The sequence below is a fragment of the Pygocentrus nattereri genome, chromosome 6 (assembly GCF_015220715.1).
Source record: "Pygocentrus nattereri isolate fPygNat1 chromosome 6, fPygNat1.pri, whole genome shotgun sequence".
Taxonomy (NCBI): Eukaryota; Metazoa; Chordata; class Actinopteri; order Characiformes; family Serrasalmidae; genus Pygocentrus; species Pygocentrus nattereri.
In genome coordinates, this window is record NC_051216.1 from 37,387,074 (window position 1) to 37,675,431 (window position 288,358).

The 288,358-nt window shown below is 39.1% G+C and overlaps 10 protein-coding genes across 16 annotated transcripts in view; 4 read left to right on the forward strand and 6 right to left on the reverse strand.

Moving 5' to 3' along the window:
• Positions 1-2,406: 2,406 nt before the first annotated feature.
• On the reverse strand, positions 2,407-30,334 carry LOC108412495 (interleukin-10 receptor subunit beta-like). 3 transcript variants are annotated; one of them, XM_037539113.1, is made up of 8 exons: positions 30,194-30,315; positions 27,724-27,868; positions 24,647-24,764; positions 24,295-24,461; positions 14,583-14,737; positions 14,029-14,173; positions 9,987-10,141; positions 2,407-4,818 (listed from the first exon to the last, which is right to left on the reverse strand). In XM_037539113.1, the coding sequence occupies exons 3-8, from the start codon at positions 24,718-24,720 to the stop codon at positions 4,513-4,515; spliced, it is 1,002 nt and encodes a 333-aa protein (XP_037395010.1). In that variant the 5' UTR covers positions 24,721-24,764; positions 27,724-27,868; positions 30,194-30,315; the 3' UTR covers positions 2,407-4,512. The 3 variants fall into 3 exon arrangements, with proteins under 3 accessions (XP_037395010.1, XP_037395009.1, XP_037395008.1); XM_037539112.1 differs by lacking the exon at positions 27,724-27,868 and having other exon boundaries at positions 9,987-10,138; positions 30,194-30,334; XM_037539111.1 differs by lacking the exon at positions 27,724-27,868 and having other exon boundaries at positions 30,194-30,334.
• Positions 30,335-32,415: 2,081 nt separating this feature from the next.
• LOC119263610 (interferon alpha/beta receptor 2-like) lies at positions 32,416-48,424 on the reverse strand. Its single transcript, XM_037539210.1, has 7 exons — positions 48,297-48,424; positions 46,544-46,673; positions 43,595-43,863; positions 42,767-42,921; positions 37,182-37,338; positions 33,586-33,701; positions 32,416-33,141 (listed from the first exon to the last, which is right to left on the reverse strand). Exons 1-7 carry the CDS (start codon positions 48,376-48,378, stop codon positions 33,049-33,051), a joined length of 1,002 nt encoding a protein of 333 aa, XP_037395107.1. The 5' UTR covers positions 48,379-48,424; the 3' UTR covers positions 32,416-33,048.
• A 2,260-nt stretch (positions 48,425-50,684) lies between these two features.
• Positions 50,685-65,734, reverse strand: crfb2 (cytokine receptor family member b2). The gene is made up of 7 exons (XM_017684529.2): positions 65,278-65,734; positions 62,836-62,968; positions 62,056-62,228; positions 60,997-61,160; positions 58,865-59,012; positions 56,698-56,810; positions 50,685-54,958 (listed from the first exon to the last, which is right to left on the reverse strand). The coding sequence occupies exons 1-7, from the start codon at positions 65,327-65,329 to the stop codon at positions 54,227-54,229; spliced, it is 1,515 nt and encodes a 504-aa protein (XP_017540018.1). The 5' UTR covers positions 65,330-65,734; the 3' UTR covers positions 50,685-54,226.
• Positions 65,735-68,589: 2,855 nt separating this feature from the next.
• crfb1 (cytokine receptor family member b1) lies at positions 68,590-97,100 on the reverse strand. 2 transcript variants are annotated; one of them, XM_017684527.2, is made up of 10 exons: positions 96,950-97,100; positions 92,803-93,053; positions 90,998-91,086; positions 90,578-90,698; positions 89,927-90,090; positions 89,664-89,818; positions 86,144-86,339; positions 80,327-80,457; positions 72,900-73,040; positions 68,590-71,978 (listed from the first exon to the last, which is right to left on the reverse strand). In XM_017684527.2, the coding sequence occupies exons 3-10, from the start codon at positions 91,047-91,049 to the stop codon at positions 71,241-71,243; spliced, it is 1,698 nt and encodes a 565-aa protein (XP_017540016.1). In that variant the 5' UTR covers positions 91,050-91,086; positions 92,803-93,053; positions 96,950-97,100; the 3' UTR covers positions 68,590-71,240. The 2 variants fall into 2 exon arrangements, with proteins under 2 accessions (XP_017540016.1, XP_017540017.1); XM_017684528.2 differs by having other exon boundaries at positions 68,590-71,975; positions 96,950-97,099.
• Positions 97,101-102,231: 5,131 nt separating this feature from the next.
• On the reverse strand, positions 102,232-111,508 carry LOC108412491 (uncharacterized protein C21orf62). Of its 2 annotated transcripts, none has more exons than XM_017684523.2 (2): positions 111,341-111,508; positions 102,232-104,440 (listed from the first exon to the last, which is right to left on the reverse strand). In XM_017684523.2, the coding sequence occupies exon 2, from the start codon at positions 104,402-104,404 to the stop codon at positions 103,712-103,714; it is 693 nt and encodes a 230-aa protein (XP_017540012.1). In that variant the 5' UTR covers positions 104,405-104,440; positions 111,341-111,508; the 3' UTR covers positions 102,232-103,711. The 2 variants fall into 2 exon arrangements, with proteins under 2 accessions (XP_017540012.1, XP_017540013.1); XM_017684524.2 differs by having other exon boundaries at positions 102,232-104,443.
• Positions 111,509-112,514: 1,006 nt separating this feature from the next.
• On the reverse strand, positions 112,515-121,005 carry tyw5 (tRNA-yW synthesizing protein 5). Its single transcript, XM_017684526.2, has 8 exons — positions 120,681-121,005; positions 118,396-118,550; positions 117,873-117,942; positions 116,036-116,080; positions 115,800-115,937; positions 114,398-114,485; positions 113,404-113,520; positions 112,515-112,834 (listed from the first exon to the last, which is right to left on the reverse strand). Exons 1-8 carry the CDS (start codon positions 120,759-120,761, stop codon positions 112,560-112,562), a joined length of 969 nt encoding a protein of 322 aa, XP_017540015.1. The 5' UTR covers positions 120,762-121,005; the 3' UTR covers positions 112,515-112,559.
• Positions 121,006-121,519: 514 nt separating this feature from the next.
• Positions 121,520-134,999, forward strand: maip1 (matrix AAA peptidase interacting protein 1). Of its 2 annotated transcripts, XM_017684531.1 has the most exons (5): positions 121,520-121,852; positions 124,980-125,051; positions 125,129-125,255; positions 128,027-128,180; positions 132,646-134,588. In XM_017684531.1, the coding sequence occupies exons 1-5, from the start codon at positions 121,556-121,558 to the stop codon at positions 132,722-132,724; spliced, it is 729 nt and encodes a 242-aa protein (XP_017540020.1). In that variant the 5' UTR covers positions 121,520-121,555; the 3' UTR covers positions 132,725-134,588. The 2 variants fall into 2 exon arrangements, with proteins under 2 accessions (XP_017540020.1, XP_037394925.1); XM_037539028.1 differs by lacking the exon at positions 124,980-125,051 and having other exon boundaries at positions 132,646-134,999.
• Positions 135,000-135,809: 810 nt separating this feature from the next.
• pgap1 (post-GPI attachment to proteins inositol deacylase 1) lies at positions 135,810-174,797 on the forward strand. The gene is made up of 27 exons (XM_037539570.1): positions 135,810-135,982; positions 139,105-139,258; positions 140,256-140,431; positions 141,035-141,206; positions 142,757-142,917; positions 145,712-145,764; positions 146,443-146,509; positions 146,600-146,705; positions 149,450-149,508; positions 149,602-149,685; positions 151,125-151,174; positions 151,308-151,359; positions 151,870-151,947; positions 152,210-152,285; positions 153,185-153,258; positions 153,462-153,513; positions 153,785-153,851; positions 153,936-154,041; positions 156,000-156,038; positions 156,161-156,345; positions 156,764-156,994; positions 161,737-161,872; positions 162,680-162,730; positions 163,534-163,739; positions 165,824-165,928; positions 167,396-167,557; positions 170,931-174,797. The coding sequence occupies exons 1-26, from the start codon at positions 135,851-135,853 to the stop codon at positions 167,535-167,537; spliced, it is 2,814 nt and encodes a 937-aa protein (XP_037395467.1). The 5' UTR covers positions 135,810-135,850; the 3' UTR covers positions 167,538-167,557; positions 170,931-174,797.
• A 2,963-nt stretch (positions 174,798-177,760) lies between these two features.
• Positions 177,761-269,046, forward strand: hecw2a (HECT, C2 and WW domain containing E3 ubiquitin protein ligase 2a). 2 transcript variants are annotated; one of them, XM_017695099.2, is made up of 30 exons: positions 177,762-178,214; positions 196,472-197,049; positions 209,905-210,012; positions 210,225-210,319; positions 213,492-213,561; positions 214,778-214,947; positions 217,488-217,630; positions 221,093-221,193; positions 221,760-222,517; positions 224,538-224,862; positions 231,248-231,346; positions 231,932-232,082; positions 232,947-233,050; positions 233,547-233,671; positions 235,810-235,995; positions 237,725-237,859; positions 238,129-238,231; positions 244,138-244,234; positions 245,411-245,494; positions 247,853-247,941; positions 248,229-248,349; positions 249,005-249,118; positions 249,781-249,933; positions 252,212-252,310; positions 252,915-253,044; positions 253,390-253,536; positions 254,228-254,342; positions 255,141-255,226; positions 263,690-263,802; positions 264,925-269,046. In XM_017695099.2, the coding sequence occupies exons 2-30, from the start codon at positions 196,725-196,727 to the stop codon at positions 265,034-265,036; spliced, it is 4,458 nt and encodes a 1,485-aa protein (XP_017550588.1). In that variant the 5' UTR covers positions 177,762-178,214; positions 196,472-196,724; the 3' UTR covers positions 265,037-269,046. The 2 variants fall into 2 exon arrangements, with proteins under 2 accessions (XP_017550589.1, XP_017550588.1); XM_017695100.2 differs by lacking the exon at positions 231,248-231,346 and having other exon boundaries at positions 177,761-178,214.
• A 9,808-nt stretch (positions 269,047-278,854) lies between these two features.
• Positions 278,855-288,358, forward strand: part of stk17b (serine/threonine kinase 17b (apoptosis-inducing)) — an 11,779-nt gene continuing 2,275 nt past the window's right edge. Inside the window, exons 1-8 of the mRNA XM_017695097.2 lie at positions 278,855-278,942; positions 279,597-279,721; positions 283,626-283,838; positions 283,959-284,097; positions 284,312-284,438; positions 284,947-284,995; positions 285,635-285,814; positions 287,647-288,358. The exon at positions 287,647-288,358 is cut by the window's right edge and continues 2,275 nt beyond it. Coding sequence (XP_017550586.1) covers positions 279,603-279,721; positions 283,626-283,838; positions 283,959-284,097; positions 284,312-284,438; positions 284,947-284,995; positions 285,635-285,814; positions 287,647-287,890 — 1,071 coding nt within the window. The 5' untranslated portion in view covers positions 278,855-278,942; positions 279,597-279,602 and the 3' untranslated portion in view covers positions 287,891-288,358. The remainder of the gene's footprint in view (positions 278,943-279,596; positions 279,722-283,625; positions 283,839-283,958; positions 284,098-284,311; positions 284,439-284,946; positions 284,996-285,634; positions 285,815-287,646) is intronic.

A 288,358-nucleotide genomic window follows, 5' to 3' on the forward strand; every position in this document is an offset into this window, starting at 1 on the left:
TCATTTATTTGTGTGTTACTGCTGCAAATAAGTATTTGAACACCTGTCAATTAGCAAAAATTCTGGCCCTCAAAGACCTGTTAGTCTGTCTCTAAAAAGTCCACAACCACTCCACGTATTATTCTAAATTAGAAGCACCTGTTTGAGATTGTTAGCTTCATAAAGACACCTGTCCACCCCACACCATCAGTAAGACTCCAACTACTAATATGGCTAAGACCAAAGAGCTGTCCAAAGACATCAGTGACAAAAGTGTAGACCTCCACAAGGCTGGAAAGGGCTACGGGGCAATTGCCAAGCAGCTTGGTGAAAAAAGATCAACTGTTGGAGCAAATATTAGAAAATGGAAGAAGCTAAACATGACTGTCAATCTCCCTCAGACTGGGGCTCCATGCAAGATCTCAACTCGTGGTGTATCAATGATCCTAAGAAAGGTGAGGAATCAGCCCAGAACTACATGGGAGGAGCTGGTTAATGACCTGAAGAGAGCCACTGTTTCCAAGGTTACTGTGGGTAATACACTAAGATGTCATAGTTTAAAGCCATGCATGGCACGGAAGGTTCCCCTGCTTAAATCATCACACGTCCAGGCCCATCTTAAGTTTGCCCATGACCATTTGGATGATCCAGAGGAGTCATGGGAGAAAGTTCTGTGGTCAGATGAGACCAAAATAGAATTTTTTGGTCTTAATTCCACTCGCCGTGTTTGGAGGACGAAGAATGATGAGTGCCATCCCAAAAACACCATCCCTACTTTGAAGCATGGGGGTGGAAGCATCATGCTTTGGGGGTGTTTTTCTGCACATGGGACAGAACGATTGCACTGTATTAAGGAGAGGATGACCGGGGCCATGTATTGCGAGATTTTGGGGAACAACCTCCTACCCTCAGTTAGAGCATTGAAGATAGGTCGTGGCTGGGTCTTCCAACATGAAAGTGACACAAAGCACACAGCCAGGATAACCAAGGAGTGGCTCCGGAGATGCCTTGTAGAAATGCTGTACCGCAGAGCATATTTTAAGGTATACCCACAGATAAAACCTCCAGGTAGCCTATAACAAGACTGAATTTAGCTTTTTTTCACCAGCTTCTTGTGCAAATTTTTGTTCCACCTTAAACAGTGCAGCAGTTGAGATTAGTTACCACAAACATTAGCAAACAGGACAAAACAATACTGACCTATAATAATGTTACTCAGCTGTCAAGCTGAAATCGAGCAGCCTGGTCATATCATTCCATTTAACCCTCCATGACGCTGTGATGGAGCAGTTATGGCGTAGTCATGAGGTGGAGGTTAGGGAACCAGCCTTGTGACTGGTCACAGGTTCGATCCCCTGAGCTGACAGTACATGACTGAAGTGCCCTTAAGCAAGGCATGTAACCCCCAACTGCTCCCCAGGTGCCATGAATAGGGCTGCCCACTGCTCTGGGCAAGTGTGCTCACTGCCCAGGAGTGTGTATGGTGTTTCACTTCACAGATGGGTTAAACGTGGAGGTCAAATTCCTCTCTGTGCAAGCACAGTTGGTAAAAGGTTCGGAACTGAAGTCGTTTTCGCCAGCTGGTTGTTAGAATTTTTCCGTTCCGCCTCAGAAAATTTTGCCAGCATTAACACAATAATTAGGACAATTTGATAGATAATTTGATAAATCAGCTCAATTAAATCATCTGTGAAATTGACATGATGTAAAGTGATATTTACTTTTGATATTTACAGTTTAATTGAGAAATTAAAGTATGAAAAAGTCTGAACTCTGAACAATAATTAGATTATTGCTCATTTTATTCCATGATCTACTGAGTTTCTAAGTTTTTCCAATGTGTTACATTCAGCAAATAAAGAGTGATTATTATTTGCCAAAGTGTAAAGCAGGGGTTTTCAACCTGTGAACTGCACACCCCCTCCAGTGGCCTGTGGTGGTACTGCAAGGGGATCATCAGATATTTGTTTAATCGCAAAAAGTCAGAGTCAAATGTATACATTTAATCAAATGTAAATTTAAAAATGGCAAATATTGTTGATTATTTGCAAAGTAAAACATTTATATTGAGCTCATTGTTCCTGCTAAATGCATAAATCAGCTTAAGCACAGTAAGCAGTAATATTAACCTGAGTCTATACTGAATTAGCTTGTAAGTTTGTTGAGCTTTTCATATTAAGCTATGAACAGGATGGAAAGATCAGTTGTGTATCAGTATGAGATGAAATACAGAACTGCTGGGAAACCTGCTTCTTTTGTTCTGACTTCTTTTCATCTGCCCGAAGTCTGTACATGGAAATACACTACCACACTGGCAAAGGTTTTGGTTTGTGCGGTTTCTAAGGAGGCTATCAGTGTAATGATGTTAATTCAGTGTGCATTAGCATTAGCTTACATCTAATATGTATCATGTAAATAGTCAAAATATTCATATTTCAAGTCTTTAATGACCCCATAATTCAGAGGATTCAATGATATTCAAAAAGCTTTTAAACTCCTATACCTCAAGTTCAAAAGCACTTAAAAACATAACAGCAATGTTAATGTTTTATGCTGTTCTGTGTTGAGGAAAGGAATTTGTTTTTCATGTTAATGTTTCAACATTTATAAACTGATTTTGTTTAAATACTCCAAAATACCCCATTCACAGGAGTGCCCTCTGTAGTTTGAGAAACCCTGAAAACATTACAGAGTGGTACTTCTCTTCTCTACAAGTTTTCTTACAGTATTCTCTAAAACTAGGCAAGCAGGTGGTAGAAGTCATTAGTAGATAGAAGCAGCCAGCCCCTTCTGTTAGCCAAAACAAGGACAACATGAGATGACTTCCCCCTTAGGACTTTTCAGTGTTTTGTTTTGTTTTTTTGTAATTCAGTTAAAAACTGGGACATTTCTGGGGACAGATCAACAAAAATGGGGACTGTCCCAGGAAAACACCCTAATGTACTCATAATCAGTCTGAAAAGAATTGTTTCAATGCATCTCTAGTTATGACTATTGAACTTGTTTCTAGACATTTTTACTTATTTTCAGTGGTTTTATTAAATCAGAATATCTCAGTATATTGGCAGTTGACTTGTGTCAAGCATTAATTGAAACAACAAGCAAAATTATCTGCCTGCATAATGAGATCATTTAGATATCATTCTTGCTAAAATCACCTAAACACGTAAAAAAAAAATTTAGTCTTATTATTCGGTTACAGCAATCTCAAAATGAGAAATATTACATATATCAACTAGATTTAAGAACATTTAGTTTCATAAGATACTATTTTTTTGCAGGCAGAGAACTGCAATGACTGTAGTCATGACAGCCAGGACAGCCTCTGGATATTTTATAGTCATGGAACACAAATGACGTCTAAAGACCTCAAAGCAATACAAGGTTTACTGCAAAAGCAATAATGTGTCAGTATCTTTGAGCTCTATGCTTCTCTTATACAATCATATTATTACTGATCAAATCTTGTAGTATAATATTTAGACAGTATCATCCATTTTAAAGAGACATTTGATGACTCTAGTATGACATGAATAACACAATAGCCTCTACTTGATGCATATGTGCATAATTTTAAATGAACAGATATTTAAAAACATGCAAAAAACAAAAACAAAACAAAAGAAAATACAGCATACCATCACACCACACTTTACATCATAAAAAAATATTCATTTTCAGCTCATCTATTACTTGGCAAATACATATATTATTAACGTAAACCTGTAAACAGCCTGAGAAATGTTCACATCAGAGCTGATCCTCTATAAAATTGACATGATTTAAAGTGATATTTACTTTTGATATTTACGGTTTAATTGAAAAATATTGTATACAGTTGTATGCAAAAGTCTGAACTCCTGTTCCAATTTTTGCTAATTTTATTCCACGATTTACCGAGTTTCTAAGTTTTTCCCATGTGTTACATTCAGCAAATAAAGAGTGATTATAATTTGCCAAAGTGTAAAGCAGTGGTTTTTAACCTGAGCTGCACACCCCTTCAGTGGCCTGTGGTGGTACTGCAAGGGGGTCATCAGGTATTTGTTTAACCGCAAAAAGTCAAATAGTCAATAGGCATTAAATCAAATGTAATTTTAAAAAATGGCAAATATTGTTGATTATTTGCGAAGAAAAACATTTATATTGAGATTATTGTTCCTGCTAAATGCTTTTATTTTTATGTTTTTGATACAAAAATATTGCAGGGATTCCCTTTAATATTATCAATAATTTTAACTAGAAAATATTGTGCTAATTACTTTTAGATATCACCCAAGTCTAATCCAGAGGCCACCTCGTACTCTGTATCTGCTGAACAAGATCAGCCGTCTCATTAAATGGTTTGATCCATTGAATCTTGTGGGCTGCAGAAACATTTGTTGTTGTTTTTGTGGGCTGCAAGTTGGAAACCTCTGCTGTAGAGGATGTGTTCACTTATTTTCACTTACAAAATCAACTAAAAACATGGAGTTTAACCAGGAGCATAAACCTTTACACACGCCTATATAGTATTTAAGCATATGTGATGAACTATCACAAAAGCAGCTCTAACTCTCCATCACGACAACCTGACAGGGCTGTATTCCTTCCTGTGTTTTCATTGTCCACTCTCTGCTTATGGTCACAGAGCTTCTCCTCCTGGTTTAGGGCCTCCTCTGGTTTGGAAGAGATGTTTGCATACAGCTGAGTATGTTTGGAGCCCTGTGTCTTCTGGAGGTCTTGTGATGGAGTGGGGTCTTCCAGACATGGAATGATGCTGACCTCATGGTAACACTCCTCAGGCTGAGGGCTGCTTTGCATGGCCAGTAACTCTGAGGATTTGGGACGCTCAGATAAGTACTGCAAGTAACAAAAAGGGAAGAAAATTGGTGAGAATGAAATTTATTGATCTTCTATGGATGACAAATAATAAGAACAACAAAAAACACCCCAGCACACAGAAATACACAAATTTGTGCCTTCCATTCCTAGCACTAGTGTATACTTCCAATTGTACTATGCTTGTCAAGATTTAAAATATTGGATCTGGAAATGCCCCCCGCGACCCTGACGGAGAAGCGGCTTAGAAAATGGATGGATGGATGGATGGATGGATGAATGGATCTGGAAATGTAAGATTAATTGTTTGAAAAGGTATCATCTCTATCTTTTAATTCAAGGTATATCCTTAAAATCCATCTTTTATGCCTCAATTAGTCAGGAAATATTAAAATTGAGTAATTTACTGTTTCAGTAAATAAAAAAGGTTTCAGGGTTCGATTGACACAAACTCAATTTTAATTGCTTGATTCAATAATCATCATCACCATAATCATCGTTGTTAACTTCTTAGTCCAGATAGGGTCTGTGATTTAAGAATCACGTATAAAAAAAATTATTCAATGCTGCACCTGCCAGAGAATGAAAAGTTTGAGCAAATTCACTTGACCCCAGCTTCTTAGAAATTTAATATCACCTTATCTTTCTGTTGGCACTGTCTTTCACTCACTTGTCATCATGCACTTGTACCAGAGTTGGCTAGCTGGGATGCCAAGGGTGTTTCTTGGGTTGGCAGCATGGGCAAACTGTGTTTGTCCTTACAAAATGTGGATGTGTGATGTAAAATTAGTTTGGTTGTTTGTATATAAATTTGCTATATTGAGTAAGATATATATTGACATGAGTTAAATGTTTCTAATGTTAATTTGTTATAGTTACTATGAAACTATTTGCTTTAGATTTTGTATTATAGATTTCTTTCTTGAATTAAAGTCTGACTGTTGTTTATATGGCTTGGTTTATTTTCTGTTTTGTGGTGAATTTTAACCATCCAGATTGTGTACATCCAGACTGTGTGAATCATATCCTGTTTTTGTAAAATAACAAGATTGTGAATCATTTACTTTACCGACCAGATCCTTCAATAAAGAAGGAATAGATTCAAGTATCTGGCTTGTTTAAATTAAACACACCATGGTGTTACTTCACTCTAGAACCATCTGGGCTAAATACTTCAGATTCCCACTAATATTAAGTAATCACTAATTAAATTGGTGGTTTATTTTCTTGTTCCTTGGACTTTTTCAGTGTGCTAAAATTAGGAATACAAAAAAATTAAGAACTATTTGCTTATATTAAGTGTATTTCACGTATTACTGTGCTTTAGCAAGTCTGATCTAAAAAACAGCATTTTCTACTTCTTTCAAACATGTAAGCAGTTATAAGAACCAACTTATTGTATGATTTCTTGTCAAGTAAAATTATGTTGCTGCCTGAACAAATTATTTCAATAGTATTAAATATTTTTCTCCTCAATTTCAGTGTTTGTTTTTTATAATTTAGCTCATCCTTTTGCAGTGTATGCCTTCTCTTCTTATACTGTATTTAGTTACAATGGTGCATGAAAATTTGTGAATCCTTTAGAATTTTCTATATTTCTGCATAAATATGACCTAAAACATCATCAGATTTTCACACAAGTCCTAAAAGTAGATAAAGAGAACCCAGTTAAACAAATGACACAAAAATATTATACTTGATCATTTGTTTATTGAGGAAAATGATCCAATATTACATATTTGTGAGTGGCAAAAGTATTTGAACCTTTGCTTTCAGTATCTGGTGTGACCCCCCCTGTGCAGCAATAACTGCAACTAAACGTTTCCGGTAACTGTTGATCAGTCCTGCACACTGGCTTGGATTTTAGCTCATGCTTCTGTACAGAACAGCTTCAACTTTGGGATATTGGTGGGTTTCCTCACATTAACTTCTCGCTTCAGGTTCTTCCACAACATTTCGATGGGATTAAGGTCAGGACTATAACTTGGCCATTCCAAAACATTAACGTCATTCTTCTTTAACCATTCTTTGGTAGAATGACTTGTGTGCTTAGGGTCGTTGTCTTGCTGCATGACCCACCTCCTCTTGAGATTCAGTTCATGGACAGACGTCCTGACATTTTCCTTCAGAATTCTTTGATATAATTCAGAATTCTTTGTTCCATCAATGATGGCAAACCAACCTGTCCCAGATGCAGCAAAACAGGCCCAAACCATGATTTCACAGATGGTATAAGGTTCTTATGCAAGAATGCAGTGTTTTCCTATTTTGGTCTGATCCATCCACAAAACATTCTTCCAATAGCCTTCTGGCTTGTCCACGTGATCTTTAGCAAACTGCAGACGATGCTCTTTTTGGAGAGCAGTGGCTTTCTCCTTGCAATCCTGCCATGCACACCATTGTTCTTCAGTGTTCTCCTGATGGTGGACTCATGAACATTAACATTAGCCAATGAGAGAGGCCTTCAGTTGCTTAAAAGTTATCCTGGAGTCCTTTGTGACCTCACCGACTATTACACGCCTTGCTCTTGGAGTGATCTCTGTTGGTCGACTACTCCTGGGGAGGGAAACAATGGTCTTGAATTTCCTCCATTTGTACACAATCTGTCTGACTGTGGATTGGTGGAGTCCAAACTCTTTAGAGATGGTTTTGTAACCTTTTCCAGCCTGATGGGGGTTTCTGTACATTCTGTACATTCTTTCAGTCCTGTGGAAACTTTGTCTTTTCTGAAATCCTGTAAAGCTGCTTTGTGACAACATCCGTTGTAAAAAGCGCTATACAAATAAATTTGATTTGATTTGATTTGATGAGCATCAACAGCTCTTTTTCTGAGGTCCTCAGAAATCTTCTTTATTCAGGCCATGATACACTTTCATAAACATGTGTTGTGAAGAACAGACTTTGATAGATCCCTGTTCTTTAAATAAAACAGGGTGCCCACTCACACCTGATTGTCATCCCATTGATTGAAAACACCTGACTCTAATTTCACCTTCAAATTAACTGCTAATCATACAAGTTCACATACTTTTGCCACTCACAAATATGTAATATTGCATCATTTTCCTCAATAGACAAATGATCAAGTGTAATATTTTTGTGACATTTGTTTAACCAGGTTCTCTTTATCTACTTTTAGGACTTGTGTGAAAATCTGATTATGTTTAAGGTCATATTTATGCAAAAAAATTGAAAATTCTAAAGGGATCACAAACTTTCATGCATCACTGTATTTCTTACTCATGAGTGAAATAAGCATAATAATAGAAATAATAATTTATTGTGATTCAAATTTGATGAAAAGTTAAAGAAATGGTAAAGTATTACTCACTGTGAGCTATAACATGAACAAAACTGTAGCGGAACACAGCTGTTGTTTCTGTAGTCTTTGTTTTTTTAGTAAATAGCTGTTGATGTTGATTTTTTTTAAAGAAATGAAGATATATTTAAAAAGAAGAAACTCTTTAGAAATTAAATATTCAGAGCTTAGACATTTGGGACTTTTACAGTCTTTTTAAACTCAAAGATAGCAATATACTAAATATATACAAAATCATAATTTATAAGGTACTTTCTATTGAGAATGGTCTGTCTCAAACCCTAACCCCTAAACGTACACTTTTTTCATATCATATCAAATCAAAATTTTTTTGTATAGCGCTTTTTACAAAAGATGTTCTCTTCACAGAATTCCAGTAAAGTTTTAACATTTAGTGACAGTGGCAAGGAAAAACTCCCTCAGAGCTGAGCAAGAAACTTTGGGAGGAACCAAGGCTCACAAGGGGTGACCCATCCTTCTCTGGTCAAACTGCCCACAAATTTTTGCCCAAAAAAAAGAGGACCCTATACATCACATAGGTCTGCTGTTATGCTCATGTGTACTGATATCGTATATATAATGTAAGCAATTAAGAAGACATTATTATTAGTACTATTATTACTATTATTATTATTATTATTAACAGTAGTAGTAGTAGCACTTGTAATAGTTGTGTTTCTTTTAATGGCTTTGTGTGTGTATGTGTATGTATATGTGTGTGTGTGTGTGTGTGTGTGTGTGTGTGTGTGTGTGTGTGTGTGTGTGTGTGTGTGTTTGCTAGTCATGTACTTGTTTTTGAGTTGTGTTCCAATGACCTAAAATTATCACTACCAAAACAGCTACTAATGAAACATTTGGTAAAGTTTCAGTAGTGATATGATTGTTTTGGTAGGGACAAAATGGAATGTTCAATAATTTTAAAAATAAAATAAACAATAATTAAGGTGTAAATAAGTCAAAGAAGAAGGATTTTAGCCTAAAGGCCAAGATCATTTAAAAGTCCCAAATGTGTTTTCAACTCTCACTTTGAACCAGATCAGTAGAATGATCTATATATCCATATTTCTCAATGCACACAAAGGAGAGATGGATCTGGCAGGGATGTTGGAATTCAAAACAACACGACACATATACGTGTACGGCGGGTGTTTAATTGAATAATAATTGAATAATCAAAGATGTAAACTGTCATCAAGTGATGATACTATCAACAGCTGTTAAGTTAATGCTGACTGTTTCTCAGCCTTTCAGTGCACATAAAATGTGTTCTCAGTTCTTATGTAAGTAGCTGTTAGTATTTTGTTTATTTTATTTTTATTTTGCACAATAGTGAACAGTGCTTTTGTAATTTTGTATTTTGCTATTTGTTTAAAGGACAGATTAGACATCTGCACTTGCTTTACATCCAGTCAGAGGCACCACTCTTTTAATAGTGAATTTTTGCTTCTCACATTATTATGAAAAGCATGATTATGTCATTATGATATCTGACAGGTTTATTCAACATCACATTTTATGTCAATATCGTACAGCCCTGGTGTGAAAAGATGTGGACGCAAAACATGCTGTGATGTGGTCCGTGTTATCATTTCACCTCTGTTGTTGGAGTAAAATGACACCCCTTTAGCATGTTTATAAGAAAGATCTTCGTTATTTCATGCTCCTTTTAATCTCTCTCAGGAGCAAGCGGGTATTCAGGTTGCGTTGTGGGGCATATTGTGGTTACACTGAGGCATGTTTTCTGCTGCACCTGTGCTGGAATGTACGTTTGGCCCTGACTATAGACACAAGGTAGATGTACCTAACAAAGAGGCTGGTGAGTGCAGATACTCAATGTATTTCTCTCTCTCTCTGTCTAACATATACAAACCTGCTTAATGTGTTCCGGCAGTTTGGCTTGTGGGCACAGAAATCTGATTCCCCTGTATGTGTACCACACCGCAAAGAAAATTAGGACCACAGAAACCAGAACCACCGCGAAACTGGCCAGCAGCACACTCACTATCAGCCATGGCTGCACATCTTCTACAGACAGAGGGAGAGAGACATTCAATTAAAAATGGACAATACAGTCATCCCAACAGTGCATACATAATGCATCAGTGCATAAGTGGTAGCATATAGGATTTGAGACATAAAAAGGCTTAGCTAAAACTACAAAATGTACAGAGACCTTGAGCTAAATGTAACAGTTAAAATGAACCAATTTTGTAAAGCAATCAGCTTTTTTAGGCACTCAAACTACTCTCAATTACTTTCTGCAGTGCCCCCTAGTTGCCATTCCCCAAAAGTGTGGTGGGTAGTGCTGTTGCGTCACAGCAAGAAGGGCCTGAGTTTAGTTCCCCAGCTGTCTGCTCTCTGTGTGGAGTATGCATATTCTCCCCTAAATGGGTGTGTCTGCCCTGTAATGGAGTGGTGGCTTGTCCAGGGTGTTTCCTATTTTCTGTTCAATGAGCACTGGGATCGACTCAAGCAAAGTGATGAATAAATTCATTTTTAATTAATAAAATATTTGGCCCATAACTCTGTTATTAGAATTGAGAACCATTTGTCACTGTGTTTGCACACTGTGAAATAACCCATCCGTGCAGTGAAACACCCACATACATGCACACTAGTGAACACACACACTAGAGGGCAGTGAGCACACTTGCCCAGAGCAGTGGGCAGCCCTATCCACAGCACCTGTGGAGCAATTGGGGGTTAGGTGCCTTGCTCAAGGGCACTTCAGTAATGGACTGTCAGCCGAGGGGATTGAACCAGCAATCCATCGATGTTACAAAAAAAATGCACAGTGCAATAGCAGAGGAAGCTCAAAATCAGGTAGAAACTGCATTTATGGCTACTGTGAAAATAGGTTAAAGCACTTCTGTGTTTCATTTAGCACTTCCTTATGCCTAAACAACCAATAATACAAAGATACTAGTCTGTAAGTAAGTGGACCGTGGCCTTTTTTGTCACTTTGGCTCTGTACAGTGTACACATTTTCTGTGCAGTGGTGTTTTTGAAATCAGTTTTATCTCAGGCTGGTTTAAAAATAAGAAATATCAACATTTTACAGACATTTGTTTTGGTTGCTTCAGCATTCAATTTTGTAATCTTCAAAAAACTTACTTCTGCTTCAGGGCCCTGAACTAACATAACTGTATCTGTGGTAGTGTGACTACAACTGATTCACACCACATGGGTAAGGTTAGAAAATACAGTATCCCCTCACATTTCTGCAAATGTTTTATTATATCTTTTCATGAGACAACACTACAGAAATGATAAATTAAAGTAGTCAGTGTACAGCTTGTATATCAGTATAGATGTACTGTCCTCTGAAAATAACTCAGTTATTTTATATATTAAATAACTCAATACACAGCCATTAATGTCTAAATAGCTGGCAACACAATTGAGAACACCTTACAGTGAACATGTCCAAACTGTGCTCAAAGTGTCAGTGTTTTGTGTGACCACCATTATTATCTAGCATTGCTTTAACCCTCTTGTGCATGGAATTCACCAGAGCTGCACAGGTTGCTACTGGAATACTCTTCCAGTCCTCCATGAAGACATCAAAGAGCTGGTAGATGTTAAGACACCTTGCGCTTCTCCTCCTTCTGCTTGAGGATGCCCCACAGGTGCTCAATTGGGTTTAGGTCTGTCCATACTTGGCCTGTCCCTCACCTTTACCTTCTGCAAGGCAGTTGTCATCTTTGAGGTGTTTTGGGATCGTTATTGAGTTCGAAAACTACTATGTGGTGCAATTTCCGAAGGGAGGGGGTCATCCCCACTTTAGAATGTCACAGCACATGCAGGAATTCATGTTTCCGTCAATGAACTGCAGCTCACCAGTACCAGCAGCACTTATGCAGCTCCAGACCATGATGCTACCACCACCATGCTTGACTGTAGGCAAAAAACAGTTGTCTTGGTACTCCTTACCAGGGTGCTGCCACACATGCTGTACACCATCTGGCATGGTTTATCTTGGCATGGTTCAGGACATGGTTCCACTAATCCAAATTATTGGACTGCTTGTCTTCAGCAAACTGTTTCCGGGCTTTTTTGGGCGTCAGCTTCAGAAGAGGCTTCCTTTTGGGACGATGGCCATGCAGACCAAGTTAATGTATTGTGTAATGTAATGGTCTGAGCACTGGTTTCCCACTTCTTCAACCTCTGCAGCTCTGCTGGCAGCACTCATGCATCTATTTTTTTTAAGCCAACCTCTGGATATGACGCTGAACACGGGCACTCTTTGGCATCTTTGGTCGACCCTGGCGAGGCTTGTTCCAAATGCAACCTGTCCTGGAAAACCGCTGTATGACCTTGGCCGCCATGCTATAGCTCAGTTTCAGGGTGTTAGCAGTCTTCATGTAGCCTTGGCCATCTTTGTGGAGAGCAACAATTCTATTTCTCATATCCTCAGAGAGTTCTTTGCTATTAGGTGCCATGTTGAAAATCCAGTGGCCAGTATGAGTGAATTGAAATGAGTAACATACCCAAAACACCACATTTAAGCCCTGCTCCCTATTCACACCTGTAACCTTGTAACTCTAATGAATCACATGACACCAGAGAAGGATCACAACACAGTTGGGCACAATTTGGACATGTTCACTGTGATTTGTACTCAATTGTGTTGCCAGCTATTTAGACATTAACGTCTGTGTGTTACTTTCAGAGGACAGTAAATCTATACTGTTATACAAGCTTTACACTGACTACTTTAAGTTATATCCAAGTTTAATTTCTATAGTTTTGTCCCATGAAAAGATATAATAGAATATTAGCAGAAATGTGAGGGGTGTACTCACTTTTGTGAGATGTAATTCTCACCAGACCTTTGATACTTCCCAAAGGTTTAAACTGCTGGGGTCAAACTGAACCCAAGGATAAAAATGTCAGAAAATTTGGCAATAACAGAGGGGGTTAAACATGTCATTCTCAGCTTAAAAACACAATGTGATTATACTGGTTTCACAATTTCAGGGACTCAGGAAGGTGTGTTGGGAATGCATATATGTGATGTGAACAATGATGTCACGCAAAACAATTTTCTTTTTTTTCTTCAATTTAATTTTAACTTTAATACATTTCTTCAAATTTCATTAATATTCTGTTTAGTTAGTGAACATGTTCAGCTGGCAGGGTGTACATGTGGATGATCTATCAATATTTTGTTGTATCTTATTTTAATTACATCATTTTAATATAAATTGTTAAAAATGGACTTTTAATTTTTAATCTTCAGTCTGTTGCTTTGCATATGCTTGGTTCTCAGTGGTACATTTAATTTCCAATGTTTTGTGACAGAAGCTAACTAATTTACAAGACGTTATATATCAGACTCATAATCTATACAAGCCTATGGTGCTACTCACTAGGCCAACTGCTTCAGATAATGCCACGGTCTCAGCCTACAAGTCAAGAAGCTCTGAGTTTCTCAGCTAAAACTGATAGCGTAAACAGCTTGTTATGCTTATTAAATTCCAGCAGTGTCTGCTGTAGATTAAAGCTTGAGTGTAAGAGAGAGCACATATGAGACAAATGACTTTTGTACACAAAATAACTTGCAGCACTGTTTTTGCTGTCAGTTTTTACTATCAGAAAAGCTGCTGTGGACTTCACATACACCCAACCTTAGGGTTAGAAAGAAATACTGACATGTGTCTATGTATTGTTCATTTCTATTTCACCCAAAAAAAATTTTTTAGATTTACTTCAACTGTTAAATATGGTTCTTATTAAACATGAAGGGATATCCAGTATAATATACCAGAAAAGGTTTACTTAAGCATTTAAATGGTTTTATTTGAAAAACAATACACATACAAACAATGCACTATACTGCAATATATACCAAAACTGTCAGCAAAAAAAAAAATTCCCTTACAGCCCACTACTATTAGGCAGAACCTTACCGCTCTCAGTGTTGAGTATGCAGGTTGCATTGCCTGGCAGGCTAGTTTTGTTATCACTCACAGCTATCTTCACTTGCACACAGTACCGGACCCTCGGTGAAAGATTTGGAAGCATTACTCTGCTCTGCTCTGTCTTCAGTTCTTCCTGCAGGTAATCAAAGAATATGGTTCAGACTAAGTAACAGGGCTATTGGAAGAGAACTGTAAAAACATGAAGTATTTCAATTTAGCATAATGGCCAATAATGGTCAACAAGACTAATGGTCAAGTAGGATATTTCAACAACTTCAACAACTCTCATTTTTTACTTTGGGGTTCTTAGGTGTAACAGCATGCTAAACTAGCCCCTCATGTAGAAGCTGCACTTGGCTAGCTTTCACTATAAGCTTTTTACATCCCTCAAAATGGTGCTATTTTACAGCCACCAGGAAAAGTGAGCAAAGTACTACTTAATAATCTACATAATAATGTCTACATAAAAATTTTACTGCGCCCTGTACTCCCTGGCACATGTTAAAGGAAGATTAACAAGAAAAATAACGTGATATTATTACCTTTTTCACTTCCCCTTCAATCCAGTAATGAATATGGTAAGAAATAAGGTGATACAGAGACTTAAGATCTCCTTTCCTTAGGACAGGATCAGTAATATCAACCTCGACTCCCCCCCTGGTGCTTTCCAGCATCACATCAGGAGCACTTATCGAAGCTGCAGATAAAAGACAGAAGAAGGCTCTTACAATAGTGGAAAAATGGAAGTCAAAACAATAAATGCTAATCTGTAATTAAATAACAACAGTAATGTAAACTCACTGGAAATTCCCATGGATTGTTGTCATAAACAAATATATAAAGTGAGCAAACCCCTCATATTTCTGCAAACATTTTATTATATCTTTTCATGGAACAACACTAGAGAAATACTTATAAAGAAAGGCATTTTCCACAATCAGAAAAGCGCTTAAAGAAAAGGGACTTCCAGACGCTTTATCCAGGGAAACTCGGGGTCTTTTTTGACAACTGGCCAGTTATCTACAACAGCGCACCAGAGGCGAGAGAGGCTTTGAAGAAAAGGGGAATGAACTCCCTGGACGTGGAGGTCCTAGAGCGAGGCACTCTTACAACGAGAATGAGACAACTTTCATGGGAAGCTGCAGGCGGAACATCACGTCGACACCGCAAAGCTCGTCTGATGCACATTCAGGAGAAGCTAAAAGGATTTCGTTACTGCGGCGACACAACACAAGAACTCCCTAACATGATAGACTGAGTGGCTTCCAAGAAAAAGGAAAAAAGAGAGAGAGAGGAATAAAAGAAAAGTCTGGTAATAGTAATTAGTAATTTTTTGTTATGATATATAAAAAGAGAGAATTTCCTGTTGTAAGCCTAAGCCTTGAAACCGACCGTATGTCTGGTAATTGATGTTGCATTTTATGTGCACTGCTCTGATCCCAAATATCAGAAACATCAGGTCGCACTAGGTAGGGCTCCTTTAGTTTTAAGGGCTTCCCTTCCTAACCTAGAAGTTGAGTTTACACTTCAGAGATGGAGGTCACCGTTGTTAAATATGAATGTTTGCAAGTTAAGTTTCCTTTTGGTTTTTAGGCAGATTCATTGCTCAGGTTACCATGTGATATTTAAATATTTAGGTAAAGAGTTTTTCTTTTTTGAAGTGAAATGCAGCATCAACAATATAAAGTAATTTCTCTCAATGTGAATGGGTTACATAATCCTATCAAAAGAAGTAAGGCAATATCTAAAATGAAAAAAGAAAAGCAAGACAATTTTCTGGCAAGAGACACACCTTTCAAATAGTGAACATGAGAAGCTGCGGAAAATGGGGTTTAAGAACCTATATTACTCTTCTTTTGAAAAGAAAAATACATATGTAGCTATACATATCTCAAACAGAATAAATTTCCAGTTTTCCTCACAAATTACTGACAAAGAGGGGTGTTAAATAATGGTTAAAGGATTTCTTGATCATAAAGAAATTACACTGCTGAACGTATACAGACCACCAGGCAGTGATAAACAGTTGATAAAGAAGATTTTTAACATGATATCTTTGGAAACATCAGGGGTGCTGATATGCGGGGGTGATTGGAATATCCATCTACACCCCTCATTAGATTCTTCAAGTAAAACAAGAAAGATTAACCCTGATGCAACATATATTAATAAATTGCTCAAAGAATCTGGCTTGGTACATAACTGGAGGGATTTCCATCCACTTGATAAACACTTTACTTTTTTTCCCTATGCACATTCTGTTTACACAAGAATTGATTATTTCTTTATGTTTCATTCAGAGAGACACAGGATTCAGAGTTGTGATATAGGGGTAAGGGACATCTCTGACCATGCAGGTATATATTTAACACTACATTTAGACAACAAACCCAAAGAGAGCCTATGGAGACTTAACACCAGTCTTCTGAATGCCCCTCAATGTTTAAAATGTATAGAGAAAGAATTTGAAGAGTATATGATTAATAATAATAATGGAATGGTAACTCCCAACATATTGTGGGATGCCACAAAAGCTGTTATTAGAGGCAAACTTATAATGTGGACAGATCGCAGGAAAAAGGAAAAAGAAAAACAAATTAGAGATTTAACTGAAACATTAAAACACCTGGAAAGTAAACATATGATACATAATGAAACCAGTGTTTTAAACCAGATTCAAAATACAAAGCAACTTTTAAATGATTTATATGAAAATCAAATAGAGCAGAAATTGAAACTAATTAAACAAAATTATTATGAGAATGGCCCAAAATTTAAGAAAATATTGGCGTGGAGATTATGTAAACAACAAGCAGAGAGATTTATGCACAAAGTAAAAGACCCCCAGACTAACAAATTATGTGACAAAATGGAAGACATACAACATTGCTTTGAAAAGTATTACAGAAAATTATATACCCAACCCTTAGCAGCTGAATTAGAAGACGTGTCACAGTTTTTGATGTCTTTAGATTTACCATCAATAGGAATTGAACACCCTCCCATCGACCCACCACCGATGGGAGGGGCAGTAGTAGGGGTGCGGTGCATTGTGGATCGGGCAGTGTCCGAAGGTGTGGGCCTTGGTGTTCTGATCCTCAGTTGCTGAAACTGGCTTTTGGAACTTGGAACGTTACCTCACTGGCGGGGAAGGAGCCTGAGTTCGTGCGCGAGGTTGAGAGATACCGGCTAGATATAGTCGGGCTCACCTCAACACACAGCTTGGGCTCTGGGTCCAATCTCCTTGAGAGGGGCTGGACTTTTTTCTTTTCTGGAGTTGTCCATGGTGAGAGGCGGCGGGCAGGTGTGGGCTTTCTCATAGCCCCTCGACTCGGCGCCTGTATGTTGGGGTTTTCCCCGGTGGACGAGAGGGTAGCTTCCCTACGCCTTCGGGTTGGGGAACGGGTCCTGACTGTTGTCTGTGCTTATGCACCGAACAGCAGTTCAGAATACCCAGCCTTCATAGAGTTCTTGGAAGGGGTGCTTGAAAGTGCTCCTCCTGGAGACTCGATTGTCCTACTGGGGGACTTCAACGCTCACGTGGGCAACGACAGTAAGACCTGGAGGGGTGTGATTGGGAGGAATGGCCTCTCTGATCTGAACCCGAGTGGTGTTCAGTTTTTGGACTTCTGTGCAAAGCACAGTTTGTCCATAACGAACACCATGTTTGAACACAAGGATGTCCATAAGTGCACATGGCACCAGGACACCCTAGGCCGCAGTTCAATGATTGACTTTGTAGTCGTGTCAGCGGACTTGCGGCCATGTGTACTGGACACTCAGGTAAAGAGAGGAGCTGAGCTGTCAACTGATCACCACCTGGTGGCGAGTTGGATCAGGTGGTGGGGGAAGATGCCAGTCAGACCAGGCAAACCCAAACGTATAGTGAGGGTTTGCTGGGAACGTCTGGCAGAAGAACCTGTCAGATTGATCTTCAACTCACACCTCCGTCAGAACTTTGACCAGATATCGGGGGAGGTGGGGGACATTGACTCAGAATGGGCCATGTACCGCTCCTCCATTGTTGAAGCGGCTGACTGTAGCTGTGGTCGCAAGGTAGTGGGTGCCTGTCGGGGCGGTAATCCTCGAACCCGGTGGTGGACACCCCAGGTGAGAGATGCCATCAAGCTGAAGAAGGAGTCCTACCGGACATGGTTGGCCTGTAGGACACCAGAGGCAGCTGGCAGGTATCGACAGGCCAAGCGATCTGCAGCTTCAGTCGTTGCCAAGGCAAAAACCCGGGTGTGGGAAGAGTTCGGTGAGGCCTTGGAAAGTGACTTTAAGTCGGCTCCGAAAAGATTCTGGCAAACCGTCAGACGACTCAGAAGGGGAAAGCAGTGTGCCACTAGCACTGTATATAGTGGAGATTGTGTGCTGCTGACTTCGACTGAAGACGTCATTGGGCGGTGGAAGGAATACTTTGAGGACCTTCTCAATCCCACCAACACGTTCTCCAGTGAGGAGGCAGAGTCTGGGGACACGGGAATAGGCTTGTCCATTACTGAGGCCGAAGTCGCTAAGGTAGTTAAAAAGCTCCTTGGCGGCAGGGCTGCAGGGGTGGATGAGATCCGTCCCGAGTTCCTCAAGGCTCTGGATGTTGTGGGGCTGTCTTGGCTGACACGCCTTTTCAACATTGCGTGGACATCGGGGGTGGTGCCACTTGATTGGCAGACTGGGGTGGTGGTGCCTCTTTTTAAAAAGGGGGACCGGAGGGTGTGTTCCAACTACAGGGGAATCACACTCCTCAGCCTCCCTGGTAAGGCCTATGCAAGGGTACTGGAGAAGAGAGTCCGGCTTATAGTCGAACCTCGGATTCAGGAGGAGCAGTGCGGGTTCCGCCCTGGTCGTGGAACACTGGACCAACTCTTTACCCTCTCCAGGATTCTGGAGGGTTCATGGGAGTTTGCCCAACCAGTCCACATGTGCTTTGTGGATTTGGAGAAGGCATTCGACTGTGTTCCCCGGGGTATTCTGTGGGAGGTGCTTCGGGGAAAACATGGCTCATTGCTACGAGCCATTCAGGCCCTGTACAAACAAAGCAGGAGCTTGGTTCGCATGGCCAGCAGTAAGTCAGACTTTTTCCCAGTGAGAGTTGGACTCCGTCAGGGCTGCCCTTTGTCACCGATTCTATTCATAATTTTTATGGATAGAATTTCTAGGCGCAGTCAGGGGATGGAGGGTGTCCGGTTTGGTGACCTCAGGGTCACATCGCTGCTGTTTGCAGATGATGTGGTCCTATTGGGGACATCAGGCCGTGAACTTCAGCTTTCACTGGATCGGTTTGCAGCCGAGTGTGAAGCGGCCGGGATGAGGATCAGTACCTCCAAATCCGAGGCCATGGTTCTCACGCGGGAAAGGGTGGAGAGCCCTCTCTGGGTCGGGGATGAGCTCTTGCCTCAAGTGGAGGAGTTTAAGTATCTCGGGGTCTTGTTCACGAGTGATGGTACAAGGGAGCGCGAGATTGACAGGCGGATTGGTGCTGGGTCAGCAGTGATGCGGGCTCTTTACCGGTCTGTTGTGGTAAAGAAAGAGCTGAGCCATAAGGCAAGGCTCTCGATTTACTGGTCGATCTACGTTCCTACCCTCACCTATGGTCATGAGCTTTGGGTAATGACCGAAAGAACGAGATCGCGAATACAAGCGGCTGAAATTAGTTTCCTCCGCAGGGTGGCTGGACTCTCCCTTAGAGATAGGGTGAGAAGTTCGGTCATCCGGGAGGGACTCAGAGTAGAGCCGCTGCTTCTTCACGTCGAGAGGAGCCAGTTGAGGTGGTTCGGGCATCTTGTTAGGATGCCTCCTGGACGCCTCCCTTGGGAGGTGGCACAGGCAAGTCCACCGGGGAGGAGACCCCGGGGAAGACCCAGGACACGCTGGCGTGACTATATCGCCCAGCTGGCCTGGGAGCGCCTCGGAATCCCTCCCAGGGAGCTAGTGGAAGTGGCTGGGGAAAGGGAGGTCTGGGCTTCATTGCTCAGGATGCTGCCCCCGCGACCCGAACCCCGGAGAAGCAGAAGATGATGGATGGATGGATGGATGGAAGGATGGATGGAGGAATTGAACAAAATAGAATATTAACTCAGGAGATAACAGAGGAAGAAATAAATAAAGCTATATCAAGATTGAAAACTAATAAAATGCCAGGTGCCGACGGTTACCCATCGGAGTGGTATAAAACCTTTAGAAAGATAATAATACCGTTACTTAAGGACTGTTTTAATTATGTTCTTGAGGGGGGAGAGCCCCCTTTGTCCTGGAGACAAGCAGTAATCTCAGTAATTCTTAAAACAGGTAAAGATAAAACAGAATGTGGTTCCTATAGACCTACTTCTGTTCTAAACATAGATTATAGGTTATTTGCATCAATACTAGCAATACGATTGGAAGATATTATCCCAGACCTTATAGACACAGATCAAACAGGTTTTGTAAAAAAACTTACTCAGGACAATGTGAGAAATGCTCTTCATCTTATCGCTCATATAAGAAACAGCCAATCTGATTCTTTAGTTCTTAGTCTGGACGCCGAGAAGGCATTTGATTCCATTTGATGGGAATATCTATATTTAGTTCTTAAACAATTTGGTTTTGATAATCAAATGATTAACTGTCTGAAATGCTTATATTGTTCTCCAACAGCCAGAATTAAAATAAATGGGAATCTATCCAAAACAGTATCTCTTGAAAGGGGATGTCGACAAGGATGCCCTCTTAGCCCCACATTTTTTGCTCTTTTTATCGAACCATTTGCACAGGCAATTAGAGAGGATAAAGATATAACAGGCGTGTTGATTATGAACACAGAATATAAAATATGTCTGTATGCAGATGACATACTTTTGACCCTGACGAAGCCAGATGCAAGTTTACCTAAATTGTTGTCTTTGCTTAAAAGATTTGGAACATATTCAGGCTATAAACTAAATTTACATAAAACTCAAATTCTTACTTTTAACTATAATCCACAGGTAAAAGTTCACAAAAGGCAAATATTTAAATGGGAAAGTACCATAATTAAATACCTAGGTGTGCAAATACCTAAGAACCTATCTGGTAATTATATGCATAACTACACCCCACTAACAGTTGAAATCAAAACAGACTTAAATCATTGGTCATTGTTGCCCATGAGTATGTCCAACCGAATAGATGCTATAAAAATGATTATATTACTTGGCTGCTCTTTCTTTTTCAATCATTACCTGTGGAAGTACCTCTCAAACAGTTTCATGAGTGGAAAAGAATGATCTCAACCTTTACTTGGGGAAAACAAAAACCAAGAATTAGACTACAGACATTACAGTTACCCAGGGAATGGGGTGGAATGGCCTTACCCTGCTTAGAAGACTATTACAGAGCAGCACAGTTACGTTTTCTGGTATGTTGGTGTGACCAGGAACATGACGCAAAATGGAAAGATTTAGAACAAAGTCAATTGAATATACCCTTGCCATCTATACTAGGTGATAAGAATCTTTTAAAGGAACATCTAGATAAAGTGACCAGCTGGATTGCTGTAAATATTTCATATAAAGAAATTAAAGATCCAGAATTTGAAGGAAATGTATGAAGTTTACGTTGGATAACATATGACACAGAATTCACACCAGCTAAACTGGATGCCAGATTTAAATATTGGATGAATAAAGGCATAACTTCATACTGTACAATATCTGCCGAAAAAGGTCTAAATACCTTTCAACAACAAAATATAATTTGGAGAAACATGATTTCTTTAGATATCTTCAAATAAGATCTTATTTTGACAAGAACATTAAAACGGTGGGAGAAAAAGGAATGACTTTAAGATATTTATCTACTCATATAAAGGGAACACCAACCGAGGATTAATTTCAAGAATTTACTCATCTCTACAGGTGGAAAAGGGTCTTTCCACAATGTACATTAAGTCAAGATGGGAGAAAGAGGCTAGTATAAAGTTATTTGGGGATGACTGGCTAAACATATGTAGGATATTGCCTACTACCTCTAGCTCAGGTCTTTGGAGGGAATTTACTTGGAAAAACAAGATTTTTTATAACCCTGAATATTAAAAAAATTACAAAGTAACAATCCAATACATGGTCAGTGTTGGAGAATGTGTGGTAAAATGTCCGCTGGTCATTTCCATATTTTTTGGGAATGTCCAAACATTTCTACTTACTGGGTAAAGGTGGTAAAGTAGATCAGAGCAATAATTAATTTTGAACTTGATTTTGATTTCAGTGTCATTTACTTGGGAAACATACCAGCTGAATTGAGAAAACAGGATAGATACTTGTTACAAATTTTATTAGCAGGTAGTAAAAAAGCAATAACTAGGAAATGGCTAAGCACAGAATCCCCAACACTCTCTGAATGGGTAGAAATAATTCAGGAGATTTATGCTATGGAGAGAATGACTTTTTCATTGAGACATGCTTCTAACAGATATGAAAAATATTGGAGAAACTGGACATCATACTTGGCTCTGAAATGATATACCTGCACATGTAATGCTGCTTGTATTCTGACCACACATATGTGTGTGTGTATATGTGTGTATGAGGGTCCCCCCTCCCCTTCTTACCACTCTGTAATTGCTAATGATCCACCAACATTGAAACTTTGCAGCTATGTAACCTTGCTGAGGACAAAAAAGGACAAAAGATATATAGCACAATTTACCTCTTTTTCTTTATATATGCATGTATGTGAAAAACATTTCAACATTTTTATAAGGGTTCCTGTCTTTTTTCGATCTGCCTTTTTTGTTGTTGTTGTTTTTTTGTTTTTTCCCCTTTGCCCCATGTCCACTGTCAAAATCCAATAAAAATAAAGTTAAAAAAAAAAAGCATGGTTGTGGTAGCATTATGTTCTAGAGCTGCATAAATGTTGCTGGCACTCGGGAGGTGCAGTTTATTGAGGGAAACATGAATTCCAACATGTACTGTGACATTCCAAAGCAGAGCATTATCTCTTCCTTTGCTCTGCATTAAGCTTCAGGTAACCTGTAGCTGCTTTTCTCACATCACAGGAGATGTCTCCACAAGTTTCTTGTAAAATGTTTCTCAATGTTCAACTTTGTATGAGGCTGAAGTCATTCTCCTGCTTCTCGTTCAAATTGTCCCATTCCACCTTAAATGCTGACTTCAGCTTTACGGGTTATTGCAGATTAAATGTATTAGGAAACTAGCTGAGTGATTATAAATGCAGATAAGTCTATTTGCCATTTCGTTGTCTGTGTTGCTGTGTGACCAGCAGTCTGCATGTCAATTTACAGCATTAAAGGGTGAATTAGCAGTTATGCATTAATTCCAGTGTTTAAGACCATTTATTGTGAAAACTGTGCTAGAACTGTGTTATAAGGATTTTACAGCAAAGGAGGATTATGTTATTTTACCTAGAAATTTAGTTCTGCTGTGGAGCTGCAGCAGTTCTGCAGCAGTGAAGAGATTATTCAGGCCTGATTCTCACCCCAAACAGGGCCAGGGTCACTGATGAAAATTGTGAGGCTAAAGTGTTATTTAAGTTTAACAAACAACTCTGAATGTCATGTCTGTACATATCTTGCTGAAATGTTTAAATTGAAGCAGTTTTATTTCAGTAGTTGGAAATGTTTTGCACTAAATTGTTTGGTTTGTATCTGGTTATTTTTGTAGATTTTTGTTTGGATCCAGGTTTGTAAACCTGGAATTATTGACTTGGCTTTAGTCTAAATTTTGGTTGGTCTTTGGTTGTCTAAGTTTCATTATTGGTTATACATAAACTTACTTTTTGGTGATCTTTTGTATATTTGCAGCCTTTTAATTGTATGTTTCTTTCTACATGACTAAATGCAGTGTCTTAGTCATACTGTAAGTTGTGTTTTTTTGGTGTGTCAGGTGGAGATTCACAAACATTCTGACAAACATGCTTTGAAAGTAGCTAAAAAGTAGGCACTACTTGTTCTGGAAAAGAAGCTAAATTGTAGCTAGTTACAAATTTTGGGAAAGTAGCTACAAGGCAGCTAACTACTAATTTTTAAGTAGCTATCCCAACCCTGGTCAGGTGTCCACATGCTAAATTGACCAAAATGTTACCCATAGCAACATCTATAAACTGGGTTTACAGATCCAAGCTTCCAGGTGTGAATGGGGAGCAGGGCTGTTAAATTTGGTGTTTTGGGTACAATTCACTCATACTGGCCACTGGATATTCAACATGGCACCTAATGGCAAAGAACTCTCTGAGGATGTGAGAAATAGAATTGTTGGTTTACAATGAGGGCACACTCACTTATTTCATCCAAAGCTACGGTGTCAGTCTTTATCCAATCAGAGCTTTTTCCTTCCAGTTCTGCCCGCACACGAAACTCGTAAGCCCCAAAGACAGAGATTTCACTGGTGAAATCACATCTGCATGATGATTCATTCAGACAAACGGACTCAAATGAACTCCATCCCCTATAACACAAATAACAACTACAACTTCAGCTTACAGAGAACTTTACATACATAAACATAAAATGCAGTTGAAAGTGCTTTACAGATTTCTGTTCAGTTTTTTTTTCCTTTAAATATTGCATTAAATACAATATTACAGGGCACTGGTTTCCTCTGGACTCAGAAAACCATTAATTTTATCTTACTTGTACTCTGCTGTGTAAGTAAAGTCCTTCCCAGTGGAGTTCGGGGGTGGATCCCATTCCAAAACCAACCCCATATTGTGCGACACTATTCTCACATTCTCCGGTGAGGGAACTTGACCTGAGAGAAATAAAGGCAGTACAGAAAAAGGCACTTGAGTTCTTGCTACATATGACAGTGATACAACAAGAAATGAAGGGTTTAAACATCTTCACTTTCATTTCTTATTTTCAAGACATGCATTGTTGTGAGTTTTCTTTTCATCAAATGAACAATATACTGTATGAGTTATTTATTTATTGATACTGGGGATTCATTTTACCATATCATCTTATGGGAGGGTCATATACTTATGTGTTTGCAATCTTTTTTTCATACTTTATTGACTATATTAACAGTATTTGTACAATGTAGGCTACTTAATTTTGCAAAAAGGAAGAATATTTTACTATTGGGAAAATGCCAACTGTGAGCTGTGGTATAAGATATTAAGGGACTTAACTGCATTGAAGTTTTTAAATTGTGCACTCTAATTCTAATACAGACCACTTCTACCATGTATGGAAGCAAGGTATTAAAGCTGGGGTAAAGGATTTTGCAGAAGTCAGGAAGTGTAAGCGAGTTTTGAAAAAATCCAACCAAATACTTTCAGCCCTCCTTCTAAAGCTACTTCCCCAAAACACATGAACATGCATGGCCTGACTACAATGCAGACACAGATACGAAATAAGCATAGCTAGCTAGCTTTCACCTAACTAACTAACTAACCAACTAACTTAACTAACTTTAGCGCTGGACTAATATATAATTTAGCCACAAAAATAGCTAGTTATGTTGGCTATATAATTCAGGAAAATAACAAATTCCCCCATAAACAAAACAAATCAGATAACCTGTCCAACAGAAAATTAGCAAACTTGTCATCTGTGCAACTTTCTCTGCCATTCTTCTGAACATAACCCCTTACCTTTCAGCTGTGTGCAAATGAGTACACATGTAAAGCTCATACATGGGGGGCAGGTCATGAGGTAAGTAGGTAGACAAGCAGATCATTTCACACAGTCCAAAGTTCTCAGTCTGTGATTAATTCATGTCTGGTTTCTAGCTCAGTTACTCTCTTTTTCTCTACCGTATTTCTTCTGACAATGTCTTTAGTCTTTTGGAAGCCTCTGCTGTGATGTCCATACTCTAAATATCAGGCTAACTTCTTAAGATTCATAGTTGTTGGTATGTGATGTGGTACCATAAAGAGTTACACAGTCCTTGGGAGAGGTCTCGTGCCCGCTCCTCCAAAGTTACATAGTGATACATCTTTAAGTTATTGGATACCGAGTTTTTGTCACAAGTGATGACATTATTTATCACATCACTGGCAGAAGATCTGAGAAATGCCTTTTTGCCTTCTGAGAAGCTGGAGTTCCTGATGACAACACAGTTATCTGGCTTTTTCAGTTGGGCAAACTTTAAAGAATCATAAGTTAAAAACTACTTGGAGCACAGCTTTAACATTTTACGTGGTTGTAATAATTAAATCAAAATATAATCTTCTACATTAATTTTTTCTGGGTTCAATACTAAAGATAAACGTATGCCTTCTTTACCCTAAAAAAATATTTTTTAAGATTACATTTTTAACTTTTAATAATGTAAAATCAAATAAAGCTTTATGTGGAAAAAATACTGGATTTCCAAAATAAGATTCATAATGTTCCAAATGCTCTGCATTATCCTGTTAATGTGTTTTTCTGTTTAAATATTTTTAGAATATATTATATGTTATAATATATATTTCATATTTTAAATATTTTAAAAAATATTGAAAAATAATTGATAAATCAATATTAATATTTTATTCCTTAAACTTCCTTAAATCTCATAAAAACATTTTGAAAATGTTTTTTAAAGAGCAAAGTAATTTTTAATCATCACTTTTAGTCAGCTCTTTCTTCTATTCAGTGCAATTATGAAGCTGAAAGCCAGATAAAGCTTCAGAAGCAAAAAGGCGTTTCTCAGATCTTCACCATCAGCCAGTGCTAATGGTGTGTTAAATAATGTCATTGCTTCTTACAAAAACTGTTTATCCAATAACATAAGAATTAAAAGAGCATAAACATTTCTTTTAACAATACAAATGCAGCACAAACAAATTAGAGTTTTGGTGCAATTTGGGCATTGATGAAGGGCTCAGCAATGTCACATGTGAAATGTTATTGCTTAATAACTTGAAAATGAAAGTAGCACAAACATTTATTTTAGCAGCACAGTCAAATGAGACTGTTTTGTTGCAATTTGGATGTTTTTTACATTTACTGCATTTGGCTGACACTCTTATCCAGAGCGACTTACAATTTGTACATTTTACACAAGGTAGGCCAAGGTGCTGTTAGAGTCTTGCCCAAGGACTCTTACTGGTATAGTGTAGGGTGTTTGCCCAGGTGGGGATTGAACCCCAGTCTACAGTGTAGAAGGCAGAGGTGTTAACCACTACACTATCCCAATATGGATGTTGATGTCAGCACAAGCAATGACACCTACAGCACAAACCAGCACAAAAACAGCACAAATGAATAGTAGCATTGGTCACAGAACTGTTATGTTTCCATAAGCCCCATGATGTCTCAATGAGTTTACTTCTGTCTTATTAATGTCTTATGTCTTATTTATTTACCAAAGACATCATTCAAATAGCTTGTTGTCGTATAATATCCTTGTGAAATCTAACAATTGTAGAAAATGGTTGCAGTGGGCTTATATAACTCCAGTAAGCCCAAATAACTGTGATTAGGCAATTGCATAATAATTGTGACAGGCTTAACCTGGGATTTCAAACAGGTAGGAGGGTGTGCCTACGCATTTACTCTGTCTAGTTCAGAGGACGGGCACAGTCACATGTACTTTAGATTCAGTGGAAGTGCAGTGTGGTTAGCTTTAGGTTTAGTTCTGTTTCTGTAGTCAAAAAGCATGTGACCATCAGGAAGTCCCAGCAGTGACTGTACTTTCTGAGAAGGCTGAGGAAATTTGGCATTCCAATCTAAATTCTCAGCACTTTCTACAGGAGTAGGATCAAGAGTGGTCTTACCAGCTCCATCACGGTCTGGTATGGAAATTGCACTGCTCAGCACAGAAAGCCTTCCCCTCACTACAGGACACTTATCACACCAAGGTCATCAGGAGGGCCCACAACATAATCAGGGACCCCCAGCACAGACTCTTCACATCCCTACCTTCAGGCAGACAGGAGTGTCAAGTCCAGGACTAAAAGACTGACCAACAGTTTCATCTGTTACTTGCAACATGCACTTTATGAACCGCTGCTCTACATACTTGCACATACGCACATGTAACTTCAATTTTTCTTTCAACTTTGCATATATAACTGTACTTTACTTTTTCACTATTGTTCATAGTGTTATTCTTATATTTTCTATTTTTCAATTTTTTTATTCTAAGATTATATTAAGATTATATTTGGTGAATGGAGGAACAACAAAGTAAGAATTTCATTGTAACTGCCTGTTTCTGCTGTGCATATGACAATAAAACTCTTGAATCTTGAATGTGAAATACCCCCTCTGGTATTTGGCTGGCTACTCCATACTGGTTGGCTCACTCACTATAGCAATGCTGATGCTTCAATGGCACCAAAATGTTTGGTTTAACAATTATACTTTGGAAATGCTCTTTTCTAGTTTGGTAATGTGCTCTTCCACACATTAACAGAGATTTTTCACATCTTCTCTTCTGCCTTCAATTTTAGAAATGACTAACAACCCTTTCCACTAACCTCTACATTATAAAGGACCAATTAGACGAACCATTCTGAAACTGCACCATCCTGAGGCAGACCAGTGCTGCATCTGTAGTTAGTTAAGACAGAAGCTTGCTGATTGTAGGTGAAGCAGAAAAATCATGACCTTTCTCTCAATTTGTATCTGGGCATCTGTTTTTCCCTAATGGCTACAAAAATATAATAAAAACAAAAAGTTTATTTTCAGGGGCCCTCAAGAATTTATCCAAGATATTAATAGGAGACCCCAAATGACCCCCTGTAATTCACACCTTTTAGTGAAGTACTTTTTGTTTCAGAGTATATAAGAGTTTGAGTGTTGTAATTCTCACTTGAAAACTTGCCTGTTCTTTCCCCTTTTATTCATTCATCTCCAGTTCAATATTTTTAATGCCATATTAAAATCTGGGAATGTGGGATTTTAAAAGTCCCATACAACAGTCCCATACAACAGTCCCAAGTTCAGTTTAAGTCATCACTAATGATATACAAGTTTACATCAATTTGCATTGCAAAATTCAGCACCTATTCATGGCATTTTCCCAAAAGAATGAACACTTGGCAAAATGTCATGTGTTCCATAAAAGAGTTCAACTGCAACTGCAGAATATGGAATCCTAATGTACTGGTTACTAATAAGCTTCCCAGAAAGAACCTTGAATAGAACAAAAACAAACTACACTACACTATCTAGAACCTATGCACACCACAAAAAATGTATTTTGGCAAGTGAAAATATCTATCTAAATATCTATAAATAATAGACATCTATAAAAAATAGACATTTTTCTTATTTCAAATGATTTAAATTTAGTTAAATTAAGTGAAATTCTCACTATAGTGGCAGATACGTTTTCTAGATCATTTGAATTGACTAGAACCACTAAGAAGAAGTAAAACTTTAGAATCAGCTCAAGTTAAACAATCTTGTAACAATAACAAATCTTATTAGAAGCTTACAACAATCTCAAAATGATTCCACTTGCCAAAATATTTTTTTTGCAGTGTATGTATGCTACACTACTACAGTGTGAAGTAGATCATACATGCTCAGTAATCTGCATAATATGGAACTGTTTGCTGTGTATTATTATAAACGTATGTCATTTTCTTATTACGTAATAATACAGAAAGCATAGTTTGACAAGGGGTGCCCAAACATTTAACACGACTGTACTTTGCCAAGACAAAAAAAATCAATCTGAATTTATAACCAGAATATCGCCTAATATTGAATTGTTATCGTAACCGTATCGTTACCGTGCTGAATGTGACGGATCCACATTGAGCCAAACTGAAACTTAACACTAATAGGAAGTCATTCGTGAAAAACACAAAACGCTTCTATTCTTAAAGTTTCTGAGTTTTCCAGCTGTTTACATTTTGTGCTTTTGCGGCTACAGCTGCTTTGGAGACAAGTTGGTTAAAACTAACGTAACGGCTGCTCCACTTAAGGTGGAACGGGAAAATGCGAACAAGACGATATCAACTTCAGTTCTACCTTGTGACGGAAACCGAGGAGGAATTTACAGTAAGCTGAACACTCGGTGGATTTCCCCAAGATACCGGCTATGACATACCAAACTACAAACTGACGAACAACATTTTTAATCACATAAACGTTCATTTAACAGAACTTAATAGCCTAGCTCAGCTCAGAAACGGCTGATATTGTAAATTACTTATTCTGTAGTTCCTCATTCGGTCAACATGATAAAGGTCCTCACCTAATGATATTAAAAGTAGAAAAACAGTTCCTCACCTTCAGCAGAGACACAGGAGGACAGCATCAGCACTATAAGTGTTAAAATCATGATTCCGAGTCTAAAAGATAGTGAAAAAAAGAGAAAAGAGCAGAAGTTCGTCGGGATACCTCAGTGCTCATAGAGCAGAGCTGTTCCTGTAAATGTTTATGAGGCGGAGCGAATGAGGAGTAGTAGGCGGGGCTCCTACTACTGTGAGCAGGTCTGGACGAGAAAACGAAAGTAGTGCCGACCGCTTAAAACTATATATATATATATTTTTTTAATAACGACACATTTCAGCTCAATCCAAAAATGCACTTATTTATTTTTCCATCTTGTATTTTTTATTGTGAACACGTGCAAACAATTGTAGTCACAGTGTTCGAATGTACAAAAGATAATGAAAAGCAGCAGATTAGGCATTCATAGCCTTCCCATCTTTATTCTATTTACAGTCTGTGTGCTGTCTGGTCTGTTATATGTAATGCATGTGTGCACTTAGCAAGACTAATTCTTCATAATCATAACATACTTGGTTAAATAAAATGATCTGGACTCCTAAACAAGTTAAATGCATCTTGTTCAGGATGGTATGATGTAACAGAATGTAATATAGAACATTAAATAACACAACACATTAAGTAAAAAGGAAAAAATAAGACAAAAACAAAACAGGGGATTTTATAGATAGAGAATCAGGGAAGGGGTGGAGTTGGTCAAATTCTGCTTATGAATCTGATATTTCGAAAAAACAAAAACAAAAAAAAGAAGCAAATTCTCAAGTTAAGCAGAGTTATGCTGATGTGAAAGTGAATGAGTAGCCAGGAAAGTTGAAGATACTGTGTTTTTTTCCAGAAATAAATGAATAGACATTTCATTACTTCACCTACAGAAAGTACAGACACATTCTACTGCTGAATAATTACTGAGTAAGAAGTTTCTTTATACACAGTCATGTCTAAAAAAAAACACTGCAATCACGTAAGCATCTTTCTGTGATTAGGAGTTCATGTTTAAATGTGTGCTGTTTTATATAGAAAACTGAGGGTGTTTGATCAGATAAACTGAGCACTGTGTGTGTCAGAAAAAAAACTTAGTCTGACTTTCACAGTTTACTTTTATTTTCAAAAGCTGAAAATGTCAGTTTCAGTATGATTATGCAATGTACACAGCAGTTTCATTGAAGCAAGTGAGTTTATCTGTGCAGTTTTATTTTTCAGCTAATCTTTTTATTCCTGTGAATTGATTGTCAGGACACATATACAGCATACTGTACACATTAAAGAGGAATTCCACCAGTTTTCTTCAAAATTTGACATAAAATTGTAAAGATTTTTACAGTGGTGTCTATAGGAACCAGGGGTCACCATGTCTACATCAGAAATATAGCTATTTTATTTACTATTCAAAACACCGGTGTACCTAGACGTGTCTTCTGAGTTTTTATATGGAATGTTGAAGATGGTAAAATAGTGGAAAATCTGAATTGAGTTTGGGGAGTTTGGAGATTATGTTGCCTTTACAACACCCAGCATGTATCCCTCTGCCATTAACGGATTTTATGGCCAAAATTTTCTCAAAACTTTTGTAAAATAATGTCTCAGACATCAGGCAGCTTAATAATAACCATTTCAAATAATAACTTTATGTGAGGGGGCCTTTAGAGGTGGATGTCTGCTTCCTTATCACCACTATGAACAGTATAATTTCTCTGGAATGATGCATTTCCACCCAATTATGCAGAAATATGGAATATTCATCTTGTTAATAAACCCTTAATGGAGCAAAAATAACTGTTAGATCAGTTATACTTGAAGAGTATAGCACAGGAATGATATCACAAGAAGCTAATGAATGGTACTTTATTGGTACTTATTGGTACTTTAACCCAATGGTACTATATTGGGTTAATGTAAGAAGCTATGATCATGGACTTAAACTATGTTACCGCTCAAAGGTATGGGGTCACTTGTCATTCAATAATGACTTATACAGTGTATATTCAAATGCTATAAATACTATACTAAAACCAGTACTTTATTCACAGTTAATAATAATAATAATAATAATAATAATAATTCATTTTATTTGTAACACACTTTACATTTTAAGCAAATCTCAAAGTGCTATACAGTAGAAGCATTTCAATGAAATCAAAGAACTACTATAAAACATCTTTACACTCCATAAGAAGATCACAGATTATAAGTTCTGCTGAAGAGAAAAGTTTTAAGTCCTTTTTTAAAACTCTCACTCGACTGTGGTGCCCTCAGATGGTCAGGGAGAGCATTCCATAAGCGAGGAGCAGCAGAACAGAAGGCCAGTTTACAGTATTTTGGGAACAACATGAAGTTAGGACATAGTAAAAAATTATATGCAGGTGTTTTTAAATAATAAGCTATAATTTTTCTGTTTACTGAAACTTTGTCTTCACAAAAACACTATAAACAGATGTTAGTCAGATTTGGTTTTCAAATATGAAGCACTGTAGATCAGTTTCTTTAGAAAGTCATTCTCAATGCTGTACAGATTTCTCAATCACCATGAAATCATTTATAGCTCCATTTATCATCAAAAATGTCTTAATTTCTACGGGTTCCTGCAGCCTGTTTGAAATTGTAAGAAAATAGTTTTATCGTAGAATCATTTTATACACGTATCTTCAAAGAAACTTGTTTAATAAGAATGAAATCAGTGAACCCAGACTTTTGAGCGGTAGTGTACATGTACCTACATGCATCTTCACCAATCAGCCTAGCAGAACATCCAGTCCTAGAAGTGTCTCACAGAGGCTCTTTATACTGTTTTGGTTTAAGATGTTCTTATTCTACTTTTAGAACCTGGCCTGGTGCTGTCATAGCTCTCTGGGTCATTAAACATTTTCATTTTGATGTTGGTGATGCTCAGGGGTCCAGGAAACATCAAAGCCCGTGGAAAACCTAAGCACTCTATATACAGAGAGAGCCTGAAAAAGAGTGAGAAGAGACAGACAAACATAAGAAAATGTGTCAGAGGGAAATTAAGTGATTAAGTGACTGTTATTAGTCCGCCGCATTTAATCCATCCGTGAAGTGAAACACCACATACCATTTGAGCATACACACACTAGGGGGCAGTGAGTACACTTGTCCAGAGTGGTGGTCAGACCTATCCACAGCGCCTGGGGAGCAACTGCAGATTGAGGTGTCCTTGAGCAAGGCACCTAGTCATGTACTTTTGGCTCTGGGGATCGAGCCAACAACCTGCTGATCACAGGGCTGGTTCAGTAACCTCCAGGCCACGACTGCCCCAATGTGTTAGCAAATAAAATAAGTGATATGAATGATGGTCCAATGTACTACTCTTATTTCCACCAACATAATTCAAATATCAACAGTGTTCTAAAGTAAGACATTTTTTTTTTAAATACCAATATTCTTGGTTGCAGCTTGTCGAGAACACCAAGCTGACCTCTGTAGATCAGGGCTGCAGAGAACAGTGCCACCAAGAGAAAGAGAGTGCAGAGTGCAGCCACAAACAAAGGCACTATATGAGACAGGGAGTGAACAAGACAGAATGTTATAATAATAAATATACTACTATACAAAAGTAAGAGATCCTTCATTTATTTAATTCTCAGTCAAAATAGCCATTAAGTACAAGCTATTCGTTTCTCAGGAGATATTTTTGATAACATCAGAATAGAAAAGAACAAGATAGAGAAGAACAGAAACATGCATTTCCTGAAGAATATGCAGCTGGATTGTGTAGCTTAAGTAGCTCCCAGGTGGTTGCTAAGGTGTTGACAAATGGTTACTATGGTATTTTAAGTGCGAACATGTTGTTAGCCCATTGCCAGGAGGTTGCTAAGGTGTTGCTAGGCATTTGCTATGGCTTCCTGGTTGCTAGGGTGTTGCTAGATGGCTGCTATGGTCGGAGCCAGTTTATGAGGACCCTGGCCACTTCCTATTTGCCCAGTTATAGGAGGACACTAGCATTACTGTTATTGAGTGCTGTTCGGCAAGCGGAGCAGCTCATTGGCTGTTCGTGCACACATACGGCATTGACTTATATAAGGCGCCATTTTTAACTCCTATAATTTGAATGTAACAGAATATATTCCAATTGAATTAGAATGTTTTATGCCATTCAGTCTTCAGGAAGTGATTATATTCTTTTACATTAAAATTTTTTGAGAAATTATAAATGATTTTTTTTCCAAATACTTCATCTCAAACCATTCATTTTGGATTTACTTAAGAGCTCCCTCTTGCGTCTGAGAATCCAGAAGACATTGCAGAGTGCAGAGTTATGTTTAGGCTTCCCATGTTATTTGATCATTTTTGCCCCTTGTTTACTCTTCTGGATTCTTCTTTGGACTTTGGTATTGTATTGCTCGTTTCTCTAGCTTTTGACCAACTCTTGTTCATGCATTTTGATATTTTGTTTATATATGGTTTCTTCTTTATATAGTAGAGTTTTAGCTTGTAATTGTGGATGCAGCGACAAACTGTGTTCACAGGCAGTGAATTTCAGAACTGTTCCTGAGCTCATGTAATGATTTCCACTACAGAACTTTGACTGATTTTAATGTAGTGCCACCTGAGGACTAGAAGATCACAGCCGTCCAATAATAGTTTTCAGCCTTGTCACTTACATGTAGAGGTTTATCAGCATTCTCTTTTTAAATTTTTAATGATATTATGAATTAAAGATGGTGAAATTCTACATTTCATTGCTGTTATACATGAAATACAAAGTATTTTTGAATTGTTACACTATATGCCTGCTCAGTCTTTCACAAAATGATTAGCCCCTCCTCATCTTCTAAAAGACACATCGTCTCCAGGATGCTCTTTTTATATCCAATCATGTTAGTGACCTGTCGTCAATTAACCTAATTACTTTTAAGATGTTCCATATTTTTTGTTGATGCTATCCCTTTATTTTTTGAACTGTATTGCTAGCATGAAATTCAAATTGGGCATATTCACTGCTCAAAAAAATAAAGGGAACACTCAAATAACACATCCTAGCTCTGAATGAATGAAATATTCTCATTGAATACTTTGTTCTGTACAAAGTTGAATGTGCTGACAACAAAATCACACAAAAATCAATGTAAATCAAATTTATTAACCAGTGGAGGCCTGGATTTGGAGTCACACACAAAATTAAAGTGGAAAAACACACTACAGGCTGATCCAACTTTGATGTGATGTCCTTAAAACAAGTCAAAATGAGGCTCAGTATTGTGTGTGGCCTCCACATGCCTGTATGACCTTGTAGGGGCTACTACTCGCGACTGGAGCGAATCCGCAACGGACAGGCTTTAAGTCACTCAACGGGGTCTAGCCCTTTAAGAGACTCGAGGGGGGAGGCACTAGTTGGTTTTAGTGGAGTTGTTGTATTGGAAGCGAGTTGTGAGTTTCGTTTTTGTCTCGTAAAATTAAAGTTTTCCCTTCATGGGATTCTCCACTAACTTGAGCCTCCTTACTTCACGACCCGCTTCAACCTCCCTACAACACCTGGGCATGCTCCTGATGAGGTGGCGGATGGTCTCCTGAGGGATCTCCTCCCAGACCTGGACTAAAGCATCCGCCAACTCCTGAACAGTCTGTGGTGCAACGTGACGTTGGTGGATGGAGCGAGACATGATGTCCCCAGATGTGCTCAGTCGGACTCAGGTCTGGGGAACGGGCGGGCCAGTCCATAGCTTCAATGCCTTCATCTTGCAGGAACTGCTGACATACTCCAGCCACATGAGGTCTAGCATTGTTCTGCATTAGGAGGAACCCAGGGCCAACCGCACCAGCATATGGTCTCACAAGGGGTCTGAGGATCTCATCTCAGTAGCCAATGGCAGTCAGGCTACCTCTGGCGAGCACATGGAGGGCTGTGCGGCCCTCCAAAGAAATGCCACCCCACACCGTTACTGACCCACTGCCAAACCAGACATGCTGAAGGATGTTGCAGGCAGCAGATCGCTCTCCACAGCGTCTCCAGACTCTGTCTTGTCTGTCACATGTGTTCAGTGTGAACCTGCTTTCATCTGTGAAGAGAACAGGGCGCCAGTGGCAAATTTGCCAATTCTGGTGTTCTCTGGCAAATGCCAAGCATCCTGCACGGTGTTGGGCTGTGAGCACAACCCCCATCTGTGGGCGTCGGGCCCTCATACCATCCTCATGGAGTCCGTTTCTAAGCGTTTGTGCAGACACATGCACATTTGTGACCTGCTGGAGGTCATTTTGCAGGGCTCTGACAGTGCTCCTCCTGTTCCTCCTTGCACAAAGGCGGAGGTAGCGGTCCTGCTGCTGGGTTGTTGCCCTCCTATGGCCTCCTCCACGTCTCCTGGTGTACTGTGTGGGTTGTAGAGTCCGTCTCATGCTACCACGATTGTGAAAGCACCACCAACATTCAAAAGTGACCAAAACATCAGCCAGAAAGCATAGGTACTGAGAAGTGGTCTGTGGTCCCCACCTGCAGAACCACTCCTTTATTGAGTGTGTCTTGCTAATTGCCAATAATTTCCACCTGTTGTCCATTCCATTTGCATAACAGCATGTGAAATTGATTGTCAATCAGTGTTGCTTCCTAAGTGGACAGTTTGATTTCACAGAAGTTTGATTTACTTGGAGTTATATTGTGTTGTTTAAATGTTCCCTTTATTTTTTTGAGCAGTGTATTTAAAAAAAACAGTTTCTTAGTTTCAACATTTGATATGTTGTCTTTGTACTATATTCAATCAAATATAGAGTTTAAATAATTTGCACATCATTGCATTCTGATTTTATTTATATTCTGCACAGCATCCCAACTTTTCTTGGAAATGGTTGTAGTTTTTTGTTGCTGTTTTTTACTGTGGGACCGCAGTTTTAACTGATTTGGTGAAATGGGCTAATTTTGATATTTGGGCTACTAAGGAAGTGATAGCATGTTTCAGGTTCTTTCATGTTTTAACAGGCTGTAATATTAAGGCTGTCATGAGATGTGTCACTGATGCTTTTCCAGTAAACTAAAGTGTACCTGTGTTGACTGGCACTGGGCTGGTGTAGGCACAGTGAGGTCCAGAGGGAACAACAGCCTTATTCATGTTTGTTTCTGGAAGAACTGTGATGCAGTACTCCACCCCAGGTTCTAGGTAATTGATAAGATTCTTTCCAGAGGATGCCCTTATAACAAACTGAAAAAAAGGAGGGTTTGACACTGCTGTGGAAGTTTTAAGAGCTACACTCTTAAAAACATATGGTTCTACATAGCACCAAAAAGGGTTCTGCTATTGTATCTGTTATGAAGTCTTGTTGAAGAAGAACCCTTTTTGGTGCTATATAGATCCATTTAAAAAAATTATATACATAACGCATTCTCCATCTATCTGAGGAATGATTTCACCATTCAAAGAACCATTTGAGCATGAAATGGTTCTGTGCAGAACTACAGTGGTTCTAAACAGAACCAACGCCTTTACCATAGAACCCTTGAAGAACCATCTGTGTAGGTAACATATGCAACATACAGCAGGCAGGTCTATTTATGACACATTACTTTGTCTTTTTATCTCTTAAAATTATATACATTCCTTTGAACATTAAAAACTGTCAATAATAAAATAAATTTGTAATTACAAATTTCTTAGTCAGTGTTCCCTGAAAGAAGTGAAACAGATTTATGAAACAGATTTTCTTCCAAACCATTCCACATCCATATTTGCAAGCGCACACACACACACACACACACACACACACACACACACACACACACACACACACACACTTTCTAAACTGCTTATCCTGCCGGGTAACGGGAAGAGCTGGAGCCTATCAGAGCTGTGATTGGCCAGAAGGTAGGATACACCCTGGACAGGTGCCAGTCAGTGAACAGACAGACATATCCAGTACGTTCACACTCACAGTCACACACATTCACACCCAGGGGCAATTTAGCAATTGGCCTGACTGCATGTCTTGGAACAGTGGGAGGAAACCGGAGCACCTAGAGAAACCCACACAGACACGGGGAGAACATGCAAACTCAGAAAGAACCCTGGCCCCCCCAGCCAGGAATCAAACCCAGACTCTTGCTGTCAGGTGACAACGCTACCCACTGTGCCACCTGTGTTTGCATATAGCTTTGTTCTGCAGAAAGAAAAGCTATTGTTTACATGTTCACATATTTGTGGAACTGCATAGCAGGGTGTGGACCACAATCATTCTTCTCATAATGCTTCCAATTAACATCTTTATTAAATCTAATTATATCTATTAAATCTAAATATCTAATTACATTTCAGAGACATAGAAAGCAGCATATCCTGCCTTTACTGTCCACTCCCAAAGTCTCATTTCACACAGTACCTGCACTGCAAAAAATATCTTGATATGTGAAAACATCTTAAATCTAGTCGATATTTTTAATGTCTCATTATTAGATTAGATTAAGTGACCCTTATTAGTCCCACCACGGGGAAATTTCACCGACACATTTCACCATCTGTGCAGTGGAACACCGCATACACACTAGTGAACAAACACACTCGGGGGCAGTGAGGACACTTGCCCAGAGTGGTGGGCAGCCCTATCCACATCACCCGGGGAGCAGTTGGGGATTAGGTGTCTTGCACAATGACACTTCAGTCACGTACTGTTGGCTCAGGCGATTGAACCGGCAACCTTTCAATGATGAGATCATTGTAGGAATATAATAAGATCATTCAATTTTTTTCCTAGTTGTTTCGACTTGTTTTAAATAATTCTATATATAAAATATATAAAGTTTCTTATTCAGTTACTGGCAGCTAATTGTATTTGTTTTAAAATGTAATGCTTAAAACAAGTACATTTTTCTGGCATTTTCTGGAATAAGGCACTTTCACAAGATTAAATTACCAGATATCCAAAACACAACACATCATCACTATCTGGACAAAACCTCACATCTCCAAATATGCAGCAGAAGGTTTTTTATTACATAAGTTAATTTAGAAATGAAGGAATTGTGAACCATTTCTACTGGACTATTCATCATGAAATTCGAAAAACAATGTTGCTGGTGTTTGCTGGTGACTGGTCATGCTCAGGCCTGGGTAATCAAGTTATCAGCCCCTGGGCACAGTGTAAAACATTGCATTGTTGAGTAAAATTCTCAAATTTTGTCAATATACTTAATTTCTCCTCTGTTAGAGCATTGTAATCTTATTTTTAAATATTTTATTTCTGGACATTTTATACTTGTTTTAAATGATGTAAAATTATCTTACTATATTGGCAGATAATTTTCCTTACTGTAAGAAACATAAAGAGCTACTGTCACCTTACATTTATAAGGTGGATAAACAAGGTTTAACAGAATGGACAATGAGGAATTTAAAAACTCCAATAGCACAGCCGTGTCTGATCCACTTCTACCAGAATTTCACACACAGACATGCCACCACCATGTCAGTTTAACCGCATTGCTGAGAATGGTTCACCACCCAAATAAAACCTACTCTGTGGTTGTCATGTGGGGGTCCTGGTCATTGAAGAACATGGTGAAAGGGGCCTAACAAAGTATGCAGAGAAACAGATGGACTACAGTCTGTAATTGTAGAAATACAAAGTGAACCTATATGGTAAGTGGAGCTGATAAAATGGAGAATAAGTATAGGCACAGAGAGGTGGCTTTAATGAAGTGGCAGATGGATGTATATCTGTATTCAGAGTAACCTCGCCTAGCCAGGGAGCTATTGCTCTTTGTGAATTTTTCTCTCACTTCATTTTAATGTGCCACTCTCAAACGGAAGCCACAGTTTAGAACAATCTGTGCGTCACTTCATCTTTGCACGAAAACTTGAAAAGCTTTGCTTGAAAGAAAACACATTTTCTGCAAATGCTGTGCAGGTGTGCCTTTGTGTGAGATGCACTTCCTAGCAACCACAAACCCACCTGTGTGTGAGAATATGATGGCACCTGGTAGAAATCCCCAAATCTTAAACAGCGGAGGGTGTTTACAAAGTAGAGAGAATAAAGTGGAAACTATTACCTCACTTTTCAAAATCCCTCCTGGAATTTGCATGTTCGATTGTTCATTTCGAGGAATGTATACGTGTATATATATATAAAGTTTTCTGCAAACCTGGTAATGGAAGTACACATTTCATTTTTAATTGCTGCATCTTTAATAGACACTGTGTGATTTTGTGACTGCTTGGATCAGCTGCAGTATGTAGAATAAGTGAAACATTATTTCACTGTATCACATTGGTGATAAAATGATAATGATAAATATCGAGATATAACTTTTCCTCAATAGAGCGATAAGAGAGGTTCAAGAAATTAAACTTTCGATATAATACGCCACCCCTGAGGGAGAAGCAGCTTAGAAAATGTGTGTGTGTGTATGTTTGCATATAATACACCATTCTCACACTTCCACATTGTAGTGACAGCCCTGTTGGCATTTTCTACTGCAAGGAAAGTGACACTACTCAGCTGTCGCCAGGAGAGGGTGCACTTCAGAGTTTTTTGACATTAGAAGGAAGGGGTGACGAGTAAATGAGTCAACAAATATAGGTTACTTTAGCAACGTCTGAAACGTGGAGTTATACATTCCCTGTTTGAGTGGAGCGACCGGCGATCTGTCCAGATCACAGAGTGCTGGCTTATTAATAGTTCCTAGAATTCATAAGGTTGCAGATGGGGGAAGAGCCTTTTCTTATAAAGCACCCAAACTCTGGAATGATCTTCCAAAAAATGTTTGGGACTCCGACATAAATAATAAATAAAAAGAGATAAAGAACTAAGGAGAACTAACAGAAAAATAAAAGTTACGAATAAATATGATTAAGTAAAACAGGTACAGGCTGTCTGTAGGTGGTTTGATATTAAAAGTTTAAAATGACTGAGTGACACCAGTGAGCTGTTTTTTAGTGTTTCCTATAGTGAATTCCAGCTCACTGGTGCACTGTGACTAAAAGCAGATTTTCCTAGTTCAGTAAAAACTCTTGGTACCTGGCAGCTGATCCAATTACTAGAGTGAGTCTGATAATTACTGTTATTTGTATTCATCAGTGAAGTGATGTATTCTGGCAAATGACCGGAGAGTGTCTTATAAATAAAATAAATAAAAAAATAAAAAAAGAAATAAATAAAAATAAAAATAGATAGAAAAAATAGATAAAGGCAGCAGATCCAGGTGTCCATGGACACAGGGAATTGTAGTAAACTGAGACACTGGTGCTGTCGTCCAGGTTTGTGAACAGTGGAGCGGAGGGATGCCAAACTGTTTCAGAGTGCAGAACAGAACAAAACGAACAGAACAAAATGAACAGAACAAAACTAATTCCATTTCACTGCCCTTTTCAGAGTAAACGACTGCCCACATGTCCGGCGGGACACTGAAGGACGACTGACTGTCGAGCTCTCCTGCTACCTGCTTCAGACCAGCTGCCCACACCCCAGCTACCGCCACCTATTAGTAGTATAATCATTTGTAGATAGTTTGACCAGAGGAGGATAGGTCGCCCCTTGTGAGCCTTGGTTGCTCCCAAGGTTTCTTTCTCAGCTCAGAGGGAATTTTTCCTTGCCACTGTTGCCCCTGGCTTGCTCACCTGAGGGGTTGTACATTCATGTTAAAACTTTGTCTCTTCTGGAATTCTGTGAAGCTGCTTTGTGACAACAGCAGTTGTTTAAAGTGCTATACAAATAAATTTGATTTGTTCTCCTGTGACCGAGTGTGAGTGATGAGATAAGTGACGTAACTCTACTGATCTACAGTGAACTCATTTCTTTTTCTACATCCCAACAAGCTTTAGCAGCGTTAAATCCTCACAACTAAAACGTTTTTACAGCGCTCAAAGTCATATTTTAGTTTTAATGCATTCCCAAGCAATGAAAGTGGATGAAAGAAGTGGTTCATGCGAGTTACAACCTTGACTTAAACTAAAGTAAACTGAGGAAGCTGTGAGGTATTGGAGAGTGGGAGAACTCTATCTTTCTAGGCTAGCTATTTTTATCTGCTGGCTAACTTGAAGCAGCGATCTGTCACTCACACAACACACTGAACTGATGATACTGTTGATCAAACATGACACAAAAGCATCACTTTCAGTTTAAACATACCTTAAACGAGGACTATTTTTCAGGTGTTAGATATATTGCGGTTCACCCTTTAAACTACTATGACAGAACAGAGAAATCCAGTCATCTCCTAGCTGTTATCTGAATACTGTGATATGCTCTGACATGGATGTGGTAGGACTGATGGCAGTAAGGCGGTGTGATCCATCACTGATGTACTGAGCCACCTTGTGTTTGTTGTTTGTACTAAGTTGGCGTTGTTGAGAAACTAAACAGTTTAACACTGTTCTTGGACACTTGTTTAGCATGTGTAACAGGACAGCCAAGCACTCGTCACCAGACAGCAAACAACCTTTTCTTTGTTAAATTATGACTATTACAAAAACTGCGGACGTGCTTTTTCAGCTGATAAAAACAGCTCACCAGACACTTTCTCCCACTGTCCCAAGACAGATATCGATGTTTACTGTGATAACAATTTTGGCCATATCACCCAGCTCTGGAAACATGTCTGCAAAAAAATGTTAAGTGGAGAAAGAACATTCCCAGACTCACCTGTGCCTTGTCTCTAGTCCTGGAGACATTAACAATGTAGGAACTGAAGAAGAATTCCAGCTGTCTGTGGTGCCCCCTGCTGGGTGGAGGGCTGAGCTGCAGGAGCAGGCAGTTTCCACAGCTTGTGCACTCCACCACTGGAGGACCCAGAATTGCTTAATGAAGAAAGGGAAGGTCAGTAAGAAGCAAGTTTATTTGCATAGCACCTTTCACATATTAGGCTTATTGAGCTGTATATTTCAAGTAGATCAGCAATATATTTTGGCCCTTCAGAGATTTAAATAAAGCATGTTTCTCCACAGAATAATTTTCAAAATCACATTCAAAATGGTCTTTTTCATCATTTCAGTCTCTATGTCTTTGTTTTATTATGCTAATTTTTTCCAGTCATTATTTGTCCAGGCACTTAAATGAATAAGATAGCTATTTTTTTTCTGGTTTCTTGGCTATTTTATCATTGCTTGAGCATGTGCATGGAATAACACAACACTAGGCTGTCAGTCACATACGACTCACCATTGATCTAAATTTTTTAATAAAGTCCATGTGAAGCAGAGACAGTAAGATCCAGGACATTTCCCCAGCTACATGGTACACGGCACCCTCAAGGCAAATCCCATTGAAATAAATTTTTGTACTGGAGACATTACAAACCTTGGTTCCTCTCACAATCACTGTAAAGAGTCTCTGCAATCAACCATTTCACACCAAACCACTCTGAATGACTTTTTTTATCTTGACCTGTGCAGAAATGTTGACCCCCTTTAAACGAGTGTGCATGTTTTTGTTGGATAGCAACAAAACATACAAACATACCTCTTGACTCACCTGACTCAAGGCCTGCAGAGAGGCTGATTTCTTGTTTCAGGTGTTTTGGTGGGTAGAAAGAGAGTAAAATAGAGAAAGGAAGAGGTTTCTTACTGTCCAGTATGGGGTAAAACAGTTTCGAACTGGTCCAGTTAGATTCCTGGTCTGGAATGAATGCTTGCACTCGGGCGAAATAATAGCAATGTGGGTTGTTGAAATAGGTTGTTAAGTCACATGACTCGCCTGTGCTCAATTCAGAGCAGTTCAGAAGAGACACCCATTGTTTCTTTCTATGGGAAGGGTGAAGACAGACATGGAGGTGCACAGTTAACTGTCAAAATCCTTTAAAACTCAGGTCTCAAGTACCATGTTCATAATTTTCTCATCAAAATTTCAATGAGCCATCTGTATGTTTCCAGGGTTCAGAGTTCCTCAGGCCCAATGTTCTCCCATTGAATTTTTACAGGAAATAGCTCTGTTATGTCAATTATATTCCCTCAACTTGTATATTAAAAATAATGTGTTATATTTAACAAGATACAAATTCTGTAGTTAGGTAAAAAAAATTGTATATATGCACACATTGCTTCCAAATATCCTTATTAAAATACAGGGTGATTCAAAAAGATTCATCCAATTTCAAAATTATTTATTTCACTTGTAAATCATTACAGAAAAATGTAGTAAACGTGAGCATAAAGCATAAAGTTTATTATGTAATTTTACAAGTGCTCAATATGACCTCTTCCAGTTGTATGGACAACATCAATGCGATAGTCAAAGTCATCCAATACTCGATTGAGCATATAGGGTGTCATTGTGCTCACGGCTCCTTTGATGCAATTTTGGGGCTCATCCAGTGTTTTGGAACCCACAACGAATGCTCTGAGCTGTTGGAGGTTCACTGCCGTTGAAAATCACGTTGCACAGAAACGCAAAACGCTTTCTGCTCAGGGGTCGCCATCTTCTGGTGACAGAAAATCTATGACCCTCTCTTTGAATTTGTATGTGATTGGTTCCTTGGCGCCTCATGGTTGTAAAAATATGGCGCTTTGAAATCGGATCAATCTTTTTGAATCACCCTGTATACTCTGATTGCACTTCACAAAACATTACTAAAGTTGGCAATCATGCTAACAACTGAATCTTTCAGCACATCTTCAACGACAACATCTGACTCTATTTCAAACACTACTTTTAACATGCTTTTGTCAACTGGCCCTCAATTCTCCATTATACCATCTCAATCTTGTTACTTTACTCTGCTAACTTGCTAGGTAGCAAACTAAGGGCTACACAGCTAGCAACAACAATTGATGAGAACAGGCATATGTCAGTTGTCTGTAGTCCAAACGACCATGTCCCCTTTTGGGTGAAAACAGACATGGTCAGAGTGCTGCTGCCAAACTAGAAACATTGGTGGCAGTATGTCCAAAAGCTGTTGTGTTGCATATTGCTAACATTAAAAAAGACAGTTTATACCCTACCTTGTAGTTACAGCTAGGGTGATAGTTAGCTTGCTGATAGTGATATGTTAACTTTACAGCAAAGTCACTTTGGACAGACTACCAAAACAGCACAATAAACGGTGTTACTGACAAAAATTTTTTTTTTTTTAAAGAATACTACCTGGTGATTAAATAAGGTAGTTGTATATGTCATGTGGAATTATTAGCCTTAGTATTGTTCATATTACTTTTTAAGATGTATTATGTCTTGCATTGAAAGCTTAATGGTTATATTGTACAATTCTAAGAGCTAAGAGTCAGCACATAAGGCTGTGTGCTGACTAATGTTGGAATACACAAAGATGTCAGATAACAGGAAATACCTCGAAGCTAATAGTAGTAGACCCTGGGATTAGCACACCACACATGTGGTTCATCTGGTCAGATAAGCAGAGCCATTGTCTGGAAAACGGGGGGAGTTGGTAAACACAGGGAATACCTTAAGCTGACCTTGCAGATGCACTCACGTCTCGAGCGCACCCTTAAACTTTTATGATGTGGATTAGTGAGATGGCCTAACGCACACATTGGAGGCTGGGGTAAGGAAGGAGCGGTCATGCAACTATAAAAAGGGAGTCAGATGAGAAGGGGTCAGAGCTTACTTGGGAGATACATGATGCATGTTCTCTGTTTGTAACCTCTCCAGAATTCTGTAATAAAACCGTTTGTTTCACTTCAGTCTGATCTACTCGTCTCATTTATTTTGCATCAATGAACACGCAGGACTGGTTTCGTCCACAGTCAGAACATGACACCTCTGGCCACCGGGTAGGGTTGTTCATACGATTTAATAAAAGTAGGTTGAAAGTACACTAATCAAGCCCCATTTCTTAAATTTTTTCAGCACTGTTGATCGGCAATGACATGATGTAATTCTTTGTCCGGCCATAAGATTTGGGCTCACACTACCTATAAATCAGTAGGGTATTCTTATTTTATGCTACTTAATTGTCAAAGACAGGATTTTTTGTGTTTACTGCCAGTCAAAATAGAGGGACTGCTTTTACCAAAAAGGGCCTGGTACACAAATGTGCTGCTCTCATCTATAAAAGGACAGTGCACTACACTTAAATCAGACAAAGCTAATTTTCAAACCATTTTTTTCTACAGTCTGACTTATTGTTTGAATTACAAAATTTTCTTTGCTTGCTAATTAGCTGACTGAGGCTAGCCTACCTGTGGGTGTGTTCATATTGGAAAAATCTGCTTCATGTTGTTCCCTGTATGACCTTAGATGCCACCATGACCTTGGGAAAACTTTCATAGGCTTGCTTAATGTATCATATTGATTTACAATGTTTAAAGAGCTTAACTTAGAGAACATAGAGCCCCAGGAACATAGGTATGGTCCCGTTCACAGCATAGGTGGCTGAACAATAAAGTTAGTGCTAGCTTTTCTCTACTCAGTTCATGTTTCAGCTCAGGTCCAGTTGTGGAATGTAATATGAAATTCTTAACCTACTTCTTACGATAGCTCTGCACCCTGAAATGGGTGAAGATGGGGGTCCCAGGGCCAGGGCTCCAAATTAGCTTGTGCTCCAAATTAAAGGAGACAATGGTGACATTTTGTGGAGCTGGGAGCAGGCAGTACACTGGAGGAGGAAAATAACACAAACAAAAAAACAGTAAAATAATGCTAGTATGTCAACTAAAATAGTTCTCATGTGCAGCTTTGTACTTTTACATTTTATACCCCCCCCCCCCCCCAATGTATTAAATCCTGTAAATGAATATATACAGGTTAAAATATGGTGAATGTGCACTGCCATGAGTCACTCCGTAAAGCCTAAAATAAAAGTAAGAGGAATTTTCACACCATGTTGCACGTCTTTACATATTAACTTAACACGCATACTTCATGTGGTAACAGGTAAATTAAATAGCTTTATTTAAACTAAGTAAATACTTTCAATGAATGATTCTTTTATTCAAAGCAATTTTTTTGAGTTGAATAAAACTAGTTAAGTTGCTTGAAGTCATTTTTAGGTTAAACTGACAAAGCATTTTTTATAGCATATAGTAGGGATACAAATCCTTCCCCAGATTTTGACTGATTTCTATTTGAACTCTCTTTCAATTATCAGATTGGAAGAGGTCAGAAGTACAAATAAGTATTCTTCCACATGCTGCACGAAGTTACAGATTTCCACCAGAGAGGTCTCCAAAAATGCCTAAAACTGACATAATGCAGTTTTAAGTCATAGAATACACAAGGCCCCTTTATTACACTGTAAAAAATGGCTCATCAGATCAACTAAAAAAATTGCTTCATGTTGTAAGAAGTAAATTACCTAGTTATTTTCAACTCTCTTTAAAATTACATTGTTTGAAATAATCGTTCATTCAAATTATTCACATTGAATAAAACTAGTTAATGTAATAATAAGTCATTTTTTTAAAGTTGATCAAATTAGCCATTTTTACAATGTAGTTTACAAAGTCAAAAAGATACAAAAGAAAGTAATGAATAAACATGCATTTCAAGCATGCAGGCAATTCTCCGATCACTGCTTGTTCAGAAGACAATTCTGAGCATGGCATTTGTATAAAGAAATATTAAGACTGTTTTGCATGTCCTCAGTGGAGTCCTTAGAGTTTGTATATCACGTATGTAGAATGTGTACTGCACAATGGCTCACTGGTGAGATATATTAGAAGTAATAAATAAGTAAAGAAGGTTTTACCATAATTATGTAAATAAAAAATGATTGCTATTATTACTTTGTGAAGTTCATATAATTCACGATTCACATCAACCAAAACTGAATAAATGTATTCTTTAAAAACTATATTTGCAAGAAATGATATCTTGTCAAATGAAATCTTAAATCTTACATTTAGTCAGTGCATCTAATACATATCTCTTAAGATTATGTAACTTATTTCCATACATTTTTACTTGTTATAGGCTATTTCATGTCAAATCTAATGATCTTGTCAGAACATTTTGCTTTTTAAAACATTTATGCCTGAAACAAGACAAATTATCTTCCAATATAGTGAGATCATTTTATATATTGAAATCACCTAAAACAATAAAACATGTCTAGAAATTTAATTAGTTTTCTACTAGATTTAAGAGCATTTCACTTGACAAGATATCATTTTTTGCAGTGTGAAGCAACTTCCACTGCCAATGAAACAGTGACAGCTCTCAAATACTCTCAAAACAAAGAGAAACTTAGCTCAAAAATAAATGTGAAACATTCCCATACCTTGGTGCAACACAAAGAATAAAAGTATCCAGACTTTTAGTATCCTTTGGTGTTCTGAGGGAGCCATCACGGCTGACCACATCTGGGGAGTTTGTTAACTTGTGGCCCGTTTATAAGCTCTGGTGCAGTCTCAGGTAAGGTTGTGCAAAAGAGTTAAAAGTGTGCATGACAATGGTTTGAATTTTTTTTTAGGCTGAGCTGTTTCTGTAGCAAGATAAGTTTCCATTTCCCCACAAGTCCCTCCTAGCACCACATGAACCAACCAGAGCCTAAAATGCACTAAACAAACCTTCCCAGCACTCTGCCTTAAACACTAAGCCAAAGTTGTGTTGCCTTTATTTGATACAAAAATGTCTCATAATGTACACATTTTATTATTTACAAAATTTCCAGAATCAAGAGGTCAGAAAAATCCAGTTTGAATATTCAGTAACATGATCTGAAGGCTACCTACATGTTTATAAAACAATGCTTGACCATTATGATCAGCTTACGCCAAAAACAGTTTGAGACAGAGGCCTTAAAAGATGATGTATCAGTTTGATGCACTCCCATAAATATGAATATGCATATAAATCTACAGTATAAGTTGGTCAAATTCCATGCTTTGTTGATTTTCTAAGTAAAAATAAGTGAACACATCATTTTCTCTGCAACTTTTACTTATCTGCTCAGTTTACCATATTGGATAGAACTTAAAATATAAATTGTTTTATAACTTTTGCACAGGCCACGGTTTCTGTTTTGCTTCATATGCTGCATTCAGTAAAAAAATTGTAATTGTGTTATGTGTGTTGTGTTAATTTATATTTACTATTAAAATAGACAGAAACAAGGAAAAACAAGTGTGATTATGGATCACACTTTGTCTGACCTGTCACCTAGGACCAGTTTGCCATGGGAGACCCTACCAGGAGCTTTTGCTCCAGACAACATAGCACCTAGGATCATTCAAGCACGCAAACCCCTCCACCACGATAAGGTGGTGATCCATGGAGAGGAGCACGTGTTGCCAAAACATGTATATATTGTTCAGTATTAATTGAGTCTTTACAGATGTGCACGTCACCCATGCCATGTGATGCATGATGCACCCCCTGGATGCCTCCTGGTGGGGGTGTACCAGGCACAGCCTACCAAGACAAGACCTGGGGTTGTCCTAGGACCCACTGGAGGGATTATATCTCCAAGTTGGCCTGGGGCTTTGGGTCCACTCCACGGGAATGAGCTGGAGGAAGTTGCAGGGGACAGGGTTGTCTGGGATTCTCTGCTCTCCCCACTGCTACCACGACCCTATCTGGACTAAGTGGTTAAGGATGATAACCAAATGGAATAGCAGCTTGAAAGGTACTGTGGAACTGTTTTGATTATAAGCTCTTGTAATGTGCTCTACATCTGCCGTCTCCTTCCTTGACAAATGTTTTGTCATACTATCATCACAATAGTAATCTTGTGTAATAGTTATCACAAAAGTCATTGCCACTCATTTGATTTTTGCTAAATTGTCACATTTAAATGTTAAATGATCATCCAACTAATTTTATTATAAGTTAATATAATACAACATGAGTTGATGTAGTTTTTACATGACCATTCCATTTACTGCAAATAAAGATTTATTCAAAACCTATATCACTCATGAAAATGTAATTCAGTGTTCTTTTGTGAGCTCCTGGATGAGTCATTGATGCACTTGTTGAAATTTTGGTAGGCTGTCCACTCCTTTCCTCTATTTATCTCGCTCTCAGTGTGGTTCACTAGAGTCACAGAACCTTAGCAATGGCTTTCTAACCCTTTCGAGACTGGCAGATTTTAAAGGACTTTATTTCGCATCTCTGTTTGAATCTCTTTAATAACGAGACCTCCTAGCCTGCTTCACATTGCCAGACTGGTTCTATTCTTTTTAAGATGGTTAGATTATTCAACAGGTCATCAGTAATCATGCCAGGGTGTAGCTAGTGAAATAGAACCAGTTAACAATTTGGTTAACTGATTGATTTCGTATCTAAGGGGACAATTACTTTTTAACATAAGGCCAGGGTGGGATTAACAGCTTCACTTTTCCTGATTAAATGAATTCAGCATTTAAAAAAAAGCATTTTCTGTTTACTTGGCTTATTTTTTGTCTAATTGTGAAGCAGTTGATATGATACAAAACACTCAAGTATAACAAATATGCAAAAATACACAGACCAGAGACGCATAATTTGAGAGGTCTATGGGAACATAGGAAACATTTTAAAATGTAATTAGTTTAAATTACACCACTCACTATCCATTATTGTTATAATGAGTAACCTACTCATTATTTTGACCTTTATTTCTGAAAAATAAAAGGCATAGGCTCTAAGATTCCAAAATGTTTTATTGTAAAAAAATATAAACCACAAAGCCTTTCAAAAGACTTAAAAAAAAAAAAAAACATACATAATATGCGTTGTGTCCATTAGACTCTTACTGTACGAGGCAGATGAGAATTTACAATGTTTTAAACATATAAACATTTGATATTTAAATACTGCATATTTAACCCCTTAAAAATATCAGGCGTTTTACATCCAAAGGCTCATTATTCACTAACTACATGGATTACACATCCTTGCCACTTAAGGGGTTAAGAGTTTAAAATCTTTCAAATAAACCCAGTTAACGGACTTCTCGCTCTCAGTGTCCAAAAAATTAATTCAGTTCTATTTCTACTTTCTACAACAAGCTCCATTCCAAAGCATCTTTCCAGAAATGCAGCTTCTTATTGAGCAAGACTATTTGTGATGGGAACTGGCATGAAAAAAGCACTTTCTGCCTACATGAAAAAGTTCTGAAAATGTAAATGCAGTGATGGGAGAAATACCCAAATTATTGATTTACTGTTCACTGAGCAAAAAACTTAAAAATGTAACTTCTGAGCTTCCTGAACCTGATAAGGAACAATACCTAATACAACATAAAAGAATACATGCGCATGTGGCAATATATGTAGATCATTATGAGTAACATGTTGGCACTAATAAATGTTTATGACCCATAAAAAAATAACTTTTGGTACCCTCATGAAGCAACAAACCATTATATTTCCTACTTTACAAAGTTTTTAAAATATTTAAAAGAAAATTCTCTCCAACCTGCAAAGCAGACATGTGGCACTATAGTTCTGGCACTATCCAGTAAACTCTAATGATAAAACAAAGCTTCCAAAGAAATGTAACACTTCAACCTGGAATTAAACTGACAGCTACCCAATTTAACACTGTAAATGATACAATACCATTACGATCTCCTGCACCATTATGGTCACCAAAGTTTGACTACTGAAATGGCTAGCAAAGCAGTGACTAGATGATTAGATGATAAAGTTTTCGTGTATCCATACGAGTGCATGGAGAGATATCCAACTAAACATGGAGAACGAAAAAAAACTGAGCTGGGGCTTACTTTGTATGTCGGTGTTTGTGTACATATTTAATTTAAATCATTTACTGTTTGCATTGCTTTTAAACTTCTCAGTGAACAATTCAAACTCAAACACTACTGTAAACTAGGAAGTGGGATCGATTACTTTCCGTATGACCAGTTAATGCCACATTGATGAGTCAATAATTTCATTAGCATAAATGACAGATGCACATACAGTACCATTATATAACAATACAGTGCACAAACCTTTATTAGTAGCTTTAATTTATCTTGGCCACCACTGCAACAATGCTAATTTATGTTTAATCTTCATGTTAAGTGCTTTTATGGGATTTGTACTCTTATGTGTGCATTCACTCTCTTATTCTGGGTTTTATAGTACTCCCAGCTCCTGAAGCTTAAACATGGACATTTGTGGGTTGTAACAGTAATGTCCCAGTTATATATTCACAACCTTTGTGATTCGCAAACAATGGTTTCCTCTTTAAGAGCATCAGTGCCACCTACTTAAGGAGGCGAAATTATGCGCAGCTCAAGAAATGGCTTAGCCTGTGAGAAAATCTTTACAAATGGCGTACATTTTTTTGTATTTGTAACATGTTGCATTTTTATGTCAAGTGTTAACATACACGTACAATTAGAAAATAGTGCTGCATCTGCATGTTTTGTGCTAGGCTAATGCTTTTTACATCCATGTTCTGTTTATTTGCAAAGGACACACACTGTAGTATGTGTAAACCATGTGTGTGTTTGCAAATAGTACAGCATTTAAAAAATTGCTCTGTTCATATTGTGTTTTTGCACTCAACCATCTCATTATACTTAAATGCTAATAGCACCCTCTTGTGAATTTGAAATGAAATTGTGAACTTTCAGCCTGCTAAACATGGCTTTTTAATAACCTGTAGATATTCAATTTGCCAATTAGTCAGTACCAATACATCAAGCGAGTCATCAAGTTCAACTGGCTGATCATAAAAGAAGTCCAAATTTAATATAGTGGTAGCAATCCGGTACCAATCCATTAATATCACACTCGATTGGCTCCAATATTCTGATAAAATCTAGGATTTGGTATACAAATGGATTATTTGTGAAAGGGCTGCAATAAACGACTATTTTGACAGTCGAATAATCATCTGATCAGATTATCAATCGCTCAATTACCAAATAACTCCTATGTAGCTATTAGCTTTTAAATTTAGCTCGAGGTTGTTTAATGAATACCTTATTTTAACCTTCACTGCTTTAATGGACTTTCCTACTAATACAAGAAGTCTTTTTCCTGTCAAAATTTAAAAACATGGATATGCAAAGTAGTAGCAATAAAACGTAACAAAACTAAATCGGTATTCTCTAATCAAACCAACAGGTCCTCTCTGCTTCAACAACTACATGACCATATCACACAAACAATAAAAACACAAACGTGTATGGATCACTGCATTTTCTCCGTTATATAATCCTATCTCGCTTTTCTGAGTGCAATATTCTTGAAATAGTGTAATTGTGGGCAACTTTCTTAACCTGCAGCTCTATCTATGAACAGTTAAATCTGAATGATTTTCTGTAAACACCCCAATGTGTGTGCAGAGAACTACCCCCTGAAACTATTTGCGAGTGGTAACAAACATTAACGGAGAATCAAGGATAACACAAAACTGTTTGCAGCTGTATGAAAACATTCTCCTATGTTCGCCAAATTTTAACGCCTCGTTGGCCTTGACATTAAGACAACGATGCAGGATTTAAAACTGTAAACATCATTTGAAATGTCAACATGATCATTGTGAATAATAGTGACTATCTGTTTCAACACCATTAACGATTCCAGAGAATATGCATTCCAAAATAGAAAAAGTTACAGCTCAGCTCATAACATGAAGTAGGACGGCTTTTCACATAACCTCACATTATCACATGAGCTTCATCCAACGAGGAGACGCATTTCCTCTTCAGATGCTCCAGAGTTAAGCGTGAACTGCTCCCACACTTTTTGTTCCTGAGGCTTCCATCACCCTTTTGTTAACTCTTCATTAAGCGGTATGATAGCATGATAAACGTGGAATGACGTCACTGGCTAATCGACTTTTAAATTAGCTGCCAACTAATTTGGTCATCAATTTAATTTGACTAAGTCAATTGATCGTTGCATCCCTAATTTGTGAAAATATCACAGAATATGTGCAGAATTCAGGATGACCACCTCAAAATGAAACCTCAAGTGAAATGCTTTAGCTCCATGCTTGTTTTGATTACATGAATACCAGAAATCTGCATATAGGCTAGACAGCAGAGGATGAAAAAGCAAAAATGAAAAGGCAAATTCAGAGTAAGCAGTACCAAAAACACTGCTCACTGAGTTTCCTGAAATGACTCAATGACAGCGAAGAATACTGTGGATTCAGTGACCTTTGAAACTCACTAACCTATAGGCCATATGCCATGTAGGCCTTTGGATAGATAAATGTCCAAAACAGGTGAAAATACCGCAGCACAACTGCCAACAGCCCATTCTAGTTCCGCATCATATAACCAGAGTACTCTTCTTCTTCCTCCTCCTCCTCGGAGACTGTAACGTGCCTATCGGAGCTTGGAGAGTATGTGAACTTGATGTCTGTTGTATTTTCTAGTTCCCTTTGAGGAGACAAAGGTACCAGCATTTCCTGGCTTTCCATGTTCCCCATTGTCTCTTCATCCAACTCTTCCTTCTCTATGCATCCTCTTCTCAAAGAGAAGAGATTCACATTGATGTTACCCTCTGCCTCAGCATCATGCCCCTCATTTCTTTTGTGTCCGAGGAAGTCCTTGCTTTTAAGCTCTTGTAAAGAGAGTCCTGCTGGCAAGATCTGGTTTGGTGTTTGTCCCTTCCAATGAAACCCAAACCCAGTCCTACACAGTGGTTTTAGTGCATGCTCTGTAGCAGCTATAGAACATAAGGCTTTTGGCACTCGCATAGGAGATGCAGGAACTTCGCTGACAGAGCCACCATCATGCAGACCTTCATATTGGACATCTGGGGTAGGAGGAATGGAAGAGCAGCTTGTTTCTGAAGGTGCCATCTGACCCCTTAGACTCTCGTATGCCACCTCCTCGTCCTCATTTTCATGCTCGCCTTCGCACTCCCCATCACTCTTGCAGCCTCCCTTGACGTTATTAAGGATGTTGGGCTCCAGTGAAACAGGGGCTTGGGATTCAGCAGTGGGAAAGGCCAGTAAATGCACTTTATATGGGCTTTGAAAGGAACTCTAGAAAGAGAGGTAGAGCAAGTTATATAATTTTAAATGGGCAAGAACTTAATTTTGATAAAACACAACTGGATGAGCAAGAAATACATGTGGCATACTCTGCATTAAAAGCTAGTTTAGGTCAGGAGTCGACAGGATCCATTTTATCCTTTCAAAAAAAAAAAAAAAAAAAAAATCAAACCACTCTGGGAGCCACAACATTTTATGTCCAATATGTCCAAGCATAGGCTAAAAAGATAAATGAAACGCAGACCTACTTTGGTCTGCTTTAAGTTTTATCTATAGACACTTTCTTCCCATCTCCACCAGAAAACTTTTCTTTCTTGTAAAATGTCTCAGCATTTTACGAGGCTGAAGTCAGTTTTATTCGTTAGCTTCTCGTTTGAATTTTTCCGTTCCACTTGCCTGAGGTGCTAGAATTTACATGCAGCACCATTTAAGGTAGAACGAGAAAATTCGAAAGAGAAACTTTCATCTTCACAACTTTTTAGTGTTTTACGGTCTCTCGTTGCAGATTTAACATACCAGGAAACCAACTGCAGTGCTTACAAATGCAAATAAGCCCATTTGTCTCCAAATGTTCATCTTAAATTTTTCTCTTTGCCTCTTCATTACAGACGAGCTAGGCGAGACTTTCTGTGTTACTATGTGACCTGCAGTCTGCACTCCAGAAGAAAAGGGATAAGAGCCATACTATATGCAAGTTGTGTCACACTAAACAAAAATATTTTGGAAACCATAAAAATGAGAAACTATGTTTCCACTCGTTTTCCGTTCAGTTGTACTTGCTGCCAACCAGACATCCATTGAGCAAGCGACGTCAAAGCTTCCACCTGACAGCTGTAGTACAGCTGTAATGTGCTGCGTGGACATCCAATGCCACTGGATCTTATCGCAGCTAGCATCTCACATGCTCCGAACAAGAGCAGTGAATTAGAGCCTGCCAGTTCACTTGCCACATCACTTCCATTTGTTTTATTAATAAAAGATTTTGGAATTAAATTCATTATAGATCATTACAAATACTTTGCTTTTTAAAGTATCAAGTCCTCACACAATAAGAAAAAAGAAATCCTGCACAGAAAAAAAGATGCATCAGGTGCATCGAAAATTGCTTTATTAACTTTTTTGATTAAAAATCGCATTGCAGCCCTCTGAATCGTAATTGAATCATGAAGTGTCTAGAGATCTCCCACCCCTAGTTTGTACATTATAGTGGTAAAGTGTTGAAGATAAACCTAATAACTGCCAACTGACATTTTCAAAGTAAATCACGAGTAATTCTGATAATGCAATATTGTAACCAGCTATGTAGGCCTTGTTGCCTCTAAAGTCTAATTACATGAGACTTCCTATCAAAAAGACATTCTTTCCTGTAGCTGTACATAATGACCTAGCAGTGAACTACTGCTTCATCACTTTGCCAAGGAAATATAAACAAATATAAGCACGTCTACTTCTTAAAGTACCCTCACAGAAAGTTATGAATATGCTGCTGGATGTCTAACACATCGTTTAACGAATAGTTTGGAGAAGATTTTGATCCTAAAATTCATTCATGGTGGAAAGACACATGCATGGTGTGGTAAGACAAAATCAAAAATCAACAAAAATGGAGAAACAAGGTTTTGCTCTAATAACGACAATATGTCACCAAAATATAGTTAAATAACAGATCACCACAAAAAAAGGCAATGCTGAAGACAAAACAAACAAAGAGGGAAAATTATGTGTCTCACCAGAACAGGGGGTAGGTGGGTTTTCAGACAGAGGAACCCAGAGACGAAAAGCAGACAAAAGACTGCACAGAACAGTAGCACCGCCAAGCATGAAAACACAGAGATTACAGCATCTAAAATGGGAAGAAACAGGTTTAAATACCAAGTTTAAATGAATGGTTCTGTACCAAAAAAAACAAAGAAACAAATTGCACAAGTTACTCTAAACAGAGCCATGACATGTTTAGCACTGGAGGTACAAAGCTAATGTAAAGCAAATGAGTAATGGAAGCTTACAGCCCATGAATTGGCTTTGTAAATCATTACACATTTGTTTCAAACCACTTTTTGTTAATTAATCACAAAAAGACTTGTTTTAAAGTATCACCACTAAGATAATGCTAATCTCAAATATCCCTTCTGTGGGACTTCATATGACATTATGTTAGCACCAAGCTAACAATGCTGTATATTTACCTCCTACATGTGCTTTAACAGTACTTACGCCAGCTCTACTTAAACATGGATTTATAATTCACAGCTAATACCATATTCCTATTTATTATTCAAATTGCTAACAAATCACTACACCAATTCTTAAAGTAGGTCTTAAATTCTTTTCATAAATCTTATCAATAAATAAGTCAATAAATAAATCAATAAATCTTATGTTGATTAATTTTTTAACTCATAATAGCTGGGCTTTTTCAAGGACTCATTATGAAGCAACTCTCATGTCTGCTGAAGCTCTGTGCTATTTATGCTTGTAGCATTTCTGTTCTTGACATAATTTTTATTTATTTTTTAAAATAGCATTGTTTACTCAAAATACACCAAAACACCAACAGCAAACTAGACACTTGTTCTAGACCTTGAAATATTACATTAATACTTAAACTATTAAAAATAAATAAATAAAAAATTGTAGAGGCATTTGAGCTGTAATTGATGAGGGCGAACGACCACAGCGAGAGATACAGGACCAAGATTAATGTTAGCTTTCATGTTTCACTAATGCAGCGATTCAGGATGCTGAGATGAAACTTTAAGGTGAGCAAGCAAAACACATACAATAGCTGACGAGCCATCAAATATTCAATTTGTGATTTCAGAAGTTTACATCTGTCAGTAAAACTGTTTAATATAAAGTTTGCATTACCTGGTCACTAAGTGTTATTTTTACTTACATGTGTATATAAAATGCTGTACAGTGCCCTCTGCTATCTATGTGTCATCTCCTGCTCTAAGAATATACATCTCACACCAAACACGCCATGTTCTTCTGCTGGAATTTGTAGTGTACATTGTCCATACAATAAAATGTGCAACAAATTATAAGTATTCAATAGTTAACTAAATATCAAGCAAAATGTATGATTGAGATAAAAAAATAAAAGGCTGACATGCTAAATAGTACATTATTTCTGTGACAGGGAGCAATTCCGAGCACAGCACCTGTGTGTGTGAATCCAAACAAGCAATAACAAGCCCCTTTCAGAAATTAACCCAGAATTGGTTAGTTTAAAAACTATAAAAAGGTTCTTTACTCCTTTTACAAAAATGGCTCTCTAACGAACAATGCATTACATTATTTTTTAAGGAACCAAAAGTGTTTTTTCTGTAGCATTGCACAAAGACATCTTTCTGGTCCTTTTATCTTAGATAGTACTGTGTGACATACTGTGGCTACTGTACAAATGGATAAAAGTACAGCATACCAGATGGCTGCTCTTTAAAAACTGCTGCAACATACTTTTGCCCATACTTTTACATTAATCATGCTGCTCAAGTGCAAAATTAAATAGGCATACTATGGCTTTGGGAGTAACCTTAGGGCAGGTTTATGTAGGGATGAAAGATACAGCAAAAACACCATCACGATACTTCAAGGCATTTTCAGCTGGAACGGACAATAGAACGTAGTTCAACATATAAAAATTACTATGGTAATAATAACAATAATAACTACAACTACAATTATTTGTATCAAACTGTGCTGCTCTAAATCTAAACTGGCTTAATTATGCTTTGTAATGAAACGTACTTAGTCAGCGCTCTTTAAATACGGACAATAACCATGATGTGCTAAGAAAAGTGTATTGTGTCAATTTATCACGATAATGATAAAATCATCACATTGCCCACCCCCAGGTTTATGTTTTGGCTTAATCATGACTAAATGAGTTACCTGTGTTGGATGCCATGGTTGTAGAGGTACATACAGCTGGGCCGTTAGCAGAGCTGCGACTGATGATGCTCACACTCACACAGTGCTTCTGGCCTGGAACCAGATGCTCTAGAACTACAGTTCCCAACCTTTGCGTTTCCTTCCAGAACTGTACAGCCCAAAAACACATGCAGGGACATTAGTTTGGAAGAAACATGCATCTACAGAAATAGACAATGCTTTGTGCCTTACTGTTTCTACAGTTACTTGTACAGTTACTTGAGCTGATTTATACTTTTACTTTTTTTTTTTTAATACCTTTACATATACCCATATTTGTCAGGAAATGAATCTACTTTTTTCAGCAGGACAGCGAGAGTGAGAAAAATAGGTTTATCTTAAAGGATTACACATCGGTCATATTTGTGTAAAGGACATTGAGTCTACAGCTTGCCTTCGTTTTGGACAAGTATTTACCTCTTTTGCCTTTCTTCCGTCATAAATAAAACTCTTTGGTTTGCTGTTATAATAAGACTACTGTTAAGGATTTTTTTAAAAATATATAATTCAAAAAGTTAGTGTCCCCCCTAAACCCCCCACCTCACCTCCAAAGTATTTAAAATCTGCAAGAGATAATGTCCATGTTATTTTACACCAGCAAAGATCCTAAAAGCAAGAGAATATCATCCAACTTCAGTTTCCAAGCTGACAGATGGTGGATAGCTCTATACTGCTCTATTCCTGTCAACACAGCTTCAAATGTTTAATTTTTTTTTCAATTGTAAAGAAATGCTACCTGTGTTATATTCAAGAAACATTTGATAAATTTTATAAGAATTCTGAGCTGCTGCTGCATGCAAATTGCTTTGACGTCATTTGCAACATAAACCACCTTGCACCATCACTTACTGTAGAATTCGGCAACAAATAACCTACATGCTGGGGCTCAGAGCAGTGGGACACCTCAGGGTTGTAAGACTGCTTTTATAGTTTACAATTTTTATTTTTTACAAAACCCACCAAACATGATATCAATAATAAACTATTGTTTGCATTAGCTGTTGACGTCTCAACTTTGAAAATGAGAAAACAGATATTGAAGATGTTTGGGTGCTTATTACTGCTCAGAACCGAAAGGTTTTTACATAATTTTTAGAATCTCTGTATAACATCTAAAAACACATGGACACTAAAAATAATTTCAATGAAGTAGTTTTAATTTGCATGCATCTTTTCTTTTTTTCAAAACTTGTCCCATTAACACATATTTGGTGATTTTAGAGGATTTTTTTGACTCAATGATTTTAGAATGCACTTTTTGTAAATGCACTACAGGCCTTTTGCAGAAGATCACAGAGGAAAATGGCAGAAAAAGTAATTTCAAAAATCTTTCAACAGAAAAGGCCGACAGCATTCTTTGTCTCCAAGTTCAGCATAAAAACGTAACAAAATCTAGGCCTGGGTAATATGGGAAAAAAAAAAGATAAAAAAATTGTCACTATACAATATGCTTTTCCGAACATATCAACTTGTAGAACACTGACCAACTGCATGTTTCATTATAAATACAGCAAAACTAGTCCCATTTTACTGGATTTATTGCACCAAATATAGAATAAAAATCAGTGTGTTCATGCTTTGTGTTCATGCTTTTTTTTTTAATGTAGCACTACTGTATTTTCCTCAGTTCCAACTGATCAGATGTCTAAAAAAAATAAATATTGTGAACGTTTCTTTAAGCATCACAATATTTTTAGACTTAGAATTTAGAACCATTTGCCAACTGTGTTTTGCACACTGTGGAATTAGACCTCTGGATTTAACCCATCCGCGTAGTAAAATACCCACATACACACTAGTGAACACACACACTAGGGTGCAGTGAGCAGGCTTGCGTTGGGCAGCCCTATCCATGGGCGCCCGAGGAGCAATTGGGGGTTAGGTGCCTTGTTCAAGGGCACGTCAGTCATGAACCGTCAGCCAAGGGGATCGAACCGACAACTTTCCAGTCACAGGGCTGGTTCCCTAACTTCCAGCCCATGACTGCCCCCATTTTTTACCGTATTGAATACAAAAACTACAGATAATAAAGGCTATCCTGCTGCCATAAATTTAAATAAATACACAAGAAATCATGAAGGCCATTTCTTTACCTTGAATTCTCCATATGAAGTGACATCAAGTCTGTACTTAAAGCAACTGCTTGTGTATCGAGAGCAGTTATAAACATTACGCAGCCTCTCAGATGGAGCCTGAAGATGTACGCACACAGACTCATTACACGGAGAGATGGTCAGTAAAGGCAGCTCTGGGACGGCTGTGACACACAAAAGGACATCTAGGTTTGTTTTTTTACAAATACATATTCTTCTGAACATTGTTAAATATTCATCACAGAAACATAATTGTCTATTATTATGTCTAGTATTATCCCCAAAGGGCTGGTGTGGCTGCAGGTTTTCATTCCAAACCATTTTACATTTATATTTTACATTTACAAACCAAGCAGAAGTTTGAAGACTCAGAACAGCTGATTAAGCATATGGATTCAGTTGTGCTCCTGCTTGTTTAGAATGAAACCTGCAAGACCTACATACAATCTTAATACAGTTATATGCAAAGGTTTGAACACCCTGGAGTCTAATGACCTTTTGTTGATTTTCTAAATGAAAATAAGTTAACTTGTCCACTACAGAGAACACAAACATTACATTTCTCTGCAAATTTTAGTGTACAATTTCTATTTATTTGCTGAGTTTAACCTCTTAATGGCCAGGGCAGGACCCAACTGCAGTATATTTCATAATTCTACACCCTAAGAATAACTCAACCAGTTTGTACTGTGGTCCATGTAGTTATTACGTGATAGAACGTAATAAGCCTGTGATTTGAAGGGGTTAACATTTTAGAAAAAATAAAGCATTTTTATTTTGTTTTTTTTTTCTCTCAAATTAATTAATTAAATTAATTAAATTCAGCTAATAAGCAGTAATTTTACATTAAAATGTATATTCTCTGTTGACGATGGGTTTAGGTAGTTTAGGCAGTCTACCAGTTCTCACAGAATCACTTGGAATCACTTATTGTGGCTGGACAGTTACTGTAGCTCATATTTGCATTTTTCATAATTCAGTGTACTCTTATTCTCAGTTTTGCAAAAACTGCTGTTACGACAGAGAATGTGTTTTCTTCTCAGTCAGCTGTTTACTCACTATAATTCAGAGGCATAAATGGTTCATAGACGGTGGGTTGGGAGGTCAGGTTCCCCAGACGTGCAGACACGTTGATGTAGTAGACCTCATATGGATCTGACAGGACCTCGGTCAAATTGCACCACAAAGGGGAACGTACCACCTCACAACTCCCCACAGTCATCCAGGTTTTACTGTTCATAAATACAGAGGGAGGCAAAAGAGTCCGATTAAAAATATAAATTAACTATTTCAAGAAACAGTCTGGAGCAAAAACACATTTTCACATTTATTGTTTTACCCACTATACATGCAATCAGCCAAGACATCACTTGGATGCCACAGCAACCATCTGGCAACATTTTAATAGAGACAGGGCAACAACCACAATAATAACAACCTGGCAAACACTTTGAGCTTTATGGTACCTACCTAGCAATACCCTAGCAACAGCCTTAAATACCAGAGCAACCTCCTGGCAACTCCTTGGCAACAACGTGAGAACACAGGCACTATTTTGCATACCATATCAACCACCTAGAAACAATCTAGCAACCAACTAAAATACTATTGCAACCACATAATACATTTGCAACATCCTGGGATATTATGGGCTTTCTTTTTCTAGTTATTAGACACTGAACCATGCAAAATGACACTTGAAATTGTAAATTAAAATAATTTATATAAATTTAAAAAATGAATATTACAATTAAATTCAGTGTATGCAACGTTAAAGTGGTTTAAAGAAATATACTGTATTGTGGAATATCTCTGTTCAAAACATTCAGCAAAACGTACCTTTGCGTACGAAACATCACAGTGTAATGCACACCTTCAGGAGACCCTGGTCCAGCCTGCCAGGTCAAAAGGTGGACAAAGTGCTGAGAATTCATTAAAAGCTCAACAGGTGCGGGCAGGTGAATGCACAACACTGCAATAAATATAGAAAGAGGATGATTAGATTCTGTATGTCTCTATTCTATGTTATTCCTCTAAAATCACGGAATTTGTTTTGAAACTGGCCCACTTGTATTATAAACTCAGCTTAATAAATGAGTTTACATGCAACCTCTACCTAGGCCAGAAGTGTCCAGTCCCACAGCCCATGCATTCTGTTTAAGATTGTTATAAGTGACCTGCCTATTACCAAAAGTATTCACTCACTCATTCAAATCATTGAATTTAGGTGTTCCAATCACTTCCATGGCCACAGGTATATAAAACCAAGCACCTAGGCTTGCAGACAACAAGCATTTATGAAAGAATGGATCACTCGCAGGAGCTCAGTGAATTCCAGTGTGGTACCTTGATAGGATGCCAGATGTGCAACAAGTCCAGTTGTGAAATTTCCTGGCTACTAAATATTCCACAGTCAACTGTAAGTGGTATTATAACAAAGTGGAAGCGGTTGGGGATGACAGCAACTCAGCCACGAAGTGGTAGGCCACGCAAAAGGACAGAGCGGAGTCAGTGGATGCTCAGGGGCATAGTGAGCAGAGGTCGCCAAATTTCTGCAGTCAATCGCTACAGACCTCCTGGCCTTCAGATTAGCTCAGGAATAGTGCGTAGAGAGTTTCATGGAAAGCAGTTTCCAAGGCCAAGCAGCTGCATCCAAGCCTTACATCACCAAGCACAATGCAAAGCATCAAATGCAGCGGTGTAAAGCACCGCCATTGGAGCAGTGGAGACCTGTTCTCTGGAGTGACTAATCATGCAATCTGATGGACGAGTCTTGGTTTGGTGGTTGCCAGGAGAACGGTACTTGTCTGACTGCATTGTGCCAAATGTAAAGTTTGGTGGAGGGGGGATTATAGTGTGGGGTTGTTTTTCAGGAGTTTTGCTCAGCCCCTTAGTTCCAGTGAAAGGAACTCTTAATGCTTCAGCACCAAGAGATTTTGGAAAATTTCATGCTCCCAATTTGTGGGAACAGTTTGGGGATGGTCCCTTTCTGTTCCAACATGACTGTGCACCAGTGCATAAAGCAAGGAAAACATGGATGAGCAAGTTTGGTGTGAAGAACTTGACTGGCCTGCACGGAGTCCTGACGTCAACCCGACAGAACACCTTTGGGATGAATTAGAGTGGAGACTGTAAGCCAGGCCTTCTCATCCAACATCAGTGTCTGACCTCAGAAATGCGCTTCTGGAAGAATGGTCAAAAATTCCCATAAACACACTCCTAAACCTTGTGGAAAGCCTTCCCAGAAAGGTTGAAGATGCTATAGCTGCAAAGAGTGGGCCAACATCATATTAAACCCTATGGATTAAGAATGGGATCTCTCTCAATTTCATATTCGTGTGAAGGCAGATGAGCAAATACTTTTGGAAGTAGTGTATATATAGATTTTTTGTTTAAATAACTGAATTATTTGTTTTAAGCACGATTTAAACTGCTCTGAGACCAAGAAAAAAGCCTCTTTTATACAGTAACAGGAAATAACATTCCAAATCATGTGTGAATAATATTTTTGCCCTTGGGTATTTTGACATGTATGATCTGGCCCATGTACACCCCTGACCTAGGCCAATAAACCAGATCAATCAGCCTACACATTACACTAACTACACATTTTATACAGTGAACTGCAGAATTATTGGAACCCCCAAGAAACTGGATAAAAACAAAATCAAACATATAAAATACATGTACAATACATATAATGATGAAAGTGCTCCTGCAAATTGTTAGGAGGAATTGCTTCCCATTTATCTAGCAGAAATCACTCCTATAAGAGTGTTGTTTTATTTTAAGATTAGTATATTCTTTCAAAATCTATGGGAATTACTGCTCCCCCCTAAAGAATACTTTAAAAGTAACCCCAAAAAATGCATCGAGTCGCATTGTTCATTTCCACTCCATTTTTCTGCTGTAACATCTCAGATTCAACCTATAATTCGGTATAAAATATCTAACAACAAAAACACCAATAGCAATACTACGTGCATAATTCTTCTGTAATACATACTATTTTCATTTCCGTATTTGCCAACTACTTATTCGAATTTTCTCGTTCCACCTTTAACGGCGCAGCAGTTACATTTTGCTGCCTCTTGTCGCACCATAAACTGCGGCACCATTTAAGGTGGAACTGGAAAATTCGAACAAGAAGCTGGCGAGTATAACGCCAACTTCAGCTTTGTAATAAACCTTATAATGAGTACATTGTCACCGTTTACTCGTTATTCTGAACATTACATTTTAAATGAAGGACACAGTTAAGTTTAATATTGTTCTACAGACCTGAGATAGGCAGAACGACAGTGAGAAGCAGCGGAAATTGGAAATGGTCCATTTCCACAAAGCTGAATTCCTCTCATCTCCGTTACACACAATTCTTTCTTCTGGACATCTCAGCACCACTATAACACATCATCACTAAGGTAGCGTTAAATTACTTTTAGAACAAGAAGCTGCAGCTCGTGATCCCGCGGCTAACGGAGCTAATCCGCTCATCTTTCACTCGCTATGGCCAAGCATGCTAACTTTAATTAGCTTAACATGCTAGCTAACTACTCGAGCTGCCTGTAATCAGCTCTGAGGCTCAAAACAAGCAGGCCGGATGTTCTGAGAAGACTCTTGAGTAAGCCGCGGTGCAGGATCAGATGCGTCATTTCTGAAAAGTTATCCTTATTTCTCGGAAATGTCTTGCTTGAGTGATTTGTAGTTCGATGTAAGGTCTCTGCCTACAACTACCAGGTCAGTCGGATTATGTTTCAAATTAAAAGCCTTCGGCTACGTATCGATGGTTTTCTTGCAAACGTCATCACAGACATGCGCGCATCGAGGGGAAAGAAAGCAGAACCAGTGAACTTGTAGAGAGGAGAATACCCACTCTGCTATGTCTTAAGGTTTTCTCAAACGCTAGAGGGCGCTCCCGAATGAGTCCAAAATGAATGGGTTGATATTGGGCATGAGAGCAAAATCAGTTTGTAAATGCTTAAACATTTTTAATGTAAAATAATACATTCATTTCCTGAACACAGAACAGCATAAAACATTTTAATACGGCTGTTATATTTTTAAGAGTTTTAAAACTCGAGTTATAGCAGCCAATGAGCCAAATAACATCATGATCATCGGACTTACTGTCAAGTAACATCACTACACGCCAAATATTCTCAGTAAACACAAGGCAAGTATTAAACCACAGAACGGTTATTTGTTGTATTTTGCTGGGCGTCGAGGCAGTGGCCGTCTGATTAAACGCTCTATGTAAGAATTTGCATGTTGTTCACGTGATAGTTATGTAATGATTGTTAGCGCTGTGTGTGACCTATAATATATAATAGTCAAATGTTAGCTAGCAATTACATGTCATTAACATCCAAGTGAAAGACAAAGAGATTCAACTGAAAACTGGAATTTTATTATTGAGTCACCGAGTATGTATAAACAGTACAACAGTTGACTAGCATTACAATCTTGTGACTGGCTGGTTTACTAAAGCAGTTTTGGCCCCCAGCTTTGCACACTCAGTAATGTTTGTAAACAGGAAAAACATCTATGAAAGGCCATTCTTGCCACTTAAATTAACAATAAATATATAAATAAAAATCCAGTACTTTTTATATTAGCCCTTCTATTACTAACTGACTTGCTATGCCATTCAATTCAATTCAATTCAAGTTTATTTATATAGCGCTTTTTACAACAAGGTTGTCACAAAGCAGCTTTACAGAAAAAACAGGTCCACGCCTCTTATGAGCATCACCACAGTGAAGCCAATTTTGTGGTGACTACAGTGGTAAGGAAAAACTCCCTTTAAGAGGAAGAAACCTTAGAAGGGACCAAGGCTCAGTCCGAGGAACCCAACCCCCGTGGGTCGACCCGCACAGAAGAAACAGAACAGAAACAAGAACAACAGTACAAAGAGAGTGCAAAAAGATGGCTGGAACGCTGGAACCACGAATGGGGCACCTCCAGACAGGCCAACGGGGCATCTCGACACATGTGAGAGAGATAGAGAGAGAGAACGGAGTGGGAGGGAAGAAAGATAGGTTAGAAGGGTTGTGTTAATCTCTGTTGAGCGGGACAGGGCCGATTCCAGAGTGCTGCAAACACGAATCGGCACCTCCAGACAGGCCAACCGAACATCTCGACGCATGCGAGAGAGACAGAGAGAGAGAACAGAGTGGGAGGGAAGAAAAAGAGGTTAGAATGGTTTTATACTATGCTGAAGAGCGGGGCACGCCTGTGAAAAAGCACAGGGACCCTGGATGGACACCACCAGACAGCAGCTCAGGACATGAGGGGAAAAAGAGAAAGATAATGATTAGAACAGGGTTTGTGTTTGGTGTGTGAGCTGTAAGAGAAATCGTTAAAGGGAGACCAACAGTACAGACTAAGTTTGTGTGCACTGGACAATAGTAGAATAGCTGCAGGCTACAGCTAGAGAGAACCGCTATGATAAATTTATCTAAAAGCTTGTTCAAAAAGAAATGTTTTGAGTCTGGATTTAAAGACTGAGAGTGTGTCTGAGTCCCGTATATTAATAGGGAGATTATTCCAAAGTTGCGGAGCTTTATAAGAGAAAGCTTTACCTAATGCGTTGTTTTTTCTAATACGCGGGACTGATAATAAGCCGGCCTCTTGCGAGCGGAGTGTACGTGGCGGGTTATAAGGGATAAGGAGTTCCGCCAGATATTGCGGGGCCAGCCCTTTAAGAGATTTATACGTCAAAAGGAGTATTTTATAGTCTATACGGAATTTAACAGGTAACCAATGTAGGGATGAGAGAATTGGTGTAATATGATCAAATTTTCTAGCTCTGGTGAGCACCCTAGCAGCTGCATTTTGAACCAGCTGGAGCTTATTCAAAGATTTACATGAACTTCCAGCCAACAAAGCATTGCAGTAGTCCAGTCTAGAGGTTATGAATGCATGCACCAGCTTCTCAGCATCTGCATGAGAGAGTATGTTGCGGAGTTTAGCTATATTACGTAGATGTATTTTTGTATACTGAGTCATCTTAATGTATTTAATTATTTTAAGATGCTAATTCATTATTTTGAAATACTATCAACTAGTTAACTAACAGCTGATTAACAAAGTATAAGTGACTGTTTTATAGCACTTAAAGCACTAAAATGGCTGCACAGAGAATGTTACAAAATCCAGGACCAGAAACCGGATTCAAGGTTTTAAATTTTCATTACCTTCTTCTTCTCTCACTAATGATTCTTAGTGATAGTAAAGATAAGGAATGTCCTAATTGTTGCATAATAGCCTGATCACAATCCTTTGAAATCATAATTATTTAATCTAACCGCATTCATTTGTTTCATAATTAGATGTCATAATCTTTACATCACAAATATTTATATAACTAAACACCAGCTAAAATTTCTGCATATGCCCATTGAATCTGAGGATCTCTATGGTTTTGCAATGAAAAGGCCTCCCGCCACATCCACTGAATGGATTCTACTCAGTAAACAGTACATAAAACCATAATTCAGGCCTTAAATGGCCCATTCAGTTGAACTTGCAGAATTTTTATTTTGTATTATGCTTAATATTATAATTAGAAGAAGAAGAGACAGCAATCAGGAGTTCCTTTCTGAATTTTTAATGGCAGGACAAATTATTATAAGCCCTATTAAACATGGTAAGTCCTATTAAATATGAATTAGGCCTGGATTATGAAGCCATAATGTCAATGACAAAAAATTATCACAATGCTTGTTATCGATATGCGTGTGTTCAATAAAACATTTTCATCAGTCAATTCCCCAATCCAGTATTAGCAGCAAAGACTTGAACTCTGAACAGCTGCTACACTAAAAGTGCAGAACACTAAATGGTGCCATGTACCTGTTACCCTCTTTGTATTCGTATTATGTATATTTTAATTGTGTGATGTTAAAAGGCTAAATAATAAAAATACAATGGACCACATTAATTTTTTCCCCACAATATGTTCTTGAGAAAAGCCCCTAAGAAAAAGTCTACGTTGAGATTCATGAATCTTAAACTGCAGAACTATTCGCAACTTTTTGCTGTCGATTGTCCATAGATTTTTTTGAGGTAAGAACAAATCCCAACAAAGAAAACATGAATGAAACTTGAATGAATCTTCATGAAAACTGTGTAAGTGGACTATAATACAAATTTCCTCCTTAAGAACAATTAGTGAATGAGGTCAGTTGTCCTCAAAACATTTTTTAATTAATAAGTTCTGTTTTTGTCATGCTGAATATTCATAGGCCTTTTGGTTTCTTAAGAGTTAAAAATTCAGATTAAAAAACATACATAAAAAAACATGTTATTTTAAGTGATACAGAGAAGTCTTGTTGGCCACATTACCTAGGCCTTAGAGTTATGCATGTCTATCTTTATCAACAATAGGCAAAAACAGCATAACTTACTGACCAATCCATGCTTCGCTTGGAGGCTGGACATGCTTTACAACATATTGTAAATCACATTCAACCTAACAAGAAATTGTAGCATAGATCTCAGTTTCTGTCAGAATAACAGACAATGATTTGTGTGAATATGATGTTAGATTTTCTTTTGGTTGCATAATCAATACTAACCTTATCATGGTTGCAAATGTTCTGTCTTAATTTTTACAACCTAGTTTGGGAATGCAGCACTTCTAAACACTATCAGATTAATGTGAATTAGTATTTACATGAAACTGAGAAATTTATAAATAGACTCGATGCGATTCTAAGAAACAACATATTTGTGGGCAGAGCATTGATAGGTCAATTCATTGGCCCCAGCACCTACTTTTTATTATGTATCATTGTACATCCAGACAATAAACTATTACTTATAGCATTATAAATACAGTCCGTTGTTTGCAACAAGTGTCCCATTTAATAATTTAGATAAAGAAGCCAGCTCTAACCAGCAGAGGGCACAGGAAGGCTACAAGGCTAGTGCCTTTATTTGGCAAAAGATACATTCAGTGAGCACTGCTTCAGATATATAATACACTCAAGGGCCCCTTATTATAAAAACCTTGTTGCTGGTAGCTCCACCTTACTAGTGTACAGATGTCTGCACTAGCAGTGGGCAAAATGAGATATGCTGTTCTCGTGATAACTCACAATACCCTTTTCTGAGCTTGTCGTAGGGATCGTCAGTACTGACTACACATTTATTTTCAAAGTGAGCATAATTAGGCCTGTTTATTTAAATTTTGTGCAGCACAGTTTGTAAAACATTGAAGAAAAAAAAAAATCACTGTAGTTGTGCACTGTACAAGGCGCAGTAAGAGTGTACTCACACTTGGTGATCCCTACTGTACCCAGGCACGTTTTACCCCCAAAGTTTAGTTTGCTGACTAGCATGATCGCTCTGTACTGTACCGTTCAGTTGGATATGGGCACAGCATGTACCTAGTGTGATCGCTAACCATGCCCAAGCATGCAACTCAAACATGATGTCAATGATACGACTGTCTCACTTTTCATTTAATTGGAGAAAATTTGGGTTAAAAATGGGTCTGGTTCGCACCTTATTGAAGAACATGAAATGTAGTTGGCAAGTAAAGCCGCACAATTTTTATATGTGCACAATTAATACAATTAACAGAACATCTCTGCATTGCATATTGAGTCAGAGCAACCAAAATAACTCCAAATAAGCCACAAAACCTGACAAAACACTCATCCTACTTGACCAGTGGATTTTAAAATGTGCAATAAAAGATGCCTGACATATGATCACTTTTGTCCTGGAACATTAAGCACAATGTGAGCACAGGCCAGTTGGGAAGTGGGGAGGGGGACAATCGTGCTTGGACACAGTACAAGGCAACCGGGCATAGTGTGAGTACTGGAGAAAGATTGTTGATATTGATCTTACAGCAAAACAAATACACCCCTCTTTCACAAGCTAACGGCAGGCTTGTTGTCCATCAGACAATGTTGATGAGCACACCAGGGTGCCCTACTGTGAGCTCTGCCTTGAAGAGATGTTGGATTGGTTCAGAAATTTCATACTTGGTTCGTTCCCACGTTCACAGGTCTACGTTCCTCCAGTATTTAGGTGAAAATCATTCATTGTTGTGCTGTTCTCTCTCATTGTTGCGATCACATTACTACAGTTAGTAATTTTACACCTATATTGTCGACTGACAGGTTAGGTGGGTCTCAGAAAGTGGCCAATGAGTAGATGTATGGGTACCCTTACCAGGACACTTTAAAGTCCCAGCACACATTTAAGAAAAATAGTGCTGGCTTTCGGCTTTATCGTCCCATGTAACCTGAGAAATCCTCCTCCTCTTCATCCAATAAGCAGTCAATTTCTGGGTTCATTCTGCCTGTGTGCATGGCCCTATATCCCGTTTGTGTCCTGTCATGCTTGACCAATTGATCTGACTGCATCTCAGAGGAGTCTTTCAGTTGTGACAGTACGTCTGTCTGTGAGTTTCTTTGTGACTGAATGTGTGTCTTAAGTCCCACTAAAGGGGCCATTCCTGTTTGTGGCTTTGAAAAGCAAAGTGCATGTTCCTCCAGTTCTCTTGGCAACAGAGGTAAAAGAGGCCTGCTAATCTCTTTAGCATTACTCACTTCATCCATCACGTTCTCTTCGGGTTGCAGAGACTTCAGTGTCACTGAGAACAGGTTGATGTTCATAGAAGTGCCTCCTGACTTGTTAATCTGCCCTCCTGACGTTTCTGCTTCTTTCGACTTGAAAGGGTTTGGTTTTTCTACTCTCAAATTACTTAAACCCTCTTGCATGATATTTGTGACCTCACTGTGTTGAAGCTGAGAGAGTGTAATGCCACTCAAAGCAGTCTGTTCTGCTTCAATACTACATCCTCCAGAATTCTGTGACTCTATGCAGAGAGTGATGGCTGTGCTAGCAGAACCTTGCCCACTGCTGGTGGCTGGGGAAACATTGTCGTTGGTGGGTCGATACATGTAGACACAGTCATTCTCTTTCTCATCATTATCTTCATCGTTATCATGATCATCATTCTGCTGAGAGAGGGAAAGCATGAAACTTAATTTCTTTCATTTTTAACAATCAGCCATACTTACTAGTAATTACTATATACTTTTAAAAATAATTTGAAAAACTGTCAAAATACTATATAGGCAAAACCTGCCCTTACTAAGGATTTTATGATAGTTTTGACATTACAATATTGCTTAAACAAACAATAGAAGTACGTCAATAAAGTTTTTAATGTAAAAAAAAAATGCAGTCTGAATGTCATTTTCAACAGCGGTATATGCATGCTATATTTTCAGTAAAATAATAATCACTCGCATAATGATGCTTCTAGCACTATTAGCAGTTATTACTGCTACAATGAGACCTTTACCAAGAGCTGTGAATCTGCTCCAAAATAAAATACACCATGGAAAAAACTACTAGAAACTGTACTGTGCCAACATAAAATAGCATAGCCTTGTATCATTTAATGGACAACTGTGTTTTTTTCTTACTTCTGCATGCCAGATGGCATGCGAATTTTCACCTTTTTAGGAAGAAAAAGTTCTGTGGGCCTCTGTCTGCCCTGCTGCAGCTGTTGTGATTGTTTATAACCTTCACTCAGAGTAGGGACGGTATCACGTGATCAGAGCGTGATAGGAAAGTGGGAGCTTGTGAAAGCAGAGCTGACATGCGCATTGAAAAATCTCTGGTGAAGCTGCAACTTATTTGAGTAAATTGTAGTATCCATGATAACATAACTATGTGTGTCTTTTATTGTTGTTTAAATGTTTTGTTTTCTTATGTTGCTTAAATGTTTTCGATTTGACTTTTTTTTACTTAATTGAAAAGTAAAAGTAAATAAATTCAAATTTAAAAAGAAGGCAATGTAGTGAATATTCTGAAGTTGAAATGAACATTCAGATGTAATTCAGACATGAAGAAGATACAAAAAAGGGACCAACCCTGCCGTTCCTGTTTTCTTCCTCATGCCAGCACTCCTCAAACTGATGAAGATGTTTAGGTTTGCTTGACTTTCCATGCCACTTAGCTACCGAAAAATTGATCTCCTCTGGTGAAAGGTAGCTGCTGGAAACAAAATTCATCTGAGAAAAAGAGAAAGTTAGATTAATGTAATAGTTTGGTGAAAGGTTACTAAATTTCTCCATTTCCCCACTTGCAATACTTACAGTATTTAAGTATGGGATATTATATGGGATAATATTAGGACATTTGCACCATACTTAAAACGTATTACATTCATTGTGTTATGAAACAAAAGTGGTGGTTATAGGCCATTACATTATTATTTTCTTTAAAGCAAAATATTATTTCAAAAGTTTTGTTGTCGTTTAAGTAGTCATTAAAGTTGTGTTGTCGTTTAAGCAGTTTCTTTGTATCCAATAAAATATGTTGTAGACTTTTCAGTTCACAATCCCACCAATGAACAAAGGCTTACTGACACTACTGTAACAAAAGCAGCTCCAGAACAGGGCTGGGCAATCTAAACATATTTAATGTTATGTTCGGAGCATATGTTTGTTATAGTCAGTCCCTAAAAAAAAAAAAAAAAAAAAAACACTTGCCAAAAGCATGTTTAGTTACAATGAGAGCATAATTAGTCTTGTTTTATTGGATCTGGGATAGCACAGTATGTGTTATATTGAATTGAATTACAGTGTGCATTGTTTTGATGTAATTTATGTCTTTCCCAATTTATCCAATATGTACCTGACATGATGTATTATGAAATTCTGATGTTTCATTTTTTCCATACTGCCCACTTGTACTTATACTTGACCTTTCCACAGTCCTTTCTACATAACTCTTAGTGCAGTCTGGTTGAAGTTCTTCTCCACACAGAGTCTACTATCAGTCTCTGTTTTTCTCTTAAACAAATCTCATATTGTTTGTATTGTGAATTGAGCTAAATAACTGTTTATTAAAATTTAACAAAAAAGTATCTAAATAGATTAATACACTGTAGGATGTTTCTGAGTCTATAATGTTAGAAATCATTCTAGTCATTTCTTGGAGTATGGTATGCTTTTGCCATATCACTGAGGCAGAAAGATTGGTTGTTAATATAAATCACAAGTTAAGAGAGTACAATTTTAAAATGACAAGACCTGCTCTTTTAATCCATTAGCAATAAAATTGCTTTAAGAAGTTTGAGTTGAGGACATTTAACCTAATAAAACAGAGCTTGTGAATTGAATGTAGATGAGTTAGACCCAACAGAAGCAAACACGTGTAACTGGCAATCTGGGACACAACATTCAATGTTCAGTTTCAAGCCTGAAAGAGAAGATGCTGTGCTTCTTTGCCCCCCCCCCCCAATTAATAAATAAATAAATAAACAAATACATACATACATACATACATACATACATACATGTCCTGAGTCTGAATTTATAGAAAATTATCACAAGTTTAATCACAGTCACAATATTGGTAGTAAAAAATCTAAATGAAATGTTTTCCGCAAATCATTCAGCCATATCACCTGAACTGCAAAATATGTTGTCAAGTGAAATTATCATAAATCTAGTCTAATATTAGATGTATTTAATATTTCTCATGCTGAGATTTTTATCAAGCGAAATAATCTCACTAAGCTATAAATCTAACTATATAATAGAATCACAGATCATTTTGTTTATTTAAGAAATATGCTTGAAATAAACTAGTAAATCAGATAAAACAGAAACAAAAAATAAATAGCAACAATCTTATAAGAAGCTTAAAACAATCTCAATATGAAAAATGAAATGAAATGAAAAATAGAAGTTATACGGATTAGATTTAGGATCATTTCACTTGCCAGGATGCCGTTTTTTGCAGTGCACCCCAGATTTGATGCAAATGATGATTTTGATATATTTAAGTGTCTTGGATGATCAAATATTTTCAGTGTAAACGAAAAACTGTGTAAATTAGACTTAAAAAACAGAACTAAATCATCTACAATGAAACAAAACTTAAATATAAAACATTTCAGGTTAGTCTGAAAGAGAACGAAAGCCAGGTAGGATGGCTTAATGTAGTGACATTTGGAGAGATGTTGTGAGATGCAGAGAGATACAGTGGGATATAGAGGGATGTAGTGAGATGCAGAGAGAGATACAGAGATGTAATGAGACGTAGAGAGATGCAGTGAGGTGTAGAGATAGTAGCATTGCAGCATAACAAAGGGGGACAATCCCCAGAGGGACATCCACCAGAGATGAGAGAGCTACCACAGCTCTGTGCCTTTGATATGGAAAAGGAAAAAAAAAAAAAAAAAAAGCTCCTGTATCGCCCTCATACTTATTCGCATTACACGAGACTTACAGGCAGTATAATGAGTCTGAAAGGAAAAACTGTTCAGGTGTCACATGTTTTGTTTTGTGGTCTGACCTTTAACAGTGATCGAAAGTCTAAAGACTCAACATCTCCATCCTGCCTTCTCTCCTAATCTTTTTTACTGTTTTATTAATCACTGTTTAATCACCATATGACATTACGGTTGTTGTTACATAGAACATATTACAATATGTTTCAATACATTACTCATTTATGGGATAAAAAAGAAACATTTTTTCCACTATTTTACCATCATCAACTTCTTCTTCTTTCGGCTGCTCCAACTTAGGGGTCACCACAGCGGATCATCTGCCTCCATCTTGCCCTATCCATTGCCTCCTCCCATCAACTTTCACACCAACCATCTCCATGTCCACCTTCACTACATCCATAAACCTTCTCTGAGGTCTACCTCTTCTCCTTCTACCCGGCAGCTCCATCTCCAACATTCTTTGACCAATATATCCACTATTCCTCCTCAACACATGTCCAAACGATCTCAACCTGGCCTCTCTGGCTTTATCTCCAAACTGCTCCACCTTCACTGTCCCTCTGATCTGCTCATTTCTAATTTTGTCCATCCTTGTCACTCCCAACGAAAATCTCAGCATCTTCATCTCCGCCACCTCCAGCTCAGCCTCCTGTCTTTTAGACAGAGCCACAGTCTCCAAACCATACATCATAGCAGGACACACTACTGTCTTGTAAACCTTCCCTTTCACTCTTGCTGCTATCCTTCTGTCACACATCAGCCCTGACACCCGTCTCCACCCACTCCATCCTGCCTGCACCCTCTTCTTCACCTCTTTTCTACACTGTCCATTGCTCTGGATGGTTGACCCAAGATATTTGAAGTCATCCACCTTTACGACCTCTACTCCTTGCATCTTCACCTTTCCACCTGCCTCCCTCTCATTCACACACATGTACTCCATCTTGTCTCTACTGACCTTCATTCCTCTCCTCTCCAGTGCAAACCTCCACCTCTCCAGATTCTCTATCACCTGCTCTCTACTCTCACCACAGATTACAATGTCATCTGCAAACATCATGGTCCATGGAGCCTCCTGCCTGACCTCATCTGTCAACCTTTCCCTCACCATTGCAAACAAGAAGGGGCTCAAAGCTGATCCCTGATGTAACCCTACCTTCACCTTGAAACCATTTGTCACTCCAACTGCACACCACACCACTGTCTCACTATCCTCATACATGTCCTGCACCACCCTAACATACTTTTGAGCTACACCTGACTTCCTCATACAGTACCACAGTTCCTCTCTTGGCACCCTATCATATGCCTTCTCTAGATCCACAAAGACACAATGTAGCTCCTTCTGAGCTTCTCTGTACTTCTCTACCAACAATCTCAATGCAAAAATTGCATCTGTGCTACTCTTTCTGGGCATGAAACCAAACTGCTGCTCACCGATCTGAACCTCTTGCCTTAGCCTTGCTTCAACAACTCTTTCCCATACCTTCAGGGTCTTTTATACCTCTGTAGTTGCTGCAGCTCTGCACATCACCCTTGTTCTTAAAAATGGGGCCCAGTACACTGCTTCTCCACTCATCAGGCATCCTGTCACTCTCCAGGATTTTGTTAAACAACCTGGTTAAAAAGTCCACTGCCTTCTCTCCTAAACATCTCCATACCTCCACAGGTATGTCATCTGGACCAACTGCCTTTCCATTCTTCATCCTTTTTAAAGCTGCCCTCACTTCCACCTTACTAATTCTCTGCACTTCCTGATCCACTATCTCTCCCCTCGTTGTCCTCTCTCGTTTTCCTCATTTATTAGTACTTCAAAGTACTCCTTCCATCTACTCAACACTCTGTTCACTCACTAGTACATTTCCCTCTCTATCCTTTATCAGCCTAACCTGCTGTACATCCTTTCTAGCTCTATCTCTCTGTTTAGCAAAATGATACAAGTCCTTTACTCCTTCTTTACTGTCCAGCCTTTCATACAGCTCATCATAGGCCTGAGCCTTTGCCTTTGCCACCATTCTTTTCGCTATGCGACTAACTTCACAGTACTCCTGTCTACTTCCTTCATCTCTCTGGTTATCCCACTTTTTCTTAGCTGCCTTCTTCTTCTGAATACTCTCCTGGACTTCCTCATTCCACCACCAACTTTCCTTGTCTTCTTTCCTCTGACCAGACGAAACACCCAACACATTTTTGCCAGTTTCTCTCACCACCTTAGCTGTAGTTTCCCAGTCCTCAGGTAGCTCCTCACTGCCCCCAAGGGCCTGTTGCAATTTTTCCCTGAAGTGCCTGCAACCATCCTCCTCCTTCAGCTTCCACCATCTAATCTTTGGCTCTGTCTTCACTCTCTTCCTCTTCTTTGTTTCTAATCTCATTCTACAGATAACCACCCTATGCTGCCTTGCTACACTTTCCCCTGGTACCACTTTACAATCTCCAATCTCCTTTAGGTGGCATCTCCTGCCTGGGATATAATCCACCTGTGTGCACCTCCCTCCACTCTTGTATGTCACCCTGTGTTCTTCCCTCTTCTGAAAATATGTGTTCACCACAGCCATTTCCATTCTCTTTGCAAAATCTACAACCATCTGACCTTACGCATTTCTGTCTTTCACACCATACATACCCAGCGCCTCTTCATCCCCTCTGTTCCCTTCACCAACATGTCCATTGAAGTCTGCACCAATCACTAATCTCTCCTCTCTAGGGACACCATCTACCACTTCATCCATCTTACTCCAAAATTCCTCTTTCTCCTCTAACTGGCAACCAACCTGTGGTGCATATGAACTGACCACTTTCAAAGTTACACCATCAACCTCCAACTTCAGGCTCATGATCCTGTCTGACACTCTCTTTACATCCAGAACACTTTTCACAAGCTGTTCCTTTAGGATTATCCCTACTCCATTTCTCTTCCTCTTTACACCATGATAGAACAGTTTGAATCCACCTCCAATGTTCCTGGCCTTGCTTCCTTTCCATCTGGTCTCCTGGACACACAGAATATCTACCTTCCTTCTCTCCATCATGTCTGCAAGCTCTCTGCCTTTACCAGTCATTGTCCCTATGTTGAGAGTCCCTACTCTAACCTCCACACTCCTGCCTTTCCTTCTCTCTCGCTGCCTTCTAACCCGCCTTCCTCCTCGCCTCTTTGATGGTCTTCGACCTACAGTAGTCCAATTTCCACTGGCATCCTGCTGGTCAACAGCACCGGAGGCGGTCGTTGTTAACCCGGGCCTCAACCGATCCGGTATGGCAATCATATTTGTGATTCGCATGATAGTTTTGGCACGTTTTACGCTGGATGCCCTTACTGACGCAACCCTCACCATTTATCCGGGCTGGGGACCGGCACCAGAAGTACACAAAGTACACCCCTAATGGCTGGTTTATTTTACCATCATCAACATTCCATATAAAAGCTAGTGATAGTGAATAAAATCAGTATCTAGTGATAGCTAGATAGTGAATGAAATAAGAAATCTTTATAATGAACCATTTCACATCAACCCACTCTGAACAACTCTGCTTACATCATAACCACTGAATTATGTAAAATTTAGAAAAATCTGTGGAATTTCTTTGAAAAGTCTGAAAAATTCAGTCTTATCCAGTGCAGATGTCCTTAATTTATCTGATATGATACTGGAGAAATTAACAGAATGTTTATATGAGTAGTGAATATATATTTCCCAAAGACCAGAATGTTGTGCTAACTTTGTCATCACATTAGAAAGCAACTATACGGTGAACATTCCAGTTCATCACTTGTCAACTTTTCCTAAAAAAGTTTAGATTTTTAAAAGAATTTTAACTATATCCAATATATTTCCACTAATATTATCTATATACGCACTCATTTACAATACTCATTTCTAAACACCGCCTGATCCTGGCACCTCTCTCTATTAATGTGGAGATGTGGATTGATGTGCTTATCAGAGATACAGCGATAGGAGCACATTAGCATGGTACAAGTGTGGTGAGCCAAAATACAAGTTTAATGCAGTTATATGGTACTCCATAACAGTCCATGCCAGACAACAGGAATGGCAGTGGATAATATTAATGCAAGTAACTAACAGGTTATAGTCTCTTACTTTTAGTTTTGTTTCCTTATTTTCAAAAAAAATTTTTTTTTTTAAATCTAAATTTCCATGCCCAGCCTAATAAATCTAGAACTACCATCCATGCCATTTATCCATTTTTAAGCTAAAAGCTCCCTAAATTTCTCCATAATTATTTGGTAAAGATGTAAACAAAGATGAGTTGACACTGTTGACAGGAACCAGACATCCATCTTTAAAAGCTCCCTCAAAGATATTACATGAAAAGGTTATAAAATGGTTATGGTACACTGCCTGATGTCTGAGACATTGTTTTACAATAGTTTTGAGAAGATTTTGGCCTTAAAATCCATTCATAGTGGTGGGGAGACATGCAGGGCCTTGTGAGGCAAAATAGTCCCCAAAGAAAACTTATTGCAGATTATCCACTATTTTATTATTAACGACATTCTATAAAAAACTCAAAATATGTGTACATTCACTGGTGAATTTGAATAGTAAATAAAATGGCTATTTGTTTTGTAGACAAGATTACCTCTGGTCCCTATCACTACCACTGTAAAGAAATCTGAGTCTCTACAGTGAACCATTTCACCACCCCGAACAACTCTGTATACATCTCAAAAAAGGAATTGCACATCCAAATAAATGGTGGATTAAACTCTTCAAACGTCTGTTTATATTACCACCATGGAAAAATAAGACTACAAAGATTTTTTTATGAATAATCTCTAATAATGCCTTGGGTTCAAGTTAATCATAACAATCCTTGTATATATCAAAGGTCTGGGTAACTTTTTACTTTGGAACTACAGTTTGAACTAATTAGGTTGAATGGTCTGTATGCAGAGTGTCAAAACAGAAGTTGAATGCTATCTGGAAGTTCACTTGTTCTAGCTCACATTGTGCCCTGATTAACATGCTGTAGTGAATTCTGCTCTTGAATGCACAGAGTTTTTGAGGTGTCTGGTTGGGTTTCAGGGTTTACCAGAGTTTTGGGCAGACTTCTCTTCAGCTTGCAGAGGAACCCAGCATAGGCCAGGCTGGCTGTGAAAATCAGCAAACCCAGTCCGATCAGCACAAACCCTGCAGTCCAACCAGCTACAGACGTCACAAAAGCTGGAATAAAGGACACTCATGAAAGCAAGCATGCATCATAAGAATTTTAGCAGATCAATGACAAAGTTACACTACATACAAATCAAACAAGAGTTAATACATAAAAACAAGAAGGCTTATTACCAGAGGTGGGTAGTAACTAGTTAAATTTACTCAAGTACATGTACTTAAGTGAAATATTAATTCATTTATACTCTCAAGTTTTTTCAAATCATAATACTTTTACATCTTCTCATGTAAGCAGAGGAATCTACTTTTTCTCAGTTCCATTAAACCATTCATATTTATTTACTAATTCCTTTTTTGTGTTTAATTTCATTATGTTATGGTGACAACATCCATAGTGCTTTGTGGCTGATGACATATCTGACTCTGGAGCTGTAGCATTTTATTTTAGACCAAAGGAATTCCAAAAAAAAAAAAAAGAAGCTTTACTCTAGAACTATTAGTTTCGTATCCAGATCTATTAGTTAATTATTAGTAATTAAGTAGTTTTTGGCCTGATACTTTTGTACTTCTACTTAAGTTGTGTTTTGGGAGGGTACTTTCACCTGTGTCATTATTTTACCCAGGCATCTATAGTTTTAGAGTATTAATTTAGGCTGCTCTACCTATCTCTGTTTATTACTTTGTTTATTCACTTATTCACCATCACAAGTGTGCAATGTGTCAACCAAACGCTTGGTTGAATTTTCCACTCACTCTGGTTTCCTTTGAACATCTGTTGTGAGGTTTTTTGGTCCATATTTGCTTTACAGAGGAAGGAAATCTATAGCTTTTCTTCAGCTTACCTCAGTGTGGTCTGCCCACAGCCTGTCAGGCACATTTAGCAGAAACGCTTGCTTCTGAGAAAAACTGAACAAGTCTTTCTTACCAAAAAATTACCAGGGCCAAAAATGCGCAAGATAAATACAACCCCATTTCCAAAAAAGTTGGAACGCTGTGCAAACTGTAAATAAAAACAAAATGCAATGATGTGCAAATCATTTAAACCCTATATTTAATTGAAAATAGCACAAAGACAACATATCAAATGTTGAAACTAGAAAATCTTATTGTTTGTTGAAAAATATATTCCCATTTTGAATTTGATGCTGACAACACGTTCCAAAAAAGTTGGATAGGTGCAACAAAAGGCTGGTAAAAGTAATGCTACAAAACACCTGGTGGTTGATTGGCGACAGGTCAGTAATGTGACTGTGTACAAAAAGAGCATCTCAGAGAGGCGGAGTCTTTCAGAAGTGAAGATGGGGAGGGGTTCGCCACTCTGTGAAAGACTACAAGATCATATAGGGCAATGATTCAAGAATAACGTTTCTCAACGTAAAATAGCTAATTACTTGGGGAAATCATCATCTATGGTACGTAATGTCATTAAAAGATGCTCAGAATCTGGAGATTCTGAAAACAGTTTGTTACTGCATCCACAAATAAAACTCAAAACTCTAAAAACTAAGAAGAAACCACACATAAACAGGATCCAGAAATGTTGCCACCTTCTCTAGGCCTGAGCTCGTTTAAAATGAGGGGAAGTGCAAGAGTGCCCTGTGGTCCGATAAATGAAAATTGATCAAAATTTGAAATTATTTTTGGAAATCATGGACGTTGTGTCCTCTGGGCTAAAGACCACTCCACTTGTTATCAGTGCACAGTTAAAAAACCAGTATCCATGATGGTATAGGAGTGCATTAGTGCACGTGTAATGGGTAACCTGCACATCTATGAAGGCATCATTAATGCATATAATGATATATAGATGTTTTGACAACATATGCTGCCATCCAGATGACATCTTTTTCACAGAAGGCCTTGCTTATTTCGGCAAGACAATGCCAAGCCACATTCTGTACGTATTACAGCAGCATTGCTCCGTATTAAAAGAGTCAGGGTGCTAAACTGGCCTGCACTAACATTTCTCAGTTTCAACATCTGATATGTTACTTTAAAAAATGTTTTTTTTTTTTTAAAAACTTGATTTGCACATCAATGCATTCTATTTTTACTTACATTCTGCACAGTGTCCCAACTGTTTGGTTAAAGGCCATTTTCAATAGATCTTGATTTTCTGGCTCGATAAAGCTTGTCTTGTTCAATCTGTGGAAATGGATTGGAAATGGGTCTACCGAGTGCTGATTAACAGATAACTTTTGCTCTACCCATAGATAAATCTGATATATGGCCATAAAGGCATATATATCATTATCATGAAGGGAGTGATATATTTTAAAATATATGTACATATATGATGCGTACATATATCTAAGAGCCTTTTCACACCTTATCATAACTTGTGTTTAGGTCCAGATCATATCTGCACTATAGTCAATGTATCTTTTATTTCTCATTCTGAGATTGTTGCAACCCTGTTTTAAGACTGTTTAATTTCTTTTACACATTTTTATTTGTTTTAAGTGATTTTAGTAAGTCAGATTGTCTCACTATATTGGAAGATAATTTGGCTTAGTTCAAGTGTATTTCTTAAAACAAGCAAAATTATCTGGTGAGATAATATGACTTAATAAAACTCGCCTAAAACAAATGTCTAGAAAGAATTTTACAATAAACATACAATAATTTCAAAATGAGAAATATTACGTATATTACCTAGATTAAAGATAATTTTACTTGACATTTCCTTGCAATGTAGATAAACTATGGCTGCAGTCAGCACTCAGCAGATACATTTCCAATCTCATAAATATCATTATCATTTCATGGATCCGTTTCTGACCCTCTGAATGTGGTGTAGATGATCAGATCGTAATCTGATCACAGTGTGTCCTGGTGGTGTTTGCACTTGCCATTTCACAAAGTGAAACAGATGTCATCTGTTTGCTTTTAAATATTCGATTATTTGAATGTGTCAGAGAATAATAATTTCATTAATTTCCTGTTTTATTGCACAGCTTGCAGTGATCAAAATGTTTGTCTTCTTCTGTAAACTTATCATTTTGGAGACTTATTATTGTAACAAAAAAGCTGGACTGCTACCATAATTTTCACTCACCAATTAGTAACTACATAATGTAATTACAGTAATTACAGTTATATAATGTGTTAGACCTCCTGTTTAAACCAAACCTACAGTGGTTCTGATGGTATTTTAAAACAAATCAGTTCTGAGTGAAGGGAAAAATAAGACAAAACAAGCAAGTTGTTTTGTATAAAATGAAGGCAGCTATAAAAATTGCAAGTAAAATGGTTTCCATCACATGATACAGGCATTCACTCATCCACACTCCAACATATAGATGGAACAGAGGAAAATCTACTCTAAGATTTTACCTATCAAAAATTGTCAGGTGGTGCAAAATATATTACATTTTCAAGATATTTATGACTACTATAAATGTGTATAATTTAGTCTTTGTACTTGGACCCCCATATAATCCTTTGTTCTTGAACTGAGGGTTTTACTTTTTTCAAATAGATAAAGATTATTATAAAAATAACACATTTTCATTGTTTTTCAGTGTCACACCATTTGACCTGGCAAATTTAGCCTACGGCACAAAAATTAGAAATTTGTCAATACTTCTGAAAGGGCTACTGGGTTCTTCACAAGATTTAACAAGAACTAGGAAATAATTGACAGTTATTTCTGAAGAGCAATCTATAAAAATTCTGCCTTAATCCCTGCACTGCTTTACATGGAAAATTAAATGGCTAGATAATAGGGGTGCATGGTTAATCAACTTATTCAAGTAACATCAACAACCAAATGAGATGGCAATTAATTAGTTGGTGACGTCAGTGGTGAAACATCTTTTTTGCGTTCACTAGAAATGTTTTGACATTACTACTTAAGTCCAAAAATGGGAGGGGCACTGCAGTAATGTTTGGGTTTGGAGGTGGGACAGCAAGGGTAACTGGTGGGTTCGGCTGAGTTACTGTATTTTTAGAGTTGGCATAAGTTAACTACAAGAAGATATTGAGAGTGACCGAATCAAAGGGGACTTTTGCAATGTACGAGGTTGACAATTATTCATGCAGTGGCCCTAAATTCTTATGTTTTGCAAGCTGTTCATGGCACTTACCAGTGTTACCAGAGTCAGTTCCCCTTTGTAAATTGAAGGCACGCACTCACTGAATAGAAATCACCGGCAAACAACACTGGTACTACAGCAAGCAAAGAAAAGTTTGAGAAATCCTGTACAGATGAAAGTTGACACAGTCAGTGACAATGGCCACTTAACGTTAACCTTTCCTGATTTTTTTGGCTTGCCGCTGATGTCTGTTCAGTCAGTGTGCATGAGGGTTTGAGCTGTAAAGGGAAACGTGAATCGAAAGCAACACTGGCAGATGTATGGAGACAGCTGTACTATTTGTAAAGCCGACCTTAGCTGGTATGGGAGCACATCTTCCATGTTGGAGCATCTGAAACAAAAATGCGTTGTAACATCTATTACATGTTCTCTGGAATTGTTAATGGAGTTGGAATGGAGAAGCAAGTAATTATTATTCAGTATAATACCCTGTTCACTTTCCAAATAATGCTTACAGTTTTAAACATTGCATTGTTGTTTTAACCTTGAGGTAACCAATACTTTCAAATTTGGCGAACATAGAGAACATTTGCAAAAAGTTGCAAACAGTTTCTCTTTTTAACATGAACATTTGGCACCACTTGCAAACAGTTTCAGGAGGTAGTTCTCTGTGAACAGACAGCAGCTGGACAAAGTTGAAATTAAACTGAACTCTTCATAAAGAACAAGTTTGCCACAAACATTTGCCACTTTTCCATCCACTCCATCAGAGCACATCTTCTCTGCAGTGGGGAATATCTGTCTCTCACAAGAGCACGTAGAGATGCTGACATTACTCTGTTACAATAAATATCTGTGATTGTAGAATTTAGTTGAAGGAGAGCATAGACAGCAAAATGCACAGAGCACAGACTGCATTATTTAAATTTAAAATGTAAATTCAGATTTATTTCTTTTATTTACTTGATTGAAGTAAAACTGATTTAGTTTTGTTATATCGTATTGCTGCTACTTTGTACATCATTGTCTTCAAATTTTGAGATGGAAAAAAGATATTGGAGTTTTAGTTATCTTTTGTATTAGCAGAAAAGTTCATTAAAACAGTGCATTTTTGAATAGGTCATCTCTGTTGTCTTTATTGTTATTTAGCAAGTGCATAAAAATTGTATTTATCTGCACAGTAAGCATTTAATTTAAAGACTATTGATGAATAAATGCAAATAAACAATATATTGTAACTTGACATCTCTGTGTTAGTTTAACCATTTCCAAAGCTCTACATTACTTACAGTTACCATTCAATAAACAGTTTATCTGATCAACAATCTCTAAATTAAATCAAGTGAGCTGCTAATGGAATTGAACAAACACTGTGGAGATGAAAATTTTTTAACAATTTATTTATTGTTAAAAAATTTATTTATTATTTTTTAACTGCCTAAGACTTCTGCGAAGTGCTGCAATCGCTAAATTATTCTTCTGGCCAGTGTGCTAAGAGTGTTTATGTGATGTTTTAGGTCAATGTACACTGCGAGGCTGATAGTGATAGTTTTAAAGTGGCACAATGGAAAATAATAATGAAAGATCAATATATTATGATGACAGTGAACAAAAGCAAACATTTTAGCTTTTAGTAACTACTTTAGCTTTTAGTAACTATGTCAGTATGAAATGCTTCGAAGAACGTTGAGCCAGCTTACCTCCTCTCTTCTGTACTGTACTGGTGAAATCACAGATCCAGTCAGAAACCTGAGCGTTCTTGTTGACATTGTGTCGTGGTTTTGCCCGCACACAGTACTTTCCTCCTTGTTCAAGATTTAGTAGTGCATGTGTGTATATACTCAATTTCTTACTGTGCTGCTGGGAGAGTGAATCCATGTTTTCTAACATGTAAACCTGTTTAAAAAAATAATAATAATAAATCACTCACAAAAGAACCAAATCAATCCCCACTGTGTAATATGACACTATGTTGCGGTTTTAGGAACAGAGAAAACAAGATCTCTACTTCTAGAAAGAATATTGTTCAATTGATCTATTCATGCTCCACCCACAAATGTGTTTTCTATCTATTACAGGACGCTAACAAAAATCTCATTTAGAGAAATGAAAAATTGTAGCACAGAACGTGTCCAATCTTACTCATTCTGATTGAGTTTAAAAAGGCAAAGTACAACAGTGTGCCACACCTCCCTATGTGCTATCTGGAACTACCGCCAACAGGCTGCCCAGGACTCAAATTCCCAGAACTGCTTGCTGCATCACATGATTCTGGACTCTCACCAATCCACCTATCAGCACTCCTCATCTCCAGACTACTGACTGCACTCCTTATTTCCTTTGTTGGTTAGTTTAGTACTTATGCCTTAGCTTTAGGACAGGTATTTTGCAAAGTAAGATTCTTTCTGTTCCCTTTTGTTCTGTGTTTGTGTTCTGGTTTTCGACTTTCTGCTTTTGTATATCCACTGTAAATTTTGCACAATACCATTATTATACCATTGCATTAAAGATCTTAATTCAAATCTCTGCTGTGAGTGTCTGGTTCCGTCTGCCATCGTTACACTATGATTATTTTACTCTTTGGATTGGCTTCGTTTTCCCACCCACCAATCACACAGCACATCCACACTTATTGATTACACACCACTCCCCATATATGTGGTTCACTAAAGCGTTGACCTACTTTCTAGTCTGTTTTTAGTTTCTATGCTTATTTTAAAATATTGACTGTTCTGATAAAAGTCTTTAATGTAAAAAAATATATAAATACATAATATAATATTGAACAACCCAGCATCTTTTGAAAATTACTTTTAATAGACATTTTAATAAATGTTAATGCAATCATGGGCATTCATGAGCTCCTTCTGGTGCAGATTAATAGCAACTCACATGCTAATAACACCTTCTGCTGGAGAAACACAGCTCCTTCAACTTTTTCTCACTCTGTCTCACTCTCTCTCTCTCTCTCTCTCTCTTAAACATATAAGATAATTAGTATATGGGTGTACTACCACACACTTCCTAAAGGAACATATTTAGCAAGCTGTTTAGTGGTAAATCATTGATTATCTCCTATTTAGCATTGTCACTGGGTTACTTGACAATCATTGACAATATCCAGTTACATCACACCATCGCCCACATTCACTGTGCTCCAGCATTGTCAAGCATTTTTATGATTTCTCTTTCTAGTAATTAGGTTAGGTAGGCTGTTTATTAATGTTCTTTTCTTTCTTCATTATTTAGAGAGGCGATCAAAATGGTCATTGTACCCCACATCTCAGCAAAGCATGCTAATGGTGTCCTTTTTTACAGCTAAAACAATTTTAAAACAATTGTTAACAAAAGTGAATATGAGGACCATCAGCTAATTAAGGTTTTTTATTTAGATAATTTTAGAGTGGTTGTGCTTGCATTCAGGAACCTAGCTAAAAGATATGAGCATCAAGAAAGGACCTCAATACTACTCTCCCACAAATTATGATGACCTACAATTACACGTCATTTCTAATCCTGCTACCAAAGTATCCTACTCTTCAAATACTCATCCAGTACATACACTATATTTCCAGAAGTATTCACTCACCCATCCAAATCATTGAATGCAGGTGTTCCAAATCACTTCCATGGCCACAGGTGGATAAAACCAAGCACCTTGGCATGCAGACTGCTTCTACAAACATTTGTGAAAGAATTGGTTGCTCTCAGGAGCTCAGTGAATTCCAGCATGGTAGCGTAATAGGATGCCATTTGTACAACAATTCCAGTAGTGAAGTTTCCTCGCTACAAAATATTCCACAATCAACTGTCAGTAGTGTTATAACAAAGTGGAAGCGACTGGGAATGACAGCAACTCAGCCATGAAGTGTTAGGCCACGTAAAATGACAGAGCTCGGTCAGCGGATGCTGAGGCACAGAGTGTGCAAAGGTCGCCAACTTTCTGCAGAGTCAATCGCTCCAGACCTCCAAACTTCATGTGGCCTTCAGATTAGCTCAAGAACAGTGTGTAGAGAGCTTCATGGAATGTGCAATGCAAAGCATCGAAGGCAGTGGTGTAAAGTGCCACCACTGGACTCTACAACAGTGGAGATGTGTTCTCTGGAGTGATTAATCACGCTTCTGCATATGGCAATCCGATGGGCGAGTCTGGGTGTGGTGGTGCCAAGAGAACAGTACTTGTCTGACTGTATTGTGCTAAGTGTAAAGTTTGGTGTAGGGGGGATTCCTTTTCAGGAATTGGGCTTGGCCCCTTAGTTCCAGTGAAAGGAACTCTTAATGCTTCATGCTCCCAACTTTGTGGGAACAGTTTGGGGATAGCCCCTTCTTGTTCCAACATGACAGTGCACCAGTGCACAAAGCAAGGTCCATAAAGACATGGATGAGCGAGTTTGGTGTGGAAGAAACTGACTGGCCGGCGCAGAGTTCTGACCTCAACCCGATAGAACACCTTTGAGATGAATTAGAGTGGAGACTGTGAGCCAGGCCTTTTCGTCCAACATCAGTGTCTGACCTCACAAATGCAAAGAATGGTCAAAAATTCCCATAAACACACTCCTAACCCTTGTGGAAAGCCTTCCCAGAAGAGTGAAGCTGTTATAGCTGCAAAGGGTGGGCCAACATCATATTAAACCCTATGGATTAAGAATGGGATGTCACTCAAATTCATATGTGTGCGAATACTTTTAGAAATATAGTGCATATGCAAAGTGAAAGTCAAACTCCTGTATCTCTTGTTTGTTTAAACCTGTTTATCTTTTTATTGAACTGTAGTGAAGCACACACAGCAGCATTTAAGATGGAACAGAAAGGGAGCCTTATCTAGTTAGCCTTGTTAACTTGCACAAGAATTTAGTGCAGTTGACTAGTATTACCTTCACCTTTATGAAGGTGGATCATCCAAATAATTATTTACCAGCTATCTAAGTAATAAGGATTTGTCTACTTGATTCATTTCATAAAGGTGGGCATTCAAAGAGTTCAGCTCTTTGTATGTATTTCATTAACATGCCTATGCAGAATTAATTTAATTCCATCTTTAAAAATTTTATTGTTAAGTTTTTCGGCAACACAGTGCCACAGTAGATTGCTAACCAGATTTAGCCAGGTTTTCCTGGCCATGCAGATGGAGAAGGGAGGAGCACTAATTCGATAAAAATGAAGGCACGTTCCATTAAAATGGTGCTGTATAATTCAGAAAGTTAATCACCCAAGTTTTACCTTTTCATCTCCTGCCTTCTTCCAGTGTATGTCGAACCGGATACCTTTGTAGAAACGTAAACTTTCATTGCTGGACACTCTATCTGGCAGAGAGATGCTAATGTTGAAGCAATTGCCACAGCCAGCCAGAGTCACAGAAGGAGGACCGAGGTAGGCTGAATCAAACACAAATGCAAATAGGAGTGTATTGGTTGCATCATCCAAGAGCTATATATGTCTGCATTTACTCATAAAAGGCCATTCAGCTTTAAAGACTCACTTACTCATAGTATAAGGTGTAAAGTATCTTTCAATTACAGATGATGATCTGTTGCCATGTGATGCCCAAAGGCGGAGAATGTACTGTCGCTCGATGTTCTTCATGAACTTGGAAACATTGATGGTTGTATTATTGCACTTTTTCTGCATTTTTGTGGTTGATCCAATACTGATATGGAAAGATCACAAACATGAGAGACAAAACATTGAAACAGAGAGGTAAATATGCAATAATTTGAACAAAAATATTTCTGCACTACTTGTTGAGCTAAATTAGATGAAGAAGCCATGTTGTACAACCGTTTATTTTTAGATGGAAATCTGGTACCTAACTTTGTCCCTCAAACTAGCTCACAGAAGATCAACTATTTTTTGGAAAAAAGGTTAATTCTTATTATGTTTTACTGTTTGTTAATTTGCATATTTTCTAATAATATACAGTTATTTTATAATCAAAAACACAGCTATTGCCAAATAAGTGGTTTTAAATAATGCAGTAAGGCTCCCAAGACTTTTGTACAGTACTATAACACTACATATTATATTACAAAATTACAGAATTCATCTACATTCTGTATATGCAAATAAAGCTTTTGTCTTATATGGAGTGTTTTACTATAATCATGCACTTCTTGATCAACTTTGAATGCCCTCACCTCACACTGATGCTGTAAGTAGTTCCTGGAGGTGTGCCTACTCCAGGACTCCAGTGCAAGACAGTGTCAAAGTTGTTGGACACCACTGTTACATTTTGTGGTTGAGGGAGTGGAACAATGACTAAGAACAACATACATTAGTTTCTTTAGTCCCATCATCAAAAATAAAAATACACATTCATTAATATTCAGAAATGTTTTATACCATTCTATTATATTATGTATTACTTTTTGTATGTGTTATGTATTACTTTTTGATGTCCACCTTCAAGTAACATTTATGTTTAGTTACAGATTTAGTTTAGTTAAAAATGCAGCGTCAAAATGGTCAACACACACACACTTTCTAAGACGCTTAGAGTGCTGGAGCCTACAAAAAACTCAACAGTTGAAGTAAAATAATTTGACCTGTAAACTTACCTTGCGTGTCAAGAACCATGAAATAAAACTGCAGCAGCAATATTACCCTCATGTTAAATGAGAATCAGATTTGCATCAACATATTGTCCCTGTAAAAAGAAAAACAAAATCAAAATGTCCTGTTGGGAGCGGGCACTTAGTTATTGGAACAATAACTCCAACAGCTGAATTGCACAGGGCATTTTGAATTGTAGCTATTTTTAAACATCACAAATATAAAGGAAATGATGTTTTGTCTAATGGTCACCAAACTTAAAATCCTTGCTGATGGCATTGTGCTGAAACAGATTCACAAAGTATGTCAGATCAAAGAATAACAACTACAAAATAAGGAAAAAGTGCTTGGACCCCACAGATTGCCACTCATGGTTTATTTCTTTTTGGAACTTTAATTAGGCTGTAGATGAATGCAGGTAAACATTCATGTTACAGTGCCTTAAACTCAAGATTTCGGTCATCTTCAGTGAGCGTAATGTATTGTATACTATGATTGGTAACATAGTAAGTCACGTTAGTCATGAGTCATTTGGTGTGTATCCTGGTTTTATTTTCAGGTGACAGCATGAATCTAAGAACCTACTCAAGCCTTGATAAATTTAAATATAATATTAAAATGTAACAATAAACACACATGTATAAAAAATATTGTGAGTCAGGTTTAGGCTAAGGTTTTACAAGTTATGCAAGATATAAATGGGAAAAGTTGTTTTGGGAAACAATGAGATCTTTAAGACAAACCAACTGATAAGAAAAAGTATTAATTCATGCTCAAAATGTGCACAATTAAGCGAAACCATCAAACTGTGACCATATATATATATATATATATATATATATATATATTTTTTTTTTTTTTTTTTTTTTTTAAATTACTGAAATGTTATTGCCATTGCAATTTAGTTCTAAACAAGAAGAATTACAGTGATTTTTAACATCTCTACATAATTCTGTGTTTGAGAAGCAGAGTAATTTACAGTGTTTTGGTGTGAAATGTTTCATTGTAGGGGTCACCTTGTCTACAAAATAGATATAGCCATTTTAATTACTATCCAGAACCACCAGTGAACTTGCATCTTTTTTTAGACTAAATGTTCTCAAAACATATATATTTTCATGTAATAACTTTCTGTGAGGGAGCTTTCAGAGGTGGACATCTGGTTTGGATCACCACTGTGAACAATTCTGACTCTGTAAGTTTCTCATAGTTATTACTTTGAATGGCCTTGTTTACCTCTTCTCAAGTGAAATAATCAAAAATTAATCAATGGAATTCCCATTCGATTCCAGAATTTTCCAAAATTTGAGCCAGAAGGCGGAAATAAGCGTGCCGATGTATTTTCACCAGTATCCTAGGCAAGAACCAAACAAATTCCACATGTAAATGTGGTCACACATATGAAATACCCATGCCAAGTAAATTTTTGTTTGGCTGCCAAAGACAATAAAAGAATGTCCCTCCCACCTTTTGGAATTACACATAATAAATTTGGGAGTTGCAGAATCACAAAAAAAGTACATAAGCTGCACTGGAATAATTTCCAATGCTTCTTTAATTCTTGGATTGTGATTATTTGTTTATTTATGCCACAGCAGTTATTAATAGTCCTTTCTCTCTCCTCTTAGTTGTCACCACATTTATCATTATTGGAGTATTTTGCTAAAATATTGTAATGCTGATATAAATATTCTATGTACTGAACATGTATGATATTCCTGCTCATATTATGTTTGTGTTTTAATGTCAATGTTGAGATTTTAAAATGATAAGTGTGACTGTATGCATGCTTCATTTATACAAATCTTACATTAAGCAGAGGTCCCCAGTCTTATTCACAATGGGCTGGTGTGGCTGCAGGTTTTCATTCTTGTCCAGCAGAAGCATCTGATTCCACTTCTTTAACCAGTTCTTCAAGCAACTGAGTTAATATTATATGAGCTTTGCTCCAAGTAGCCAGCTCTCCATAAGAATGGTGACCTGCTTTAATCGATGTTAGAGATGTACCAATATGGAGAAATGTGCCCTGATGCTGATATCCAACATTTTTCATGTATATATCTGCAGAGACAAACATTTATAAAATTAAGCAATGGGAATAGATCAACTTGGATTACCATAACAGAAAATACAACTTTCTCTGTATGGTTAGAAATGCAGTAATGTGAATAAAACGCATATATTTCAGTGCAGTCAGCAAAGCTTCACCTGAACACCTTATTTTTTTTTTATACAGCACATTTCATAAATGAAAGCAATTCAATGTGCTTTACATAAAAAGACAAAAAGAAAATTAAAAGAAAAAATAAAGATAAAGTGCTCAAGTATGAGTAACAAAAAACAAAACAAAAACACATTAAGTGCTAGAAAGACAGAAACTTCAACAGCTTAAAGAAAACAAATAATTAAAAGGAAGAACAAAATAACAGGACAATAAATACCTAATCAAATGTTGGTTTGACACTTCAATCAAATCTGTCTGATGCTGATATTTTTTACCAAACATCTGCCGATACAGATATGATTGTATATCATCTGTGTTCAAAACACAGACCAAAAGCCTTTATGAAAACCTGCAAAAAAGATTCAACTTTTGCAAAATAACCCAACAACAGCTGGAAGTTCAAAAATATCAGAACAACTGAACATCAGAAAGTTATGGACTTTCACCATATCTATGCTATCAGTGTAGATACAGCTGGGAAACTGTCAAAAAAAAAACAATGACTGCAACACTGCCTGATACCAGACCACCAGTGCTGCCAATGTCCCTAAACCTAATAATCCTCTGGAACATCACCTTGTCCCGTATGATTGTGTGAAGGTATCTCCTACAGCTTTGCCTTTCACATTTGCTGGAGGTAGTTTTTCCATCAAATTCATCCATGCTCTCCGCAAGCTTATGAAACAGCTTAATCAAAACAAGCTCTACAATGTTCCTAAAAATGTATATTATATATACACATGTGTTTGCATTTGGTGGGATTAATTTTATTTATACCTCTGTAGAAGCAGGCATGTCACTAGATTCTCTTTTATGAGTTTCTACAGAATTCAGTTGTTCTATTGGTTGGTCAGTTATTAAATAGTTTCATTTTTGTCCAAATGAAACACTGATTCTAAAATTATTTAAATGATCATGCATTTAATGTTCTTGGATGCATACCCTTCAAGGGGGTCCCTCTTGGGATAGGCAAAAGATAATACTCTAGATAATGGTTTATACAAACACAAATTATGAAGTTAAGTTAATGTTCATAAATCTGTTCATTTGGACTCAGTATAGCAAAGAAATTTTGATTAGTATGCCTTACAAAGCCATTATCATATTTGTTTTTTGTTAAAATAAGAACATTTTATAATTTTAATGGATGTCTCTGTCAAGAATACAAGATATTTAGAACTAGGCACATGAAATGTACAGGATATTGAAAAATTAACATATTTACCATCACCAGAACATACTCAAACAAAATCACTATCATTTTCCTTTGTGTATTGCATGCAGAATGACCAGAAAAGGTTTCTGAATCTTTTTGAATTACCCAGAGAAGTGTTTTTTTTTTTTTGGGCAGCAGTGGTTGGTCTGTGAACTCCACTCTTGGAGACCTATAAACAGCACCTTATCTGAGATCCTAGAAACTCTGCTTTAAAAAGATGGCCAATCTTCCATTACCTTAGAGGGTTCACAATTTTTTTTTATTTTTACTGACCTTGACTGTTTAAATCATGTGCTCATTTTAGATGTAGTAATGTAGATCACTATATATGTTTAGTGTAAAAAAGCTCTTTGTATATTATTACAATGTGAAAACTGCTGAATAGAATTTAGAATTCAGCAACTGTACATCTAGTGAACACAGGAACAGTTCAGTACTTGTTTGGTGTCTTGTTATTTTGGTGGTAATAAATGTGTTCATTTTCCAAAAAGTCTAAGTAAAAGTGTCCACAATCTTATATGCTTCACAGTTTAAAAAAAAAAGGATGAATGTATTATGTTATTTAGTCCGTAGCAGTGTATGTGTTTCATAGCAAAATATAATTTTTTTTAAGTGTCCTGGCTCGGGACTAAAAATACCAAGCTGTGGTTAAAAAAAAAAGTTAATGACATTGCCTTCCTTCACAAAAAAAATGTGTTCCCTCTCAAATGTTTTGCATTTCCTCACAAAATATATGTTCCTCAGACAGCAAGCAAATGTAGGACTAGAGGTGCCCAACACTGCCTACATTAGAGCTTTGTTTTTAGTAAAGCTACCTTTAAAAGCTGTTTTCCCAGTTTCACCAGTCTATGCTGAGTTTATTCATCAATTGTTCAAAGACACTCCATCTCAGTTTCAGTTTGTGCTCTCTAATAGCATGATCATGTTTGATTTTGAGAAGTGACACTATGTCTTTATATTTCAATCCAAGCTCAACATAAAATTGAATGAGCTGCTTCATGTCTGACACCGTTGCACTGCAATGCAAAACATTTGCGAGGGAATGCAAAACATTTTTGAGAGAATTCTGAGAGACTAGGACATAACAATTAGATGCTAGGTCATAATTTTGAGATAAAGAAAAAGAAAGAGACAGGAAGTCATAACTATGAGATACTAAGTCATAATTATGAGACAGAGGCCTAGAATGAATAGTGTCTAGAATGAATAAATACTGCCCACTCTTACAGAATTCTGAAGCAGAAAGGCACCCAGTAATGTCTGAATCTAACGTTTGTATAAAATGCTGCCTGTTGAGGTTCCTCCGTTCAGCTGTTTTTCGAAAGCAGTGTAGATGTATCCTTTGCTGCCTTACATATCACATTATCCCGTGTGTCCACGCAGATGTAGCTAAATGAAATAACAAAAAACACCAGCACTGACACAGAGGACAACACTGTCTTTTAAGGCCCTGACTTACAAGACAGCTGAGACAGCAAGGCATTGAGATAGCTTCCTTCAATTTCGGACACAGCCCATATCTCATTATAGTGGGACAGATAGTCTAATTATGAAATTATAAGAGATGATTATTACATAGTAGGCTTGCCTTATTATCATTATTATTATTATTATTATGGGGCAGTCGTGGGCTGGAGGTTAGGGATCTGGCACTGTGACCGGAAGGTTGCCGGTTCGATCCCCAGGGCCAACAGTCCATGACTGAGGTGCCCTTGAGCAAGACACCTAACCCCCAGCTGCTCCCCGGGTGCTGTGGATAGGGCTGCCCACCGCTCCGGGCAAGTGTGCTCACTGCCCCTAGTGTGTGTGTTGACTAGTGTTTATGTGGTGTTTCACTTGACGGATGGGTTAAATGCGAAGGTGGAATTTCCCCAGTTGTGGGATCAAAAAAGTATCACTTACTTAACTTAGTATTTCATAATTATGACATTCTGAATAATTAAGTCAACTATTTCCATCATTATAACTTACAATATATTTTACTTAGTGGCGAAAGCGTGCTTCCATTCGATGGTCATCAATACCTTTATGCTGTCTCATAATTCACTGCCATAGCAGTAAATCTCTCTGGAGAATTAAGGTGTGCCAGTCCTCTCATTTGCTACGGTCAGGTAAACGAACAACTAGCACTAGTTACACTGCTACTCCCAGACGCACTCAAGACTTCCTATACTAAATTCGCCATTATAATGTAGGATTACATAATACTACATTATAATGGTGAATTTAATACAGAAAGCCTTTCGGTGTGTCTGTATGACCCCAACTTCAAGCAAATGGCGAATGGGAAGCAAACTTCAACCTCAACGTCAGCTTCGTACACTGAGAGCTAACGTAGAGTTACATAACATTAAACTAATTGAATGGACATTTTACAGTGCACAGGCGTCGAATACGACCTACATATCTACTTATCGTTTAAAAAGCCACACAGAAAGCGAAAGCCCACCACAGCGTTAGAAACACGAGTTGAGACTAGGAAATAACCCAGTTTTTGTCACTAACATGTATACTCACCACATAAAATGCTGCTCGGAGGTGCAAAAGTCCTCTGAGGAGAAGGTAGAAAATATGTGAAGTTAAAAGAGAACCAGTAGAAGCGAGTCACTTCTCCATTCTTCTGTCGGTTTTTTGTTTCGTCTGAGAGAACTCGTTATCTTAAAAACTTGCTGTTGTATATTCCCACCGCATTCCGACAAGACCCGTCTCCTGTGCTGCGATTCGCTGAAACGGCGTAACTCGTGTTCTAGGATTGGCTATTAGCCTGTCACTCTGGCCACTAGCGTTGTATGAGCGAATACATGCAAGCCAATCCTGGCACTAGAGGCGAGGCTTATCTTAATGCAGGTGGGAAACGAAATAACTCGTTCTCGACAATCACATGACTCTTCTTTCGAGCTCAAACGTGTTCACACACACGGACGTAAAATTAAAAGGTGTGTCACAGGTAGATATTGAACGACTGTATTGATGTAGATTTTTTTGGAGGAGAAGGGAGGCTATGCTTTATATTGGCGTTACTTTTAAAAATAAAAGCCGATTCAAGTCAATTCAAGGTTTTATTTATATAGTGTTTTTTTTTTTACAAAGTCTGTTCTTACAAAGCATCTTTACCGAAAAATCCGGGTCCAAGCCCCCATGAGCAAGCCAATGGCCACAGGGGCAAAGAAAAACTCCCTAAGAGCAATAGGAAGATACCTTGAGAGGAACGAAGATTCAGAAGAGTAACTGATCCTCTTTTGGTCAACCTCCTTTTGGTAATTCACATAAAATATTAAAATACAGAAAAGGGGGAAAGCAGGTGAAGCATGGGCTATGATTAAACGCATTTGAGTTATGTGACTTTTTTTTAGTTAAGCACTGAAGGCCACACAATATGACATAATAAGAAAGCTTCTCATAATAATGACTTACTGTCTCATGATAATGAAAAAAAATTGTCAACATGACAGTGTCAAATAATGACATGCTATCTCATAACAGTAAGAAAGCTGTTCATAATTAGGACTTACTATCTCATAGATGATTTACTATCTCATAATTGACTATCTCAATTTAATTTATCTCTTACCTCATTATAATGAGAAAGTTTAATTAAGAGATAGTAAGTCATAATTATGTGATACTATATCATAATTAAGCAATAGTAAGTCATAATTATGAGATAATAAGTTGTAATTATGAGACAGGATCTCATTATAATTAAATAATAAGTCATAATTTAGATCTCATTTATTGAGATTATATAAGATATCAAAACATGAAAATGTAAGTCATAATTATAAGACACCTTTCTCATTATTATGAGTTAGCAAACCATTTTTATAAGATATTCAGTCATACTTATGGGATATTGTCATAATTCTGAGATAGTAAGTCATAATTATGAGAAACAACTGTGGGCTGCTCTTACTAAAAATGTTTAACTGATTCTTCAAAGAACATCTTCCTCATAGTTATAATATTGTGAGGGGAAAATGTAATTATTGAAATCATATGAGTCATGAATCGATTGTGAACAATGTGGATGGAAAATTGGCCTTCCCTTTTCATCAGTTCACTGCAGACTTGATGACACATAGATATGTGACAGTTAGGCCTGTTTGTGGTAAATGATTAATGCTGAACTGTTATAGCTTTTCTTTATAATTACATGATGTTCAACACTATATTGGCATATTTTAATTTAGTGAGACATAAACATGAAACTATAAACCTGACTGAATGCACAGTAATGCATTACAATTGTCAGTGGACACTGGAGAGTGTTTCCCGCGTCCAAAGATATGCAGTGAGGCCAATTGGCCATGCTAAATTTAAATTTAATTAAAGGTATGATTGTGTGTATGCATGTATATGTCTGTCTTTCTGCCCTGCAGTGGACTGGTGACCTGCCCAAGGTCTTTCCTGCCCTCTGCATGATTTCTGCTGGGACAGGCTCCAGCACACCCTCGACCCAGAAGGATAAGCAGTTTAGAAGTTGTGTGTGAGTGTGTACTATATTGTGACAAAGTAAGTACAAAAAGTGACATAACCTAATATTTCCACTCTGTACTACTGTATGTCATATAATACATTTGATATTTTACTGTGGATCACAGTTGGCAGCTAAATCATTTTTTGTAGCAAAATCATCTTTGCTGTTTTTTTCCCAGCTGGGCATAAACCACTAATGAAGGTCTGGAAAATGCAAAGTCATTATTAGTTTCTGGAGAAGACAAACTGTACATCAGCAGGCCTACAAATGCTAACCAGTGCTAACCAATCAGCACTCAGTAGCTGTAATGCTAACCAATTAGCACTCAGTAGCAATAATGTTAAATCAAACAACACTCAGTAGCAGTAATGCCAACCAATGAGCACTCAGAAGCAGTTTAGCACCCCACTGAGCCATGACCTCCCACTGCCCAAAACTGTTTTCCATAGAAAACCAAAAGCATATTGATGAGTCTTCTTTGACCTTTGTAATGAACTACTTCCTTCTACTTTCTAAAATTAGGTTAGGTTAGAAACTAATGGTTAGAAATATGTTTATTTTTTAATTTTCACCTTTTAGTTCCATCCACTCTCATTCATTGAAGACTTGCTTGCAGGTGTCCTCTATAGTGCTTTACAGACATATGGCATAACATAAGAAATAGGAACTAGTAACACAACAAAGGCAGATCACAAGTGAATTAAAATTAGTGACAGGTTTTACAGTTGACTCTAATGGCTTGCATGCTAATGAAAACCAACTTACTAACTCTGCTTGAGGGTCCTTGGGAAGTGAAATAAAGATGGGAATGTAAGATTGGGCTTCAACGCTGATACTGGCTATTATAGTAGTCAACACAGTTAACAATAAAGTCACCCTCTTAAATACAATAAAAACACAGAATTACTGTCCTGTTAAAACATAAAATTGTGGTTTCACTGAACTGTTGGTCTATATATCTTCTATGATTTCAGTATATTCATATAATGCTCTTCATTCAGATCTCTGTTAAATAAGTACTTAAAATGAATGGTTTAATATGGAGCATTTGAGTAAAATCATAGTTACAAAACGCTTAAACATTTTTTTGAACAAAAGAATGCATTCATATCCTGAACACAGAACAGAACAAAACATTTTACCACCAATGTTATATTTTTGAGGGCTTTTTAAGAAGTTTAAAAAGTGCCATGACATAAGTGAGCATGAACAGCCAATGAGCTGCCAAGCTTGCCAACCAATCAGCACTCTAGCTGTAATGCTAGCGTCCTGCTGCAAAAAAAGCCATTTGCTACCGAAAAAAGGAAACATAAAGGTGCATTTCCTTGCCTTTTTGTAGTAAAATACATACGTCAACTGTCTAAAGTTAAAGCAAAGTTCTGGGCAAATGATTAGAAACTGTTTTAACATTTCATTTAGCTACATTCAGCCCCATTCATTAAAGAGGTCACTCGCACCCTTTGGTGTTTTTTGCAGTCCTGTTTTTGATATAATAGGGGAAATTGAAAGTGGCCTGTCTTGTCATAAACCAGCTCTGATGTTACGTTCATGAATGATCCAATTATTTTCAACATCTCTTTGATAAAAAATGAAGGGAGCCGAGTAGTACTTGAGAGCTGTTTTCACTGCCAGCCCTTAATGCACTCAATTCCCTAAATGAACTTTTTTTCAAGTGATGATTTGTCACTTGCTTTTTAAACACACTATTTGGAGATGGCTAAGAGAAACAGAATAGCGTTGGTCAAGTGAGCTATAGAGTAAAAAGTTTTCTAATAATAAGTGTTGCATAAATTGCATTCAAGGCAGGGCAAATTTATTTATATAACACATTTCATATAGAGGAAACACTCAAAGTAGTAAATTCACTTAATGAAACAAAGGGATATGGACAAAGTCCTTATAGGAAAGTCTGTTTACCTGGTGGACATTTTTGCAATGACTCCAGGCAGTTATTTCCAGCCAAACTCCTTTCTTTTTAAATGGGGACATACTAAACAACCAAAACTAAAGTTAAAATAACTGTTTTGAAAACATTTTTAAATCCTTGATAAAATCTGACAAAAGCCTCATAAATAGTTTGTAATATCTAGATAAAATAATACGCAGAACACTTGATTCTTCTGGCTACTGTGCTTTAACATTTACGGCATTTTGGCTGAAGCTCTTATCCAGAGTAACTTACAGTTTGATCATTTTACACAGGAGTGTTAGGAGTCTTGCCCAAGGACTCTTATTGGTGTAGTGTGTTTTACCCAGGCAGGGATTGAACCCCAGCCTACAGTGTAGAAGGCAGAGGTGTTAACCACTACACTAACCAACCAACACTAACCAACCAGACCTCCACGAGGTAGACCGTCCCTGCTAGTACCGCAATCCTACCCAACCCTTCTCCACTCATGATGTAAACAGCAAGCCGATTTGATCTTTTTACTGGTGGACAGGACTTCCTCCACAAATGGACCAAAAATAAACCAATACAAAACAAAACAAAAGTGTTTCCTGTACAAAAGTTATGGCACATCATATATTTTATGTTTTATTTTTCTCCAATGTGTTAAAGTTAACACATTAATTTAAACTGTGCCTTATTTAAGTGGCTTGTTTTATTTAGAAAGTGAACATGGAAACATGGGTGTTTAAACTTTGGCATACACACTGTTGACTACTAAAAGTTGTGAGCTGAGCAGGTGGAAAATTTATGCAAGAAATGCAGATCTTTCTGGTGAATCAGTTCTTGAATCCACAGCCCCGTGGAATGAGGAACTAATTTTCTTTTTTTTTTACAGACTGCTGTATTTATGAGCAAATCACATGACTGTCTTGGGTTTCATAAATAATTCACAAAGGGTTTGAAGAACCATCCCTTGATGGTGTCAGCAATGCTTATATCATCACTCACTTGCCTTAAACCATGTGGAGTTGTTAAATACTTTAAAATAGACTTGCTTATGTGGTTTCTGAAACAGTATGACACTGTGTTATCTACTATCCTATGCAAAAGTTTGAACACACAGGTCAAATTCAATGTTTTGTTAATTTTTCATCTTCTACAGAAAACACACTTGGATATAATCACTGTCACAGGCCATTTTTGTCTTTTTATTTTACCTTTGCATTATATTAAAACTCAGGTTTCCTGTTTGCATTGTGTTAAAATTTCATGATGAACAGACCAGCAGAAACTATCCAAAATTACTTTTACATTACTTACATTGTGTTTTTTCCTTCAGTGAAGTAACTGTTTTGAACATACAAGGTTTTGTTCTGACAGCAATGATTAGCAATTTTTTTTCTGCAAACTTTAGCTAAATTTGCTGAATAAAAAATGTTATATTTGCTGAATTCAGCGAATTGAGAAAAAAAAATGTACCTTAACTTTCGCAGCACTTTTACAAAAAAAGGTACTCAAAATGCTCAAAATTACATGGAATTAAATCTTGTTACACTAACATACACTATTGCTTTTGTGATTAATGATATGTAGCACAGTGTATCTATGTAGATTAAATGTCTACACTAAGAAAAAAACTTTGCAAATTGCAATGCATATTTAGTTAAAGCTCCCAAATGAGGCAAAAAAAACAACAAAACAAAAAAACATTTGCACAGGCCATATTTTATGTGTTTTCCACCCAAATGTATTAATCACCATTAATTGTGTATTAAAATGTGCAAAAGTGTGTTCTCTTTAGAGGATGTCAACTTATTTACACTTATCAACATCAAATACAGATGACATGGAATTTGACCAGGGGTACCTAAACTTTTGCATACAACTAAACACAACTCTGTAATCAAAAAACACAGACAATGTAAAAAGCTACTTTTATACAGTCTTCAGGGTGAATGTTAAGAAATTTGCCCAATTGGTGAGATTATGTTGCTATGAGGATCTGAGAAGATGAACAAAAACAGGTTCTGCTTGAAGCTTTTTAGCATAAAAATGGGATAGGTTGGCCTGCTCAGGTCTAAAGCTTAAGTTTTAACTGTGCCCATTATGCCCATTTTATAAAGATAAACACAAAAGCAGAAAGTAGTTTAGATAAATCAGTTTGCATGATACTAATTGGCAGGGCGTAAGCTTCTGTTACTTGTAAGCTACATTAGCCTGATCACTGTAGTGCAAAACTAAAGAGGCAAACTTCAGATATCAAAGACATCTTGTCTGAATGACTACATCTGGAATAACAGAAAATTGAGTGAAACAGGGGTTCTTAACCTGGGAGTTGGGATGCCTTTAAGGTTTGCAATGTGGTCCCAAGAGGGATGTGAGAGCAGTGTTTCAGAAGATATCATTATTAAGCACAGAGAAAAAACTGACAAGTACATACAAGATCTGCTGAAAGTCAATATTGATAATGAACTTCTACTGGGTGTGCTCAGGAGGATCTTGATTAAGGCAGGTTCTTTATGGAGGTCTTGATGGAGGGGGGCTCTTAATTGAAGAGGGACTTTGCTGATGTAGGGTCTTGATGGAGGGAGGAACTTGATTGAAGGAGGGACCTAAATGGGAGGGTTTTAAAGGAATGTCTTAATGAAGGGAGGGTCCTGATGGAAGGGTGGATCTTGATGGAGGGAAGGTCTTAATGGAGTGAGGGTCTTGATTGAAGGAGTGTCTTGATGAAGGGAGTTTTTATGTGCCAGGCTAAAGGTTTGTGACGAAGTGCCCAGTAAGTGAGTTGACTTAATATTTGATTATTCTTTTTTCGAAAAAGGTTAAGAACTCCAGGTGTAACAGATGCTTTCCTCAGCTCATAGAATTACACTCCTGGAAAGGTCTGGCTGTAAAACCCGCTTCTGATTTAGTAAATAAAAGTTAGGATTGACGGCATCCTTTCCAGATCACTGCTCTGAACATCTTTTCCAGAGAGATTGAGGTTGGGGAAATGTTGCTTGAGAGCTTGGAGGGGAGGTCCGACCACACTGTACGCCTTCAAGTGAAGGACCCCAGACAGTGACCACATGTCTAAAAAGGCGATTCTGAGGGCACTGTCTTGTGCATCAGGCCCTGCTTTGGAGATGGTGTTCAGGGCTTGGTCCTGGTGCAGTGTGCTTTTGGCAGAGGTGTACACCTGAAGCTTCCTCAGACCCACTAGAGTGAGATACTGGGCCGGGCCTTGGATTGGGACTGGGGTGCACAGAGACAGTTGGAGCTCTGAGACCTGGCTGCCATTCAGGAGATCCCTCAGCACCCAGGGTTCGCGCACCCACACTGTTAGTGTCCTGCTGCTGTCATCCCACCTCAGGCCACCAGGGGTCAGTGATGAGCGAGAAACAGTGCTGCAGCTGCACAGCAGGTTAGCTAGAGCCTCGTCGCAATGGCGCACTGCTGCTGTGCAGCTGCAGTTGCGCAAGCTGTTGCTGTGCACGGTGCTGTCGAACAACAGGGTGACATTTGGGCGGAGGTAAGGGTTAGTCTCTGTGCCTGCAAAGTGCAAAGGGAGGAGAATGCACAGGAGAGGCTGCAAGCAAGAAGATGGCACTGTCATGTCCATGCTGGTCTACATCCTGGTCCAGAGATGATTCTGCATCTGCTAGGAAAGAGGATATATTGTAACCATCACATAAGAAATACCTTTGATTGATATCAACCCTTTGAAGCAGGGTTGCCAGGTGTTGGGCTTTGGACTGGACAGTCCAGTTCAATGGGTACATTCTGCGGCTGTGCCTCAAACAACATATATTGTACTAAATATCACATCAAATTTGTTCACCATGAACGGTCCCATTTAAAAGACATCATGTAGTACAGTAGTATTCAGATTGAGACACAGCTTGTATACTGGTACACAAGCATTGTGAAAGCTATGTTATGGCAGGTTTCAGGATAAACTCTGTTATTTCTCAATTACAGATAGTTTCAAAATGCAGTTAAATATGCATTTTCATCCTGTTTTTGATAAGGTTTTCAAGATGTCCTACCTGAAGGTTTTATTTACAGGCATACCTATAAAAATGTGCTACGGTAGGACATTTCAATAAAATAGCACAACTCACAAGAACACCACCAAGAACACATCAGTTCTTGACTGGCTTTATTGGGCTTTTCAGGTAAATGAGGCATGGAAAGTCCAGGCTGTTATTTCTAGACCGTTCAACCACAGATGCATCTGAATCATTCAGACCAACTTCACAATACCACCATGGAGAAGTTGCTCAGATTTTCAGGGCCTGGACAGGACACAAGCTGCCTGTTAAGCTCTTCAGGCCACCAGCAGTCAGCCTTGTTAAACCAAGTTAAAAAAATAAAAATACAGCATATTTCTTCTCGTAATAAATGAAAGGGATTCTTACGAGTTTCTGACTTCTAAGAACAGCTTTCATACCTCTTTCTCCTTTCATTCTCTTAAGCCTTTCATAAGAAGAAAACAACATTGAATTGTTGACATTAGCCCTACAGTAGGAAAAAATGTACTCTGGGTGAAGGGAGTCATGACAGAATCCTTTAGGACCTTCTACCACAAGCTTATGCAACCTTATTAAGTGCTAATGTGTACTCCTGAGGAAGCCAGTTTGCCACACATAGCAAATAAGGCAGCAGGAATTGGCTTGAGACATAACAGTGGAAAATAAGACTGCATTATGCATGGGGCCTTGCTGTTTATAAGAGAACTATAGAGAAGCAGTAAGTAAGATTGAGGGTCTAATAGGGAGACATATTAATGTTAAATAAAGCGTTAAATAAAAACAATAGTCTAATTTAGGTACCCAAATGCCAACATTCTTAAGTGGCAAATTTACATACTTATCATTTGATAATTTTATATGACAATACCTATATACATTTCTTATTTTCAGTAAGTGTCTACTTGTACAACAAATAAAAGCATAGACATATGCTTTTCAGAGAGCCATTTCTTAGCTTAGGAGTGGTCCCAGAATGGAGCCTTGCGGGACCCCCTTGCCTTATTTAAGAGTTCAGATCATTTTCCATTCACAAACTTGTAGTGGCCAGCAATATAGGAAATAAATCAGGATCTGTGCCACTACCTCAACCCTAACAAGACTCTCCAGGCTTTCAGGTAGGATGTCACAATGGCATTCAACAAAACAAGCAATGAGGACGTACTACTAAAACAGCTATTATGTTTACCAGGGACAAAAATTGACTCTACCTAGACCATGCTCAACATGGCGCACCACTACGGCAAAGTTTTGTGCTATAAGCTTCTAAATCAAACAAAAGCGGTAAGTACCTGAAATATCATGGCTTCTGCTGGTTGTTTTGTCTGCTCAGAGTGTGGCATGTTTAGTTTAACCCCCTTTTCCGCCTCTAGTGATAATAATAGTGGCTGTGTTTGTGCTAAGTGCCAGCTAGTTAGCTCTCTGATGGAGAAAGTGGACAAGCTAGAGGTGCGCATCCAGGGGTTATTAAGGGATAGACAGCAAGATTCAGTGTTAGCAGTGCCGGGTGCCCTAGGGAGAGTTAGCACCTCCTCAACTCTGACGTTAGAGCCCTTACAGCGGGGTGAATGGGTGACGACTCGACGGTCTAGCCGGAAAGCTAAGGCTAATGCTAACAGTAAGGCCAAAGATAGCCCACCGGAACACCAGACTCCTCCGATTCATGTGCCAAACAGGTTTGCCCCGCTCAGTGAAATACCCACTGTGGAGCTTGTTAAAAGTTCTCTGGTTATAGGAGACTCGATTGCCCGACACGTGAAATTAGCTACTCCTTTAGGGGCGCCAGCAGTAACAGTTAGATGTTTATCAGGAGCCAGAGTGCCGGACATTAGTGACAACCTTAGACTGTTAGACTGTTAGCTGTTAGTCATTCATGTAGGGGCCAATGATATTCATCTGCGGCAGTCTGAGATAAAATTAAAGAGGCCCAGACGATGTCCGATGCCGTAATTTGCTCTGGTCCCATCCTAATGCGGCATGGCGCGGAAGCCTACAGCAGGCTTTCGGCGTTAAACTGCTAGATGTCCAAGTGGTGTTCTGAAAATTAAGTGGGCTTTATAGACAATTGGTTTTGTTTCAAGGGCATGCCTGGTCTTATAGGTAGGGATGATGTCCATCCACGTGGGAGGGTGCTGCCTTACTTTCTTACAGTATAGCTCATAGTCTTTTAGTTAGTTGGCAGAGTAAACAGCTGCTGACAATCCAGAGCTGGGACCAGGCCGCAGACAGACAGGCTAAACCGACAGTCTGTGATGTGCCTTGAGGCATCACCCAGGTTCAACTTTATCGAGACTGTGTCTTTGCCCCAAATTAAAACTAAATTTAATCATAGAAAAACTCAAATCAGCCAGTTTAAACAACCTAATCAATATATATCCATATTCAGATGATAGCACTAACACCGTAGATCTAAAATTTGGACTACTCAATATAAGATCACTAAACTCAAAAGCAGTCATCGTAAATTAAATTATAAGCGATCATATATTTGACATTTTCTGTCTCACTGAAACATGGGTTAGACCAGATGAATATTCAGCTTTAAATGAAGCCACCCCTGTAGGCTATAATTATGCACATAGGCCAAGATTATCAGGCAAGGGAGGTGGAGTCTGTGTAATCTACCAAAATACTCTAGATATTAGTCAGAAACAATGTGACACCTTCACTTCCTTTGAGGCCCTTTCCATTCACGTTACAAATCCGGTCACAAAAAAGAACGTATTTTCATTATTTAACATTTACATGCCACCAGGGCCCTACTCTGAATTTTTAAAAGAATTTAGTGATTTCGCTGCAAACCTGGCTGTGTGCAATAATAAAGTAATTTTTGTGCAATAGTAAAGTAAATTTCATATGAGCTACGTCCTAGCCATAATATATGTACGTCCCCTCGTTATTCTACAAAGTGCTCAATAAAACCTTTTACCGCCCTACAATTTATAGAAAATCTGCCAGAACTATCAATGCCGGTTTTCACTCCGTCAGACCCAATAGAGCTAGATTTACTATCCGATTATTTAGAAAATATCTTCCGATCCACTTTAGAAAATGTGGCACCATTTAAAACAAAAAGAATAAGCCAGAAAAAGCTCGCTCCATGGTACAACGATAAAACCCGTACCTTAAAACAAACAGGTCGGAAACTAGAGCGGAAATGGCGACTAACCAAGCTGGAAGTGTTCCACTCTGCCTGGAAGGACAGCCTTATACAGTATAGAAATGCTCTCACTAAAGCTCGCTCAGCATATCTGGCCTCGCTAATCGAGAACAATAAATGTAATCCTAGAGTTCTGTTTAGTGTGATTTCCCAAATCACAAAAAATCTGGCAGGTACTGAACCAGAAATCCCAGCAACTCTCACCAGTGAACTTTTTATGGACTTCTTTAATAATAAAATTGAAAAGATTAGACAACAAATTCAACCCACAGTATTAAATCCAACTTGGCTCTCATCTGACTTGGCTGATACAAAACAAAACACAGTTGTAGAAAAGAGCCTGGAAACTTTTCACCCACTCCCACAGCTAGAGCTAGAGAAGATAATTTCCTCTGCAAATTCCACAACCTGCACACTCGATGCAATTCCCTCAAAATTACTCAAAGTACTGCCAGTCATTATAAACCCTATTTTAATTATAGTAAACTCATCCCTTAGTCTGGGCTATGTTCCCAAAGCTTTTAAACTAGCAGTTATCAAACCTCTGATCAAGAAACCAAATCTTGATGTTAGCATACTGTCTAATTACAGGCCTATTTCTAACTTACCATTCATATCAAAGATCTTAGAAAAAGGTGTGGCACAACATCTTAGCTCATATCTACATAAGAACCATATATGTGAAAAATTCCAATCTGGATTCAGGTCACATCACAGCACTGAGACAGCTCTAGTTAAGATAACTAATGATCTTCCTCTTGCCTCTGGTCAAGGCTACGTATCCCTGTTAGTGCTACTTGACCTCAGCGCAGCTTTCGATACATTAGACCACAATATTCTCCTAGAAAGGTTAGAAAACATGGTTGGAATCACAGGGACAGCCCTATCATGGTTCCAATCTTATCTGACAGAATGTTATCAGTTCGTCAGTGTAAACAATTTATCTTCCAATTACACTATACATGTTACCGTTATAAGTAACTATGGCATTAACTTTCATTGTTACTCAGACAATACGCAACTGTACATATCAGCCAAGCCTGATGACAAATACAGATTAAAGAAAATGAAGGACTGTGTAAAAGATGTGAAATGCTGGATGTGACAGAACTTCCTCCTACTAAACAGTAACAAAACAGAGGTTCTCCTTCTGGGTCCTAAATTGGCAAGAAATAAACTACCAGATTTTATTTTAAATCTCGCCGAGTTTCCAGTCACACCTGGCTCAGCAGCAAAAAATCTTGCCATCATGATTGATTCAGATTTATCATTCGATCAACACATAGGTAGCATCACTAGGACAGCTTTTCTACATCTTCACAACATAATCCAAGATAAGAAATGCCCTATCCCTGCGTGATGCAGAAACACTAGTACATGCCTTTATTACTTCTAGGCTAGACTACTGTAATGCACTACTGTCAGGATGTAAGAGCAGGAATCTAAGCAAACTTCAAGTAGTCCAAAACGCCGCAGCCAGGGTCCTCACTAAAACTAGAAAATCTGATCATATCAGTCCAGTGCTATCATCACTTCATTGGCTGCCTGTTAAATTCCGTATTGATTATAAAATTCTTTTATTGATGTATAAAGCCCTACATGGTCTCGCTCCTGAGTACCTGCAAGACCTTATTTCCTATTACGAGCCATCACGACTACTCAGATCCCAGAGTGCTGGCTTATTAATAGTTCCTAGAATTCATAAGGCTGAAGCTGGGGGAAGAGTTTTTTCTTATAAAGCCCCCAAATTCTGGAATGATCTTCCAGAAAATGTTCGGGACTCAGAAACAGTCTCAATCTTTAAAACTAGGCTGAAAACTCACTTGTTCAGTTTAGCTTTTGGTAGGTAATGTTCCCCCTTAGATAAAGGCACCAAATCCAGGGGTCAGTGGACACAGGAAATTATAGTAAACTGAGACGCTGGTGCTGTCGTCCCGCTGCTCGCGCGCGGTCACTCACATGTGGATGGTGGAGCGGAGGGATGCCAAATTGTTCTTGTGTCTGTGTGTCCTTCTGGTTCTCTCCTTTTAGTTAAGCTGTCATAGTCAGATCTGCCGGAGTCATTAGCCACACTCTGGAAATGTTTACATCCCCTGATTTACGTATAAACAGACAGAATAAAACTAATTCCCTCTCCCTGCCTTTTTTCCGAGTATACAACCGCCCACATGTCCGGCCGGACACTGAAGGATGACTGACTGTCAAGCCCTCCTGCTACCCACTTCAGACCAGCTACCCACGCCCCAGCTACCGTCACCTGTTGGACTAGCTGCCCACCCTACACTGATGTTTTCATAGACTCCTAGCTATTACTACTACTAATACTACTGTTACGACTATTAGTAGTATAATCACTTGTAGGTAGTTTGACCAGAGGAGGATGCGTCCCCCCCTGGTGAGCCTGGTTCCTTCCAAAGTTTCTTCCTCAGTTCTGAGGGAGTTTTTCCTCGCCACTGTTGCCCCTGGCTTGCCCACCAGGGAGTTTTTACATTCTTGTTTAAACTTTGTCTTTTCTGGAATTCTGTGAAGCTGCTTTGTGACAACATCGTTGTAAACGATATAAAAACGTTGTAAAAAGCGCTATACAAATAAACTTGATTTGATTTGATTTCACTTATGGAGACAAAACTAAAGTAAAAAAAAATTGCATTACAGGCCTCATAGAGGTTACAGCCTTCAGGCATTCACGGAATGCAAAGGACTTTCATTTAAGTACTAAGCATCATCATTTTATTTATGACAATGGTAACTTGCCGATTACTTATGGCCCCCCTGAAAAAGACTATGCCTGTACAGTTCAACCATTATGGTTGTAAATACATTCAGGTTAAAGCTAACATTCTGTACTTTAACCTTCATTTTAATATGGTGAAGTACAAAGCCAAAGCAAAAACTGTGAAAATTTGCAGAATAAAAGTTGTGGAATCGTAGCCCAAAGTGTAATAGTGTAATAACTTGGCTGTGTATATATTTTGACAGTGTAGAGAGATGAGAAGGCAGACAGCATTCCACTGAAAACCCACCCTAAACATCTGTTAAACTCCTACCTTCGCTATAGTCATATCTTTCTTTTGCATGCTCCAGCTGTCTTCTCTCCTTATGCATCTCACCTGCTAAAGTCGACTTCTTTCCAAACCGCACTTCCTTCTGATTATTCAGTAGTGTTTTTTGCCAGCCTTCTTGAGAAATGTTCTGTTATTATAATCCTATTTAGAATTTGTTATTTTACAAAGATCTATTAGGGCTAATCCAAGGCATAAATACTTCTATTAAGAGTATAAAAGAGAAAAAAAGAAAGGGATGTGAAAAGTGGAGCCCAGATAGAATAAAATGAGGCGACCTGTAAGGCTCAAGGAATAAAACTCACCACATGAGAAATATTTTGTCCATTAGCTGTTGAGTCCTAACATCTGAATCTCAGCTGCTTTAGTCCTTTAGTCCCCCTGTCCGTTCTCTCCAAAGTTCTTCCTTCCTCTCTCTGTGCTTTCTTTTCCATTTCTCCTCCCTTTGACTCACAGGCTCCCCTTTCCAAGGCCTCTCATATGTTCTCATTGGCAACCAATGTTAACAGTGTGAGCTGAACAGTCCTTAGCCCTCTAATGGTATTAAAAGGCAACATACACTCTCAGCAAAAACTCAAGCAGTATTATGCTGCCATCTTGTGGAGGTAAACGTAATTTCAGGGGTGGGTAGATTGATACCTAATTACTGATGGGCTATACCAAGATTTTTTCATTTCTTGCACTACCGCATAAAACTATGGAGAAATCAACAGATTAAAAATCAAAGTCAAAACCATATGCACATAATTCATATTTTCCATAAAGTAAACACAGTGCCCAAACCAGACAGCTATAAAGCTCATGTTATACTGTAATCTGGCCTACAGAATAATAACAGAAATGATATCTAACTTTCTATTTCTAAATTTTCTATTCCTCTGATCTTCTTGTGTCCATATTTTCCTTTTGAAATGTCTGAGATTTTTATAATTTTCAATCAAAATAAAGTACCACTATTTTTAATGAGTTACAGAATCTTCAAGCTTCATTTGCTACAGCCTACAGGAAATAAGCCTCAATTTTTGTCATTTTTATATGCTGTTTTATTTGGCATTTCTTAAATAATACAATTGTAAAGAATAATGTCAAAAAATCAGCTGAAAATCTGTCCAGTTCATTCTTTCAGAGGTATTACCAGTTGCACAGAGGGAAGTGATTAGTTACCAGGAGTACTTTTCACCGGCACTGCCTGATCGCCATGGATAACATAAAAAAATTACAGGAATCGAAAGTAAAAGTTAAAAGTTGGATAAAACCTCATAAGAATAGCTTTGGTAAGACACTCTTTCCGTCTGTGTCATCCTGAGATCTGTACTGTTAAAAAGTAATGGTTGTAGATATGACTTTTTGTTGTATACATACGGAATTCTGCAACTGTTTGCTTTGGCTTCTATTTAAGTGAATTTTGAGTCAACTGTTTTTTGTTTTTTTCTTCTTGAAGCACAGGGATGTGCTTGGTGATGGACAGTACAATACATATGTGGTAAAGATTAGGTTGTTTTTATTACTTCAGGCCAAAATCAATCATTTTCCTTGTACAGTTTCTGCAAGTTGTGAAGCATATGCCCGGCTCTGGATTCGTAGCACCATGCGGCGGGCGTAAAAGTCCCGAAAGTCGTCTGGCAGCTCGTCCAACGTTGCCAGCGCCCGATCCACAGCTTGCAGGGCCCGCAAAGCCGCCAGCGGGTCCTTGTTTCCGTACGGATCCTTCTTATCATAGCTTTCCACTGGTAGGTTGCGCCAGAAGACATTGATGCCCACGCCAAACTGCAGAGCCAAAGTGTTGTGGAACCACAGGGCTGCAAAACATCAGGGACGGATTAACATCTTGTGTTAAAGTCTAAATGCTGAGTTCCCAAATCCTGGTCAATTATCTGTACATTTTTATGCTTTCACACTTTTTTTATTAAAAGGACCAATTGTTTCTTAACAGTAATCAGCCTTAGCTGGACTGATATCACAGAGGGCTGAAATATGCCAATGATTTATAATTTAAATGATATATTAGTGCTGTTAAGTAATGCAATGTGCATTAATACATTGTTAAGCTAATTGTGAATGATACTCGTTTATTAATGCCAATCTCTGCTAGACTGATCCTTCTAACTACCTGTAGTAGTTCAGGCTGATGCCCAGCTGAAGTGCACCGTATGTTTAATTTGCTTGTATGCTACATATTGTATTTTTCTTGAATTTCACAGTGATGCCAACTCACTGGTTTCTGATCATTATTTTCAAAGCCTATCTACATAACATTACAGGTTTGCTTTATTGTTCTATATTGTTTACTATTCTTTTTAAGTGAAACCTTCAGTGCAGAAGTAACACTTATCAATTTGACAGGGGACATGGGACACTTGTCACTTACCTGGGATGAAAAGAAGGTCCCCCGGTTGTAGGACACATTCATAGCGACGTGCTTTTACAAAATCTGGGTACTGCTCCAAATCTGGAGAGTCGATATCCAACACCTCAGACTTATCACCTGGTTAAACAAAAGGTAACAATATCACAGAGTTTTCTGCTCAGTAGTTTTTTAGGTGGCTCCTCAGCAATGAATTAAGTAATTTTCTAAACCCTTATGCTTTTTTAAATTGCAACAAAGCATTTTTAAGCTGCTATCCGTTTTCTATACATACAGGTGGCAGACCTGTGTAGAGAAGTGAAGAAGAGGCAATGAAGAAGAGGCAATTTCACTAGGCCAGATTGCTCAAATGTGGCATGGTTTGAAGAGACTTTTTTCCCCTAAAAAACTACTGTATTGTATATGTTTTCTAATGAGCTATTTTCCATCAAAGCACTTTGCAGAAACAGTGGTGCAATGAACACTCTGTTGTGTTATGCAAGTGTTGCAATCATGGCAGCTGAAAGGCCATTCTTGGCATTCTTTTCAAATTCTTTTTGGAGCCTGATGAAGTAGGTTTTTGGTGTTTCAAAATATGCTTAATGTTACTGTTGCTGCCCTTGAAATCCAGAATAGCAGAGAACATTCTAATCAATCAAGTGAATCAAGCTGTAGTGGGCACATTTGTAGAGGACTGTTATTAGAATCCACTGTGTGCACTGCCTTTTAATACAATAGGGTTTATATACACATCACTGCTGATTGGGTACCACACACCTATCAAATTTCGACAACATGTCGTTCAAACAGGAAATTGTAGCAAGCGGTGCACAATGATTTGAGACTGAATATGCCCTTGGTATTACATCAGAGCACTCTGTAGCATTTGGGCATATAGTCAAACTACATGTTCAATTCAGCAGAGCATAATTGGCTTTGCTGTAATGAAAATGCACCTTTAACTCAGTTTAGAGATCTGCACTGTTTTGATGAACTAGAAAAAAGCCTTAATGCTCACCTGACAGGTATAAGTGAAGGGCATCTTGGGGGCTATAAAGAACAACACGTTTTCTCCCAGTCACCTGAGCCAGCAGGTTGTCCATTACCTGAGTGAGAGACAGAATGAGACTCAAAACAGGACACTATGACAGTACTCTTACAATATTTTCTGAGCTGCGCTGACGTGAGTGTATCAGGTATAGTTGCACTGCTGGGCTTTTAAACACTACATTTTATTAGAAACCCCTACCTTGTAGCTCCACTCTGCTGGTACAGTTTGGGGAAGATATCCCCAGATTTCTCTGACCAATATTGCAATTATTTTCTATAAATTAAGACTCAGGGCTGTTTATTGCACCAAGAGGACCAACGCTTGAATGCTGGAACGTGGCAGTTAATTGAGGTCATGCTATCTTGCATAGCAAATGGGTGTTTGGCTTATGATTGGCTGAACTCATCTAGAAGGCTGCTCACCAGCCCATGTTATTAGGCTCTCGTCTTAAACTTGTTATGGCAATGGCTATAATAACATAGGCTATAATTAAAATGGCAGTTCATACAGTTTGACAATTTCACTCTTTCAAAGTGCAACTGATTATAAAATTAACTAATCTTCAGTCCTACTTTTTACTTACTGTTGGAGTCTGTTCCCAATTTGATGATGCACAGTTTGTGTTTGTGTTGTCTGATTAGTTTGATCAGGTGCAGAGAGTAAAAAAGTGCAGGGCAGCGGGCCTCCAGGACCAAGGTTGAGAAATACTGGTGTGCAGAGCAGCTGATCAATAAGGAGAAACTGTAGACCACCAATGTGCCCCTATATGGCAGGTGAAACTGATAATTTGGCCATTGAATGTAGGTACAAATATTTTAAACAGTGCATTTAACACTAACAGGGGAATTCACCTGATTTTTCCAAATTTCTGTATAATAGGAATTTCTGTGACAGGCACCAGATGTCCACCGCTAAAAGCTCCCTCACAAAAGCTTATTACATGAAATGATTATGCATATGCTGCCTGATGTCTGAGATGTTGTTTATGAGAGTTTTGAGAAGGTTTTGGCCTAAAATGTATATTAATTCCACTCATGGTAGAGAGATACGTGCAGGGCATTGTGAGGCAAAAGAGCCCCCAATGGAACATTACTTCATATTTTCCTTTATTTTACTATCCATCCATATTAAAAGTTCATCAAGTAGTTTTGGAGAGTCAATAAAATGGTTGTATTTGCCTTGTAGAAATTATGAACTCATCACTACCACTGTAAGCCAACTTGAGTCTGCACAATGAACCATTTCACACCAAACTACTCTGAATGATTCTGTTTACATCTCAAACACTGAATTTTAGAGAAATTATAAAAAAAAAGAAAAGAAAAAAAAGAAGTTTTGAGTGAGAGTCTGCTGACAAGGTTCTACTCACATCGTAATGCGTCCATAGCTGCAGCCCAGGTGAGCTTATGCGGAACACACTGGAGAAAAACTGTTTAGGATCAAAGAACGGAGGTATGTGGAAATCATTAGCCAGCTCAGGGAACTGCTTCTTCAGGTCAGCAGGCTCCTGGGCACCAAACAAGGGAAAGGATGCGTTTTTAAAACTGGAAGTTCAGCCAATTTTACAATATACTGATAGATTTTGTCCATGGTACATAACATTACCTTACGAGCATCTTCTCCAAGTGATCGCAAGTAGTAACTCTCATCCTGTTGAGATAGAATATGACTTTTGAGAACAAAGGCATCAAGAACCATTCCAAACATTTATCTTTAAATCCTGTGTTTGTCTTTTGTCACAGAGCAGGTACTATTTGGGTGGTGGATCATTCTCAGCACTGCAGTAACATTGACATGGTTGTGGTGTACTAGTGTGTGTTGAGTTGGTACGAGTGGATCAGACACAGCAGTGCTGCTGGAGTTTTTAAACACTGTGTCCACTGTCTACTCTATTAGACGCACCTGCGTTGTTGCTCCACCCTGTAGATGTAAAGCCAGAGATGATCTCTTGCTGTGTAGCATGAGCTAATCGTCCTCTCGTCCTTCATTGGTGATCACAGGACGCTGCCCACAGGACGCTGATGACTGGATATTTTTGATTAATGGACGATTCTCAGTCCAGCAGTGACACTGAGGTGTTTAAAAACTTCAGCATCACTGCTGTGTCTGATCCATTCATACCAGCACAACACACACTCAAACAGCACCACTACGTCAGTGTTACTGCAATGCTGAGAATGATCCACCACCCAACTTAGATCTGTGGAGGTCCTGACCACTGAAGAACAGAGTAAAAGGGGGCTAACAAAGTATGCAAAGAAACAGATGGACTACAGTCTATAATTGCAGAAGTACAAAGTGCACCTATATAGTAAGCGGAGCTGATAAAATGGACAATGAGCGCAGAAACAAGGAGGTGGTCAATGTTATGCTTGATCGGTGTATGTAGTGTTACTCAGAAATGCTTATAATTTCAATACTACAAAAACAGAAGTACCAAACAAATGATACCATCCTGCATATTCAGCCCAAAGATATTAATAGCAAAACTAAAATTCCACTGTTGAGATGTTATCATCCCAAAGTAAAAGTACATCTTCGTTTCACCAGCACCATTTGAGCAAAGGGGTACTCTCGAAAAAATGTAAAACATAACCATCATGACATATATTGTAAACATGCCTATTTTCAGCAACACCGCAGTATTGTCTAATGCAAAACTAGAAAAACTAGAAAAACTCCCTTCTGGTGAAGTACCTTGAAGGTGGGAGGAACTTCTGAAAAACTACAATTGCTTTGTGGCAGGTTCTTGAGGGTGGGCTTTTTTCTCACTATCTGGTTAAAGTATAAGGAAGCCAAGAACTAATATTAAAATAATAATCTAATAATGATCTATATATCTACAGACAGGTAATAATGCTTAACAGCAAAAGAAGAAACTATGAGTATTCAGTTAAAATCATATCAGACAGATCAAGATGAAAACATAAAATCTAAAAAAAAAAAAACAACAAAACTGAATTTTAATTAAATGCAAAGTTAAGGAAACGTCAGATGTTTGTCAAATATGTGTACTAAGCTTGACTGTCTAATAAAAGGTGAACATTACTATTGGAAGTTGAATATTATATCTCTGTTTATTAGCCTCTGCATCACTGGCTATGCTACTAGTCAGGATTTCTTTATGTCTGTTGGAGGGGATTCCTAAAGGTTGTATGATGTTTTTGTATAATGCATACTGGGTACTGTAGTGAGAGATCACTGATGGACAGAAACACAAAAAGGATACAACACATGAATTCTGAAAACTGATGTGGCTGAGAAATACAATGCTCCGCTACAGAATACTGTAATAACATACATAACAAATAACACATTAAATGCTAGTTTTAGGTCGGAATGCCTCTGAGGAAGCTCCCTGTGTGCAGCAAAACTTCAAGATGATGACATAAGTTCAGTCACCTTAACTTACAATTACAAGACAAAACCAAAAGTGACCAACCTTGCTGATGAAAAACTCCTGGTGCTCTGCAGCTGCAGCTCTATGGACAAACTCTCCAAAGGGCAAAGTCCTTTAACATATAAGACCAGTTTCCAAACCCACATTAAGCCAAAAACTAAAAGAATTTTCAATAGTGAATCAGTATTTGCTCTGCAAGTTAGTGAAAGGCTGGGAGTTGACTGAGGAATTGCACCACTTTTTCAACATTTCAACATCATTATATAGTTTGGTGTGAAATGCTTCTTTCTAGAGAAACATGTCAAGTCAGAATTGTTCACAGTGGTGGTGATAAGAACCAGACAGCCAGCTCTAAAAGCTCCCTCACAGAAAGTTATCACATGGCTAAGTAAAATGGTTATCAGTATGATGTCTGAGACATTGTTTTACGATAGTTTGGAGATATAGGTACATGTAGGGTAAAACAGTCACTCTGTTTACATCTCAACCAATGAACTTAGCGGAAATTTTGTAAACATTGTAAACACAGGTGGCTTTCCCTTAAATGTACATACAGTCAATATACCTGTATACAAAATTCTTATGCAAGAAGTCCATCTGGGGCACAGAAGACACATGGATTTTGACCTCCCTTTCACCTCCTTTCACTGCCAGGTAATCCACGGTCCATTTCTCCAAGCATGGTCCTAAAGGTACTCCTTTAAGAACTGCTGGCTTTCTCTGTGAATCACATCACACACATATTTATCAGTGGATAATTACTCCTGCACACAAAGGCATTTCACTGAAGAAATGAAATGATCTTGAATCTAGTAGATGTATCTAATGTTTCTCATGTGGAGGTTTTGTAACCTTGTTGTTTCACATATATATATATATATATATATATATATATATATATATATATATATATATATATATGTGTGTGTGTGTGTGTGTGTATGTATGTGTATATATATATATATATATATGTGTGTGTGTGTGTATACATTCTATATATATATATACACACACACATACACACATACATACATACATACATACATACATACACTGCTCAAAAAAATAAAGGGAACACTTAAACAACACAATATAACTCCAAGTAAATCAAACTTCTGTGAAATCAAACTGTCCACTTAGGAAGCAACACTGATTGACAATCAATTTCACAGCTGTTGTGCAAATGAAATAGACAACAGGTGGAAATTATTGGCAATTAGCAATACACACTTAATAAAGGAGTGGTTCTGCAGGTGGGGACCACAGACCACTTCTCAGTGCCTATGCTTTCTGGCTGATGTTTTGGTCACTTTTGAATGTTGGTGGTGCTTTCACACTCGTGGCAGCATGAGACGGACTCTACAACCCACACAAATGGCTCAGGTAGTGCAGCTCGTCAAGGATGGTACATCAATGCGAGCTGTGGCAAGAAGGTTTGCTGTGTCTGTCAGCGTAGTGTCCAGAGGCTGGAGGCGCTACCAGGAGACAGGCCAGTACACCAGGAGATGTGGAGGAGGCCGTAGGAGGGCAACAACCCAGCAGCAGGACCGCTACCTCCGCCTTTGTGCAAGGAGGAACAGGAGGAGCACTGCCAAAGCCCTGCAAAATGACCTCCAGTAGGCCACAAATGTGCATATGTCTGCACAAACGGTTAGAAACCGACTCCATGAGGATGGTATGAGGGCCTGACATCCACAGATGGGGGTTGTGTTCACAGCCCAACACCGTGCAGGACGCTTGGCATTTGCCAGAGAACACCAGGACTGGCAAATTCGCCACTGGCGCCCTGTGCTCTTCACAGATGAAAGCAGGTTCACACTGAGCACATGTGACAGACGTGACAGAGTCTGGAGACGCCGTGGAGAGCGATCTGCTGCCTGCTACATCCTTCAGCATGACCGGTTTGGCAGTGGGTCAGTAATGGTGTGGGGTGGCATTTCTTTGGAGGGCCGCACAGCCCTCCATGTGCTCGCCAGAGGTAGCCTGACTGCCATTAGGTACCGAGATGAGATCCTCAGACCCCTTGTGAGACCATATGCTGGTGCGGTTGGCCCTGGGTTCCTCCTAATGCAGGACAATGCTAGACCTCATGTGGCTGGAGTGGTAGCAGTTCCTGCAAGATGAAGGCATTGAAGCTATGAACTGGCCCGCCCATTCCCCAGACCTGAATCCGATTGAGCACATCTGGGACATCATGTCTCGCTCCATCCACCAACGCCATGTTGCACCACAGACTGTCCAGGAGTTGGCGGATGCTTTAGTCCAGGTCTGGGAAGAGATCCCTCAGGAGACCATCCGCCACCTCATCAGGAGCATGCCCAGGCGTTGTAGGGAGGTCATACAGGCATGTGGAGGCCACACACAATACTGAGCCTCATTTTGACTTGTTTTAAGGACATCACATCAAAGTTGCATCAGCCTGTAGTGTGTTTTTCCACTTTAATTTTGTGTGTGACTCCAAATCCAGACCTCCTTTGGTTAATAAATTTGATTTCCATTGATTATTTTTGTGTGATTTCGTTGTCAGCACATTGAACTTTGTACAGAACAAAGTATTCAATGAGAATATTTCATTCACTCAGATCTAGGATGTGTTATTTGAGTATTCCCTTTATTTTTTTGAGCTGTATGTGTATGTATGTGTGTATATATATATATTACACACACATTACATATATATATTTCTTGAAGTGTTTACATTGATAGTCACGTTAATAACTACGACGTTTTTTATTCAGCTTTTTTATTCTAAGTTAATTTTCCCACCATTTAAGGTGGAACGGGAAAATTCGAACAAGAAGCTGGCGAATATGACACCAGCTTCAGCTTCGTTCAAAGACAAATTTTTACCAATGGATAGATGTCCTTTTCGAAAAGCTCCTGATCCACAGCAGAGAAGACAGGAACATCCACTTTCTCCTGATTTTCCATTCAGAAATCTGTTTATTAAACTCTTAGTTACTGAGTTCACATATGGCTCTTCTGAGTTATGCCTTCACTCTGTTCTATTCTGTTCTCCTCCCCGAAATGTGTCTATTCACTTAACTATAGCTTTTAAAGTTCGTTAAGTGTTTATTTGTTGTGCAAAGCCAGTTAGTATCTATCTGACACATACACTAAATCGGCGTTTATTAATTTAGCAAAAGGTCTTGCAGGCTAAAAAAAGAAAACCTAAGACCGGTAATAGTCGGAGTGTATAAACAGACGGACAGCTAGGGCTGCGCTCTAATCGACCGCGCCTAGAGCACTTAAAAGGAAGCAACCCAGCAAACACACAACGTTGTCTACTTTCTTACCATGTTGTTACAGCTTTCTGAGGAATTACATTTCACCAAAAACAGAACGTTGTCACAACGCTGTCACAACATAACTGTGTTTGCAGGGAAGTTCTCGAGTTTTATACGAAACCCCTAAGGTACCATGGTAAATAAAAAAGATTATTAAAATGTATTCCCTCCCAAGTTCAATGGATTTAGCAGAGGAAATGCAAAGCTTTCGCATGGAAACGCAACTGCAAATATTTTTCTTTTCGCAGTGGCACTTTAGGGGCTCCGTACTATTAGCTCTTATATTACTATGAATGGAAATGCCAGCAATCCCTCAAACTGTAGTTATGAGCAACATCAAGCTAACTCTGTGCAAGGGCAGGTCTCTTAGGGAGAAGGCAGTAGGGCACAGGAGTGATTAGTTCGATTTGGAGCGCCGCAGACAGTTGGAGATGAGAGATGGCGCTCCCCTTGCTCAGGTGGAACAGTAGGAGGACTCCAGCGGTGATAAGCTCTTATTTTAGATTTGATAGACTTGTACAAAACCAACCTGTGACAAAAGGTGCAAAACTGAAACTCGCTCCTATAGTGGCTGGTAGATATTACAGTTCAGAGCGCAGGCAGAATGAGAAGGTGGTCGTGGTGGGCATCCCAAACCCTTTAGTGTGGTTCCGCACCCGAGTGTACTACTTTCTCATCCGCACTTATTTCGACAAAGAATTCAACATTGAAGAGTTCACAGAGGGGGCGAGACAGGTCAGAATGAGCTCATTTTCTCTTTCTGCTGAACTATTAGTTCAGGTTTGTTTGTATAGTGTTTTCTCAGCATTGTACCAAAGCAGCTTTAAAGGGGAACACTCATTTTCAAAAATTGTGCAATACAGTCATTGAGATGTAAACAGTGATTCAGAGTGGTTTGGTGTGTTAATGGTTGTAGAAACTCAAATTTCTTTATAAAGTAGGTGAGAGGAGGTGCCAGGGATCATCATGTCTGCAACACATATAGCCAATAGCCAAATATAGCCATTTAATTACTGTCCGTAACCACCAGTGATCCTACATTTGTCTCACTTTTAATATAGAATGTCGATGAAGGTAAAATCTGAAACAAAAGTTTTCTTTGGTGACTATATTACCACATAACGGTAATATCCCTCCACAATAAATAGATTTTAAGGTTGAAATCTTCTCAAGACTATCGTAAAACTAGACGTTGATGTCTGGTTCCTGTCACTACCACTGTAAACAATTCGGGCTCAGTTAGTTTCTCTAGAACAGAGCACTTCACACCAAACCACTCTGAACAGCTTTGTTCCCATGTCAACTATGCACTTATACAGGAATTTTGAAGATTTAGTGGATTCCCCTAAATAAGGGCACAGGGATCATACAAAAGAAAGGTCTACTGTTAAATGTCTGTCTGATTGTGTCTGATATACGCTCTCTGTCTGACATTATCCAGACACCTGTTGCAATGAGTTCCTTAGGAGTTTTAAAGTCTATGGTTATATAGAAATATGGACATGCAAAGAATCATTTGCATGCTTAAATGGTTCTCGGCATAGTGAAATGTTTCTTTGGCTTGATGGAGTCCGTTTATAACCTTTTTGAAAATGGTTCTATAGAGCACTACATAAGGTTCTGCTGTTTTTTGGCAAGTTTGTAACAATACCAGAACCTTTTTTGGTGCAAGAAGCATATATTACACTGTCACTATCAATCTAGGGTATATATATATATATATATATATATATATATATATATATATGTGTATGTGTGTGTGTGTGTGTGTGTGTGTGTATTAGAACCACTTGGCCTCATTCACCTGTATCTTACTAACCTTTTTCTTAAATTTGTTCTTGAGAAAAATTCTAAGATAAAATCTATGTCCAATTCATAACGTGTTCTTAAACCAGAGAATTGTTCACACCTCCGTGCTCTTGAGTGTGTATGATTCTGTTCTCACCTACGAACAAATCCCAAATAAGAATTGGTGAATGTCAGAATCATAGTGAAAAGTGAGTTTTTAAAAGAAATTTCTTCTTAAGAATAATTGGTAAATGAGGCCCATTGTCTTTACTAAAAACCCCTTTTCTAAGAATGTACTTTTAGGTGCTGACACAGACATGTAATTGCGCGCACAAAGCTTGTATGATCTTCCTAGAAAAGCATTGACCAATAGAACAGGAAGCTCTGGAGCAGCCACACATGAACCTAAAGTCACCAGGCCTAATGCCAAGCAGGAGCTTAAGGTGTATAAAGATGCCCAGCACTGTGCTGTGGAGCAGTGGTAACTGCATTCTCTGGAGTGATGAAGCTCCATGTAATGCCTTTGGGATGAGTTGGAGTTATCTAGAATTAATCATCTTACATCAGTACTTGACCTCACTAATGCAGTCAAGTGCTCACAGCGTATATTTGATGATTATAGTGTGAGTAGACACAGCTACAGTTTTCACCTGACCTACATTATCTATTTATTCTGGTTATTATTCTAGTTAAACTACAAATACAACAAATTTAATATAACATTTCACACACTGTGTGCAGTCTGTGCAGTCTTAAATCTAATTAACCAGGCTTGTCTGTGCTCTTTTGAAATTAAACATGCAGTTGGTCAGTGTTCTTTGGCCCAATCCCATTTGTTTTGTGTTCTGTATTGTGGGTTAACGTCTAGGGATAGGGTGTCCCGTTTTTGTTGAGATAGAGGGGTAGGGAGAAGTGTTAGGGCTAAATGTCCCTCCAAATGGAGGTTTTTCAGATGCACGCTCCAGAGTGTTATGAGAAAAAATGCTGGCAAGATGGCTGCCCAAGTGACCAAAGAAAGCCCCAAATGCAAGTAAAAAAAATAAGATAACCATTGTATTGCCAAGATTTATTGTCATTTAAAACTATTTTGGTCCTTCATAACAAACATAAAATAATTGATAATAGTATGCTGATGTCTAGCTAGTATAGCTAGCCAAATTACCCATTCCACACCGTAAACAGTCCTGCAGTACTGACGCCTGAAGCTCCAGGCTATAACTGCTGCTCCACTTAAGGTGGAACTTGAAAATTCAAACAAGACGCAGGTGATAGCTGACTTCAGCTACATATCACCGAAGAATAATGGTTGAGCGATAATAAATTATTGTCACATCCCCCTCTTTGAAGGCATATGATGCCCTAATTTTAACGAAAGACCAGCAGAAAGGTTGCTGAACTTTACCCTCCTCTGCTATCACTGCAGACTGGCAATGTTGTTTACACAGCACTGCTAGTATCCTGTTAATGAAGTTCTTTTATATTTGAAGGATGTCCCATTTCGTATGGGATGATTTTTCAACTCAGTTCCAAGGGGCAAGGTGACACTCGAAAACAAGGTGTCGGGTCAAAAATAAGAAATGGGATTGGACATTTATGTACCGACGATATCCACAATATGCCGAGAAAAGCATTTCGTGATGTAGGGATGTATAATACATTATATGTTTAGCTTTATTTTGATATGAGATTCTGCAGTAACATTGAGTTGCGATGACAATTACCTCTTAAACCCAGTGCCAGAGAGATGTCATGAAATTACAGACAAAAGCCATTAGAAGCCTAGTGAGTGCTTTTCTGTGCTGGAATGGAAGTGTGAGACTTTGTAAGTGTGCAAGGTTGTATATAGTTACTGTCACAGCAAACATATTGATCTGATATATCTGTAGTTGCATCACATCCTGTCAGAGGTGCACTATTTCAGTAATAATTTATCGCTTCTCATATTATTGAACACCATGTTTTATGTCAATATTGTATAGCCCTATTGTGATGTAATGTGACAGTTTATCACAGTAATGTTAAATATCACCATATTTCCCCATCTCTAATATGTGTGTACATACTGTCATTACAGGCTTTCTCTCATGTGTCCCACCTGTTGTCTCAGTGTCAGTTTGATGCACTTGAAGGCCTAGTTGCTAAAGATGTAAGTATGTTTTGCATTTGCAGTACAATCTAGGTGCAGTGTTTGTGTTGAGTGTATTGTTTTTCTCTATGACATAGCTAATAGGAAAACTGAAAGAGAAATGTGCCGATCTTCCATTGAGCCACAAGAGGGCGCTGTCAGTTGATCCAGAGGAGATCATGTACACTACTCCAGGGGATGTGGGCATCTACTATGACGATAACGGTGAGAGAATTTACCGAAGAAGAATTTTATATCTCTGTATTAAGCAGCATCGTCCTTCAATAGCAAACTAGACATAATTGCAATTCTTTCCATTTTTCCATTATAGCAGAAATCTGACTGTAAAACGTTAGAGGGTGCCAGTAGAGGAGTTGATGAAAACTTGCCAGTATCTTTTCTCTGCAGCAAATAGGCTTTGGACACTGAGCATTCATCTGTACTTTCCTATTGAATTTGAACTCCTTAAGGCTGACTTAACATGCTGAAGCTTTCATGCAACTTTAGCTACATGAAACTAAATTGCACATAATATAAAGCCTCCTGCAACTCAGAAACAAAGCCCCAACTTTATGGAACAAGCCAATTGCTTGACATACTTTCAAACCATTGACTTCACCAAATCAGTGGAAAGAAGATAAAACATAAGATGGTTTAATGTAGAATTGGCAGTTTGGCTAACTGGAGTAAGTGATGCATGCAATTTTTGTTGTTTTTGAATAGTGTAACTGTCAGATTGCACATAAATTATGTTTCAGGCAACTCACAACAAAAACATTTGAACATGTCATGCCAGCCTTACGTGCAATAGACTCAATGACCTGTTGGAAGTTTTGAGTGGGAGTTCTTTGTATCTGGAAATCTCATCTGAACCAAGCAAATTACATGTGTAAATACATCAACACATTGTCTGCAGAGAACAGTTCTAGACAGTTTAATTCACAATTAAACAATTTGCAGTTTTGAGTTTAACATATGGGGAAAAAGTAAAACATAATGTGGCCTGAGCGCAAGTTTTGGCACATTTTATATATTCTATTTTATTTTTCCATATGTTCAAGCTGCACTATAAGGTTTTTTTTACTGAAAGAAGTAGCATTGCTAAGTAAGAAATTACACATTTTCAGCAGAAAATTCAAATCCCTGCATTTTCAGTGTGGCTTTAAACTCTAGTATTTATAAATTGTTTACTAAAATTAGCAGACAAATGTTTCAATTTATTCCCTGTAAAAGATGTGTTAAATTATTTTCATTATCCTTACACCATGTTGAGTTTTTATTTAATCTCAAATAGACTTGTTTCTGTGGTTTTTTACACTCTCTATGGCATCTGTAACAACGTACAAAGTATAACCCCATTTCCAAAAAAGTTGGGACACTGTGCAAAATGTAAATAAAAATAGAATGCAATGATATGCGAATCACATAAACCCTGTATTTAAATGTAAATTGTACAAATACAACATATCAAATGTTGAAACATGATGTTTGGGCTGCATTAAAATTGGACATGATTCTTTAGTGGAAATCACTGCATAAGCTCAGGTAAACTTCTGAAAACCACTGTCTGTGAAAACAGTTTGGCACTGCATCCAAAAATGCAAATTAAAACTTAATTAAAACTCAAAGAATAAACCAAATGTAAGGATCCAGGATTGCTGCCACCTTCTCTGGGCCCAGGCTCATTTAAATGGACTTGGGAGAAGTGGAGAAGTGTCCTGTGGTCCAACAAATCAAAATTTCAATTTTTGGGGGGGGGGAAATCATGGACACTGTGTGGTGTAGGCTAAAGGCCACTTGGCTTGTTATCAGTGCAAATTTCAAACGCCAGTATTCATGGTGTTATGGGGTGCATTAGTACAAATGGCATGGGTGATGTGCTCATCTGTGAAGGCACCATTAATGCTGAACGATATATACATGTTTTGGTTATTTCAGCAAATGTCAAACCACATTCTGCATGTATTACAACAGCATTGTTCTGTATTAAAAGCGTCCTGGCACTAAACTGGCCTACCTGCAGTCCAGACCTGTCACCACTGAAAACATTTGGCACACTGTAAAATGAAAAATATGACAAAGGAGACCCGAACTGTTGAGCAGCTGAAATCCTATATCGAACAAGAGCGGGAAAACATTTCACTTTCAAAGGTACCGCAATTGGTCTCCTCAGTTCCCAAAAGCTTGTTAAAAGAAGTGATGAAGAAACAGTGGTTAACATGCCCCCATCCCAACATTTTTGTAAAGTCTTGTTGGTATCAAATTCAAAATGGGCATATATTTAAAAAAAAACAGTAACATTTCTCAGTTTTAACATTTGATTTGTTGTTTTTCTACTATCTTCAATGAAATATAGGGTTTAAGTTATTTGCACATCATTGAATTTTGTTTTTATTTTCATTTTGCACAGTCTCCCAACCTTTTTGGAAATGGGGTTGTACATTGAACAGCTAAAAACAGTGGTAGTAGCTATTGTGCTACTTTAAACTTGTCCTGTACTTTTGACCTACTTGGAAAGGGTATCACGTTTATTTTAATGACCCAGCAAACTGGTCTGAGTAGCACTAGTTCATCCTGGTCTAGATTTGGTTTGTAAAGTCTTGAATAAGACAGCTGAAAGGCCCACTGGAGCCTATCCCAGCGGTCGTTGGGCAAAAGGCAGGATACACCCTGGACAGGTCGCCAGTCCATCGCAGGGCAGACAGACAGTCACTCACACACAGGGGCAATTTAGCATGTCCAATTGGACAGACTGCATATCTTTGGACTGTGGGAGGAAACCGGAGAACCCAGAGGACACCCACGCAGACACGGGGAGAGAACATGCAAACTCCACACAGAGAGGACCCCAGTCACCCGGCCAGGGAATCGAACCCAGGCCCTCCTCGCTGTGAGGCGACAGCGCTACCCACCGTGCCACGTTGCCCCCTTTATGTAACTAACAAAATAAATGATTGAAATTCTGAGAACTTAATTTCTGTCTTCTCTGACCTCAGGAAGGAAGTTTGTTAGTATTCTGATGCGCTTCTGGTACTTAACCAGTGCCCATTTGCCAGAGGACTCCATGGAAGGAGCGCGCATCTTCAAGATGGCCATTGGTGGAGATGGAGAGAAGGCAGAGAGCAAGAGACTGCTCACAGCCAATTATGAGTGAGTATACTAATAATGAGAAGCATAAAGATGCATCATGGTAGTCATTCAGCTTCATCAATTTTGTGGATTATGTTATAATCCATAAAAAATATTCAATAGTATATGCACTCATTTTCTGGCCAATGTAACATTCTTGAGCTCACTGTGTTGTTTTTACACTGTGTGAGTAGTTACTACAGTGTCTTTTGTTTGTTCAGGGCGTTCAGCTCTAAATTAATTTGTAGTGAAATTTGGGATTTCATGAGGCATCTGATCAATTCACGAAGAACTGTGGTTGAGTTAAGCTCTCCTTTAAATTTGTTCTCTATACACTTTTAAAAAAGATGGTTCTTCAAGGATTCCTTAGTAAACATAATGGTTCTATACAGAACCATGAACACTCAAGGAACCATTTGCATGCTTAAAGGGTTCTTTGCACCGTGAAGAGGTTCTTCTGATTTGAGAATGGTTTACATATGGTTCTAAATGTTTTTGAAAAATGGTTTTGTATACAGTGCATCCGGAAAGTATTCACAGCGCTTCACTTTTTCCACATTTTGTTTTGTTACAGCCTTATTCCAAATTGAATTAAATTAATCTTTTTCCTCTAAATTCTACACAAAATACCCCATTGTGACCATGTGAAAAACGTTTTCTCGAGAGTTTTGAAAATTTATTAAAATTAAAAAACAAAGAAATCATATTTACATAAGTATTCACAGCCTTTGCTTAATACTTTGTAGAACCACCTTTGGCAGCAACTACAGCCTCAAGTCTTTTTGAATATGATGCCACAAGCTTGGCACACCTATCTTTAGGCAGTTTTGCCCATTCTTCTTTGCAGTACCTCTGAAGCTCCATCAGGTTGGATGGGAGACGTCTGTGCACAGCCATTTTCAGATCTCTCCAGAGATGTTCAATCGGATTCAAGTCTGGGCTCTGGCTGGGCCACTCCAGGACATTCACAGAGTGGTCCTGAAGCCACTGCTTTGAGATCTTGGCTGTGTGCTTCGGATCGTTGTCCTGCTGAAAAATGAACCGTCGCCCCAGTCTGAGGTCAAGAGCGCTCTGGAGCAGGTTTTTATCCAGGATGTCTCTGTACATTGCGGCATTCATCTTTCCCTCTATCCTGACTAGTCTGCCAGTTCCTGCTGCTGAGAAACATCCCCATAGCATGATGCTGCCACCACCATGCTTGACTGTAGGGATGGTATTGGCCTCGTGATGAGCAGTGCCTGGTTTCCTCCAAACATGACGCCTGGCATTCACACCAAAGAGTTCAATCTTTGTCTCATCAGACCAGAGAATTTTGTTTCTCATGGTCTGAGAGTCCTTCAGGTGCCTTTTTGCAAATTCCAGACGGGCTGCCTTGTGCCTTTTACTAAGGAGTGGCTTTCGCCTGGCCACTCTGCCATACAGGCCTGATTGGTGGATTGCTGCAGAGATGGTTGTCCTTCTGCAAGGTTCTCCTCTCTCCACGGAGGAACGCTGGAGCTCTGACAGAGTGATCATTGGGTTCTTGGTCACCTCCCTGACCAAGGCCCTTCTCCCCCGATCGCTCAATTTAGACGGCCGGCCAGCTCTAGGAAGAGTCCTGGTGGTTCCGAACTTCTTCCATTTACGAATGATGGAGGCCACTGTGCTCATTGGGACCTTCAACGCAGCAGTAATTTTTCTGTATCCTTCCCCAGATTTGTGCCTCGAGACAATTTTGTCTCTGAGGTCTACAGACAATTCCTTTGACTTCATGCTTGGTGTTTGCGCTCTGACATGCAGTCAACTGTGGGACCTTATATAGACAGGTGTGTGCCTTTCCAAATCATGTCCAATCAACCACAGGTGGACTCCATTTAAGCTGTAGAAACATCTCAAGGATGATCAGTGGAAACAGGATGCACCTGAGCTCAATTTTGAGCTTCATGGCAAAGGCTGTGAATACTTATGTAAATATGATTTCTTTGTTTTTTAATTTTAATACATTTTCAAAACTCTCGAGAAAACTTTTTTCACATGGTCACAATGGGGTATTTTGTGTAGAATTTTGAGGAAAAAGATTAATATAATTAAATTTGGAATAAGGCTGTAACAAAACAAAATGTGGAAAAAGTGAAGCGCTGTGAATACTTTCCGGATGCACTGTAGCTCAAAAAAGAGTTCTATCATGAATAGGTCAAGCTTGTAACAATAGAAGAACTCTTTTTGGTTCCATATAGAACCCATTTGAAGAAGGTTGGAGACACTCTTGCTTTGATTGTCCACCTTGTAGATGATGATAGCTCATATATTGCTGCACAGTTTGTGCTGATAAAGGATAAAGAAGGAAATGTACTAGTGAGTGAACAGAGAGTGTTGAGTAGATGGAAGGAGTACTTTGAAGAACTAATGAATGAGGAAAACGAAAGAGAGAGGAGGACAACAGGGGGAGAGATAGTGGATCAGGAAGTGCAGAGAATTAGTAAGGTGGAAGTGAGGGCAGCTTTAAAAAGGATGAAGAATGGAAAGGCAGTTGGTCCAGATGACATACCTGTGGAGGTATGGAGATGTTTAAGAGAGAAGGCAGTGGACTTTTTAACCAGGTTGTTTAACAAAATTCTGGAGAGTGAGAGGATGCCTAATGAGTGAAGCAGTGTATTGGTCCCCATTTTTAAGAACAAGGGTGATGTGCAGAGCTGCAGTAACTACAGAGGTATAAAGTTGATGAGCCACACCATGAATGTATGGGAAAGAGTTGTTGAAGCAAGGCTAAGGTGAGAGGTCCAGAACAGTGAGCAGCAGTTTGGTTTCATGCCCAGAAAGAGTAGCACAGATGCAATTTTTGTGTTAAGAGTGTTGGTAGAGAAGTACAGAGAAGGTCAGAAGGAGCTATATTGTGTCTTTGTGGATCTAGAGAAGGCATATGATAGGGTGCCAAGACAGAGACTGTGGTACTGTATGAGGAAGTCAGGTGTAGCTGAAAAGTATGTTAGGGTGGTGCAGGACATGTATGAGGATAGTGAGACAGTGGTGAGGTGTGCAGTTGGAGTGACAAATGGTTTCAAGGTGAAGGTAGGGTTACATCAGGGATCAGCTTTGAGCCCTTTCTTGTTTGCAATGGTCATGGACAGGTTGACAGATGAGGTCAGGCAGGAGGGTCCATGGACCATGATGTTTGCAGATGACATTGTAATCTGTGGTGAGAGTAGAGAGCAGGTGGAAGAGAATCTGGAGAGGTGGAGGTTTGTACTGGAGAGGAGAGGAATGAAGGTCAGTAGAGATAAGATGGAATACATGTGTGTGAATGAGAGGGAGGCAGGTGGAAAGGTGAAGATGCAAGGAGTAGAGGTCGTAAAGGTGGATGACTTCAGATATCTTGGGTCAACCATCCAGAGCAATGGACAGTGCAAAAAAGAGGTGAGGAAGAGGGTGCAGGCAGGATGGAGTGGGTGGAGACGGATGTCAGGGCTGATGTGTGACAGAAGGATAGCAGCAAGAATGAAAGGGAAGGTTTACAAGACAGTAGTGCATCCTGCTATGATGTATGGTTTGGAGACTGTGGCTCTGTCTAAAAGACAGGAGGCTGAGCTGGAGGTGGATGAAGATGCTGAGATTTTCGTTGGGAGTGACAAGGCTGGACAAGATTAGAAATGAGCAGATCAGAGGGACAGTGAAGGTAGAGCAGTTTGGAGATAAAGCCAGAGAGGCCAGGTTGAGATGGTTTGGAAATGTGTTGAGGAGGAATAGTGGATATATTGGGCAAAGAATGTTGGAGATGGATCTGCCGGGTAGAAGGAGAAGAGGTAGACCTCAGAGAAGGTTTATGGATGTAGTGAAGGTGGACATGGAGATGGTTGATGTGAAAGTAGAGGAGGCAATGGATAGGGCAAGATGGAGGCAGATGATCCGCTGTGTCGACACCTAAAGGGAGCAGCCGAAAGAAGAAGAAGAAGAGTTTGTGCTGGTCATCCTCTATTCTTTCAACAGTGATCACAGGATGCTGTTCGCAAGACACTGTTGACTGGATATTTTTGGTTGGTGGACTATTCTGAGGCCAGCAGTGACACTGAGGTGAGTCTGATCCACTCAGTGTCACTGCAGTGCTGAGAATGATCCACCACCCAAATAATACCTGTTCTGTAGTGGTCCTGTGGTGAACCTGACCATTGAAAAATGGGGTTAAATGAGCTAATAAAGTATGCAAAGGAATAGACAGACTACTGTCTAATTGTAGAGTCAAAGTGCACCTATATGCTATGTGGAGCTGATAAAGTGGACAATGAGTGTAGAAACAAGGAGGAGGTTTTTCATGTGATGTTTGATAGTAGACTATAGACTATTGTGGCACCACTTTAGTCTTTTATCAAAATTGTCAGTAGTTCTGGAGGGTACTATTAAAAACCCTGGACAGAAAGTGAGCATGGAAAAATGAAAAATTTGGAATAAAAACACTCTGTAATATGTTACTGTCAAGAATGTCTAAACAGTTTATTTTATTTTGTCTCTGCAGATTTCAAAGGGAGTTTACCCAAGGAGTGACCCCAGACTGGACCATCACGAGAATAGAGCATTCTAAACTGCTGGACTGAAATGTGAAGTCTGTTTTTGTGTGAATTTTTTATTTTGTTTTGTCCCCTATGAATAAATCAGCAGTTATCTTCATGAGAAAAGTAAAGCACCTCGTCCAAATGACACTGTGTGTGTAATTTGGTAAAACTAATTCAGTTCAAATCTGTTTTACAGTTGTTTTAGTTGCACTATGTAATTTTCAAACGCAAATAAGTGTAATAGCACGCAGCATATGGAACGACATTCTGAAGTACGGCTTATGCTTCAGACCCCTTCCCCAGGCAGAAAGAGAATTAAAAGAAAAGTCAGTAAAAACTTGAAGGACATGTTTTTGAGGGTCTGAGTGAATTATCTACTATTGTCATCATATCTTCATCAGCATAACATTGATTTTGAGATCATTTGAGACCTTAACTTTGAGCTGGAACTTTTTTTTGAGCCTGTGTGTGTGATGTTAATACATAAAGATATGATGTGTGAAAAACTCCTAGCCTGATGCCTCTGACTTTTAAATGATTATTTCGGGCTTTACGGGGCAACTCGCAGCAGAATGCACTCATCATATTAGCCTTTTTATATGCTCCTCAATCTCATTCCTCACTCGTATTTTCAGTTAGTTAAAAAAAAAAAACTTACATAGTGCAGCTTTAAACACATTAGTTTGTGAAGCGCCTGATTTCAATGGAAAAATTTCTGCAAAAATGGTTTATTTTGTGCAAAGAATGATGGGAATTCAGTGGAATATTAGTCCTTGTCCATGTATTTTTACTCTAGTGTATACAGGCTTTAAGGTGAAATAAAATGTGGACGATCAACTGCCAGATGATGAAAACCCAGTTTACACACGGTCATTTCTTGTGACTAGTATCTGGATAAGACTTTATCCACTTGCATTTACACTTGGTAGTCAAATGCATCTCTGGTTAGTTGGACTGAAGTCCTCTGTGTGAGATGGAATATGCAAATGTTCTTGTTACTTGGCAACCAATTGTTTATTCATTCACTTTGTCTGCAGTTTAGCACAGTAGTGTCTGTCCATATTGCTGTTAAGCATTTCAATTCATCTGGTCCCCAACCATGTGAAGTCTCCATCATTATCTTCCTTTCGGTTGTACTGGGAGGGGTTTCAGTTGTTGAATGTGTTTTGAAGAGACTGATGTGTTTACGCTGCTATAACATGTCTCAAATGCATCTCAGAGCACCTTATGAAGTGCTTTGAGTGATTAGATTTGTATGTTTTAAGTGTGTCTTGAGTGCATTAACACTTGCATTACTATGAGGCTTTGCCTTATTCAAATATGACGCATGAAGTGACCAGGTGTAAACGGGGTCTAACTGACGCTAATGCGATTAAAGTTTTTTTTTTATTTATTTGTTTTTTAACAAAGCTGCAGTTTCATTGTAATTCTTTATTCAGACTGAGGGGTATTACAGCTAGTTTTCTACATTTCTCCATAATTCAGTGTTTGAGATGTAAACAGAGTCATTCACAGTGGTTTTGTATGGTAGTTCATTGTAGACACTCAGATGTCTTTACAATGGTAGTTATAGGAACCATGTCTACAACACAAATATAGCTATTTTAATTACTATCCTAAACCACCAGTGAACCTATACGTGTCTTCTGAGTTTTTATATAGAATGTTGATGATTGTAAATTGGTGGAAAATCTGAACTAATATGATTTCTTTGGATATCTGGTTCACCACCACTGTGAGGAATTCTCACTGTGTATTTTTCTCTAGAGTGGAGCATTTCACACCAAATCACTCTGAATGACTTTGTGTACATCAAATCAAATCTAACTGTATTGGTCACACACACAGCCATACACAGCAGAACATGCTGTGAAATTTCTGAAATAAACGTTTGTGTGTAATATTACATATCCTATGTGGTGATGAATAGGTATGAAGTTTATCCATAATGAAAAGGAAATTCAACAAAGCATCCCAGAATTCTTTAAAGTCAGCCTGAGATCAAAATTTACCTTTTATTTACAGTGTTATTTCATGTCCCTGGTCATGTTCAGCTCAATTCATCATATCATTTAATAGACAAAATGTTTGTTTCTCATAATCTTTGATCAATGCGTACTGCTTGTCTCTAAAACAACTTCAAATGTGTAAGAGTACAGATGATTTCCAACCATCAGTGTAATTTGTTTATTTTGTATGTGTATACATACAGTCATAAGTTTGAACACTCCCTCTCAAGTTACGTTTTGTTATTTAACACATCCTCTACAAAAACCATACTTCATAAATTTGCAAATTCAATAAATTTTTACACACATTTAATGCATAATTTCTATTCATGTACAGACTTCCACATACTGGAAAACAAGCATAAAACAATATTTTAATGTTATCAAAAATGTTATAATGTTATCAAAAGGGTTCTTCTGTTGTTACAAGCATGGCATTGAAAGATGGTTCTTTAAGGGTTGGTTAATACAGACAATGATTATATATATAACCATAAAAGCTCAAAACTATTTGCATGCTGAGATGGTTCTTTGCACAGTGAAATGTTTCTTCAGATTGAAGGAGAATGTGTTGTAAAGTTTTTGGTGCTATATAGAACTATATACAACACATTCCCCTTTAATCTGAAGAAACATTTCACTGGCAATGGCAAAGAGCCATTTAAGCATGCAAATAGTTTTGAGCTTTTATGGTTCTATATTTAACCATTGTCCGTATTAAAGAACCCTTAAAGAACCATCTTTTTTAGACTGCAGTTTAGAGTATACTTTGGTAGAATTGCTAGAGTGTAGATTTCTTATAGCTACATAAATGAAAGAACAGAGGTACAAATACATGTCTAAACTAGAGAAATTGTTTCTGTTCTGTTCGTTTTTAGCAGCAGTTCTCCCCCGTCACATTACAATCGTTTGAAAACACTAAAGAGCACATCTGTGCCTGCTCCTTTAAAAATAATCCCCGGACTGATTGGCTGACGCGCTCTCCAGCGTCTGCTCTCATTGGGTGAGCGTAAAATTTCCACTGCCTCTCATTGGCTGCCTGAGCTGTTCGTCAATCCTCCCGGTGGTCGAACCGGTAGTGTGAGTTTTTTCTTTTTTATGGTGGTTAAAATGGAGGTGAGATGTCTGCGAGGGGAGTAAACACGGACCTGTTGGAGAAATGAGACCCGCTGTTTACGTGCTGCACACCTGCGCACTCGCGCTCCTCCTCACCGGGCTGCGCGAGCTGCTCTTCGGCTTCGAGGAGAACCGGTGCAGCATGACCTACATGTTCGAACAACCTGAGTACCGGGTGGGTAAGGTGGACAGACAGGTTCTCAGCACACCTGGAGAACGCCAAATAGTGATGGTGCACTCACCTGGGCATCCCCCTCCGTCCGCTAAGCTCACAGTATTGGAGACTAATAGTAACAGTACTAACAGTAGAGATTGAACTGGAGGACATGAAGCACAAATGTGAGGTGTTTGTACTGAAGGCTTAGGTTAACGTGTGTAGTTCGTGCTCATAATTTACGTCATTTAATAAGTACATGCTGCTGTATATACTGTCAACAGTAAGAGGTACGATACACGAGGCTGAAGTCGACTTCCTACTCTAACATACTCGTCCACCTTAACTGCTGCACCATTTAAGGTGGAACGGAACGCTTGAAAGGGAAGCCTATTTCAACCTAGTAAAACAGAGAATAAAGTTGTACCTTTAGTATAAAATATAAAAAATACAGAAAACAGAAAGTAAGTGAAGCAATAGATATGATTTAAATGGTTTGAGTCTGTGCAGGCAGCAGTATCATCAGGAGAGTCAGTGACATGCAGGTGAAGTTTGCACAGCGTTACAGCAGGAAGCTCCGTCCTGGTCAAACTGGTCCAGAAAATGTCAAGCAGTGGGTTCTCATTCAAGGCACAAAGCAGTAATGCTGCCAACAGAACATAACGGAACCATAGAGGTGCCACAGAGCCTAATCAATTCTGAAATGGTGCCTAGGGCTTTCCAGACAATTATGATATTGTAGGTGTTTGCTAGGGTGTTGCTTAGTGGTCACTAACGTATCCCACATGGTTAACAGGGTGTTCCTACTGCACTTGTGTCTTTGTGATATAAGGTGGTGCACAATTGTTTGCAGCCAATTTAATCCTATGGGAAAAAAAGCTAATTTAATGGTAATTGTACCAAAACCATACGCCCAATGAAAAAGCTGTATAAAAGCACACCGTTCCAATGAATCTGAACATTCTGCAGTTGGAACAGTGTCAATCTTGTGAAAACACAAAAATTAATTGTTAACTAAATGTGAATGAATAAATAACAGCAAAAATATACCAGCACAGAAGCAAGAGTAGAGGAGAACACATTTTGTTTGCTGTCAAAAATATTTTCTAAAATGCTGCATATTTAATAGCTGATAGATAATGGGGAAAAATATTTTTTTTTCTTATAAAAATGAAGGTTTTTTTTGTGTAGAAACAACCTGCACATGCTTGGTACAAATGATAATGGAAACATTTAATACAGTCATTTCTGGAGAGAAAAAAAAAGTAACTGGTTGGAAGAGCCTTTCGATTTGCGCGTGAGTTTTCTAAATCACAAATAGCAGTAAATCATTTTTACATAGCTGTTTCCATTCTCTCTTCATACCTTAGGACTGAATTTCTGTTTTTGTGGCTTTAAGACTGATGTATGAAAATGAGCTCTGTTCTTGATTGGCTATCCAGGGGTAGGGGTGGGCGATATGGCAAAATGATTTGACAATATTAATTTTTCTGTCATCTGATAAATTGGAATAGACTATGAAGGACCAGTGATGCCACACAAGATATAATTGGTTTTGATAGCATTTAAAAAATTTTTGATGATATTTTTCCATCCATCCATTTTCTAAGCCGCTTCTCTGTCAGGGTCGTGGGGGATGATATTTTTTTTTTTCTCTCAGTGTTTCATACTATGCAGTATACTAAATCCATTCAAACAGGACTAATGACCTTCTTATTAATATGAAATATAGTTAATCAGTGTTCTTTAAGTACTGATGAGGTCCACAATATGGTCCAAAAAGCGTGTTGTGGCATAGTTTATCTTTATCGTAATAAATTTCATTATATTGCCCACCCCTAGTTTAGGCTGAGTGAGTGGAGCTAAATTACTGTAGGCTGGTAGGTGGATCAATATAAATGTGTTGGTTTTTACAACATGACAGAAACGCTCTTTTAGCAGCTAATATTTAGTGTGATCATATTTCATAATGCAGTGAACATTTTTTCCCTGACCTGATTCCTTCAGCTTTTGCTAATTTCTCATGTATCAGATCATCCAACTAATTTTAATATAAGATAGATTTTAAATGATCATTCCATTTATTGATGATAAAGATTTATTCAAAACCTATATCACCCATGTGACAAAGTAATTGCCTCACAACCTAATAACTGATTATGCCACCCTTGGTTGTAACAGCTATAAACAGACATTTGCAAGTAATTTGTTGTATAGCCCAACTGCGCCTGAGCTTTAGGTCACAAACTGATGGGCAGATATTCTCCTTCAGGATTTTCTGATGAAGAGCAGGATTCATGGTTTCATCAGTTGTGACAAGTCATCCAGGTCCTGCGGAAGCAATACAGTCCCAGACCATCACACTACCACCACCATGTTTGACTGTTGATATGATGTTTTTATGGTGGAATGTGTTGTTAGATTCATGCCTAATGTAACAGGGTCATCTAAATGTTAATCAGTAAATGAAATCAGTAAATCATAATTTAAAACCTGCATTTTGTGTTTGCTTGGTTTTTATTTGTCCAATATTAAACATAGTTTGATAATCTGAAACCTTCAACTGACAAATATGTGAAAAATAGAAAAAAAACTTTTTCACAGCATATATAGACTGCACGGATGGGAGGTGAATAGTACGTTCTTGAAACTTTAACTGTGCTTACATACTACAAACTCTTGTTTGAGAAGTATTCCATTAATTTATGTAAACACAATTTCAATTCAGTTGATAATGTGCTCAAACTAGATAAGCTTTCCTACTTAAATACAGAAAAATATCTGAATTGTAAGAAGAGGCTGTGAAATGTGGTAGTTTTTTTTTTCTGAGCACAAATTGGAAGAACTAATGTTAGAATAACACAATTTAAATATATTTTATTTACATCCAAAAAGAAGAGCTTTTTAAAATTTTTATTTAAATGAGGGAATTTTTATAAATAAAAAGTCTGTGTAATATCTACTTAAAACTGTATTTTTTGGAAGGCTCAGTTAAACCTAGTTTAACAGGTTAGTTTTAACAAGGCTTCCTATGTGGAAAGAAAAAGATCAAAACATGAACTCTAACAGTGATGTGACCTCAGCTTCTAAACATCACCAGGTAAAGATTTAGCACTGACTCATTTGTGTTTGCTTATGTGCAGCGTATCCAGCTTCCGCGGCGCGTGGCACGTCAGTACCCAGCTTACGGATTGTACCTGTACGGCGAAGGCTTGTATGCTCAGGAGACACGGGGGCTGAAGCTTACCGGAGCACCTGTGCTCTTCTTACCTGGGAACGCAGGCAGCTATAAGCAAGGTAAGACTTAGTTAAGCTGCTTAGCTAGCAGGTAAACAGTTTCAAAAACAACAGAACAGTTTTGATTGCAACTACTCAAATGCCAGTCTCTTGACTTTGACCAACTCTACAGACGAACTTTGAGAATACATTAAGATCAATTGTAATATTGTGTAGTAAGTACGAGAGTGCAGTTTGTTAAGAAGCTGTCTGTCAGTTCTCTCTGCTACACACTGTACTGCTAACTTTTCCACATGGCTCCCCCCTTTCTAGTTATTTTACTTTATGCTTAGCTTGAGTGTATGGAACTGAAAATAAATGCAGATGTGCTCTAGAACATCAGCTTGCTAAAGAGTTACTCACTGCAGTAAAACAACCATGTTCAATTGACTGGATATTACCGTAGTACAGGTAGGACTAACCTGGAGAAAAAGTTCCCCTGATGGAAAAAAAGTAACAAACACACAATGCTTTATTTACTTTTACTATTAAACCATTGACTAAATATATAAATAAGCCATTAGGCCATTGTGATTCTGCTATAACAACTGAAAACGACTTTTAACGATTTTTAATATGTAAAGTCATTAATTGTGATTTTTTTTTTAAACTGATTATCACACAATATTGTGGTAATTATTTTTAGACATTGCTAACAGGTCTTATGTCTCATTCCGCTGCTGACTATGTAGGTTAAATGGTTCCTTCCAATGGAATCAAGTGCTAAGCCCCAATCAGAGCACAGCAGGGTAAGTGAGCTTAGACACGTCACCAGGTTAGCTAGCAAATCAAGTAAAGCGATCTGTCTGAAAGTAGCAAGTTACATAACGTGAACCAGTACAGTTTACACATGTAAAACATGGTTTTGTTTTAAGTTCGTATGTAAGAGGCCATAAAGGGCTGGAAAATGGGAAATCTTGTGTGTTCCTCATAAAGCCCAATAATTCTGTCATGCTCAGATGGTTTATTTTCATTTTCTGAACTGATGGATTTCTCTGTTGTTACTCCTGCCCTCCAGCTCGATCTTTGGGTTCTGTGGCATTGCGGAAGGCTGAGAATTTGGATGGTGGGGTCCATATGAACGTCTTCACCATTGACTTCAACGAGGAGCTGGTGGCGCTGTATGGTGGAAGCCTGCTCAAGCAAACTCACTTTCTTCACGAGAGCATCAGGGTCATCCTGCGTCTTTACAAGGTCAGTAGACAAGCATATATGCATGAACAATCAAGGTTTAGAGTTTCTTTTTTGCTTTTGCCAGTGATGTCCTGAAGGAATGCAAGTCTTGGCAGTGATATCACAACCATGAAGCATGAAGCTCTCCATTGCATCAATTAAATCCTTTGAAGTTAGTATTTTAAAAACAAGAGTTAAAATAGAAATTGGTTAAACACAGGCTGTGACAATTTTATTGAAATGTCATTCTCAAAGATACGTCAGAAAAGGCACCTCTACCGTTTTGATAACCATCTTGTGAGTTGCGACACGAAGCTCCGTGCCTGCTGATGGATTTAGGAGACATAGCATTGGCTTAGAAATGTTAATGTTTATTGTATTTGTGTGTTGTTACTTATGATATTTAAATAATGTATTTATAATTTGGATATATTCAAATATTTGATAAACAGGAAAATGTGAAATTAGATTTTTGAGCCCAACCAGCTGCCCTAGTAAGTAAAGATGATTGCAAATGATTTAGGGCTTTGGCAAGATATATTTTGGGCAAACCGCTTAGTTTTTGAATCATTGATCTTCACTAGTTTCAGTTGAAGTCTCTTCCTCACTTTTGCACTTTGACAGAACTGTCCGGACCCTCCCAGTAGTGTGGTGCTGGTAGGCCACTCTATGGGTGGCGTAGTGGCTCGAGCACTGTTTACACTGCCCCGTTTCAACCCTCGATTGGTCAGCCTTATCCTCACCCAGGCCTCTCCTCACCATGCCCCCGTGATCTCTCTGGATCCATATATTCTGGGTAGGAACCCCCCCCTCCCGGTTTTTCCACATGATCTGTATATTCACAATTCAAAAATTAAATTATTAAGCCTGTTTTTGTACCACTTTGTTTAAGTACAGAGTTTGGGTTGTTGTGATATTGTATTTTTCATTTGGTTTAATTAGTTTCACACTGCAACAGCCAAAGCATGCTGAATTACACTTTTAGTGGCCAAAATGGAAACGAACATCCTACCACCATTTGAGCCAAAAAAAACCCCTCCAACTTCACATGAAAATAGAGCTGCTTAACATCTAATTGAAAATGGTCAAAGTGATTTTGATAAACCTTATTTGATTCAGTTTGTGAGTTTGAATGTACATCCTCAGGATGTTCTATAATCCATGTTCCAGAATTGAAGGCACTGTTCTGCTATTATTGTTTTAATTCTATTGTTTGTTTACTGTTATCAGCAGCTCATGCTTCCAGAATGATATGAGTGTCTGATATGAGAGTGCTGATTAGCTGATGGAAGAAGCAGAAAAGGATGCTTTGATGATGACTTGGTTTATTTTGGTGTGGGCCATTAGGAAAAATACGTTCCCACCAGTAGCAAACAGAAAGAGAGTTTGTTTGGAAGCATGATTTTTGCCAGATCGTGGTTGTCTTATTTGTTTGGTGCGCACCCAGGTGGCATGTTCACACCTGACAAAACAGACCAAAGATCAAACTGATGAAACAGGTAAATTGGTCCATATCAAGTATGGTAGGTGTGAAAACACACAAAACTCAAATAAGATACTGCTTACTCACAGCATGTATAGATGATCAGTTGCTTGATGTCTATAACTGATTAAATCAAACAGCTGCTTGATTAAACTAAAAAAACCTGCAGCTGTGCCTGCCCTCTGTGGGTTTTCAAGCTGAAAGATACAAGCTGAAAAACACTAGGCTAGTAAATAGCTGAGATGACTTACATTTAACATTTGACTGTTTACCTAAAAGACTGGCTGCCAGAGTCGTGAGCACTGCTGTATGTCAACTTGGAGTGCCGGCATTTATCAGTGTATCCCAACGTGGCCGGTAGTTGGTGGAAGCCGCAAAGAATGAAGCAGTTTGCTTCAGTTTGCTACAATGAAAATGCATTGTCAAACTGTGAGTCTTTGATTGGATGGAGTTATATATCGGTAATTTTTAGATAGCTTTTACTTTGTAAGCTGGCGAGAGTAAATCCGCATACAGCTCAGTTACATCTCAAAAGCCCTATTCAGATGGGATTAGTTTCTTTGAGGGCAATGCTTCTTCAAGCCTTCATACAAAAGAAACTGCTTTTCTACAGAATGTAATAGTGTTATTACAGACATGTCAATTTATGCAAGCTTAATATAGTGGCTCTGTGGATTGTTTTATGATCTCCAACATGGGAGCAGGCAGACAGGAAAAAGATTTGAATGAAACTGAAATCACTGAGAAATGTTGATAAAATTACATTATTTTCCTCCTTGTGTACAACTAATCCAGGGTGAATAGGGCCAAAGTCAGATAGAATTTCCTGAAATGCATTTCTTTCACTTGTGTTCCTGCTGTAGAATTTTACTCCTCCGTGAGGCAGCGCTGGGCAGCAGGAGCGGAAGACCTGCGAAACGTGACTGTCTTGTCTGTGGGGGGTGGTTACCGTGACTACCAGGTGCGGTCGGGTCTCACTGCCTTGTCCTGCCCTTCGGACGACCATAACAAGCTTTCTGTTGTGGTGAGATAGAAACTGCTATTGTCATATAATTTACAAATATTTTAATTACCATATTGAATTCCAGCGTGGTACCATGATAGGATGCCATCTGTGCAACAAGCCCAGTTGGGAAATTTCCTGTCTACTAAATATTCTACAGTGAACTGTCAGTGGTATTATAACAAAGTGGAAGCACTTGGAAATGACAGCAACTTGGCCATGAAGTGGTTGGCCACGTAAAATGACAGCGCGGGGTCAGTGGATACTGAGGATTTCTGCAGAGGCAGTCGCTACAGACCTTCAAACTTCATGTGACCTTCAGATTAGCTCAAGAACAGTGCGTAGGGAGCTTCATGGAGTGGGTTTCCATTGCTAAGCAGCTGCATCCAAACCTTACATCACTAACTGCAATGCAAATCGTCAAATGCATGATGTAGAACGCTGCCACTGGACTCTAGAGCAGTGGAGACGTGTTCTTTAATGTTTAAGCTGACCAACTTAATTGTTTTTTTGCATATAAACAATTTTTGAATTTGATGCTTGTAACATACTCAAAAGAAGTGGAGACTGAGGCAAAATAAAAGTGAAGTTTATAGAAATTTATAGAAAATTACACCATTTTGAAACATTCCACAATAAACATCCACCAAAAGCTCAGTCTTTGCAAGTAAACTGCCCTAATCGCTCCACAGAGGATACCATCTCCTCTGCACTTCACCTGAGCTTAGAACACCTGGAAGGAAAGAATACACATATGCGCATGCTGTTTCTGGACTTAAGCTTAGCGTTTAACACAATCATCCCACAACATCTGATAAGCAAACTGGCCCCCCTTGGCTTCAGCACCCATTTGTGTAACTGGTTTCTGGACTTTCTAATAGACCCCTGTCTGTGCGGCTGGGCAACATCTCCAGTATCATCTCAGTCTCTCTGAGTACCGGCTCCCCTCAGGGCTGCATCCTGAGCCCACTGCTGTTCACCCCGATGACCCATGCAGCGCCAGATCCACCACCAACCACATCGTGAAGTTTGCAAACAACACAATGGTAGTTGACAATGACCTGCACTACAGAGAGGAGGTGAATCATCTGGTTGACTGGTGTGAAACCAACAACCTGTTCCTGAATGTCGAGAAAACCACAGAGATCATCATCAGCTTCAGGAGGAGCCAACCCAACCACACACCATTCTTCATCAAGGACACAGCAGTAGTAATGGTCAGCAAAACAAAGTTCCTGGGGGTACAGATGACAGACACTTTGACCTGGTCCACTCACGCTGAAGCTCTGGTGCAAAGAGCTCAGCAGCGCATGCACTTCCTGAGACGGATGAAAAGAGCACACCTCCCCACTCCGATCCTCACCACCTTCTACAGAGGCACTATAGAGAGCATACTGACCAGTTGCATGTCTGTCTAGGCAGGAGCCTGCAGCGCCTCTGACTGGAAGTCCCTGCAGTGGTAAGAACAGCTGAGAAAATTATTGGGACTTCACTTCCTCCAATACAGGACATTGTGGAAAGTTGCTGTCTGATCAGAGCTCAGAACATAAACAGAGAGCACTCCCACCTCCACCATGGACTGTTCTCGCTGCTGGCCTCTGGAAAGAGGTTCTGAAGCCTTCAAAGCAGAACAGCCAGGTTCAAAAACAGCTTCTTCCCACATGCCATAAGACTGCTGAACTCTAAATAACATGCTGCTCCGAATTCTTTTTTTTTTTTTTCGATTACCTCATTCATGGGATCTCCAGTGCAATATACTCTTGTACATATACTTATTTAAAAATTATTTATCTGCTGATATACATGTTTACATATGCACTACGTTGTACTTTGCACTACGTTGTATCACTTGTATTACCGATCTACTCTGAGCCAAGGCAACGGAATTTCATTCTAATGCGCACTGTACGGTGTTAATTTGAATGACGATAAAGTCTGTCTAAGTCTAAGTCTAAACATTGGTCGTGGCTCGCCCCTTTGTGCCAAAAGACAGTGGACAATGTGTGCTGTGGTCAGATGAGTCCATGTTTCAGCTCGTTTCTGGGTTCAAAGCCAACATCTGCCATGGTATGGTAATGCATCAATGCCCACAGCATGGATGACTTGCATATGTATGAAGGTACCATTGAGGTAAAGGCGAACAGATGTTTATTTGTGTTTGTAACACTACAATGTGAAATTCCAAAGTTGCAAGTTTATTATTAAACTGCATTATGTCATGATAGGTGAGGACTCTTAAATAACTACACATAATTGTTATTGCCCATTTGGGGGCAGTCGTGGGCTGGAGGTTAGGGATCCAGCCTTGTGACCGGAAGGTCGCCGGTTCGATCCCCAGAGCTGACAGCACATGACTGAGGTGTCCTTGAGCAAGACACCTAACCCCCAACTGCTCCCCGGGCGCTGCGGATTGGGCTGCCCACCGCTCTGGGCAAGTGTGCTCACTGCCCCCTAGTGTGTGTGTGCTCACTAGAGTGTATGTGGTGTTTCACTTCACAGATGGGTTAAATGCGGAGGTGAAATTTCCCCATTGTGGGACTAATAAGGGTCACTTAATCTTAACTTAATCTTAATTAACTTAATCTTAACAAATGTTAGGGAAAATGTTTAGCTTATGCATTTCAGAAGAAGAGGGGAAAAAAAATGTCTGTTGATGTATCAGATATTTTGGATTAAATCTTTAAATATCAAAATAGATATCAGTCTTAACTTAAAAATCCTAAATCAGTTGGGCTCTAATTTTAAGCAGATCAGAATGAGCCTTCTATATTTTGAACTATACCAGAGTGTACATTTCAATCTTGTGCTTTTGTAGGTCACGGCAGTTCCCAGGACATGGGTGTCTACGGATCATTTGTCCATTGTGTGGTATGTAGTCCACTTATATTAGCATCACTGTCCAGCACAGAACGTCCTCTGTGCAGTCTTTAAGTTGTGAGATACAACTGTTGCTGTTAACTGAATCATTGTAAGTACTCCAAAATGCTATGGTTGCTAGCAAAGACAGAACACTGCCCACAGGAAGCTGTTGGCTAGATATTTTTGGTTGGTGGACTATTCTCAGATGTTTAAAAACTCCAGCACCACTGCTGTGTCTGATCCACTCAGACCAGTGCAACACACACTAGCACACTACCACCACATCAGTGTTACTGCAGTGCTGAGAATGACCCCCCCCCAGTGGTATTGTGAGGATTCATGTGGGTTCTGACAACTGAAGAACAGGGTGTAAAAGGGGGCTGACAAAGTATGCAGAGAAACAGATGGACTACAGTCTGTAATTGTAGAACTTCAAAGTGGTAAAATGTGCATATACGTTTCATCTGCTTGTGAAGGTCCGATACACAATATGTTCTTTCATATGTTGTGTGAAAACCAGAGAGGTGGAAGTTGTATAGTGTTGCTTTAAACAATCCACAATTATAAATTATATACATTTACAACCCACTATTGCCATCTCCTTCTAAGGGTTACATCTTAAAATCTTTAAAGGTTTGAATTCTGTTTTAATTATTATTATTATTTTTATTTTTTTTTTGGTGTAAGGTGTAAGGAGTTAGTGCTGGCCACAGTCCGGGCTTTTTTTGACCTCATTGAACCTGAAACTCAGCAGGTGGGCATAATATTATTGTGTTTTTGTGTTTATTATGTTTGTATAGGTGTAGAGTTGTGTGTATTTGTAATGATCTGTATTATTCTTCAGTTTACAGAGGATGTTGAGAAGAGAATATCTGTGTTGAACTATCATTTCATCCATCACCCGGTGCAGCTTCCTGGCGACCAACGCAACACTCTGGTCAGCTTCACAGGTTTGTGTAAGAGTGATACTTGTGCTCTTGTATTCTAAATCTTGTGCATCACTTTTTATTCCAGTGGTGCACTTTTGACCCTCACTTTGAGGCTGGGTAAAATGTAAGTAAAAAACAGAATGAAATGATTTGCAAAAGTCATATTTTATTTACAATAGAACATTAGAATATATATCAGATGTTGAAAGTGGGACATTTTAGCATTTCATGAAAAACCCATTTAGAACTTGATGGCAAGTTCAAAAAAGTTGGGACAAGGGCAACAAAAGGCTGGAAAGGTGGTACTAATAAAAAAGCAGCTGGAAGAGCAATTTGCAGCTTACTAACATAGCTGGGTATTACAAGAGCATTTTAGAAAAGCAGAATATCTCGGAAGCAAAGATGGGCAGAGGTTCATCAAAAAAATTGTGAAACAATTTCAGAAAAATGTTCAACGTAAAAGTGCAAAGACTTTGGATTCTACAGTACATAATATCATCTAAAAACGGCACTACATTGACTGATCATGTACTGGAAATCACTGCAGAAACACTTCCATTGTCTGTAAATACAGTTTCTGCTATAGTAAGTGGAGCTGATAAAATAGACACTTAGCATAGAAACAAGGAGGTATTCATAATGTTATGCCTGATCGGTGTATATCATGCCCTTTTAACCAATTACAGTTTTTTTTTTTTTTTATACTGTATGCAGTGAGGATTTTCACCCATCAGTTCCAGGTGAATGCAGCAATACATGCTTTGGTCATTTAGTGGACATTAGAAATTGTATTATTATATTTTTGTATTGGTATAATGTGCCCACAGGAGCAGCCTAATTAGAAAGAAAACATGGATTTAGGTTCCTTGGCTTTAATAATGGCTTAAATGTAAAATGTAAATGTAATAAATCAAGAGCTGTGCAAGATTTCATTTCCATCTCTATACAGTACTGTGCAAAAGAAGTCAGAACCCATACTTTATTTAATTTCCAGTCAGAAATGGCAATTATGTGCAAGTTATTTATTTTTAGGAGTTTTCTGAAGAATTGAGATGTAAGTTAATCCACATGCTTAAAGAATAAGAAAGTTACAGAAAATATAAGTCCTAAAAGGTTCATCTATTCAGTTAATTTCAATTGATTAATATCAAGTCAAAAGTCAAAGACTATACTTTGTTTAATTCAAACAGCCATTTAGTACAAGTTGTTTTTCTCAGAAGATATTTGTAATTAGATTAGATAGATTATTCAGTTAATGACAGAGAAAGTCCAAAGAAAAATAAATGCATTTCCAAAACTAGAGTTCAACAAAAAATTAAAAGCTACATCTATTATTAGTCTATCATATGCAACACCTGGTAGACCACCAAAACTGTCCCTATCAGATAAACTGCACAGAGGAGAAAATCAAATTCCACTCTTGCTTTAGATCTGAAAAAATCCACAGTTGTTTCTGTCAAACCTTCCACTGAGAGAAGACAACTCAACACTGTGGGTCTGAAAGGACGTGTAGCTCTCATGAAGCCCTTATTGAGAAAAGGAAAGACACTAAACCTCAAACCTCTACATCACTGTATGTGTTTGGGATTACTTGGATGGTGAGAAGCATAAAATACAAAAAGAATGTCCAGTGCTATATTCACACAATTTTAGCACCGATTTTCTTCTCATCAGCAGTATTTTGTGCTTGCATAGAAAAGCTGTAGATCAAAGGCAAATCCGCGTTTGCTTGGGGCCCGCAAATCAGCTCTCAATCACTTTGTGTGATTTGTTTGGAGATGCCATCCAAGAGACTTGCCAGTGCCTTGTCTGTGCCTCACAGACACTTGAAAGATATCAAACAAGTTAAATATCTGGACCTGTTGGGGAGTCCTAATCCTGCAGTGTGAACGGTGTTGTGACCCTGTTGTGACCGGCAGTGAGTGTGGGGACGAGCTACAGACAATGGGAGTGAGGGGAAGCTTGGGTCACTTCTTGCTTGTTTTCGTGACAGAACATAGTTTGGAGAACAGACAGAACTCTTGGAGATTCTTCCTTGTGAAAGGTCTTGTTATGTGTTAACTCCTGTTGCTGATCAGTCATGTAGTGTGCAAACCACAACAGCTTCTATATTCCTGATTAGATATCAGCAAGTTGTGAAGTGTTAATGTTACAGCCAGATGTTGACTTTGAAAGTCATGTAGTGTGTCCCTTGGCTTAAAGCTGAACTTTGGAGGTGTGGCTGCAGATTTGAGAAACTAAAAGTGAGTCTACTGGAAACAATGGAAGATGTAATAAGTTAAGTGACCCTCATTAGTCCCACAACAGGGAAATTTCACCTCCGCATACACACTAGTGAGCAAGCACACTAGGGGGTAGTGAGCACACTTGCCCATAGCAGTGGGCAGCCCTATCCACAGTGAAAAGGAGCAGTGAGGGAAGAGTTGCCTTGCTCAAGGACACCTCAGTCATGTACTGCCAGATCTGGGGATCAAACTGGCAACATTCCGGTCACAGGGGCAGTTCCCTAACCTCCAGCCCATGACTTAAAGGCAAAGAGTGGACACACTAAATACCGAAACATCTGACATTTGGTGTTTTGAGGCTCCTGTGCAATTTTCTGTTACATATGATTCTGAAAAATTAATAACTTGTACTTCATGGTCTCTTACTAGAAATGAAATAAATGAAGGGTCGTCTCTGACTAATTGCAAAATGGCATCTTATCCATATTGTGCAGCAGTAAGCTTCACTCTGTTTCAGATGTTAATTAAAATTCTCTGTAGGTACTGCTGAGGCGTGGAGTGAGGTGAACACTCTCCGTGTGTTCTACAGTGCCCCCAAGGTAAGCTGCAGTTACATAAGCAACCTGCCAGACACTGTGCAGCATGTGAGCATCACTTTTATTGTGTCTTTTTTCCCAACTCTTACTTTGCAGGAAGCCACAGTTAAATACTTTCTGTTTGCGCTGTCCAGTCGGAGAAAGGCCTATACGCACTTCTACTGCCGCAGCAGCAACATGGTGAGGGTGTAATATCTGAATTGCTTCTTAGCCTTAAATCTTTCATTACAAAATAATTTTGAAGTCACTAAAACTGAAGTTCTCAAGGAACAAATGGGTAGTGGTGGCCTTTGTACTTTGTGGTATATCAGCTTATACTATACTAGCTTATTTATGACAAAAATCATAAGCACAATTATTTTGGTCAGTATTGAACATGATTACTCATTGGCTTTGGACACTCACACTTTATTTTAAAAAATTAATAAAAATAAATTTAAAAAATGCAGCATGTTTGAAGCTCCATATACTAAGGAGCACATTGCATGTTGTTTCGTTGAGATTGCTTCATCATAGTGAGAGTTATTACAGAATATTCTAGGGCTCTTTCGAGTGAATCTCCCTGTATTTAAATAAGTACTTGAAAGCAAAACTTTGTTGTAAAAAAAGTGTAATCACAGCATATTGTTTATATCAGGAAGAAAATAAAATGTAAGTACATAATTATTATTACATGGATTGCTGGGTGAACAGATTAGCATTAAGATTATCATTTTTATCATTTTTGCTGATATTATTGATGATACTGACAATAACTTTGATTATTTAACAGCAAGTCAAGGATATTTTTTCAGGTTGTTAAGTATTATACTGAAATTTATATGCACTCCTGTCATGTGAGTTTGACTGTGCAGATACATCAAAGATAAAATTTATAAATAACAAAACTGAAAAAAAATTAAAGTTATTGTTTAGCAGGAAGAAAGAGCAACATTTACAATTCTCCTGTCATTTTTTTACATCAAAAAAAAACAAAAAAAAGAGTTAAAATAGAACTCATTACATTGCTATGCATTCACATAATGAATGTTATGTAAAATTTTATTTAGTGACTTCCAACAGTTTATTCATTTGTATTTTTTATACATTGTATTATATACTGTCTCTGTTTGCTATGCTGTGCTGGATTTTACTGAACTTTGACATGGTATTGTTAAAGGATGTCCTAAGTATGTATATAATCATTACAATCAATAGGCTGGTGCAGCATTCTTGCTGATGCCCACTGTAATTTATATATAGTGACTAGAGAATGGACATGTCTCATGGACATTTGGACATACAAATGCTTTGTATCCCATACAAGTTGTCTATAATATTATCTGGAAACCTGGAAACTCGTTATCACTACAGAAATTGTGGTTTTTGTAATCACTATTGGAACAATGTCTTGTATCTTTTTTTTTTTTTGTTTGTTTTTTTTTTTTTGTTTTTTTTCTCCTCTCCACACACTTTGAAAGTGCCTGCTGTTTTACATTGTCTGAACATTTCATGGTGGATGAACCAATAGAAATGTTTCAAAGTTACTAGCAAAACTTTGAGTGTTTTTTTTTTTTTTTCTTTCTTTTTTCTAAGAGGTGGCAATAATGCTTTTAACATGTTTATGCCCTATCCTACAGGAAATGTCCAGCTGGCTCTTTGGTTGCACCCAGATGAATGGGCTCTTATGGTGAGTGTTCTGCCTGAAAGTTGACAACTTTTCACTGAATTTATATTTACAATTTTTTAAGATTGCTTACTTTTTAAATTAAATTGAACTAGACATTGAGAACTATTATTTCCTCATTTCGCCTTTCTCTCAGTGTGCAAGCAGCAGATTTGTCAGCGAGAACAGAACTTCTTCCAGCGTACAAGGTAAATGTCACCCTTGTATGGATGTCATGTCTTTTTTTTTTTCTTTTCTTTTCTTTTCTAAAAACCCCAGTTTTCTCCCCAATTTAGCAGTTTCAAATTCCACCCGCTAGTTAGGCCACTCCATCACAGTGCTACCAACGCTAGGAGGGTGAAAGCTAGCGTAGGCTTCCTCCAAGACCTGTGAAGCCAGCCACCGGCTGTTGCTTCACCAGGGATCAAACTTGTGATCTCCTGATGATAGGGCCAATGCTTAGTTTTGTTTTATGGTTTTTTTTTGTTTGTTACGAAGTGATATATGAGAAGGAGCCCATAATATGAACAAAATTGGTTGTATTACAGCTCCAGCAGAGCATCAACAGTTAGTGAGTTAGTTAATGTTATGCAGCTAACTTGAACTGTATTTGATGATTAGTCCATTGTTTGCTTGGTTTTGCAAAAAATGTATATATGCAGTGTTTGGTGTGTTTTTTGTTTGTTCCCATCTGTAATCAAATTTTATTTCTTCTGCAGGTTCTGACAGTGAAATTAGATGAGCTGTCCACTATTTCTCATCTGATCATTGATGCTTCAAACCCGAGTGCAAGACAGGTACCGCCACCCTCTCTGTCCTCATTAATATGTCAGGCTAAAACTGCAATAAACCGACAGAAGGGGTAAGTGTCATCGTGTGCTAGACCCTTCTGACAACTGATGGCAAATAAAGTAGCATGAACTTGTGTTCTTATGCTCCTTTTTTCTGGCAGATTGATCCCTCCATTAACAAGTGTTCAACTTTTGTGTTTAATATTCAAACATGTATGCAAAGTTATTTATATCAGTATGATACCGTTGCGTTTTTTTTTGTTAACAGTTTATAGTGGAATGTGAGTGGCAGAGAGAAAAAAGCCTGACCGTGCCAGTGCCTGTACCCCATGTTCTCTCTTTTGGTGAGGACATTTTCCAGACAATTCACCTTTTTCAAATCCAGTTTGGTTTACATTGTGATTTCAGTTTTATTGTATGTTGAAGTACAATCACAAGCTCAATGTTGATTATAGTTGTCAGATACCTCTGCATGTTGCTGATTATTTACTTGTCTAATTTAGACCAATGAGCAAAACATGACCAGATATGCTCTTGGTTCTCCAAGCTGTTCGAAACAGCTCCAATGCTCCAAGACATGGTCTCTACAAGACCTCTGAAGGTGCCAGAGACATTAGCACCAAGACATTAGCAGAATGTCCTTTAATTCCTGTAAAAGGCGAGGTGGAGCTGCTGCAAATATCCATCAGCTTTGTCTCCTTCCCACAATACATCCTGGTCCTTCATTTCCCCCAAGTAAATGGCACACATATATCTGGCTATCCACATGATGTCAAAGAAACTGGGACACCTTGGACCAGATGAACAACTTCCATCGCTCCAAGGTCCAGATCTGAAGCTCTCATGGGCGTTGTAGGCTCTTTTGACACTTTTCACTGCTGACTGGGAGCACACCACAAACCTTGCCATATCAGAAATGCTCCAACCCAGTCATCTGAACGTAACTATTTGGCCATTATCAAAGTGCCGGTTCAACTATGAGAACCAATTAATCGCTTACTGTCTAATTTATCCCAGACATTGACGTGCTCCTTTAAGATAACCAGCATTATCTGCTTCATCTGCAAGTGCTCATAAGCTTTGCCTCAGCTGTGTACATAGCACTGTATTTGTAAAATGCCTGTTATTTACAGCACAGTCTACCTGAAGGGTCATAATTTTAAAAGTAAAATAGAAAACAAAAAAATGGAATGTGTTTGCATTGTACGTGAATAATCATTGATTCTAATGTTGCTTTTGACAGCTTGGGCATCAAGTGATGTCACGATCAACTCATCTGGGCTTCTCCATACATTACAGCTACAACATTTTCACCAGGTAATGCTGTCTGCTTTTTAATCCTTTATTTTTTTTATATTTCATCTTTTTAGATATCGTCTTCTGTTACATACCATTTTACATTAGCTTTTTCATGACCTGCTGAATTAATCATCATCAGTGCTTTGTGGATACTAAAACAATGTACTCATAAGGTGCTTGGTCCCCTCAGTTGCTAATTTGCAAGCGTCTTCGTCCAACAGGCTTATCAAGCTTTTAGAATCACAGTGATGAGCCACTGCAAGGCCACCAAAGGTAAGCTTGAGACTGGGAGTACATTTACATTTATGGCATTTGGCAGACTTTACAAATTGATCATTATACACAGGTAGGCAAAGGTAGATGTAGGAGTCTTGCTGAAAGATTCCTTAGCATAGAAGACACAGGTGTTACCCACATTAATCAAATAGTAGTTAATATAGTAATGTCTTAATGTCAGATTAAAGTCAGTTGTAATGCATTACAGTCTAGACTTGTTGATTTGCACTGAAAGAAGTGCGAATAACATCTTTGCTTTGGCCTGTAGACAGATTGCCCAACATCTACAGAATGAAGGTGCCATGGTTTCGGGAAGACTCCTTTGTCACTGCAGGGTACTGTAGAAAAGATGTTGCATGTTGTTGACTCTTCTCTTTTTATGTAAGTAAGTTTCTAATTAATATTTGCATCATTCTCAGCATTCCCTCAGTAACTGAGATGTCTGGCATGCTTCATATGCCTCACCATGATAACACCTCAAGTGCCCTCTTACAGCTCCACACTGCCCCCAACTGCCAATACAAGGTAACATTGCAAAGCAAATTGGGCCTCATTTATCAGAGTTGCATTCAGTCAAATCTAATGATAAAATAAACGAATGCAGATGTCTCCGACAGTTTAGTTGTCTGTAGACTCTTTATTTGTTCACTGAGTACTGTTACAATTGCATAAGTATATATAAACAGTTGGTTGAGGATCACGCAAGTAATTATGGTACGTTCAGAAGTGCTTTTCTTTTATTTCCTCAGACCCGCATGAATTAGGCTCTACTTTAGGGTAAAGAAAGCCTGGCAGTGTTTGAAATGGCCTAATGCATACTGACTGTGCCCAAAAGTAGTAAGTAGTGTGCAGTATGTGACCAACATTTAATTTTCCAAATACGGCAAAGATACCAGGATGATGTACTGCTCCAGCAATTTATTCCAGTACATGAACAGAGCCATCTCATCATATACTGTATCACAAAATGCAACGTGGCCTTTTCAGTAAGATGTAACCTTTGAATGTAACCATCTGGATATTTTTAATAGTTCTGGATTTTCCATACATTAATAATCTATTTCATAAAGGTTACTTACTGCATAGGTAATGTCTTAAAATGGTAACTTAGTAAAAAGTACTTCAGTTGTTTTCAGCTGAACACTGTTCAGAATCAGATATTCAGGCTACCATGTGGAGTTGTACTGCTTATTATTCAGTCACACTAGCTCATATTACCAACTACGGATGTAATGGAAAAAAATACACATATAGGCTAAAAGAGGCTAGTAGCAATGGCTAAGCACTGATTGGAAAACTGAGGAAAGTAGGGCAGGTCTTGTCTAGGCTAGTCGTGCTCCCTCCCTGCAGTACATGTCATGTACTGGATACTGTACAGTACACTACTGATGAAGAGTAGCATGCAGTATTCAGTATATACTGATGCAGTATGCTATACACAGTATGCTATTTTGAATACTGCCCCTGTCTTCTGCAAATGATATACAGATATACAAAGTAGTCCATGCAGTTGATTGTGCACCCATTTCTAGAGTATTTCAAAAGGAAGGGCTGTTTTGCAGTACTCCAAAATTCCTAGAACAATGCAATTGTTTTTTTGCAATATAGCACATTGTGTTACATAACGAAATTAAATACAGAAAAATCTTAGAATAAAGTACGCAGTTTTTATTTTAGATATTTTTCGCCATGTGTTTCTGATCGTTATTAGTTGGCGTATTTGGACATAGGTATGTACCAATATAAAGATTTACCTTTAACCTTTGGTGTAAACAAATTTGTTCAGAGTGGTTTGGTGTGAAATTTTGGTTTGGTGATCATATGAGGATCTAGAATCTCCCTCACAAAGTTATTACATGAAATGGTTATGTGCTGCCTGGTGGCAGACATTTTTTACATTAGTTTTAAGAAGATTTTGGTCTGAGATGTGTTTTCTAAAATAAGGTACATGGACAGTATATGGCATTTTTTTTAACCAAATAAAACTAATTATATAAGATTTTTCACTGTTTTACCATCAACACTCCTTATAAAAAGACAAAAGATAAGTGTATTTTATATAGTAAAAAAGGTTTTATATAGTAAAAGAAAAAGGCTATATTTGTGTTGTAAACTCCTGGTTCCATTCACGAACACTGTATAGCAATGAGTCTTTACAATAAACCATTTCATACCAAACCACCCTGAATGTCTTTGTTCACATCTTATTTTATTCTAAATTAGTTATAGAGAATTCTTTTTTTTTTTTAGCTTGCATCAGTTTCAGTCTTATTTCACAATAGTAAAAACTAATGCCGTGATGGATCAAAAATATTTCTCCATATTCTACTAAAATTTTATATGAATCTTCAAAGCAAAGCTACTTAACAAATTTGGCCTCAGCATCCCAAAACATACGGAACGGTTTCCTACTTACATCTTACATAGTCTCCTAGATAAGCAGGTTTATTTGTAGTAACTCAACGTCTCTTTATGTGAATCAGGTATCTGTGCGAACCTCCTTTCCCAAAGTGCTTGGACAGGTAAGCTAATCAAGTCATTCCGCAGAGAACATCTCACTGTTGGACATAATCATTTAGAAGAGCATAACTTTCAGTTTGTACAGGCTCTTGCAACACAACCCACGATTGTCCTGTTTCCTCAGATCCTACGTTTCTGTGGACCAGTGCTACCTGTTTACGTGGCTGTGGCGCTGCTTCTAGCCTTAAGGAGGCAGCTGTGTTCTGTTCTCCTAACGGGACGTACTGTGGGTATGAGAGAGGCTGTAGCTAAAGCTCTGCAGCCCCATAAATTGGAGCTGCCTGTTCTGCTGCTACACCTGTTACTCAGGTGGGTGCCTGATGTGTGCGCCTGACGTGTGCAAATGACCTCTGTGGCTTCTGTTTATTGTGCTTCATTTAAAAAGCAGACTGGACTTAAACACTGCATGTAAATCGTCAGAGCTTAACTGATGTAAGTTGGAGGGGTGACTCATGTAAAGGAGTTGCTTCTTGTGAATTCACAAACGTTGTCCAGCTTAGTTTCCAAATATAGACTGGAGAGTGAACAGTATGTTCTGAAACTTTAACAGTGTTAACATACTTACAGAAACTCTTATTTTTCAAAAAAGATGGGAAAATCTGTTTATCTGAACCATTGCATAATACTGAAGCTTTGAAATATCAGTGGAATTACCTTTATATGCAAGACACAAACTCAAACTCTACCAAGGCTGTTTATCCTTCATTCCTTTCTTTTTCAACCGCAGGCAGAGCTGGTTTCAGGAAAGCTGGTCCACTTTGGGTCTTCCTGCAGTAGACATTCTGCCTCTAACCCCCATAGAGGACTTGTCCCAGCATGCAGCAGTGCCAGACCAGGACTGGCCGCGGCTAGTTTCTCTGCTACTGTGCATACTGGGGGCAGCAGTTGCATTCTGGGGTACCACAGTCCTCACCTTGTTTCTACGCATGATGTCCTTCATCCTGGCTCCACTGCACAGGTAATGATCATGGACAAATTTGCTGTACTGTCATTTCTTCTCATCACAGATGTTGTTGAGAGAGGAACAGAATGTAATTTCTCCAGGACATGGTGCTTCATTTAACATAGAACACTTTACCACTACAACCCCAATTCCAATGAAGTTGGGACGTTGTGTAAAACATAAATAAAAACAGAATATGATGATTTGCAAATCCTTTTCAACCTATATTCAATTGAATACACTACAAAGACAAGATATTTAATGTTCAAAGGATAAACTTTATTGATTTTTGCAAATATTCAGTCATTTTGAATTTGATGCCTGCAACACGTTCCAAAGAAGTTGGGACAGGGGCATGTTTACCCCTGTGTTACATCACCTTTCCTTTTAACAACACTCAATAAGCGTTTGGGAACTGAGGACACTAATTGTTGAAGCTTTGTAGGTGGAATTCTTTCCCGTTCTTGCTTGATGTACAACTTCTGTTGCTCAACAGTCCGGAGTCTCCATTGTCATATTTTGTGCTTCATAATGCGCCACACATTTTCAATGGGAGACAGGTCTGGACTGCAGGCAGGCCAGTCTAGTACCCGCACTCTTTTACTACGAAGCCACGCTGTTGTAACACATGCAGAATGTGACTTGCCATTGTCTTGCTGAAATAAGCAGGGACATCCCTGAAAAAGACATTGCTTGGATGCCAGCATATGTTGCTCCAAAACCTGTATGTACCTTTCAGCATTAATGGTGCCTTCACAGATGTGCAAGTTACCCATGCCATGGGAACTAACACACCCCCATACCATCAGAGATGCTGGCTTTTGAACTTTGCGCTGATAACAATCCAGACAGTCCTTTTCCTCTTTGGCCTGGAGGACACAACGTCCATGATTTCCAAAAACAATTTGAAATGTGGACTCATCAGACCACAGGACACTTTTCCACTTTGCGGTCAGTCCATCTCAGATGAGCTCGGGCCCAGAGAAGCCGGCACCGTTTCTGGGTGTTGTTGATGTATGGCTTTCACTTTGCATGGCAGAGTTTTAACTTGCACTTGTAGATGGAGCGACAAACTGTGTTCACTGACAGTGGTTTTCTGAAGTGTTCCTGAGCCCATGTGGCAATATCCATTACAGAATGATGTCAGTTTTTAATGCAGTGCCGCCTGAGGGATCGAAGGTCACAGGCATTCAATGTTGGTTTTCTGCCTTGCCACTTACTTGCAGAGATTTCTCCAGATTCTCTGAATTGTTTGAAGATATTATGGACTGTAGATGATGAAATCCTTAAATTCCTTGCAATTGCATGTTAAGAAATGTTGTTCTTAAACTGTTGGACTATTTGCTCATGCAGTTGTTCACAAAGTGGTGAACCTTGCCCCGTCCTTGCTTGTGAACAACTGAGCCTTTCAGGGACGCTCCCTTTATACCCAATCATGACACTCATCTGTTTCCAATGAACCTCACCTGTGGAATGTTCCAAACAGGTGCTTTTGAGCATTCCTCAACTACCCCAGTCTTTTGTTGCCCCTGTCCCGACTTCATTGGAACGTGTTGCAGGCATCAAATTCAAAATGACTGAATATTTGCAAAAAAACAAAGTTTATTCATTTGAACATTTTAAATATCTTGTCTTTGTAGTGTGTTCAATTGAATATAGGTTGAAAAGGATTTGCCAGTCATCATATTCTGTTTTTATTTGTTTTACACAACGTCCCAACTTCATTGGAATTGGATTTGTAAATGCCACTAAATTTTACACTTTACAACTTTAATAAAACCACAGACAATGTACAGATTGAAGCGACTGCGCATATAAAGTGAGTGAAATGAGAGTAGAAGGTAAACTGTGACAGATGAAAGTGAAAGGTAGGACGAGTATACAGCTGTGAGATTTTGCAACCTATAGTTATCTTGACACTGGTTTCGGCAGTATAATCAGATGGGTCTGGGCTTGAGAGCTGACTTTAGCATAGTTAATTACAAGGCCCATGCGTGCTCAAAAACTGCTCAATCCTGAACTACTAGACTGTTAAAATACATCAAATGTGGTGGTTCTCACTCTCAGTGCTGTATGTAAAAATATGAAACCTGCATCAAAATAAGAACTGCCTTTTCTAACTTTGGCAAATTTAGGGAATTGGTGAAATATGTGGAAATGGTGGAAATATGTAACGCAGAAGAGTGTTTAATATCGTGGGTAATGCTGCATTGCCCTTTATTATTGCACATGTAGCTTTCAAAAAGTGGACATGAAGGTTTTTTTTTTTTTTTTTTTTTTTTTTTTTTTTTTTTTTGTGGAAAGTATGGAAATGTTACCTGCTTCTCCAAAGCAGGAGCACTAGCTAGTGAACTAGCATTACTATTCTTACAGCTGCTTGGTAGCGCATATGTTTATTATTAATGTCACATATCTATTTATGCAGTGTTGGCCTAAGTATGACTTTTACAAACGGAGACAGATAGCACTGGAAATTAACTGTGGATAATGGCTAGTCTGGTTCATCAAACAATGGAGGACAAACAATTAGCAAATTGGCAAATCAGCCAGTTAACGTTAGATATACAGCTAAAATAACTTCACAATTACATTGCATTACGAGGTATGGGTAACATTAAATTCCACTAAAGTAATAATCTGTCTGGCTATTTTTGTTAGCTAACAAGCAAACAACAAACAAAACAGTGTTTGACTTAAATGCAATCTTGCACAGCGCTGACTTAACGTGATGCATGCTGGTCCGACTGCTGGTGCTACAGAACGTCACCATGTCACATGACAAGGAAAAACTCACTGGAGCAAGGCAGCTGCAGTTTCTCTCCATCTGCTGCACGAGCTACAGCATGCCATATGACATCAGAACATCACCCTGATTTGCTGGAAGCCTTGATGATAAACATAGTGTGAATGTCACATTTGTAAATTTTTATTCTAACAACTTCAAATCTGTTATCAGCTATGATTATCTCTCCCAGATGGGATTTACTTCTGGTAGCCTTTTAAAAAAAAAAAAAAAAAAACAACAAAAAAAAAAAACGTGGGCATAATACACTGGTATTTATTTGCAGGATTTATTTTAAGTGTTTTGATTTTGTCTGCAGCAAAACAGCTATTGTGGTGAGCCCCTTCAGCAGTGCATGCTGATGATCAAGCCGAAGTCAAAAAATGACTTGACCAATGTTGATTCTTGAGCTCTGGCGCTCTCCCTTTCAGCTTGCCGGTGTTCTGCCTTGTCAAAATGTCCTACTGTAGCCTATATTTACAGGCAAAGCTCTACATAAAATTGAAGGTAGAATCTTTTGATGGCTTAAACCACACAATGTAGCTTGTTTGATGTTTCCCATGCCACCTTAAATGGTGCAGCAGTTACATTCTGGTGCCTCAGGCTGCTGAGGTGTTTAGGCACCATTTAAGGCGGAACAGGAGCATGAGCTGGTCTTTATCAAAAAATGTCACCAGCATTAAAAAAAATAATTAATATATTTTGATAGCCCTGAAGTAGCTTATCAGGCATAAAAAAGCAATGGTGAACTGAGCTTGTACTGAATTAACACAAAGAGATGTTTAAAACACTGAAATACTACACTACTGGAATGATATGAACATGCTTCGCAGAACAGATTGAAGAATGCAAGTGTTCTAACAGTTCTATGCCACGGAGGGTGACTGGATTTGACATTCCAGTGTCTCCATATCAAATCAAATCAAATCAAATTTATTTATATAGCGCTTTTTACAACTGATGTTGTCACAAAGCAGCTTTACAAAAATGGGAATCACAGCACAGAGAATCAGACAAAACACTGAACATAATATACAGAGATATTCAGTGATATCTCTTTCCATTTCACTTAATATCAGCACTGGACAGATCTGCGCTGTGAGTAACGCCTCCAGCAATGTTGCTCTGGTAACCAGGCAAGAGCACATTGCAAGATACAGAGTGAATTGCATCATCAGAGGGAAGACCACATTTTAGTTTAAAACCAATAAGGAGGAGTGGACAGTGCAAATCAATGGACAGTGCAGAGTTGTTTTCACCCAGGGTGTAGGCATGGCCTAAATACACTGTCTCTATATCGAGCCGGAATGAAGCCCCAACCTCACATCCTCATCCTGATTTCACTTCCCAAGGACCCACAGCTAGAGTTAGCAAATTAACATGTTTTCACTGACACGTACATCAGCACAGTTAAATGTAAAATGCATCACTGTTTAATTAAGTTGTGTGTCCGCTTTATTTGTGGCTTACAGAAGGTCAGGCGTATACATATGCCTTTTGAGGTTCTGCCCATAATTGTTGACTGACGGCTGTGATGGGTATGATTCATCCAATAACACAAGCCTTCTTTTTGAGTCTGTGTATGTGATATCGATATGTAAAGATGTGTGACATAGTCTAAAACACTCCTGCCAAATCAGAGCTGACAGCTCTGACTTTTGAATAAACATTTAAGGTTTTACAGGGAGAATTTTAGCAGAATTTGTTCCCCTTTTACTTGACAGTGTGACAATAGTGGAACCTTTTTTGGTGCTATATAGAACCACATACAGCACATTCTCCATCATATAGAAGTCATGGATCTAATTCCTAAAACCATTCCCTTTACTAAAGAAACTTTTTAAAGATTTTTAAGTTTAAGAACTGCTGAATTAAATAATACGAAGGAAAGCCCAAACATCAATACTGTTTTTAAACCCAAAATATTGTGATGTGTACCTCTGAAGGCTGTTGTTTTTCTCCATGCGTGTCCCAGGCCTTCAATCTCGCGACATTGCGGTACTGTCCAGCTCTCCCTTCAGGTACTACTCATCCTTAGCCTGATTTTGCTGGGAGGAGTCACCTGTGGAGCCCTGTCCATAACAGCCAGCTTTCTGCTCCACCTTTATAGGGTAAGTCCAGGTACCAGAGCTGAAAATGGTGTTGAAAATTCCTACTTGACATAACTGAATCAAAAATCACAATGCTTTTTTTTTTCTATAACATGACATTTCAGGAAGCATAGTATTGTCCTGGGGTGGCGGAAAGGGGTACACATGATATTATTGGTTTAAATTAATTATTAAACACGGACACTACTGAGATCAGTCAGTGTACTGTTTCTCTACATGCTCGCTGCAGCTGGAAACTTAAAATCTCGCTCAGTTAATTCATTGCTAGATCACTGTGGAGTTTTCTGCAGTTATCTGATTATTCAAATGGGCATGTAAACAGCATATTCTGATTTCGTAGGTTGGAGCAAAGTCTAAAAACAATTAAGAAATGCGATAGAGAGCTGGATTTTAGATCAATAACTGGAAGCACCGTGGTACTGCAGATAAGCAAGCAGCATTGCCACCAGATGGCAGCAAATCCTTTTTTTTTTTTACAAAAAAAGTGGCACAGTGTTTTAAAGGAAAAAAACCGCAGCATGATGTTTGAGTTTTACATTATGTTTGTCATGTATTGGCTGATTGCAAAGCAGAAATCTGATTGCTGCCTGACTCGTGTAGACCCAGAGATTCCCCATTATCTGATTGCTTAAGTGCATGTAAACGCGTTGATCAGATTACTGACAATGTGATTTTTCTTCAGTTAACGGATTATTAAGTGTTACTCAGTGTAACTCTTCCAGGTCTTGCCGTTGTCATGATGTTGAAAAAAAACTTTTTTTTTTTTTTTTGGCCAATAATTTTGCCTGATTGTCCTTTATTGTCTAGGTGCTGAGATTACAAATGACTGAAAGGACTCTTAGTCACATGCTGAACCTGGTGAGTGCTCCAAACCCTCCTACATAGTTACCACACATGGAGTATTTACTTTTACACAGGCCCAACATTTCTCTGCCTCTAAGTTGTGAGGTACCCAGCTGCTAACTGAATCATTGTAAATACTCCAAAAAACTATGGTTGCTAGCAAAAACTGAATTAGCATGGGCCAAGTAGCATAATGCAAAGAAGACCAATCATACCTAACAATTGTTCCTTGTTTTTATGCCTAGTTTATTTTATTTTGAAAGTATTCTTTAAAGAGAGAAATCCACCTAATTTTAACATAATTTACTGATTGAAGAATAGATCACGCAAACTTTTGAGTTTGTATTTGTAATGGTAATCCTAAAATGTAGCACATCCATAAAAGTCAGTTTTCTTTGGCTATTACTTTTTACCACAACTTTTTTACCACAACTACCTACATTTGCTTACTTACACGGCATACTGTTCTTGTTTGTTTTCACAATACTGTTCATCAACAATCGTCCTTACAATCAGTAGGTCAGATTTTGTTGCACTTGTCACTATCTCAGCTGATGGAAATCTGTGCAGAGTATTGAAAGAAACAATAGTACCCAAAAACTGATCATTAAAAATTTACTACTATTACCGCAATGTTTCCACCCACAGGCTGCTTTTGTTACTGTGCCTTTAAGGCATAACTTTATGATCACCTCCTTGTTTCTATGCTCATTGTCCATTTTATCAGCTCCACGTACTATATAGATACACTTCATAGTTCTACAAGTACAGACTGTAGTCCATCTGTTTCTCTGTTACCTCCATTCTTTGCTGACCAGGCACCACAGAAAACATCTGAGAATGGCTTCAGCAGCAGTGATGGCCGGAGCAAGCTCAAAGAACGCATTGGCTCCTCCCTCCTGTCAGAGTCGGTACTGCAAGATGTCAGAGATGACCTGCAGCTGCACCTGAGTCTATCCACGCTTCTCACACTACCCGTGATGCTCAGCGCACCATCCCTCTTTTATTGGAGCCGAAATCTTAGGTACCTTACTTATACAATGATGTCACTAATAGAGAACAAATTTACTAAATTACAAATTTACTGTTTTCTCCCCTATGGTGTATCAAAAGAGTAAAAGTCACAACATAATACAATGTTATAAATAACAAAAAGGATAAGACAATTTATAAATTTTTATGTTGAAGGGAATCATTGAAGTAATTCACGATTAATTTGTTTTGGGTTGATTCACTGTTTATTGGAATGTGTATGTTTGATACCTACATGAATCTGTTGTGCACCCGAGTTGTATAATGCAAAGCGTCCTGCAGCCTACTTGAAACTCTGCATGAAACAGCCAGTCAATTGCAGAAATGCAACCGATGATCACATTGAGCGACATACTGTTTCAGTGGATCAATAGACAAGAAAATGAAAACAGAAAATGGTTTATTGGGTGGTTGAAACTAAACGGTGTTTGCTCCACCATTTCTTCTTATTTCTTGGCATGCTGTTATGGTGATCTAATCTATGTAGCTAGATTCATTAAGTGAGAGTGTTTATGTTTTTATATATATATATATATATATATATATATATATATATATATATATATATATACTACACGCACACACAATTATATTTTATAATTTACAATTTATATATATATATATATATATATATATATATATATATATATATATATATATATATATATAAATTGTAAATTATAAAATAAAATTGTGTGTGCGTGTAGTAAAGAACATTAGACAGATAGATAAAAGACATGAAAGAATGGGTCACTCTCAGGAGCTCAGTGAATGCCAGCATGGTACTGTGATAGGATGCCACGTGTCCAGTCCAGTCGTGAAATTTCCTGGCTACTAAATATTCCACAGTCAACTGTCAGTGGGATTAAAACAAAGTGGAAGCCTTTGGGAATGACAGCAACTTAGCCACGAAGTGGTAGGCCACATAAAATGACAGAGTGGCGTCAGCAGATGCTGGGGCGTATAGTGTGCAGAGGTAGTCAACTTTCTGTAGAGTCAGTCGCTACAGACCTCCAAACTTCATGTGACCTTCAGATTAGCTTAAGAACAGTGCGTAGAGAGCTTCATGGAATGGGTGTCCATGGCTGAGCAGCTGCATCCAAGCCTTTCATCTCCAAGTGCAATGCTAAGTGTCGAATGCAGTGGTAAGGCACCACCACTGGACTCTAGAGCAATGAAGACGTGTTCTATGGAGTGATGAATCACACTTCTTTGTCTGGCAATCAAAGGGACGCATCTGGGATTGGCAGTTTCCAGGAGAACTGAACTTGTCTGAACAGTTTGGTGGAGGGGGGGGATTATTTTGTGTGGTTGTTTTTCATGAGTTGGGCTCAGCCCCTTTGTTCCAGTGATAGGAGCTCTTATGCTTCAGCAGACCAAGAGATTTTGGACAATTTCATACACCCAACTTTGTGAGAGTAGTTTGAGGATGGCCCCTTCCTGTTCCAACATGACTGTGCACCAGTGCACAAAGCAAGGCCCATAAAGACATGGATGAGCGAGTTTGGTGTGGAAGAACTTCACTGGCCTGCACAGAGTCCCAACCTCAACCAATCGAACACCTTTGGGATGTATTAGAGCAGAGACTTCTCATCCAACATCAGTGTCTGATCTCACTAATGCGCTTCTGGAAGAATGGTCAACAATTCCCATAAACACACTCCTAAACCTTGTGGAAAGCCTTCTCAGAAGAGTTGAAGCGGTTATAGCTGCAAAGGGTGGGCTGACATCATATTAAACCCTATGGATTAAGAATGGGATGTCACTCAAGTTCATATGTGTGTAAAGGCAGCCGACCAAATACTTTTGGTCGTCTGAATGGCTATGAGGGATTGAAAAATGCTAATGTCTAAATTACACGTTGCAGATGACTTTATAGCAAGAAAGATATGGTGTATCAAAAAATCTGAGCTGCTAGTTTGACTATCTAGTGGAGTAACTGAATGTGTTACATGCAACTTTGTTTTCAGATTGTTTTGTGTAATTGTCAAGTTGCATGGAAATCGTTTCATGCAACTCACAGCATGCAACTAGTTGCCTGAAAGTTTCACCATAAGATAAATCTATGTGTTCTAGATATTCAGTTCATTTGGATCCTGACCCCTGGTGGCCACACATGGTGCCTCTGCTTATTGCCTCTGTGCTTCTCATCAACTGCAACACCCTCATGCTGAGCCTCAGGTGAGTGTGTGTTGGTGTGCTTGCCCCTGAGTGTGTGTGTATTCCTCCATGTATCCTCTGTGGGATAATCTGGCAAAAAATCTAATTTACACTAAGGTGACCCTTACCCCAAATATATTTGATGAGTCTGAAACTGAAGCTAATGTAGCTAACAAATTTAAGTAGGCATATGCAGACAAAAGATCTTATTCTCAAGCTATGCCATGGCTTGAAAAGTCACATGGCCCAGTTCTGCATGGCATATTGCAAAAAATATGAGTGCGTATGAGATTTTTTAGACCACAAAAAGTAATCCAGTTTATCGAACAGTTGTCATCTTATTGTATAAATTCATAATAAGAAAAGCCCATTGGATGAATATATAATAACAAATACACAATAAATAATAATGTTGATGGTTTTTCAGCTTTATCCAAGAAAGTATCAGAGCTGTTGGTTACTTTTAACTTTAAGGCTAAAAATAGTCTTCAAAATTGTCCTAATATGTTCCCAGAGTGTGATGGTCTCATTTCAGAAGTGTACTGCTTACTGAAAGAAGAGAAGAGAAACCACTTCACACAAGCATAGAAGTTCTCTTGTGGTTGAAATGACTAATGATGTGAAAATAAGGCATTATATTGATGCCTCTGGACGTTGGTATTGGTGAAGACTTAAGTGAATCTTGGATGGCACCTTTTACTCAAAGCCCAAGTAACCAAACTGAAACTCTTTTTTTGGACTTATTCTGAGAAGAAACAGTTCATTGGGGGGGAAAAAAACACTTTGCTGCGAAGATAAAACAGAAACAGAATGATCCGCTACAAGATGGATACAATCAGAGGAGTCATGAACCAGCTATTCATAAGCCTGAAGGATATTTTGGAAAAGCATTTTCCATATGGTCAAAATTGCCTTCAGAGCACTTGATGATGATGATGATGGTGGTGATAACAACAACAGTAATAAAAATAATAACCATTTTAGATGCGTAAATATGGCATATTATTCTAGATGTCCCTTCACTTTTAAATCTAAAATAATTCAATAGGGCAAAATACTAACTGAAATGAACAGTATAGTCAGATGTCAACATTACTTTCTAACCTTAATGAGATTTATGCTATCAGTTTTGGCTGAAAAGCTGCAGAGGCTCTCGGCTTGTCTGCCAAAACTGCGGCATTGCCTGATGCAACTGGTAGCTGATTAGCACCATAGCTGGTGTACATTGCAAGCCGGCTCGTTTCCAGGCTAGGTTATTTGCTAACATCTAACCCCACGAGACTGGCTTTTCCCTGCATGCCCCAAGCCAGAAGAAGCACATGCCATCTCAAGCTCTTAGCTTGGTAGGTGGAGACCTAAGCTAGCAGATTAGTGGAGAAGAATTTGATTTTTCATCTAAATAATCTTGTAACTTGAAAGAACAAAATGTGTTTATTACTGTTTGTTCTATTCTTCATGGCTTATTCTAAGTATTTTTGTCTCTTTCAGTAAACTGATGCTGGCTCTGACCTCCCGCCTGCTGCTCCCTCTGTGTGTCGCAATGGTGACCTTTTCTCCTCTCCACCTGTACCGGGTCGTTCACTTCCTTTCTGCTGCTTTGACCCTGCTGGCCACCTCTTGTTTCCTTTGACCCTCTCACCAAAACTACGGGTAGTCATCACGCCTCTTTATGTAGTCTCAGCTGAGTTTAGGTTCTCAGCTCAGACCCGACCAAAATAGCCTTAGCATGAGCTACCTTCTGCTCTCAGTGGGGTTCACAATGATTTCATGGTAGTCAGTCATACCATTTGTCATGTGACCTCATGGGTAGCCGCTGAACAGGGTATTTGAGTTCCATTTTGGTGTCTTTTTAAAGTTTTTTTGGTAGGGGTATAAATCTCCAATTATGATTCATAGGCAGTAATAATGATGCACCAAAGCAGGATTTTTACATTTTGAAATTAAAAAATAAATGAGTGCATACAGATGTATGCAACAACAAAACACAAAATTATTGGTTGTATTGATTTTTCTGAATAAAAAAGGTTAACACGCCTAAGTGGAACATATTATAGTGCACAAATTCTTTTCATTTGCTGAGTTTAACATATTGGGCAAAAGAAAATACAATATAAAATATGCCATAACTTTTGCACAGGCCAAAGTTTATATTTTATTTTTCCCCAGTATGTAAAATTTAGCAAATACATAGTAACTGTAAAACAAAATGCATGAAAGTATGTTCTTTGAAGAGGCTGTGTTAAATTATTTTCACTTATTAAATCAGCAACATGGAAATTGCATACTTTTGCTTACAACTATATTATGATAATTTTAATCAATTCTAACATTCTAGGGTTATTGCATTTGCCACTTTAAGATGCATTTTATACCCCTAATTAGTGCATTTTTTTTTTTGTTTGTGTGACTTAATTTGTTGGTTGTATCTGTTTTGTTTTATGTCTATAAAGACAGTGACAGCAGTTAGCTCTTAGTTTGATCTGCTTTGTGTTCATTTGGACATGTGTAGTTGTGTGTGATGGTACAGGCAAGTGTATTTTCAGTGCCAGTGTTGGCTGTTTGTGCATTTTCTGCGCCTGTGGATTTTACTTTTTGCAACCTGTCGACCCCGTATTACCTTTAAATTAATTCATTTCTAGTGTGCATGTGTTTTGTATTTTGTTTAGGTGGGTGGTTGCATCCTGTCTCAGTGAAGCACATTCACCCCTTTGGCAGCAAAACATTATCTTTCTATTTGGATGGTCCGTTATCGATACTTCACAGATGCTTAAACAGTCATTGAATAATCTGTTAACATTATCTTGACCTTTCCCGTGCACAAGGTTTTTTTTTTTTTTTTTTTTTTTTTTTTCTCTGAAGAGTGGAACTTAATTTTCTACTCTCCCTCAAAGAAGACCGCTTTAAATGCTCTTTTTCTGAGGGGAAACATTTGTTCTTCAACCAGGACTTGTATGATTTGGTTACTAGGAATCCCATTTTTTCAGCACTTTTTAACTCCAGTTTTAGAACCTCCGTCTAATCTTTTTTTTTCTTGTGCAGTGAAAAAAGTTAAAATAAAAGTTATATAAATTGAAACATCTATAACAGGTAAAATCCAAATATAAAATGTCACATTTTTACACTTACAGATTTGCAAAAGATTAGACTACAGTAGAAAAAATTTTTTTTGTTTATCCATTAAAGAAGGTACATGTTCCCCAGTTTTAAAAAGACATACATTTCAGACTTAAAAACTTTCACTGCTAATTAGCCTATTATTAAACATTTTTATCTTTATCAAAGTTACTGTGCAAAACAAAACCTCTGGTGTGGTTGACCTCATAGCATGCTGTGTTTATTTAGTTGAAAATTGTTGTAATAATGAGCTTCATTTTCAAAAGTTCTTAAGGACAGATTCTGTGTGAATGATAAGCATGTCATTGCTGTCTGGGGGGGGGAACAAAAAAAGTACAGCTGTATGCAAAGGTTACGCCCATGGTTAAAAGATATGTTGTTGATTTTCTAAGTGAAAATAAGTTAACACATCTTCAACAGAGAACACTTTTCTGCACATTTTAAGGCACTAGCATTGTTATTTGTTGAATGTGATGTGCTGTAAGCCTAAAATGTGGACTGTGCAAAAGTTACGGCACATGATTTATTTTTTTTTCCCCTTCAATTACCAAATGTGGTCTCTGTACAGGATGGTGTTTTTTTTGTTTTTTTTAATTTTCACTTAGAAAATCAACAAAACATGTCATTTGACATGGGGTTTTCAAACCTCTGCATACAAATCTCCTGAACAGTAACTTTACAGGAGAAGGAGAAACATTCCTAATTTTTAATGTGTAATGAGGTTTTATTCTTATTCTTAAGTTTTTCTGGGCCATTGTTATTAGTCACTTAATGAAATGTGTTCAAATGATGTAGAAAAAAAAGAATTGGAGAAACCTGTTTTTTTTTTTGACAGTGATATGTGATGTGACACATGCACATACTTACGGACCACTGGACTAACCCAAAATACTTACCTCAAATTGCAACCCTAATTATTTGATAATCAAATTTAAGGTAGTTTGTAAATCTGTAAAAATATCTATTGAGGACCATCCAAATAAAGCAGGACCTTTTATGACACTACAGCAACTGGGATGAATGTACAGCATTTGTATGCACTTAGGCAATGAGAATCAGACTTTAAGAATTTGTTAAGGTGAAATTTGGGTATTTAAATTGGTTTCTCATGGCACTACACTCATCGGTTTTCTCGAGACGACATGGTCAGTTGACATGTTTTGTTTATTTTCAACAGTGAAAATAAAAACAAACTTTTGCACATTTTATGCAACATTACTATTTATTTGGTGAATAACAATTAGGCTGTGCAAAAGTTATTGCATATGAAATATTTTCCAATATGCTGAACTCAGCAAATAAATATGTGCACTAAAATCTGCAGGGAAATGTTACAGTTAAGTTTATTCCCTGTAGAGGGTGATAACTTCACTTAGAAAAGCCACAAAATTTTACTTGCCTAGGGGTGTTCAAACTTCTACATAGGACCATTTTAATTACAATTTTTTTTGTGTTTTATTATATTTGCTTTATTGTTTTTCTCTGAAGTGAAGTGCACTACAAAGTCATATATGTACCTATCATCTGAGTATATGTGTCAGACACATACGCCCATATTTTTGTTTTAGTCTCTGTACAAAAGGGTTTATTTTTGGTAAATTTGTCTTTCTGTTCAACATCAGTCGTCCACAACCGCATGAGCATAGCATGTCTGAGCTGATCTGAAATCATTTGTCCAATCAGATTAAAGGAGTACTCATGATGTTTTTCAGTGAAATCTCTAAATGTGGCATCTGTTTAGTAGTTTATGGCTTTTGCTATTAGTTAATTTATGAGTGAAAGGGGTTTTCTGTGTATAACACACACAAGATGTCTGTGTTGATCATCTATACAAGTGTGGCAGATGGAGGTTAGGTTCATAAAGGAATACTCCAGCTTTTTTTTTTTTTTCTCAATTTTTTTTTTATAGATCCAGTGCCTTTCTTCCTGCCCTGTTCACCAGTAAAGACAGACTCCAGTTGGGGTTTCTGATTGTCTGTCAGACCAGCACTCATGGATGTCCCTTTTGCCTCAGTGTTCTAAATGCCTCTTCCTTTCTTTCTGAAAGACAAATTTAAAGGTGAATTCCAATGTTTTTTCACCATTTCTGCATCGTTCAGAATTTGAGAAGTAAACTGTCATTCAGAGAGTTTTCGTGTGAAATGGTTCATTGTACAAACTCAGATGTCAGTGGTGGTGATAGAAACCAGGGATCACCATGTCTACAATGCAAATATTTGCATTTTATTTACTGTTCAAAACTACCAGTGGTTTAAAAATCTCAAACTTAATCTTTTAGAGAGCTTTCAGGAGTGGACAATTGTTTCCTATCACCACCACTGTGAACAGTTCTGCCTCTACAGTGCACCATTTCACATAAAACCATTCTGAACAAATTTATCTTGATCATCATATGAAGCTCCCTAAAACACTCTTTTATGATGAAATGACACACTGTTGTGTCACTTGCACTGTGAATGTACCTACTGCACGTTTGTGTGTGTAGCTTCTACGACTGTTTGCCTATGAATGTTGGTGTATGCTCTCATTTTTGTGCTGTACAGTCTTGCTCTGTCTCATTTGGAGCTCCAAGCTGATCTTTTTTCCTTCCTTTGGTGAAATTTGTAATTCTCTAAGGTTATTTTATGGATCCATTTGATTTTTATTGGTGTAAACTGTGATGTGCTGTAATTATTTTTAGGCCAGACACTGTATTTACAAAGTGTCTCAAAGCCGATCTTGGGTCAAGCTTGATTGAGGTCCTGTCCACATATATGCAGATATTTTTGAAAAGACTTTTTCTCTCTCATTCATTCACAGAAAACAGAGATTTGTGTTTTGTAATACAGCCATCTCTGCTTTACCTTCATGACACTGTTTTGCGCAGGGTGCTCACACTGTTCTTCTTGAGGTGCAAGACATCAAATTGCATAAGGTGTTGTCACTGTCTACTGGGCTGGCATGGTTAAGCAGTTTCAAGGTTTGCATTCTCATGTGGATGTAAAAGATTTTTGAAAACACTGCTGGTATGGACAAAAATGGACATAAACCTACATTAAAAAAAAATGTGATCATGTGAGGACGGACCCGGACCCTTACCCACCGCTAGTGTTAGCTGCTGTACACTAACTGGCAGAATGAAAGCAAGAGTAGTTTGACCTCTCCAAGCTGCAGTGTGGAAATGGATACTGATTCACAGCAACAATGTTTGAATAAGAAGTTGCATTTTAAAAGCAGGGCTGACTGATGCGAAACATTTGTCACAATACTGATTTTTAGAGGCGAAATATTCAGATAATCATATTGTATGAAACACTGTATGGCGTAAACGTTGGGCATCTGAGAAAACGAGATGTAAACGCTGTTTATCTGGTCAGTAAGCATTTATTTGTTAACCATTTCCAAAGTTGCCCTCAAGGCAGTCCAATATTTACAGTTCATCCATTATCTGCTTTATGTTACCAGTACCTCATTAAATTAAATCAGGGCTGCTGACATTGTCAATTAATTTCATTAATTGAAAAAAAAAAAATCCACGCGATGGCCGGAGTTCACCAGGAGCAATTGAACATGTTTTTATTTTTTTTTATAAGACATCGAGTATGTTTTATTTCAATTTTCTCTTTTTTTACACAATGCCAAGATAAATAGTTTTAAACTATTTATTGCCTGGACAATTAATAAATGAAAGGTGGTCTCTGACTTTTGCACTGTACATTAAAAAAAAGCTACTTCAAAACAGTCTTGACATTATTTTCATCAATACTGATAAATGTGTTGAACCAAACTGGATATATCGATCAGCCCCTACTTAAAACAAGTTACGGATATAGAAAGGAATGTGGGTACATCTCAAAAGTTGTGCTACCACAGTTTAACTTGGCCTTTACCATGCAATGGAAAGGTGCAGTTTTTTTTTCTTTTCAATTTCACAGAATGTGGAACCATTTGGTTTTGTTTATTTGTTGACCTTGTAGATTCAGGCTGGCCCAATACTGTTTTGTTTATAGTCCCAAAGAGAAAATTGGTGAGCCTGACCTACTCCACATCAGTGTAGCTTTTACTCCTCACAGTACTGACAAGTAATGCGATATGTCAAGTGTAAAGATTTGGCGTAATATTATATATTGTGCACTTGAAACTATAAGGTGTATCAACAAGTCCGTTCTGCCTTTTTTCTTTGGACCACAATGTAAACAAAAAAGATGAAACCTACAGCATAATTTCATATCAGGTGAACTAATCATAGTCTGTATAGAGGAAAAGTAGTCGATTATTAACTTTACTGTATAATGCAGCTCACTGCCTTGTAAGCCAAAATGCTGTTGATTGGTAATACAGTAACTACAATCATAAGTATAGTGGATGAACTTGCCATGTAGACAACTATAACGAATATACAGTGTAACATATTGACTGTATGTGGTGACTGTATGTATATGTTTGTATATGGAAGAAAATTATTTTTAATTTAGTAACCATAAGTCTCTTTGTAAATCTACAGTTGTTTTGATCATCTTAGTAAGGTTTGACAGATGTACATTATAAATGCATAAGCTCTGCCCTTAACAGTATAGTAATAATTATTAGCTAATAATAATGTTATTCCATCGAAAAAGCAAATAACACATGTTTGAAGCAGCCTAAGATTCTGCTAGTAACTACACTATATAAACAGATGTATGTGGACACCTGACCATCACACCCTTAAAGAGCTTCTTGGACAGCCCATTCCAAAACTATGGGCATTAATATGCAGTTGCATAGTTGTTATGAAGCTCGCTTTGTGCATAGGGACACAGTCATGCCATTGCCACAAAGTTGGAAGCATATAATTGTCAAAAGTGTCTTAGCATTAACGTGATGCTGTAGCATTAACATGACCCATTCTACTGCCAGTGTTTGTCTGTGGAGATTACAAGACAGCTTGATTTTATACACCTGTTAGCAATGAGTGTGGCTGAAACAACTGGACTCAATAATTAAAAGGGGTGCTCACATACTTTTGGCCATGTAGTGTAGCTAAGAAGCAGTAAAATGCTTTACATGTGAACATCACCTTGTATTGAAGGAGAAATTTGATTTAAGCACATGCATTTAACATGACTAAAAGCTAACAATCACGCTTCAAACACAACTTTTAATTAAACATTTGGAACAGAACAATGGCTTGCAAAAGATCAATCAAGCTGTAGCACCTGTGGCTATTGTCTAAATACTGCTAGGCCTTTACTTAATCCTGCTAGAACACTAAATGAACAGTTGCTAGTTGGTTGACCTACATGGTTTTGTAAACATTGTCATGAGACAATTATATCAAAGGTTGCGTTTCTTCAAAAACTGTTGACATGTGCGGTGTAAGGGAGCACTTAACGTTTTAGCAGGATTTTACAGCGTGCTAAGGTTAAGGTAAACTTTTTAAATAGTGACGGTCTATATCTGTGTGAAACGTTCCTTGTTTGGTCAGTGCATATGCCATAAATGTTCAGAGTAATTTTACTTATTTATTTATTTATTTTTTAACCTATGAAGACACTTGTACTTTGTATAATCAGCTAATTTGAATGCTAGGCTACTGCTGACAGTCACTGAGCTCAGCAGATGGTCAGGTGACCAAGTGAACATTTGTTAATTCTCAGGTTTAAAAAGCATTGTCTTGTGATGTTGTGAGGTGGCCTTAGATGTTTGTCTGTTTGTTTGTTTGTTTTTAATAAACTTCACATTTTATTACAGTTATTTTAAAAGACGTTTGTGCAATTTGTGAGAGCCATTGTACAAATAAAATGGTGAGCGATTACAGTATCTTTTTTTATTGGTCTGTCTTATTCAGCCCTTTAGTAATTTTTACTTCTTAAAGCTGCACTTTGTACAGCTCAAAAAGAAGGTCCAGCTGGATGTTTAGGCCTCAAATGCAAAGTCAGCAACATACTGATGACTCTTTTAATCATCATATTCATCTGCACAGAAGCACAATCTGCACCACAGAATATTCTTCCACATGCTGTGTGCAGTTACACATTTCTACCAGAGACATCTCAAAATCCCCAAATTGTACATAGTGCAGCTTAAAGTTCTTCTTACAGCTTCTGTGCAAAAAGTGAACCTTTTTTGGTTATTTCCACAGCCAAGTGAACCTCAGTAACCTTGCTAAGTTCATTTACCCTTCTTGCTGGGCTGCCAAGCTTTGGAATGTACTTGTGGAGCTAAATGTGTAGATCATTGATTAGTCAGACAACTATCAGAGACAACTCTGAAAAACACTAACTAACCAGAATCTTTGTCTGTGACATATCACATAAGATTTACCACAAGATGTGATGGAAGGAACTGTTCATGATATAAAGCTTGTCTGCATGGTGGAGGTAGCGTTGTGTGCATGTATGTGCAGAGAAGGCCTGGCAAAGCATCACCAGGGAATAAACGCAGCATCTGGTAATGTCTATGGACTCCAGACCTCCAGGCAGTCATTGACAGCAAATGATTTGCAACCATCAAGTCATTTAATTTATGGTCTGAATTAAAAGCTGTCTTCACTTGGAGTCCATATGCATTATTGAATTCCAGTATGCTGCGGTTAATTAACATTACAAAAAAGCACTCTTTAGTACGTCAATAATATGCATGAAATACAGTACATTGGATATTGTGTGTGTATATATATGTATAGATATACACTGCTCAAAAAAATAAAGGGAACACTCAAATAACACATCCTAGATCTGAATGAATGAAATATTCTCATTGAATACTTTGTTCTGTACAAAGTTGAATATGCGGACAACAAAATCACACAAAAATCATCAATGGAAATCAAATTTATTAACCAATTAATTTATTAACCAAGTGGAAAAACAGACTACAGGCTGATCCAACTTTGATGTGATGTCCTTAAAACAAGTCAAAATGAGGCTCAGTATTGTGTGTGGCCTCCACGTGCCTGTATGACCTCCCTACACCACCTGGGCATGCTCCTGATGAGGTGGCGGATGGTCTCCTGAGGGATCTCCTCCCAGACCTGGACTAAAGCAGACAGCAGATCACTCTCCACGGCGTCTCCAGACTCGGTCACGTCTGTCGGTGTGCTCAGTGTGAACCTGCTTTCATCTGTGAAGAGCACAGGGCTTCAGTGGCAAATTTGCCAATCCTGGTGTTCTCTGGCAAATGCCAAGCGTCCTGCACGGTGTTGGGCTGTGAGCACAACCCCCATCTGTGGACGTCGGGCCCTCATACCATCCTCATGGAGTCGGTTTCTAACCGTTTGTGCAGACACATGCACATTTGTGGCCTGCTGGAGGTCATTTTGCAGGGCTCTGGCAGTGCTCCTCCTGTTCCTCCTTGCACAAAGGCGGAGGTAGTGGTCCTGCTGCTAGGTTGTTGCCGTCCTACAGCCTCCTCCACGTCTCCTGGTGTACTGGCCTGTCTCCTTGTAGCGCCTCCAGCCTCTGGACACTATGCTGACAGACACAGCAAACCTTCTTGCCACAGCTCGCATTGATGTGCCATCCTGGATGAGCTGCACTATTTGATGCACTTGTGTGGGTTGTAGAGTCCGTCTCATGCTACCACGAGTGTGAAAGCACCACCAACATTCAAAAGTGACCAAAACATCAGCCAGAAAGCATAGGCACTGAGAAGTGGCCTGTGGTCCCCACCTGCAGAACCACTCCTTGTGGACAGTTTGATTTCACAGAAGTTTGATTTACTTGGAATTATATTGTGTTGTTTGTGTTCCCTTTATTTTTTTGAGCAGTGTATAGATAGATAGATCGATAGATAGATAGATATTTTGGTATAATTTTAAAATCTATTTGAATGAAATAGATCAACTTACAAATACATTTCAAGTAGTGTTTTACTTAATGGAAAAATATTACATTATCAAGACATTGAATTATTCTTATTGGACAGTTGCAGGTATATTTTTGTTCATTGAGGTACAAACAATGTAAATGTACCCTCAAAGGTAGAACAGTGGTTTTAAGGTTCAATTGTGTACCTTTTAATAATCTAATGTTTCAAAGCAGAGCAATAAAATAAAAAGCTTGAAGATGAGATGGGGAAGTGGAGTACTTAGAACATATAATTTCAATGGATTATGGTAGTTATGTTCCATGACTTAAGATGCACCACCCCAGTCACCCCAGTGTCCAACATCTCTAAATAAATGATGTCTTGCTTCACTTTTAGTGACCTTTCTTAATGTATTGGGAGCAACTGAGTAAGCATTAAAGTAAGGTATGTGTTTAGTGCCCTGTGTACATTTTGTATGCATCAATGTTCTTTAGTGTCAGTTTGTCCCCAGGAAGAAATATCAACATTTTACACATTTGTATTAGTTGTTTTGAATGATATTAATTATCATTATAGCATGCAATTTTATAATCGTCAAAAAACTATCCTTCAGGGCCCTAACCTAACACAACCATGTAGTAGTTTGAGAACCTCTGATAGTTCACACCATATTGGACAGGTTAGGACATAATTACCACCAGACTTTTGACCTTTGCTGAAGGTTTAAATTGATGGAGTCAAACTAACTCCAAAGATAACAGATGTTAGTAAAAGAAGATCTAAGGTGGCTTAAGACATTGCATTTCTCCCATTGGCTAAGTTATTGAATTATCAGTTAAGACAGTGCATTACTATTTTTGGGGCATGTGATTTATTATACATTATTGGGAAATTACAATATTGAGTTCTACAGGGATGCGCGCGCGCACACACACAGGTCTTCTCCTCCCTTGCAGGATGGCTCACATACACGCACACACACCTACACACACATACACACACCCCGCAGGATGGCTCTCTCTCCCTTTAAGTCGTCTCCCTCGCTCGCGCACCGCTCCCACCAGCAGCAGTAGCAGACATGCTGAAGCTCCCTATCCATCGCCACAGCTGCTCTGCATGCGATCCTCACCGCGCGCCCATTGTTGCCTGCCCACTGCAGTCTCGCGCACCTTCCCCGCATTAATATTCAGCAGAGGGGCTAGTCTGGCAGCGCAGAGCCTCTCACACACGGACCGCAGAGGAACCCAGGAACCCACACCTGTCTGGCCCGGCCCGGAGAGATCCGGATCTGCCGTGTGGAACAGGCCTGAACAGCGTTTCATTAAAAACAGCGCTGCATTTACACTGAAGAAGCTTCTTCATTCCTTCATTTATTTATTTTTTACTGGTGATCTGCACGGAGCTCACGAAGACCCGCCACAAGGTAAGACGTTACACAACACTCTGTCTAACAGCGTGTCTTTAATAATAATAATAATAATAATAATGATGATGATGATTATGATGATGATGATGGTGATGATAATAATAAATGGACGGAATTAACGCGTTGCTGTGACTAAGCAGATATTAGGCGGCCTCTGTGGGAGCTTTCTGAGCGTGCGGATTTGAGGGGAGAGTGCAGAGCTCTAATTACATAAGCGCATAAGTTCGAATGCAGCGCAGGGCTGCAACAGAAGGGAATTCCCTGCTGCAACTCAATAGCGCCGAGCTGTATGCGTGACTGACATGAGAAAACACGCTCCGCGCATGCGTCACCGTCCCTACAGCAGTCATTTTTAGTTGATTCTAAAACTGCTTCTGCGCATGTGCATGGCAGCGACCGTAGTTTAGTCTGAAAAAAGCATAGAGAGGAAAACTGCCTCTCAGTAAGTTCTTCAGAATCTAGAGGGCGTTCCCGAGCGAGTGCAAAATAAATGGGTTAATATAAAATAATATAAAATCGCGTTTTTCGCTCAAATATTTAATTGTGTTTTTAAATGTTCAAACATTTTTAAACAGAAGAATCCATTCATTTGAACAACTCAAAACATTTTAACGCTGTGGTTGTATTTTACTTTATTAATGCTTTTTTGACAGCCAATGAGCTGAGCACGCAATAGCATTAAAGCACACCAATTAGCTCTCAGCATTAGTAATGCTAACCAATCAGCACTCAGTAATAATAACGATAACCAATCAGCATGCACTTTCAGTAATACCAACCAATCAACATTCAGTAGCAGTAATGTCCACCAATTAACACTCCATAGTAGTAATGTCAACCTATTAGCAACCAGCAGCTTCTTCTTCTTTCGGCTGTTCCCTTTAGAGGTTGCCACAGCAGATCATCTGCCTCCATCTTGCCCTATCCACTGCCACCTCTACTTTTACACCAATCATCTCCATGTCCACCTTCACTACATCCATAAACCTTCTCTGAGGTCTACCTGTTCTCCTTCTGCCTGGCAGCTCCATCTCCAACATTCTTTGACCAATATATCCACTATTCCTCCTCAACACATGTCCAAACCATCTCAACCTGGCCTCTCTGGCTTTATCTCCAAACTGCTCCACCTTCACTGTCCCTCTGATCTGCTCATTTCTAATCTTGTCCATCCTTGTCACTCAACGCAAAACTCTCAGCATCTTCATCTCCACCACCTCCAACTCAGCCTCCTGTCTTTTAGACAGAGCCACAGTCTCCAAACCATACATCATAGCAGGACGCACTACTGTCTTGTAAACCTTCCCTTTCACACTTGCTGCTATCCTTCTGTCACACATCAGCCCTGACACCTGTCTCCACCCACTCCATCCTGCCTGCACCATCTTCTTCACCATTTTCTACACTGTCCATTGCTCTGGATGGTTGACCCAAGATATTTGAAGTCATCCATCTTTATGACCTCTACTGCTTGCATCTTCACCTTTCCACCTGCCTCCCTCTCATTCACACACATGTATTCCGTCTTGTCTCTACTGACCTTCATTCCTCTCCTCTCCAGTGCAAACCTCCACCTCTCCAGATTCTCTTCCACCTGCTCTCTACTCTCACCACAGATTACAATGTCATCTACAAACATCATGGTCCATGGACCCTCCTGGCTGACCTCATCTGTCAACCTTTCCATCACCATTGCAAACAAGAAGGGGCTCAAAGCTGATCCCTGATGTAACCCTACCTTCACCTTGAAACCATTTGTCACTCCAACTGCATACCTCACCACTGTCTCACTATCCTCATACATGTCCTGCACCACCCTAACATACTTTTCAGCTACATCTGATTTCCTCATACAGTACCACAGTTCCTCTCTTGGCACCCTATCATATGCCTTCTCTAGATCCACAAAGACACAATGTAGCTCCTTCTGACCTTCTCTGTACTTCTCTACCAACACTCTCAATGCAAAAATTGCATCTGTGGTACTCTTTCTGGGCATGAAACCAAACTGCTGCTCACTGATCTGAACCTCTCGCCTTAGCCTTGCTTCAACAACTCTTTCCCATACCTTCAGGGTGTGGCTAATCAACTTTATACCTCTGTAGTTACTGCAGCTCTGCACATCACCCTTATTCTTCTCTCCTAAACATCTCCATACCTCCACAGGTATGTCATCTGGACCAACTGCCTTTCCATTCTTCATCCTTTTTAAAGCTGCCCTCACATCCACCTTACTAATTCTCTGCACTTCCTGATCCACTATCTCTCCCCCCGTTGTCCTCCTCTCTCTCTCGTTTTCCTCATTCATTAGTTCTTCAAAGTACTCCTTCCATCTACTCAACACTCTCTGTTCACTCACTAGGACATTTCCCTCTCTATCCTATCTCTATCTCTAGCCTAACCTGCTGTACATCCTTTCCAGCTCTATCTCTCTGTTTAGCCAAACGATACAAGTTATTTACTCCTTCTTTATTGTCCAGCCTCTCATACAGCTCATCACAGGCCTGAGCCTTTGCCTTTGCCACCATTCTTTTCGCTATGCGACTAGCCTTACAGTACTCCTGCCTACTTCCTTCATCTCTCTGGTTATCCCACTTTTTCTTAGCTGCCTTCTTCTTCTGAATACTCTCCTGGACTTCCTCATTCTACCACCAACTTTCCTTGTCTTCTTTCCTCTGACCAGACGAAACACCCAACACATTTTTGCCAGTTTCTCTCACCATCTTAGCTGTAGTTTCCCAGTCCTCAGGTAGCTCCTCACTGCCCCCAAGGGCCTGTTGCAATTTTTCCCTGAACTGCCTGCAACCATCCTCTTCCTTCAGCTTCCACTATCTAATCTTTGGCTCTGTCTTCACTCTCTTCCTCTTCTTTGTTTCTAATCTCATTCTACAGACAACCACCCTATGCTACCTTGCTACACTTTCCCCTGGTACCACTTTACAATCTCCAATCTCCTTTAGGTGGCATCTCCTGCTAAGGATATAATCCACCTGTGTGCACCTCCCTCCACTCTTGTATGTCACCCTGTGTTCTTCCCTCTTCTGAAAATACGTGTTCACCACAGCCATTTCCATTCTCTTTGCAAAATCTACAACTATATGACCTTCCGCATTTCTGTCTTTCACACCATACATACCCAGCACCTCTTCATCCCCTCTGTTCCCTTCACCAACATGTCCATTGAAGTCTGCACCAATCACTAATCTCTCCTCTCTAGGGACACCATCTACCACGTCACCCATCTTACTCCAAAATTCCTCTTTCTCCTCTAACTGACAACCAACCTGTGGTGCATATGAACTGACCACATTCAAAACTACACCATCAACCTCCAACTTCAGGCTCATGATCCTGTCTGACACTCTCTTTACATCCAGAACACTTTTCACAAGCTGTTCCTTTAGGATTATGCCTACTCCATTTCTCTTCCTCTCTACACCATGATAGAACAGTTTGTATCCACCTCCAATGTTCCTAGCCTTGCTTCCTTTCCATCTGGTCTCCTGGACACACAGAATATCTACTTTGCTTCTCTCCATCATGTCTGCAAGCTCTCTGCCTTTACCAGTCATTGTCCCTATGTAGAGTTCCTACTCTAATCTCCACACTCCTGCCTTTCCTTCTCTCTCGCTGCCTTCTAACCCGCCTTCCTCCTCTCCTCTTTGATGGTCTTCGACCTACAGTAGTCCAGTTTCCACCGGCACCCTGCTGGTCAACAGCACTGGAGGCGGTCGTTGTTAACCCGGGCCTCGACCGATCTGGTATGGCAAATATATTTGTGATCCGCATGATAGTTTTGGCACAAGTTTTACGCTGGATGCCCTTTCTGACGCAACCCTCACCATTTATCTGGGCTTGGAACTGGCACCAGAAGTACAGAAAGTACACCCCTAATGGCTGGTTTGCCAACCAATCAGTTCTCAGCAGCAATAATGCTAACAAATCAGTATTCCAAAGTAGTAATACCAACTAATTACTGCTTGCTGTAGAAAAACAGAAGTATACAGTTCTTTGTTTTTTTAGTGAAATACATCTGTCTACTTTTTAAAACTAAGGGAAGATCATTGGCAAATGTCTAGAAACATGTTTACTTTTTCATTTTTTGCTGTCCAGCTCCACTCGCCACTTGCTCATGGGTGCCCTCTAGTGTTTTGCTTAACATCATTACAGTCGGTGTCACGCCCATATTAGGCAAGATCTAAGCTGGTTTTCTCTGTGGGGGAAGATATTAGTTGAGTTTTTTGAAAAACTAGGTTAAATCTGATGTTTTGCCACATGTACATTTTTTCCTAAATGTTACTGGATCCCTTGAATTACAAGGTCAGTAAAAACCATGGAAAAACAAATTTTCCTCACTTTGTTTTGATGAAAGAGTTCAGTTTGTAAAGATCCCTAATGAAAAATACATGATAAGAGGTTTATGCCAGGCTAGTGCTAGTCTGGTTCTAGTTTAACTGGTCACCCCAGCCTGGTCATGCTGGTTGACCAGCAGACAAGCATCAAAACACAATATATGCTGGTTTTGGCAGCAATCAGAACATCAACCTTTATTGCTATGGACCAGCAGCCCTGTGTGCAAAACACAACCTATGCTTCCTATGCTGGTGATGAGCAATGCAGCTCTAAAGTGTTTTTTCTAGCAGGGATACTTAAAGTTTCATTTCATACCATTTTGAAATTGATGCCAACAATACGGTCCAAAAATGTTGTTATGAGGGGATGTTTACCACTGTGTTTCATCTCCTCTTCTTTTTTCCATTCTTGTTAGATATTGGATTTATGCCGATCAACAATTCAGAGTCTCTTCTGCTGTACTTTTCATGTGCCAAATGTTTTCAGTGGTGACAGGTCTGGACTTCAGGCAGGTCAGCTTAGCACCCAAACTCTTTTAATGCAGAGCCATGCAGGGGTAATACATGCAGAATGTGGTTTGACATTGTCTTGCTGAAATAAGCAAGGCCTTCCCTGAAAAAGATGTCGTCTGGGTGGCAGCATATGTTGCCAAAATGTGTATATATTATTCAGTATTAATGGTGCCTTCACAGATGTGCCATGTGTACTAATGCACCTCTATACCATCATGAATTCTGGCTTTGCACTGATAACAAGCTGAGTAGTCTTTAGCCAAGAGGACACAGTATCCATGATTTACAAAAAGAATTTAAATGTAGATTCGTCAGATCACAAGACACTTTTCCACTTCCCCTCAGTCCATTTTAAATGAGCTTGGGTCCAGAGAAGGCGGCAGCATTCCTGGATCCTGTTTATGAGTGGTTTGCATTTGTGGCTGCAGTGACAAACTGTTGTCATAGACAGTGGTTTTCAGAAGTGTACTTGAGCCGAAGCAGTGATTTCCACTACAGAATCATGTCTGTTTTTAATGCAGTGCTACCTGAGGACCCAAAGATCATGGCCAGCAATTACTGTTTTTTTGGCCTTATCCCTTGCCTACAGAGATTTCTCCAGATTCTCTGAATCTTTTAATGTTATTACATACTGTAGATGATGAAATCCCCAAGTTCTTTGGTATTTTACATTGAGAGGCGTTGTTCTTGAATTGTTGCACTATTTGCTTGCGCAGTCTTCTGTTGACAGAGTGGTGTACCCCTCCTCATCTCTACTTCTGAAAGACTCAGCCTTTCTGGGATGCTTTATTTATACCCAATCATGTTACTGACCTGTTGTCAATTAACCACCAGGTGTTTTTTTAGCATTACACAATTTTAGCAGCCTGTTGTTGCCCCATCCTAACTTTTTTTAAACATGTTGTTGGCATTACATTCAAAATGGGCATATATTTTTCCAAAAACAATAACATTTCTTAGTGTCAACATTTGATATGTTGACCTTATGTTAATATGTACATATAATATTATACAACTCTTATATATGGTATATTATACAGAATGACATCTAGGGGAAAAATGTTCGTAAGACAAAACATGAAACAATTCCACATGACCTGACAGTGGCGATTTTCAAAAATGGCATTCAGCTTAGACCTGGAATTCTTAATATGGGCATGATGGCATCTTCAGAGCTATACCACCATAACCACTACACAGTGTTTTTACTTATTACATGATAGTCGTACCATGTGATTATTTGTATAGTGATTGCAAGCCAATCACACAGAAATGTACTATGCACATTCATGATTTTCATGCCAGTTTTGAAAACACGCTGTGTGGAAACATGCTGTTTTAACAACCGCTGTGGGCAATGGCATAATTAGGATCTTATGGAGTGTAACTGGTGCTGTATGTTAAGAAATTGGATGTGTCTGTGAATCTTGGATGTACAACTGTGTCAGTATCAGATTGCTGTCCTAATAAAGATATTAAGAGGCATGATCACCCACCCAAGAGTTTTCACCATTGAAACTGGGCCAGTCATGCAGTCATGTCTTGCACAAGCATGGTTGCTATAACAACAGTCATTTAGCCAGTTGTACGAAAACATGATAGTAGCAGCAATCAGTAAGTTGTGTAAAACATGTTGCTGATGCATGGTTGCCATCAGAGGTATCATGAGTTACTTATGCAAGAATATGCATAGTGCATGCACAGCTGCCATGTGAACTGTGAAAACAGGTATTGTAGATGTGTGGTGCTCAGCAATTGTGTGCGCACACATCATGTGTGTACATCATTATTGTAACAGCAAATGTTGGTGAGTTGTACAGAAACACTTTACACATGTTTGTTGTAAGTGTAACCACGAGCCAGTCATGTAAAGCATGCTCTGCTTATCAGGTTTTGTGAGGCAATCATGCAAAAACATATATGCATGCAGGGTTATTGCAAAGCGAATGCAAACTAGAAGTGTGAAGATGCCAAATGCATGCATAGTTGTCACAGTCATCAATTGCTGGCCAGTCATGCAAGGTTATCATAATAGCCGTCATGGATCATTCATGCAAACCAGAATGCTGTACTTGTTAGATATTTGCCAGTATGAGGAAGTCAGGTGTAGCTGAAAAGTATGTTAGGGTGGTGCAGGACATGTATGGGGATAGTGAGACAGTGGTGAGGTGTGCAGTTGGAGTGACAAATGGTTTCAAGGTGAAGGTAGGGTTACATCAGGGATCAGCTTTGAGCCTCTTCTTGTTTGCAATGGTGATGGAAAGGTTGACAGTTGAGGTCAGGCAGGAGGCTCCATGGACCATGATGTTTGCAGATGATATTGTAATCTGTGGTGAGAGTAGAGAGCAAATGGAAGAGAATCTGGAGAGGTGGAGGTTTGCACTGGAGAGGAGAGGAATGAAGGTCAGTAGAGACAAGACGGAATACATGTGTGTGAATGAGAGGGAGGCAGGTGGAAAGGTGAAGATGCAAGGAGTAGAGGTCGTAAAGGTGGATGACTTCAAATATCTTGGGTCAACCATCCAGAGCAATGGACAGTGTAGAAAAGAGGTGAAGAAGAGGGTGCAGGCAGGATGGAGTGGGTGGAGACGGGTGTCAGGGCTGATGTGTGACAGAAGGATAGCAGCAAGAGTGAAAGGGAAGGTTTACAAGACAGTAGTGCGTCCTGCTGTGGCTGTGGCTCTGTCTAAAAGACAGGAGGCTGAGTTGGAGGTGGCGGAGATGAAGATGCTGAGATTTTCGTTGGGAGTGACAAGGATGGACAAGATTAGAAATGAGCAGATCAGAGGGACAGTGAAGGTAGAGCAGTTTGGAGATAAAGCCAGAGAGGCCAGGTTGAGATGGTTTGGATATGTGTTGAGGAGGAATAGTGGATATATTGGTCAAAGAATGTTGGAGATGGAGCTGCCAGGCAGAAGGAGAAGAGGTAGACCTCAGAGAAGGTTTATGGATGTAATGAAGGTGGACATGGAGATGGTTGGTGTAAAAATAGAGGAGGCAGTGGATAGGGCAAGATGGAGGCAGATGATCCGCTGTGGCCACCCCTAAAGGGAGCAGCCGAAAGAAGAAGAAGAAGATTCAGTGTATTCAATGTATCAAAATATTAAACATGTATGGTTACATTATCATGGACACTTTGAAATAATGTTACTTCACTGAGCAGCTCTGTTTTCACAAACTCGTATTGTGCTCTCGCACTCTGATCACAACACAATCCTTCATTTGAGCGGAGCTTGTAAATGTTCACAATACACTGAGCCGCAGCACAGCAGAAGTACAGTAGAGGACTTTTCATCCCTCATTGTAAACTTGCATCTCATCTAGCATGGAGAAGAAAAAATGCTTGTGATGGAACATATATTTCTAGTTACAACTGCTGTGTATACGAAGAAAAAGACATGACAGCATACCAAACTTTACTGCATTTGAGAACACGGTTTTGCTTAATCAGCAGCTGGGCAGAATGCTGATCAGCTAACAGTTTCACAGGAATTTATGGAGACCCGGACACTCCTACTCACCTTCTCCACAAACTACCAAGAATACCTACGTATGCTATTAAACTGCACATTCGCTCACAGGGCTCACAGGCATGCCAGGCATGAATGCTTATTATCTTACAGCTTCAAACACTTAAAGTGTTCTCCGCTTCATATATGACCAAAAAGCTATAATTAACAATTTGGTCACTGAACTGAATCAGGTGCAAAAGTTCAAATGTCTTTACACATCTGCTTGTTTGTTCCCAATTGTTTGGGAAAAAAAAACACACCTCTGTTAGCTTGATGCTAAAATAATTTAAAATCTCATATTCCTGCTAGCAGCAAATAGCATAATTCTTGGGAATGTTTTTGATTATCAGATGAAATTATTATGATTATAGATATCCATACTCAGCACTGATATATATATATATATATATATATATATATATATATATATATATATATATAATGACTGGCATGGCAAGGTCATTTTGATTATATGATAGTACTACTAGGACTGAAAGATCAAGAATAATTTTTATATCAAAATCATAACTTGACAGAGTGCAATATTCAAATCACAAGAGCTGCAATTTGTATAGCAGAGTGCTAGAATATCAGCATTGTTGTTTGAAGTTTTAAATGGAGAAAACTTAACCTAATGACTGCCTTTAGATGAGTACACCCATAATGTGCAAGCTTCATGCCAGAAAGGTGGATATTCTGGTCTTCTTGGCCAAAAACAGGCCTAGAAATAATTTTATAGAAAATAATTGCATTTAAATCTCAATCACAATATTGGTCATAAAAAGTGCAGTTAGATATTTTCCCCAGATCATTCAGCCCTAGGTACTAGTAATTTGTTTCATGCTGTTAAGCAATAGAATGCAAGAGAGAGTGTGTTATCGTGAAATACCATCATGGCTGTGATTTGTGATTTGTTTGAGATAACACATGACGTCGAGTGTTCTATTGCTTTTATACAACAGTTAAGTCAATAAAGTAAGAAATAAATAAATTGTGCAGTGATTATGGAATTTAATATGTTTTAATATTAGCAGTTCCTTCCGCCAAATTATAGTTCCTCAACAAGCAGCTTGTTGCTACATCAGAGTAACAGACTCTGCTCACTCCCTCCACAGTATGCTGTTAAGCCTCAACTTTTGAAGTAAGGACTGCCACAATATCGAGTTTAGCTCAGTGTTGTCGTTTTTTTGCCAGATCCATATAAATGTTGTTTTGTTCCGGTCAGTCTGTAAAGCATCTTACAATCCGTTTTGTTTGACGAATGGCATTCAGTTAATTTCTGGCTGATTCCTGGTTGTTTAGGTCTTCTTCTGACACTCTTTCTGTGAAAAGCTTGTGGTAATGAAAGTTTCGGAATTTAGTGACCTACAGCCTGTAGGTCAAATGTAATCTTACAAATATCCACTTTCTCTTTGTGGACAAAGTAAGAAGTAAAAACGTTCAAATGGCTTGAGCATCTCCTCCAGCTGTCAAAGTCGTTGCTTAGCAATGGCATCTCAGCATGGTGATACAGTGTTAGTGAAAAATGGCAAAATAACAGCACAGTTAGAACACTTCTCAACCAATCAGCTTGCATGGCCAGAACTAACTGTTGTATATATATTTTTAACATTCATTTATGAGTTCCATAACACAAATTGGTTGCCAGTTTTGCAAAAACATATGTGCATGTATGATAACAACAGTCAGTTTTACAGCAGCATAATATTCATGAAAGATTCTTCTGTCAGTTGCTCCAGTTGTGTAATGTGGGATATTACATAATACACACCCTGTGCTAAATAATGAAAACGGTTTTGCTTCATTGATAGATTTCTTTTTTTTACCTCCATTCATAGGCGTATGCATGTTTGATGATCCTGCCAGTCCTCCCAGATTTTTTCATGTTGATTCCTTAACATTGCGACCCACATCACATGCTGCCATTAGCCTTTATTCACAAACACTGAGTGGTGGGAAGCATGTGGAGGAGTGATCCAGAAGATTTTAAGTGGCTTTGCCAGAGAGTGCTCAAGTTAGTTGTAGTAAAGTGCAACAAGAAAATGCAACAGCATAGTTTGTTAATTTTAGATTACACCTGTACACTTATGCAATATGTTTTAAGAAATGCATTTACTTGAAATTGCCTATCCCTTTCTCTCTTAAAGGGAAAACTACCGATCCAGGTTTAGTAAGCAAGTTTTGTAATTGGCGTCAACGCTTGCACAATTGGGTTTGTGGTAACCCAAATACTTGAGACAGTCCACAGTCTACAGATATAAACATTAGATAAAACAACAGCATTTGAGTGTGTATTATTGACTAAATTAATCTAATAAATGAAGAAACTGTATCTCTTCTCAGGCCCCTCAAGTTTGATGCCGTTAGACACTAATAGATTTTGTGGTTGCATTCAAACGGGATGTTTCAGGTGGTGTGGTTACTACCCAGTGGCAGAGTTTGTGAACAACAGAATAGCACCATTGCCATACCATTGCACTGGGACAAAACATATCAGCTAGATGGCTGTTTAACTTGATTAGTATTAGATTTGTCACTTAGGATTTTAACCCCAAAACACACCTACATCGTAAAGCAAATTAGATAAGATAAGATAATCCTTTATTAGTCCCACAGCGGGGAAATTCACAGTATTACGGCAGCAGCAGAGTAACAGGAGTAAGGCACTCAGTAATAGAAATGGGAAACAGTATAAACATTATCAACATTATAAATAATAAAAATTGAAGCTAAATCTCTAGACTATTTACAACAAAATAAGGATAATAATAAAATAAAATAAGAGTTGCATAGGAATCTGTATTGCACTTAGCATATTGCACAATGAAGAATGTTCGCATTCTGAATGTAAGTGTATATTGTATGTGTGTGTGGTCTACTGGGAGCAGTGCTGGTTGTACAGTCTTACAGCAGCAGGAAGGAAGGACCTGCGATAGCACTCCTTCACACACTTGGGGTGAAGGAGCCGGTCACTGAAGGAACTGCCCAGTGCTGCCAGAGTCTCACACATGGGGTGGGAGTCGTTCTCCAGCATGGATGCTAGCTTGTTCAGGTTCTCCCACCGCCTGCACTGGGTCTAGAGGAGTCCCTAGGACCGAGCCAGTCCTCCTGATCAGTTTGTCCAGTTTCTTCCTGTCTGCAGAGGAGATGCTGCCGTCCCAGCAGACCACTCCAGAGAGGATGGCTGATGCCACCACTGTGTCAAAAAAGGTTCTCAGGAGTGGCCCCTGCACTCTAAATGACCTCAGTCTCCTGAGCAGGCAGAGTCTGCTCTGTCCTTTCCTGTAAAGTGCAGCTGTGTTGCCTGACCAGTTCAGTTTACAGTTAAGGTACACACCCAGGTACTTATAAGAGTCCACTCTTTCAATGTCCGTTCCCTGGATGTTCACTGCTGGAGGGAGATGTGTGCGTCTGCGGAAATCCACCACCAGTTCTTTGGTCTTCCCTGCATTGATCTGTAGGTGATTCCGCAGACACCAGTCCACAAAGTCCTGAACCAGTTCTCTGTACTCTCCATCGTGCTCATTTGTGATGCGGCCGACGATCGCTGAGTCATCAGAGAACTTCTGTAGGTGGCAGTTTGGTGAGTTGTACATGAAGTCTGCAGTGTACAGGGTGAAGAGGAACAGTGCTAACACCGTCCCCTGTGGGGCCCCTGTGTTACAGACCACCATGTTGGACACACAGTCCCTTGTCCTCACATACTGTGGACGGTTGGTGAGGTAGTCCAGGATCCAGTGTGTTAGGTGATGGCCCACCCCTGCCTGTTCCAGCTTGTCCTTCAGGAGCCCAGGCTGTATGGTGTTGAAAGCACTGGAGAAATCAAAGAACATGACTCTCATAGTACCCCCAAGCTTCTCCAGGTGAGAAAGAGCTCCATGCAGCAGGTAGATGATGGCGTCATCCACCCCGATGCCAGGTTGGTAGGCAAACTGAAGTGGGTCCATAGATGAGCTCACCATAGGGCGGAGTTGTCGAAGGACCAGCCTCTCCAGTGTCTTCATCAGGTGTGACGTCAGTGCTACCAGCCTGTAGCTGCTGAGGTCCTTTGGATGCTGTGTTTTTGGCAATGGCACCACACAAGATGTTTTCCACAGTTGTGGTACTCTCCCCAGCTTCAGGCTTGTGTTGAAAATGTGCTCCACTATCCCACACAGCTGATCTGCGCAGGACTTGAGGAGCCTGGCACTGATGCCATCCGGCCCTGTAGCCTTCCTCGTCTTGATCTTCCTGAGCTCATTTCTCACCTGGGCCATTGTGAAGGTCAGACTGGAACAGGGGGGGTGCTGAGTGTTGAAATGTGTGAACAGGGTGTTATGACAACCAGCAGAAGAACCAGTGGGGGGTGGGTGTGAGCTGAAAGTTGTTGGGCTGGGGGTGAGTGTGAGAGAGGGGGTAGAGCAGCATGCTGGAAGTGCCAGACAGGAGGGTTTCAGCAGAGATGTCTGTGTAGTGGGAGGGGCGGGTGAGTGATCAAACCTGTTAAAAAACAGACTGAGATCGTTCACCCACTTTTGGTCCCCTACCGCTTGAGAGTCGGACTTCTTGTGGCCAGAGACTGCTTTAAGGCCTTTCCAGACTCCGCTGACATTATTCTGCTGTAACTGTTCTTCCATCTTCCCCCTGTAGCTAGCTTTCCCCTCCCGGATCTTCCTCCTCAGCTCCTTCTGCACAGCTTTCAGCTCCTCCTTATCCCCTAATCTAAAGGCCCTCTTTTTCTCCTTCAGAAGAGCCTCTATGTCAGGGTTAATCCACGGCTTGCTGTTAGAGAAACACCAATGGGTACAGTGTTCTCCACGCAGAAGTTCACATAGTCCGTTACGCAGTGTGTGAGGCTGTCTATGTCCTCCTCCTCATGATCACACAGCACTTCCCACACTGTTGTGCTTAAACAGTCCTTCAGAGCCTCTTCAGTTTCCTCAGACCATTTCTTTACTGTGCGGGTGACTGCTGGTTCCCTCTGTACAAGAGGTTTGTACACAGGCAGGAGATGAACCAGGTTATGATCAGATCTTCCCAGGGGAGGGAGGAGTGATGACCTATATGCCTCCTTTGTGATGGCATAAAACAGGTCCAGGATTTTATTGTCTCTGGTGTGGCAGGTTACATACTGGATGAAGGTGGGTAGAGTGGAGGACGGAGAAGCGTGGTTGAAGTCACCGGAGATGAGAAGGAGGGCTTGAGGCTGCTGTGTCTGCAGTCTGCTCACAGATGAGTGCAGGATCTCACAGGCAGTCTCAGCGTTGGCGGAGGGGGGGACATACGTAGTTACCGTGATTACATGCGAATATTCCCTGGGCAAGTACAGGGGTCTCATGCTCACGGCTAGCAGCTCGATGTCCTTACAGCAGGTTTTCTCTTTGATAGTGATGTGCTTGGGGTTACACCATCTATCATTCACAAATACTGCCAGCCCACCTCCTTTCCTCTTCCCACTCTCCGTTGTCCTGTCCGCGTGTATGAGCTGAAAGCCGTCCAGCGTGACGACCGTGTCCGGGGTTAGCGCCATTAGTCACGACTCCGATAACAGCATAACGCTGCATTCGCGATTTCTCTCTGGTGTCGCGTCAGCGCCGCCAGCTCGTCCATCTTGTTGGGGACAGATCTCACATTCCCCATAATGACGGAAGGGAGAACACGTCTGTAGCGTCTCCTCTTAGCCCGACGTAGAGCTCCGGCACGACACCTGCGTCTCTTCCTCCTCAGCTCGAGAGGGATGTCGGGTCTCTCGTCCGGCAGCACTGCCGTGTGGCGCAGCGCCAACAGCTGACCCCGGTCTCCGGACGCGGTCATAAACAAAGAAAAAAGCAGAGCTAGGACCAGAGCAAACTCTAGTAGTTTGGTGTCCATAGTGCAGATAAGACAAAAAACAACTCACAGTGAATTTACGTACTAACTTACGTACTAACAGAGAGAGAAAAGTAGGAAAACACGAAAGTAAGCAGGAGTAATTGCATGAAATGAAAATAAATTTGTATTTTATTTATTTTTTGTAAAAGCTCCCCTCAAATTAATAGAAAATGTGTTTTATGATCAAATACATATTGCTATATGCTTGCAATTTATTGCTGAAAGCCATAAATCTTAGATGCTCTTTGTATGTTTTATAAAAATAATTTTTACAGAGCAGATCACTGAAGAGACACCATCTGGGATCAGTTCAGCTTCTTTTATTATAAGGGTTTAAAGTTACATTACCCATCTATTTGACTGGAAATAAGACAGTTACAGCTCTCATACGACCCCCACCTTTTGAATGTAGCTTATCAAAAATGAACGTTATGAAGAATAAGTTTCCTTTGCCAGTAAATGAATCCCAAATTATCTAAAACGATACGTGTTTAATGCAGGCTTGTCAGAAGCTGACAATTTATTGCACTCGCACAAGCCTAAAGCAGCCAGGTGGGCTGATTAGCAAGTCCTTTGCTGTCATAAGGGGTTTTGCTTTGCCCATCTGGCCAGCATATAAGCAGTTCTTGCTAAGATTTGTCTTACTCGACCAGATCTTTCCTTGATTTACACAGATCTGCTTAACATGCCATTTCCTACTGCCATTTCAGATAGTTTGTGCCATTTCAAACAGATTGGTTTGTAGTCATCAATTAACTTCATTTTCAGATCCTTAGCCATCAACTCATGGTTTGTAAGAGTAAGCAATGGGTTTGAAGGGTCAGAGAATGTATTATACTTTGGAAATGTCATCAGCTAACAGTTCTTGACCTGCTGAAACACTCCTAACAAGTTGATTCATGTCTAATGGGTTAATAAAAGTTCAGAAACTTTACAATTGGAAGAATTTTTAACATCACAATTAATATTTTTTTCTATTTTTAACTTAATCAAATATAAAATAACTGTGCATTAACAACTGCAGAAACGTGTCATTCTATGAAATAGTTTGCTGCATTAGTTGTTTTTAATAATCAACCTACTATGCAATTTGTCCAGGGGTGCTCAAATCTTTGCATACAAGTGTATAATATATGTACTGGACATATGCATGTATAGAGTTACTCGAGAATCAGGAACCACTCCATCCATCCATCCATCCATCCATCCATCCATCATCTTCCGCTTCTCCGGGGTAGGAACCACTCCAAACATTAGAATATTATATGGCAGCTTTGAAGCTGACTGTATATATACAGCCACACACATTACACATTGGAAGAAGAAGATGCAGGAACCATAGCACTTTAAGTGAACGCTCTTTTATTGAACACAACAACAGACAGCAGCAGAGATCCACTATTTAAACAGCTGGGATAGCAGGCAGGTCACCTCATACAATTGCACTTGACAATAGGCACTAATACTGAACCATCTACCCCACAGCCCCAACACAGAATAACCCACAATGTGTCAATATGAATACTCACATATAATAATCTGGATTTCTGGACATACTGACATTATATAAAAACAAATGTGCATGGGTGTGCATAGTGTCTGTGTGTGTGAGAGAGAGATTTAGAGAGACACAGAGTGAGAGAGAGAGAGAGAGAGAGAGCGAGACAGAAAGAAAAAGAAAATCCCTAGTGCCGTTTTCTGGTTTCTGTGCCAGCTCCCCAAGGTGCCCGTTCTGTTAAGCAGCAGAGTACTGCAGTAACCTCTGCTGCTGCACAGTCGGGGCTTCCCTGCTGACAGCAACAGCAGTACACTCACACACTGTGTTTATGCATAGACCATCAGACTCCATTCACCGCTTAATTGACTGTATAACGTCAAGTAACACACATGCAGACAGGTCCTGGCATTAAAACGTGTTCATATACAGGTGTATAACAGCATAACTTCGTACTGTTCTAAACATCTGCTACAAGTAATGTCCAAATGTCGTGTGCCTCTAGAAACTCTATACTTCTAGAACCTCTGTGCCTCTAGAAGCTCAGTACTTTTAGGGCCTCAGTACTTCTAGGAGCCCTGTACGTCAAAAAGATATGTGCCTCTAGAAGCCAAAACCCTGTACTTCTAGAACCTCTGTATTCCTAGACGCTCTGTATGTCTAGAAGCTCTGTACTTCTAGAAATACTATGCCTCTAGAAACTCTTTACTTTTAGATGCTGAAAGTCACAATTGCTAAATACTGTGACATTGTAGATATGCTGTTCTGCTTGCTAAAAAGCCTTGATGGGCAATTTCCTTCCCAAAAGTGAGGTTAGTATGCTTAGCCACCGAGTAGCTTGTAGTAAGCTGAAGCTTGACTTTAGAGGGCAATGCTGAAGCCTAATGACTAATGAAGGCTGCTTGTTCAGGGATCCCTTAGTTCTTCTCTTTAGCCCAAACCATTTGTGTGCTCTTGCTGTGCATATACACTGCTCAAAAAAAATAAAGGGAACACTCAAATAACACATCCTAGATCTGAATGAATGAAATATTCTCATTGAATACTTTGTTCTGTACAAAGTTCAATGTGCTGACAACAAAATCACACAAAAATCATCAATGGAAATCAAATTTATTAACCAATGGAGGCCTGGATTTGGAGTCACACACAGAATTAAAGTGGAAAAACACACTACAGGCTGTTCCAACTTTGATGTAATGTCCTTAAAACAAGTCAAAATGAGGCTCAGTATTGTGTGTGGCTTCCACGTGCCTGTATGACCTCCCTACAATGCCTGGACATGCTCCTGATGAGGTGGCGAATGGTCTCCTGAGGGATCTCCTCCCAGACGTGGACTAAAGCTTCCGCCAACTCCTGGACAGTCTGTGGTGCAACGTGGCGTTGGTGGATGGAGCGAGACATGATGTCCCAGATGTGCTCAATCGGATTCAGGTCTGGGGAACGGGTGGGCCAGTCCATAGCTTCAATGCCTTCATCTTGCAGAAACTGCTGACACACTCCAGCCACATGAGGTCTAGCACTGTCCTGCATTAGGAGGAACCCAGGGCCGTCAGGCTACCTCTGGCGAACACATGGAGGGCTGTGCGGCCCTCCAAAGATATGCCACCCCACACCATTACTGACCCACTGCCAAACTGGTTATGCTGAAGGATGTTGCAGGCAGCAGATCGCTCTCCACTGCGTCTCCAGACTCTGTCACGTCTGTCACATGTGCTCAGTGTGAACCTGCTTTCATCTGTTAAGAGAACAGGGCGCCAGTGGTGAATTTGCCAATCCTGGTGTTCTCTGGCAAATGCCAAGCATCCTGCACGGTGTTGGGCTGTGAGCACAACCCCCATCTGTGGACGTCGGGCCCTCATACCATCCTCATGGAGCCCTCATACCATCCTCTACATCTCCTGGTGTACTGGCCTGTCTCCTGGTAGCGCCTCCAGCCTCTGGACACTACGCTGACAGACACAGCAAACCTTCTTGCCACAGCTCGCATTGATGTGCCATCCTGGATGAGCTGTACTACCTGAGCCACTTGTGTAGGTTGTAGAGTCCGTCTCATGCTACCACGAGTGTGAAAGCACCACCAACATTCAAAAGTGACCAAAACATCAGCCAGAAAGCATAGGCACTGAGAAGTGGTCTGTGGTCCCCACCTGCAGAACCACTCCTTTACTGAGTGTGTCTTGCTAATTGTCAATAATTTCCACCTGTTGTCTATTCCATTTGCACAACAGCATGTGAAATTGATTGTCAATCAGTGTTGCTTCCTAAGTGGACAGTTTGATTTCACAGAAGTTTGATTTACTTGGAGTTATATTGTGTTGTTTAAGTGTTCCCTTTATTTTTTTGAGCAGTGTAGATGTGGCAAAAGTACTGATGTTTCTATCCTGTAACTCTCCCACATTTTCTCCCTCATTTTCTCACTCTGTCCCTCCTTTCTCAGTTTCTGTGAGCTGCTATTTGTGTACAGCAATGCAAGAATTTGGATTACAATAAGATTCACAGGCCTTTCTGGACTTTTCTCTGTGCTTACAGATTCACTGACAAGTTATTGCTAGTGATAGTTGCCATCAAGAGTGACCTTGTACGTCTGCAAAGCATCCTTCTACAAAGGAACTTTCCAGAAGTTTGCCTGAATGCAAGTCTAGTCTCTGGATATTCCCTTCCATAATCCTTTCTGCAAGATCCCCAATCATCTTACTTCACTCCTCCACCAGCAGCCACCATTCGCCCCTCTCTCGCCACAGCGGTTCTCCCGTCCAGGCCCCGCTCCCACCAGGCGTCAGGCATGGCGCCCCAGGGGCGGGAGCACCTGGCTGCTCGGGAGCATCAGCAGGCCGGGCGCAGGCGTAGCCCTAACATGCGCCACACACTGAGCCCGGAGAACCTGCGGAGCCTGTCCGAGCGAGGAGGGTTGGACCCGGTCGGTACCAGCTCTGCCCCGGGACTCTCCAGGGCTACGAGTGACACGGACCTGGTCAGCTCCCAAAGTCGCTCCTCCCTCACAGCCTCTATGCTGGAGTTCACCCTTGGCCGTGGGCAAAACTTGGTCATCTCCTGGGACATCAAGGAAGAGGTGGACGCCGCCGACTGGATCGGGCTCTACCACATAGGTAGGCGTTTCATTGTTTTTTTCTTCCACTTCTATCTTCCAAGACCAGATACTGCAAAGTAACAAATGAACACTTTTTATCACAAAGCATGTCTTGCAAAAATCTGACCAAACTGAAATACCACCAAAGCATTTCTAATCAGTTCAAATTTGCTAACTACACAAAAATTGAATTTTCTGACTTGGTGTATGTGACAGGTTTTTAGCTAATCTTTTAACAACAGTACAGTTTTGGCTAGCCTTGGTTGCTCTGAACAGTGTAATGTTAACACTTTTTTTATATCAGAATGTTTTCTTTGTCTGTTTGTAATAATTCTAACAGTACAGTAGAAAGGTATTTTGCAATGACTGCAAAGCTAAAGTACAACTAACAAAAACATTACGCAGGGAATATGCACAGCCCATATATTTTTTCTGCTTGTTGGGATATCAGCACTCAAAGCTTTCAGATGTTTCATTTACTTTTGGCCTAAAAGAAGCATACATAAAGATAATTGCATCAGTTATTAACATAAATTTTACATCATATGTTGCAGTTTTACTACAGTTTCAAGAGTCCTGACATACCTAGAGGAAAAAATGTCTTTCTTATGATTGAGATACAATACAGTATTAATGAAGGATCACTGATTTCTGAACTCTTCCAGAAATCAATGAGGAGATTAAAATCAGCATTTCATTGTAAGAAGTTCTGTATTGTTCCATCTACACTGACAGACTGCTTAAAGAGTTCTGTGATGTAGAATAGATAAGAAAACAATAAGATCTTATACTTTTCATGTGAAAATATTATTTAGCTAAAACAGGGCTGAGATGAGTCAACACTAAAATGTTAATCCGTATGTGTGACAGTATTTTTTTGAGAATTACTTCTCAAGAGCTGGATGTCAGAAACAGGAGAAATATGAGTTTCACTCTGAATTCAAACACTTAACCGTGTCTAGGAGAAATGCATGAGATTATGAAGAGATTTCTTGCCTCTGGGTAGAGCTGCTGCCGCTGTTATCCATTTTTAACAACTGCAGTCTGCTTAGACTACAGCTCATATTTACAGAAGGTGTTATACCTAGAACTTCCATTGTAAATCAAAACGTGACTGGTCAATTTTCTGTCTCAGTCTCAGTTGTTCCTGTTTTTTGCATGTTGCATTAAATATTCTATAAATTCTGTTCTGTAAAATCAGTGCTTAACTTTTGATTCTTAACAGTTGCAGTCCAATTAGCAATTTCATAAAATTATGTTTATTTTTTGCACTTAGTGTTCATTTAATAGTGAGTTCTCATTACTCAACTTAAATTAAGAATGTGGTTACTCAACATGGTACAATGCTGTACCCCCTTTGGGGTTCAGCTGAAGTTTTTTATCTGACAGTAAGCTATTCTCTGCCACAGTATTGATCAGGTCTGTGATCCTGGAGCCTTAGGAGTTTATGCTTAAACTGTAGTCTTTCAGTGTGAGTGTCCTCCAGCCTCTTGGGTCCATGAACGAGGCCATGCGTCACATTTGATGTTTCTGTACACGTTGCTCTATCTTTGCAATAATCCAACGCAGAAATATCGTCATAAATATTATTGTGAGCTCATATATTATCGCTTCCATCACATCGGAAACCCCTCATACTTCATTCAGTCAGCATCGGAGAAACATGAAATGGCATGGTGCTGAATTTGCTGCATCAGTTTTGGAAAGTAGCAATAAAGATAACTAAGCATTTTGGTATGAAACATGTAACAAATGTGGGTGTCATTGGCTTCATTCAAATAGTTTATTGAAACATCTTTTATATCTGCTCAAAACTGGTCAAAACTGACTCTGATATTCTACAAAAAATTACGTATTATTTAAGGCTGCAAAAACGAATATTGTACATTATATAATATTCTGACAAACTCAGGTACTGCTCAATAGCTGAATGATCATCACAGGAAAAAAGTGGCACTTATTTTATGCCTGTTTTTTTCCATCAATAAATGAAATGATCATTTAAAGTTGCATTTTGAGTTTTCTCAGGTTTTGTCTTACTTTGAATTTTGTTTGAAGATGTGAAACCATTAAGTGTGACAAATACACAAAAACAAGACAATACTTGAGCCCTGCATAATAAAATATCTCAACTCAGTTTCTCAAACTGAACTATATCAGGCAAAATTAGGCAAACTTAATTGTTAAATGGAGCTGTGACACCTTTCAGTTTTGAAGGTAATGCTAACTACACTAGCAGTGCTTGCTAAAGAGCTATCTCGGTTAGCAATGTAGCTAGAACTTGGTTACATAGCTGGCTAACTGTATTACTGTGAAGAGAACAAGCCATGAAAATGAACAAAAGGATTAAAAAAATATATTATTGTTTGTAGCAAACATAATGTTTTGCTTCTGTTTTTTATGATTGTATTTGAAACTTATATTTAAAACTACATATAGGGGCCTCAACACAGAATTAGCCCCAGAATACCAGAGTCTGCATTGCAGAATCTGGCTCTTCACCTTTCTTGCCCTTAAATACTAGTATCCTAATCCCTTACCATGTGCAAACTTATGAGAGCAGGCAAAGCGATCCTTCTGGGCACCTTGCCTCAGCCTATCGACCAAGAGGGCTCAGTACTTCATTACCTTCACAAGGGTTCCATCCCTTGGGTGCTCTACGTTTCAACAGCTAAGCAGACATTCAATGATGGTGTAGACGTAAACGTTCTCTTAGCTCCTCATTAAGAGGGGAATCATGCAGGCCAGTGTGATTTACAAAGCCACACTCACATTGTTTTGCAGGATCATAATTTGTCTTATAATTTGTCTTGTGTGCTCCGTTCCATCTCTGTTAGCTACTGTTGTTTTTTTATAGCTTCTGTTGTTACTCTGTCATTGATTTTGCATTTCTGCTCTATTATTTTGTATTGTTGTTTATAAATAATTAGTTAGTAGCAAGAAAAAAGATATGTTATAAATACATTGCTACACATTATCCATTTTATCAGCTCCACTTACTATACTTTGTAATTCTACAATCACAGAATGTAGCCTCCTTTCACTCTGTTCTTCAAAGGTCAGGAGCACAACAGGACCACCACAGAGCAGGTATTATTTGGGTGGTGGATCATTCTTAACATTGCATTGACACTGATATGGATGTGGTGTGTTAGGGTGTGTTGTGCTGACATGAGTGCATCAGACACAGCAGTATGCAGAGAAACAGATGGACTACACTCTGTAATTGCAGAACTATAAAGTGTTCCTATTTGGTAAATGTACCTGAAAAAATGGTGTAGAAATGAAGTGGTTTTAATATTATGGTTGATTGTTGTGCATAGTCATATGCAAAAACACTGCTAGTAACATTTATGTTTGTAAATGAAATAAAGTTACTACACCCTCTAGAGGGATCAAGCTTAAATATTGCACAAAAATTTGCACAAATTCTATTTATTTGTTGGGTTTAACATACTGGGAGAAATAAACATAACATATGCAGTGCGACATCTTGTATGATAAGCACCTGGACAAAGAAAACACACAGGTTCCCTACAATGCTTTCAGCTTAACAATGATTAAATCCATGACACTATATTTAAATTCAGGATTTATATTCTGGTCCAGACATCGTCTTATATATGTACATCATTTAGTTAAATCAGAAATTATTAAGTGTGTCATCTGTATCTGGAACTGGACCTCACTGAAAAGACTTTTTTCAGATATCTACAAATTGTGCATTTTCTTTAAAAAAGATCTCCAGTAGAGCAGCACCTTATCCCTCCAGTTATGTTGTGGTCAAAGTGACATATTTCAAAGTTTAAAAATACAGCGAAAATATTTTAAATTATTTTTGGAGCATTGTCTGCTGCCATAATGAACATGTAAATGAAAAATGACTAATTAAATGTGTTTTCAAGTCCCCTGCATGTTTGTATTACAAACATATAAAGTTCTATAGTCCTACTAACAATATGCATCTGTACCTTCTCAGAGGTTGAAAAGGAAGCTCTGAAAGTCAACAAGGTAACACACCTTGCGAGGTAATCTCAAATTTATATAAAATTCTTAAATTAGTGGAGCCACATAACTCATTGTACATGAAACATAAGTAGTAGACTAAAATACAGAAATTTCTCATGTAATGTTTGCTTCCCACTTATGTGCAATGTTTAATGAATGTAATGTCTTTTTCTCTAACCTATTGGTAACTAGCAAAGATTCTTTCTCTAGTAGACAAAGCACTTCTTGTAAGTCGCTTTGGGCAAGAGTGTTTGCTAAATGCTGTAAATGTGAATGTAAATGTAAAGTTGACACACAGAAGCTGAATCGAACCCGGTGGTGGACACCCCAGGTTAGAGACGCCGTCAAGCTGAAGTAGGAGTCCTACTGGGCATGGTTGGCCTGTGGGACACCAGAGGCAGCTGACAGGTATCGACAGGCCAAGCGATCTGCGACTTCAGTCATCGCCAAGGCAAAAACCCGGGTGTGGGAGGAGTTTGTGAGGCCTTGGAAAGTGACTTTAAGTCGGCTCCGAAAAGATTCTGGCAAACCGTCAGGTGACTCAGAAGGGGAAAGCAGTGTGCCACTAGCACTGTATATAGTGGAGATGGTGTGCTGCTGACTTTGACTGAAGACATTGGGCAGTGGAATGCCTTTTCAACATTGCGTGGACATCGGGGGCGGTGCCACTGGATTGGCAGACTGGGGTGGTGCTTCTTTTTAAAAAAGGGGACTGGAGGGTGTGTTCCAACTACAGGGGAATCACACTCCTCAGCCTCCCTGGTAAGCTCTATGCAGGGGTACTGGAGAAGAGAGTCCGGCTTCAGTCGGATTCAGGAGGAGCAGTGCGAGTTCCGCCCGGGTCGTGGAACACTGGACCAACTCTTCACCCTCTCCAGGATCTGAGAGGGCTCATGGGAGTTTGCCCAACCAGTCCACATGTGCTTTGTGGATCTGGAGAAGGCATTCGACTGTGTTCGACTGGGTAATTTGTGGGAGGTGCTTCGGCAGTATGGGGTACATGGCTCTTTGCTACGAGCCATTCAGGCCCTGTACAAACAAAGCAGGAGCTTGGTTCGCATGGCCGGCAGTAAGTCAGACTTGTTCCCAGTGAGAGTTGGACTGAAAGAACAAGATCGCGAATACAAGCACCCGAAATGAGTTTCCTCCACAGGGTGTCTGGACTCTCCCTTAAAGATAGGGTGAGAAGTTCGGTCATCCGGGAGGGACTCGGAGTAGAGCCGCGGCTTCTTTACATTGAGAGGAGCCAGTTGAGGTGGTTCGGGCATCTGGTTAGGATGCCTCCTGGACGCCTCCCTCGTGAGGTGTTACAGGCAAGTCCACCCCGGGGAAAACCCAGGACACGCTGGCGTGCCTATATTGCCCAGCTGGCCTGGTAGCGCCTCGGAACCCCCCTCCGGAGAGCTAGTGGAAGTGGCTCGGGAAAGGGAGGTCTGGGCCTCATTGCTGAAGATGCTGCCCCTGCGACCCGAAGCCCGGAGAAGCAGAAGATGATGGATGGATGGATGGATGGATGGATGGATGGATGGATGGATGGATGGATGGATGGATGGGTGGATGGATGGATGGATGGACAAAAATTGAGGACGTTATCTACAATGCCCTAAACTCTTTGACATTCCAATCCCTAAAGAGCCTTCAGTGTCATACTTAGATGCTGATCCCTAAAGTTTTGATAGTAGATGCCAGATTTACCTTCTCCAAAATTTGCTGCAGCTACAAGGGGTATAATTGTAAACTGGCCAAAAACTGCTGCCCCAACTTATGAATCCTGGATACAGCTCCTAGTGGATTCCCATAATATGGACAAAATAACACATAACTTGAGACTAAATTTGAGACAGAAATTTTGTAAAAGATGGAGCCCAGCAATACCAATAATTCTCTGAGAATAATGTACAATTAAATATGTCGTAGGCACCTGACCCTTGATTCCCTTAAATCCCCTCTTCTCTTGTCCCCCCTTAATCTAAGTTATTTTATGTTTATGTGTGTAAATATTAATGTGAATGTTTTCATGTCTTTTTGTAAATATCAGATTTTCCATGGCCTGACTGCAAAGTGGTGAATCTTTCTATGATCCTTAAATAAACTCCTCTTCTTCTTTCGGCTGCTCCATTTAGGGGTCATCACAGCGGATCATCTGCCTCCATCTTGCCCTATCCATTGCCTCCTCTACTTTCACACCAACCATCTCCATGTCCACCGTAACTACATCCATAAACCTTCTCTGAGGTCTACCTCTTCTCCTTCTACCTGGCAGCTCCATCGCCAACATTCTTTGCCCAATATATCCACTATTCCTCCTCAACACATGTCCAAACCATCTCAACCTGGCCTCTCTGGCTTTATCTCCAAACTGCTCCACCTTCACTGTCCCTCTGATCTGCTCATTTCTAATCTTGTCCAGCCTTGTCACTCCCAACGAAAATCTCAGCATCTTCATCTCCGCCACCTCCAGCTCAGCCTCCTGTCTTTTAGACAGAGCCACAGTCTCCAAACCATACATCATAGCAGGACGCACTACTGTCTTGTAAACCTTCCCTTTCACTCTTGCTGCTATCCTTCTGTCACAGATCAGCCCTGACATCCGTCTCCACCCACTCCATCCTGCCTGCACCCTCTTCTTCACCTCTTTTCTACACTGTCCATTGCTCTGGATGGTTGACCCAAGATATTTGAAGTCATTCACCTTTACGCCCTCTACTCCTTGCATCTTCACCTTTCCACCTGCCTCCCTCTCATTCACACACATGTATTCCATCTTGTCTCTCCTGACCTTCATTCCTCTCCTCTCCAGTGCAAACCTTCACCTCTCCAGATTCTCTTCCACCTGCTCTCTACTCTCACCACAGATTACAATGTCATCTGCAAACATCATGGTCCATGGAGCCTCCTGCCTGACCTCATCTGTCAACCTTTCCATCACCATTGCAAACAAGAAGGAAGGGGCTCAAAGCTGATCCCTGATGTAACCCTACCTTCACCTTGAAACCATTTGTCACTCCAACTGCACACCTCACCACTGTCTCACTATCCTCATACATGTCCTGCACCACACTAACATACTTTTCAGCTACACCTGACTTCCTCATACAGTACCACAGTTCCTCTCTTGGCACCCTATCATATGCCTTCTCTAGATCAACAAAGACACAATGCAGCTCCTTCTGACCTTCTCTGTACTTCTCTACCAACACTCAACGCAAAAATTGCATCTGTGGTACTCTTTCTGGGTATGAAAACAAACTGCTGCTCACTGAACTGAACCTCTTGCCTTAGCCTTGCTTCAACAACTCTTTCCCATACATCATGAATGCAGTAAATGAACAGTGCATTAAAATGTGCAGAAGTGTGTCCTCTGTAGAACATATTTCCAGTTAGAAATTCACAACAAAATGGAATTTGACCAGGATCACCCAAACTTTTGCATATGATTTTACATATATATCAGTTTCCAGAACTGTGTAATTTTTTGGACACTTTTGGAAACAACCGTATGTACTCGAGGACCTACAGTCATGCACAAAAGTCTGGATGCCTCAATTTCCATGTTTTGTTGTTTGAAGTGATCAAAACAGAGAACATATGTCTGCACACGTTAATGCACAATTACTGGTTATGTGCTGAATTTAAACACATTAAGGAAAAAAATAACATGTAGCCTGATAAAAGTTACATTTTATACTTATTTTAACACAAATTGTTATATGCCATAAAAATATGCCATAAAAAGACCCGATTAATACTATCTCAGAGGTATGACTAAGGAAGTCTGTTCCAGAGCATAGACAATGTCTACGGTGTTGGAATTTGTTTTAAATTAGTTGTAATGTAATGAAAGGGTACAAGGAGTGATCATGGGCAGAACATAGTGTGCTGTTTCAGACAGTATTATACTATTCAGCTGAAAATCTTTAAAATAAAGAATGGTGTCCTGCAACTGTTTATACTAGGACAGAAAAGTTTGCTTTGTTGAGAATAGTTTGAACACATGAAAATGCCACCTGCATGACCAAGATGGCGGCGCGTCAACAACACGAGGCTCAGCGTCTCTCCAGAATCTGCTATTTAACTTTTTTTATCTACTTTTGACTGGACTGTTCATCCCAAATTGCTCAGCGTTGCTGTTCTACAGCAGACAGGAGCTTCTGGACATCAGAACTCAAACCTCTGACAGTTTTATCGCCGATCTCCGACTCATTCCAGAGATCTCCAGAACACCGGAGGCTGCACACTCTTCCCGGCCGGGCAGAAGTGCACGCAGATGGCGCCGAGAATGTAAACAAAGGCGGGGTAGGAGCGGAGGGCTACGAGCTAAGCTAAAGCTTATACCACACCGGCTGCCTTTACCCAGCATTTTCCTCGCCAATGTCCGTTCTCTGGCTAACAAAATGGACAAAATACGGCTCTCCATCACCAACGACAGACGGATTATGCACTCAAATGTCATGATTTTCACCGAAACATGTCTAAACAACGGCTGCCCGGACAACGCTATTAAGTTAGCAGGACGAGACACACACCGAGCTGATAGGATAGCAGAGGACTCCGGCAAGACCAGAGGTGGAGGTTTGTGCATTTATATTAACAAAGCTTGGTGCACGGACTCTGCTACTACTGAGAGACAATGCTCACCTAATGTGGAGTTTATAATGGTCAAATGCAGACCCTATTATCTCTCAAGAGAAATAAATTCCATCATACCTACTGTAGTGTATATCCCCCCGGATGCTAATGCTAAGATGGCTATGAAAGTACTTTATGCAGCCATTAGCCAACACCAGACCAAACACCCTGAGGCTGCTTTTATTGTTGCTGGTGACTTCAACCACTCCAACCTGAAAACAGTCCTCCCCAGATTCCACCAACATGTCTCCTGCCATACCAGAGGGGACAAGACTTTGGACCATGTTTATTCCAACCTGCCTGGGGCATACAAAGCAACACCCCTCCCCCACATTGGACAATCTGACCATCTCTCCCTTTTCCTCACACCTCGATACACACCACTCATCCAACGTGTGAAACCCACTGTGAGGACAATAAAAGTGTGGTCAGAGGGGACAGACCCTGTGCTCCAGGACCGGTTTAAAAACACTGATTGGAATATGTTCACTCACACATACTTGGATCAGTACGCCTTGGATCTGTACTGGACCACATCTCCACCACTATAGACAGTGTCACCACCCAGAAACAGATCACCATGTACCCCAACCAAAAGCCTTGGATGAACCGGGATGTTCGTCTCCTGCTGAAGGCCCGCAACATCGCCTTCAGGTCGGGAGATGCACAGGCCTACAGTGCAGCCAGGGCTGAGCTGAAGAAGGGCATCAAAAAGGCCAAACACCACTACAAAGGGAAGGTAGAAAAACACTTCTCCAACTCCGACCCCCGACGTATGTGGCAAGGACTCCAGATTATCACAGATTACAAGACCATCAACCCCTCCCCCGCCTCCTCTAATGTTTCCTTCCTCAACGAGCTCAACAATTTCTATGCCTGTTTTGAGAGAGGGAACCCAACAACTGCAACCAAGGCAGATGTGCCTGCAGACTACCAACCACTGACTCTTTCTCCCACCAATGTAGGAGCGGCGCTGGGCAGGATTAAAGTCCACAAGGCTGCAGGTCCTGATGGCATCCCTGGACGTGTTCTCAGAGCATGTTCTGGAGAGCTGGCAGGAGTGCTGATGGACATATTCAACCTGTCCTTGGCACGTGCTGTGGTACCAAGCTGCTTCAAAACCACCTCCATCGTCCTGATACCCAAAAATTCCAAACCATCACGATTGAATGACTACCGCCCGGTAGCCCTCACCCCCATCATCACAAAGTGCTTTGAGCGGCTGGTCCTAGCACAGCTCAAATCCTGTCTCCCCCCCACCCTGGATGCCCACCAATTTGCATACCGCCAGAATAGGAGCACAGAGGATGCAGTCTCCATAGCACTGCACTCTGTCCTCTCACACCTGGACAATAAAAATACCTCCGTCAGGATGCTGTTCGTAGACTTCAGTTCAGCATTCAACACAGTCATCCCCTCAAAACTCATCACAAAACTCGCAGACTTGGGCATTAGTTCCCTCATGTGCAACTGGTTACTGGACTTCTTGACCAACCAACCCTAACATGTCCGGTTGGACAACCACTGCTCATCCACCATCACCATAAACACCGGTGTACCACAAGGCTGTGTGATTAGTCCCTTCCTCTACTCCCTCTTCACCCATGACTGCAAGCCTGTCGATGGTTCCAATACCATCATTAAGTTTGCAGATGACATCACGGTGATTGGCCTCATCAAAAACAAAGATGAGACAGCCTATAGGGAGGAGGTGGATCGTCTGGCTGAGTGGTGCAACACAAACAACCTTCTGCTCAACGCTGAGAAAACTTAAGGAGCTCATTGTGGACTTCAGAAGGAATGCTGACCCACATTCACCCATCCACATCAAGGGGACGGCAGTGGAGCGTGTGAACAGCTTCAAGTTCCTTGGTGTCCACATCTCCGAGGATCTCACCTGGACGACCAGCTGCTCCAAGCTGGTAAAGAAGGCTCACCAGCTCCTCTTCTTTCTGAGGAGTCTGAGGATGAAGCACTTGTCCTCAGACATCCTGGTGAACTTTTATTGCTGCACCATTGAGAGCATCCTGACCAACGGCATCACAGTATGATACGGGTGCTGCTCTGCCTCAGACCGGAAGGCGCTGCAGAGGGTGGTGAAAGCTGCCCAGCGCATCATCGGTGCACCACTTCCTGCCATAGAGGACATCTACAGGAAGCGGTGTCTGAAGAGGGCTGGGAAAAATCATCAAAGAACCCAGTCACCCAGCACACAGACTCTTCCCCCTCCTGCCCTCTGGGAGGCGCTACAGGAGCCTCCGGACTAAGACCACCAGGTACCGGAACAGCTTCTTTCCAACAGCTGTCACACTCCTGAACTCTGCCTCCTGATATCTAAACAAATAACAATGGACTGTACCCTAACACACAGCAATAACACACAGACTTAAACACCACTCAACACCACTTACCGGCACTCACATCTGTTGTATATACTGCCCATTATTGTATATACTGTGTAAATATTCTACCTGTTCATAAGTACATACTTATCCCCCTTCAGATTTATAACCTGTTCATAGTACTTTATACCCCTTCATATTTATTCATAGTTCATAGTACTTTATACCCCGTCATATTTATAACCTGTACATTCTTGTTTATAACCTGTATAACCCCCTTCATGTCTATACCCCCTCATATTTTTAACCTGTATATACTATACTTACTGTACATTTGTAACATACATATTTATATATCTGCTAAGCACTTCTGGATTGATGCAAACTGCATTTCGTTGCTTTGTACTTGCGACATACGCAATGACAATAAAGTTGAATTCTATTCTATTCTATTCTAAATGGATACAGTCTTCAGGTGCTTTTGACTGCACGTTGAAGTCATGTCTGAGTCACACTGGCACTGAGTATTTGTAGAGTGCCAAGTTTTGCCTTCCTTGCTCAGGCAGCCAGAGATTTTTGTGCAAAGTCTACCATGTGCCTTAACAAGATTCCCAAGACCATTGGAGGAAAGTTTTTTTTTTATATATATTTTCTTTGATCTTTATTGACAGCAATAACATGTTAAAAATATATTTTTTCTTTTTTTAAGTTTCTGCATTTCAAAATCATTAAGAAAAAGTAAAGTGTGGTTTGATGTAAAATATTCTATTTTCTGGAAACTAAGGGCATTTTCACACTTGGGCCATTTCAGCGTCTGAAGTGGACTCAGACCGCTGAGTCATGGTTTCTTTTACATATGTGAACACACTACACAAACTGGAGCTTCAGTGAGGGGCAGACCCGCGGGCCCATTTTTCTAATTTTGCATGATGCACTTTGGCCAATCGTTTCAGCGTGGCCAATAGGAGAGCAGCAGGTGGGTCTGGTGGTTCTTCTCGTCACCTGATAGGTCGGATTTATCGAAGAACACTGACCACTTGGCGAGCGCTGTGCACACTGTGAGGGCTGTGAAAGGGGTCCAAGTTCTAATGGAGCTGTGGTCTGAACAAGATGTGGTTTGCGCTCTCAAAGGACCAGAAAAACCAGTCTCTTCATAGTTCACTTACATTATGAACACAAAAAGAACTGAGGCCATGGGTTCTCTTCCAGGTTCACTTTAACAGAACTCAGTTCGGTTCTTTTAAAACGAACTATATGTGAAAACACTGTAAATGTAACTTATAGCTAAACTATATCTAATAATTAAAAGTTATTACATCAAATGCTGCCTGGTGTATAAGATATTGTTTTTTGACACTTCTGAGATATGACTTTGACCTTAAAAAACACTAAATGTCCAAATGTTTGTAGACACGTGCTTTCTTCTGAAATGAAAGGTATAAATAGAGAGTTTGTCCCCCGTTGCTGCAGTAACAGCCTTCTTGGAAGCATTTATGCTAGAACATTGCTATGATGGTTTAATTGCATACAGACAAAAGAGCATTAGTGAGGACAGATACCTGTGATGGATAATTAATAATTGATTGCTCCAACTCTTCCCAGATTTATTGGACGGAGCTCCATCACTCCAGAGCATGCAGTTCCGCTGTGCTGCCTAATGCTGGGGGGGCTTTATACCCTTCTAACCCATGCTTGGTATTGGGCATAGTGACCTTAGGCTCATGTGCAGCTACTTCAGCTATACATTTCTAGATACACAAGAGTGAATCAGCAGCCTTAACTGTCCAGAATGTCTGGACACAATAAGCACTGTCATTATGCTTTGGCAAAATTAGCTTAGCAACTCCAGTCAGTCTGGAAAATAATGCTGATGTACTCTTTCCCTCCTCTGATAGATGAGACCTGTCCATCAAACATGTGGGACTGCAAGAATCGCGGAGTAAATGGAACACAGTGTGGTCAAATCGTCTGGAGGTTGGAGCCAGGGCCCTACTTTCTGGAAGGTCAGCGTCACATTATGCTCATGAGCTGACTAACTAATGGTCATTTTTGGATGTCAATGTAACAGTCAGAACTTGAGAATTAGCTTGACAGCCATGTATGAAATACTTAGCAGAAATGCATGTTGTTTTATGAGGTCCTTTTAAGGAGACCTTTACTGACGAGATGCCTGTAGGCTACTAATAAGCACTGTTTCCTGTTTTTTCCCTTGCAGCAGAGACCAGGATCTGCTTCAAATACTATCATGGAGTGAGTGGAGCCTTGAGGGCAACAACACCCTGTATTACAGTCAAGAACCCTAGAGTTTTGGTCAGTAAATGTGTGTTTATGTTGCATGTGTGGGATGTGGATTTCTGTTTATTAACTGCTGTGGGATGATAATAGATTCATTTTAGATATTTAGAATGTACAAAGCTTGAGTTGACTTCTTTGAATTTTGCGTAAGGTGTAGGAATACTGCTGCACCATTCAAGGTGGAACAACAAATTCAAATATGAAGCAAGTAAATAACAAGTCAACTTTAGCCTCATGGTGAATGTTTTACCTGCAGAAGATGTAAAATTAAAAACAGAGAGTTCTGTTTCTTTTGTTTTTATACCATGAGGAATATGCTCATTTTACCTGGTAAGTTTTCTCAGTAAGACTGGAATTAAAGTGCTGAGCAAGGGCTTATTGATTGTTAGCTTGTTTCTAGCTTATGGAGGCAAACATGAACTCCTCACTTTTTTTCAGAAATAAAATAAGCCAAGCGTAAGCATGGTACAGTAACAGACAATTGGTGATGTTGTGGTATATCACATTTACAGCAGCAAAGCAAAGCAAAGCAAAATTTATTTACATAGCGCTTTTTACAACAGATGTTGTCACAAAGCAGCTTTACAGAACAATCAGTATTACAGAAAGAAAAGAAAAGAAAATCCGGGTCCAAGCCCCCATGAGCAAGCCAGCAGCGATGGTGGCAAGGAAAAACTTCCTAAAGGAGGAAGAAACCTTGAGAGGAACCAAGACTCAGAAGGGGAACCCATCCTCCTACGGTTGACACCGGATAGCAAACATTATTAGTATAAAGTATTATAGTACAAACTGGGAAAAGAGAAGATCTGAGGGTGAGGATTGCACAGCATTGTAAAGCAAGAAGCTCAGTGGTGGTCAAGCTGGTCCAGAAGGCTGGCAAGCAGCGGCACCCGATCAAGGCAGATGAGGCAACAGCATCAGACTCACAAGATGGGCAGCTATTCAGCTCAGCAAAGAAAGGAAAGAAAAAAAATGCAGTCAGTTCTGTAAAGAGTGGCTGACCACAGATCACAGTATAACAGACCAGCAGAGACTCCTGCAGGCCTAGATCTGACAGGGAAGACTAATCACCAAAGGCTTGACTATACAAGTAAGTTTTTAGCCTAGACTTAAAAACTGAGGGTGTGTCTGAGTCCCGAACAGTAACAGGAAGGTTATTCCAGAGCTGGGGGGCTTTGTATGAGAAAGCTCTTCCTCCTGATGTGGCTTTATTATTTCTAGGTACCAGTAGTAAGCCAGCACCTTGTGATCTAAGTAGGCGTGATGGTTCATAGTAGGAGTGAAGCTCACTTAGGTACTGAGGGGTGAGTCCGTTTAGAGCTTAATAAGCCAGTAATAGAATTTTATAATCTATGCGAAATTTAACTGGTAACCAGTGCAAGTTTGATAAAACTGGGCTAATATGGTTGAACTTTCTGGTTCTTGTGAGGACTCTGGCTGCAGCGTTCTGGACTAGCTGAAGCTGTTGAGGCTTTTGCTGGGACATCCAGACAGCAGGGTATTACAGTAATCTAGCCTTAATAATTAATGAATGATCATAAGTAATGAATGCATGAACTTTTCTGCGTCCTGTAGAGATAATGCATTTCTTTTAGCGATATTGCGAAGATGTAAGAAGGCTGTTCTAGTGATACTAGTTATATGTGCATCGAAGGACAGATCAGCATCTATCGCAACACCAAGATTTTTAACAGATGAGCTTGATGCAACTGAGAAATTGTTATGTGTTAAGTTAGACAGTTTGTTTCTAGCTGCTTTTGGACCAAGAAGCAGGACCTCTGTTTTATCTGAGTTAAGTAGCAGAAAGTTACTTGACATCCAGTCTTTTATGTCTTTTGCACAGTCCACAATCTTGCTAAGTTTAATTTTATCATCCGGTTTGCTTGATATGTATAACTGTCATCGGCATAGCAGTGGAAATTTATGCCGTGTTTACTGATAATGGTGCCTAATGGTAGCATACATATTGTGAATAATATAGGTCCTAAAACAGAGCCTTATGGAACACCATACTTTATTTTTACAAGGACAGATGATTCGCCCTTTACATTAACGAACTGATATCGATCAGTGAGGTAGGACCTGAACCAGGAAGGAGCAGGAAACAAATCCATTCACATCAGAAGTAACTGATTGTGTAGAGTTATGTCTGCAGGCAGACGCTTCTCCATGTTCATTCCACTTTGGGTCTTTGTAATCATAAAGCTCAAATTAAAGTTAAATTAGAGTTAAAGTCAAGTCACAAGTCTTTTTCAGTTTTGCCAAGTTGAGTCTGAAGTCATCAAATTTGTGACCATGTCAAATAAATAGAGTCCACACCTCTGGAAATGGCAGCTCACCTGTTGCTGCAAAGCTTGTCTTGGTCATTCTACAAGTCATTTATCAGTGGTCACAGGATGCTGCACATAGGATGCTGTTGGTTGGCTATTTTTGGTCGGTGGGCTATTCTCAGTCCAGCAGCAACATTGAGGTGTTTAAACACTCCAGCAACACTGCTGTGTCTGATCCACTGATCCATTATATATAAAATGTCACTATCATGTAAAAATTTTGTATCTCCATTTTTGTCATTAGTTCTTTGGATAGCTACCCTTTGCATTCTGTTAAAATTTCATAATGAAAGGAAGAACAGGAATGGTATAAAATAACAAGCCAATAATGTTTTATTCCATGTCCTATAAAATACTATATAAAATATATAGTGTATAAATATATATAAATATAAAATATAGACGTGAAATATTAATTTTTAAATTAACACAGAGCCAGATAATATTAGTAATAAACATTAACGTGTGCTGGCCACGTATTTCAATAAATACCAGTGTTTAATGCAGAAGCAATTTGCTTTGTAAACTGTTTTTTCTGATTACTGCCCCAATCAGATTCTGTGTTATGTCAGTTCTAAGCTAGTGGAAATGAAAGAAAAAGTCTATAACAACTGTGAATGGGTAAAAAGTAAACTAATTTAGTGAAGAAAAAAAATTGATAGTTGGTTCATTTTCAGCAGTTGAGTCACTATGTGTTATAGGTCACTTTCCTACAAAATAGTCCTCACAAAACTTTTGATCCTAGTGAAGGCCCAGGTGCCAGTGTGTTCATGTGTGTGCACAAAGAGAAAAGCAAAACAAAGACTGACACTGGTAGAAGGAGCCAGAATGATATTGATTTCAGTGTTTGTTCTCAGGCTGACAGCCAAGGTGAAGGACAAGTGGCTTCAGACAACAGTCGAAAACTACTCAGCTTCACCCTATCAGGTTTGTTGTAGAATACAGGTACAAAAGTTTAGACATCCCTGCAGTTAGAAGGAAAAGTTTGAACACCCCTATGGATAGAAATTTCTTTTATTTTGACCATTTCCAACATTTTAGAACAATATTTAACTAAACATTTGAAATGGCAAAAAACTTTCAAGAGACTTGAAAGACTACTTGTTTGGCAAAGGACACAGGGAATGCTGTTAGAAAAAAAACAGAAAAAGCAGCATATTTTGTGTTTTGAATGCTGGCATGCAGGTCAACCAGCATGACCAGTTAAACCAGCATCAGACAAGTATAAACCAGCGTGGTTTATACAGACATGGTCTTTGCTGTGTTTTTAACAGGATATTTAAACAAAATTGCATTATATGATTATTTATTTTGCACCCACAAATTAGTGTTATGTTTGCTTAATCACATATCTGCCTCAAATATCACATATTTGCCTAAACCATGTTGAATCCACAAATAAAACGGCATAGTATTCATTGTGAATGCCTACATTAACAGCTGGGTAAACAGAATGTAGCTTAGGCTCAGAGCTAACTGTTAGACAAAATTCTCTTGCATATGGTGTGGCTGTGGCCAGCTTCAGCTGTTTAAAGCACAATGGCTTGTGTGTAAGCAGTGTCCATTTTAATAGTGCTGAAGCTACAACTAGTGTCAGAAGTGGGCTCCTTAAGTCGAATGATGAAAATCAAGTGAATCCAGCCACTAGACCCAAATACGAATCTTTCTTGCTGACACCAAATGTAGCTTTTTTTTATGTAAGTTGTTATGCATTATTACTTAGCTGTAGTTGACGACAGCCACGGTGTAGATAAGAGAATTTTGACTAAGTGGTCACTGTAAGCTCTACACTCAGCTCATGACTGCATTATCAGTGACTCAGTGTTAGACTCACACTGTATTTCCTAATACACAGAACTCAGCTAGCCCCAACCTAAGAACAACAAACCCAATGAATAAATGCTGCAGAACAAATATTGACAAATGTTAACATGCACACATTATTAAGCATTATTAAGCTAAAGAGTGGCAGATCATTAATTTGCTGCATGCTTATTGGTACTGCTTGTTTTTTCAGGCTATAAATAAACTACATTGGTAGTTGGCTAACCTGTCAGATCTGTGCTGGTTAAAATGAAGCAGGCAAAATTAAATGCAGTTCAGCCATTGCAGTGAAGAAAGATAACATCTGTTATTCATGCAGATATCAGGGCTGTGGGCTTGAAGAAGGGAATGTTCTTCAACCCTGACCCTTACCTGAAGATGAGTATTCACCCGGGCAAAAGGAATGGCTTGCCCACCTTCTCCCACCATGGCCAAGAAAGAAGATCTGGCATTACAACCAACACAACAAACCCTGTGTGGCATGGAGAGGTGATACACACAGAGAATCATCTGCAAACACACAACTATTCACTAGTCTAGCTTACAAGTATTTCCTTTGTAACTTTGCAGTAACATATTAAATAAAAAAAACTTTTTAGATCTTTTAATTATCTTTTCAGAAAAATTAAACACCTGATGAAAACCCTAAATAATGCCAAAATCTAAGCATCCCCTTGTTATTGTTAACACTTATCAGCACCCAAATCTTTCTGGATATGTACTTTTAACAATAGTTTAGAAGAAACAAGCATCACATTGTCATGTTATTAAGGCTAATTGCTCTTCATACCAAGAAAATCAAGTGTAACCAAATACCAAAAATAAATGTTTTATATTAAGGCCGACATTACATGGTAAAACTTTCATGCAACTAGTTGCATGTTGTGAGTTGTAAGCAAGATAATTTCAGTGCAATCCATTTCAATCCAATTTAGTATACTGAATAGTTTACACTTTATAAAGGCATTCATTTACAAGCAATAATCTGTATTTACATTTACATTATTTACAAATATTATTTACATATTTTCATGAGTTGATGAACCACACCATGAAGGTATGGGAAAGAGTTGTTGAAGCAAGGCTAAGGCAAGAGGTCCAGATCAGTGAGCAGCAGTTTCATGCCCAGAAAGAGTACCACAGATGCAATTTTTGTGTTGAGAGTGTCGGTAGAGAAATACAGAGAAGGTCAGAAGGAGCTACATTGTGTCTTTGTGGATCTAGAGAAGGCATATGAAAGGGTGCCAAGACAGGAACTGTGGTACTGTATGAGGATGTCAGGTGTAGCTGAAAAGTATGTTAGGGTGGTGCAGGACATGTATGAGGATAGTGAGACAGTGGTGAGGTATGCAGTTGGAGTGACAAATGGTTTCAAGGTGAAGGTAGGGTTACATCAGGGATCAGCTTTGAGCCCCTTCTTGTTTGCAATGGTGATGGACAGGTTGACAGATGAGGTCAGGCAGGAGGCTCCATGGACCATGATGTTTACAGATGACATTGTAATCTGTGGTGAGAGTAGAGAGCAGGTGGAAGAGAATCTGGAGAGGTGGAGGTTTGCACTGGAGAGGAGAGGAAAGAAGGTCAGTAGAGACAAGACGGAATACATGTGTGTGAATGAGAGGGAGGCAGGTGGAAAGGTGAAGATACAAGGAGTAGAGGTCGTAAAAGTGGATGACTTCAAATATCTTGGGTCAACCATCCAGAGCAATGGACAGTGCAAAAAAGAGGTGAGGAAGCAGATGCAGGCAGGATGGAGTGGGTGGAGACGGATGTCAGGGCTGATCTGTGACAGAAGGATAGCAGCAAGAGTGAAAGGGAAGGTTTACAAGACAGTAGTGTGTCCTGTTATGATGTATGGTTTGGAGACTGTGGCTCTGTTTAAAAGACAGGAGGCTGAGCTGGAAGTGGCGGAGATGAAGATGCTGAGATTTTCGTTGGGAGTGACAAGGCTAGACAAGATTAGAAATGAGCAGATCAGAGGGACAGTGAAGGTAGAGCAGTTTGGAGATAAAGCCAGAGAGGCCAGGTTGAGATGGTTTGGACATGTGTTGAGGAGGAATAGTGGATATATTGGGCAAAGAATGTTGGAGATGGAGCTGCCGGGTAGAAGGAGAAGAGGTAGACCTCAGAGAAGGTTTATGGATGTAGTTAAGGTGGACATGGAGATGGTTGGTGTGAAAGTAGAGGAGGCAATGGATAGGGCAAGATGGAGGCAGATGATCCGCTAAAGGATCAGCCGAAAGAAGAAGAAGATTTACATATTTGCATAATTTTTTATAGCCTTCTTATAACATCAAGCTATGATTCTTTGCCAGTTCTTAATGTAAAATTGAGTGTCAAGAGATGACTAAATGAATAATCTAGTATACTCTTGGTGAATCATGACCACAGCAGCTAAAGAATAAACAGTGACGAAAGCATCCATTGAAACAGCTGTTAGTATTAGCTGTCTAGTTAAAAGCTGAAACATTACAAAAACATTAACTGTGAGAAACTCATGTATATTGTCATTGCTCAGGACACCTTGCATAAAGACAATTAGGATTCCAATTCAAACTTCCAATGAACTATTTTCTGTTTTAGTTTCTTGTGCACTAAACTGGCAAAATAAGTTGAACTGACATGGATTGATGTGATGCATTATCAGAGTGTTAACTGGCTGTTTAATGAAACCTGATCCATTAAGATGAGACTGGTGCAACTGTTCCAGCTGTGTTTCAAGTCAGTTGTTAGACACTTTGCATTATGCAATTTAGGGCAATTAAGTTTCATGCTTTAAGCGACTAAAGTTGTGTTGTAAAGTTGCTTCATTGTGTAAAGCCAGCCTCTTACTTAGCTGAAAATAATTTTTAAGATCAAACATCACTTGGAAAAAATTAAAAGCAAACATCACCTTGTGATGGGCAGTGTAAAGCTATGCAAATGCATGCATGCCAAACACAAATGGGAATATACAACATTATAAACTTAGCATAGAAATGCATTCATATCCTCTCACAGACTGTTTTGTTCTCTATTTTTCCTTTTAGAGACACACTTTTGTGGCACTAATGACTGACGTTCTAGTGATTGAGGTGAAGGATAAGTTCGCTAAAAGTCGACCAATCATCAAGCGCTTCCTGGGTCAGCTGAACATCCCAATTCAGAGACTGCTGGAAAGGCAAGCATCAGGGTCAGTATCATGGAAAATTCTGTCTAAGTCTGTATAGTACAATTTTCCCCATACCTGAAATGTAGTCAAACATGGAGTGTTTGTTTTGTGTACATTTATAAATTTGTGTAAATTAGATCATATTGTGTTTTGTTTTGTTAGCATTTGCCCATTAAAATATTCAGGTAAATAGAAATTAGAAAATACAATAAATAATAATAAGAAGAAGTATGTTATTTTGCCCACAGTTTTTGAGCTAGATCTACCCAACTACAACCTAGCAACTAGTGTTGGTCTAGTTTTAGTCTTAAGTCTGGTCTCAAGACCATAAACTAGTGGTCTTGGTCTCATCTCGGTCTCAACCACACTTGGACTTAGTCATATCTTGGTCTCAGACAATGGTGGACTAAAGTGGAAATTGCTGTCAAGACCAGCCTATTGTGATGCCTCCATCTGAGGGAACTGGAAACTGAATTATTGGTGTATATCAACAAAGCCAGAATAAACAGAATAAAACATTCCTGCTCTGCATCAGGGAGCGCTGCTGCATATGATTTACTCGTACCAGCGCAATACCTGCTCTGTGGTGGGCATGTTGAGGTCCTGACCATTGATGAATGAAAGTATGCAGAGAAACAGATGGACTACAGTCTGTAATTATAAAGTTACAAATTGCACCCATATGGTAAATTTTGTTGAAAACAGTTAAAAGACAACATATCAAATGCAGACAGAGATTTGTTATTGTTTTTGAAAATTATATGCCCATTTTGAATTTGATGCCAGCAATGTGTTTCAAAAAAGTTGGGACAGGGGCAACAAAATGTTAATAAAGTTATGTAACTCTTAAAAAACATTTGGTGAAATATTGCACAAGTAATGAGGTTAACTGGGAACAGGTCAGTAGCATGACTGGGAATAAAAAGAGCATTCACCACTCTGTAATAAAATAGCATGTCATATCATATATTATGATATCATCAAAAAATACTGATAATCCAGTGAAATCTCTATATGCAAGTTACCAGGATTGATCATTAGGCCCTCAGGTGGCACTGCACTAAAAACAGACAGCATTCTGTAATGGAAATCTGTACATGCTGTTAGAAATTTGACAAGAAGAGTCAGGAGACTAGAGCTTCAGCGTTGACTGAAGTTTATTTACATATACAGAGCGCAGTCGATCAACAGTCAAACAGCAGGATCAGGAGTCTAGTCTAACAAGAATATTTTGAAAGAACCTTATATACATTGAAAACTAAGGAGGGGGAAGGAGGGGGAAAAGGAGTTTGAGGAGGGATAAGGAGGGGTTGTAGAAAGAGAGATGTAGGGGGTAGAGGTAAGGAGGGGGTGATTGTTATCACCTTAAAGTTGTGAGACAAAGGGTCATCTCAATACAAAAAGAGGTAGGGGGCAAGGTGAGAGTGTGAGCGTTATCACCGCTTAGGCAAGCGAAAGACCATTTGCTAGCACTCTAAAATAAACATGGTTATGATTATAAGAAAATAACAGAGCATATGAAGAGAGAATTACATTAGAAAGGAAAATAACATATGGTGACCATATTTTCTCTCAATGCGCTCAGGAACATACCTGAAAACCACTGTTTGTTTGTTGCTGCATCCACAAATGCAAGTTTTAAAATCTAGAACGCAAAGAGGAAACCACATATAAACAGAGTACAGAAACACCCAAGCCCAAGCTCATTTGAGATGGACTCATGTGAAATGGAAATGTGTGCTATAGTTCACCTAATCAAAATCTGAAATTATTTTTGGAAATCAGTGATGCTGTGTCCTCCAGGCTGAGAGGGAGAGGGACCATCTGGCTTGTTATCAGGGTACAGTTCAAAAGCAAACAACTGTGATAGTATGGGAGTACATTGGCACATGGCATGGATGACTTGGACATCTCTGTGAAGGCACCATTAAGGCTGAATGACATACAGCTTTGCAGTGACAATTGCTGCCATCCAGATGACGTCTTGCTTATTTCAGCAAGACAATGCCAAACCACATTCTACTCATATTACAGCATGACTCTGTAGTAAAAGAGTATGGCTGCTAAACCAGTCTGTCTGAAGTCCAGACCTGTCACCCACTGGAAACATTTGGTGTGTAATGAAATGAAAAATACAACAAAAGGAGACCCCAAACTGTTGAACTGCTGAAATTCTAAGTCAAGCAAGAATTGGAAATTTTCACTTTCAGTACTACAGCAATTAGGCTATGTTTACACAGCAGGTAAAACTGACCCAAATCCGATTCCTTTGCCATCTTTGTGTCAGTGTGAACAGCAAAAAAATACATTGAATCTGACATTTTCAGTTCTGATTTGAGATGCTTTCCTATGTGGTACTGAAATCCGATCCGTATCTGATCTGCAGAAATGTGACTCAGTCTGCACACCTAGATCGGAATTGATGCGACTTTTACGTCAGTCCTACTCGACATTAGTCATAATTTCGCGCTGCTGAGACTCATAAACATTTAGTCTGATGTTTCTGTAAAAAAAAAAAATAGTGGAGACTCCGCTCCCTGTTTGAAGAGGTTTCGAACGAAATGGCCGAACGCGGCCAGAAGAGACCAAGGCTGCAGCACCAGAGAACAGTTTAAAGAATCCGAGGACACGAACTAAAGAAGTGTGGCCGAGTACCAGGCCCTTTTACGGCGAACTTGAACACATTGGGGTGATGAGCCAAGCTATCAACCACTGGAACTTCATAGTCGCTCCTGTGACGCTGGCAAAGACAAAACTGAAAACTCCGGGAGCGACAGGCGTTCACTGGCCATCATGACTGTTTACCTCTGAACGAGCCGCCCAGTGAAGTGTTGTTCTTTTGCGCATGCGGGTCGGTTTAGGAGCTGATCTGTTCAGTCTAATGTCGCATACAGGTCACATTGAATGTGATCAGCCAAACAAACAAAAAAAAAATTATCGGATTCGATAAGAAGATCAGATTCGGGCCACCTTTACCTGCTGTGTAAACGTAGCCTCAGTACTAAATGCTTAGAGTGTTGTTAAAAGTAGAGGTGGTGTCTCAAATTTTTTTGAAACATGTTGCTGGCATCAAATTTAAAATGGGCATGTATTTTTCCAAAAACAATAACATTTTTCAGTTTCAACATTTTATATGTTGTCGTTGTATTATTTCCAATTACATATAGGGTTTAAATTATTTGCATATCAGCTGCATTTTGTTTTATTTACATTTTGCATAGCATCTCACTTTTTTTGAAAAAGGGTTGTTATTATTATTATTATTATTATTAATATTATTATTATCATCATCATCATCATTACTATTACCCACACCCAATTTAACCATTTTTTACTTATTTATGGTGCTTTAACTAACTTAGAGAATTTTTCTATTGGCGCAGGCCCTCCCACACCCACCCATTCATTCGTACCATTTTATCAACATACAGGTAAAGAAGAATGTTTAACACACAGTTGTGTCTGAATACGCATTTGTCACAGGAACCAGTCACTGACTTTCTCCCTGTGCCGTCGGTTGCCTACTGACCACGTAAGCGGTCAGCTACAGTTTAAGGTGGATGTTACTGCTACTAACCAGGATGGTGAGACAATACACTTGCGCACACAGTAGAATTTTACATTTTATGATTAACAGACAGATATAAATTTTTATTTATTTTTTATTTTTTATTTTATTAAGTTACATTAGCAGATGTTAAGAACATTTTTACCATTACCTATAAATATACAATTTTGGAGATAAAAGTTCCTTTTTTTTATGACAGCCACAATAGAAAATTTAATGGTAATTTTATGTACCTTAAATATAAGAGATTTTTCACTGGTTCTAATACAATGCAATTTACTATATGGCAAAGTCTGTTTTATAGTTTTTTATATGTGAAATTCAGTAACTAAACAATAATTGTTTATTGAAATATGCTGTAATCTGTTCTCTGCAGAGGATGTGTTAACCTCTTTTTCATTTTTGCACCAAAAAAACATGCAATGTGCTTTTTGATTTATTTCTACAAGACAAAAATGTAACTACTGTTCTCTTTGTTTTGCCATTTTAAAGTTCATAATTTGCCAAAAAATTTAGCTTTTGCCACATTGCATAAATTCTGATTTTCATTGCAAAACGGCTAATCAAATTCCCATGTCACAGATGTCTCCCCGGAGTCAATCTTTGGTGCAGCAGCCCTGAATGGACCTCCTGGTACCCCTTCAGATGACGAGGATTTGCCCCATCCTCTTCCGGTCACCTCCGGGGGTCCCTCTCCAACGGGGTCTCAGAGTTCCCGCAGAAATGGGGAGGGGGGTAGCATCCCATCGCCCGATACTGACACTTACTGCCCAACTTTGGAGGATGAAGGTCCTCCTTCCCCTGAACTGCTTCAGGGCACCTTCAGTGAGCAGCTTGATGCGATTGAGGCTCCGAAAGGTCCAGGAGAGCGGCCGTTAGGTGCAGCTTCTCCCAAACTTCACTCCAGCTTTCCTACCCACACTCGCCTCAGTGCCATGCTCCACATTGACTCGGACGAAGATGAGGAAAGGTCAGCCGGACCCGATCCCCTGCCATCCTCTCTGAATGGAGTCCCTAGAATCACCAGGGACCCGCTTGTGCTCCCCAAACCCCTTGAAGAACCTGAGGAACCAGAGCCAGAGGGAGAGGAACCCCCAGGAGAAGAGGAGGAGGAGGTCGGGGTGGAGTCAGAGGCTGAGACTCTGAGCTTAGGAACTGAAGTGATACTGGAGCCAGAGGTTGTCCCCAGTTCTGTGGCCCCAGAAGTGGAGACAGCAAGTCTGATGGAGAGGCAGGATGAAGGGGAGGAGGAGGGTCTGGGGCCCAGTGAGGAGCTGGCGACTGAGGTGGACATTTCGTCCATGGCGTCTGACAGTGGCACAGTCCCTCCTGCCTCACAGGTAAGATGTTTAAGGTGACTGGGCATGATGACTCATATCTACAACCCTAACTATCCATTGAATTTCACTGAATTCTCTAAATATTCTACATAATTGAACAGTTAAGCTGTTAAAAATGTCATTCTGAGTGCTGTCATATATATTGTGCCATCCTAGACATACTTTACAAGAGACAATTGTTCACATTGGTGGTGATACGAACCAGATGTCCATCTCTGAAAGCTCCCTCACAGAAACTTATGACATGGAATGTCTACAAATATGTAGCCTAATGCCAGACATGATAGTATTGAGTTTTTTCCTTACGTTTTTCTCTAAGACATTTTTATTTAATCCATTTGTGCTGGGAGAATACATGCAGGACATTTTGCTTAAAATAGTCCCCAAAGAAAACTCAGAAGACACATAGGTCCACTGGTGGGTTTAGATTAGTAAATAAAATGGCCATATTTTTGTTACAGACATGGAGACCCCTGGTTTCTGTCACCACCACTATATAGATATCTGAGTCTCTACAATAAACCATTTCACTCACAAATGAAATTTGCAGAAATGGGCCACAGTCCAGCAGAGTTTGGTGATTTTCCTGCTCTTGTTAATTCTTAGTACTTAGCAGATTTGTTGAATCAGGTGTTTTTAAGCAGGAAAAATAACCAAACTTTGCTGTACCCTGTTTTTCCTGGACTATATTTGGAGACCACTGCAGTAGTTAAAGGAATACCTTGGCAAAAAAATCTAATTTGTGTTATCTGTGTAATTAAATCACCCATGTCAGGAAATTTTTTTCCTGAAATTAAGGAGTTTAATGGACCCGAATTTAGAGACCACTGTAGTAGAAGTCAAAGGAAATCTTTGGTTTGAACAACTGAAATTTGCATTATGACAAAGGGCTCTTATGAAACAAATTATTTCTGCATTAAATACTGCTAAGTAATAATACACAACTGGCAGATCTTTATGAATTTACCTGGTTCTGGTGCCTGGTTCTTAGCATAAACAAAATAAAGAGTTCATAAAATGACTGAAATGTTCCATGCTTTAATTTACATTTGCATCTCATCAACAGTTACACTTTCTCCTGAATTCAGCACTCCACTAAAATGGGCTCAGGGGAAGTGGAAAAGTGTCCTGTGGTCTGTCGAATCAAAATTTTAATTTCTTTTTGGAAATCATAGACACTGTGTCCTCTGAGCTAAAGACCACTCAGCTTTTTATCAGTGCACAGTTTAAAAGCGAGTATTCATGATGGTATAGGGGTGTATTAGTGCACATGGCATGGGTGACGGGCATATCTGTCAAGGCGCCATTATTGCTGAATGATATATACATGTTTCGGCAACATATGCTGCCATCCAGATGACGTCTGTTTCAGGGAAGGACTTGCTTATTTCAGCAAGAAAATGTCAAACCACATTTGCATGTATTACAACAGCATGGCTCTGTATTAAGAGTCTGGGTGCTAAACCGAATTGCTTGCAGTTCAGACCTGTCGCCACTGAAAACATTTAGCACATTATAAAATTAAAAATATGAGAAAGGAGACTGTTGAAACAGCTGAAATCCTATATCAAACAAGAATGGGAAAGGATTTTACTTTCAAAACTACAGAAATTGGTCTCCACAGTTCCCAAACACTTACAGAGTTTGTTAAAAGAAACGGTGATGAAATACAGTGGTAAACGTGCCCCATTTTTCAAAACACAATAACATCAACATTTGGTATGTTCTCTTTGGACTATTTGAAATATAGGGTTTGAATGATTTGCATATTATAAAATTTTGTTTTTGCACAGTGTCCCAACTTTTTTGGAAATGAGGTTGTAAATTATGATTGTTTTTGATATGTAAATACATGTAAACATTGTAAACATAATGCCTGTACCTGTCCATAAATTAAAAGGCAAACTTTAGATTCCAAGCATTGTTGACTGAATTTTGCGGTAAGTTGAAAATTGTGTAAATTCGATTTTTCTACCATGCTTTAAATTAATAATGGTCACTTTTACTTTGGTCTTAACAGGAGGCACAACAGGGGGCAGAGACAGCTATAGATCCAGGGGGAGGAGACTTCTCAGTTGACCCACGCACAACCTGTGATGCTGACAATGGAGGGGAACCTCCTCCCACTGATGATCTTGAACTGGACACTCCGCCGCCTGAGCTATTAATCAATGAGGAAGATGAAGATGAGGTGGAGGAGGACACTATGTCCAGGAGGTGGAGCCTGGAAGCGACAGCAGGTGTATCACAGGAGGAAGAGGAGGAGGAAGAGGATGAGCTGCATTCAGTAGAGGGCGGGTCTGTGGATTCAGAGACTTTTGTTACAGAGACAGACACAGAAACAGGTAACATCACTAAAACGTCCAAAACATTCAGTATTCAATTATTTATTAATGCCATCAGAGTTTGTAGATGCTTGCTCATACAAGGGTATTGATAGGGAGTTAATCCACCTTTGCTTCAGAAAAAGCCTTTACACTTGTGGTAGGACTTTACACTAGATGCTGGAACATTGCTGTGAGGATTTGACGGCATTCAGCCGCATGAGCATTACTGAGGTCAGGTCCTGATGATGGATGATCAGTTCTGGATTGTTCCAATTCATCTCGAAGGTATTTGATTGAGCTCCATCATTCCAGAGAACACAGTTCCACTGCTCCACAGCCCAGTGCTGGGGGCTTTATACCCCTCTAGCACACCCCTTGGGCATGGTGACCATATGTACATGTGTGGCTACTCCAGAGCATCCCATTGTGTTGGCCAGTGCATTTCAATGGATATTATACAAGCTGTTTCTGTGCAATTGAATCTTAGTTCACTAATTATAAGGGGAGTCTGGATATGCTTGGATGTATTAGCGTTGTATTATTTATTAGGATGATCTGGTTTGTTTCTCCTGCATCACTGGGATGAGCGGGATTGTTTCTCCTGATGACAAAATTTTTCTTTTTCATTCATCCCCTGGAGTTTTATTCCTTTCACAGAATTGTTTGTGACAACTCTTTGTAGATCAGAAAGTGACACTGCAAGAATATAAAACAGCAGAAAATCTTAATCATAATCTGAGAGTTTGATGCATTAGATTAAACAGAGTGAAAACTCCCACCCTAATATTATCAGTAACAAAAGAAACAATCAAGATTTTCAATTCACCACTCAGCAAAGCATTGTAAAATAATATGTCACTATCAGGGAAATTGTTGTAACTAGTAGCTGTAGCCCCTGCAGTTTTATGAAATGTAGCTAATAGTTGTAGTGCCTACAAATTTTTGTGTAGCTATAGCAATAATTTTAGCTACAATTTCGCTATAGACTTCAGGCAATCAGCAAAGTCTGAATGACAGAACGTGGTTGACAGCTGGGCTGGTGACTACTGCGCAATCCTGAATGAGCCGTGGACAGCCTGAACAAACGAAAAAAGAAGAGATGAAAATGAAATCACCTTGGGAGCAACATTTTATGGCTCTAAGTATGTCTCAGTATGTGCTGATAGTTCAGGCTAAAAATATAAAGAAAAAGCACAGACTTTATTCTATTTTAAGCTTTAGCTCAGCTATAGCCACTTTTCAGTGAGTTTCTTGTAAAACATCTCTCAATGTTAGACATTTTATGAGGCTGAAGTTGCTTCTCATCCTCCAGCTTGTTTGTCCCATTCCACCTTAAATATAATGTTGCGCTATTTAAGGTGGAACGGGAAAATTCGAACGAGTGTCCGGAGAATGAGAAGCGGCGTTCATTTTACGAGTTGTTGCAAATTAAACATATCAGGAAACTTGGACTGATAATAAATACAAATAAGTCCATCCATCTAAAAAATTATCTCTGTTTGTCTTAAATGTTTCTCTGTCGTCTCATTATCTGCGTTGCTGTGTGACCAGCAGTCTGCGTGTCAGTCTTCAGCAGCAGTGGAGAGATTATTAAGACTTGATTCTCACCCCAAACAGAGCCGGAGTCACTGATGAGAAGACTAAACATTGAGACTAAAGTGTTTCTGAAGTTTAATTAAGACTCTGTACATACACTGATCAGGTATAACACGATGACCCCTTTGTTGTTTCTATGATAATTGTCCATTTTATCAGCTCCATTTACTATATAGCTACAATTACAGGCTGCAGTATATCTGTTTCTCTGCATACTTTGTTAGTCCCCTGTTCTTCGGTGGTCTGGACCCCCTCACAGAGCAGACACTATTTGGGTGGTGGATTATTCTTAACACTGCATTAACACTGATGTGGTGGTGGTGTGTTAGTGTATGTTGTACTGGTCTGAGTGGGTCAGACACAGCAGTGCTGCTGGAGTTTTTAAACGCTGTGTCTACTTACTGTCCGCTCTATTAGACGCACCCTGCTCATCTGCTGCTGCACGGTTTGTGTTGGTGGCTCGCGAGCCGCATGCGGCTCTTTGCCTGCACATGTGTGGCTCTTCCATTTACAATTTACAAAACAAATAAATATATATTTGTTGCACGCTTGTAGCATACGTTGGCTTATTTTCCATGTTGGAAGAAGCCAAAGTCTGTTGCCTTTGTGATGCTACACCCTTGCCCTCCCCTTACAAGGAGAACGTCACAGCAGAACCACACACTGAGCCAAGCTACTAGCTATCCAACCGCTGAAACATGGCAGCGTCGGGCAAATGTAAAGCCAAACGAACACAAAACCTTCTTACCAGAGTGGGAGGATTTGTATTTGTCTTATTGAGCGGAAAGGGAAGTCGTTCTGTTTGATATGCCATATGTTGTTATCCAACTTTAAAGCTTCCAATCTTCAACACCACTTTACCTCACTGCATGCCAACGTCGTGGACATGCTGCACTACTTGGACAGACTAAACCTTAATCTCCTGGGGAAATAAAAGATGCTACTTGATCTAGTACAGTCAGCATTTGCATTTGTTAACATACTCATGCAGTTTAAAATTCATCTTAAAAAGGGAGAACTAACAATTTCCAATCTGTGTCAAATGCAATTGCCCAAGCAGCTAAGGTCCTAAAAGGGAGAACTGCACACTATGCAACACTTCTTGAAAGTCTGCAACAGAGCTTTGAGGACAGATTCCATGATCTACAGCTGAAAAGGCCACAAATTACATTCCTTGTTAACCCTTTTGCTGCTGACTGTTTGAAAGCCCCATTGGTGACAGATGAAGGTACATCTCAAATGGAGATGATTGAACTTTTTGAAGATGACAGACTCAGGTCTGTACTGAGTGAGGGAACCCTGGAATTTTGGAAAATCGTGCCTGTGGGGAAGCATCCCAATGTAAAATAAGTTGCACTGAAGCTCCTGTCAATGTTCGGCTCAACCTATGTTTGTGAATCAGTATTTTCCACCGTGAAACATGTGAAATCAAAGCTTCGCTCTGCTCTTACTGAAACACATGTGAAAGGACTGCTTAGAGTAGGACCAACTGAATACAAGCCAGATTTTAAACAGATTGTAGAAAACAAAAAATGCCAGAAGTCACACTAAACTCATCTACATGACAGGTACTAAAATGGATTTAAAAACTATAAATGTTTGTGTAAGTATAGCCTGTGGCTCCTAGTAGTAATGAGCATTTTTTTTCTGGCTTTTGGTGTCTGAAAGGTTGGCCACCCCTGCTCTAGTCTTTCATCAGTGGTCATAGGACGCTGCCCACAGGATGCTGTTGGCTGGATATTTTTGGTTGGTGGACTATTCTCAGTCCAGCAGTGACACTGAGGTGTTTAAAAACTTCAGCAACACTGCTGTGTCTGATCCACTCAGATCAGCACAACACACATGAACACACCACCTCTATGTCAGTGTTGAGAATGATCCATCACTCAAATAGTACCTGCTCTGTGGGGGTCCTGACCATTGAAGAACAGAGTAAAAGGGGGCTAACAAAGTATGCAGAGAAACAGATGGACTACACTCTGTAATTGTAGAACTACAAAGTGCACCTGTACAGTAAGTGGAGCTGATAAAATGGACAATGAGCGAAGAAACAAGGAGGTGGCCATAATGTTATGCCTGATCAGTGTATCTTGATGAAATGTTTAAATTGGAGCGGTTTTATTTCAACAGTTTCCACAGTACAACATTTTGCACAAAATTCTCTGGTTTGTATTAGGTTTTTTTTGTTGATTTTTGTTAGGAAAAACCTAGAATGATTGACTTTGCCTTTAGTCTAAATTATTGTTGGATAGCATGGCTTTGGTTGTATAAGTCTGATTGTTGGTCACACTTAAACTTACTTTTGGTGATCTTGTTGTGTATTTTCAGCTTTTCAATTGTATGTTTCTGGCGCATGTTTAAATACAGTGTCTTGTTCTCAGTTGGGCTTGTTTGGTGTGTCAGGTGGAGATTCACAAACATTTTGACAATCACGCTTTCAAAGTAGCTAAAAAGTAATTTCAAAATGTAGCTAAATTGTAGCTAGCCTCAAAATTTGGGAAAGCTGCTACAAAGAAGCTAACTACTAATTTTTCTGTAGGTATCCCAACCCTGATCACTATAATGATAAAATATTGTCATATTGCCCACCCTTATTGAGAATCATGCTTATTATTATTCATTGTTTTATATGAATATTTATATGAATATACTGAAAATTGTGAACCGAATTTTGACACTGCAGCAGTTTTGATATACCATCATAATTTTCACCATGGAATACATGGTGATTACTGCTATATTGTCCAACTCTAATTCCATCCCGTCAAACCTACGAACAATTTATCTACCCACAGCTCAGTTATCTTTTTATGAAACAGAGCCAAATAGTTATAAAATAAAATGTGTTTTTTAGAATATGAAAAGTTAAAAGAAAAAATAATAGAGTTATGCAAAAGATGGCCATCTGTGAGAAATGTAGTGTGCTGTTGATAGGCTGAAACTTATGTATGAGGTTTGATGCCTATGCCTTGTAAATTCAAGTGCTTTTTGTACAGGGGCATTTATGAAAAATGAAAGTAGAATAGCTTAGAATAGATTCAGGTAGATGGGTGCTGTCATTTGAAATGTGGTTCTGTGCTGCAGGTCAAGAACTGAATGTTTCTACCAATTTGCTACCAAAGGTTTCTACTTTAAAGGAATATGTGACAGAAAAGCAACAGGTTTTGGCCAAAAGACAGAAGATTGATGGGGTGGTGGAAGGATAAGTACAGAATAGATCTAATGGATCTGAATGTAACTATTCAAGCAACATTTTGATTATTTAATTGATTTTTTATTTAACTGATACTGCTATGAATTTCTCACATTAAAAGGCCCATTTTTCACATAGTTTGTTTTTGTTCCCTGAAGATACTTATGACTCTGTGAGGTTTTATGCATTAAAAACAGCTGCAATTTACAGCTGCAATTTTACATTACCTTTATTATATTGCCTAGAATTACTCAGGCTGTTATACATAAATGTATACACAAGACTGACATATATAAATGATCTATGCTCTGATAATGGCTTGTTCAAAAAGCAGTCTAGGTTGAAATCCTCATTGGGGATTGGGGAAAAAATAAATATTGTCCAGTCTTCTCAGATGTCTGGGTGGTTGTGGTTTGCTTCCCAATAGTCAGGAACAGTACAGTGTTAAATTGTTTTTTGCACATCTTCCATTCCAATAAGACTGTTTGCAGTAAGGGGTGGGCAAAAATATTATATCATTTTCACAGTACATATTATACATAACAATATTTTGTTTTTCTGAAGTTTAATAAGTTGGAACTGACAAAATAGAACCTGTAGTGCACATTTTAAAATACTATATAATAATACTAATACCAATACTACTACTACTACTACTACTACTACTACTACTACTACTAATAATAATAATAATAATAATAATAATAATAATAATAAGGGATGTACAGTTCTTTATGCATGATATCAGCAATATGCTCAGAAAAGTGCATTGTGACATAATTTACCACAATACTGATAAAATCATATTGCCCACCTCTAGTAACCACACTCCACAACATGAATGGTCAGGCTTAATTCCTCTAAGGTGAATGGGCAGTTATATGTAAATGTGTTCATGGTTGTGACATCACTGCTGTGGTGAAATGAAATGTGTTTGTAGTTTAGTTTCCATATGTGGACTGTATGGAGTGAGGAATGAAAAATAATACAGCACAATATATTTATTATTATTAATATCAATAATAATAATAATAATAATAATCTTTATTTATATAGAACTTTATTGATCTGATGTGTCCCCTAGATCCAGTTTTCACTAAGAATTGAACAGTTGCATTTTGAACCAAAAGCTCCTTGATTAAGGCAAGTAAATAAGGCATTGCAGTAGTCCAAATGAGATGATACAAAAGCATGAATAATTATCTCTGAGTCCTGAAAAGAGAAAAGCAGTTTGATCTTTGCAATATTTCTTATTTGGTAAAACCATGACTGAAAAAGCTTTTTAATATGCACTGGAAATTGTATATGAGAATCAGAAACAACACTCTACTAGGAAAAGCATTAACTCCTGATGTGAGTGAACCTCACTCCTGATGTGAGAGCTACCTGCAAATCCCTAGGAATGTTGTCAAGACCAATGACCAGAACCTCTTCTTTCTTCTTTAACCAGACATCATCAAATTTTGGTCATACCAAATCTGTCACCTCTCTTTGGACACACAATGAGCAAACAATGTTTTCCTAAAAATGTCATCAAATATTAGATATGAAATTGTGCATTTGCACATTTATTTTTTTGCAGTAAATAATTCTATGATGTTGAATGTGGTGTAGGTCACCTCCAGGTAAATGGGCATCAGCAGGTTCGCTCACTTCCCTCCGTAAGACAAGATATCCATCGATACCAGCGTGTAGATGAGCCCTTACCTCCCAGTGAGTGTGTGTATGTGTTTATGTATCTTAGCATGTGCATGAAGCATGTAGGTATGTGTACCTGTTTCTTTCTCTGTGAGTACATCCATGTGTCTATGTATGTGTCTGGCTGGTGAGTCTACTCCCCAGCATAATTTAGTTCCAGCCCTTATATAAGACAGATTTTGACTCTAAGGTCTTTAAGATTTTTAACTCCAGGTCTTGACTCCATTTTCTAGTACTAGATGCTTAATCACTGTTAGTTAATTGAACTGTTGATGTTCATTTGGAGACTGAAGTTTGGCCAAATAAGAATTAATAGTGAGCTGGTGATCCCTACTCTAATATTCACACTTTTGTGAAACATTTCTGTATAATTCGGTGGCTAAGATGTGAACAAAGTCATTTAGAGTGGTTTGATGTGTCATAGTGCATTGCAGAGAAATGTTGCGACTTGAAGAAGCAAATTTTGGACACCTTCATATTTTGAAAATTCTGTAAACTTAAGATCTTGATTAGCTAGATCAGTTATAACTAATCACTTTGAAGCAGAAGTTCCCTCAAGCCTCACACACCACTAACCATCCATTGAATTAAACCTCTCAGACTGGGAGGCTCGTATTGACAGTCATGGACGTATCTTCTTTGTGGACCATGTGAACCGGACCACGACATGGCAGAGGCCCACAGGACCTCCTGCTCCGCAGGGTCTGACTCGCTCCAGCTCTATCCAGCAGATGGAACAGCTGAACCGCAGGTTAGAATATTAGCATCATCAGTCTGTTATAGTCCACAAATCTACATACATAAATCGGTACTTATCGATACAGGACAGAGTTTTAATCAGGCATAAAATTGGTCAGAACCAAGAGCACATTGACAAGTTTCTGTTCTAGCCTGACAGATTTGACTGTAGCCATCTGAATTCTGACTGAAACTGACTGTAGCTCCCAAAATTCTATCTGAACTTAACTGTAGCCTCACAAAATTCTGTCTGAACCTGACTGCAGCAGGTAAAATTCTGTGTGAACCCGAGTGTAGCCAACAAAATTCTGTCTATATCCGAATGTAGCTGGCAAAATTTTATTTGAACCTGAATGTAGCTGGCAAAATTCTGTACATATTTGACTGTAGCTGACAAAATTCTGTCTGAATCTGACTCTAGCTGGTAAAATTCTATCTGAACTTCTGCCTAAACTTTGCTGTAGCCCCATAAAATTCTGTCTTAACCTGACTGCATTAGATAAAATTCTGTCTGAACACTGACTGTAGCTGACAAAATTCTATCTGAACCTAATCCCCAACCTGAAGTGTACCAGCACAAACTGGAGATTGATTAACCCTTTATTCATAATAATATTCAGCTTTACAAAAATGTTAAGTAGGAATTAAATCCAGCTGTATAGAATGGCAATATTGTTTGGAAATCCTATAAATCAAGGGTTAGTCTTTGACTTTAGCACAACACTGTATACAGTCAAATATGGAACTCTCTACTTTGAGTCCGACGTGTCCAACATTTTGACTGGTAATTTACATAAGTAACTGGGTCCTTTTTGGAACTAGTTTGGAAATATTCTTTCTCTAAATACAAGCTGTTTGCTGTACCCGTGTCTGCCAGGTATCAGAGCATCCGCAGAACAATGACCAGTGAGAGGTCTGAGGAGCAGGCCATAAGCCTTCAACCTCTTGAAGACATGGATCTGCTGCCCCAATCCATCTCTGGTGAGCTACCAGACACACTACACATTCATACTTTGTGTGATGTTGAGCTAAATAATCACAAAGACATTATTTCATGGTCTGCTTTTTACCCATCTTTACCAGGGGTGCCAGTAATGTTGTGTTGTGGAAAGGAAGATCATCACTGTCAGGGCAATCTCCAAAATTTGTGTTTTTTTTTCTCATTTTATCACAAACATTTTCCTGTTGAACAGGCTAATAGAAGTGCTGTAAAAATACTTGGAATAAATTGTTTCTCCATCAGCTTACATTTAATGTTATGATTGTTTTTCCATTCTTTATTATTCTTCTGGAGATAGAAGGCTTTGGTCTGACAGTAACAAAACACTGATGGGGTGCTTGAACCATATCTTACTTTTCAAAGTAAAGTGGCAAAGCATGTGACACCATGCTGTATGACCTCGGGCCAACACATCTTCCACAGTATAACTTGTGTGTGTGTGTGTGTGCACGTGTGTGTGTGTGTTTGTGTGTGTAGAGTATCATAGGGACAGCTCAATGGCCCCCACCAACTCTCGCTCACGTTTGGCACTGCTGCTTCAATCTCCTGGCGCCAAGTTTCTCTCCAGTCCAGACTTCTTCACTGTGCTGCATTCCAACCCTGTGAGTGAAGGAAACACATAAACTGCTGTTCAAAAGTTTGGAATCAATTCTTAGGTCACTAATTGTTTTTACTAGGCCTGTGCCCTTGTTACTACAGTAAAATCCCCCAGTGATGGTAAAAACTCATTTACATGCAATTTATGACTATAATAAGAAGTATTAGGTAGACACATTCTATTTTCTATTCAACATTCGATTCTATTAGACTCGAGGTTCTCAACCGACCACAAAAGCTTCCACAGCCCACAAAATTTTACCAACCAGATAATTTAAAGTGCAAAGAAATAGACAATAATCAACATGGTAAAAATTGCTTAATTTTATAATATAAAATATAACAATAAATACTGATAAATAGCAAAACATTTTCTGTGACCTAATGAATTAGTGTTGATTGGCAGCTGCAAAATACTGGGTGACATGCTGAAGAAATGAAACTTGCAAAACGAAGTCTGGATCAGTTCAGGAGATTTAGATGCATATTGATTTAGGCTCCTATTGATGGTGTTATTAGTTTGGATTTAGAGCTTTATTTTAAAAAAGACCTGAATATACAGCACAAAGAAGTAGTTTTTCATTTTCTTATCTCAGACATGATAAAGGATATTTGTGAAATGTGACCGTGACAGAATCTGTTTGTCTTTGAGTTCTCTCATGTGATGCTAGCATCTCCAAAAGCAGCTCAAAGAGTTACAGTTACATTTGAGCTGTATATAAGGTTCCAGCTCCTGAATGATGTGGTGAAACTCTCTGTGCTCTTTTTCCTTTTCCAAAATGAAGATGAATAAGGGTAAATGAGGAAAGATGACGGAACTAGTGTCATCGTTGCTCAGTTTGTGAAGAACAAAGGAGATGTTTGTCCTCTAAAGACATTTTTTTGTGTTTCGTTTGTCATGGCACAATAAGGCTCAGGACTCACTGATGTATTTTCTTCGTTTAGGTTTACACTGGGTTTTCTTATTTTTCTCATTCTTAGATATGGTACCTTTTTCACTTGTAGGTGGCATAGCCTTGTGATCTTTCTTTTTAAAAGACCTCATTTGTAACCATTTATCCATGATGGATGAATTTAATCATTATGCTAATATGAAGATAAGCAGTTAGTGTCCTCCTAGTGTATTGAGCTCCAATCACACTGTGTTGCCCTTTGCCCTTCCCAACTGGTGGCATCATGCAATGAAGTAGACAAGATAGTGAGTGGAATTAGCCATGACTAAATTGGACAAAATGACAAAATGTGACAAAATGATAAGCTCTGTTTACAGTTCTTGATCATGATATTTTGAGATTTTTTGAGATCACCCTTTCTAAATTAATAAAGATTAGTTTTATTAAAACTTTACAAAAAGTTACAAGGTTTACCCTGTAGTTTTGGAACTGTCTTCAGCTTCTTGCAACTTATGTGGATTGCATATTAGCATCATTACAGAATATTGTAACAAAATTGATTATACAATGACATTGATGCTTATTCCAAACTTTTGAACAGTAGTGAACATGCTAAAAGTTTAGTTGCTACTGCCATCCATTCCCAAGAGAGTCCAAGAGAGCACAATTGACCTTGCTGTCTTTGGGTGGGTAAGATAGTCCTCCCTCTCTCCCCTATTACTTAGTGCGATACTAGCCAGCACAGGCGTATGTTAGCTGACGTAACAAAACTGGTGGTTAGTGTTCTCCTCCAAGCATGTTTAGCTCTCCAGTGATGTTGTGTTAGCTGCAGTTTGAAATGATGCAGTGGCTTGCTTCATATGACTTGGAGGAAGCTTGTGTTTGCCTAGTGCTGATGGTGTCATGTGAATGGGGGAGTCCTACCTAGTGGGTGGAATTGAATATGACTAAATTGGGGAAAAATTTAAAGAAATTCCCCCAAACAGTTTAGTATCTGAATAAAAAAAATCCAGTGTCTTGGCCACTATAGGAAAGAAAAAATGCATTTTCCTATCTTACAGGTTAGCATCAAACAGATTAATGCCTACTACTCAGTATTAACCCATATTCTATGCATTTTAATGGAAAATACCTTTTAAACACATTTCGACATTCAATCATTCATTCAAAAAAATACTTAGGCAGTTGTATTGTTAACTTAGAGAACACAGCCTGTACATCACTGATGTTTCTTCTTTGTTGTCCTCCAGAGTGCCTATCGCTTGTTTACAAGTAACACGTGTCTGAAGCACATGATCAGTAAGGTTCGGCGTGATGCGCAGCACTTTGAGCGCTACCAGCATAATCGAGACCTGGTCACATTCCTGAACCTTTTTGCCAACAAGCAGCTAGAGCTACCACGAGGATGGGAGATGAAGCACGACCACACTGGCAAGGTATGTGATTCTTTGTTTGTGCATCCCAGGCTGGAGGACTGTAGTTCTCTGCCTGGCCACTTCATTATCTACACTTGCCTTATATCGGCTCCACTTACCATATAGTTTATAGTTCTACAATTTAAGGCTGTAGTTCATCTGTTTCTCTGCATACTTTGGTAGTTCCTTTCCATCCTGTTATTCAGTGGTCAGGATCTCCACAGGACCACTACAGACGGTTGCACAGCTTTGACTGGTGGATCATTCTTAACACTGCAGTGACACTGACGTGGTGGTGTGTTAGTCTGTGTTTTGCTGATATGAGTGAAACAGACACAGCAGTGTTGCTGGATTTTTTTAAACAACTCAGAGTCATTGCTGGACTGAGTATAGTCCATCAACCAAAAATATATATATTGTGGGCAGTGTTCTGTGACCACTGATGAAGGACTAGGGTTAGGGTTAGGGTGACTAATACAATGTGTACAGCAACAGATGAACTATAATCTGTGACTTTACATGTACAGGGTGGACCAACAAGGTATGAGTGTAGCACTGATGTGTCTGATCCACTCTTACAAGCACAACACAAACTAATATGCCACCACTATTGTAGCAGTGTGTTGCCACCCTGAATAGAGGGAATAAAAGACCACGGTAACATCTGTGCAGTTTCCCCACGGAAGGCTTTATCTCGAATGAGGAAAAGTCTGCAATCGCCCCCTAATGCCTAAATCAAGGCATAGCCAAACAATTGCAGATCAATATCATCAGGACTACTGGTAGATTTCAGACTGGATGGAGTAGCCATGTGATGTACTTGCAAATTATTATTTTTCATGAATTTACAATTAGTTTTTTTTCTTTTTTTCACATGAATCACATGAATAATTCCAGTTACTGGGCATTTTATGCACCATTTTTTCACTCTGAAACAAGTGCATCCACCCAAATACCTACTCTGTGTTGGCCCTGTGGGGGTCCTGACCATTGAAGAACTGGCTGAAAGCGGGCCAAGGGGATTGTAAAAACACAGTTTTAATTAAATGGCCAGTTGGTGTATACTGTAAACCTTGTGTAAAAAAGGTCATTTATATGAAAAAAAACATGTTCTTAATTTTAATATACTCTAAAGTTAGTTTTAGACCATTTATATTAATCTATTCATCCTGAAATTTTCACAGAAACACTGAAGTTCCCCTGCTGTTTTCAAAAGGAACATCAGTGTAGACTTCAGCTACGGTCTCATTTTTCTTTCCATGTAATCTAAATGCGGTGTAAATGCATAAAAGTGCAAAGGATTGGAGGTGAATTGAGGTTGTTTTAGCTGAAACTCTATTAATATATGTTTGGCCACAGTCCTGATCCATTACTAGTTTACAGTCCTGTGTATGGTTTTCTTTGGTGTAATTTTAACAGAAGAAAACTCAGCAAAACAGTCCAATCAAAACAAACATTACTGTAGCAGTACTCATGAAACACCAGGTCATTAACTTTACTATTGCAAATCTAAAAGTTATCTGACATGGTCATACTGTGATGTATTTGGAAAATTTAATAATACTCATCAATACCACACAGCACAACCCTAAACAAATAGCACTTAAGATGTTTTAGGCAACCTGTAGCAGAGTTTCTGAAAGTATAATGTGGAATCTTAAGGTATTAAAGTTCATTTAACATGCACACTGTGTCTTTAAGCATTCTTTAATGGTTCTGCATTTGTGTCTATACATGTTCTGTCTCACAGTCATTCTTTGTGGACCATAATTGCCGTGCCACGACATTCATTGATCCACGGCTGCCCCTGCAGAGTTCCCGCTCCAGTGGCCTTTTGGCCCACCGTCAGCATCTCAGCCGCCAGAGGAGCCACAGTGCAGGAGAGGTACTGCGGGTCATCTTGTACTGTTCTAGACAACAGTGTTCTGCTGACTGTAGAGCCATCGTGTGATTATTTCACACTTTTAAAGATGCCAAAATGCTTTACTGCCAAAAATGTACCACTTTTGGTTCCCAAAAAGAAATCTTTCAATGTATCAATAGATGGGCCTTCAAAGAATCACTTTTGTAAATGCAAAGAGCCCTCCACCAGTCAAAGGTGTAAAACACTTCCTGGGAACCTTCTTTTTAAGAGTGAGCTTTTGTGTTTTTCAGGTTGTGGAAGACTTACGTTCCCCGAGTCCCCCAATGCAGCCACGACCTTCCAGTACCTTCAGCGGTTCCAGCCGCAGCCAATACCAAGACCTGGTGCCTGTGGGTATGTACATCTGTACATCCCTCTGAATGCTGTCGAAGCTATGGCCATATTACAAACTGAGTTTTATTTTATATATATATATATATATATATATATATATATATATATATATATATATATATATATATATATATATATATACACTGCTCAAAATAATAAAGGGAACACTTAAACAGCACAATATAACTCCAAGTAAATCAAACTTCTGTGAAATCAAACTGTCCACTTAGGAAGCAACACTGATTGACAATCAATTCCACATGCTGTTGTGCAAATGGAATAGACAACAGGTGGAAATTCTTGGCAATTAGCAAGACACACTCAATAAAGGAGTGGTTCTGCAGGTGGGGACCACAGACTACTTCTCAGTACCTTTCTGCTTTCTGACTGATGTTTTGGTCACTTTTGAATGTTGGTGGTGCTTTCACACTCGTGGTAGCATGAGACGGACTCTACAACCCACACAAGTGGCTCAGGTTGTGCAGCTCATCCAGGATGGTACATCAATGCGAGCTGTAGCAAGAAGGTTTGCTGTGTCTGTCAGCGTAATGTCCAGAGGCTGGAGGCGCTACCAGGAGACAGGCCAGTACACCAGGAGACGTGGAGGAGGCCGTAGGAGGGCAACAACCCAGCAGCAGGACCGCTACTTCCGCCTTTGTGCAAGGAGGAACAGGAGGAGCACAGGAGGAGCACTGCCAGAGCCCTGCAAAATGACCTCCAGCAGGCCACAAATGTGCATGTGTCTGCACAAACGGTTAGAAACCAACTCCATTAGGATGGTATGAGGGTCCAACGTCCACAGATGGGGGTTGTGCTCACAGCCCAACACCGTGCAGGACGCTTGGCATATGCCAGAGAACACCAGGATTGGCAAATTCGCCACTGGTGCCCTGTGCTCTTCACAGATGAAAGCAGGTTCACACTGAGCACATGTGACAGACATGACAGAGTCTGGAGACACCATGGAGAGCGATCTGCTGCCTGCAACATCCTTCAGCATGACCGGTTTGGCAGTGGGTCAGTAATGGTGTGGGGTGGCATCTCTTTGGAGGGCTGCGCAGCCCTCCATGTGCTCGCCAGAGGTAGCCTGACTGCCATTAGGTACCGAGATGAGATCCTCAGACCCCTTGTGAGACCATATGCTGGTGGGGTTGGCCCTGGGTTCCTCCTAATGCAGGACAATGCTAGACCTCATGTGGCTGGAGTGTGTCAGCAGTTCCTGTAAGATGAAGGCATTGAAGCTATGGACTGGCCCACCCATTCCCCAGACCTGAATCCGCTTGAGCACATCTGGGACATCATGTCTCGCTCCATCCACCAATGCCACGTTGCACCACAGACTGTCCAGTAGTTGGCGGATGCTTTAGTCCAGGTCTGGGAGGAGATCCCTCAGGAGACCATCCGCCACCTCATCAGGAGCATGCCAATGCGTTGTAGCCACACACAATACTGAGCCTCATTTTGACTTGTTTTAAGGACATTACATCAAAGTTGAATCAGCCTGTAGTGTGTTTTTCCACTTTAATTTTGTGTGTGACTCCAAATCCAGGCCTCCATTGGTTAATAAATTTGATTTCCATTGATGATTTTTGTTTGATTTTGTTGTCAGCACATTCAACTTTGTACAGAACAAAGTATTCAATGAGAATATTTAATTCATTCAGATCTAGGAGGTGTTATTTGAGTGTTCCCTTTATTTTTATGAGCAGTGTATATATATATATATATATATATATATATATATATATATATATATACATTTTTTTTTTTTTTGCTAAAATCTTTCTGCCTTAAAATAAATTTGTGTGAATAATTGGTGTGAACACATCTTTACCTTGAAATTACCTGCATGTGAACATTTTCCACATGCACAGCAACAAAACAAGTCATTAAAGCCTTCTAAGCTGAAAGAGGTGAAGAATACCACATGCATATTTACATTTACAGCATTTAGCAGATGCTCTTATCCAGAGCGACTTACAAGAAGTGCTTTGTCAATCTAGAGACAGTATCTTTGCTAGTTACCAATAGCTTAGAGGAAAAGACAGTCCTGAGCTCAGATACTGCTAGAAATAAAATGTCACTGCAGACACCAAGAGAAAAAGAAACAGAGTTGAACGCAGAACTCTGTGCCATTCAATGCAATACAATAACAAACAATACAATAAACTACAATACACAGTGAAGTACAATAAAAATAAGTGCAGCTTATAATTCAGTGCTCATTTAAGTGCTGTGTAAAGAGATGAGTCTTCAGTCTACGTTTGAAGACAGCAAGAGACTCTGCTGTTCGGAGAGCCAGTGGGAGTTCATTCCACCATCTGGGTGCCAGTACAGAGAACATTCTCGACGATTGTCTTCTGTGCACCTTGAAGGATGGCGGGTCAAGCTGAGCTGTACTCGAAGCTGGAAGGGCTCGTGGTACAGTTCAAGATTTCACGATTGCCATCAAGTAGGTAGGGGCAGGTCCATTTTTGGCTTTGTTGGCAAGCATTAGGGTTTTAAATCTGATGTGTGCAGCTACAGGAAGCCAGTAAAGGGAGCGCAGCAGTGGGGTGACGTGGCTGAACTTGGGCAGATTGAAGACGAGTCGTGCTGCCGTATTCTGGATGAGTTGCAGAGGCTTCATGGTCTGCATGGGAAGACCAGATAGAGTGAGTTGCAGTAGTCAAGCCTTGAGATAACAAGAGACTGCACTAGCACCAGGGTGGCCTCTCGGGTGAGGAAGGGTCAGATCCTTTGGATGTTGTACAGCAGATACCTGCATGACCGAGTTAGGTTCGCGATGTGAGTCGAAAACGATAACTGGCCATCCAGAGTCATACCAAGACTTCTTGCCTCTACAGATGGAACAATCAGGGAGTTCTCGAATGAGATTGCAAGATCATGATGAGGACCTGTATTTGCAGGGATGAATATCAGCTCAGTCTTGCTGGGATTGAGCTTCAGGTGATGAGCTGCCATCCATGTACAGATGTTAGACAGGCATGCTCAGATGCGACTGGAAACCTGTGTGTCAGAGGGAGAGAAATAAAATATTAGTAGAGTGTCATCAGCATAACAGTGATAAGAGAAGCCATGAGAAGATATTACATCACCAAGAGAGCTAGTGTAAAGAGAAAAGAGAAGAGGACCCAGGACCGAGCCTTGGGGGACACCAGTGGAGAGCCTGCATGGAGAGGATGTGAACCCTCTCCATGTTACCTGATAAGAGCGATCCTCCAGATAGGGCTTGAACCACTTCCATGCATAACCAGTGATTCCAAGGTTGTTGAGGATGTCCAGAAGGATCGTATGGTTGATTGTGTCAAAAGCTGCAGAGAGATCAAGAAGGATCAGGACAGATGACAATTTGGCTGATCTTGCAGTTTGGAGGTTCTTGGTCACTGCGATGAGGGCAGTTTCTGTAGAATGTGCTGGTTTGAAGCCAGACTGGTTGGGGTCTTGGAGCTGGTTCTGTGTGAGAAAGAAAGAAAGTTGATTATAGACTGCACATTCAAGAATTTTTGAAAGTAAAGAAAGAAGTGATACCGGTCTGTAGTTGTTGACATCAGAGCTGTTAAGCATGGGTTTCTTCAAGATGGGGAGTGCTCTTGCAGTCTTGAAAGTTGATGGAACTTCACCTGATGCCAAGGATTTGTTGATGAGAAACATGATGAAGGGCAGTAGGTCCTCAGATAGAGACTGAAACAATGCCGATGGGATGGGATCCAGTGGGCAGGTGGTTGGGTTACTGGATTTGATCAGTTGAAGGACAGCATCTGTGGAAAGAGAAGAAAAACAGTTTAAGGGATTGAGAATGAGATGATGCGGTCTAGTGGAAGGTGTGGGGACAGAGGGAAAAGACTGGCGGATTCTATCAACCTTCTCCTCAAAGAAGGTGACAAAATCCTCAGCAGTGAGAGAACAGGGTGCAGGGGGAGGAGGAGGGTTGAGAAGAGAGGAGAAAATGTTGATTGCGTGGATCAGATGCTGATGCTTCCAGTTTCCCTTTGTAGAAAGATGACTTTGCAGCAGTAACTTCAAGTGAGAACTTGGAAAGGAGAGATTGATAGGAGTGAAGATCCGAGTCAAGCTGGGATTTCCTCCACCTTCTCTCAGCCTTCTTTAGATCTTATCGGTTGCTGCGCAGGACACCTGTCAGCCAGGGGGCAGGTGGGGAAGATCTTGCTGGCCTGAAGGAGAGAGGACACAGAAGGTTAATTGTGGATGAGAATGAAGGAAGGAAAGCCATGTTCAGTGAGAGAGAGGAAAATGAGTTGGGATGGGGAAGGGTGTTCAGGATGGTTGAGGTGAAAGATGAGGAAGGAGTGGAGTGCAAGTTGTGTGAGAAGAGGAGTACAAAGGGGTGTAATGGACAGGATTAACAGGGAGGGCGAGTGAGAAAGATAGGAAATGGTGATCAGAGTGATGCATAGGAGTTACTGTCACATCCAGAGCAGAGATCAGGTCTGGTGAATTTCAGGTCCAAAGCATAGCCTGCTCTGTGCATTGGAGGAGTCTCATTGAGAACAAGGTTGAAGGATGATAGCAGTGGTAACAGGCAGGATGACTGCAGCTTGTCTGATGGCAGGTTGAAGTCGCCCAAGAGTATGAGTGGGGTTTCGTCAACGGACAAAAGACTCAGTAGAGTGTCTAACTCCTCAATGAAGTAGCCTAGAGGAGAGGGAGGACGATAAAGAACAATGATGTGAAGTTTAGTGGGGTAAGATACAGTGACAGCATGGTACTCAAAGGAGGAAATTGAAAGATGAGAACAAGCAAGTGGAGTGAAATGCCATTTTCGAGACAAGAGCAAACCTGTGCCACCACCCCTGCCAGACTGCCGTGGAGAATGGGAGAAGTGAAAGGCAGAGGATAGGGTTGTTGGAGTTGCTGAGTTCATGGGGGTGATCCAGGTCTCTGTCAGCACCAGGAAGAGCAGTGAATGGAAGGATGCGAAGGAAGGCTGAAATGAAGTCTGTCTCCTGCACAGCTGATTGGCAATTCCAGAGCACACCTGCAACTCTGGTCTGAGAGTCTGACGAACGTGGGGGATAGATGAGGTTACTGGAATTATGGTTTCTGTGATGAGTAGGTCTACATGCTCTGTGGGATGAGTAAACAGGTATTGTAAAGCACATGATGGAAGCAGTAATTAGGACAAAAAAGGGTAATGAAAGCAAAAGCAATACTTAGCCAAGTTAAGCAGACGCATCTCAGTTGATGAATTAGAGCTGCTACAGACCGCTATAGACAAATTTGTCTGTAGCAGAACACCTCCTCAATTTATCAGCCTTGTGACTGATAGTCCAGCCCCTACAGTTCACACCTTTCACTAACCCGAAACCACACCTGAAAATAGTAATTAAAATTAAGCACTAGGTACAACAAGACAGCCTTGTAACTAACAGTCTTAGCTAGAGAAAATCTTAACTCAGAGCCTACCTTTACCAGCAGAAAGACAGTATTCAATCAGAAGACAAGCGCATATATCCTGCTGTTTTTGCAGCTGTTATAGAAATTGCTGTGCTAAGAAATGAGGCAGTGTAATAAATGACAATAGTCAGCACTCTGTTCTGACATAGTATCAGATGTATGCTTTTGTTTGGTAGCAGTTGTAATATTAATAAAGTTTTGACTTAATTTATACATTTTATACTATTGGCTATACATTGAAAAGTTCTGTACAGTGAAAAGTGAAAAGCAGATTCAAAATGGTTCAGACTTTGTAGCACCACTGTAATTAACTGTCTGTAATTAAATAAGGTAATTAAGTCAACTTACAGCCCTCTACCCATCTTTTATCGTGCTACAATGTCCTGCAAAAGCAGTTCTTCTGTCCTGCGACTGAACTTTCAAGCAGATTTTATATTGTAGATTTTATATCTGTATCTGACATACAGAACCACCTTTCATTTTTGTAGCTTATAATGAGAAGATCGTGGCATTCCTGCGACAGCCCAATATCTTTGAGATCCTGCAGGAGAGGCAGCCGGAGCTTGTGAGAAACCATTCCCTCAAGTATGTTTCTCAGTCAAACACAATTCATTGATAACAATACTGAAATACGAAATCTAAAATCTCCAATAATACACAATGCCAAGATCTTGTAAAAATGATGAATGTCATTTGCACTATGAGTGCACAGTTTTCCCCCTTAGCCCAAATGTAGCTGATTAATCGAGGCATGTTTGGTGTTTTAGGGTTGCTTCTTTAGTTTTGCACTGGAGCTATAAAGGGGAAACATTAGCACTCTTTCATCAAAGTTGTGTATTGTCAAATCTGACAGGAAAATGAACATATGCAAATTTCATTGTCAGTTTTTTGTTATTTATTGATTTAATCTTTGATGGATCTGTTCGATTAAACTCATGTCTGCATAAATCTTAACTAGCCTGAAGAAATGAAATTTCTGTGCAGTACAAAAGTGTTTGTAATATTTGATATGCATGTTGTTATAAAAAAAGGCTCAACTATTTCATGTTCCTTTTAAAGACATATTACACTGTGCTTTTGTTTTGTACTACTGACTATGCCATACACTGCAATAATACAGTGTTTAAATAAGTATAAATATGTAAATATTTTATTCTATACAATCACATCATTTTACCATTTACAAAACACTTAAGATGTTTGGTTTGTTTCACATTTTATTCTTTCCAGTTTTTGTAATTTTAACACTGCAAAGTTTGACCAGCAGGAGAAACAGTGTGCGCACTGCCTCACCTTGTACTCCACCTATGAGCACAGCCATCGGCTCATGAGGTGCTGAACACTATCATTTTATTTGCTCCCTACAGAAACCTCTTTAAGAATTAGGACAAGCTTTATGTAAATTATATGTAAGCAATGTGCTTTTAGATGGGCGCTTGATTTCATGCACTGAGGCCAGTTACACTCTAATCTCTGCTCATTTCTACATTGTACAAATGTTTCATGAATCAGATGAAGAGAAGTTTGTATGTCATTAAAGGTGGTCAGACCTGCATTCTTTTTATACAAAAAGAATGTTTAATAACATTGTTTAATAAGGGCCATTATTTGATTTTTAACCATTCATGTCATTTGTGCTACCACAAATGTTGATATCATTATGACATTCTGTGACTGAACTCATTAAAGAGAATAGTGCAATTTGTTTCAAATGGTTGAATAATTTTAAACATGTTTATATGTGCTGGGTTGAATTTGCAGAGAGAAGGTCCAATTTATTCGCAATGAAGGTGCATCTGGATTGGCCCGACTCTCCAGTGATGCAGATCTAGTCATGCTACTCAGGTCAGTGTATGTGAATGTTGCATTCTGTTCTGATTGAGTTGTAGCTCTGCATTAGTGATCCCTAATGTTAAATTGAATGTATTTATGCTACCTTTCAGAAGTTTGGAATTAATTTGTCATTGATAACTTTTTTTAATTTATACATTCAATAATAACTTTTAATACAAAGGAGATTCAAATTTTATAATCTGTTCAGGGCAAGTGCTTTTAAATGTTATATCAAATCTCAAGAATTTTAGGAACAAGAAGAAGCTAGTTAAGGAGACACGCTTAACAAAAACTGTACTTTCTTTTCCTGTTCACATCATATTCTTTGTTTTGTTTTGCCAATTTTTTTAAGCAAAAAAGTTATCACATCCTCTACAGAGAACACATTCTTTATCATCCTTTATCATTCACTGTTTTTAACATATTGTTGGAAAGAATAAAACATAAAATGTGGCCTGTGCAAAAAGCATCTGTTATATTTTCTGTTTTACTTATTGAAAAACCTTGACCTTGGAAAATAAATAGATAATGTGTACTAAAAGGTGACTAAGTCTGTTCTTTGTAGGGTATTGTTAACTTGTTTTGAGTTAGAAAATCATCAATACATATAGTTAGTCCAAGGTTGTACTGTATCAACCACCCGAAAAATTGTGAAATGCCATTTTAATATATTTCCACACAGGCTTTTAAGCAAATGTCCTGTCCCACTCCAATAACACATCTCTGCATGGACAGGACAGTGTAAAACAGTGACCTAACATTGACTTTAAATTGTTGTATTAGACTCTTTTATGTTGATATTGACTGACTTTCTATGGACTCATCAGACCATAGCTTGAGAAAGTTGGGCATATAGCTAACCTAACAAGTTTTGCAATATTGGGTGAAATACTTTGAATTTAACTCTTTACTGAAGTACTCAACATTCACACTGTAACACAAGCATATGTCACTTGAATGTATATTTTAATGTCTGCTTTAAATGTGTATGTTTAATCTAGAGAGCTGTTCTTAAAATTGAATATAGGCCATGTTAGCTTGGTGCTGATTTAAATTCCCATACTTAGCTGCCACATGTTCAAAGCTTGGTGACAGTATGTTGCTTTCAGTATAAACAAGCTTCAAAAGTGGCAGCAACTAGTGTTGACATGGTACAGTGGCTGCACCCCCTACACCACCCTAGAGAGCAATTGTTATTAACATACAAAATCAGAAAATTACCTGTTCTTTACAAAGGAGCAAATGGCATCATGCAAAGATGTTTTACACTCTTGACATTTTTTTTCTTAAATAAAATGAAAAAAAGTGTAAAATGTCTATATAAAATTATTTATCTGTGCAAAAAAATCCTTTAATTTATCTACCTTGTATTTTGATTACCACTTTTGAAATCTTTTTTGAAATTTTTCACACTAAAAAGCTTTCTTGGTAGTTTTAAAATCAGCTACAGCCTATTATCATTCTAGAAATACTGAACATTTTGTTATAGCTTCCTACTTAATATTAGCAACCTGAGCAACTGGACTTGGATAATATTTAAATCATTTGGAACCAGATTGATATGTTATTAAAGGAATTGATTCCAAACTTTTGAAAGGTATACTATATGTCTAAAAGTATGCAGACCTGTTCCAATACTTTCTTTAACATGTCCTTGCCAACTTTGGATCCTCTGCGAAGTGCAGCCCAGTGAGTGGTGGCTTATTCAATCAAAACATTACCTTTGGCTTAGTTAGCTTCAGTGAACTACTTACCTAGTCATGCAAAACTTTGTAATGCAGAATTTTTTTTAGAATAATCGCTGGAATGGCAACCTCTCACCGGCTGATCCTCTGCTGGCACTTTTTATGGGGCTGCCTCCATCTAGGTGAGCCAGCAGGTGGTGAACTCATTGGAGGCCAAGCGTGTGGTATTTGGGGCCCTATCCCTGTAGCCATGTGGCCACTGGCTGTCCCCAGCACTTGCGGCTGGGTTTTGACAGCTGCTGTCAGAGCCTCGGAGAGCTGCCTTTGCACTTGATGACTTGGGAAAATGGCACCGGCAAGAGCTCTGGAGCCGCCAGTGGTCACAATACTAGTGACAACATAGTTTTGTATACTATATTGCTTTATTACTTCTGCTAATACAGCCCCCTAAATCATACACACTGCACCTTTAAACACAATGATTTCTGCTACTGAATTCAACTCCTTGTGTTCACTCTGTGCCTCTGAGGGCTCATCTAATAAACTTTACATGTATGGACTTGTTAAAACCGGTATTGGAATGGTTGGTGAATAGGAAGCACGTTAGATGGAGTCAGCTAGGAGTGTGAATGCCAGGTTTGTCTGAATGTGCAACACCTGTTACATGGCCTCTCTCTTCTTGCAGTCTGTTCGAAGAGGAAGTGATGTCATATGTGCCACCCCATGCCTTATTGCACACCAGCTACTGTCATGCCTCTCCACAGAGCTCCCCTGGTGAGCAGTCACATGACAATATACCCCTGTTTGAAGTTAAAGTGATAGTTTGAAGTTGTGTTTGAAGAGAGGAGTGTTTACATTAGATTTTTTGTTGAACTTCAAAGCTTGATGTAACACAGGGAATGTGTGCAATCCTGTCATGTTTTTTGAAACCTGAACCCAACTGGCGTTAAATGTGACTCACTTGTGTGATGTAAATGAATATTTGGGATTATTTTGGCATGGTTAAGTACTCTGTCACTTTTTCATTATTTTCTTTTGCTTTCTCAAACTCACGTGCACAGGTACTTCTCGGGCAAATGCTCGTGCCCCTGCCCCGTACAAACGTGACTTCGAGGCAAAGCTAAGAAACTTCTATCGCAAGCTAGAGACGAAAGGCTATGGGCAGGGTCCGGGAAAAGTGAAGTAAGTTAAACAGCAACAATTTGGAATCCTAATAGTCCACAAGAAAACATTGAATATTAAATGATAAAACACATTGCTTATTGCAAATTGGTATTATTAATTATTTACATGCAAACATCATGTATTTCCTTCTATTGGAAATGGTTCCTTGTAGATGCTCAGATTTCTTTACAGTGGTGGTGAAGGGAACCAAGGGTCACCATCTCTACAGCACAAATACAGCCATTATATACCACACAAATACAGCCATAACAAGCCACCAGTGAACCTACATGTGTCTTTGAGTTTTTATGTGGAATGTTAATGAAGGTAAAATAGTGTAAAAAAGCTTCCACCACGAATGGCTTTTTAAAACATGCATTTTAGGCCAAACTATCATAAAACAGTGTCTTATATAATAATTTAATGTAATAACACTTTGTGTGGGAGCTTTTGGAGGTGGTTGTCTGATTCTTATAACCACCAGTTCTTTTTCTTGAATGGAGCATTTCACATCAAACCACTCTGAATGTCTTGGTTTATGTCTTATACATTTATTTATGGTGAATTTAAGTGTAATTCCATATAACCCATTATAACCAGAAACATCTATGCCCTATATCATGTTGTCCTGTAAAGGCTGCAACTGTGAGTTGTTGTTCTTTTCTTTTTCCAGACTGATCATTCGTCGAGATCACCTGCTGGAAGATGCCTTCAACCAGATCATGTGCTACTCCCGTAAGGACCTGCAGAGGAGCAAGCTCTATGTCAGCTTTGTTGGCGAGGAGGGGTGAGTAAAAAGTGCCATGTACTATATATTAAAAGGCCACTATTTTTAGTTGATGTACAGGGTTATTATGGTTTTTAAAGTTTCACTAAATAATCAACAGTTTTCTTTTTTATTTAGTTTCTCTTTTCATTTTGCTTTCTTAGTGATACAGTAGATTTTTTCTTCAGAAACCGAGGTGTAAATCCAAATTGGACATCTAGGTTGCTCAAAGACATTTCCATCTCTTTGTTGACACAAAAGATCATTTCATTTGTGTATTTTACTATGCTTGAAATACTTAATTTTAAAATTGTTTTCTTCTGCTAGTATTTTTAGCAGTTTTGCAGTTAAACATGCAGTAATTGCCTTATGATTTTAAATTAATACTTTTCTTTTATTACTGTTTTATTACAGTTTTTATTACTGCTTTATTATCTCTCAATAAAGCAGTTTGAGTGACCAACGGTGTGGAAAGTGTTCTGTAAATAAAGATATTATTATTATTATTATAAACTATTCTAAATGCACTTCCCTCATCCCTGTTACCTCTTGACTGTAGGTAGATTTAATTCTTTGTACTCCAACTCCTTAGACACAGAACTCAATGAGAATTCAATAGATATGATATATCTGAATGATTCACAGAATTGTCTTAATTCATGCAGTTTTGGTTTGTCAATCAGGTTGGACTACAGTGGCCCATCGAGGGAGTTCTTTTTCTTGGTGTCCCGAGAGCTCTTCAACCCATATTATGGACTCTTTGAGTATTCAGCCAACGACACCTACACTGTGCAGATCAGCCCAATGTCAGCCTTTGTGGACAACCATCATGAATGGTGAGTCAACAGTAAACAAGAGCACTGTTACTGTAAAGACAATAGGGATTAGTTATTGTTGTGTATATATATATATATATATATATATATATATATATATATATATATATATATATATATATATACATACATGTGTGTGTGTGTGTGTGTGTGTGTGTGTGTGTGTGTGTGTGTGTGTTTAAATCACTACTTAGTAAATATAGCCGCAAGCGGCGATGAGCAGGTTCAAGAACGTACAAGCAGTACCAGCCTTCAGCAGTTTAGCCCATCAGGCGTAAAAAGGCCTCAAGCTGTTTGACTCTTGTTCAAAGGCCGAGCGAATAGAACCGAAATGATGTCAATTCATCAAAAGGCCTTCAGTTTGCATAAACAACGAGCAGAGGTCTTTACCCACATTATAAGTTTCCATTCATATGTACTGAGCTACACTGGTTTGTAGAACATAGATGTCAGACCTACATGACCATTGACAGCATTTCTCACATAGTACCACTTGCACAGTGGACTGGTTCAGTATTTAACCCATTGACTTGATGTAGACCATAGTGCCTAATGCAGTCATAAGGAGCCCTTTACGTGTAGAGCAGCTCAGTGAAACTGGGTCAGAATCAGTCAAAAGGCCTCAATATGATATCAGTATTGATCACGGACTAAAACCATAGACGTTCACCAGATTTTGGTCAGAATGACCTTTTGACCTTTGTATAATAAGTCTTTGTATAGTGAAATCTTTGAACAAATAAGGCAAAATACCAGACAAGCAGTACAATTTTTGACATGACATGCAATTAGAAAGTTGTTCAGGTGAGTGAACTGAGTCATATGGCACTAATTGTTTGTTGATCAACCTTGTAGTAACATTGTAATAGCAATTTAATTGATTTTGAAGTGTTGTAAGTGCTGAAGTGCCCCCTAAAGGCCTATCTGGACAAAAAGTTGCATACACCCTTACAGTCTCAGTGTGCAATGATGCTTAAAGTTTGGAGGTGATCTGGCCAATGGTCTTTGAGTTACAGTAAATCAAGTTAGAAATGCCATGTAATTAGTTGACTGATCCACATGACACTGAGTCGAAAAGTCAATTTTTTTTGATAGTCATTTACCTAGAGAGGCCCCAGAATCATTCTAGACCAAATTTGAATAGTTTCAATCAAAATCCAGAGACTAGTTTGAAAAAGAGCATTTTCAAACAGGTATCAACTACAAAAAAACTGCACAGTTTTAGTAAACATGTATAAGCCAAATTTGCCATGATGTGCTTAATGTGCCTATAGGTCCTATAGGTGAAAATTATACTTATATTGTAATAACATGTAATAACATGAGAATTTCATGAGTAGTGCCACCCAAATATTTTGAAACTTGGTAGATTGTTAGAAAATGGTTACATATGTCAATGCACCTAACCTGTCAAGTTTCATGATCATCGGTCAATGGTAAGCCTGTCAAAATGCTTGCTGAATGCTTATTGGCCGATGGCGGACGTAAATTTTGACATATCCAATTGTCCTTAAAATATGACTTGTATTGTCGCCATACAATGCTGCTTGCAAAGTTTCAACTTGATCGGCTGTATGGATGCTGAGAAAGCTGTTTTTATTGCTCCGCCCCTAATTACTTATGTGCATACAAATTAAATGGCTACCTCAGAATGACCTCCGAACATGGCCTGTCAAGTTTGAAATTTTTTGGTTGAACAATTCTTGAGTTACAGATTTTTCAATTAATTCTGAATTAATTTGAATTTATCCAGACGTGTTCATTTGCATATGGCAGCCATGTTGTATGGAAAACTAAAAAAAATGTTTTTGATACTTATTGAGGTGCAGGCTCTTCTGAATTTTTTGCGACCAAATACATGAGGAATGGGTGAAAATTGGCAGACTAGTTTGCAAAAGTAGGTTTCGCATATTTTGCAGTATTGCAAAAAATCTAAGTGGGCGGAGGTAAACAGTCCAAATACAAAAGTGGTTTGTTTGGACCCAAGGAACCTAGAAAAAATGTGCCATGTCTGGCAAAAATCTGGTTTAGGAGATATAGGCCCAATCGTGTTGACCTTTGCTATAGCGCCCCCTTGTGGCCGACTGGGCTGATTTCTTGCGCCTGAGTAGCGGGAGGGACTACTACCTGTAGACCCAGTTTCAAGTCTGTAGGACTTACGGTTTGGACTGTGTGTTCCGTTTCAAGGCAGAAAAAGAATAATAAGAAAAATCTTGAAAAAAACAATAGGGTTCTATGCACTGCGTGCTTGAAATGCACTTGTTGTCATTCTTCTCAGGTTTCGGTTCAGTGGGCGTATTTTGGGCCTTGCTCTGATTCACCAGTATCTTCTGGATGCCTTTTTCACTCGACCATTCTACAAAGGCCTGCTACGCATGTGAGTCTTGACAATAAGATACATACTTTAGTGAAAGAATTGTCTTTTGGATATGATGCAGAATTGTCTTTTGGATATGATGCAGAATTGTCTTTTGGATATGATGTATGATGCAGCAATTGAAAACATGAAAAAAATATGATTCTTGGGAAGAACACTACTCTACACTAGTCTGTACTTGTTTATTACTACCCTAAAAGTCAGCAACCATACTGGTATTATGTAATATATGTTTAAAAGATCTAGACACCTTTTGTGCAGGCCCCTTTAGTAGGCATTCTTCCAATGGAATAGAAATTGACTCAGATAATTTGGAAAAAATGATGAAATTAAATATTTTCCCCATAACTCTATAATCAGATTAATAAAATGTTCTGACTCTGTGTTGAGCTGCTAACAACCAATGTGGAATAAAAAGAGACAGGTTAGAATGCAATGAAAAACAATTTACACTTCCTCACAAAGATTGTGCAGAAATAAAACGGACCCCTGCAGCTTTCTTTGTATCAAACAATCCTGTCACAATAAACAAACATAATTTAAAAACAATAAAAACATGTAGAAGGTCATGCTGTGTTGAGACTTTATTTGTCCCTTTCTGCAGCCCATGTGATTTGAGTGACTTGGAATTCTTGGATGAGGAGTTCCACCAGAGCCTACAGTGGATGAAAGACAATGACATTGAAGACATGTTGGATCTCACCTTCACTGTCAACGAGGAGGTGTTTGGTCAGGTCAGCAGGCCATGTGTATAAGAGATAATAAGTAGCTCAGCTTATCAGCATGCATTTTGCAACTTCTGTCTATCACTTAGAATGAAACAAGCTTAATTCCAAACAGGCAGCTTAGTTCCCACATGTGTAGACTGGGTAATTAATGGTACAGTTTGAAATTTGACACACTCTTCAAAAAAGCAAGGAACATTTCAGTTTTTCATGACTTGGGCCATTTAAAACACAAAATATTGACCTATGAACCTTAATTGAGCTTGAATGAGGTATGCCATTCAATTATTGTTCAAACAAAAGCTGTTTTTGCTCTTACAGAATAAGGAGGCATCTTTCTTTTCTCTGTTCCAGATTACAGAGCGTGAACTGAAGCCTGGTGGAGCTAGTGTCCCAGTATCTGAGAAGAATAAGAAGGAGTACATAGAGCGCATGGTGAAGTGGCGTATCGAGAGGGGAGTAGCCCAGCAGACTGAGAGCCTGGTGCGAGGCTTCTATGAGGTGGGACACAATGTTCTATTAAAGACAGTCACTGGAATGGCTGAATAGGTACTTGCAGTTATTCACACACAGCAAACATTTTTAAAAAATAGGCAATAAATTTAGAGCCAGGAGTTCTAAAATGGTTCTTTGCTTCAATGATCCTTTGCATGGTGAAATGTTTTTTCAGGTAGATAAAGAATGTGTTCTATATGACTTTGTGTAGAATCTTTTTGAATATGGTTCTGTATAGCACAAAAAGTGCTATTTTTATAAGTATGACATCGTAACAATAGCAGAATCATTTTAGATGGTATGTGGAACCATTTACACCACATTCTTAATCAATCTGAAGAACCATGTTCTACCAGGTTCTATGTAGAATTCATGGCTCAAAATAGAATCATTCACTTTACTCTCCAAAATGGTAACTTTACAGAAGAGGGCAAAACCCTTCTTAATCTTTAATGTAGGTTAATGTAAGTTAAAAGATTTTATTCTAAGTGATTTTGACACATTTCTATTTGTCCATTTATCATGAAAATTTTACACCATATCAGGGGAAAAAAAATAAAGAAAAATAAGCAAAAATGGATATACATGTTTTTCTTTGGACAGCAAAGACATTTACATTAGTGTACATTTATAATGTTTCACTGGCTAAAATATTTTTTTTCTGGGCATTCACAGTTTCTTGCCTTTTTCTGTGCAGGTTGTGGATGTGCGACTGGTGTCAGTGTTTGATGCCCGGGAGCTGGAGCTTGTCATAGCTGGAACTGCAGAAATTGATCTGGCAGACTGGAGAAACAACACAGAGTATCGAGGAGGTAGCGATTCTAATAGTTTTGCAGTTCAGAATGAGAGAACTTTATGATGATAGAAACAATTTGAGTATTTTGAATAGAGTACATTAACCCTCATGGGACAAATTTAGTGTTTCCATGCATGTTTCTATGTCTTTGTGATAATACACTGCAGAAATATGGTTCAAACATTTCCTGAATCTGTAGCCTGTAGTTTGCCCTATTGATTCCACTCTTCATTTGTGACATCATATGTGACTCACATCTGGAATTGTAAGGCTGTGAAGAAAGAATGAGAAACCTGTAATCAGTCTCTCTTTGTGTGTAACTGGTGGATGTGTGCGTCTACATTTTGTGTGAAACTGACTAGTGGACACTCAGGACATCAGAGACACATGAAATGGCATGTGCAGAGTTTACAGCTTCTGTCGTTTTGGAAGTAATTAAGATAACGGAACATTTTGATGTGAAATGTATGGGCCATATTATATGCAAGTGCCTTTTTAAAAAATGCCCTTAAACGTCAGAGACTTAGTTTTGATGAAAAATCATATTTAAACAGTTTCCCCCTCAATTAACCAAAAATATGTTTGTCTCTTTACTTCTGTACTGGAGCTATGAGGCATATGTAGCTGACTAGGAATTAAACTACTTACATAAATCATCACACACTGAAAACCTAATGCAAGGTGTTAAGCAATCTTTAATAGACTTGATTATGTGGTTTTCTATAAACATGGAAATGCTACATTTAAGTTTTTTGTAATTAGCATTTTTAATAAACTAACTCAAAATAACCCCTTTACTGTGCTTTCCCTGGAGGTTATCATGACAATCATATTGTCATCCGATGGTTTTGGGCTGCAGTGGAACGTTTTAACAACGAACAGAGACTGAGGCTCCTTCAGGTACAGTACCAATCCAACAAATTCAATCTGACCTGCTGTCAGGATCACTGGGTTAAATTCAATGATGGAATAAGCAAATATCACTGTTGTTGGAAGAAAACCTTATATCTCAGTGGAGCCAAACTTTTTTCCACATCATCTTGGGTTGTTTATTTTAGTCCATTCATCATGAAATTTACATACAATGTAAAAGGCAGCAGATATTTTTTAATTACGTCAAACTGATGAAAACTGAATAACTAATGAAACTGAATAACTTCAAAAATGGTGATCTTTGAACACACACACATACACGCTGCTCAATAAAATAAAGGGAACACTCAAATAACACATCCTAGATCTGAATGAATGAAATATTCTCATTGAATACTTTGTTCTGTACAAAGTTGAATGTGCTGACAACAAAATCACACAAAAACATCAATGGAAATCAAATTTATTAACCAATGGAGGCCTGGATTTGGAATTAAAAATTAAAGTGGAAAAACACACTACAGGCTGATCCAACTTTGATGTAATGTCCTTAAAACAAGTCAAAATGAGGCTCAGTATTGTGTGTGGCCTCCACGTGCCTGTATGACCTCCCTACAATGCCTGGGCATGCTCCTGATGAGGTGGCGGATGATCTCCTGAGGGATCTACTCCCAGACGTGGACTAAAGCATCTGCCAACTACTGGACAGTCTGTGGTGCAACGTGGCATTGGTGGATGGAGCGAGACATGATGTCCCAGATGTGCTCAATCGGATTCAGGTCTCGGGAACGGGTGGGCCAGTCCATAGCTTCAGTGCCTTCATCTTACAGGAACTGCTGACACACTCCAGCCACATGAGGTCTAGCATTGTCCTGCATTAGGAGGAACCCAGGGCCAACCCCACCAGCATATGGTCTCACAAGGGGTCTGAGGATCTCATCTCGGTACCTAATGGCAGGCTACCTCTGGCGAGCACATAGAGGGCTGTGCGGCCCTCCAAAGAAATGCCACCCCACACCGTTACTGACCCACTGCCAAACCGGTCATGCTGAAGGATGTTGCAGGCAGCAGATCGCTCTCCACAGTGTCTCCAAACTCTGTCACATCTGTCACATGTGCTCAGTGTGAACCTGCTTTCATCTGTGAAGAGCACAGGACGCCAGTGGTGAATTTGCCAATCCTGGTGTTCTCTGGCAAACGCCAAGCGTCATGCATGGTGTTGGGCTGTGAGCACAACCCCCATCTGTGGACATCGGGCCCTCATACCATCCTCATGGAGTCGGTTTCTAACCATTTGTGCAGACACATGCACATTTGTGGCCTGCTGAAGGTCATTTTGCAGGGCTCTGGCAGTGCTCCTCCTGTTCCTCCATGCACAGATGTCAATGTCAATGTCAATTTATTTATAGAGCACATTTTACACAATGTTAGTTGACCAAAGTGCTGCACAATTACAAACCTTAAACACAGTACTAGTAAAAACAATTTAAAATAGATAAAACAAATTACATAAAAGCCATGGAATAGTAAAGAGCTTTAAGACTAGATTTAAAACGTGACAGAGTGGGTGCCAATCGAATCTGTAGTGGCAGCTCATTCCACAGTTTCGGGGCAGCCACAGCAAACGCTCGGTCCCCCCTCTGTTTCAGCCTCGACTTGGGGACCACCAGCCGAAGCTGATCGGCAGATCTTAGGGCCCGTGCCGGAACATAAATCACAAGCAATTCAGCCAAATAACTAAGAGCTAAGCCATGCAGATACACTACACACTTATACACTAAAGGCAAAAGTTTATATTGTATTCTTAAAACAACTGGGAGCCAATGGAGTGAAGCCAGTACCAGAGTAATATGTTCTTTCCAGGATGTACGTGTTAAAAGCCTCGCTGCAGCATTTTGCACCAACTGTAGCTTAGCGACCAAAGAATGACCAGCACCAATGTATAGTGAATTACAATAATCGAGCCTTGTGGAAATAAATGCATAAATTACTATCTCAAAGTCTGAGAAAGATAAAGCTTAACTTTGGATAGCTGTCTGAGTTGGTAAAAACTGGACTTAACTGGACTTTTTCCTGCTTGTCAAATTTAAAACCCTCATCAAATATAACATCCAGAGGTCTGAATAAAAGTCTGCCTGTCTGATAGATAAGACTGGAACCACTTTAAAGCAAGGCCTTTAATACCAGCGGAACTCTCCAAACGTTCAACAAGGATATTATGGTCAATTGTATCGAAGGCAGCTGTTAAATCTAAAAGAATAAAAATAGCACAGTCACCCAAGTCTGTAATCATTAGCAAATCATTAAAAATTTTCAAAAGGGCTGTTTCTGTGCTGTGGAGTGCTCTAAAGCCAGATTGGAAAATCTCATAGATTTGGTTTCTGTCTAGGTAAGGTTTCAGCGGTAAGAATAAAACTTTCTCTAAAATTTTTGACATAAAAGGAAGTTTGGAAATAGGCCTGTAATTAGAGAGCACAGACGGATCCAAACTAGGCTTTTTGATGATTTGATGGATCAATGCCTTTTTCAAATAGGTGGGAACTGTTGCCGTGCTTAGTCTACTATTAATGATGGCTACGACCTCAGGCCCTATAGTGTCAAAGACTTCCTTAAAAAAAATCGAGAATCCAAAGCATCTAAAAGGCAGGAACTCGTTTTCAATTGCCCAATAATTCCTTTCAATTCCAAGAAGGTGACAGGCTCAAACTGCTCAAAGACAGTAGGACAAGTCACTAAGATAGGGGGAGCAAAGGAGGTACATTTAATAGCCGATCTTAAGTTTGTGATTTTCTTAGTGAAGAACTGTGAAAATGTTTCACAAATGTTTCCAGAGGATTTGAGGTATGCAGGGTTTTTAATGTTCAGAGCAGAATCTATGGTCTTAAACAGTGCATGAGGTTTATGGCTGTTCTTTTTGACAATGGTGGAAAAATGAGACTTTTTCAGCTTTCACTGTCTTTTGGTACTTAAACCAGCTTTCCTTAAGTACTTCAAAGGATACCTGTGGCTTATCCTTTTTCCATTTCCGTTCTTCTTTTCTACATTCTTGCCTGACCACACGAGTAGTGGTGTTGAGCCATGGCTCGATTTTAGGCTTAAAAGGAATTAATTTAAACGGAGCTATAGAGTCTAACAGATTACTACAGGTAGACTGGAAGGCTGCCAGTAGGTTATTGGTATCACAGCATTCAAAAGGTACATTACAAGTCTCTACAGTATTAAAAGCAACAATAAAACGTTCAGCAGTATTCGTATTTAACATACGAGTGTACCGACCCCTTATAGCGGGAGCAACAGCACTAACCCAGGATGTTTCAAACATGATAGGATTATGATCTGAGAACACGGCATCATGCAGTTCAAGATTGTCAACAGGGACACCAAAAGATAAGACGAGATCAAGAGGATGCCGCTGTTCATGAGTAGGGCCCCTTACTGACTGTACAAGATTAAAAGAGTCCACCAGATCCAGGAATTCTTTAGCCAAAGGCTTATCCGGACAACACACGTGAATATTAAAATCTCCCATAATTAAAACCCTGTCATGCTTGAGCATAAAATCCGTCAGAAAGTCAGTAAAGTCATTTATAAAATCCTTGTTGTATTTCGGGGGGCGATAAATTATGGCGCAGGCAATTGAGTGGGAACACTCCAGTTCAAACAGCAGCATTTCAAAGCTACAGTAGGACAGTGCTGACAACTTTCTACAGCTGAGATTGTCTCTAAAAATACTTGCTACGCCATCCCCGCTTCCAGTGCATGAAAAAATTAACAGTCTGCAGGCAGTAAGTCACTAAAAACACTCACCAGCATTGGTCCAAGTCTCGGTTACACACATCAAATCCAGCGTATTTGTGGTAAAAAAGTCATTAAGAATGAAGGTCTTGTTACTGACAGATCTGGCATTTACGAGGGCTATCCTTGTGGGAGTCGGGGTCAGAGGGACAGCCGCCCGGTGTACACAGCCCAGGGGGCGAAGATTTTGCAGGTTCACCCCTCTCCCACGACGCCGGGGGGAAAAAACAACAGGAATCCGTTCCACTTCCTTGGAGTCCACAAGGGATCTGAGCCAGACAAACGCAGGTCTAGGGAAGTACCAGTTAGATGTTGAGTGGTGCGTAAACTCGGAGTCCGTTCCCACATTATGTGACCGGGATCCAGGGTTAGCTGCTACATGCACTTTTAATTTCACCAGCAGACCCGCACGTTTTCCTCGCTGTCTAAACCGACTCCTCCGCGGGAAAAGGCCTGGTTCCCGCCGCAGGTGAGCAGGTATGCTTGCTAAAAAGGGAGGACGCGGAAAGCTCCAGTTATGGTCTCCTTGCCCACGATTTCCAGCTACAGATCTAATATCCAATAAGGATTGGCGATCATAAACTAAAAGTGAGTTAATAGACTCAGTTACTAATGATAAAAACAGAAAAACCGCCAACCAAACTAAGAGCAACAGACGGCACGCCATGAACACCGGCGCCATCTTGGTGTAGCTTAGCCTCCCTTGAACTTGGGGTTGGTGGGGGTAGGAGGTAGTGGTCCTGCTGCTGGGTTGTTGCCCTCCTACGACCTCCTCCATGTCTCCTGGTGTACTGGCCTGTCTCCTGGTAGCACCTCCAGCCTCTGGACACTATGCTGACAGACACAGCAAACCTTCTTGCCACAGTTCGCATTGATGTGCCATCCTGGATGAGCTGCACTACCTGCCACTTGTGTGGGTTGTAGAGTCTGTCTCATGCTACCATGAGTGTGAAAGCACCACCAACATTCAAAAGTGACCAAAACATCAGCCAGAAAGCATAGGTACTGAGAAGTGGTCTGTGGTCCCCACCTGCAGAACCACACCTTTACTGAGTGTGTCTTGCTAATTGCCAATAATTTCCACCTGTTGTCTATTCCATTTGCACAACAGCATGTGAAATTGATTGTCAATCAGTGTTGATTCCTAAGTGGACAGTTCGATTTCACAGAAGTTTGATTTACTTGGAGTTATATTGTGTTGTTTAAGTGTTCCCTTTATTTTTTTGAGCAGTGTATATATGCTCCAGCACACCAGGGAGATAAGATTTATTTTAAATTTTCCTGACAAATTCCAATTAGCTGAGAAATGGTTTGATATTATTAATTTATGTCTGGTTTTATTGTTTTACCTTTACAAAAACAGGTTATTTGTCAAAGTTATCGATTAATAGTTTGCTGCTAGTCCATTATACCATTCTCATCACATTAGATCAGCATTACTGTTTTCAATATATGGCTTTTTGGTAACTCCATTTGAACCTCCCTACCTAACACTGACACAGCAATGCCATAATACTATGTCATAGTGTTGCTGTTGTGAAAACACTTGTGTTTCCAGTTTTTGAACAGACCTTGAATAAAATGGTCTAAATGGTCCATTACAACATTTTCTCCTACTCCTATAATCAGCTGTGATGATATGCTGTCATATTATGTTCAGTAATGTAAGAATGTCATATCATTACCAGTGATGGTCTTAACAGACTGGGAGGGCCTCCTAAGATGCTAGTGCCCAGGGGCCTTGCAAAACCACAATCTGTCCCTGCTGCCATGGCATGTTTATGGTTTTGTTTGCACAGACTCTTAACTATTTAATCATAGATATTGTGTCACCTACCTCACAATGCATCTTAGTTGCTCTCAAGGCTTTTTCCTCTTGCTCTAAGGATTTTTATTTTATTGGTGATTTTCTATGAAGCTGCTTTGTGACTGTGTAACGTGGAGCAAGGAGGCAGATGCATACGCTGAGATAAGTGACTTTTATTGAGGGCAAATCCAAGGTTATGGTCATGACAGTCCAGGTTCATAAAGCCAACACAGATCGAATTAGGGACAGACATCGAAATACTCACAAAACACAAACCCAAATACTTCCAACAGAATATACAATCAAACATATCAAACAGACATACATGCAAACAAAGACCTGCAAACAGACAGGGGAAAACACAGGGCTTAAATACAAGAGGGTAAATGAGGGACAGGCAGAAAGACAGGTGGACACAATCAGGGGCGGAGTCATGAAACAAGGGGGCAGGACTGAAAACCAAAACAAAGAAGCACATGGACAGGACTGGGAGGGGCCAGTCATGACAGATTGTTGTAAAAAGCACTATATAAACCTTAGCTGTGTCCAAAACTGTGCCCTATTTACTATATAGTGCACTATTTTGGGGTTCTTTCATTTTGTAGTGGAGTCCAGAAGATCTATTCAAACAATCCCACAATGCACCGCAAGATGTAATGTACAACTGATATACCCTAGGCAATAGGGGTTGCCCATAATGCTCTGTGCTGTTTGGCTTGAAGATTTAACTTCTCTGAGTAGGATTAATGAGCGCATCCATAATGGCAGCGTCTCCATGGCCCTCTCTTTAGACCTGTTACAGATGTATGTAAACTCTTTTCATGTGTGCAGTCTGATTCAGCAACTGTAGTGGTCCGGCTGCGGGATATTTATAGTACTTACATCACAGTAATGAGCAAACCCATATGAAGTAGTCTCCCAAGGCCTTTACTACCCTCACCAATTCTGTTCTCTAAAAAAGTGTTATACATTGTGATGCTGACCGTATTACAGAAAATTTCAGTCTTTTGTCTTATTGAGTTTTCATTAATGCTTGCTACATCTGTGCCTTGTCATGGAGGAAGGGCTTCTTAGGTGTCTAGGGATCTTCAGAGCTAGGCTGGCTTAAGAAGTATGCCCCTGGTAGGGTCACCTAAGGCAGACAGATCCAAAATCTCCTATGACCAAGAAACACAATATATTGTGTACCCTGCCCCTAAGAGGATTACAGGGACTTACCCCTGAAGCCAGATCTGAGGGCAGTGTTTCTCAGTGAATGCCTGTTGGCTGGGCAGCCCACGTAACCCAGCTGGTCTTAGCCTGGGGCCCTTGTGGGCCCACCACCCACAAAGTTCAGCTTGGGAGATCGGTGCAGTACCTGATAGGCAGTGGGAGACAGCAAAGAGGTCCTTGGCAGCATGGACCCCTGTGGCAGAAACTGGCTCTTGGCACGTGGAGCATAAAAGACTGTTGGTCAGACCTGGTAGACCCAAAATAATGGTGAGGGTGTGCTGGCAATGACTGTTGGAGGCCCCTGTTCGGGATGATTTTAATTCCCACCTCTGGGAGAACTTGTCTCATATCCCAGAGGAGGTAAAGTACATGGAGTCAGAGTGAACCCTGTTAAAAACATCTGTTGAGGAAGTCGCCAGGTGTAGCTGTGGCTAGAGGTTTGTTGGTGCTTGTCAGGGTGGCAACCCAAGAACCCCATGGTGGACACCAGTGGTGAGGGAGGCTGTCAAGCTGGACTGGTTGACTGGAGGACTCCCAAATAAGCAGATAGGCACTGGGCAAAAAAGACAGCAGCAGTAACAGAAGCAACATGGGAGGAAATGTTTAAGGCTCTGGATGCTGTGGGGTTGTCATGACTAACATGCTTCTGCAGTGTTGCGTGGACCTCAGGAACAGTACACTTGGACTGGCTCACTGAAGCGGTGGTCCCTGTTTTTAAGAAAGGTAAAAAAAAGTGACTCCAGCTGATAGTCAGACCTCAGCATGAGGAGGAACAATGTAGTTTCCATTTTGCCCTGGAACAATGGACCAGTTTTCACCCTTGTGCAGATTGATGAGGGGGCATGGGAGTTTGCCAACCCAGTCTACATGTGTTTTGTGCACTTGGAGAAGGCTTACAATTGTGTTACAATATTCTGTGGGAGGTCCTCCAGGAGTATGGGGTACTGGGTCCACTACTTTAGGCCATTAGGTCTCTATATGACTGGATTGAAAGCTGTGTCCATATACTTGATGTTAGATCAAGCTTGTTCAGTGTGGGTGTTGGACTTGGCCAAGGTTGTGCCTTGTCTTCACTCCTCATCATGATATTCATGGACACGGTGTCAAGGCATATCCGAGGTCAGGAAGGCATTATGTATGCATTATGCCTCACCTATGGTTATGAGCTTTGGGTAATAAAATTGAAGAATGAGATCGCGGAGACAAGTGGTGGAAATGAGCTTTCTTTGCAGGGTGGTGAGCTACATTGTACTTGACTGAAAGGTACAGCTCCTACTCCTCCACATTGAGAGAAGCCAGCTAAGGTGGTTAGCATGCATTTTTGCAATATAAGTAAAGGTAATATTACTTTTCCAGTTACAGAGAACAACGGTGCCTAAAATGAATAGAAACAGGCAATTAAAATATAATTTAGGAGACTGTTGGATTTTATCCTAAAGTTAGGACAGTACGTAGGAATTTTTGTCTAGCTATGAAGTTTGGGGAATCACACCGGACAGGGCATTTGACTTGACTAAATGTTAATGTCATGTAACAGGGTACTTCAAGTAAAGTGTTTCCATTTTTTCTGTGATTATTATTTACCCTGTATTGGGTGAATCAAGGGAAGTTCCTGCAGCTCTGCTTGTAAATCTTTTACATTATTGAAGTCCTTTTAATGATTTTTTTTTTTACAGTTTGTTACAGGCACCTCGAGTATTCCCTATGAAGGCTTTGCCTCTCTCAGGGGGAGCAATGGCCCGCGTCGGTTCTGCGTTGAGAAGTGGGGCAAAGTCACTTCCCTTCCAAGGTTACAGTTATCACTTCTCTTGTCATGGCATCTTATAATGTTAGAGTCTCTTTGTTCAAACATGTCTTTTAATTAACTATGCTTTATGTTTTAGAGAATAAAAAAATAGAAAAAAGAAGTAGCATCAGACAAGCTTAAATGTGGCGTCTGTATGCTACTGCAAGCCATGAAGTATTTAAACAACAAATCATATAAAAATATAGGCATCAGATAGGGAATTTTTCACCCAACTTTGTTCATCTTTACGTATTACCGTCACATGCACAGGCTCAAAAAGAAAGTCCTGCTCGATTGAACTCTTTGAATTCTCATTCAATCATCAGAGTCATCCACTCAGGGAAGGGGGTCTAAAACAACACACACTACAAAAAATTCTTCTGTACGCAGTGTGCAGTTACACATTTCTAGCAGAGAAGTCTACAGATACCCAAATATTACTGGCACGTGGTTAGGATGTTATGTTGAAGGAATAGTTTGATGAGAAACAACATTTAAATGATTCCCCTTTGAGCCAAAAGTAGTGGATCAGCCAAAACATGCTACTTTAGCTTTGACTTGAAAGTAGTAGCATCCAGAAGCCCAAATTAACAATTTTGGCCCGTAAAAGCCATATTGCAGCTCTAAATGAAAATTACATCACATCTTCCACAGGGAGTACACTTCAATATGGTTTTATGACAATTTTAAGTAGACTTTTAATTTGCTGAGTTTGACATATTGGAAATAAAAATGTAACATTTAAAATTGTCTTCATTTTATGTTTTATGTTTTTACCCCCTGTACGATAAACAGCAAATAAACAGTAATTGTGCGTTAGAATATGTATAAGTGTGGTATCTATAGACAATGTTTTAACTCATTTTCACATAGAAAATGAACAAAAACATGGCGTTTGAGCCAAACTTTTACACATCACTCTTTGCCTTTTGTTACCATTATAAAACTGCTATGAAAGTAAAAGGACAGTTGGGATAAAACTCTGTTAGCGCACATTACAAACAAAGTGCTTCTTTTAAATCTCATGCTGTTTTCTTCAACACTCTCTATGTCCTAGCTATTTTTCAAATTAGTAACCTATAAAACAATTTTCTCGTATGTTTTGTTGTCTGTATGTGTCAACAGGGCTCATACCTGTTTTAACCGTTTGGATCTCCCTCCGTACCACTCCTTCTCCATGCTTTATGAGAAGATGCTCACCGCTGTGGAGGAAACTAGCACCTTTGGCCTGGAGTGAGGCTTACTTAGAACTCTCCTTCACTTTCTGGCACAGCCTGGACCTCCACCAAGTCTTTTTAGTCCATTCTGTATCCCCAACCCTCATCACCACTCTTAATATGGCCTTGGTTCTTGGAGACTTTTCTCCTTTCCTCTCAAACTAGGACTATGTGATTTTACTGAAGCTTCTGCTTGAGAGCTCCTAGAGGACTCAAGGCTGAGCCCTGTTCGTTGTTCTGTAGACAGACACAAACACACTGAATGCATTAGATATATAAGCTGGAACTTTCTTTTCCTCTCACATTCACGCAGACAAACAATAGATACACAAAATACCCCTTTCCATATGACCACATATACACAGTCTTCTTCACCCAACCTTATCCATGCTCCACCCACTAACGCTACAGGTCTTTCATAGCAACTACTGCAACTTTGGAAAAAGTTACAGAACATAAGCCAAAATCCCATTTAGTCTAATGAGAAACTGTACCATACGACTCATTATTGAGTTTTTCCATCGTTTTTGTGTTCAGGATATTTTGAGTGAAATTATGGCTCGATGATGTTGCAGAGGAATGAGTGTGAATATTGGGTAGGTCAGTATCCTCTGGCTCCAAATTGGATTGTGGATCTGCTGGCTCAAACATATATAGCTGTACAGTTCAATAAAACTCCTAGATGGGATGAATTCTTGTGTTTGTGTCAGGTGAAGTGCTGCTAGCTGCTTAATTTCAATCCAATGTCTCTGCCCAACCTAGTGAGATATCAGATACACAAACGTTAGTGTAAGGCTTTCGGTTTGACAGCTTTTTGGTCAAATTTTCTCATTCCACCTTAGGTGGTGCAGCTGTTACATTCTGGTGATTATGAAGCTGAAGAGGCTGCGCCTTTTTTGTGAATCCTGCTTTTTTCACAACTTTGATACCTAATTTTTATTAACTTGGCGATTTTTTTTGGCGATCATTCAAATTTGGCTGCGTGATTGATAACACATTTTTCTGTGTTGTGACAAACTGTAAACACATTTATTTCTGCTCCTCATAGACATTAAGAATCGCTACATAATGCTGAGTTTTCTGTTTAAAATTCAAATCTGACAATGTGGCCTGTTGTGGCTGTAACTGGCTTTGGGCCAGTAACTAATCATATTGAAATTTATCATTTAAATAAATGCCAATATTACATACAATTCTCTTTTATCATCAAACATCAAATAAGCAAAAGTCACTCACCACCTTTTTCTAAAGGCATTGTTAACAAATAACAAATAAACAAACATTACTCAGTGCTGCCCTCTGAAGGTATGAGAATATATGTATCTGTATAAATTATTAAGTAATAACAGAAACTTACATTAATTTTTATCTGGTAGCAGGTGTTGGTGAAACATAGTGGATAAAACCTTTGCCCTCGATGCAGCAGATAAGTTTGATTCCCTGACTAGGCATCAACACCCATGACACTGCCTGACTCCTAATATTGTCTTTTGTACTTTCCAGTGCAACTTTTTTAGTGTAGCTATGTGACCATTCACACACAAACAATGTAAATGATTTAAAAGCTCTAAATGTTGGTATTTAAACAAGCTAGTGTTGTGTGCTACAGTTTCTTGAATGGGAGAATACAGTAGTTGCTATCAAAGACTACATACATAGTTAGAGAATGGACAGGTTAGTTCCTCTGCTGAAGGAAGACAAACCCAGGAATGCACAGAATTAAGTAATGGATGGATGCACACTCATCACTTTATACAGGGTTGAATGTTTTTATGAAGAGTCATTTAGTGCAGATCTAACTGTACCTACTGGTTCTTCACTTTTGTGGATCATCTCATAGATCTTCTGTCTATGGGGCATATTGACTGTTTCTCAACCACAGAGAGAGAAGCTGATGCATTCAAGAAGTCAACATTCAGCTATGTTAGAGTGGAACCCAACCACTGTAGTTCATGCAGCATGTTCTCAAACCAAGGGTTCAAATGTTGAGTCCTGCTTTTAGGGATGATCTATTCAGATGGACTAGAACTAGGGGGCATTATATCTTTAAGCTTTCTTATAGCTTAATACTGAAGCTGCATGTTTACTGTAGCTGCTGCGAAAATGATGAGATTAGACCCCTTAATCCAGCGATGTAAAGGTTACCTCTCTAACCTCCATTTTTTAACATCAGGTCTGTCGTGTCCACAATGATACCAATTATAAAAACTGTAATAGTCCATGATTTATGGTTCAAAATGGAACAGAGTCTCCATAAAGGCCATTATGGTGATGTTCAAAGGGGTCATTTTGCAAACCCAGGGTGTTTAAACTTACTTATTTCTAAGCAGGAACCCAAGCAGATATTAAGGTTTTGAGTTTTAAGTTGAGAATTGGGTTAGAGTAATTGGTGGGTTCAAGGTTAGGGAATCACTGAAGGGAAATTATACAGATTTTTCAAAATCTATGGATAATTCAGTGGCTAAGAAAGCTGAACAAAGTGCTGGTAAAGGGACCAGAGGTTGTAATGTCTGTAACAGAAATATAGCCATTTTACTACCCAGTTTTTATTTGCTATGGTGTAAATATGTATTCTTTTGGGACCATTTTGCCTTACAACACCTTGCATGTACTGCTCCTCTGTGAATCACCTTTAATAACACACTTTAGCCCACACCTTCTCAAAATTATCATAAAACAATGTCTTGATCATGAGGTAGCATTTAATAACATAACATAGTAACTTTCTGTGAGTATGCTTTTAGAGGTGGGTATGTGGTTCCTGTCACCACCACTGTGAACAATTCTGACTCACTAGGTTTATCTAGTAAGGAGTATTTCACACCACACCACTCTGAAGGACTTCTCAACCATTTGATTAGACAGAAATATAGAAAGGTCAATGGGATTCCCCTTGAATATCTAGCTGTATGCAAATGATAAAAGGTAACGGGTGTGAATCTCTGATTTCATAAATTGATTTGGCCATGATTTTTTAGGAAGCTGTTCAATGAATCATAAAATTCCACATTTTGTTATAATTTGTTTTGATTGTTAGTACAATTCAAAATTATTTTTAAAACAAATGCTGAATGTACAAATGCAACTGACAAAAGCATTATACATTTTTGGGCTTGAAAATAGCCCAAGGTTTATATATTTGGCTAATAAAGAGCACACACTTCATTCAATATTGGTATAATAGTTTAAAATCCATTATACAACAATTTCATAATTGATGCAGAGTTGATCCATTGATTTATTTTTACACTAAAATCTTCTACAAAGCAAAGTGTTGCTAAACACTGGCCTGTGTGGGAGAAGAACAATATTTCACAAAAGCTCCAGTGACAAAAGATGTTTCTCCATTTGTATTTTACCTAACAGAGAAATAATAGGGGAGGTGAAGGAAACCAGTAGTTTTTGTCACGCACAGGAATTAGGCAGCAGAAGCAGTTTAAAAACTGTTGCCTTAGATTTCCTCCAGGTGGTCAAAGATAAATAATGCAGCACTACTTTTATAGCTGAAATAACTCAAAAATATTCAAGATGTGAGGTGGGTAGAGCAGCTTAAAGAGCCCAAATCATGGAAAAAAGAATTTCCCTTGCTTTTTTATAAGGAATTTGAAGCAGTATATAAACATAAGTTTGCAAACATGTATTAAAGTTTCAAAACGTACCATTCACTCACAAGTCCATACAGTCTATATATGTAGAAACTATACTGTAAAAACAGCTTGTTTTGAATTCATTGTTTTTGACATTACAAGAACCAGGTCATTTTCCATATATCCACCTATTCAGCCTACAGCAGTTTAACTCCATCCATTCAGCCTAAAAAGCATTTTTAAATCATCATGGAAGGATACACGCAGGGTGTTGTGAGGCAAAATAGTCCCCAAGGAAAACTTACTATTTCAGATTTTCTACTATTTTACCATCATCAACATTCCATATAAAAGCTAAGAAGACACATGTAGGTTCACTGGGGGTTTGGATAGTAAATAAAATACCTACATTTGTAGTGTAGACTGCCCTGCGATGGACTGGCGGCCTGTCCAGGGTGTATCCTGCCTTCTGCCCGAAGACTGCTGGGATAGGCTCCAGCATCCCCCCGCGACCCTGACGGAGAAGCGGCTTAGAAAATGGATGGATGGATGGATGGATGGATGTAGTGTAGACATACTGACCCCTGTTTCCCATCACTACCACTGTATATTAGTGTCTACAGTGAACCATTTCACACCACTCTCAATGAAATTCACTTTTAAGTGTGTTCAATTGGATAAGTGGAAGTAGCTACTACACCCTGCCCCCCCCAAACCCCCCTTCGCATAATATACACTGTATTAATCTGATAGAGGTACACAGAACAAAGCATAACTTACAGATTATAATGATTCATATTATGTCAAGCCATGTCAATATACCAGCTCACCAGTCAGCTAGAAATACTTGCACATCTTGATCCCATCAATGACATCATCCTGGAACTCTATGCTGAGTTGTATCATTTTGGACTCAGTGGACCCAATGCTGAAAAAATGGCAAAAAAAAAAAACTAGATAACTTTTTGCTACTACTTTTTCAAAACTGGTTTGCAGAAATGCTGAAGTGTATCTACTGTGGTAATCCATCCACCTGCACACACAAACACACACAGTTCTGATTTGGTAACAAAATAGATTTGAATGTTTTTATTTGTCCCAAAAATAGCAGTGCTCTTTTTTCTCTGTATAGATTGATCTGTGGTTAACTAATGCATGCAGGGTCTTTAATGCAGTACCTGAGTTCGACCCTTAGGTGTCATAGCTTGATATTGCATGCTGGAGTTAGTGAACCACCACCAATCCAGATTAGCTTTAACTTGCATGATGGGTTGCTGTTAACAACAGAGGGGATTAAAGAAAACAAAAACAAGACAACAACAAAAAAGATGTATTCACTTTCAACAATCTGTGTTGAGATTGAAAGACTGTAATAGAAGGCTGATAGAGCTAGCACTGTACTAGCAGTTGGTCAGTCTAAAAGCATGCATGTGGTCCACAATCATGCCCATATTTGTATATAGTTGTACTATATGGATGCCTGTCATGTTCTATGTTTAAATTATATTTTGCACTGAATGTACCAAAGGTTTGGGGGCTAGAATAGTCTCTTTCTGTCTCTGTGTCCACCTTCATATGTTTTTAGTGGCACAGTCTCATGTGCCTTTGCCTCTTGGGCACATTCAGCCATGGCTTTGTACTGCAAAATTTCCTACTGTAAGTTGCAGATTGGTCTCCATTCACCACATCTGTTCTGTGAATGCTGTCTGTCTTTACACAATGCTCACTACTCAAGCTGAATCCCAGAAGGCCCCCTATGCACTATGTAGACTTCTGCACCCAAACAGCGCAATAAATATCTAATGGCAAAGAATTTTGGTATTGAGGCAAAAGCTACAGGATTCCCTATTAAACATTAAGTGCACTATTTGGGTTTAGAAGCCATACCACGAGTGTATGTGTTCAAATAAGTATCCAATTATTTTGTTAATTAGTGAAAATAAGATAGCAAACATTCTCTTTTTCATGTTAATGCACAATTTCTGTTTATTTGCTGAGTATAACATATTGGAAAAACAAAATATAACTCATGCTGCAACTTTTGCATAGGCCACATTTTATGTTTTTACCTCAATATGTTACATTCAGTAAATAATCAGTAATTATGCAATACATTGTACAGAAGTGTGTTCTGGGTACAAGATATGTTAAATTATTTTCACTTAGAAATTTAAAAACAATGTGAAACTTTTAAAAACAAGGCACAACTTTTGCACTTCACTGTATGCACCATTTCTGAAATGTGCAAAAGCACAGAGTAAAACTGTATTTGGACCAGTATATAACCCAAAGAGATATAACACAGTTGTGTGCAAAAGATTGGGGTCAAATTCCATGTTGTTGATTTTCTAAGTGTATGGCACATATTATATTTGACATTTTTACAATATGCGATATGTTACTTATGTATTTGTTATATATATATATATATATATATATATATATATATATATATAGATGTGGAGTGAAAAAGTGTTTGCACTCTTCCTGATTTCTTATTCTTTTGCATGTTTGTCACACTTAAATGTTTCAGATCAAATTTACATATTAGACAATGATAACACAAGTAAACACAAAATGCAATTTATAAATGAAGGTCTTTATTATTAAGGGAAAGATAAATCCAAACCTAAAGGGCCCTGTGTGAAAAAGCGATTGCCCCTAAACTTAATAACTGGTTGGTCCACCCTTAGCAGGAATCAAGCATTGAATAACATTGAATAACTGCAATCAAGCATTTATGATAACTGGCAATGAGTCTTTTACAGCACTGTGGAGGAATTTTGGCCCACTCATCTTTTTGTTATAATTCAGCCACATTGGAGGGTTTCTGAGCATGAACCGCCTTTTTAAGTTTATGCCACAGCATCTCAATTGGATTCAGGTCAGGACTTTGACTAAGTCACTCCAAAGTCTTAAATTTGTTTTTCTTAAGCCAGACTTGCTGGTGTGTTTTGGATCATTGTCCTGCAGAACCCAAGTGCTGGGTGGGTGTTGTGTGGCTGAATTACAACAATTCTGCAAAGATGAGTGGGCCAAAATTCCCCCACAGCGCTGTAAAAGACTCATTGCCAGTTATCATTAACACTTGATTGCAGTTGTTGCTACTAAGGGTGGCCCAACCAGTTATTAAGTTTAGGGGGCAATCACTTTTTCACACAGGGCCCTGTAGGTTTGGATTTCTTTTTCCCTTAATAATAAAGACCTTCATTTATAAACTGCATTTTTTGTTATCTTTGTCTAATATTTAAATTTGTTTGGTGATCTGAAACATTTAAGTGTAACAAACATGCAAAAGAACAAGAAATCAGGAATGGGGTGAACACTTTTTCACACCACTGAGTGTATATATACACCGGCCACTTTATTAGGTACCCATTCAGTTGCTCGTTAACACAAATGGCTAATCAGCCAATCATAGGGCTGCAACTGATTGCATTTAGGCACGTAGAGGTGGTCAAGACAACTTGCTGAAGTGCAAACCGAGAGCATCAGAAAGGGGAAGAAAGGTGATTTAAGTGACTTTGAACATGGCTTGGTTGTTGGTACCAGACAAGCTGGTCTGAGTATTTCAGAAACTGCTGATCTACTGGGATTTTCACATAACCATCTCTAGGGTTTACAGAGAATGGTCAGAAAAAGAAAAAATATTCAGTGAGCAGCAGTTGTGTGCGCGAAAATGCCTTGTTGATGTGAGAGGTCAGAGGAGAATGGGCAAACTGAGATGATAGAAAGGCAACAGTAACTCAAATAACCAACGAAAATCTCTGAGAAATGTTTCCAACACCTTGTTGAAAGTATGCCATGAAGAATTAAGGCAGTTCTGAAGGCAAAAGGGGGTCCAACCTTTTACTAGAAAAGTAATAAAGTGGCCTGTGTGTGTGTATGTGTGTGTGTATGTATGTATGTATGTATGTATGTATGTATGTGTGTGTGTGTGTGTGTGTGTGTGTGTGTGTGTGTATGTATATACTGTTCAGAAATTAAGGGAACACTTAAACAACACAATATAACTCCAAGTAAATCAAACTTCTGTGAAATCAATTTCACAGCTGTTGTGCAAACGGAATAGACAACAGGTGGAAATTGCAATTAGCAATACACACTCAATAAAGGAGTGGTTCTGCAGGTGGGGACCACTTCTCAGTGCCTATGCTTTCTGGCGGATGTTTTGCCCATTTTTGAATGTTGGTGGTGCTTTCACACTCGTGGTAGCATGAGACAGACTCTACAACCCACACAAGTGGCTCAGGTAGTGCAGCTCATCCAGGATGGCACATCAATGTGAGCTATGGCAAGAAGGTTTGCTGTGTCTGTCAGCGTAGTGTCCAGAGGCTGGAGGCGCTACCAGGAGACAGGCCAGTACACCAGGAGATGTGGAGGAGGCCGTAGGAGGGCAACAATCCAGCAGTAGGGCCGCTTCCTCTGCCTTTGTGCAAGGAGGTACAGGAGGAGCACTGCCAGAGCCCTGCAAAATGACCTCCAGCAGGCCACAAATGTGCATGTGTCTGCACAAACGGTTAGAAACTGACTCCATGAGGATGGTATGAAGGCCCGACGTCCACAGATAGGGGTTGTGCTCACAGCCCAACACCGTGCAGGACACTTGGCATTTGCCAGAGAACACCAGGATTGGCAAATTTGCCACTGGCGCCCTGTGCTCCTTACAGATGAAAGCAAGTTCACACTGAGCACGTGTGACAGACGTGACTGAGACAGAGTCTGGAGACGCCGTGGAGAGCGATCTGCTGCCTTCAACATCCTTCAGCATGACCAGTTTGGCAGTGGGTCAGTAATGGTGTGGGGTATTACATCAAAGGGCATTACATCAAAGTTGGATCAGCCTGTAGTGTGTTTTTCCACTTTAATTCTGTGTGTGACTCCAAATCCAGGCCTCCATTGGTTAATAACTTTGATTTATATTGATTTTTGTGTGATTTTGTTGTCGGCACATTCACCTTTGTACAGAACAAAGTATTCAATGAGAATATTTCATTCATTCAGATCTAGGATGTGTTATTTGAGTGTTCCCTTTATTTTTTTTGAGGGGTGTGTGTGTATATATTATATACAGGGTGGGCCATTTTTATATATATATATATATATATACACCCAAATAAAATGGGACTGGTTGGTGATATTAACTTCCTGTTTGTGGCACATTAGTATATGGGAGGGGGAAAACTTTTCAAGATGGGTAGTGACCATGGTGGCCATTTTGAAGTTGGCCAAGAGGGTCATGTGACACATCACGCTTATTGAGAATTTCACAAGAAATGGCCCACGATGACCAATCCACTTTGGAAGCTGGCACGTTCCCTGAGTTTTTCCAGCAAGATGGTACACCACCACATTATGGGTGTCAGGTCTGAGCATTCCTAGATGAACAGTTTCCTGGAAAGTGGATTGGTCGTTGTGGGCCAGTTGAATGGCCCCAAAGGTCTCCTGATCTGACCCCCTTAGACTTTTATCTTCGGGGTCATCTGAAGGCAATTGTCTATGCTGTGAAGATACGAGATGTGCAGCACCTGAAACTACGGATACTGGAAACCTGTGCTAGCATTTCTTCTGCGGTGTTGCTATCAGTGTGTGAAGAGTGGGAGAAGAGGGTTGCATTGACAATCCAACACAATGGGCAGCACTTTGAACACATTTTATAAGTGGTCAGAAACTTGTAAATAACTCATCACAGAAAAAAGTTACATTAAAACCACACCATTGTTTTTCTTGTGAAATTCTCAATACGTTTGATGTGTCACATGACCCTCTTCCCATTGAAAAAAATAAAGTTGGATTCAAAATGTGCCACAAACAGGAAGTTAATATCACCAACCATTCCCATTTTATTTGGGTGTATCCATATGTGTGTGTGTGTGTATATATATATATATATATATATATATATATATATATATATATATATATATATATATATATAGGTAGATCTCGCTGTTGTCTGAAGAAAACCTTGTATCTCCAAAATGGAAACTTTACAGGAGAAGGGAAAAACCCACTTCACTTTTAATGTAAGTCAATGGAACCAGACATATTTCCAAGTCATTTTGGGCTGTTTCTTTTGGCCCATTTATAATGAAATTTACACATAATGTAAATGGTAACGGTTTCTTTGAAATTATGTCAAAAACTGAAAAATGACAAAAATCGAAGTACCTGGTTTTCTTCCAACAGCAACAATATATGCGTGTGTGTGTGTGTGTGTAGAGAGAGAGAGAGAGAGAGAGCTGCATTCTTACGGTCTTAACATGTGCTTTTGTGCACTTGTGATATGTTCGGAAATATGTCATGTCAGTGTGAGCTACTGCAAAACCACAAATCACAAGTGTGGACATTTATTGTCCAGTTGAGCTACAGTCCAGGCAATTAAATTAAACCCTTCCAGTTTCTGCTGTCAGTAAAAAACAAGAAAATGATGAACCTCAGTCAAAACAAAATTTTGCTTTGATTGCACTGTACTTTTCCATTTTGGCCCAGTGGTTTTATTAAAGGTTGGTGACTAAGTCTGGATTGAAAGAAGAACTACATTATTATTTTATCTTCATTTCACCCTTTATCACTTTCCTTATTGTTGTGTACTTTTTTGGACTTAAGATGGTTTTATAGTTAAAGTGAAGTTTTTGTAGCCAAAGGAATGTCTTGTTTAAAAAAACAAACAAAAGAACTACTTTTTAGCTGATTCATAAAAAAAAGTCCCTTTGAAATTAAAACTGAATATAATAGTTCCTTAAAACTGAAATAATAGTTCCTTACAAACTACATGCTTAGATGTTTCTCATTTTTTATTAGTCTAGTAAAAGCACCTTGAATCCTACAAGTTTGCACTTTGTTGTGTTTTATGGATATGGGCCGGCATTCCCCAAGTATCCCCTGGTGTGACAAACATGAAAGTGAAATGTGACAGAAAGATTACTCACCTAATATGACTGAAATCCAGGGGTGGAAAAAATACAGACAAACTAAAGTACTGTGTCAAAATCCTACTTAGTTAAAATAGAGGTATGGAGCCAAATATATATTTGAATCAAAAAGAATCAGCAATTAAACATACACAAATATACAGTTGCATGCAAAAGTTTGAAGATCCCTTGCTAAATTCCATGTTGTTGATTTTCTAAGTGAAAATAACACATTCTCTAGAGAGAACTTAAATGTGGCTTGTGGCTTGTTTGGCTGAGAATTAGTCCATTAAGTTGCTGAGAATTAACATACTGGGGAAAAAAATATTAATTTAGCAGATGCTCTTATCCAGATCAACTTACAAAAGGTGCTTTGTCTATCTAGAAAAAGAATCCATGCTAGTTACAAATAGGTTAGAGAGAAAACTAGTCCTGAGCTCAGATACTGCTAGAAACGAAAGGCAATGTTGATACCTAGAGAAAAGAAACAGAGTTAAACACAGTGTAGTGCAATATGATACATTACAATGACTACTTAACTCAGTGCTGACTTAAGTGCTGTATAAAGAAATGTGTCTTCAGTCTGCGTTTGAAGACCGTTTGGACAGCCAGTGGAAGTTCTTTCCACCACCTGGATGTCAATACAGAGAAAAGTATTGATGCTTGTCTTCCACGCATCTTGAAGGATGGTGGGTCAAGCTGAGCTGTACTGGAAGCTTGAAGAGCTCAGGTTTTGACCATTGCCATCATATATAAATTACATCATTTTATATTGCCATCAAATATAAAATGTTTATTTTTTCCAGTATGTTAAATTCAGCAAATAAACGACAAGTGTACTTTAAAATATGCAGAAGTGTCATATTTGCATATGACTGTATGAAGGTAAATAGTACATCCTTAAATAAATACAAGGTTATTAAAAAGGAGCTAGTCTTCACACAAAAGGCTCCAACACCCCCCAAGACCCTGAGGGAGAAGCGGCTTAGAAAATGGATGGATGGATGGATAGTCTTCACACACATACAAATTACCATATCTGTGTGCAGTTTTATTATATACTATTAGAAATTTGGTTGGATATTTAATTTTTTAAGACACAAAACACTGTGTTAAGAAAAAAAACCATGTCCCGGCTGGTAATGCAGTACAATTAAGTATTTTCCACACCTGTTGAAATTTCCAAAACATGGAATGCATCATGAGAAAATTGACCAATAAAGTCTTGTGTCATTCTGTAGTTGGCGTCATGCCTTTATTAGGAACTCCAGGTCTAAACAGATTCTTTTTTGGGGAAAAATGAATAGTGTTTTTGAAAAATGCTGCTATCGTGCCTTGTGGTGAATAAAAACCTGATACATGATACATTTTATTGTACATATTTACTCAGAATGGCACTGAATTCTTTGAGTTATGAGGCTGTTAAGCAGCTAATATGTGTGCAAACAGTGTTGCATATTGAAGTGACATAAGACTTACCACACCAAAAATACCCTCACAGACTTTGCCAAATGTGGTACTTAAAGAGAAATTCCAATATTTTTTCAATATTTCTCCATACTTAAATGGATAAGAGTAGGGTAAAATGCTCCATTCTGGTGGCACTTATTGAGTCAGAATTGTTCACAATGGTGGTAATAGGAACCAGACGTCCACCTTTAAAAGCTCTCTCACTCAAAGTTATTATATGAAATGGTTATACATATGCTGCCTGATGTCTGAGGCATTGTTTTGTGATAAAGTTTTGGTTTAAAATGTATTTTAATCCATTTAATTTAATCCAGGCACGGTGGTTAGCGCTGTCGCCTCACAGCAAGGAGGGTCTGGGTTCGATTCCCCTGCCGGGTGACTGGGGTCCTCTCTGTGTGGTGTTTGCATGTTCTCCCCATGTCTGCGTGGGTTTCCTCCGGGTTCTTCGGTTTCCTCCCACAGTCCAAAGACATGCAGTCAGGCCAATTGGACATGCTACATTGCCCCTAGGTGTGAGTGTGTGTGTGATTGTGTATGTCTGTCTGTCTGCCCTGTGATGGGCTGGCGACCTGTCCAGGGTGTATCCTGCCTTCTGCCTGATGACTGCTGGGATAGGCTCCAGCACCCCACCGTGACCCTGATGGAGAAGCGGCTTAGTAAACGGATGGATGGATAATTTAATCCATTCATAGAGGAGCACTGAAACAAAATATTTTTTTCAGATTCATGACTGTTTTACCATCATAAGGGAAAAATATTTGAAAAATAGGTGGAATTCCCCTTTAAGAGGCTTTAGACTTAAGTTTGAGTAGCTGGTGTTGGTACAAATCATAATGATACCATAGCCATCCATCTGGGAGACCAAGAGAGCACAACTAACTCTTTTCATTGGTGCTGACCAATTGTGAGTGTTTACCAGCTCATGCACACAGACCCGTGCATGGCTGAAAAACTTGATTTCAATGATTAGGATGGGGTGTCTATATATTTTTAGCCATATAATATAGCAGTTCAATAATATGACCTATCAGACCTAGAATGGGTCATACTGAAGAGCTCAGCAACTTTAAACATGGATTGTAATGTTTACAAAGTTTGGTGGAGGGATAATGGTCTAGGGTTGTTTTTCAAGGTTTGGGCTTGGACCTTTAGTTCCAGTGAAGGACAATGTAAATGCTACAGCAAACAAACATTTTAGACAATTATAGGCTTCCAGCTTTGTGGCAGCAGTCTGGGTAGTGGCCTTAAACCCAGGGAACACCTTTAGGATGACTTGGGAGCCAGGCCTTCTCATCCAACATCTGTGCCTGACCTCAGAAATTCTCTTTTGACTGAATGGGCACATATTCCCACAGAAACACAACAAAATGTTCTGGAAAGCCTTCCCAGAATTAGAGGCTGCCCGCACAGGATGGCAGCTCCATATTAATGCCCATAGTTTTGGAATGGGCTGTCCAACAAGTTCATACAGGTTTGATGGTCATGAAGTACATGATGGTCATGAAGCTAGTGTCAAGGTCCACTCTGATAATATTGTAGTTTTTATGTTGCTAGATCTTTGTAATTAAGAATTGTGCGAAAAAGACTGTGTGGAACCGACTTTAGGACTCAGAATCTACCCCGAATCCACCCTCATACCACCAAGCTCTATCTGCCGCGATTCAATTGGTTAGTAGTGTTCCAACTCCTGCGCTACGATTGGTTGATCCAAAGCTCGCTTGTACACTCAAGGGTTTTTTGGCACACCTATATTCAGGCAAACCCGGTCTGCCGTAACAGATCGTCATCTGCGCTTTGATTGGCTAAGAGCTTTGCCCTCACAAGCTACTAGCCAATCCTGTCGCAGGAGGACGGGAGTTGTCGGAATACTGGTGTGGGGGAAAACAAAACCCAGCAGCGGAAAGAAATGTTCGATTTGGAAAGATTAACAACTGACACGAACTAACCTTTACTAGGTCTGTCTAACTATTTAACTCTTAATATCGGAGCTAACTAGTAAAGCAATATCTGTAAAAGTGAAAAAGTTCTCGAGATATTTTCCCCGTCGAAGTTTTCCGAGTAGAAGCGAAGAAGAACGAGTAACAAAACCGCGAAAGCAACGTCAGTTTTGACAGTCAGAGTGAAGAAATGTACTCGCAAAAATGTCGAATATAGGTCTGCGGGATGATTTAAATGTCCCTTTTAACAACTAGTGACCTTTTCAAACCTCCCTGGTTAGTTTTAGGGCGTTTACACGGCGCGTCTAAGCTAAAGCTAATGTAGTGTTAGCCGGCAAGTAGAGTAAATTTAGCGCTACAAAATGAGACAGCTGGCAAGCTAGTTAGCTTTACGATGTATAATAAATACAGTAGAATAACTTATTTTGTAAAAGTCGCTTCTAAGTCGTTTTTATGTGGTAGAGGAGCTTACTTGCCAACGTCACAAACCGGTTAGTCTCTGTTCAGTAGGTTTTAAGGCAGTCAGAACTCAACGACTGCGTCCAAACAAGCTTGATAACTAACTAGCGTTAGTTAGCTAACTTCGTCAAAAAAACTACAGGGGAAAGTAGAGTCTGAGTTGTTCGTTGTTTTTGTTTGTCGGCATTCCCGTTTTGCCGTCCTCCGTGGCAGGGACTGATGTCCCGGAGGCGGTTGGAGAGCCGCGGGCTGGCGGCGGGGCTACTGGGGGACGTTCAGACCGCCATCCTGACGGAGCCACTGGACAGTTTGTACCACATCACCGGAGAACTGGGCAGGTCAGTCACTTAGCCACCATTCGCTTTGGAGACTTGTACAGCTTCTCTTTTTAAGACTTGTCTAACATGTCTCACTAAATGAAGCTGAAGTCAGCTCCTTGCTCCGATTTTTCACTTTCACCTTAAATGGTGCAAGATTTTAACTTCTGCACCTATTAAGGTGGAACGGGAGAATTCCAGCAAGAAGCGGGCGAACAGGAAGCCAACTTCAGCCTCGTTATCACTGATATGTTTTTAACTTCTCGACGTTTTCGAAAGTTTCTTAGAGGTATGTGGCCTTTCCATTAAATGCGATCCATTTTGTTTACATCACAACCATTTAGTTATAGAGATTTTGTTTTTAAAAATCAGTGGAGTTCCACTTTAACTACCACATTTTGCAAAGTCTGTCTGGTATTTTTGTGAGGTCAGTCTTATGATGTCATAATTATGCTGTTTTCTTTTTTATTGGTGGGGTTCCTTTTTAAAGAGGACCGTTTTTTCTTCAAAATTTAATTGTAATGTGATTTAGATGTAAACAAAATCAGTTACAATGGTGTGGTGTGAAATTCTCCATTTTACAGAACCTTTCAAAGTCAGTTTGGGTGATGGGAACCAGACATCCACCTCTAAAAGCTTCCTCACAGGTGCCTAAAGTGGTTATGAGTATGCTGCCTGATGTGAGATATTACTTTGTGAATAATTGTTTATCTAAAATGTTTTTTTGATCATGGTGGACTGGTCATCTTAAATAGTAAATAAAATGTATATATTTGCATCACTGATGTCATTGACCCCTTGTACCTATCGCCACCACTGTCATGAGTCTCTGCAATGAACCATTTTATACTAGACCACTCTGAAGGACTTTGTTTCTATCTTAACCACCAAATTGCACACAATTCATTTTTAAGACCCCTTAATCAACAAGAAGTCACCTGTAAAATGAGCTGTCAAATCAGTTGTCCATAGAGTTAAATCTTTAACGTTTAGTGGAGGTTGTTTTTTTATTATTGGTAAATACAGATTTTGATGAAGTGACACTTCCTCAATTGCATGATGGAGAACTGCCCTGCTAAAAGGCAGTTCACTGCACTCTATACCAGGATCATTGTGGTAGTACTGATGTCAACCACCAACGGCAATAACTGATTCACCACACATGCAGCTACTGGAATGTAGTGTTCCCAAAACATTCTGCTACAACCCAGTCAGCCTCCTCCAGGTTTACTTTTCTTGTCTTTCAGATACTACAATAAACCACCATATTTAACATTAAAATGCCCAATTTTTTCCGATCTTCATGCACCTCTTATTCGAAGACAAGCTTGTGCATGCAAAGCCCTTTCATAAATACATGATTACAGTCCACTCAAACACATACACATCATACCAGCTCAAAGAGTGCGATGGACAAAGGAAGAAACCAACATCAGTTCCCCTTTCACAGCATTCTCACAGTCTAACTTCCCACTTTAGTTTCCTTCCTCCTTAAAACCATGGCACGCTTGTGTACATACACATTCGTCATGCTCCACTCCAATCTTGAATGCTAAAGGAGGACAGTGAGGCCCAGACTAGCCAGCATATTGTTTCTGAACCAGTGTAGCAAATGAGCTCTGAATTCATTAGCACCGGATGTGAGGAGACACTTGGTCAGAAAAAGGGCCTCACCATATCTACTAATTGTAGCATAGTAATCTTAATTAGGATTCATATAATTATCTAAAATCACCCAGCAAGAGAGTGCCACTCATTGACCCTAAAAGCCAAGAAGCATCTGAAGCCTAGACATACACTCTTAAAAATGGTTCTTTACCAGAAACACCCCCACAAAACATTCAAATGCATAAATGGTTCTTTGCATGGTCAAATGGTTTTTCTCTGTGATGAAAACCCTGTTGATTTATAAGAGAGAGAGATTGAGAGAAGAAGTTTGTTGAGAAGCTACCTGTTAGTTGTCTCTGCTACAGACTGTAATTCACTTTAATACCAGCTTTACCACATGGTTTTGGATAAAAAACCTACATGGTTTTCCAAAGGCATCTGTAGCTGAATTTGAGAGTGTCTCTGCTATAACGACAGAAAACCTCTTGTTTTTTTAACATGTGAAGTACATAGACATGGCTTTGAAAATTAATTGCAGTCTGAAGTTTGCTGTTAGCATGCAAGCTGCCACAAACCCTGAACAGAAGGAGCTCATTAGCGCACGCTTGCAGTAACATCTGTTATAATGACAAGTGAAGTCAATTTGGAAAGATGTAAGGTTACTCAGTATATTATTAATTTTTAATTAAAACAGGAAAAGTTTTAACAAGTGTATAAACTAAGAATAGAAGAACTAAATCAGCACACCACATATATTGGGTGAAAGATGGGCCATATAATTGATAATTGATAGTATATTGATAAATAATCACTCACTGTTTTAAGATATCACCCAGGCCTAATCTGCAACACTAAAACCTTTAAAACCTTCACTCAAGCATATAAATAGGCTGACAAATAATGTTACACCAACAGGAAAAACATATATACTTGATATAATTGTACACTTTTTGAGTGTACATAAATGTTAATTATACTTTATAATAATAAAGTTCAATAAGCACCATGTTTTTGTGTGTGCCGTGTGTTTTACCAACTGTAATAAGCACAGACCAAGTCTATAATTATACTTGCAGCATCGCACCCATCACTGTTTATTTTTAAATGCTGACAGTAATAGATTTAACCACATGTGAACTCAAATGTGAAATGTGTTTATATTACAATTAATAGGGTAATGGTGGTGACAGGAACCAGGAGGTACAAGTTCTACAATGCAAATGTAGCCATTTTATTTGTTTTCTAAAACAATCAGTGAATGCATTCTCTGTGTAATCCTGGTAAAGGTAAATTAGTGTTAAATGAAAAAATAAAAAGCTTTTTGCTTTAAAACACCTTGCATTTACCTGTCTGCCAGAACATTTTCTAAAATGGTGTTCAAAATCTGATCATAAAACAAGAAAGTAGACAGCGTATTCATAGAAGACGGTATTCACTAAATTCATATCTGTTTAATGTAATAGCTTTTTGTCAGGGGGCTTTTTAGAGGGTAATATCCGGTTCCTGTCACCATCACTGTGAACAATTTTGACTCAGCAAGTTTCTCTAGAACGGTGCATTTCACACCAAACCACTCTAAATGACTCTGTTTACTTCTTAAATTGAATTACACAGACAAAACAAATTGGTGGTATTCCCCTTTAACACAATGAGAGCAGGTATGTTGGGAGAAAATGTTAAGCAGCGAAACTACACAGTGTACACTGCTTGGGAATGTAACATCATGATACAGTATCTTATGAGTGATCCATCGTTTTGGCAGGATTAGTCTGTCATCTAGACCAGTGTTTCCCAAGCCTACTTCCTGGAGGCCCACTAATGGGCACACTTTAGTTGTTTCCTTGATTTAGCTCACTTTTTTGGAGTTTTTAATTGGTTGGTAATGAGCTGATAAGTTGGGTCAGGTGTGTTGGGGACAGGGAAAACCAAAATGTGCAAAGCAGAGGGTCTCCAGTACCAGAGTTGGGTCTGGTTCTGAGTAGTTAAGTGACATTTCCTTTCCTGTCTGCTTTCCTTGATTTTGCCTGATCTTGTGCTGGCCAAAATAGTTTGCAAACCCTATAAAGAAAACAAATATAGTGTTGGCATTTTTTTTTAATTTGAACTTTTTTCTCTGATGATATTGGGTTCTTCCAGAAAGTGGACCCAAAATGTTCATAACATGCATTATATTAAAGAAAAAAGATTTACATGCATTATTTTGCCCAAAAAACAAACACCCAAACAACACACATTGGGTTCACGCAATCAGAATCAAATCCAAAGCAAATCCAAATCACTGACTGTGACACTGTTTAAAGTTTTCTTTCTCTCTCAGGGGGAAGTTTGCAGTTGTAAAGAAATGTGTGGAGAAGACTACGGGTAAAGTGTTTGCCGCAAAGTTTGTACGGAAGCGGCGGCGGGGTCGTGACTGCAGGGCTGAGGTGATCCATGAGATGGCAGTGCTGGAGGTGTCCAGGAATAACCCCCGTATGATCAACCTACATGCAGCTTACGAGACCGAGCACGACATTGTACTGCTGCTGGAATAGTGAGTGTTATGGGGCCTCAAATATAGCACCAGGGCTGTTCATTACAGAATTTGCTGTCTTTATTAAAGAGTGGACACATTTGAGGTGTGCATTTATGTGTCTGTTTATGTTCCCTCTAGTGCGGCAGGTGGCGAGATATTTGACCACTGTATATCCGATGAACTGCTGTCCGAGTTTCAGATCATCCGTCTAATCCGACAGACTCTAGAAGGCATCCACCTTTTGCACCAGAGTAGTGTTGTTCACCTTGACCTTAAGGTCAGTTAATACCTCAGCTACCAGCTTCTCCTTTTCACTTATTCATTACTACATGACCCTAAGCAGCTACTTTGATATTATAAACACAAAATCCCATGACTGCACACTGACCTTGTACTTTGCTTCACAAAATACAGTAGTAGTTGTAATGTCCATTAGTAAGAAGTGTAAACCTCACACTTGGCTTCAAGGAAAAGTTTTCTTTGACTTTCAGCCTCAGAACATTTTGCTGACCAGTTTAAGTCCTTTGGGAGACATTAAGATTGTGGATTTTGGACTGGCACGCAAGCTGGGATCAGCTGGAGAGCTGCGAGAGATCTTGGGTACACCTGAGTACGTAGGTAAGCTTAGTCTCTAATATTCAAGTTACTTTGTTGGTTTTCAGTTACTAACCGTAAGCCCCTCTGTTGCTGCACATTTTATCTGCCATATCTCAACTCTGTCCATCAATGGTAAATGACCATCAATGATTGGATATTATTTGGATGGTGTACTGTTCTCAGCACAGCAGTGATATCACTATGTTAGTGACAGTGGTACTGATACGAATGCATCAAGCACAGCTTCGATGTTACATTGCTACAATGCAATTATTGCTGTATGCTGGTAGACAGAAAGAGATAGTTGCCTAATTTAAGGATATTCCACCATATATGGCCAAAAGTGGCATAAAAAATATAATGTCACTGCTGCTGGGAAGTGGTGACACATAGTGAAACTTTGCCATGGCTGTTGTGTATGCAAAGTTCGCTCTAGAGTCAGCTTGTAACACCATTGCAACAGATCTTTTCTACCTAAAGTTTTACTAGCCTGTATTTTTTGATGTTGTACTTTTACATTTTTAACCAGCTCCAGAGATCCTGAACTATGAGCCCATCACCACAGCCTCAGATCTCTGGTAAGTTTGTAAGCCATTTATTTAAAAAGCTGTATGGCTGAAGCTGCATGATATGCAGAAAGTGTCACATTATAATATTTCCTTTCCAAATTGCAAATGCAATATGTATTCAAATGTAGCTGCATGCTTATATTTATATATTACATGGTAAATGTTGTGACTGTTTTTGACAAAACAGTTATAGACATTTGTTAGAAAAGAACATTCACAGAGTGTTCATCTGGAGCATGAGATCTTATGAGGTCTTAATTAGGAGTGTCAAACATAGTTTGTGTCAGGGTACAGCAAGATTAGCATTTTTCCTGATCGAACACTCCAATTTGAGTTAATGAAGGAATTGCTATTAAGCTGATGAGAATCAGGAGGGTTTAATGCGGCAGAATGTTTAACTCTACAGAGCTACTGCAGACTCACTTTGACATCTTTGGTCTCAATTATTGTGCTGCACTAAACAAGACAGTTGTTGATTGCAATGCATCAGAATACTTATGAACTTTTAAGTGAGCCACATAAGCCATCATGAGAACACACACACACACATTTTCTAAACCGCTTCTCCCTCAGGATCGCGGGCGGTGCCATCATGTGCAAAACCTTATTTTTGTTTACCTTCTTTTATTTTCTTTGTGTGAATATCAGGAGTGTTGGTGTAATCACCTACATGCTCATAACTGGAGAGTCTCCCTTTGCTGGCGAGGACAAGCAGCAGACCTTCCTGAACGTCTCTCAGGTGAACGTGGACTACAGCAAAGAAGCCTTCTCCAGAGTGTCTGAGCTGGCTGTGCATTTCATCAGAAAATTACTGGTCAAGGCACCAGAGTGAGTTTCTGTCTGTCGGTGTTGGGCACAATACTTTACAAAAGTAATAATGGCCTGACTAGAGTGATAAATCAGTTAGTAATCTTATTGTTACTGAGCTGGTAGCCATGCAGAGCTGTGTTACTCGGCTCATACAGACGAGCTATGTAAAGTGTTTGTAAAGGTAACATTTCTAAACACTGAAGAATGCATGTCTTCTGTTGTTGAGAACAGTTCAGAACTTCATTATGTCTGAAGCTTTATAGGCCTGTCAGAATATTGGTTATGTCTGTGCCTCAATGAAGTTAAACATTTACTTTCCTTTATTAAGTCAAAGACTGTTTAGACATGGCATTTTAAAGTCACTCAGAACCAGGCTTGTATCATACTATCGCTTTTTTTTTCAGATTTTCTGATGTACATGTTGTGTAACAATCTCACACCAGTCACAAAGCTGCATGTAAAAGACTAAGATCTACCAATTTCATCACCCCAAAGAGTTTCACAGGACTCTTTGTGGATGTTCTGACTGATGTAATCTATTTGAGAATACTGAGCTATGCTTGGACCAGTCTTACAACTTCATGACCTGCTTATCCAGATTGTCAGTCAAAACATTCAAAAATAGCATGAAAGGCAGCATCATTGTGAAACAATACACATGACTACTGCACAAATGTGTAAGTGAACCTTCATTTAAGATCATGTGGTCCTGCAATAGAGAAAAGGTGACGGCCACAAATTGAATAATTTTCTCATTGGCACAAATTCGACTTGGTGCCAGTATTTGGTAGTTCTATGTACAATGATATTAAATACGCACAGCAACATCAGAGTGGACCCTTTAAAATAACATCACTGCAGTTCAGATAGACTCTGCTTTTACAACCTCTCACTACATTGTCACATTCTGAGCACTTCCCTCCTCTGACCTGTTCAGAGCAAGTCAACATTCACAGTAAGCGACACAAGACAAACGTTCATTTATTTGTACTAAGGGGAAAATGTTTGAAGTTTTTTTTTCTGAGCGAAAATATTACCTTAGTCACATTTTCTCTGACACAGTACAATATAGGTTCACTTTTACATTTGTGATTGTGTTTATTTTTGTGTAATTTTATTTAGAACCATAATGAAGCTGTTTTTGTTTTTGGCTTTTTTAGGTTGATGCTAATTTAAGAAGAGAAAAGCCTTTAAGGTGCTAGTACAAATGAGCATTATTGTAGCAGTGCATAAATAACACCTTGTTAAAAAAACAAAAAAAAAAACCACAATAAGAACTCCAACCCCAACTAGGCCGTATCATAACTATAAACACAGAGAACATCATTGTGTGGAGTTTTGATTTTTATTCTTAATCATATTTTTCAATGATTATTTTATTGTTCATATTGGGCATGTATAACCACTTACATGGCACTGCTTTTTAAAAATGGGATTGAGAAATGTAGTTATGTTGAATAATCGTAAACCATAAGAAAAGCTTTGGTAATTATCGTGGTATAAAATGTAGTCAGACCTAAATGTGGGTGATCTTTGTGCGTGAAGTTTGATTTTTTTTTTTTTTTTTTTGCCATCTTGCCCACCCCCAGCTTGAACATGCTAATACTGTATTTAGCTGCCTAACATATTGTACACTAGACAAAAAGGCAAAAAGAGGGTACCACACTCGTAATGTAAAAATAAAACGTTTAAAAATATCACCATGCTTTTGATCTAGATCCCAACCAGAAAAATCACTTCAAATCGTAAAAGCTTGTCAGAAGGGGCAAATCTGGGTAAAAGTCAATCTAAATGGTTTAGTGCAGTACCGGTTTACCCGGCCTTAAACTGTTTACTCTACCTTTTAATAGAGACCGTCCCAGTGCTGCAGACTGCCTGAGCCACCCCTGGCTGTGGCAGCAGTGTCCAGGCTCTGAACCTGTTCCCCCCAGCCCACGGACCCCCCGAGAGAGGAGTGGTGGCAGCAAGTGGGCTGCCCCACATGAGGACGCAGAGGACAAGGAGAACATCCTGGACTCATCGCCGCATGCCAAAAGGTTCCGCTTCGAGGAGGACGTGCAAGCTGCAAGAGAAGGAACCACTGAACAGTTTTAAAGTGGAAAGTGCAAAAATACACACATTCCTTAACTGATTCTTTTTTCTTTTATCCACCTGTGTATTCAATCTGGCACCACCAGCAACTTGCTTCTCTCCTCTTAAATCTTAATATAAATCTTCTGGCCACACCAAAGATAATTTGTTGGCGATACAACAGATTTCTAAATCACTGGGTTATATTCATCTCAATATTTGTGCAGCTCCTTTTCTGTTTGATCTGTGATTTTTATATGTTTTAATGTCTTCTAGTATCTGCTTTTTTCTGTGGGAAAATTATTTATTTGAGGATTATTCCAATAAGGTGCCTGTAGTGTGTTTTAAAGTAAAAGAAAAAGATGATTGGCCAGTATTAGGCAATGTTTTAATGGTGCACATAAAAAAGGGACCAGAAATGTCAGGTTTCTTCCAGTTTTTCAGACTGAGCATTCTGGATCACTGTATGCTGGAAATCAGGGGAAGCTATAA

Coding starts and splice junctions, on each gene's coding strand:
- LOC108412495 (XM_037539111.1), bottom strand. CDS start 30,245: ATGATTTTAACACTTATAGTGCTGATGCTGTCCTCCTGTGTCTCTGCT. Junction 14,738..24,294: donor CGTAGCTTTGGATGAAATAA/GTGAGTGTGCCC, acceptor TTTTATCTGCAG/CTTCGATAAGTGCTCCTGAT. Junction 4,819..9,986: donor TGCCGGAACACATTAAGCAG/GTTTGTATATGT, acceptor TGTTACTTGCAG/TACTTATCTGAGCGTCCCAA.
- LOC119263610 (XM_037539210.1), bottom strand. CDS start 48,378: ATGTGGTCAGCCGTGATGGCTCCCTCAGAACACCAAAGGATACTAAAA. Junction 37,339..42,766: donor GGACTAGAGACAAGGCACAG/GTGAGTCTGGGA, acceptor CCTTTTTTTCAG/TTTGTTATAAGGGCATCCTC. Junction 33,702..37,181: donor CCCAGTGCCAGTCAACACAG/GTACACTTTAGT, acceptor TGTCTCATATAG/TGCCTTTGTTTGTGGCTGCA.
- crfb2 (XM_017684529.2), bottom strand. CDS start 65,329: ATGGACCATTTCCAATTTCCGCTGCTTCTCACTGTCGTTCTGCCTATC. Junction 62,229..62,835: donor GTGATGTTTCGTACGCAAAG/GTACGTTTTGCT, acceptor ATTTATGAACAG/TAAAACCTGGATGACTGTGG. Junction 56,811..58,864: donor AACCATGGCATCCAACACAG/GTAACTCATTTA, acceptor TTCCCATTTTAG/ATGCTGTAATCTCTGTGTTT.
- crfb1 (XM_017684527.2), bottom strand. CDS start 91,049: ATGAGGGTAATATTGCTGCTGCAGTTTTATTTCATGGTTCTTGACACG. Junction 90,091..90,577: donor ACTTACAGCATCAGTGTGAG/GTGAGGGCATTC, acceptor TTTCCATATCAG/TATTGGATCAACCACAAAAA. Junction 80,458..86,143: donor TACAGTACAGAAGAGAGGAG/GTAAGCTGGCTC, acceptor CCTTTATTCCAG/CTTTTGTGACGTCTGTAGCT.
- LOC108412491 (XM_017684523.2), bottom strand. CDS start 104,404: ATGGACATGACAGTGCCATCTTCTTGCTTGCAGCCTCTCCTGTGCATT.
- tyw5 (XM_017684526.2), bottom strand. CDS start 120,761: ATGGAAAATCAGGAGAAAGTGGATGTTCCTGTCTTCTCTGCTGTGGAT. Junction 118,551..120,680: donor AAAAGGACATCTATCCATTG/GTAAAAATTTGT, acceptor TGTGATTCACAG/AGAAAGCCAGCAGTTCTTAA. Junction 116,081..117,872: donor AGGAGTTTTTCATCAGCAAG/GTTGGTCACTTT, acceptor CTATCTCAACAG/GATGAGAGTTACTACTTGCG.
- maip1 (XM_017684531.1), top strand. CDS start 121,556: ATGGCGCTCCCCTTGCTCAGGTGGAACAGTAGGAGGACTCCAGCGGTG. Junction 121,853..124,979: donor TCACAGAGGGGGCGAGACAG/GTCAGAATGAGC, acceptor CTGTCATTACAG/GCTTTCTCTCATGTGTCCCA. Junction 128,181..132,645: donor CTGCTCACAGCCAATTATGA/GTGAGTATACTA, acceptor TTGTCTCTGCAG/ATTTCAAAGGGAGTTTACCC.
- pgap1 (XM_037539570.1), top strand. CDS start 135,851: ATGAGACCCGCTGTTTACGTGCTGCACACCTGCGCACTCGCGCTCCTC. Junction 152,286..153,184: donor ACCCCATGTTCTCTCTTTTG/GTGAGGACATTT, acceptor TGCTTTTGACAG/CTTGGGCATCAAGTGATGTC. Junction 165,929..167,395: donor ACCCTCATGCTGAGCCTCAG/GTGAGTGTGTGT, acceptor TGTCTCTTTCAG/TAAACTGATGCTGGCTCTGA.
- hecw2a (XM_017695099.2), top strand. CDS start 196,725: ATGGCGCCCCAGGGGCGGGAGCACCTGGCTGCTCGGGAGCATCAGCAG. Junction 210,013..210,224: donor AGGGCCCTACTTTCTGGAAG/GTCAGCGTCACA, acceptor TTTCCCTTGCAG/CAGAGACCAGGATCTGCTTC. Junction 244,235..245,410: donor GTGAGAAACCATTCCCTCAA/GTATGTTTCTCA, acceptor TTGAATTTGCAG/AGAGAAGGTCCAATTTATTC.